Genomic DNA, 288,358 nt, shown 5'->3' on the forward strand with positions numbered 1-288,358 from the left:
TGCATCTTCCCTAACGGTAGCACAACCACATTGACTACACCAATTTAACATGACATTTTTGAAGTCTGATCACTCATTTAAATTAGAACACTTTTTTTTCTTTAGGTCATTGCTCAAGTTTGACACATTTTGGAGATAAGGTTGCAACAAAATGGAAAATCCCTTCTGTTTTCCTGATAAAAAATGTGGTAACTGTTTTTACTTAAAACTAACAAATGAAAGTCCATCTTCTTGATAAGTCAGACATGGGAGATTTTTCTCAGAAAAGTGATTAGAGTAAATTAGGGGTAATTGAAAACAAAGGATTAGAATTCAAATCCTTATGCAGCCTAATGAAAGTAATCATAACTGATTCTGTTAAAAATATTGTATAAAAATATTGCATCTCTTTTTAATCTCAACTTTCCAACCTCCTTTTTTTCCCAGTTAGTAACAGAAGGGCTTAACGTAGCCACATATTTCTCTGCTTCCCAAAGCCTGTGTCCTGGAGCACTGAGCAAAGGCAGAATAAAGAGAATTTCTGAAGGATTTTTTAGAATGAATCTTGGGTGCTTTCTTTCTAGGTGCATTTCTCTTTAGTAATGATAAAGAAGTCTAGCAATGGAACATTTACTCAGACCTTCAATGTTACCAGGGAATGTGTCATGATTTGTTTCCTGCTTGAAGACAGATGAAACTGCTAGCATATGAAATGTTAGTTGCTGGCCGTGCTGACAAAAAGGGATTTGTAGTTTTTAAGAACTGCCATTAATCCTGCCTTGTATCAAAGGGTGAAGAGTTCAGCAGCACCAACACAGTTTTAAGAAAAGAAAGAACTGACAGAGGGAAATTAGATGAAGGGATCATCCGTTTGTGTCTAACCATGTAGCTATTCGGTGCTGTGTTCAGGAGGGAGATTAGCCTGCTGAGATGGGGAATGGGACCCCTCAGGCAACCAAAGATGAAAAGCTCAGCTGCACAGGCTAAGGTGGAGGGTAACTCTTGCAATGCATGTGCCTTTGGGAGAGGTTTGAAAGGTGCAAGTAGTGCTGCTTGGCCTAACTTTTCATTCCTTTGTTTTCCAGGGTCCATGGCAAGACCATTATGCATCTGTCTACCTTAAACTGATTGTAAAGGGGAACACATCAGTCTCCTAGGAGGAAACAAGGAGGAAACATTTCAGGAGGAAAGAAGGCCTGAAGATAGCTAGATGGGTCTTGTATTTGGAAGAAATGTGAGGGCTACAGAGCATGTTCAGATATATACCAAACAAATCAAAAGAACAAGTCTTTGATATTGTGAAAAATCTGCAATTTATAATGATCTCTATTCTTTTGTCACTGGAAAACATCTCTTTCCTGTTAGTACAACTTTATAGGATGCAACTACCTTGTTCAGATCTAGGTCAAGTTTGTTACAGGAAGCTGATCTTCTGTACTTTCATGCATCTTGTTTAGGCCAACAGGCCTTTTATCCATCTTTGTTTAGGCAGACTCCCCATGAGATTATGACCAAAATTAGTTTCTTGCCTAGGTATAATTCCACTCTCTCATTTCACCATTTTGCCTTCTCGCTTAATTGATGCTGCCCAGGACTCAGGACTGGAATTTCTCCATCAGGATGAAATTTTCCTCTTTGACATTTCAAACATTTTTCTTGTGTGAATAATTTTATTTTGGTTATTTCTATTTCTGCTTTCACTTTCCTTCATGGTGTTGTGTCTGTTTTATATGTTAGACTATGAATCATTTGTGCCTGCTTTTATTAGCAGTTCTCAGAAATTGCACCTTCTTCCTTTATCCTGTTTAAAAAGAGCTTTTTCCCATTCATTTTATCTTTAACCCAAATGTTCTCCTGCTTTGTATGCCTATCTTTGTGAACTAGTTCGGCTCATTACAATTGTTGGACTTTTGCCTGGTGTTTGGACATTTTCTATTACAAGTGCCAGCTGCTGTTTTGCTGACATTGTTTGGAACTTTTTTTTTTTCTTTTTTAGCTTCTTTCACTATTACCAAAATTATTTAAAATGTGTGATGCTTAGTATCATATGTGTAATTAGTGTAATCTGTGTAAGAGGTTTTACCTTTGAGATTTTGATTCAGTGGTCTTTCAGGTGTCCATTTCTTTAATGAATCTCCAATTTCTTGATCTGTCATAGAGAGTCACGATTAAAAAAGTGGACCCTCCTGCTTCCTCTTCTTTTCTGAGTGCTTACTGAGAAAACGGGTAGCATTTCTTTGAATGTATACAATGCTCTTCCATGTCAAAGCAATATTCTTCATCTTTGCATACAAAATGCAGCCAGTACTGTCAAATCTAGTGCCATTCTTTTAACCATCTTCCATTTTGCTAGCCATGATGATTTTCATTTACCACAGAAAATGCTGGTTGAAGCTGAACCTTCTCCAATTTCTTTAGCAGCTCTCATAATTTTTAAAGTTGCCAGGTTATTTACATGGTGCAGCCACAGGGATTTTAGAACTTCATTTTTCTTGTGACTTTTTCTGTACTGAGGCTAGTAATTTTCATCAATCATCTTCAACTGACTTACTCTCTTTTCTAGATTTACTGGTACTTGTGATTTGTGCTTTAAGGACTCCCTAGTATTTCAGTCCCATTGGAGCAAGTTTTAGGTAACAAAAACATACACAGTGTACACAGCACTCATTCTGCTGTCATTCAGCCTGGTTTCAGTCTCCTTCTCTATCCATGAAGGAGTATGCAAAAGTCTAATTATGGTATAACACAGCAACCTGCCATTACTTTAAACTATCAGATAGAACACAAACTCCCATTGTACCATTTGTAGGGAGGTTGGACAAGATCTCTGAGGCATGAAAGGACTCAAAGTATAGCATTGAAGATGTCCAAATAAGATCAGCAGATTTTTTATATATGCTAGAGATAAAGGGATGAAGCTGGCTTCATTTTTTCCTGAAGAGTGATAGCTCAGTTTTTTCATTTGTCAGTGTGTGCGCACATGTATTTATGTGTATATGTATGTGTGTGTGTGCGCGCATATTCTGGAAGGAGAAAGAGAATGTATTATCACAACAAGGCTATGTAATCATAGATACAGTAGAGGAGAAGTTCCCAGCCTAATTTGTGTAGGCATTTTCATCAGCAGTGGCAATGGCAGTCCCACAACTAGTAAAAGCAGCAGCAGAAACATCTTTTTTCCTCCCATGTTATCATTTGCCTAGATTTCTACAAAGAAGTCTTATTTTGGCCTCTAGAATGTTAGTTTTGCTGGAATTGGAGGATTTTTAAGTGTATCTGATAGTTCCAGGTAGTTGCAATCTGGCAATGAATCCTGCACAGTTGTTCCCCCTAGGCTGCTGTATGGCTGGAAGTCCTGGTGGTTTCAAACACACATGTGACACAGTTGCTGTGTACTTGTCAAGTAAAGCTGAGACTGTGAAGATGCACTGGATACAATTACCATGTACCTGCTATTCATCTGGTTGTGCCTAACCAACATTTCCTGGAAATGCTGGGTTCTTTGTACATATATAACATCTATTCGTACCTAAATAAATGCAGTATAAACCAAGAGTTCAGGCTTACTGCTCACACGCATGTAGGCAATTTGGCAAATTCCAGAGCAGTAGTCAGAGTCCACTCAGTGTCACATATCATAGCTGGAATGCAGGCAACGGGTGAGATCTCTGCTCCAGAGACTAGTGCAAGACTGCTAGGCGCAAAGCCTCTCCCAGCTGGAACGGGGAGGGTGTTAGAAGGTGCATAAAGCCTGTCCTAGCTGCTGAAGGGAGGCACTCTGGAGACAAATTTCCGTAGCAGCTTCTCAGTAGAAGCCCTGCAATGCTCTCCTGATTTCTGGATAGGTTTCATTACAGACGCAGGCATAAGATCACCTCAGAAACTGTGGGAAGGAAGAATGGGGAACACCTGAGGGGTATGTGGTTTTTATAAAACTTGGAGAGAATGATAAGGGAGAGGAAGAAGGTATTAGATGAGTAAGGAGAAGGATTATGGGAAAGCGTAAGGGACAGTGTCATGTTTGAATGAGAAATGCGATCTTTCCTGAGAAGCATCTCATCTGGCTTGGCTTTTAACCTGTGCACAGGCAGATGGGAAATTCCTGTCTTACTCTTTCCAGTCCTGATAGGCTCCCTGATAATCTGACAAGGTGGCAAGGATGAGCATAGTGCTTGTGACACTAACATACAGCTTTCTCTGTAGCATGTGCCAGCTTGCAGCTAGCTAGATGAATGCAGGCTCAGTTTGACATGAATTTGCTGCCTGAGCACAGCATCTATACAAAGAAATCATACATTTGCCCAATATCCATGATAATAGTAATAGATGATAGTGCCCATGATCTGGCTTCTTTGGTTCATTTGGGTCTTTAGGAAAAGGGAACATTGGTACATGAAACCCATATGCTCCACAGGATATTATGCCAAATGACAATGGCACAGAGATGCCTGGAATGGCCAAAGGGAGTAGAGAAAATGTGCCCATCAGTGATGGACCTCCCTGGTAAGATCATTCTGATGATGGGTGTCAGACTACCAATTTCATGGTGGAAGTCTGTGTGACTTGGGACCAGAAGGCAACAGCAACCTCTGGGCACAGGGAGGAGGCCCAAAGGCAGTATGCTGTCCATCTGAGTTTGATCCCAGCAGCTCTCATTGGAGGACATCAAAGATAGCCTTTTGCTCTCACTGCTGCATCCAGTGCTGGTTGTCCCAGGTCTTGAGGAGAATCTAGACACACTAGCACGTTTTGATCTGCTCCACAACTGCCTCTCCACTAAGATGCCATAATCTGAGAAAATATGTAAGCAACAAGCCAGCCAAGATGCCTGCATCTGTTCATGGCAGCAGAGACAAAGTAAGTCTAGTAATTCCTGGGCCCCAGCACAAGGGCCTTGTGCTTGGTCATTTGCTCCTGGTCATAATTATAGCCTGATTTCATGTCATCAGCAGCTGCAATCACTATGCTTGTACAACAAGTTCAGTGTGGATGCTGAAAAGTCATGGCAAGCAAGGCCATTGATACAGTGCATGCCGGGAGAGCAGTCAGGAGGTGAGAACAACAGCAGACAAATTGTTGGCAAGTTCCAAGTGCTTATCAGGAAAGAACACAAAGGTGTTGACAAGCTGTATATGTATGTGTATATATATACACATGAATATAATTGCCAAGCCTGAATGCTCTCTTAAAGAGCAGAGGGACAAAACTGACAAGAGCCTGAGGTAAGCTATCGCTTGCAGTGTGGATGCTACTGTCAGAGACCATAGCATCTAGTGGAGAGGCAGTTGTGGAGCAGGTCAAAACCTGCTAGTGTTTCCAGATTTTCCTCAAGACCTGGGATAACCAGGCTCAGGAAGCCATTTCAACTCAGGCCTGGGCCTTTGGCCTCAGCCCCAGCTGTGTTGGTGGAAAGCTGGTCTCCAGTTCAGCCACAGCTGTGCCCTTGCCTGGCCATGGACCTTGTTGATCTGGATCCTGACCTGCAGACTGAGTCCCTGGTTTGACCTCAGCATTGCCTCATCACTATGGATCTACCTGGTGATCACCAGGCTGTGTCTGACCCTGGTTACCATCACTGGACCTGATCCTGACCCTGGACTGCAGACTGACTTCCTGGCTTGACCTCAGACATGCCTCATCACCAAGAACTTGCCTAATTATCTAAACTCTTGGTCTCTAGACTCTAGACTCTAGATCCTGGCTGCCATTCCCAGGCCTGCCTCACTTGTACATTGTAGGATGGAGCCCTGGTGGTGAGACCCCTGGCTGTTGGCCCTGTTAATGCACCTGACTCCCCATCCCTTAGAGAGCAGCTCTTGCTTGCTTCCTGGCAGCTAAATGTGTCTGTTCAGTTGGCTTGATGCCTTTAAATCCACCCTCAGGCTTAGCATAGCCTAGGAGATCCAATACATAAAAGTAGAAGACCTATTTGTGCAGGGTCTGCAGAGATCTTAATCCCTCCAAATCTGTGGTAAACAAAGGGAGCTGCTAATGTGAGAACTGATCCTGTCATTTTTACATCAAATGCTATGTTCCCCTTTAACAGCAGAATTCTTCAATGGCTGTCCACAGCCTAATCTGGTTGCATTAGTTCAAGGAGAACATTTTACCTAACAATCAGATTTTCAAAGGATTGACTTTTCAGCTTGTTGCAGTTCTAAGACAATCTATTTTTTTCAATGTATAGATATAGAATAAAACCACTTGAAAGTGATTTCAAGTGATTTCAAAGAGTGAAATATTGGATCTCATTAAAACATGGAGTTAGTGGAATGGTAACAGATGGGCCCTGCTGGGCAGGAGAAGATCATTGAACAAGACTGGGATATGTTAGTGACTTTGCAATTATAAGGCATGTGCCTTTGTAATTTCTAATCCCCAGTTCTGCAAAGTAATATGAGCAATTGGGCTCATATGTCTGCAGGGAGGCTCACTGAGACAGGCATGAAGATCTGTGTAGAGGATCAGGGACATGCAGATACTCAAAAAATGTAGCTGTAAGGATGTGTATCTCTCTCTTTTCTAGCCGAATTTTAACTTGTCCTCTCCAGAATGGAAGAAAGCTTCACAATAAAATAAGAAGCTGATTTTCACACTCCCTGTAGTTGTTACTAGATCTAGGTTGGAATTTTAAGAAAAATGTGAACCTTTTGAACATTGTGTGATTGATCTGCCACTGAACGTATTGTCCATTCAAGTATGTCTGTGGCAATGGGAGACAGATTTTAATTATGTTTTTAAGAGGACTCTGAGTTATTTTTTACAATGTTGAAAATCTTTACTTGTTTCTGTAACAAACATTCAGGAACAGGAAACTAAAATTTACATACTTAAATTTCTCATCGCCATTATCATAAAGATGTCTTAGAAATTCTATTTTTAGGATTGCAAAAACGGGACACAAATCCTGTTTTTCTTTTGAAGCAGATTGTGTTTGGATGTAAAATGTCAGAAGTGGGAGATTTGTGTCCCTCTGAATGATCAGAATGATCATTCATTACTTCAGTCATTAAGCCCCATCATCTGCAAACCCAGATGTCAGGGACCTGAGCGCATCTCCCTTCTACGAATTTAGTTGGCCAAGTTAGAGTTTAGCTGGCTAGGTTCAAGGTCAGTTCCTTTGCTGAGAACAGCTGTTGTAAAGATAGCTATAAGTGAGGGCCTGCTCCTCCTTTCCCCTGGGAATTGTTTTTAAGCTAAGGCTAAGCTACTTCTGAATTTGGTCTTCCACCTCTGTGAATCTGACCCTGAACTGGACTGCTAGCTTGGCTTCCTGGCTTTACCTCAGACCTACCTTGTCACTACAGACTTGACGGGTGATCACTGGACTGCATGTGACCCTGACAACTATCTCTGGCCTAAATCTTGACCCAGACTTCTGCTTGCATCACAGCTTCTTGTTGGTAAGATCATACCTGCCTTATTATCGTGCTCTGCTCATCTTCCTTCATGGAACGATCAGCCTTTGCTTCTCCCTGACACCAGACCACCATGCAATGGATACATTTAACTCATTACATAACCTTTTCCGTATGTTAAAACAAGCTCCAATAATTTAGGAATAGTTCTCCCAATGCATACTACAGGGAGCCACATGGTCTCAAGGTCCTGAAGCCATGCACCTTCCAAACCTTATTTCCAAGCATATTTGGAGACTTTGTTTTCAATTCCTCAGCTACAGAATCACAGTGCTACTGCTGACTCTAACACTAGACTTTGCGATTTCTATTACTGGATTTCAGTTTTCATAGTTACAAATTTACTGGCATAGTCTAATACTCCTTAGTGGTTCCAAAATTCCTTTTTGATGTGCAAGTCTCATGGTGCCTTAGGGAAGCACAGAAAAGAGCATGAAAGTACTTGATTCATTAATAAATAGCTGCTGGAGGCTCATATTATAAGTCAGCTGGGTATAGGAGAAACTGGTATCTTAGCAGTGAAATAGAAATGCTAGGAGAGGGGGGATATTAAGAAGGACAAGAGGATGCAAAGCTAGAAGTGACAGAACCGGGACAATCACAAACAAAAAATATCTTTCCAGAATCACACTGAATGGACCTGAATAGTGCAAGACTGCCTTTGTGAGAACCACAAAGAAGCAAGAATATGGCTAGATGGGAGAACCTGGCTGGGCTGATTGATGGGAAAGGCTATATCTTTGTATGTTACACAGAGGAAAACCCAACAAGATGCGATTCAGAGTTTGGATGTGGAGCTGTATGGAGAATTTGGAGCAGAAGACCAAGCATGGGTTATGGGTCTGAGCTAGGAGGAGACTATGCTCTCTATCTTGATCAAGAAGGGAGATAGGAGAATTAGATTAGGGCAGTATTAATCATTCTAGCCATGTTGAGAATGAGCAAGGGCTACTCTTCCTTATGAAGAAGTCAGGGTGAGGTTTGTTTGGAACAAAATGGAATCTGGACTGGAGAGGGTGATTTGTGAAATTTCCATGTGGAAATAATATTAAAATGTATGTTTGCATAAGAGACAACATAGGGAGGAGGCATAGAGAGAACTGAAGAATAGGTCAAATACAAAATCTCATGGCATAGCTAGATCGTGGGTTATGAGTCTCTTCCAAAGATGTAATGATTGGAGGGATAAGATGATAAACATGACAGAGCCACAGGAGGCACTAGAGACTAGATTTCGCAGAGTATGCTCACCAGTGCCCAGTCACTGTCTCATCACAGAGAATATGCACGTTGTTTTTGGTTGTGTTACAGAGACTTTCCATGGAGTTTAGAGATCAGAAAAAAGACTGGAAAGTGTTTAGGATAATACTGAAGAAGATGCTTCCAAATAATGATTGCAGACTGTATGCTCAGGATTGTTGCAGAGATTGTGATGCTAGAAGGGATCATTGTGATCATTTCAAGAAGAAAGAAAGAACATGTGGGTATGGTAGGAACCACCTGTACTTCCACAGGAAAGTTATACTTTATCTGGCTTTGAAGAATGTGAACATAGTAATAACTTTCCAGAAATAATGCTCTTTTATTTTTTTCCTGATTTTGCACTTCAGTTTCACAGTTACATTAGTAATTGATCAAGGACAATAGAGTGAGTACAGCAAATTCCTGGTCCTTGTGAAAACTTTTTGGTTTCAGCACAAGACATTTCTGAGAAATGTTCTGGGCATCTCTGAGAAAATGCTAACAGAGGCAGAATCTATATGGTGTAGCACATGCTGAAAAAATAACTAATTCAATCGAAGTTCTGTATTTGGTATTGTTCAGCTACAGGACAATGCTACTGCAGCATGGAAAATCACTGGCAGACTAACAAAGATATACATGTTACCCAGTATGACAGAATCAAAGGATGAAAAATGACTCTTAGATTTTGGTAAGACTAGGGAAATCAAAACGGGCACAAAATTTTAAAAGTACAAGGCTTTATGATGGTTGAGAAACAGATGTTTTAGAATTTGGAAAGGTCATCATAAGCTACAAAACCTAAAGAAATGTCACTTCCTTATGATGAACTAAACATGGAGAAAAAATTTATAAAGGAACTTTTTCTGCTCAGTGTTTTAAAGAACACAAAGCAAAAAGAAAACTAGCAGTTAGCAGAGAAGCATGAAGCAAAGGGCAAACAGACTGAAGAACAAAAGTCTTCATGGACTGATCTTTTTTTTCAGACTGTATGAAAGCAGTGTAGCAAGTGAAAATACAAACATATTTGAAGATACTTTACAGATGAAAACTGGGAGATAGCTGAAATGGCAAAAAAGACAGTTGAAGCCTGTTGATCCTGAAGTAACAGCATAAAATATTAGGTTTAATCGCTGTAGTGTCTTGAGTGCATTGTAGTATCATAGAATCACAGAATCAGTAAGGTTGGAAGGGACCTCTGGAGATCATCTAGTCCAACCTCCCTGCTCAGCAAGGTCACCTAGAGCATGTTAGACAGGGTTGCATCCAGGCAGGCCTTGAGTATCTCCAGAGAAGGAGACTCCACAACCTCTCTGGGCAACCTGTTTCAGTGCTATCATTGGTAATGCATCTCTCTTCTTCTATGCCCTCTCTTTGGTCTCTCTGGCCCACACTGCCTTTCTGGTTTCTATCACCTCACGGAAGTCTTAACACTTCCTTCCCTTTCTGACTAATGCAAGGCTAGTGACCAGTGTCCACCCGTCTACCCTATGACATTACTGTAGGTCCAGCTGGTAAAAAATAGAGAATAAGAAGCAAGAATATCACTAGATGGAAAAGTTAGCTGGATGGACACACAGGAAATGCCCTCATTCTGATATGTTAAACAGATCCAGCAAGGTGTAGTTCAGAGCTTGGATGTAAAGATGTAGGAAGTGTTCAGAGCATAGAACTAGTCTCAGTTAGAAAACTGTCTCCTTCCCCTTCATCAAGAAAGGCGGGACAGGTGTCAGGGCCTTGAGTGCACTGATCAGCCTTAATGGCTCTGACCTGCCTCACCTGAAGTCACATATGCCTGCCTGAGGCCTCAGGTGAGGCTGGTCAGGGCCATTAAAGCCTGTTAGTGCACTCAGGCCCCTGACAGTAGGAGGATGAGAACATTTCAGGTATTTAGCCTTCACCTCTTCAGGTTCGTATAACTGATGATAGTGATAAACAGCTTCCTTACAAAGGAAGAAATGAGGAAAGCATTAGGGTTATTGTGCCTAGTATCTAGGGGATAACTATCAGTATAGGAAGTTAGTTTCAGGTACTGTGATGAACACTAAGTGTTTAACAGTCTGGATTTTTTTTTTTGACCCATCCACATAGACTACCAGAGTTTTTGGTTAACTGAGCTGCTTTCCTTCCCTGGAGCCCTCCCAAATTAACTTCTGTTAGGAATTAATTTCCATAGGATATCCACACTTGGACTAGAAGCTAAGCATTAACCTTCTTCAATTCAGTATGTCCAGCTGGACTTGGGACATTTTCACAGTCCATCATAATTTCCCAAGGATTCAAAGCATTCGAAGTATAATAATGATAAAAGACCTAAATGCTTGGTATTACTGGTACCACAGCTTTCAAATCTGCTTTGCTCAGGTACCAGCAGCTGCTATGACTGTGATCAAGGGCATTACACACAGGTATTGGCAGTGTTAGTTGCAGTGGAAGCCACTCTTAGCTCTGTGTCTGGTCTATCCGTCTGCAGGATGAATGCCTGCAAGCCTTTCTCTCCTGCTTTCTTAAGGTATTGCTCTCACACCTGCAAAACAGACTCTTCACTCTTCTACAGCTCAGCTAGGGGGTTCCCTGTGAAGAGCTGCTACCCACGGTTTCAATTCACTTTTCATACCACCAGTGTTACTGCAGTTTGGGAGCGCTGCCTTATCCCTTAGAAGTCCTCTCTAGCTCAGTTAACTGCGTTTTGGCAGGCTGAACTGACCTGTCCTCACCCCTGCCTTTGTCTTTCCTTGGCTGTGATTCAGCCTAGTCTGCCAGCTTCACTAAACACACTCTGCTCCCTACAATATTTGAGTGCTGAAAGGCTCTGGTGATCTTGTTAAATCTTGAAAAATTAAAAACACCCTACCTTGAAAGGAGCTGGAGGTCTAATGTCTCCCTAAATTATGCACCTGTGCTTGTTCTTTTAATGCCTTTCGACCTGGTTCTTGCAGGTGCCTTGCAGATGCCTTGTCCAGGCCTTTGCTTTACTTTTCATTTTATATAAAACTGCTTACTGACTAAAAAACTTTTGACTTGTTGTGGATGCAGGCAGCCAACAATGCATAACTGAGCAGGGTAAAAGGGTCACAAATACCACCCATAAAAGACAATTCATAGATATTCTCTGATGGTCCCTGCATCCCCTTTCATGATCCTTCCGGCTTAAGACTCCCACCTGTTTGAAGTGGCTTGGCACTGAACGGGAGGTCTTGCTAGAGCCATTGAGGTGCCTAGGTTTGGCCGTGTCTCTTGCAGATCCTTAGGTCTCGGCTACCAGGACATCGCCTGTTCTTAGACTCTGCTATCCAGGCTGCTAAGACAAATTAAAGTAACTACCTCCGAGTATACGCACAGTGGTGACTACTGAGGGTACATACTGGTGTCTGGTGAGCATGTTTGCATTAGATCTCGGTGCAGCTCTCTGCGGATGTGTCTGTCATGACTGACAGCAGCCCACCATTATTACTCTTCCACGGCGGTTGATCCCATCTTCAAGGCTCTCAGGAATTACTTTCGCCTCCTTGTCGTGCTAATGAACTGGTTTAAGTCGCTTCCCACCAAACCCGGCCTACACTGGTTTCCCAAAACACTCCGGATACACGTGTATTTTTTCGGCGTGCACCCTAATCCGCGCCGCAAGCCCCGCCGACCCCAGACCGCCGCACGGCCCGCAGGGAGCAACGACGAGCCGCTCGGCAGGCGGCGCCGGGCCGCGAGCAGCCTCTGCGCCCGCCCGCCGGCGGGACGGCGCGGCTCTCCGCGAGCGGCGGGCCCCGGCGCGCCCGTGCGTCGCCCGGCCCGGCCCGGCCCGGCCCGGTGCTGCAGGCGGCGGAGGCGGCCGGCAGCGCGCGCCGCCCCTCCCACCGCGGGGGCGGGGATCTCTTGGCAGCGGCTTCCTAGAGACCTCGCTTTGGCCAGTGCGCCTGCGCCGCCCGCTGCCGCGCAGGCGCAGTGGGCCCGGGGAGAGGGTCCGGAGTGGAATTGCGGTAGCCGTCCCTGGCTCCGGGTGCTGTTGCCCGCGGGGCGGCGGGGATGAGCCCCTGCGCGGCCCGGCCCCGCGGACGCAGCTGGAGAGGCGCCGCGCGCCTGGCCGCGGCCCCAGGAGCCCGCTGCCGCTCGCCGCTGCCGTTGGGGTCCCAGAGGCGAGCCGTCGGGGAGCGTCGCTGACCGGAGCCGCCCGCGCGGGCCCTGCTCGCGGCAGAGCGCGGGAGGGGGCGCGCAGGTACCTGGGCAGCGCCGCCCGGCCCGAGCCCCCTCGGGGGGGGGGGCGGGGGCCGTTGGGGCGGCCCGGGCCGCCCCCCCGCGCGCGCGCGCGCGCCGCGGCGGTTGGGCGCGCGAGGGGGGACGCGGCCCGGCGCCCGCGGGGAGGATGGTGAAGCCTCCCCGCGCCCCCGCGCCGGGCCGGGAGCCGGCCGAGCCGAGCAGGGATCGTGCCGCCAGCGCCAGCCTCCGCACGGGCTGAAGGGTGCCGCCGCCGCCGCGCCGAGAGATGAGCCGAGCTCCGCCGGGTCGTCGTTAAAGGAAGGATGACCACTCCCGCCCTGCTACCGCTATCCGGGCGGAGACTGCCCCCCCTGAACCTGGGGACCGCCTCCTTCCCGCACCACAGGGCTACCTTGAGACTCTCCGAAAAATTTATCCTCCTCCTTATTCTTAGTGCCTTCATCACCCTGTGCTTCGGGGCGTTCTTCTTCCTGCCTGACTCCTCGAAGCACAAACGCTTTGACCTGGGTTTGGAGGATGTGCTAATTCCTCACGTGGATACCAGCAAAGGGGACAAAAACCTTGGAAGCTTCCTGATCCATGGGCAAGGACACGACGAGCACCGGCACAGGTAAGTGGTTTGGTTTCCAGTAAGGACATGATGCCTCATCTGTGCTGCTATGGCAAGTGAATACAGATGGGGAGTAGGAGTGGGTTCAAGAGAGACCCTTAAAAAGGGCTTCCGGGTGGCCTAAGCACTGTAGTTTTCAGGTGCTTTATCACCTCTTCCCCCCCCCCCCACCCCGTGCTCCCCTGCAAAAAGCCTTTAAAAGTACTTTCTCTGTGGTTTTTGTTTGTTTTTTAACTTCCTTCTGGCAAATGTAAAAGTTATGATTGCTTAGCATGTCTAAAAGAGGCTGCTGTCTAGAAGCGTTTCAGTGTTTGGACAGGCCCGTGAAAAGTGAGTCCCTCGCACCTTGCTGCTGCTACTCACTCCAACAGCATTATGGCTTCCCAATATATTCTAGTTTCTGAGTTCATTTCTGTCTATCTTTGCGTCCTTCAGCTGCTGTATATAGTTGTGTCTCCTTGCTTTCTTTTCAAATGGGAATTTAATTTTGGCCTTTTTAAGTAGCTAGGACTGTAAGGTTAAGGCTGAGCTCTCCTGCAGCAGGTAGATGATTGTTTTCCTGTGCTAGGCAATACCCTAGATCAGTCATGGAAAAAAAGAGTGATATTACAGGCTCTGTGGGAATACTATAAGCAGTTGAAAACTACTAAACCTTTTCCATAGGTTTTGCGTTCTAAATCAAAGCACCTTTTTGATGGTGAATAGTATACCTAGAACTCTGATACAGATTTCATGGAGTGTCCTAAAGGCCATTAGCTTGTGATGTGCAGGAGATAAAATTAGTGTAGATGGCATAATTGCTTTTTCTGTCTCTTAAAATCGCTTGTTTTAATGTTGTTCCAGAGAATCAGAGGTGATGGTGATTAAATTCCCTTAATTATGTTTGCCAGTATAAAGAAATTGGAAGTAAAACAGTAAAACGGAGTAAATATCATGCTGTTGCTGTTGATAGCCTGTTTAGGCCACCTAAAGCTTTGTGCAGCACAAGCCTTTAAATGTTCAAGGTTGAGTCAGGTGAAGTTAAACCTCAAACTGAGATTCAAAAACTTAAATGAGAATTTTGCAGTATATTTGCTTCTAATATATATTAATTGCTTAAATCACCCCCTAGTGCCTGGATCATAGATAAATGAAGCTGACTAATCTCTCTTCAATGTCAAAGATATATAAAAATGGGTTGATGGTGAATGATAAAATATAATGTGCTCTTCAGTACTCACATTAGTAATATAATGAAGTTTAGAGAAATTTTAGCTTGTCCTGATAGTGTTCCTGAAGGACCACTCTGAAATATATTTATCCTTTTGACATACTGTAAGAATTATTTAAATGTTATTTATGCTAGATTAAAAGAGGTAAGTAATTGACTTTTTTTATATTATTTTTTTTTTTTAGTCTCTGTTATGGATTATAAAGACTAACTAAACTCTGTGGTATTTTTCCTTAAGATATCTTTGCTGTTTGATGTTTTGGAGCACTTACCACGAGCTCTTTCTCCTGCCTCCTTAACTGAAAAGGATGGATGCTTAATACTTAACTCTTTCTGTCAATAATGTTAATTTGCTGGTGCAGTTAAATATTGCACAAAATATAAATTTAGACATTCTGACTAATATGCCTTTGAGGTTCTCCTACTTTTTTTTTTTTTTGTTTCTTTATAGTCTTGTTATTTCTGAACTTAACCAGTTACTGTGGTCTCATGCAGTCAAAATTGAATTCTAAAATAAAAGACAAATGAAACAAACTCAGAAACTTTGACAACTCCAGCTCTGAATGTATCTTGTGTTGCTGACTGGATGGGACTTAGGAAAAGGCATCTGTTAATCCTGAGAGTTCTGAGCTGATGTTCTTGATTCTTATAACCTACTTACCTGGGTCCTTGTCAAGTTTCCTTTCTAAGTGCAGTTCCTGAGGCTACAGCTTCAGGAATGGTATTAAGATGTGTGTACTACTTTTATTCTTCACTTGTCGGTGAACAGTAACTTATTAATTGTTGGAGCTAAATGTGTTTTGTTTATTTGGGCTCTGTCCTTAAAATAAGTGTTTATCAGTTAACTCTTCTATCATTCCTTTTAAAGCAGTAAGTGTGTATACCCATCCCGTGTGCATGCTCAAAACTGTCCTTGTCATGCTCAAATCTTATGACTGTCCTTTGGTTTGTAGTTGAACAAGAATAAGTATTATTCCTGATGCTTTAGTCTTGCAAACCAGTGGATTATCCTAAGCATGTCTTAGCTAAAAAAGCCTGCCTGCTTAACCTGCTTGGAAGACCTTTCTGTGAATGCTACAGGATTCATTATGAAGAACAGTTATATACTTATGGAGCAAATGTGTTGGGTTGTTACCGGATAGTCTTATCGTTAGGCTCTTTGCCAGTTTGGAGGTGATGTGGTCAATGTGCAGGAAGAAGAGTCACTCCCTTATCGGTGTCAATGCTCAGTTACTGTTACTTGATTGCAGAAGTGGTGACTGAGCTAAGCCTGGTTTGACAGTTTTGTGAGAAAAGTCTTCAGTTATCTCAGTCTGGGCTGAAAAGCTTGTTCAATTTACCGTCAAGGAGCAAAATCTAGTGCAGCTAGTCTGCTGGTTGTATTTTTTTGAATAGACTGATGAGGTATGAAAAAAAAGATCAAGAGAAAATAATCTGCTGATGATCCAGAGGAGAATGTGGTCTCAGATGTGAAGTAAGCTAATGAACTGACAAGCTGTTCTCCCAAGAACTGTGAGACTTTGGAAGATACTGGATGGAAGGTCATTCACATGAAGTATATACTTAATCATGGAATGACAGGCAGGTTGATTTAGTGAATAAGGAAGTGTTTTCTGTGAATGATAGTATGGACCTTTGTAAAATGATAAAAACTACTTATCTTTCTTATACTACTCTCTATATATCTAGGATATAATATTTTAATCTCATTTTCTCCTGTCCTTTAAACTTGAGCTTGATAGGCTTGGGGGGAGGATATGCATATTTGTCTTCCAGCAAAATGTAGCGAGAATGTGGGTAGAGGGCTATTGTACAGGCTTGCTTTGGTGTTGAGTGTACAAATAGTGATTCTAACTAGAAATTCTCTGTTCATGTGATTTCTCGCCACCTAATGTAAATGAGTGAGGATGCAGATACCATATAATCTCCTTGATTTATCAGATTTCTTTAAATCAGATTATCCTTAATAAGAATATTGAACAGATGTGTTTTTTTAATGATGTGTCAAGCAACTGCTTTTTATATTTGACAAAAATTGAAATCACTTCTGTGGTAAAAGTATATTAATCATAGAAGCAATAAATATGTAATTTTATGAGCTCAGACTTGCAAAGCCACTTCCTAATAGCACTTGGACTATTGTTGTATCCACAATTCAGTCCTTCAAAGTTTGCAGAGCTATATCTTCAGCTACTAAGTTCTTGTGTATTACCTCAAAAAATAAGGCCTGTGTGTACTTAGGAAAAAAAAAAAAAAAAGGAAAATTTACCATCAGATTGATAGCAGGTGCTCATAATACAACTGTCCACCTCAGTTGTCACCTGCTTACTGTGTAGGTAGGAATAGGTCAGTGCAGATTATGCCTTTGACTTTGTTCCTGTGAAGCTAATGAATATGGGCTTCTGTATTATGCAAAAATGACAAGCTTAGCAGTTTGTTTGGACCAGTTTTGTCAGCAGCTGCATGGCAGTAGTCTGAAACCACTCTTCTGTTGCTCAGTATGCAGTTACCTTTATGACAGTAGCAACTAAAGTTTCTTTATGGTTAAGAAGTATAAGTAATAAAAATATAATTCAGAAGAACTTTGTCATAGTTTCCTTTATGCTTTCTAATTCTTTTTTTTTTTTTTTTTTTTTTGAAAACAAAGAAAAAGTGAAAGGTTTAATATGTTTCCTTTGAATATCTCTATCTTTTGAGGTCTGTGTGTTTTAATCAGCCATTGCAGAGTTGGGCAGAGGAAGTAACTTTAACTTATATTATTCAGTAGAATCAGTGACTTCTGTCTGGTCTTGCCAAACTGTCAAGTGTAAAATTGCAATAAGCAATTCCTCCCCACCCCAATTCCCACAGTTCTTTCACCTGCCCCATTCTTGCAATTCTTCCCCCCAACCTTTACTTTAGCTATAGCTCATTAAGTGCAATGCTGAGTATTTGCTATTGTGATACAGTAAAAAATAACTCCCCAACCTTCCCCCTAAAAACAACGAACACAAACAAACAAACAACAACAAAAAAAAAAAAAGCAGAGAACTCACATTTTCCACTGAAAACCCAGTAGCCACTGTGGCATCTGGGACCAAACACAGTACTTGTTCAAATTTTTGCTGCATGAAGTTGAGTGTCTTCAGAGCAGATCTTTGTCTCTGTGAAATATGGGCAGTAAGTTTGAGCTGAGATACTTGGTTTAAAAGTTAAGGGACTTCTAGGGTCCATTGCATAGATCTTTACAGTGATCCTGTGGAGCTGAAGAGGGCAGAGCTAGTCCATTCCAGGTTAGGGTTCAAAACATCTAATATATCTACTGCAGAGAAGTCAACTGTCTGGTCTCAGTGTTCAGCTATCCATGCTATTGCAAGAGCAGTGTACTCCATCCAAACGTTAAGAGACGTTTTTCAGTTGGAGTTTTTAATAAACCCTTGTTTTTCTTTGTTCTGGGCTCCATTTGGAGAGAGGACTGAGAAATAATGCTGGTACTTGGAAATGTGTGGAAATTTGTCCTTTGATTTCTGGAGCACCGAAACCATACTCTTTAACACTTTATTTGAGTTTCTCCTGAAGTTATATTGGATTATGGGAGAGGTACCCAGTTGTATTATTTCACAAGGTTGTATTGAAATTAGTGCATTATGTAATAGGCTGAGAAATGCCTTTGTATGAGAAATGACGTTATCTTTGACTTCTGAAATGCAGATTCTAGACCATATGCCTAGATGTCCTCCCTCCTTTCCCCTCGTCTGCTTCAGTGTGCATCATATGTAGAGTGCTTCTTTCTTCAATTTTTCCTGCTGTATTCCATTTTGTATGGAATGCATTTTAATAAAGCATTTGATGTGGATTTCCTGTAGTATGAAGTGACGGGACTAGTTCTCCAGTCTTTAGTCTTTCTGGATTAAGAAAAACTTAAACCTGTTTTCAGCATGCACACAAAAGTAGATCTTGCAGAAAAAACAACAGGTCGGTCATGGGAAAACTGCAGGAAGTGGGCTTGCTGGATTTAAGCCAGGTAGAGGGTGGGTGGCAATAGTACTTAGAGTTTGTTTGGAGTTTTGTAGATTAAAATCTTAAAGGAACTTCAACATAAATGTGGGTTATTTGATGCTAGCAACTGTGTAAGTAATAGTAAGCAGCATGGATAACTGGATAACTGGACATGCTACAGTATATGAGTTCTTTGATCTCCCAATCTCACCTTTTTTTTTTTTTTTTTTTTTTTTTTTTGTAGTAAATACAAACATCCTGGCCCTTGTTAGCTAGTTTGGAGTTTCAGATCTTTGTGTTTCCTTATAGCAAATGTACACAAAACATGATATCACAAAATTTATGATTAGTTTTACATACATGTTTCCATAACAATTGAACTGAGATTAAACATGGGCAAAAAGGGCAGAAATCTTTTATGTTAGCAGTTTCTCCACTTGCATAAGAAAAACTGATAGCAATCTGCATGTGAGATTTTTGAGGGTTATGGCACTGTTTTCAGATTAGGTTTCGTTTAGGAAAGTGTTATGGCCTTGAGTCTTTTTTCTGTGAATTTTTATAAAAGCATATGTTTTTCTCCCAGGGATATTTTGAAATCCTTAATTTGCCTCTCATGACCTTCTTCTCCCTTAAGAAACCTGTGAAGTCCAAAACATGATCAGTGCCTTTATTGCTTTATTACTTTCATTGTTGCAACTCTGAATATTCAGAAATGTTTAGTTTGATAGGTAGACATTTATTGCAGTTATTCACAGAATCACAGAATGGTTGGCGTTGGAAGGGACTTCTGGAGGTCATCTAGTCCAACTCCTCTGCTCAAGGAGGGTCACCTAGAGCACATTGCACAGGACTGCATCCAGGTGAGTTTTGAATATCTCCAGAGAAGGAGACTGCACAACCTCTCTGGGCAACCTGGTCCAGTGCTCTGTAACTCTCACAGTGAAGTTCTTCCTCATGTTCAGATGAAATTCCTGTGTTTCAGTTGGTGCCTGTTGCCACTTGTCCTGTCACATGGCACCACTGAAAAGAGTTCACCCCATCCTCTTTATACCCTCCCTGCAGATATTTACAAACATCAATAAAATCCCCCCTCAGTCTTCTCTTCCCCAGGCTAAACAGGCCCAGCTCTCTCAGCCATAAGAGAGATGCTCCAGATCGCTAGTCATCTCTGTAGCCCTCTGCTGGACTCTCTCTGTACTCCATGTTTCTCTTGTACTGGGGAGCCCAGAACTGGACACAGTACTGGAGACGAGGCCTCCCCAGGGCTGAGTAGAGGGGCAGGATCACCTCCCTTGCCCTGTTGGCAACACTCTTCTGAATGCACCCCAGGAGACCATTGGCCTTCTTGGCCACAAGGGCACATTGCTGGCTCATGGTCAAATTCTCCACCATGGTCAAATTCTCCACCAGCACTCCCATGTCCTTCTCTGCAGAGCTGCTCTCCAGCAGGTCAGCCCCTAGCTTATACTGGTGCGTAGGGTTATTTTTCCCTAGGTGCAGGACCCTGCACTTGCCTTTGTTGAACTTTGAGGTTTTTTTCTGTCCAGTTCTTCAGCCTGTGTAGGTCTCCCTGAATAGCAGCACAGCCTTCTGGTATCAAAGTGTGTTTTGATACAGCTTGTGGGATTTATTCTTTTGCCTTCATTTCCTGTTGCAGACTCAAGTGAGTGCTGTAATTTGTCTTAATTCAATAACTAGACTGTCACTTTATTACTAAAATTCCTGGAGTTCTGTTGCAAGTTAATTGCTTGTGGTGAGGGGGAGGAGTGTTCATCAAGGTAAAGATAATGGGGCCAAAGGAAGGAGAGAGAAGTTAAGGAAAAACCCTCCAGAAAGCCATAGGGGAAAACAGATGGGCTCTAAATGTCCTCTCTGATTATAATTTTTCCAAGTATCTGAATCTTGAAACATACTTATTTACCTCTATTTGATCCATATGGTTTCTGTTGTTATCCTTTGAATTTAAAAATTCAACAAATGATTCAAGAAATAAGAGCGATCTTTTTCTATTTTTTTTCCATTTGTCTCAATTTTTTTCTAAGTTTTTTTTCTGTGATGATGAAAACGTAGTGTCTTTTTTTCCTTATATTTTACTATCTAGCTATATTTAGAGTGAATGAATGCATCCATAGCTGGAAAATAGGGTTGCAAAGTAAGGTTTTAGCATTCCTTAAAACTCCCCTCTCTCTTTGCTAATAGGAATAGGATGTATTACTGAGGTTATAGTGAACGTTGTGACAAAAAAGCTCAGGGACACTAATGTGTAAAAAATTGGACTTTATTAGCTCTGCTGCTCATAAGATTTATTTGCCCAGACTTGAATCACTTTTATGATTCCTTCTTGCTGCCTCTGATTTTTTTTTTTCAGTATGCTTAAGATGCAAACCCATGAACTGGATTATGTTGCATATGGTATTCAACATTAGTTTCATTAATATTTTGTGTGCTTTTTTACTTGTTAATCACATCTTAAAACTTCAGAGGATTTTGTAAAAGCTTCTCCAACTTCTTGCTTAGTGTCACTGTTGAGGCTTACAGCAGACAGATGGGCATTTAACGGTTTATAGTTTTCTTTTGTTTTTAAAAATAGATAATCTGATCTACATGGGATGAGCAAAATTATTTACAGAATTAAGGGAATGCATATGATGAAAGTACTTGCTGTGTAATGTGTTAAGAGCTCTTAAATGAGATTAAATGTGAAAACTGACATTCGTATTTGCTGCTGTTAATAAACATGAAGTAATGTGTGCTGTTCGCATCCTGGAAGATATTTGTAAAATAACATTCACCTCTGTTCAGGTTAAGCACTGCTTACTAGGATTGCAAGGCAATTGAAGTTTGTACACACGGGTAGCTGAAGTTTCTCCTCTTCAGTAATTTGTCATCACTTTTCTCCTGGAGCTGCTGACATATTTTAGCTGTTCAAATGTACAGTCAAGCCACTTTATAGGCAGATGGCTCTCAGTGGTAAATCAGACTAATCCATTTTACTTTTTTGAATCAATCTTAATGTACTCTTGAATGGTAAGGAAAAAATCTAATCTGTAGAAGTGGCATCTTTCTTAGAGACTTCAACTGGAAGTGGACAATCACATTTGCCATGTTCTTACTCTGTGAGTATTCTGCCACAGGTGTAAGCTTATGCTGAATCTACTGGTTTCAGTTGCACTTGTGGTTTAGTTTTGTTGGCTAGGAGAAATAACTAAATTTAAATAATGCATGTAGCATTTCCTCAGCAGGTTTTTCTGGCTATGTTGCTGCCTTTACAAATTTACTGTATTTTATTCTGTTTTGAGTGTTAGTTACTATTTTCTCTATGTATTGTGTACAAGTTATGGAATCTTTTTTGTGGTAGAGTATTTGCATTCTTACTGTAGTGTATTTGAAGGAGGGGGGAAATCCTAAACTGACTTTATTGACTGCACACTTTCTGCCTGTAAAGATCTGCAGAATTTCACAGAACATTTTTTTTTTAAGGCACACAAAAAGTCCTGAAAAATGGTAGATGAACATAAACTACCTAGACTATGAACTGTTACTGTGTTTCTAGTGACCTTTTAAATATCTTATTAATGGAGGTTTGTCTTGGAAATACTGCAACTATGAAGTTTAGAATAAAACAGTTTCAGATGATGCAAGCCTGTGCCTGTTTTCCCTGTGCTGTAATCACACATTCTTAGTTTCTTAAAAACATCTGTTCTGATGTTGGTTTCTATTTGAGTGGAAAATATTCTCCAAATTATTAAGTAACACATGCATTGAATTGTGAATTACAGTGTACAGTGTTTTAGAGAGGAGAGTATTCCAAAGTAGTAAGTCCATGATTGAGTCCTGATATTATAGAGGGAATGTTTTGTACAGTGAATTTGGATTTCTATTTTCTGTGAATAATTCTGCTTTTTAGAGACAGTGGAATCCATGGCAATTACAATCATGATGGATCTCTGAAATATCTGATTTCCAGTAAATAGACAAATCTAAACACATGAGAAGTTTGTGTCTTTTGTTGTCTTGGGACTTTGAGACTGTAGGGGGATTTCTGGGAACTTTCTGAGGAGCTCAAGGTAAAGACAGCCATAGGAGGCCTTAACTTCTTAGAAGCTCTGGCAGCTGCTAAAGAACTGTAGTATTGCTAGTGCCCACAAGGAACAACAGGGGCTAATAGTTCAAAGACTGGCCAAGCTTCTCTACAAAATTCCAAATGTGAGCCTCAGCAAGCAGCAAACCTCCAAGTCTTCTACTGGAGCAGGAGCTCTCCTCTTGGTGCCACAGGTCACCAGCTTCCAGCCTCACCATTGCAGGAGTTTCCAGTTCCTGACCTGAAAGGCACTGACACTGGCCACACCTCTGTCACAGTGGCCAGTTCAGGGCAGTTGCCCTGAAGGGGGGTGTTGGAGTTCCAGCTGAGCCCTAGTTAGGGAGAGTCAAGCATCCTTTTAGTCAGTGTTAGGGAGAGGCCTTTAGAAGAGCAAGACTGAGAGCACAGCTAACAGATGCAGTGGTTTTTGCAGCAGGGCACAAAGGAGGGCCTGACAACACTGATCAGACCATGTTTCCTTGGCCACAGTGGTGAGGTACCACAAGGCACAGTCCCCAACGGCAATTGGAGTAAATTGCCCACTATGACAGTGGTCACCTCCTCCAAGCTCAAGAATAGTCCACCCCAGCAAGCAGGAAATCAAGCAAAGGTGGCAGGAAATGAGCATGGATCAACAAAGAGCTCCTGACTAAACTTGAGGAAGGGGAGGGGAAAAAAGAAAATGTGGAAGCAGGGACAGGTGGTTCAGGAGGGAATACAGAGGCACACTCTGAACATGCAGGGATGAGATTAGGAGAGCTAAAGGCTACCACTTGAAACTGGCAAGGGGTATGAAAAGCAACAAGAAAGTCTTCTATAAGTACATAAGCAGACAAAGGAAGGCTGGGAAAGGTGTGGTTCTCCTGCTAAATGGGACGGGGATGCTGGTGAGAAAGGAGAGAGAAAATGCAGAGATACTGAGTGCCTTCTTAACCTCTGTCTTTACTGGTAAGACCAACCGTCAGGAATCCTGGGTCACTGAGACCAGAGGGGAAATCTGAAACAATGAAGACTGACTTACCTGAGGTGGAGGAGGAGGATCACTGAAACTGTACATATGCAAGTCTATGGGACTGGGCAGTGTCACTGCAAGGCCACTCCCAATTATCTTCAAAAGGTTATTTATCCTTTTAATGAATTGACTTGGATGATGTGGCAGATGGGCACCCTCACAAGTTCATTGATGACACAGAACTATGAGGAGGAAAAAGAAAATTGCTTCAGTCTTCACAAAATCACAGAACAGGTGGAGCTGGAAGGAACTTCCAGAGATCATCTAGTCCAATGCACCTGCTCAAGCATGGTCAGCTACAGCAGGTTCCCTAGGACCTGGATTCTGATCATCTCTAAGGATGGAGACACTACAGCCTCTCTGTGCAAGCTGTTGCAGTGTTCAGTGCTTTCTTGTGTTAAGATGGAATTTCCTGTTTCAGTTTTTGCCCATTGCTTCTCATTTTGTCATTTGGCACCACTGGAGGAGGAGTCAACAAACTTATTTTTTTTTTACTTCAGTTTTATCTCTGTATGTAATAAATCACTGTTTTAATCAGCTATTGTTAATCTGAGCAGTAATGTTGGAGCTGTGGTGAAAAAGTGGTATGATACGAATGTTTTGCGTATTGGTATGTGAAATGAAATAGTTATTCCCATCCCAAATGAAGGGAAGGAGGGAACTTGTCAGCTTTGCAGTAACTATCCTCTTGATGATGGTGAATCTCTCTCTTTTTTTTTTTTTTTTTTTTTTTTTTTTTTGACAATTTTACGTTGTGATTGTGAACTTTCTCATTTTGAAAGATGATATCTGTGGAAGGATACCATGCTTTATCTTGTTCTTTGATATCTATGAATTGCTCTGTGAAGTGGAAGTCAGTTATATTTGTCATTTTAAGAGGTATAGTTGTATAAGAAACTTTAAAACAAACTGCTAGTGAGGTGACTAGAACTTGTGCTGGATGTTTTTGCAAATAACTTCCTATATAAACTTACTGCAGCTTTCTCTGGTAGTGATGTTGCCAAACAGAATGATTGGGAATCATTCAGAGTTGTAACCAAGTGAGGCCTTGAAAAAACAGAACACACCTTTAGTCTTGGTTATTACTTGACATGAACAAATAAAGTGAAAGAACCTGGGATCTTTCTGACTGTCTTTAACTCAGTCATATGTTGGTATTGCAACATTTGATAGCTGCTTGTTGGCAAGAGTAAGCTATAGGAATAGTTCATTGGCTCGTGTAATAAAACGCCTAACGGTGATTTTGTTCCCATATGTGTTTTTGAACAGAGTTTTTGTTCTGTATGTGGTACACGTGAACTCTGGGTCCTTGGTTTGGTCTGCTTTTTTATATATCTGTAGTTTTTTGATGTTTAGTTTGGTTTCTATAAAACACTTGGAAATACTAACTCTATTCAGATGGATATGCTATTGTAGCTGTGCAGAGTGGTTTGCTTGACTTCTCCCTCCCTCCCCTATTTAGACATAATTTATTCAGAATAGCATCTGGCTGTCACACTACAGTGGGACTAGCTCATGCAGTCTACTGCTATTAAAAAGAAAAATGGGGCTTGACATATTGGTGTCAATTTTGGAAGATGTCTGAATCATTACATTCGATGAAATACATGACACTTCCAGTGATAAAGTAACCTGCAGGAGGAACTCTAAGGCACAGCAAAGAAATGCCACGTTTCTTCATTCTGGAAGGTTTAGGTATTGACACAAGTCATTTGATCAGTTGATCAAGTCATCAGCAATTTCTTTATCCATAAGGATATATATTTTCATACTCTAGAATTTGCTGGCGATGGTCCTGAGAAAATTTAAAATACTATTGAGTTTAAAAGACCCCCTTCTTCCTTCCCCCCCCAGCCAAGAAAATGCCTATGGAGCTTCTTTTTATATGATAACAATAAACCAAAGATAACAAGCAAACAAACCAACAGCTGCCCACAACTCTAATTGGGGTGTATAATTTTTGAAAAACTCATAATCACTTGCTATTCTTAGGTTCCTTAGCAAGTTTATTTTGTTCTTTCACAGGTTTAGAATATAGACTGTAAAAAAAGCAAACTATGTAATATTATTATTCCAGTGGTTAGGAGAATATATGGAAACATACTCTCCCTCCCCCAATATTCCTTAAATCTTGTGTTTAGCCAGAAGTCACTTTTCCATCTGCTTTGCTTGCACCTTCCACTGTAACCTGTGATGCAAAGCATCTTAAAGTACCTCAGGTACTTTAAAGTACCATCTTTCTTCCTTCCTCACCAGTTTTCAGACCAGTTCACTAACACTTAGGCCTTCTAGGATTAGAAAGCTGTAAGTTTACATTGAAATATTAAAAAAAAAATGTGACAGCCAGTTTTTAGTTTTATATTTTCAGTTTCCATTCTACCTCTCTTTATAAATCAGCCAGTTTTAGCAAACTGACAATATCACTTTCAGTTCAATACTCAACCTTTCAAATAAAACAGGTCTAAGAATGTGCTGAGTGTTATCCAATGGCTGAGTAGTGAGAGACATTTAAAGCTGTCTGTCCTTACCATTCTTCCAATTACAAAAATGTACAATTACAGCATCACCACTGCCTCTATTTTTAACTGGGAAAGTGGTGGTAAAGGGAGTAGGAGGAGTTAGATGGAAGTATGCCTCCTAAAAGTTTTTCTTACAGTCCTTTTATACCATACTGTGTTTCAGATAGGTTTGGACAAAAGATATCTGATCTCAGCCTTTTTTTCTCCTGGAAAGACTTGTTGTGTGTTGGTGGCCAGTATTGCCTCATCTTCTTTTAAAACGTGAAGAATAAACTTTAACCTCTGAGAAGCAAAAGTAAATAAAAACCTCCATAAACTTCAGAAGTGCCCAAGGATGAAAGCTAAATTGGATGTCATAGCCTATCTCCAATATCATATTATGTGTGATTTGGTTTTTTTCTTCCTTCCATTCTCTGTGGAATCCAAAATGATAATGACCAGAAGTGGGTAGGGAGGCTAGCGAGGGCATAGAGCCGGTTAGACCTAGCTATTTACTGAGGATTAATGTGCTTACCTTCCGAAAGCAGGAGCCTGATGAGTCCCTGTTTACCTGGCAGGTGCAAGGTAGGTAGGATGTCTAAGCCTCTTCTGCTCAACCTCCTTTGCTACTCAGAATGGATTGATTCTTGATCTTAGTAAGTCATTATATTCTGATTCCATTTTTCCTTAAGGTTTCATGCATTTCTGAATCAATATCTTTCTCTTGAATTAAGTTACTGTCTCAGTAATTTCACTCTGATTTTGGTAAAGGTGTGCTGAAGCTCACATTAGATCTTGAGTCATAGACAGTTGAACCTCTTGGGTGATCTTGGGACTGCATGGCTGTTTACTCTGGCCCAGTATATATTTGAAACTGTTGGGTCTAAACTTCTGAAAATAAATGTGATTTTATTGCACACAGCCAGTGAAGAAAAGAGCATCTCCCCACCTCACTCGCATCTGGAGTTTCCAAGAGTCAAATGACAATATTACCTTGTTTACATCACCTCTTCCTTAATTATGTACTATTATGTATAGTAATTTGTTTGGGAAATGACTAACAATGTCATGAAAAAGGTAAGGGAGTTGCTATAATCAGCTGAGGTAATGAAACTGATTTTGGTTTGATTTTTGAGAAATCAGATATTTGACTACAGCTGTCTGCAAATTGTGTGACTTGTTGCTGAGAGTTTAGAAAAATGGCTGTGGAGGAGAAGAGAAGTTAAGTCTGACTTTATACACTGGATCTGTATGTGTTTGTAGGAAGCAACATTAACAAAGGTAACTTCAAAAACAATACATAGTATGCACTATCTGGAAGATGAGAGAAGATTATAGTGATAAAAACAAGTGAACAGTAAATTGCTGAGCAATTTCTTATCCCTGACTCTTCCTTCATTTTAGGTGCATGTTTTGAACTACAGTACTTCTGTGTGTTTTCTGTCGTGTTAGCATGAAGAATAGCTTGTGTCCATTTCATCTGTTGTTGAATACTTCATAAAGTCTGTAGTCCATGAAACATTTTAATACTGTGTATTTCACAGTTGTGTATATCCTTAATTGTGCTGATAGCTGCTAATCAGCACCTCATTGCATTAATTTATAATAATTTTCAGATGTTTCTGAAAAACCCATATCTGTGGTATTACATGTGTATACTGCTGATGCATTGCTGCTTATATGTCGTATTTTGTTTCATTTGTTGTATCCTGACATATTTTATTACTATGAGTGAAGATCCATTTAGCAATTCCAGAAGAATGCTAAGTCATCTTTAGATAACACTGACTTAATTGTAATATATAGAGCTAGTTTACACATCGCAGTTTGCTCTTTTATGCTTTTTTTGCATTCTGCTGCTTTTATCATCTTGATGCTAACATATTCAACTTGTTTGTGGTTCTTTGTCATTCTTCAGACTCCACACTGGACTTGGCTAACCAAGATGACTTTTTCAACAATATTGTTTACCCAGTAGGGAAGATATTGTAATGGGAAGGTGTCTTTTTCAGAGTGAGACTTAATCACTTCTTGCAGTTTCCCCGTGTATGGTAAACTTGATTGCCTAATTTGTAGTGATGATAGGGACTGTGTTTGTGTTCCCTCATGGCAAAAAAGGTAACTGCTTCCCATATTCATAAACATGGTAAGCTGTGTGAGCCTAATGTTGTCGTATTTTGGGGGTGGGAGAGTTATTGGGCCATTATTTCTTTTCTGGCCCTTTTTTGAAGCAGTAAAACCCCAACATCTGATTATCTTTTCTTGATTCATAAAGTAGTTAATAAGTTTCCATATCAAAAAAAAATCCACCCCACTGATAAAAAGTACTTAGAAGGCTAGATCATTTGTCACACAGTTGTCTTGACTCTTCTGCTTTATGAACAAGATTAAAGAACTTTGAGAGTAATGAGATACGGTTTTGCTCTGTGGAACAGTGTGGATTAAACTGTATGTTATGATTTCCAGATGTTTTGTTACTCTATCTTTAATTATTGTTTTGGCTAATTTACCAAGCAAAGGTGTAAAACTTTACTGTTCTTTTAATTACCCCAAGAACTTTTGTAGAATATTTACATTTTAATTAATCCTGTATTATTATTGCAGTGTATCCATACTGTATCCTGTGTCCTTTTACATTTACCAACTTAGTATGCTTTATCCTTACTACTCTTTTACTTTCCTTTTGAATCACAGCATGTAATCAGTGTCAAACGTGTGTATATTTTTTTTCCTGACATAGAGACAGTCTTTACTGTCTTTAACAACAGAACATTGCCTGCAGCTTCTGTAGTCTCAGGATTTTCTTGTATTATGTCATGAATATATTCTGAGAGCTATTGAAATTCTGAGACTGAGGTCAAATTAAATTTGTTTCATTGTTGTGCTGTAATTTTTCCAGTTTCTGTGAAGGACTACTTTCTGAACTGCTGCTGCGTAGGAGGAAGGGATTGCTGATGACTGGTGTGATTCTGCCAGTCCTACAATGCAGGGAGCTGCTCTGTGGTTTTTAGGCTGATCAGATGTTGCTCCCATGCCAGAATGTTAATTGACCAGCACTGAAGCTTGTTGGCCAGGAGGGTTATGTATAACTGTTTCCTGGTGGCCAGAGGAACAAGTGAATAGAAATTGCTGAGACCTGTATTTTTAGTTCCTGTTTGAACACAACCACTCATCTGTAATAGTCTTGTGCCCCAGTAATGAAGAGCTATTGTCTCATGTATGGATAGCTTCTGGGAAATTTGTCCTCCTCCTCAGGCTCTTTGCCATGTAAAATTTTAAGTGCTTGGCTTATGATGCCAGGAGTGTTGACTGCTACTCTGATAGAGTATCTAAGCAGGTGATAGACAGTTATCAATTTACCATAAAGATAATGGCAAGACTCAGAGGAGGACTGTCAGTAGAGTACTTAAAGCACTGTTGCTCTGGGGATGTGCAGAGCAGCTCTGGGCAGGTAAAACAACATTATGGAAATGTGGTAACTTGTGTTTGCAGAACATCAGTGTGACAGTAATCACTTGCTTGGAACTGTGTAGAACCTGCCAGAGGAAGTCCTGTGCAAAAAAATCTAGAGCCATCTCCTTCCCTGGATTTTTGCCAGCTCTGTCTACATTATACAATATTTGCTACCCTCCCTTTGGAGTAGCTTTTTTATATATATTCTTGCTAGCTACCAACTTATTTCATATTAGAACAACTGAAAATTTTGAATGGATCGTCTACATATTGTGGCTATTGCTTTAAACTACTTTCTCTAGCTGTTTTTCTTTTTTCCTTTTGTGAGGGTCTTAAGTTTACTTTTGGAATTCAGACTGACAAGAGGACTCACGATATAAAATGAGGGAGCCAGCATTTATTGTGGTACCTCCTTTGAATACAGACATCAGGATGAAGACATTAATTTATTTCTCCAGTATAGGATGGGGAAATGGGAACAAGTAACTGGTTAGGAACAGGAACCTATGTGAGGGAAGTGAGTCAGAGCTAGCAAAGGGCCCTAATGGGGACTGGAAGCTGAAAAGGAGTGAGTAATCTTTTCTTTGGAAGCTGGAGATGGAAACTGCACACTGAGTAAAATAAAAGAAAGTGGAATGACTGTGAAGCAGGAAATAAGGGGAGGAAAGCAAAAGGCACTAAGCAGGAAAAGATGAACATTGTCTGAGGCATGAGAAGAGGCAGGTATTGGCTGAGTAGGATCTGCAAGACTGATAATCGGTGTAACACTGGGGAGAGGCAATATTTGAAGTACGCTCTTGCTCAGTAATGCATAAATAAAATTTAGGGTGGTAAAGAATGATCGTAGCTGATGGAGGAAGCAATATATTTGGGAGAAACTGCAGGAGTGGAAACTGCTTTGCTGAGCGAGGGGACGGATGTGATGGTGGAGGAGGGAATGACTGGGGGTAATGACCATGTGAATTTGTATGCAGAAGACATACTCCTTATAGCTTGGGCTCTAATTTAAAATTCCTGAGCATGCAGTTCTGTAACACTTGAAGCTCATGTCCTGTTTTCTTGTGCCCTGTTCAATTTTGCCCATACCCTTGCCACAACAGCAATGTTTAGGCAGTGAGCCAATTGGGAGGGCTGATTTGGCCAGAAATGATCGGTGATACTCAGCTGGCTCAGCTCAGCTTATCTCATCACTCAGCTCGTTGGTCGCCTGAGTACCAGTGTACAGAGTAGGGGAATTGGTTTTCATAGGGCAGCTAAAGCTCTGAAATTTGAAGAATGATTTGCACAGGGATGATGGCAACATAAGGAATATTGAGTTATAGTATCTTTTATGTTGTAAAATAATATTCCAGCTATTGTTGTTGATCATATTACTAATGCTTCGGTTATACACGAACAATATAAAACCTAACAAAACACCATCACCCATGGTCATACATGGGCCCATTCATATGCTGATTGACTTGTTGTTAAAGAGTCACCACCTTTCAAGCTATTAGTGACTTACAATAGGAACACCAGGAAAGTTGTATTTCTGTGCACTGTCTGACTAGTGACTGGTACTTATGTTGGTGGGGGGCAGCTTTCACTGATCCCAGCTTACTCTTATGAATCCAGATCAGTATTTGCATGTAGTTTCTCTGTCTTGGGCATACTGTGAAGGCAGTCTTCTTCTTTCCACTTGGAAATTGGGTCTGCAAATGTTTTTTTCTGAGGTTTACAAAAGAAATTTACAAAACTTAACCTGCTATAGCTTGTGTCATGGTCACCGGTGACCTCTAGCCTTAATGTTGTATGAGTTGTCCAATCAGATAGTTAATTTATCCCACCATGATTTTATTTAGTAGTCATCAGTTGCCAGCAGGCACAAGCCTTTTTATTGTGTCTTTTCATTGTTCACCTGAAAAGGCCAACAGTTAGTTTCCTTTTTTTGCATATTGAATCACCTTAAAGCTACAATTTACACAGTTTTCTCTTTCTGACTCTTAAGAAAAGGCTGTGTGGACTTGCCCACAGAGGTAAGATTGCTGCTGTTTCTTTCCCAGTGTCAGCTTTGGCTGTCATCCAGTCATACCATCAGCTAGTTCAGGAGGTTAAACACATGCAAAAAATCTCTGAACCAGCCAATATCCAGAAGAGCCCTACCAAGCCCCTGGATAGTATTGCACTGAGAGCTTCGATCAGTTCACCAGATGCTGGTGCAAAGTTGAGTGGTCCCTTCCACTTCGCAGTAGCTAGGTATTAGATCATCTTAAATACAGTATAGAACTGTAGCCTGAGTCTCTGTTTTCCTACTGCAAGCTGATACGTGTGAAACACTGCAAAGGTATTTTTCTCTTCCTCTGCTGTTGACCTATTTAGTAACTGAGTGCAGGAGGTTGTTTTCCTATGTTAGCTCAAATGATAAAATCTGTCATGGATGTAAAGCTTCAACCTTCCTGTTGTGGATCACAGGGTTAAGATAATTGTCATACTTTTTAGCATTTGCTGCTTCTTAGTTTGCTTAGGAAATACAGTTCTATAGACAGTAAGTCTTTGGCACTTTGTTTTTCCTTACTAGAGTAAGGAAACCTGTGTTTGTAAGGTTGCTTATTTTACACTTCCAACATGATTTTACACTATATCTTTATGCTATTACTGCTTAAGGTCAGTGTGTTTTATTTTTTCTGGTTGTCTTTGACTACATATTTGAAACTAAATACAACTTTCAAAACCAATGTGTTAACTCACTTAATTTAATTCATTTCTACATAATATTGTTAATGAAAGTGTTTACTTTCTTGGAAAGTTTTCCTGAGTCCCTTTTTTTTTTTTTTTTTTTTTTTCCTTCCCCAAAAAAGAGTAGACCTGGAGTAGTTTATACTTTTCCTATTATTGTTCTTCCTGGACTTCCAAGTTTAATGGAGTTTTTGACAAATTCTTTGAAATATATCCTGTATTGTTGATAAAGAAGTTCTGCTTATGACAAGCTTATAATGTCCATGTGGTTTGTTATGGAAATCTCATTTACCCTATCATATGCAGAGAGTGAGGATATCCTGGTGTATTATGTATTTAGTATGTTTATATCAAGCACTTCGCATTATAAAGAATTCACGCAACTTTCTCTAGGACATTCTCATCTATTGTTTTCAGCAGGCCTCTGATATCTGTTGGAGGAGTGTTTTCAAGCTAAATCCCATGAAGGTAAAGAGGTAAAACGATGGTCCTATTTTGCTTAAATGTTATAGATTATATAGGGCTGTGTCAATATCCTAACATTTCACGTGAGAAACTTGGTAGCGTATTAGTTGAATTCATATCAGACATTCAGTTACTGGGCTAAACTACCTGAACAAGAGCATACTATAATCTATAGATGCACTAAAAAATCCTTTTGTCCTTTCCTATCTTGATGTACAGAAGGAAAAGGAGTGCATCAGCTGGCTGAGGCTACTACATACAGATTTATTTAATATCTAGAGGCTGTTTGGGTCCTTTCCATCACTCCTGAAGATTTTCTACATGCCTCCAGGAACTTTTTTTTCCTTCTCTGCAAGTACCGTATGAGAAAGGGGAATTTGTAACTCTGAGGGCAAAGATCAGGGAAGAAGGGAGATCATGGACTCTGTGATACATATATGCATGCAGCTCTTTTGTTGTTGCCGTGTTATTGTTTCTGTCTCTATCTCTTCCCCAAATTCCTGTGCAGAGCTAGATTATGAACCTGGTATCCCATTTTGGTGCAACTGTTGGGCAATGTGTCTAGTACACAGTGTGAAGGAGTAGCAATGAGTACTATAGTAGTGAAGAAGTAGTGCAAGCCTTCATAGGGCATATACTGAAACAGTTGCTAATACTGTACAAAAAGTGACTTTTTTTTAAGAAAAACATAATTGGAATGATATTCAAAAATATCCGTTTGACTCCAAAACATGTTAAAATGTTAAATGTGTTTGGAAGTGCTAGTTACGCATTTGCATATAAAACTTTAATGTGGCTCTTTATGTGTTTGTACTACAAGGTGATCTTGAATTCATGATTAGCTAAGACTTGTTTCATTCATTGTACAAGATGTTTTCCCTATGGGAAACTTAGTTTTTGATAGTACTTGATTGGACATAAAATCATGTTTGAGAGCGTAATTCTATGTAGTAGGAGTGCTCTGGTTCCTTTTATTTGTATTTATATCTTACTTGTGCCAAAAACATCCGGGGGGGGATGTTTTGTCCTACATATAAATGTGCTTTCTTATTTCTAAAGATGCCTCCTTTAACAGGAGACAGAAATAATGCTCTACTTTTGCATGAGAACACAGCTGCTTCCCCAGTATTAGAGGACCAGCTATACTATTCCACCCTGATCAAACTATGTCTTTTAAATCAGGAAAGACTGTAGCATGTGAGAACGTTTGCCCGTACAGTCTTTGACTTGACAGTGATGATTAGAATCTAAACACCCTGACACATTGCTATATACTTATCTAAACTCGTACAACAGCAGCTTCCAGCTAGAGTGATTGAGAGCAGAAATTGTGTAATATGGTGTTGTAAATTAGGCTTTTGCAGTTTGGAAAAGCAAATTGAAAGTATCCTGCTAGTATTTTGGTGCTATCAGAATCTCGGTCAAAACAGAACATAGATTTCCGGGTGTTCATTCTTACTCTTGTTCAGTGCTCGTTTCCTAATCACAGAATCAGTAAGGTTAGAAGGGACCTCTGGAGATCATCTAGTCCAACCTCCCTGCTCAAGCAGGGTCACCTAGAGCATGGTAGACAGGGTTGCATCCAGGCGGGCCTTGAAGATCTCCAGAGAAGGAGACTCCACAACCTCTCTGGGCAACCTGTTCCAGTGCTCTGTCACTCTCACAGTGAAGAAATTCCCCCTCACATTCAGGTGGAACTTCCTGTGGTTCAGTTTGTGCCCATTTCCTCTTGTCCTGTCACATGGGACAACTGAAAAGAGTTCAGCCCCATCCTCTTGACACTCTCCCTTCAAATACTTACACACTTTGATAAGATCCCCCCTCAGTCTTCTCTTCCCCAGGCTAAAGAGGCCCAGGTCTCGCAGCTGTTCCTCATAGGGCAGATGCTCCAGCCCTCTGATCATCTTCGTAGCCCTATGCTGGACTCTCTCCAGTAGCTCCATGTGTCTCTTGTACTGGGGAGCCCAGAACTGGACAGAGTACTTGAGATGAGGCCTCACCAGGGCTGAGTAGAGTGGCAGGATCACCTCCCTTGCCCTGTTGGCAACACTCTTCGCAATGCACCCCAGGAGACCATTGGCCTTCTTGGCCACAAGGGCACATTGCTGGCTCATGGTCAACTTGTCATCCACCAGCACTCCCAGATCCTTCTCTGCAGAGCTGCTCTCCAGAAGGTCAGCCCCCAGCTTGTACTGGTGCGTAGGGTTATTTTTCCCTAGGTGCAGGACTCTGCACTTGCCCTTGTTGAACCTCATGAGGTTCCTCTCCGCCCAGCTCTCCTGCCTGTCCAGGTCTCTCTGAACAGCAGCACAGCCCTCAGGTGTATCAGCCACTCCTCCCAGCTTGGTATCATCAGCAAACTTGCTGAGGAGGCACTCCATCCCCTCATCCAGGTCATTGATGAAGAAGTTGAACAGGATGGGACCCAGTCCTGAGCCCTGGGGGACTCCACTAGCCACAGGCCTCCAACTGGACTCCATGCCACTGATGACGACCCTCTGAGCTCTGCCTTTCAGCCAGTTCTCAATCCACCTCCCTGTCCACTCATCTGACCCACATTTCCAGAGCTTACCTAGGAGGCTGTTATGGGAGACAGTGTCAGAAGCCTTGCTGAAGTCAAGGAAGACAACATCCACTGCTCTCCCCTCATCTACCCACACAGTCATTCCATCATAGAAGGCTAAATTTCTGTTTCTCATTCCCATAGCCTATATGTCATCTTCACTGTTGCTTCTTGTAAACTTCTTTCATCTTTTTCTTCTTTTTCCTTTTTTCTTTAACTTCTGTCTCATTGCGGTGCTCATTGCATTGGGAAGGGATAGTAACCTACTCCAGTCAATATGTTACTGAACTGGGAGACAGAGCTGTTTGGAATTCTTTTATTGTGGGCGAGGAGCAGCATTTCTCTGATTCAACTTTCTTGATTAAAATACAAAGAGCTCCCTAATGTCATAAACTTTCAATAAGACTGAGACTTCTGAGTGTCCACTTTTCAGATTATTGGTTTCTTAAAAAAAAAAAAAAAAAAAAAAAAAAAAAAAAAAATGTTTACTCCATATTAGCGTTGTAAGTGATTTGACAATTGCGTATTAGACCTCATTCTGAACAGGCTTAGTATTCTGCACAGAAGTAATTAGTTGCAACAATTAAATGGAGTTTCTTTAATCAGCAAAAGATTCTGAAATAATATCTATTTTTAATTATATGTTTGTGCCTTGAGGCAGGTCTAATGCTATTTTCTTTTATACCTTTCAAGCAAAATGATGTTAAAAAGTAGCATTTGTTAAAGCTATAGTGATTGAAAACTCTGAATTCTTGTTTCACTTTGGGGATTCGTTGCTTTTCCTAACAAAGTATTTTCATATCAGAGTGAAACTACAAGTGTACACTTGAAAATGAATGAGTATGCTTTTATATATTGAAAATCTGTATAAAGTACTATGTGTAATTTCTATTTTTTTATTTGCTCTTCATTAATGAGGTTTATATTAATTGCTGTTGAACTGAAAAAAAGGCATCATATTTTTTTTCCTGAAATAGTTGATCTGGTTCTTCTGAAAATCTGTGTCAGTGCTGATGCTATAACTACAAAATTAAAGAATTTCATTTAAGCTTGAAGTGCTTATATAGTCTCTAGTAACTCTTCTCAACACTCATAATGCCTTGCCACTAGTATGGATGTAGCTGTTGCAATGTTTGTAGAAAACCTCTGCCTTCCTTTATGAAGTAAAACTAAGCCAAGTCTGCAGGCTGTGATGATGCTTTCAGGTCCTGAGAAAGCCATTAACTTGAGGGTGATGTCCTCTTCCTTTTTGAATTGATGCTTGGAATTATACAAATAGCCGCTGTAGGAGATGAGGAACACATGCCTTGGGGAGGCTCACAGCACTGCACAGAATCTTCAGAAGTTTTTTTTCCAGATAATTGTTCTCTTTGTTTAAACATTCACAATTAGGAAGCAAAGAGTCCTAAGGAGGACACCTTGCCTACGTGCTCTTTTTTTTCCCTTAGAATAGTTTTATCTGTTCTACATTTAATTGTGGAGTCTGTACTGTTTTGTTCTTAATTGTAAGGTATGTTTTGTGTTTTTTTATTAATCATTGTGCAAAAAACCCACAAGAGGTATACCATTTATTAATGCGCTTATTAGTAAAATGTTTGATTGAGTATATTGCCTTACCATTATTATTTATGAAAATTCTGGTTATGTTCCAAAATCTTAGAAAAAGTATCTAGCAGTACTAAGTTCTTAGCTTTTAGCTTTGCAATGGGCTTCCTCTTCATGCATAAAAGATGTGCTTCACCTCTTCACCCCCTTATGCAAGTTCTCTATGTGCCCATTCAATCTGTGTTTTCAAAATTCTCCCTACACGTGTTCCTCAAGGGTTTTGTTTGTCCTCATTCCAAGGCTCTGAGCTGAGAAGTGTCCTGTTATAAATACGGAACAAGATTGCCCAGACTGTAGAGTGTCCCTGCCTAAATAGCAAAAAAAAAAAGAAGACAATTGGGTACAGATAGATATGGGAGCACTGATAAACAGTGCTGAAGGTGACTGACAGCTCAGGTTCTTGGTCTAGGATTTGGCTACGATGAGATCAATTATGAAGGGAAGTGCGGTTGGAGAAGGTCTAAATGCAGTTTAAGATGGGGGATTCAGGATTAAAATAGAGTCCCTGTGTCAGTAGGTTCTGTTCTGCCCCCTTCCTAGTGTTGCCCAAAGAGTGTTAATGGTAAAAGTGAGAAGGACTGGTGTTCTAGTAACTGTTTTTAAATTCTGAAGAGTCATTACCTCATGCATAATTATAGCATATTAGATTTCAATTAGTGATTCTGTTATCAAGCCTTATAATTTATGGTCTCTTCTGAATTATATTTAGACTGCTTGTAGAGACTTTGAGTATGCTCTATGTTCTTGCCTAAGTAGCTGCAGTAGTTAATTAATGTGGTTTGGAAAACTTGCACCTATTTCTAGTTTGCACTTGTCTAGTTTCAAATACTAATTATTGCATCTTTTTATGCTTCTTGTTGACAAAAATAGTCTAATCACAGATTATTTTTAAACAGGCAATATTATTTAAAGAGATAGTGTTGTAATCTCATGGTAGTTGAATCTCAATTTGCTCTTGGGACTGTAGACCAAGGTGCTGGGTAGTTAGAATGAAGCAACAGTTTTACTTCAGGTGATATTTTTGAAGACTTACTCAAAATGCTTTATAATGTGTCTTCTTGTATTGCCTGGAAAGGAGGGACACTTGGATAAGAAAACAGCATATTTGACATATTTTGATGTATGTGCTTATGTTGGGGTTGTTTCCAGTCTTTATGAAATAGGTTGGGTATATAAAATTTCTCTTTTCTGTGGTCCCTTTTCTTTCACTATGTCTATGAATATCCAAATTTAATAATATCTACATGGATTAAATCTACATTCATTAATATCTACATGCTATTCCTGACTCTTTCTTGTGACAGAGGTAGAACTTGCTGGTATTTGAATGTGGGTTTGGACAGAACTTTTGTTTTCTTTTTTTGTCTCTTTTTTTGCTCATAGTCTTTTCCTTCTCTTTAGTTCATTCTGTATTTACACTTATGTGGTAGTACCTGAGTGTGGGTGCTTAAGAACTTGTTTGAGAAACATATGGTATTGGTATCATTCCTTCAGAAGTATGGATTTTTTTTCCGCTAGGATCATATACTTGAATATATTTGGTAAAATATTTATTTCAAGTTGAATTTAAAAAAGCAATATTTGTTGCAGCTGGTGCTGTTCATCACTGGTAACTACACAGAGAATGTCTATCTGCAGAAGAAGCTGTTCTAATATCTCCTATAAACTCCCTCTAATACCTGTTGACTTCTCTGTTCATCTTACTGCTTTCTCTTGTCTGTCTCAAAATGTCGCTTCCTGGAAGATTTGGGGGTGATCAAACAGTTAGTGCTAGAAATTTTCATCCCTGTTTAGTCTCTGCATATTTTCTTCAGCTACTTGATTATTTTGCTGAGTGAGCAGAGGAAAGTGGGCTGTCATTCACACCTCTTTAATGACTGTAACTGGATTGTAGCGCTGTGGAATGAACAGTGTCATAGCCTGTGCACACTGATAGTGGCTCCTGCAGTGTAAATAGACTCCGAGTCCAAAACTTGTTTTCCAATTTGTGACTGTTTCATGCAGTTTGAATCTAGAAATAGATGAGGATGATAGAGGTAAATTAATGACACTTATTACTGCTGTTGAACATATCCCCACGTTCTACTTTGACCTAGGACGGAAGATTAAAAGGAAGGATGATGGTGCTTGACTTTGGTGCAAAATGGTGTGAAATCCTGATGGTGTGCAAAGTACGTCACCACAGTGCCTGCTGTTCCACTTAGTGAAGCAGCTGTTCTAGTGAGTCAGGCATAGTCCTTCAAACATGGTTAATCCTTCTCACAGAGGGGGATTTTATTTGGGACGGTGCTTTTTAACTGTTTTTTTTTTAACCATCTAGTCAGGAGGTAGAGGCTTCTCTTCTTTGAAATCAAGTTTTGAAAATGAGAAGCATAATTCCAAAATATGTTACCCCAAAATTGAAATGTTTTCTTAAATACCCAGTAATGCTTCCTATTTTGCATTCTTTATAAGCAATCTTTGATTTTTGTACAGAATATCTGTCTTGATGGGAACATGACTGTGGGAAATGTGGGTAATTCTGGCTACCTCCCTCATTCTCGTTCTCTCTACCTACCTCTTCCACAAGGCCATATGCAAGCTTTGGAAAAACTTTCCAGTCTACAGATCTATGGTTTCAAATTTTTCAGTTGATAAAAATTTTCGTCTGCCTTTGTTATTGAAACCAGCACATTACTGCTGCATTACAATGTAAGGAACTTTTACAGGAATACAACACATTTAATCTCTCATCAGCAGGTTGCGGTGGAGACAAAAATTTTCTTAAATAGTATAATTTGCATTTTTTTTTCTTTTTATAATAGTATTCTGCTAATTGGAAAGTGTTTCATTGCTTTACTCTTGAGGGAGGGAAGGACTGCTAGTGTTCTGCAGTATTAATAAGCTTATGTTTGATAGCATAAAGCGAGGAGCTCATTCCTTTTTCATTGTTTTGGAGGAATGTGAATCTGACAGATGTGTTGAGGAAAGTGGCTGAAGAAGGTCAGTTTGAAAGCCTTTTAGCCACTGCACCATAAAAAACTTCGCATTTTATTTCTGGTGCTGAAATATCAGCAGGTAGTAACACTACTATGGTTTTTAAATGCAAGCCTAATAGCATTTAGGAAAAACCTAAGTGCTGATATAAGTCTCTTTGTGTAACAGTGTGTTTTGCTGAGAGCATATTTATCTTGTATGTTTATGCCATGGTTTCCTGCTACAAGCTATGCACTTTGGCTTGTAAACTTGAAATTTTTCAAGTGATGTCAAATTTTGTCAATTTGAAAATAAAATGTGAGCTAAAAAAGTCCCTGTTTGAGCCTTTGTGTACCAGCCTAAAAATTGGAGCCAAGAGGTATATAAATATCAACTTAAATATAATAAAAATGTTAACTGTGTGTTTATGTGATAAGTCAGGGCCAATGCACTGTGGGTTTGAACAGTGAATTTCTGGAACTAAAAGCTTAATTTATTACAGTTTGACTTAGAGAATCAGCCTTCCTTAGGCAGAGAACTGTAACAGTCCTATATACCTTGCACAAAATGGGCAAGTTCATCAGGGAATTACTCTGATACTGTGGTAATAAATGATGCAAATATTTAGCCTAGCCATTTTGGTGATGGCTAATGGCTGCCAAAATGGTTTGTATGACAGTTGCTGAGATTGTACCTTAATGATTTAAAGACTTTATGTAATGCATCTCAAAACATAACAATCCTCATTTTACATCTCTTAAAATATTTTCTGGGCAGAAGTGCAGATTGCAGTTATTGCTTTAAATACATCATTCCAGAAGTAGAAATCTCAATGATATAATATGCAAGATTAAAGTGTTGGGGAAAGTCGATGCTTCCTGCTTTTTCTCTTTTGCGTTATCTGTTTGGCAGGTCAGGCTTTTGCTACTTTCTAATCTGCTTGAGTGTCCTTCTCCCATTCCTTTCATTATAAAGCGATTTGTACGTTTGTATTTTCCAAAGATGAAATTTTAGAAACTTTTTACTTTTAACTTGTTCCATGGCCTGTAATATCCTGTTTAACGTGTGTTCTTCTGTTATTTCTTTCAGAAATCTGAGCATTGGCATACTGTATCTAGGCCATGTTCTTAAAGTACTGTTTAGTGAGTGCAAAGCAGTTGGAAGAAAAGCTTTTTAAGGTTACAGTGTGTGAAGATGTCTGCCATACTTGGCTTTATCATCTTAGAATGGTAATTTAAATTTAGATCTGTCAAGATCCATCCAACAGGTTGTCAGAGCTGTTGAGAAAAAACATTACCTTAGAGACTAGTATCTTTTTATAGTTCCTAAAACTTTTAAGTTTTCATTTATGGGCTGCTTTTGTGCTTTAGTTCAAATCAGTTCTATAGATTGTCTGGCAAAATCTTTACATCTGGAGTCCCTTAATTCCTCATATGTTTGCTGAGATGTGGCCACTTATGTCTTTTTTACCTTCTTCCTGCTCGTGTCTCCTAGCCACTGAATTAAAATTTGAAACCTCTTGGTAGCCATAATAATATACTAATCCCACTGTAAAGAAGGCAGAATCTCTTTCTTTTAAAATACGTGAAACCCACAGCTTCATGCAAGTTATTCATATGGGCATTGTTCTTTGAGAGATTTTTTTGTAAAAGTGAGGCAGCTCTCTGTAGTAGATACTAACCAATCTTTAATTTTCATGTATCAGATGATCATTGCTCCTTTTACGTGGTACTATTTCAGTAGGCTGGAAAAATCATGTGGTATGGGCCTAGTGACTCAGTTTCTCCTAAAAGCGCTTAGGCCAGGTTTCTTATCTGTTACGGGACCTCTCTGTGCTTTCTTTCCTTTTGCTTATTCACTGTTTTTTCCGTAATGGTTTTTGGAGAAAAAGTATTATTGGGAAAGAGGAGTGGTGGGGGGGCAGATTGCTTTTTGGACTTGGGCTGGTTTTAATCCCTGAAGCACTTTTGGCTTGCATTAGTTCTTGTGCAACTCTAGATCCTTTTAAAGATGTTTGAAAAGGTTATGTTATGCTGAGAGTCTGAGGTATATCATTTTGTTGCCTCCAGATATTTTAGGACTGGAAGGAGCTGTTCTGATCTGTTATTAGAATAACCTCATGTCTACCCCAAGCCTTAAAACAGCACTGTTCATTGGTGCACAAATCTTAAAAGTCTTACTCATCATTAAAGTTTTAAAGATCAGGATGAAAGACTATGCTTAGAGCCAAGAAATTGTTATGTTGGTAATAACAAGCTTCAAAATTGTGCTTTATATGTAAAGCTCATTTTTTTTAAATTGCTTTATAATTAATTCTTCATTTAACTTGTGAGATTAATGAAACATAGTGATGGAAGCGGTAAGGTCTGAATTCATATCAAAATATACTGTGGCGGTGTTAGCAGCTCTTGCAGCTCACACCTTGCTGTTAATAAAATAGATGACTACAATTTTTTATAGTGAATATTTCCAAGTATTGATGAGTTGCATATGATGTAGTTATTGTAAGAAGCTGAGGAAAAGCCCTTTTGATTGTTTTCTAAAAAACTGAATAATTATTAGATACACCAGTGTACTATAGAGTGGTAGTTTTGTTACACAAGTGCATATTCTGTAGTTGAAATACAAGATCTAAGGCTTTTCCTCTCTAAAATTTTCAAATAGACAAGCAAAGATTCTGAGTCATAATTTAGAATAACCCTAAAATAAGTTTTATTACAGCACTGTTGCTGATGCATGCACAGTTCCTCTGTTGGAATTCGTAGCAAAAATAGTATAGTATATATGTGCACTAGCATGTTTCAGTAAACTTATTTGAATCTTTACAAGCACTTAGGATAAACCAACTCAGAGTATGGCTTCTGTTTTCAAGCTTGAGTTTGTTTGTAATCAATGCATTTTAAGAAATGAGACTGACTAGCGTTTGTTTCTTTAGAGAAGAAGAGGAACGTCTGAGAAATAAGATCCGAGCAGATCATGAAAAGGCCCTGGAAGAGGCTAAAGAAAAATTGAAGAAATCCCGTGATGAGATTCAAGCTGAAATTCAGACAGAAAAGAACAAAGTAGTCCAAGAGTTGAAAAAGAAAGACAGAAAACCACTGCCCCCAGTTCCTTTACCAAATCTTATAGGGATAAACAGTGGAGAACCAACAGACCCAGATGTCAGAGAGAAGAGGAATAAAATTAAAGAGGTAAATGTGATGTTGTAGTTCTGTCCATTTCTGTGACTGATAGCAATTATCTATATGCCCTCTAGTTGCTCTTCTGATTTATATTAAAAAAAGAGAGAGAAAAATAGGAGTGTAAATCTTTTTAGTAAACAGTAAGTTAAAAGTGTACATCTAGTATTAATAAACATTAGCATCTTATTGCATGCTTTTCCTGAAGTTGTGATGTTAATATTTCACTGAATAACAGTTATTTTTTTTTTTAAGATTTTCTTTACTGGTAATATGGAAGCCAAAGTGAGTTTGGCATTTGCACATGAAACAGCAACAGTACGTTTTTTAAACAGAGCCCAGTCTTTGTCAGATTCCATTCAAAGAATTGGGGGGGAGGGGGCTGGTGTATCTCAGAATATTTTAAAATTTTTAAAAAGTGGAGTGAAAAGAGAGAAGAAAATTGGTCTGCTACTGAAAATTGAAAATCACTTAAAGAAAAGCGTGTGATGATTTGGTAAACTTAAAATGGCTGCTCTAAGAATAGTTTTAAAACTAAGAATTCATTTATGTAGATTGTTCATGGCATGTTCTGTCGCATCCTAGGCTATGGGAATTGCTGGTTCTGACTCCATCCTTTCCACTTCTGATTGACTATGAGATTTATTATACTCTTCTGCCTGGTGATGGCTTTTTATTATTATTTTCACCTGACATTTTTCTGTGGTTTTTTTTTTTTTTTTAATCAGTCTTATGCCCAAGGTTAGCAAACAGACATGGTTCAGGCTGGAGGCAGATGAGCACAGGCTCTGTTGTTAAAGAGTAACCAGGACCACAGCAGTCAGTGGTTACATCAGCTGAATCTGCTTTTAAATTGCAGCTTGGGTTTTAGTGAGCTTAAACAAAACCCAGTTATAGTCACACACTTGTGCTAGCAATAGGGAAGTGCAACAGCTGCAGGATGTGGTATGCTGTGAATAAATCACCCAAGGTGGATTTTTACTTCGAGTATTAATGGTGATGAGAACAAATCCACTCATATCAAGTAATGAACAGCTGTTTATGCCTGTAGACATGGAGATGTATCATGGTTTAAACCTGACAAACAGCAAGTCCTTCCTCTGGAGGTATGTGTCTTCCATTAGTGACAAATATAGAAACATTTTTGACTGTGAACTTGTGTGTAGATTACTGGACTCCCTTGATCATGCTTTGTTAGGACTGTTTCCCAAAGGATAGCACTGAATTGTGGATTTCAAAGGACCCTACTGTTTTTCAAAACTCTGAGGAGTCTTTGAATGTTTCCAGCAAGAACATACAGAGCATTTTGCTTCTTGAAGTGTCTTTTATGGAATGAACATGAATGGTGAACACTATGGTCAGGGAGCTGTCAACACTTTTTCGTTTAACTAAAGATTACTATATTTAAGTACCTTTGAGTTTACCACTGATGGATTTAGTGAGTGGAGTAAGTGAATTGACAAAGTGACATGAAAGTACTGAGCAAAGGTAGCAGTGATGAATAACTGAAGAAAGCATTAGCTAAAGATTGCATAGCTCAACCATGAATTGAAACGAAAATTGAAAATTAGTACTTGCAATTGATAATAATGTGTATTTCTAAGATTATATTTTGTCAGAATGTAGAACTGATTTGAAAAGATATGAAAAGCTATAGGCTAACACAAATGCCTATTTTACTTGAATAAGTAGTGAAGCTTGGACTATTCATGTTGATCCACACCTGAAGGTACACTGGTTTGTCTTGCTGCAATTAAATAACCAGAGTTGTTTAAGTAATATCTCTGGGAATTCTATTCTTACCTGCTGTTGGTTGCTACAAATCTTGTACTATAAGAGGATTACTTTTTTTTTTTTTTTTCTTTTTTTGGTTAACACAGCCTAAATGTGAATTGCATCAACAAGCTATCTTTTACTGCATAACTTGTTGTGATTATTATGGCTACTTCCATGATTTCTGAAGTGTGTAGTTGATCATAGCTAGACCAAAGATTTTATGGGATTATTTATCACCTGAGTAAGAACTTCAGTGAGGATATCATACCTTTGTACTGTGCAGCCTTCAACAGTATCGCCGTTGTGTTTTAACAGTCCAGGATCATACTAGCATGACTGAAAGACTCTGCATTGTGTGAATTGCCTTCACTGGGTCTTATTAATACTGTGACTATCAGCTAATCTCTAGAATTGAATTCTTTGACACAGGGCAGCAGATGGTTACTTCTACGGCTAGATGCATGAAAGGGTAGAATATGGCAGTGGAAGGTGTGTTAGTGAGAACTGGCAAATCACAATGGTGAAGACCCCATTGTTGCAGTGTTACTCTCATGCAGCCTCTCAGTCTACTTCTGAATTTTGGCATCTGTTATATTGCAATGCATGTAGCATAGATGAGATAAAACATATTTTAGGTGTGTCAGATAAATAATACTTTGTCTGAAACCTGCTTTTAAAGTATCAACTGTATGTGCCAGATTACTGCAGAAATTCTGGAAATGCAATATGCATCTTGAAATACGCTAGTAAATAGAAAAACTGTAGTTCCTGTTCCTGTTCTTTGAGGATTTTGTGGATTGGATAAGAGGTCACTTTGAAAATGCTATGATTGCAAAGAACACAATGCACAAGGCATTCTAGTTGAAGTATTGCACTGTTCTTTTTTATTTATAACTCAGGAGTATTCTTCTAGACCTGGAAGGATTTGGTTGGAGTGAGCATATGATGCTTTGACAGTGCACTTCATTGTGATAACTAACAACTGGAAACTTGAATGCAGTTGCCTGCAACAATGCTCTGAGTAGTCAAAGCTCTGTTCTCTCTCTAGATACTTGCATATAGCACTTAATACCACTTGGACTGAGTTTCTACGTTTTCTTAACTTCCATTTGTATGTCGTTGCTAAGTGATAAGATTGAAAAGTGGCAAGACAATCTCTTTGATCTTCCCCACAGAGTGATTGTCTTGGGTTCTTTACAGCTACAGATGAGTCTCTAGACAGACAAGACAAATGGTTCACACCTTTCAGTGTTACTACTCTTATTTTTATCAGTGGTTTTGACATTATAAAATGCAGCAGTATAGGGGACTTTGCCAAAGCCCTCCATCTGTCCTGAACATCCTTTTCCCCTTCAGTAGCAAGGATAAGAACAGAAAGGGAAGTAAAATCTCTTGCTTGCTGCTAGAGGGAATGTGTCTTACAGAGAGGGTATTATAGCTGGTCTTGGTTCTTTGAGGGCAGTATCTTCTTTTCCTGTAGAACTTCAAACAGGGGATAGGCTATGACATGAGGTAGTCCCAGTCTGATGCAGCTTCTGATAATTAACAGTAACTTCAGATCTGTTTATATAGCAAGTAAAACAAACTTTGAGAAAAGAGAGCATGCAATCACTGTGGCAGCGTTACTGTTAAGGAGAAATCATCATTTAGATCTTTTCTCACCATTCTCCTTAACCAGTATAGTCTTTGTAGATGAGATACAGAGTTACCAAAAAAGAGTAAGTTCCAGTAGACAATATCTCTAATATAGGTCTGCACCCAGTATACAAAGCATTTCTGACATGCAGTGCATTATGGTTGTTTGGATCAAAACCAAAAATTGCATAGAAGTTCCTAGCTCTCTGGAGGCTGCATATCTGGGTTGAAAAGGCAATTGTCCCTGATTTACTTTGATGCCTTGGGATTCATGTTTGAGGAATTCCACTCTCATAGAACAGCTTTAGACTGCATAAATTTACAAAAGGAACAAACTTACACAGCCTATTTCACATTGTATCAAACAGTTAATAATATGTAGAATTGGGGCAATTTAGGGACAACATTAAGGGCAATTTGGAACGTGCACATGGCTTTCCTCAATCAAGAGAAGAATAGAAAATTTCCACGTGGGGACCCAGTTACTGCCATTTTTACAAAAGGTTCATTACTTTTTTCTTTCCAAAGAAAGCTTCAGTGAAGTCTATAATGAGTGACTTTATGGTATTACGTATTTTAAATATATATATATTTATTAAAAAGATGCATGTAAACTAATTTAAACTTGTGTAATGCTCTTAGTTTTCAAACGCTTTAGAAAGATATCTAGTAGGAACGTCTGCTTTCCGTAGAGAGGGAAGTTTCATGGAACAAACAAGGAGCAGAACATGCATCTCATTTTTGTCTTTGGTTATGGTCTTAGTGTTCACATATACTCAGTTGTGAGAACTAATTCACAGTTGTGTAATTTTTCTCTGTTCTTCTAAAAAGCTATTAATTCAGCTGTTCCAGTGAGGACTATGTTATATGTTATATGACTTGGCTGATTATTTTTGATACAGTGTAATAATTTTTAGAAGGAAAGTTTTTTCATCAGCTTACCTTGCAAACTTCGTAACACTTCTCTAGTAGATTAATTTACTGTTTTGTCTTCAAAAATTGCTATTGTTTTTTATTAACTACTACTTTAGGAAAAAACACATTCTTGCTGTTCCTCTTTAGCTTTATGTTAATATTTTACAACGTTTTTTCACGCTAAGAGGTGAGAAAATGCTTTAGTAAGAGATAGATAGGACTTGTATCAAATTTCAAAAAGATTTTAGGATAAATCTTTTAATAGAGACTGATGCAAAGCAATTAAGAACAAAACTGATTTTTGAAAGTCATTGATCGCTTCCTTTTTAAGCTAAATTAGCTATAAATTACATGAGTACTAAGAAGTTTAGGAGCTTAATACCGTCAAGAAGTGATGAAGAGAAATTGCATATTCATCATGGTCTTTCGCTAGTGCTCCAGAAACTGCTAGCTGAATGTTGAAAAGTAACAGATTGTTTTATAAGCAGCAGAAGTCATGGTTTCCTATGGATTTTTGACCTACGTTCCATCACACTCTTCTCTCCTCCTTTTATCTTCTGCTAATTTGACTGCATGAATTGCAATGTGTTGTGTACCTGGTTTAGAGCTACCTGCATGTTAAGTGCTGCCCCTATGAATAAATAAGGGGCTGGATTATATATATATATATATTTTTTTTTTACAAAATCCCCAATATAATCTTGTTCCTCTGACCCTATGAAATAAGCTTTGACAGCAGATTCAAACAATACTGCAGATGTATGTGATAAATTATGTGTACAGACAGCAAGATTGTATAAACACTTATTCTATTAGGAAGTCAGCCTGAAAATAGCAAGTGTCTCTTCACCTGAATTCTGTTTGGGTGTGAGAAAAGAGTGGGAAATAAAAACATTTAATCATGTAAAAGTCTTTGTATACTGCACGGAATCACAGAATGGTTGGGGTTGGGAGGGACCTCTGGAGATCATCTAGTCCAGCTCGCCTGCTCAAGCAGGGTCACCTAGAGTGTGGTAGACAGGGTTGCATCCAGGCAGGTTTTGAAGATCTCCAGAGAAGGAGACTCCACAATGTCTCTGGGCAATCTCCTCCAGTGATTTGTCACTGTCACAGTGAAGAAATTCCTCCTCACATTCAGGCAGAACTTCCTGTGCTTCAACTTCCAACTTCTGCCTGTTGCCTCTTGTCCTGTCACATGGGACAGCTGAGGAGACAAACTGTCCACCTTGACACTCTCCCTGCAGATATTTACACACACTGATAAGATCCCCCCTCAGTCTTCTCTCCTCCAGGCTAAACAGGCCCAGCTCTTGCAGCTGTTCTTGTAAGAGAGATGCACCAGTCCGCTAATCATCTTCATAGCCCTCCGCTGGACTCTCTGCAGTAGCTCCATGTCTCTCTCGTACTGGGAAGCCCAGAACTGGACAGAGTACTCGAGATGAGGCCTCACCAGGGCTGAGTAGAGGGGCAGGATCACCTCCCTTGACCTGCTGGCAACACTCTTCCTAAGGCACCCCAGGAGACCAATGGCCTTCTTGGCTACAAGGGCATATTGCTGGCTCATGGTCAGCCTACTGTCCACCAGGACTCCTAGGTCCCTCTCTGCAGAGATGCCCTCCAGAAGGTCAGCTCCTAGTGTGTCCTGGTGCAAGGGGTTGTTCCTCCCTAGGTGCAGGACTCTGCACTTGCGCTTGTTGAACCTCATGAGGTTCCTCTCTGCCCAGCTCTCCTGCCTGTCCAGGTCTCTCTGAATGGCAGCACAGCTCTCAGCTGAATCAGCCACTCCTCCCAGCAAAGCTTGCTGAGGAGGCACTCCATCCCCTCATCCAGGTCATTGATGAAGAAATTGAGCAGGATGGGACTCACTACTGAGCCCTAGGGGAACTCCACCAGCCACAGGCCTCCAACTGGACTCTGTGCCACTGATGACGACCCTCTGAGCTCTGCCTTTCAGCCAGTTCTCAATCCACCTCCCTGTCCACTCATCTGACCCACATTTCCAGAGCTTACCTAGGAGGCTGTTATGGGAGACAGTGTCAGAAGCTTTGCTGAAGTCAAGGAAGACAACATCCACTGCTCTTCCCTCATCTCCCCGGACATGCCATCATAGGAGGCTATCAGATTGGTTAAACAGGATTTCCCCTTGGTGAATCTGTGCTGACTATTCCTGAGCACCTTCCTTTCCTCCATATGTCTGGAGATGACATCCAAAATGAGCTGTTCCATCACCTTTCCAGGGCTGGTGGTGAGTCTGACTGGCCTGTAGTTTCCTGGGTTGTCTTTGTTGCCCTTTTTGAAGGCTGGAGTGACACTAGCTTTCTTCCAGTCCTCACACACCTTTCCTGATTGCCATGACCTTTCAAGAATGATTGGAGTGGCCTAGCAAGGACATTGGCCACCTCTTTCAGCACTCGTGGGTGCATCTCATCAAGGCCTATGGACTTGTGTATGTCCAGTTTGCTTAGGTGATCCCTAATCTAATCCTTTCTCTGGACTTCCTCCCTGATCCTCAGGGCCTCAGATTTCTGAGGGCTGGTCTTAGCAGTAAAGAGTGAAACAAAGAAGGCATGCAATATCTCTTCCTTTTCCATGTTTTTTGTCACCAGGGCCCCTTTCACCTTTCAGCAGTGGGCCCACGTTTTTCCTAGTCTTTTGTTGCTGATGTATTTGAAGAATCGATTCTTGTCCTTCACATCACTTGCTAGATTCAATTCCAAATGGTCCTTGGCCTTTCTGGTGCCATTACTGCAAATTCAGGTGATATCCCTATATTCCTCCCAAGTTTTCTGTTCCTTATTCCACCTTCTGTACAGTTCCCTCTTCCATTTGGGTTTTGTCAGGAGCTCCTTGTTCATCTGTGCAGGTCTCCAGCCCCTTTGCTTGACGTCTTGCTCACTGGGATGCACCATTCTTGAATTTGGAGGAAGTGATCCTTGAATATCAACCAGCTTTCCTGGACCTCCTCTTCCTTCAAGGACCCTCTCCCATGGGATTCTTCCAAGCAGGTCCCTGAAGAGGCCATAGTTTGGCCTCCTGAAATCCTGAGTTGTGATTCAGCTTTTTGCCATGCTCCTTCATTGCAGGACCTGCACTCCACCATCTTATGGTCACTGCAGCCAAGGTTGCCTCTGACCTTCATGTCTCCAACCAGCCCTTTCTTGTTTGTAACTGTGAGGTCCATAAGAATACCTCACCTTGTTGGCTCCTTTATCAGTTGCCTCAGGAAATTGTCATCAGTGCTCTCCAGGAACCTTCTGGATTGCTTTTGCCTTGCTGTGTTGTCTCTCCAGCAAATATCAAGGAGGTTAAGAACCAGGGCCTCTGAGTATGAGGCTATTTCCAGCTGTCTATAGAAGGCCTCATCTACTTCCTCTTCCTGTTCAGGTGGCCTGTAGCAAACATGCACGACAGCTTCACCCATGCTAGTCTGGCTGTTAATCCTTACCCATAAGCTCTCGACGTGCACATCATCCACCCCTAGCCGGAACTCCAGGCAATCCAACTGCCCTTTCACATAAGGGGCAACTCCCCCTCCTTCCCTTCCTCGCTTGTCCTTCCTAAAGAGTGTGTAACCATCTATTGCAGCATTCCAGTCATGTGAGCTGTCCTACCACATCTGTCTAATCTCAGTGAGATCACATCCCTGCAACGGCACACAGATCTCTAATTTCTCTTGTTTATTCCCCATGCTGCATGCATTTGTGTACAGGCTCTTCAGAGGGGTATGAAAGCATGTTGATTTTCCAGAAGGGGTGCAAGAGGTTTCTCTATAGTCTTGTCTTATAGACACTTCCTTAGCTGCATGCAATTACTTGAGGTAGCCCCACTTAAGCCCTGGTTTACTGACTGCATGGTCTCTATAACTCTCCCCTTTCCCCGTCTTTCCTAGTTTAAACACAACTCCTGTTTTTATACTTACTATACGTATGACTTCCATTGCTAATCTTATTCTTGTAATTGCAGTGTTTCTGATCTAACCAAATTGTCTGCCTTCTTCTGGGACTTCTCAGCATCTGAAAAACAAACTGAAACAGTTTTCATTCCGTTGACACAACATTTTTTTTTATGTGAGTGTGTTCATGTTCAAACTTATTCATATTTCTAGCTTTTTAGGACATCAGTTTTTAGTAATATATGTATCTATTGCTTTAAGATTTTGCACTCTAATTTTTACCTTACTGCTCCTGGCTTTGATCACAATAAAAATGAAACACGATAGTTACGAACCTATTTTTTTTCCTCAATATTTAAGATAACACTCTCACAGAATCACAGAATCAGTAAGGTTGGAAGGGACCTCTGGAGATCATCTAGTCCAACGCCCCTGCTCAAGCAGGGTCACCTAGAGCATGTTAGACAGGGTTGCGTCCAAGTGGGCTGTGAATATCTCCAGAGAAGGAGACTCCACAACCTCTCAGTGCTCTGTCACTCTCACAGTAAAGAAATTCCTCCTCACCTTCAGGTGGAAATTCCTGTGTTCGGTTTGTGCCCATTGCCTCTTGTCCTGTCACATGGGACAACTGAGGAGAGTTTAGCCCCATCCTCTTGACACTCTCCCTTCAGACATCCTCCCTTCAGATACTTATACACATTTATTAGATCCCCCCTTAGTCTTCTCTTCTCCAGGCTAAAGAGGCACAGCTCTCACAGCCGTTCCTCATAGGGTAGATGCTCTCTGCATATAGATGTTTTGTTTTATTAGGTGGTTTTGTTTTCCAACTCTTGAGATATTCTGGACTCTCAAATGTAGTTCAGCATATTGAAACCATAGCTATGTTGTCTTTAAGCTAGTTTCCCTGTACTTTTGTTATGATACCCATCTTATCTTTATTGGATGAGTGGAATCTGCATAAAGTAAGAATGGATTTTTTTGATCAAGACGTAGGACTTCCTGTTAATAAACTAATTTCTATGCATATAGCAGACTGAAATTTGTTATTAGCACTTTGTCTGGTGCATGGAGGTTAGGAATAGCTCTGCACAGATTTATTTCCCAACATACTAACAGGAATGAGCTTATTAAGGAAAAGTATATCTTTAGTTGATTTTCATTTTACATTAGGAAGTCTTTAATTTATGCCTGTGAGAAGCTTTGTAACTTCGTGTATTCATTTTGTTCTGACAGAAGGAGGAGAATACAACTTTTTCTTAGTGTGGTGGTTGCAGCATTTCAGTTGCGTATCTTGGATAGTTTGCTTTGATTTGTCATTGTTAAAATGCCTTACTGATGAGGAATACAAGTTTGCGTGTTTGAGGATATTCAAAAAATTAATGGGCTTATTCAAACGTCATTCTTAATCATTCTTGTGTAATTGGAAGCACATTAAAAATTCAATGAAGTCTTCATTACTGAAGTACCTATTTGAGAATAACTTGACTTTGAACAAAGAGCTAGCGTATTTATAGTGTATAAAACTCAAATGCAAATAAAATTAAGGAAATAATTCCTTTCTGCAATATAACTAGTCCAAAAAGAAAAAAAGCAAAACCCCAAGTAAATTACGTTTCTTTAGAATTGAGTAGATCAAGAGGCACACCATGAAGTTTCATGGGCCTTGTTGCTGTTTTTATTTTGTATTTTATATGCAATTTATTGGTGTACTACAAAGATTTTGGTAGCAAAAACCACAAGTGATAGCTGGATGGAGAGAGGTCTCGAACATTAAATTATACAAGATCTAAGTCACAGTGTATATTTTACTTTTCAGTCAAAGTCTCCGTAACTGCAAGAATGTCCTTTTAAATATAGTAAAAATTTTAATAATTGTTAGTTCTCTCTGTGTTATTTCTACCATAGTCCTTTCATGTTTTTGCCATAGCAACTTCACACAATATACCTGTTACATTCTTTAGCATAAAGTCTATTTGATGATGATAAAGTTTTGATCATCACGTCTTGCAATTATTGATTTTCATAATGTAATTGTTAGGCAAAGTGATTTATTAATCTCCTAAGATCTGTTCCATTTAGACATAGACTGGTATGGGTACATCTCTAGATACAATACTGTAATACCTGAGATTTGCAACAGTTAACTGTGACTCAGTTTGCACTGAGATTTGGGTTTCTTTTTTTGCATTACTGATATCTGTTCTTATTCTCTGCTCTGTTACCAGAGGACTAGAAGGTGGGTAATATGAAATCAATTTTTGAAAGGATTCAAGGGGTGATCAAAGAACTGCAGACTGCTGTGCTGGATGAATGAACTGGGGAAACTAACAGAAACAAGAATAGAGACTAGAATTGATGGGCTCACAGATATAAATGATTTCTTGCTATATATATTTTTTTTTCTTTTTAAACAATATCATAATGCACAAACCTATGGAAGTACTTTGAAAAATTCAACAGACATGGGTGAGATCTAGTGGTCGTATACAGGGATACGTATAGGTTACAAAAACGTTTGGTGAAGTTCATTGCTAATAGCTGTTGAGCTAGGTAACTGAGATGTGGTGTTATATCCCCATCTTTGCCTGGAAAAATTGGTTAGAAGGCAGGAAATGGAGAGTCCAGATAAATTGCACGGGAGAAATTGCATGGAGTTACATGGAGATACATGAAGAAACTATTTTAGGGAAAATGGATGAGTATGATATGATGAAGTTTGCTGCTGATATGGAGATTCAGAGTGGAAAATTGAGGCCTGGCTGAAGAATTGCAGTAAGATCTTACAGAGCTGAGTGAGTGACTTCCTATTTCCCTTTCTTGTTTCTCAAATAAATGTGAAGTGGTGCGTATTGGGGCTGGGAGAGGGAGAAGTCCTAGCTTCACACTTAAGATGGTAATGTGTGATGTGACTGTCACCACTTGAGAATGAGGTTTTGTGATTACAGTAGTTCATTGAAAAGGTCATCTTAGTGCTCAGTCAGTATCAGACAAAAAGCAAATTAAATATTCACTATTTTAAGAAGGGAGAACAACACAGGTGAAATATTCATGCTACTATATGAAGCTAAGGTGCTCCTGTATCTTACATATTGTGTGCAGTTCTATCTCTTAGTTTCAAAAAGGCTGTGACAAAAGTGGGAGAAATACAGAATAGGCTGGTGAAGATGGTCACACTGACACCTGAAAAGGCAAGACTGGGACAGCGAAGAAAGGAGCAGCTTTCTTCTGTTTGATGTGCAGTTGTGTGTGTTTACAAAGATAATCTGGGAAATTCCTGTTTTTTTTAACACAGGACAAGTCAAACCTGTGACTCCGTCAGTTTTGTTTAAAGTAGTAAAAACACACAAAGTTGAAAATACCAATTCACCACATTAGAGGGGGGAGGGAAAGGTTTTGGCTTTTGTATTCAAATTTGAGCAGTCAGTTCACTGCCATAAGGTCTCCAAGTTTAGACCATTTACTTCTACTTCTGTTCAGTTCTCACAAATGGGAAATATTTGCGCCTTCTTAGTTCCATCAGACATTTTAACCTTAGTCTTTTGTGCATACAAAAAAAGGACAAATTTTTCCGTTTGTATTAATATGATATACATTTTAGTCTTTAGCAATGGATTTGTTAATAAATTCCTCAAGAAAATGAAGAAAACCTAGCTTCCAGTGTGTATTTGCAGCATGTCCCCAACAAACTTTTCCACTGATACTGTTCAGGAGTAAGTGATGGAGGCAAAGATGTAGCAGTATCTGAAATAATTTCTCTTTAGGCAGAGATTTGTAACTCCCAGAAGAATAAAACAATCTGTAAGAGTTTTCTAAGTTTCTGCAAAAAGCTGAGTGGCTGTATAAAGAAAAGATAATTCCTTAACCTCCAAAAAGCAGTATCTGCAGACAATAGGAAGGCAGTTTCCAATTTTTAATCTGCCAGTTGAGCAGCAAGTCCTTGGTTAATTTAAAAAACAGAAGTTGAAGGTGGTTTATATGATCTCTGGAAATCATATCTTTAAACAGAATAGATTGCTTTGAAAACAAAAGCTACTTGCGATCTTGCTGTCTGTTATGCACATTTGCAGTGAATGGCAAGAGGATACTTCCCCATTTCTAGGGCACAGCCATTCTCATCAATTTGCCCAGAAACTTACTTTTGCTTGTTGCACAGAACCCTGATTTTTTGTTTGCTATCTGTCTGCCCTTTTTGGGGGGGGGGTAATGGAAAGGGGTCCTTAGAAACAATAATTCAAACCACCGTTGCTGTAGTGATGGAACTTAAAAAATTTTTCTTCTCAATCACTGTATGTTAGGATCGGCTTCTCCTTTTATTGCTATAGCCGTGATTTTCTTTGAAAGACCTCACTACCACTCTCACATCATAAAAAAATTGATTTCCCAGCAATCACAGAGGATCAGATCCCGTGAATAAGGCACACAGGTTCTAAAATCAGTAAAAGCATCTAGATACAGTGTTCCTACAAAAGCAATTTCATTTCAGAGACATGTCCTGCTTCTTGCCATTCTAGCTCTATCACAGCAAACTCCAGATCCATCTTTTCCTAGGATTGCCAAGATGTACATGCATCTTGCTGGCTTGTATTTTTGGGCCCATCTCATGATAAACATTTTCCAAACAGATACTCAGTGGACCTATTTCACGTAAGTTATTTTTCTGTCAAAAAGAAGAGCTATCACCTGGAATTAACAGAAGGAGTAAGAAGTCCATTGGTAAGAAGAATTGTGCTGTGCTGGACAAAGAGCAAATTCTTCATCTGATATGCTGTCAAACTGAAAGTGCCTACTTGGCAAACTGTTTTTGTAGGCACTTCAGGCACAGAAATCTCTGTGCTGCCTTTTTCACATTTACTGATTTGTGTTTGGATCAGATAATTATTTTCATATTATTAAGCTTAAGTTGGATCTATACTGGCTTCATTAAGTCTTTTTTTCCCCCCTCAATTATTCTCACCTTCTTTCTATTCTTGTTAGTGCTGAGGTTACAGTCAGTGCCTGAGACTTCGCTTGTGTCTTGAAGTTTGTAACTTTTCTTTCTACTTGCAACGGTAATTCAACACTTCTCATTTTCACTGCACAAATGCTGTCTGGCACAACTATAGAAATAATCTCACTTTTTAGATCAGGAGTTCGTGTTATTGATGCTTCCTGAGCCAAAGTAATATCCTCTGCTGGATTTTTACCTGGCAGGGTATCTTCTTTCAAATGTCTACATTGTACAACTGTTCACAATAGTATAGCTTTTATATCTATAGTATGTCCTGCTACCACTTCCAGCAGTAACATGGGTCTCCTGTTGTTGTGAGCTCTCTTGGCATATCATCCTTACAAAGCATAATATTGTGTACAAGAGCTGCTGTCTTTCTCATTTGCATGAAATGGGCAGTTGTCTGCTAACATGATATCCTGAACATGATATTTGCTTACTTTTGCAGTAGAGGAGAGTCATGAATTGTGTGCTAGAATTGATATTGAATATTCATCTAAAAAAGTCAGTTGACTTGTTACTATAATAACACAATTGTTTTGCACTCTATTTTTTTTTTTTTTTGAAGTAAGGGAGAGGGAGAATGTTCATGTTCATGAAGGTAGCTCAGTTTCCTCAAAGTATAATTTTCTAGCTCAGAACTTTAGGAAATGGAGTCAATTCTTATTTCTTGCATTTGACAGAGTTTCTGGTCTTAGCAGCATTTTCTGAACTTACTTCTGCATTAATTCATGATTCTGGTGAAATAAGTTTCTTTGTTTTGTGTCTTCTCCAGATTTTATCTTAGGATCTTACAAATAAAAAAACTTCCTGTGTACTGGTATATGCTATTTTCATTTTTTGGGGGGAGGGTATTTTTTCTGACCTAAGTATTATGTAGTCGAATCTGCACCTTCTTCACTCCCCACTCCACCATAGCATAACAAACTGCATATTGAAATAATCTATGACTAACATTCTGCCATGAGAAAATAGTTTGTTGCTTTTAATTTTTTTGGTCTGAGCTAATTTCTGATCTATAATGTGTTTGTGTACACTTTATCTGAGACTTTTAAGAAGCCAAAATGTCAATTGTTATTTGATTCTCCTCATAAAATATGATGCATTCAAAAAACTCAGAAGCTCTATTTCCAAATGCAGAAGCAGATTGGTTAGATTTGCTGCATTATGGTCATCTTGCTGTTTAGGTCTCCATCTGTTCATTATACTCAGATACAACTCACTGGTGAGTAATTTTTTAGGTTCATCCTCTATTGCCTTTTAAAAGTACAAATCTTGATTCTCCAGGGTGGCATTTGTAGAACTCAAAGGTGAACCTACATGCTAGGGTTTAGAGGGGAATGCCCCAAGAAGACATTGACTGTCCCATCCTTAGTGGATAAAGCCTTAAGTAGCCCAATCTGATCTCCTATCTGTCCCTGCTTTGAGCAGGAGGTTGGGCTAGAGACCTCGTGAAGCCCTTTCTGACAGAAGGATGCGGTGGTTCTTGATTCTATGATCTTAAGTTAATAAACAATTTTATGTAAAACTACAGCAAAGCTCAGTAGATTGAGTCTGGATAACATTAGTAAGAGCTCTTCGAGGAAGTTCTATGCTAATTGTGATCAAGATTTTACCGCTTTTGTCATGCTGTGGTTTTTTATCTGTCAAAAGAGGATCATTGTATTCCAGAGTGATCCTCTTGAGGTTCTCATGGCTGTTAATTGGTCAGTTGATGAATGCATGGCAAACACCAAGGAAGCTGTGAATGCTAATGAACCAGCTCTTCTTTCTTCATTTAGTATAATACTTGCATGCTTTTTTTCTTATGCTTTTAGATTCAAGACACTAAAGAAAATTTTGTGGTATTATTGCCTAATGGGTTGTCAGAATCTTTTGGCATAGCTACCAAAAGCAGCATGTGGGCTGACTTTGAGAGGCACACAGTTTGAGTGGGAACCAGGGCATCTCAGAGGGACACCTGTGGCTAGGTTGATGCAAGTTCAACACAAGAGCACCTCCCAGCTTCGGGGGCTATGCTTTGGCTGTGTCTCAGATCACTGGCTGGGTGTGAGTTCTAACTCCCTCCAAATTTTCCGTACCTCAGCTTATACTGGAAAGAATTACAACCATGTAGGATGGACAGGGACCTCTTGCTGGTTGTGTGGGGACAAGGACTTTGTGTGTTGCATGTCTCAGCAGGCAGCTTAGGTTTGAAAGATTTGGGATCACAGGCTCCTGGCTTCTACTAAATCCTGAACTCAGTAAGAGAAGAGAGCTGCTGTCTCACTTTTACGCAAAGTAGCGCTAAGAAGGTAACAGACGGCATTTGGCTTTTTAGCCAGCATCTGCTTGTTTCATCATTGTTTCTACGAGTACTATGACTCTCTGACTAAAATAAGAAAAATACAATCCTGCAAATCATAATGAATAGTTTACTTGCGCTAATATAATCAAGTTTCTTAAAGGGTTAATCTAGATTTGTGAAATTGCATTTGCATAGTTTCTGCTTGTGGGAAGCATTTCTCAAGTTTGTGGAGATCTTTCTCATAATTTGAGTTCCATACACTTTCTGGAGTTTTATTTTATTTATTTATTTTTGTATTGACAGTTTTTAATACCATTTCTTAAGACATAATAGGAAAATAAAATATGCATAATATTATGGATATAGCTACGTGACTACTGTTTTAGAATTCTTATTTTGAATACCTTTGTTCCTAACTGTTGCTTGTCCTGGAGCAGTGTTTTTTAGAATCAAATTTCTTCCTGTTACTAACTTTGATCTATTTAGGTTGCTAGTCTTACTTGATTTTTAAAGCGCAATTGTGTACTTACAGCATGGCACACCCTGCAATTTGATCACTGCTGAATTTCAACCATATGCAGATAATCAAGGAATTTTAAAAGCTTTAACAAATGCTTAAAAAAGGTTGATTTAAAGGCTGACTTGTGTAAGTAATCCTAGTGGGATAACAGGACCTTTTGTTTTTCAGAAGTACTTTGTTTACTATGGAATGGAAACATCTATTAGATAGAACTGGGAGTATTTTGTGGAACAAATAGTACATGAATCTTAGTCTGTGAGCAGGTTTTCTAGAGCTTTGTTATACCAAATAAGGAAGCTTTCAATATTTCTTCTGGTAGAAGTTGTTCCACAGTATATCTTTGTCAAGTAGATGTTCCTAATAAGCAATTTATTATGCCTTTCAGAACACTGCTTTGCTATATTTTAATGCACTAGTGTATATAAAACCCTTTTATATTTAAGAGTGGTTGATTTTTTTTTCTTTTGGTTTGCACTTCAGACTTTAGCCAGTATTTTTAACTGATACTTCTGGTTAAATGTCTGTGTACCTACTGAAGTTTAAAGAAGAAAAAAAACTTTGCCAGAATTTCAGAAATGCGGCACATCCTACAGCACAAGTCAAATACACTTTATGTTATTATCAACTCTATTCATAGTACATAATCTGTCTCCTGTAATGTATAGAAATAGTGGGATAGCAATTACCACTCTTCTGGGATGAACATGAGAGATGAAGTCTCTAGCAAGGAATAAAATGTTGTATTTGTACAATGCAGTTTTGTAAGCGAGATCATTAAATTTTACTTTTTCCATCTCTTAGATGATGAAGCATGCCTGGGACAATTATAGGCAGTATGGATGGGGACATAATGAGCTCAAACCAATTGCCAGGAAAGGACATTCCACCAACATATTTGGTAGGTTATATGTTCTATTTTTAAGTATTTCTGTCTGTATCTTTCTGAAAATCCACACAAGCTTCATAGTAAATTCTGTTCCAATGTAAATATTTTGAAATGTGAACCAAAGAAGTCTATCAGTTACTTCAGTGATAATTCAATGAATTACTTTAACTATCCTTTGTAGAAAGTATATTCTTGATGTTGTAAAACCTAAGCTGGGTCTGTGTGCACACTGTTACTTTGATATATACTTTGATAACAGAATATGGTGATAATATTTAGGGATGCAATAAATTAAAAAAAAAAAAAGACTTCTCTAAACCTTCATGTTTAATCCCTTGCCAATATGATACAAGGTAAAATGTGTGTGCAAGATGCCAAAAAGCTGCTAGTCACAAGATGAATTTTGGTGTAAGTTGCTTTAAAAAGATCTAGATAAGGCAAAGTGGTATTGTTACCTGACCTGTGAACTGAGAATCCTGAATACACAGACTTGAATGGAAGAAAAAAAATAGAGCTCAAAACAGAGGTTTCAGGGTAAGGGAAGATTTCGAAGAAATTCAAGGGAAGGGATGTGAATGTCTGAGCAATGGAATGTGAAATATGACTGTTACAAATGACATTTAAATAATACAGAACATGAGGAGAATAAAGATCAAGAAAGACAGAGTGTGTGTTATATATATAACACACAGCACATATAACAGCCTGTGTTATATGTATGTGATCAGACTAGATAATTGAATAGACCTTTCTTCCTTAAAATCTGGTTAATTTGGAGCTGGAGCTTTTTGGTATGCTTGGCAATGTAGATGCATTGGGATAGAATAAATAGAATTGTATTTGGCATGTGGCATTGTACTGTATATGCTACTTGAACCAGAAAAGAATTCATTTTTTTTGCCCCAGTTCTGTAAGACTGACAGTTTGAAAAAGTGATTGTAACTGTTGAAGACTCAGCCCTGAAGGTTTCTTATATTCCTTCTCATAACAAAACACTTACCTTTAATCACTAGCATCAAAATTAAGCCTGGACTGATCCTGAATGTGCAGCACCTGATAAGACTGGGCTATAAAGTTCATGTGTTTTTTTTGAAACATACATAGCAAAGCTGTATATTTTGTGTATGTTATGTGTGTGTTTTTTTGGTTTTGTTTTTAATTCTCTTCTTGTTTTCATACTGTAGTCATCATTCCTGTGGTATCTGAAGAAGGCACAAATTTGTCATAACCACTTTTGCATCAAGAATGAATGTGATTATACTGTGTATACATTAAGTATGTTAGTATTGGTTATAAAAATCTTCAAGCGAACAGTATTACTTGTATCTTTTCAGGTAGCTGGCTAATGATCTTGTGTGAGGTTGGCTCTCATTGTAATTGGTATTTTGCTTTATTTGTTTTACTTTTGATTTTGAATCTGTTTCACATGGATAACCAAAATAGAGATTAAGACTGTGTAAGCATCCTTTTTTCTGCTGTGAGGTTGAGCCTAGAATAAATTGTTTTGTTTCAAATCAAAATTTTAGCTTTTCTTTTCATGCTTAGGGAAAAAGTAGACTTCTGGAGGAAACTCATTGCAAAAGGAGAGTTGGAGCACTTGCTTCAGATGTATCATAATATTTGGAGCTTTTTGCTCTGTCGTTTCCTCTTCTCCCCTTAAATTTAATCTTGAAACCGTTCTCATGTCTTACCAAATTAACAAATGTTCACCCAAACTGTGTTTTTCAGCAAATAATTTATTGTATTATGAGCATCAACCTTAAAAAAATACCTGTTGGAACATGAGATAGAGAGGAGAACTTGAACTAGGTACACTTCTCCTTGTTCTGCTCCCAGTGAAGGAGTGAGATCTTGTAAAAGAAAAAGAAAATGAACTCCTATAGTGTATGGATACCTGTTTAAATTTGATACAGTGTAATTTCAGCTTCTGTACTACGCTATGTGCAAACAAACCATTCAGAATCTGGCATTATGATTGCTTTTGTTCATGCCTTTTATTTTATGATTGCTTTTGTTCTAGAACTTGGTTCATTACTCTTTAGTATGATGTGAAAGATGGTATTTATCCTACTTCTTTATGTTCCCTTATAAAGAGGATTAACGTGTTGGGTAGAGTCATCCAGGCAGGAAGAGGAGCAAGTTAGCATGCTCAGGAGAAAGAGGCATCCAGAGTGGAGGAGGAATTGGAAGAGTATGAAGGATGCTGCAGGCACTGAACCTTGTACAAGAAAATAGTGTGAGACGGCAGAGAAGAAGAGGGAGCAACAAACTTTTGCCATGAAATTTCTTAGGTTTCTGAAGGGTACTGTGTAGTTTGCAACCTGGAAAGCCTCCGAGTTGCTGGACTGAAATCAAACTTAGAGGAGATGACCTACCAACAAAAAATATGGAGAAGTGTTTGTTTATAAGCCCCCTTTGTTTCTAGTTTGTTCTATGTTTACTACTTACAGAGTACTTTAAGTAGCCTTTTTAGGAAAGTAAAATTTATTCTAAATCCAGAGTTTTAAAAGCTTTTGGGGATGCTTGTTACACAGAGAACTGATTCCCTCAAAAGCTCTGACCAGCTGTAGCCCCATTACACGTGGACATGTGTTAACAGTGCACAATTAACAGTAGTGTTTCTGGCAAGTTTAGGGGTTAATAAAAACTCCTGAGGGCTTTAATTTTTAGATGAACGTATTTTGGGGGAGTGCTGGGGAATAATACAACATATAGGTGACGTGAATGCCATCTTCCCAGGACTGGTCAGATGATGTCCCTGTTTTTTGATAATCAAGGAGATGCTTTTTGAATCAATTAGGTAGTGATAATGCTGGAGCGGGGACATGTAAAATGTCTGGTATAGTAATCTCTTAATCGTAGTTAGTGACTTTTGCATACTATAAAATACTAATTTTATGATTTTTAAAGCACTTAAAAATTGCTTTGAAATACTTATTACTTAATTTAGAAGGAGGAGAGAAAGTGAGGGGAAAAATGGTGTAGTTTCATGCCCCAAAGTAAAGATCTAGACTTTTTGTTCTGTTCCTTTTGAACACCAATACACTCATACTTGTACATTAAGTAGTGGAAGGATTGTTGTAGTGCTCACACCTTTGCCTAGACTTTGATTTGATTTGAGACTTTGATTTGTATGGAATTCAGAATACAAGAATGGAAGAAACTTTCCAGGTTGGCTCTGGTTTCTGCTTCAGATATTATTGCGTTATATATTCCCTTCTCTTGCTATTTCTGCTGTGGGGCTTTGAAATAGCCTTCCAAGGATAACATGTATAAAACTGTTGCAAGTTAGATTAATTCGTGGACTCTGTGTGTGTATTTATGTGTATATTTGTGTATGTGTGTATAAGAACACACACACACACACACACACACACACACACACATATATATAAATTGTTCTCATATAAATATGGTCCTGCATCCTAAATACTTGATTATTGATTGATTTATTATCCTAAATTAATTATTATTGATTATTATGATTATTGATTATTATTCTAAATTGATTATTAATCAGCAAGAGTCATATTACCTTTTTGGATTTGCTTGGTTGAAACAAGTCACGTTTTTATTTCTTTGATAAGATGGGCTTTCCATTCCTGTGATCATTCTAATTTCTCTGTCCTGTTTTCCGGCTTAGTTTATCCTCCTAGAAAATGGAGGAACAGAACTACTCCTAGATAATTCTTCATTACTGCCTTGCACATTGGCACTGCTTGCATTTCTATTAGAAACACCTCTTCTGAGGCATTCAATACTGCACTTTACTTTTTCTATAGCTGTATGTCATCTGTAACTTGTGACCTCCTTTTATCTTTTATCTTTATACTCGAATCCTTTTTTACTTCTGTTTTCTTTTCAGATGTTGAACTCAGGTTTTATGCTGAAAATCTTTAATGTTCACCTGTGTGATCTTGACATCTTTGCTAAGCAATTCTCTTGCTTAATTAGCCAAGAGTAATTTTAGATTAGCCTTGGTCTGTAACCCAGATTCACTATGAAATGAGGAGACTTTCCTTTATATGGCAGGAAAACATGTTTCTAATGTTTGTTTTCAGTGTTCCTGATGGAAGTGGTTTTTAGCAATTTTCAATTACAGCTTTCGTCTAGGTAGTCTCTGCTCTGCCTGCTTATTTCCAATATCTCTCCTAATGCATTTAAGTCTGGAGGACCTTCTGCTTCTTTCTCCTTGCTTGGAATGCTTATCCTTTGTAGTTTTAGCATTTCTGACTTAATGAAATTGCAGACTTCCTCCTCATTTAAGTGTCTGATCATCTTGTTCCAGCAGCTCTGTCAGCTGGCTCCCTTAGTGTTTGTCCTTTTAAAATCCAGACCTGGAAAAAACCTTGTTCCGTTTAATTTTTAGCCAAATCATGTTATGTTTGCTCTGTTCAAGGTTGTTTTGTAGGAACAACTTTACCATAATGTCCTCGCTATTTACCAAGTCTAAAATAGAACCAGCTATTGCTGATTTGGTGGTTGTTTTTTTGTTTGGGGGGAAGAAGAAGTGGTGGTTCTTATGCGAAGGGCTGTCTTGGCTGTATTGTTATTACTAGTACTTTACGAATTTATATTCACCTGCAATTACACTAGTCCCAGTTGTATTGCCTTTACAGAAGCATTACAGAGTTTGTTTTTTTCAAATCTGATGTTCTTCTTTATATATAAAAAAAAAGGCTGCTCAGCAGAATCTGTTCTTATCATACATCTCAGAGATGATTTGACTCAAACTTTTTCTGCTGTTACTGTGCAGTTTGTTGTACTTCCATTTCATGTGAGATTCAAAAGAGGAAGGTATTGCTGTTGACACTGCATCTTTTTGGATGCATGAATCTTTTGGAAACTAGGTTACAGATAATTCTCAAGAAAACATGATTAAATTTAGAAGGTGGGTATACTGTTAACCTTCCACATCAGACTCCCCTTATCCCTGCCAAGTAGCATATATCCATATTTATGCCAAGAGGAAGATCAGTGTTCTCAGCATGGCAAGGCCTGCAGGGTTCAGGCTGGGGTAAGAGAAGGGGAGGAAGGTGGCCTGCACTGATCTCCTAAGTCTTAAAACCAAGCCCTTTCAAACTGAGGGAAGGAGGTAAACTTTGAAGCAAGGTGCTCTGTGCCTCACTGACGCATGCTAGCAAGAACGCTGGTGGGCTGCCCGAGTCAGTCACTTGAATTGCATAACAAAACCTAGTGAGGTTGCTTTAATGGACCTGCATCTTTATGTGGAAACTCTTGCCTGTCTTTTACAGAAGCAGTCTGACTTGGTGATTCTAAATTGTAAAGCAGAGCCTGCTAAGGGCCTTACTTTTCAGACTACGTAGCTGCTCTTTGGATGTGATCTTGAATAGTATCTCTCCAACAGCTTGGCCAAGGCATTAGTAGTGTGGTGCTGTTTTGGAAGTGTATAACTGGGAATTGATGAATTTTTAAAGATATTCACTTATAGATGATATATGATATGAACCTTTATAGCTTCAGGCTTCTTTCCCCCCATCTCTTGCCTTTTTGTGGCAATGAAATGAAATTGTGTGTTCATGAAGCAGGATAATAACGTGCTGCGGTTGTTTTTGAAAGTTGCCTGTTTTTGAAAGTGCTGTTGATCTCAAGATTTATTGTTTATTCCTGTCCTTTAAGATATATACAAAGGGGAGGAGAAAGTATAGCAGAGAGAGAAGGTACAACTTCTCTTTCTAATTTTACCTTTGATGTGCAGCTCTGATTATAGTGACTGAGCTTAAGAAAAATAAAAGGTAGCCAGGCTGTTTAAGATGCTGGAACTATTTGATGATAGCTTCAAAGCATCATTGCAGAAGTGGAGTTTAGTGGTAATCTAGGTCAGGTCATCATTAGACTGCTGGTAAATGGAGTATGCAAGATAATGAGCAGATACGACAAACACCAAGGTAACATTAGAAGGTTTCGAGGGTTTAGGTAAAACCAGAGTAGTTGATGGTATTGCCAGCTTCCTGTGCTGTAATCTAATCCATTTGGGATCGCTACTGGGGATCATAATGACCAAGTCTGATACATGCTCTTTAGAAACTGATTTGTCCCTACAGCTATTTGATGATCTCCTGTGAACAGCATCTTATGTAAACACCATGAAAATTACTTAGTTGATACAAGCTTTGGAGATTATGACTCTCCACTATGTATATTTGTGACAGCTTTAAGTTCCGTATCTTATGAAGTCATCACTGTAGCACAAGTTTGAAGATCCTTTATTGTGAGTTAAATTGAGCGATCTAGTTTGTACTAACGGGTTTATATCAGTCTTCAACCTTTATTTATTTTTTCTTAAACTATTTATTGGAGAAGTTGCTTGACTTTAAGAAAATAAAAAGATAAAACAACAACCTTGGGCAACAGAACATGAGCCTTTGCCAAAAATAGAATACACTGGCTTGCATCTTACCTGATGCTTTCTGAAATTACAGTTCTGAAATGTAATTTCTCTCTTGCTTTTTTTTTCTTCCTTCCTCCTTTTTTTTGATAATCTTAAACCACCTAAAAATAAAATGAAGATGTGCCAGAGAAGGATTTTCAGATGAAGTCTTCTCTCCAATAATTTAGAGATTCTTAAAGATTTGCAGGTCCTTTTTCCTAGATGTTTGGAAAACAGTTCACCAATGTAAAAAAGGGTTTGTCAGGAGAAGTGAAACAAAGTAATGATAGAAATAGTTGACAGTTGCATAGCGCTCTATATTACTAGCAGTATGTTCCTAGACTTTGCATGGGGACACATGCTGCCTAGAGATGAGCGTGTTATGTGATGGTGGTCCGACATATGTATACATGCGTAAACAAACAGGTATGTCTAGATATGTTTCTGATGCTGAGAAAGGTCTCTCCTAAGGAGTAATGGCATGGGCTTTCAGTTATTGTAGACAAGTGTGTACAGACATGTCCATTCTTGTGGAGAGAGATTTAAGAAGTCAGCTATTACTTCATATTCTGCCATGCTAGACCTGTCTCATGCATTTGCAGTGTGTCCGTGCCTCTCCTTTTTTTTTTTCTCTCACATGGCATGCAAATGGACCATTTAATCTGGGATGCCTGCCAGCTGTGTTTTAGGATGGATGTTGTGCTCTAGGAGGAAGAGAAGGGTGCCCATAAAGTCACATTGTGGCTATGTTTGTATTACCTAGTGGAGTCTGAAGGCTGTAATGCAGTGCCGTATTTTTTCCCTAACATATGACCACATACAGCCTTTCTGTCTTTTGTGAGGGATTCTAGTCTGGCATGTTCCAGGGTCATGTAACATAATTTTCTGCTCCTTCACACATATGGAAAAAAGTCCTCTGAGGTGTTCTGGGTTAATAAAACATAGGTTTTCAGCTGTCTTAGCTAGTGAGTTAATATTTTTAACTTGTCAACCTACTACTTGTTTTCCACCAACTTCCCACTCTTCCTGAGTCTGTCCTATTGCCTGGCCTGCCACACAGCCTATCTCACCCAGCCCCACCACTAAATCTGTGTGACTGAACCAGCTGCCCACTACCAAAGAAAGCTTGCTGCTGCCTGCTGATCTGAGCCGACCGCCCGCTGCTGCTGCAGCAGCTGCGTGGAGAGCTCTGGTCACAGGTCTGGTGCTGAGCAATGGGGAACTGACAGTGCGTTTCTATCTTGTGCCGAAAGTGGGAGTAGCAGTGCTCCCAAGCCCCTAGGAGCGAATGCAACTGCAAGGGCATGTGGCTGCTGTGAGATGAGCTGAGTCAGGCAGAGGAGTTTATTTTTCTAATACCTTTGGCAAGTACAGTATAGCTTGGGGGTGTAATGCTATTTCTTTGTCAAGTTTTCGATCTGGAAAACAAGTGAAATATTTAAGTTACTCTGGAAAAATATTCATTAGTTTATTATGTTGCTTTTGTCATCTTTTGTTGTAACAGTAACTGGGCTGCTTGAACTGCTCTGATGCTGTTGCCTACCATCATCTGAGTAGCTGTGAACTTGAAAAGTAAAAGGGCATACCTGAATGTCAAGAGTTTCAAGTTTTGTGGAAGTTTTTGTTTGTTTTGTTTTGAATTGCCAAATAACCAGCATATTTGTAAATGTGATGGAGGTAAATACTGTTCCTTTACCAGGAGGAAATTAGATGATATATTTCAAGGTAAAGATTCAGAGATGATCTTTGGAGAATACGATTAAAAGCTTCTGGAGTCATCTTATTGTAAAATCCTCATGAAGAGAAAGCCAAAGGAAACAACTTCTGCTCAGCCTCTTTTCCTGTGTCTGTGTTTTCAGCCTTTGATTCCATGTAGAAGATAAATGAAAGGATAAAGGGAGTGAGAGGTATATGTATAAAACAAGTATGTTCTTGATTCCTCTCATCATTTTGATGAAGAAATACTTGGTGAACAGCAGTTTTATCTGAACTGCACATCCGCAAATAACCTACCCATCACTGCCTTTTTTTTCCATGGCAAAAGAAAGGAAGAAGAAAATCCATCCACGTTAGCTAGTAAAGAAAGGTAATTTCATGATGCAAATTGTAGCTCAGTCTCTGTGTTTCAGACTTGGTTTTGAAAGTAAATGAAACTGGCCTTAGGACAAGTGTATGCAGCTGTGTCCTTACAAAATCAGGAATATGTGACTACCTTGAGAAAATTTTGAACATTTTATGTATATTGAATGTGTAGGTGGTTTCTTTTTTTCTTTTTCCCAATAACCAATTTTGGAAAGACAGCTGTCATTAAGTACATAGTTCGCAAGAATTGCTGACTAATTTGATAGTGCAAAAAAAGTTGCATCAGGTCAAATGAAAGATCAATATAGGATCATTACTGTCTCCAAAAATTGCCCAAAACAGGTGCCTAGGGAAGAGAGAAAAGAACAGGACAAGCATGTAGTAACTGAGTGTTACTCTTCAGGTTCATAAAAGTTTGTGCAGTGTTGGTGCTTCTGGATTCAGAGGCAGTAAGGTTTATGTAATAACCCTCAGTGTATTTTTCCATGATTTTGTCCAATCTATTCTTGAGTCTTCAGAGCATCTGTAATATCCCGTTACAAGGAGTTCCATAGCTTGATGTCTGTATTGTGTGGAGAAGAATTTATTTTGTTTGTTTTGAACAGTCTTTCTACTCTCTTTAGTGGGTGTCTAATTCTTGGAGGAAAACCTGGGAAAATATTCCTTATTCATCTTTTTCTTGTGAAGTCAGTTGTGTCTATATTATTTGAAAAGTTTTGGTCTGTTAAGTAATTTCTCGTATCTGTGTTTTTTCTCACACATAGTTTTTACCTTTATCTTTTCTGCTCTTCTGTTTCTTTGAGAGGAAGATTGGAACTTTGTTCTTTTTTCTATTTTACTCACTGTTCTTTTCTGAATAATTGTATTTTGGGGATTTTTTGACTGCTTATGGTGTCTAGAAACTCATTATGTAATGGCTCTACAGTTGCTCACAATTAGCCTTCTTTTTCAAGATATGAATGCTGCAGCATATACAGCATTGTCAAATGATTTGTAAGTGTGTTGAATAGCATGCACCCAAGCGCTCCTCTCTGTAGAATCCCACTAGCGATTACCCTCAATGAAAATTGGCCATTTATACCTACCTCATTTTCTGTCTTTTAACGAATTATTCATCCATGTGAAGATGGTTTCTTGTCTTCTGGCAGCTTGATTTTCTCAAGAGCCTTTTTTGAGGGATGTTCTTATGTACCCTCAGGATATGTTCTCTGTCCATATGCTTGTTGACTCCTTAAAAAGACTACCACTGAAAGTACAACATGACTTCCCTCCAAAAGAAGTATTTTGACTTTTCCTCAGTTCATCAAATTAAAACAGTCCCCGATGTATTCTGCTAATTGGGCAAGCAGTATTTTGCAAACAGTAGTGCTTTGCCTCACTGCAATAGACTTGATGTTTGTTCAGAGTATGGTGGTTCTCTTAAAATTCATGAAAGAATGCAGGAAGGAAGCAATCTGGCTGTGCAATCTCTTAACTGCCTAGTGTTGATGCCATGCATGGAGACAACTATAGCTGTTTGAAGAACAATTTTTGAATGTTATTACTGTTGTCAAATTGTCGCAAGCATGCTCATGCAGATCAGAAAACTTTACAGTTGTCGTCTTCTGTTTTTTCTTTTTTATAATCCAATATTCTCACTGAATGCTTCTCTCCCAGTCCATATTAATTTGTTTACTACATATTTAGATCAGTGGTTCTTAGTGGCTTTTTTACATGTTTCTGAACTAATGACATTAAGTAAATCAGGTGTTATTTGGAAGATAGAAAATTCTGGCTTTAAATTATTGTAATGAAATGCACAAATGCAAAGAGGAATTAGAAGTGCACACTTTATTTCTATAATCTGCGTTATAGAACAGTAAGTACACATCTACTTCAAACAATGAGGAAGGATTTAAGTCATGTTAGGGTATAATGCTCAGAATCATATGGAGAATATTCCCCCCCCGCAATAGCATCCTTCTGTTTTGACTCTTATAACTGGATAATTTGCTCTAGGGAAAAGAATATATTTCAGTTGCCTGTCGGGAAGCTTTGGACTTCTGCTTTTTTTGATTTCGGAGTTATTTAGGCTGAAGGACTGCTATTTTTGCATTAGAACTTGTTTCCCATCATTTAGAATTAACAGTAGAAGATGCAAAAAGGAAATGAAATAAAGGCTCTGCAATCTATTTTGGCTTGTATTAAAATTTTAAGTAAATAGGCATGACAACTGAATAAGGATTAGTGTACTGAGCTTGAAAACCAAGACAGGTAAGGACAGTACCATGAGCATGCCAACAAAATTGGATGCAGGTATGAGTATATTTTGCTGTCATCTGAAGCCAACTGTGAGGGAGCTGTAACTGAGAAACTGTGCAGTCACGTGAGTTCAGCAGTATGCTTGTGCCTAATGTACTATCTAATACCTGCCTTGCCTTGGGTGCTGCTGGGTTTAACTGTGTGCATTTGGATTCTGTGTGGTTCCGGTCCATCATTCACAGATGCTCTTTTCTTTGAGTCTTCTTCTTCCTGGTTTCTCAAAATGGAGTTGCTCTAGGTCTATATTTTCGTTTAGTTGTCACTGACTGCTTCTTGCATGTAACTGGTTGCTTTGCCATCACCGTTCATTTCTCATTAATTTTTCTTGCCTCCACTAACCTAAGCATTAAACATAATATTTTGATCTGCTCTTTTAATTGGTCTAAGGTGTTGTAGATAATTGATTTCTTCACAAATGTTTAAATGCTTACCTGTATTTTATAGCAGGGCTGAAATTGTACATTGCATTTTTGTATGAAATCTATTGTTTCATCATTTCATCATTGGAATTAAATTCTGTTGTTCAATAGTTTAATTCATTTTCTTAAACATTATTTTGTTCCTTTCAGGTCATTAAGATATTTTATAGGTGATAGCCTTCAATATTGACAACTTTATTGCCAGAGCCTGATTACAGATAAAGAACATGGGGATGATAATTGTTTGCTTTCAATTTTCTTGTTTTATATTTTTTATGAGGTCTGTAGTTGTGTATCAAATTAAGAAATCCTCTTGCTGCACTAAGAAAACTTGAATTCTTTGTACCTTTTTAGGTAGAAATTTCCGTATTTTCCCTAGATCAGTAAGGTCTTGCTCAGTCTACATGTTTCAGCCATTCTTAAGGCAAGAATATCAATAATAAGAATATTCATTTTCTTAGACTTTAATAACTGTACATTTAATGTTAGGCTGAGTTTTCCAAGGAAGCATTTCCACTCAATTGCTAGGGATTAAAACAGTTGAGTATGTGAACAGTAGTAATTCTAATCTTTTCAGTTCGCAGTGTACCAATGTGTGCTTCTTTGAGGAGGTATTGACTTTTGTCCTTTGTTTCTGGAATCATCAAAACTGAACAGTGAGGATGTGCTCTAGGACTTGGGCGCATGCTCGTAATGAGGTTACTCTGGCAGTAGAGCTAGTCCTTTCCAAATGCCAGATGCTGCTGCCGGGCTGTCTGAGCAGAAATTTAACTGGAACCTTGAGTTGACCTCTCAAGACTTCTTAGATTCCCTTTGAGTCATTCCCACAATTAGACATATTGCTAATCAAAGTCTGCAATTTTATTCTATTGGAAGATTCTGGTTGCGGTAGGTGATGCCTGTCCAGGGCCCTGCAAAACCAAGAACTGAATGATACTTGTTCTATTTCTGCCATACAAAGGCTGTTGGATCTTAAAATTTTGACCATTAGTAGGATCATCCTGTTGGTCCTGCTGTTTTGAAAGTGAAAACATTTTCCTTTCATCTGGATCTCAGGTTTTTACACATGACTAACTAGGTTCTAGCTATCTAACAGTTTTGAAGAGAAATTGGCTTTCTATGCTGTAAAATAGATTATTTCCGTAGCAGGGGTGCATTGATATAGATATCTTTCCTGTTTGTATAATACAGAAGCGATTTTCTTCAGTAGTAGCCCAAATGATCTTAATATATCCAACTAATCTTTCTTCCTCAAGTAATCTTGCCAATTTCTTTAGCTCTCATGTAAGCATTAGTAGTGGTGTCAGTAGGTTGTCCTTATGAACAAGGTAAGAGTCTCTAATAGATTCCTGTGTGTTTTTACCACTGCTTTAGGAAATATTAAAATCCTAGCTTGATTGTAAAGGACTGATGAGCATCTCACTTCTGGGTCTTTCATCTGCTAATTTTCTATCTTTTCTATCTGTCTATCTTTTCTATCAGCTAATAAAACATTTCCTTTTGTAATTGTGTAAGATAGAATGGTTAGAAGGGTTATATGTATGTATTAGGCCTATTGTGTGTGACATTCCTTAGAGGTTTAGTGACATCATGTTAATTGTTTCACTTAGACTGATTTCTTTGACTTGTGTTGTTGCAGTCCTGGTTTGACCAACAGTGCATTTTGAAAATGAGGTAGCCACTTGAATTGCATTTTTTTTCCCTTCAAGTCTGGGCATCTATGTTCTATCTAACTGGAGATTTTTGTGTCAAAGTCATGTTGTGGATTCACATCCTGTGTTTCATTAGTCTTTGGTGCAAGCATTTGGGTCAGATACAGACTTTGTTAGGAAATTCCTGTATCAGTCTTCAAATAGATTCCAAGCAGTTCCTCTTGTGTTAGAATACAGGAAAACAGAGACTGAAAGGGAAAGACAAAATGATTGCTTTCTATAATTGTAGTTCTTTGAAATCTGTTGACTTTACAAATTCCACTTTTGCCTTCTCTTCTGAACCTGATCTCCTGCTCAGCCCTCAACTAGGGTAATAAAAACCCATGTGGAAGTGTTATTCAGAAGTGATGAGATTTGTTCATGGTACATATCCATTGAAGAAAGAAGTCTGTATGGGTGACATCTCAAATAATCGAAGTTTCTGTGAAGTACCTATTTAATGGTTACTTTTCAGCTCAGAGTGCAGGACTTAACTGACATGCAGTTTAATTTACCATCTTGTTCCTTATTTACTTAATGTGGCTATGCATCTCGAACCTTTGCAGTCTTTTCTGAGCCTAATTCATCTAGGTTACTTTGAATATTGTCTTTAGTACCTCACTGCTCAGTCTCTTCTGCTTCCACAGAATAAATACAGTAAGCAATCCTGTAGCTGGTATCATACTTTGTGAATCTCAATTCTTAACTTCATATTATAATAAAAATGAATTACTAATTTTTTTCATATTCCTTTCTGTCATGGAACACATGACAAAGATTTGTCTCCCCATACTTCAGTAATCTCTTGTAAGTTTTTAAAAAATCTGCCAGTTTTCAGTTCTTCATCTAGCACTTTGATATATTCAAAGAACTGTAGATAAACCATTTTTTGTTCAGTGACCCTACTGTTTACGTATTGTTGTAAGATTTGCTAGATAATCCAGACAGCGTAGAGAATGCATTTGCTATCAAATGAAGAAATTACTTGTCTAATTTCAGGAAACTGAAGTCTACCTAAATATAAATTTAACATTTAATATTTTGCAATCCTTTGGAATAATACTCTTACTTAATGAAAGAGCATATTGTTTTGTTAATAGTTTTGCTATTTCACACTTAAATTCCTTCCATTAACTCAGATGAATGTTTTGTTTTATTTACAAAAACAAGTACTGCATTCATTAGGCAAACTTCATTAAGTTTGGAACTCAGTCTCCTAGAATTGTGATTAGATGGAGGAGAAACTTCCAGATCTGATACTTGTAAAACGGAGCCCTTTTGGAATTGGTCATTGTCTTCTACAGCATGACCAACTGAGCCTTTTACTGGACAGGGGCAGCCCCTGGGAGAAGTGTCTTCACCCAGAAGGATTATTTTCTATTGTAATTTGCTTATTTGTTTTATAGCCTTTTTTTATTTCAATAAGACATCTATTTTCCTCTCTATCCTAAGTAATAATAGTTCAGAATGGTTGGGGTGGTAGTAAGCTGTGTTTACTCCTCCAAGCTATTATCTCATTATTTACAGTTACTTTATTACCTTTCAAAGGACACCATACGTGATTTAGGTCCATGAAAACTATCCTCTTGTTCTTTAAGGCAAAATATATGGATTTGGCATGGCTATGAGATGAAAATACACACTCTGTTCTGAATAGAAAATGATTTCTTTTTATAAAAAATCCACAAATCCTTGGGCCCTGATGGGATGCACCCACAACTACTGAGGGAGCTGATGGATGTTGTTGCCAGGCCGCTCTCCATCATCTTTGAAAGGTTGTGGAGAACAGGAGAGGTGCCTGAGAACTGGAAGAAAGCCAATGTCACCCCAATCTTCAAAAAGAGCAGGAAGGAGGATCCAGGCAAATGTAGGCTGGTCAGTCTCACCTCCATCCCTGGAAAGGTGATGGGACAGCTCCTCCTGGATGTCATCTCCAAGCATGTGGAGGAAAGGAAGGTGATCAGGAGTAACCACCATGGATTCACCAAGAGGAAATCATACTTAACCAATCTGATAGCCTCCTATGATGGCATAAATGATGGTAGATGAGAGGAGAGCAGTGTATGTTGTCTTCCTTGACTTCAGCAAAGCTTTTGACACTGTCTCCCATAACAGCCTCCTACATGAGCTCAGGAAGTGTGGGTCAGACGAGTGGACAGTGAGGTGGATTGAGAACTGGCTGAAAGGCAGAGCTCAGAGGGTTGTCATCGGTGTCGCGGAGTCCAGTTGGAGGCCTGTGGCTAGTGGAGTCCCCCAGGGCTCAGTGCTGGGTCCCATCCTGCTCAACTTATTCATCAGTGACCTGGATGAGGGAATGGAGTGCCTCCTCAGCAAGTTTGCGGATGATACCAAGCTGGGAGGAGTGGCTGATACAGCTGAGGGCTGTGCTGCCATTCAGAGAGACCTGGCCAGGCTGGAGAGCTGGGCAGAGAGGAACCTCATGAGGTTCAACAAGGGCAAGTGCAGAGTCCTGCACCTAGGAAGGAACAACCCCCTGTACCAGTACAAGCTGGGGGCTGACCTTCTGGAGAGCAGCTCTGCAGAGAAGGACCTGGGAGTGCTGGTGAATGACAAGTTGACCATGAGCCAGCAATGTGCCCTTGTGGCCAAGAAGGCCAATGGTCTCCTGGGGTGCACTGGGAAGAGTGTTGCCAGCAGGTCAAGGGAGGTGATCTTGCCCCTCTACTCAGCCCTGGTGAGGCCTCATCTCAAGTACTGTGTCCAGTTCTGGGCTCCCCAGTACAAGAGAGCCATGGAGGTACTGGAGAGAGTCCAGCATAGGGCTACAAAGGTGATCAGAGGGCTGGAACATCTCTCCTATGAGGAATGGCTGTGAGAGCTGGGCCTGTTTGGCTTGGAGGAGAGAAGACTGAGAGGGGATCGTGTCAATGTGTGTAAATATCTGAAAGGAGGGTGTCAAGGGGACGGGGACAAACTCTTTTCAGTTGTCCCATGTGACAGGACAGGAGGCAACAGGCACCAACTGAACCACAGGAAGTTCCACCTGAATGTGGGGGGAAATTTCTTCACTGTGAGAGTGACGGAGCACTGGAACAGGATGCCTAGAGAGGTTGTGGAGTCTCCTTCTCTGGAGATCTTCAAGGCCCACCTGGATGCAACCCTGTCTACCATGCTCTAGGTGACCCTGCTTGAGCAGGGAGGTTGGACTAGATGATCTCCAGAGACCCCTTCCAACCTTACCCATTCTGTGATTCTGTGATAACTTTAAACTGAATGATTTGAAAGAGCAGCAGGAGGGGGAAGTGTTAGCTGTCTGTCCATTGTAGCCAGTTGTTTTCCCGTTAGCACTGAGTGCAACTCTAATGCAGGCCAATGATCTTCAAATGTGTGAGGTTTGTTCTTGTTTCCTATTTCCGATGCTTCCTTGCTGGCTGTTCCATCCATTTTAAGATGGAAGAAGGCAGCTATAGCTGCATTGTTGCCTATTCTGGTTAGGTTGTGAACCTCCGAAGAAAAGTTCAGCAGAGGTTGTTTGTATTCAGGGACAAATTAAGAATATCTCCCCTCTCCACACAGAAAGCTAGTGTCTTTCAAGTAGCTGAGAGCGAGTAATGCCCTTTGAATCTCTCACCCCACCTAGTGTAGCCTACAAATGGTTGTGCCTCTCTGGAAATATGGGGCAGCGAGTGTGTTATGTCTCTGATCATATGGGTTGCCATATGTCCAACTCTATTCCTGTAGGCACAAGACTTCCGGGAATAGGGATTTCAAGTTAGGCTTTTTCCCCCTTTATTGGAAGACTTCATGTGCTGCCTAATGGATGCTAAAGAAAGAGGACTGGGTAAACAATGTGTTACGATATATTGATTGTAATCTTTTGACCTTTTGGAAATATGTTCAGCTCAACAGTTTTAAAAACCAGTGTTCAGAGAAGTCAGAATAAAGTTTCTTTGCAACCTTGATTCTGTCTCTAGTACCTGTATGCTGTGATCATTTAATTATTTGATCAATAAATGTTTAAGACCTAAGCCAATTCTTAAAAAAAAAAAAAAAAAAAAAAAAAAAAAAAAAAAAAAGAAAAGAAAAAAGAAAGAGGAATCTCTTCTTTTGTATTTCTATGCAGAGAATGCCATAAAAAAGAGGTTGTGTAAGTTTGTATTTTTCAAGATGATTCCTGCAGGGCTGGAAAGTAGATATACCCATGCCCAATATGCTGCTGGTACTCACTGGTGGGTGCTTGAATGTTTGCTTCTGAGATCTAGAAGAGTGTGGATGATAGTACAATGGTGCCTGAACTTTTTTTTTTCTTTTCCATGAGGGAGGAATGAATGGATTCTTGCGCGATGTACTCTTCTCACTCCATGCCTATTACAGAATATGAGAGTTTCCTGATGTGGTTATGGTAGTGCTCAAGCTTAAATGTTCTTATTTTTTGAAACTGTTACGAGACAACTGAACTTTTAGAATTCCCAAAGCTCCCTATTGATCCAAACACCTTGTGTTATAGTCTCCTTTTCATATTTTTTAAGTGGCAAATTAGAGGTTAACTGACATGTCATGAATATGAAAAGGTAGGAAGCAGGTGGCTTCTGTAGGTCTAATTCAAGTGCTGATCCACTTCTGTACAAACAATGGGATTTGGCACTTCTGTAAAGATTTTAGTATGACCTTTCAAACCTTACAGTACTTACGTACCACAACGAATCAACTTTCTAAGAGTTATAAATATACCTGATGACCAGTTTGCTAAAGGATATATATTCTAATTAATCTTAACAAATGTAGCATGTCCTGACATGAGCTTGAATATTCTTAATGAACCAAATAGACTTAAGGCTTTTCATATCTAGTTCAAATTCGTTAAAAACAAATGCACACCGAATTTTGAGGAAATTGATTACTTTGGTATAAAAACTGTTATGTTTAATTTTTATTATTCAGGGAGTTAATCCCTGAAAATGGATTAAGCTTTCATGTAAGTATCAGTAATTTAAGGGCTTAAGAGAATTACAGTTGGGATGGTAAGTTAATTCAGTTATTGTTATTCTTGAGAGAGGGGGAAAAAAAAACAAAAACTCTAAACATGTAGAACTCAGAAATGAATGAATAGAAACAACCTAAGCAGCAAGACTGTCTCCCTTGTACAAGCCAGTGACATACTCATCAATCAGCTGAATTGCTACTGTTTGAAGTGAATGGCATTTTAGGGTCAAGCGTCAGTGTTTTTTTTTTTTTTTTTCAGGAATTCATGAGTGCCTTTCAGAGCCTCTGCAATAGTTAAAGTGAACATCTTAGGGCTGTGACTTTATTAAAGAGGCCAGGCCAAGGCATGTCTGCTCATTTGCTCCTGTAGTAAATGTTGGGAAATATTAGACATTACTGCAATTACCGATCGCTTTATCTTGCATATGCTACACTTTTCTGTCCTCAAATCCCTAATAATCTCTTGAAGAGGCATGTCTTCCTATCCTTTTTTTCTGTCAAAGTGGAGTTGGTCATGTTCAGGTTAGGAGAGCAGGTAAGGAGCATTTTTCTCTCTCTGGTTTTCTCTCCCCAGAATACAAATGATAGCAGTGTCCAGAAGCTTTAAAAGAGAAGTGACATCCTCTTATGTAGCTGCTAATTCTTTGCTCATTTTGACTATTCCTTGTACTGTTTGTCTCTATAGTAACTTTGCTTTCTTACTGCTTAGCTTATTTTCTCTTGCTTTTGATGTTTAAGAAAAAAATAATGAAATAGTCACTTGTAACAGAAATCTCTTTTTTTCCCCTCACCTCCTTTAGGAAACTCACAAATGGGTGCTACCATAGTAGATGCATTAGATACTCTTTATATCATGGGGCTTCATGATGAATTCAGAGAAGGACAAGAGTGGATTGACAAAAATCTTGATTTCAGCGTGGTGAGTAGAACTTGTCCTAGTATTTCTTTAGTCCTTTTCACTGTGTTCCTCCTGAGGGAAGGTGAAAGAGGTCTTTCAGCTGGAGCTTAAAAAACTTACTCAAAGTATCAGAACTTCAGGTGCAAACTTTCAGTTTACAGACGTCCTCTGTGTTTAGAAAATTCTGTACTTTGAAGAAGAACTTTTGTACTCTTCTAATTATAGAGTTATGTCTCTATATTGTATTTTCAGACTACAAATTTTTATTGGATAATGGTAGAAAAGGAAAGTGGTCCATGAGAAACAACAGTGCCTCTACAGAAGAAATAGACGCAAAGTAAAGTCTGATTAAAAAAAAAAAAAAAAAGTCAGACTTTAGTAGCTGATAGTAGCAGCAAATAATGGAGTTATGAAAGACAATTTTTCCCAAACTATAGTATATAAATTACTTAACATTACGATCTAAGTGTTTTCTTCCCCCATATTATTACGATCTTTTAACAGTAAGCCAGAATGCCATTTGAGTGTCCTTCGTTTGCCTGTAGATTCAAAATCAATCAGAAGAATTTTTCAGTTGGTTATACAGTTGGTTTCTGATATTTGGAAATTCTTCCTGTATACAGAGTTCATTAATGTTAAATAGAAGAAATGACTCTATTTTGTTCTTATTAGGGCTCTTAGTACTATTTGGGGGAATATTTCATAAACTGACAGAACTTGTATTTCAGTTCTAGAACTTGCCCTATGGCTCCAAAAAGATTTTTATACTCAACAATGTACAAAGTGAAACTTTGGTATGTAGTCAGAGTTGAACAGATGTTTATTTTTGTTCTTATATTAAATTCTACATTTCAGAAAGGATTTGTTTTGTTTCATACATTGATTATCTGGCAAACACTACGGAAATTCTACTCTCTGCTCCCCCTGTCTCCCTTCACTCCCGATACTGCCAAATAATTATGTAGTCTAAAACTGAAGACTCTACATATGTCAGAGACAGAATAGACATAATGATATCATTATGACTATGGACTAAATTGCTTCCTAGTTTTATTCTGAACCAAGGCAATCTCAATATAAATTTGCAGATTTAATCCTGTATTTGTTGAAAAAAATTACATGATCCACTGGGCTTCAATTATAGCTTTCCATGTATCAAAAACGTTCCTGAAAGTTAACAAGTTTTCTTATTTATATGAACCTTATATTATTCAAAGTAGAAACAAACTCATCTTAAGAATTGTTCTTAAAGTTACTGTTCCTTTTGGATAATTTTGCTGAGAAACAGAAGTTACTGGTTTCACTATACATTTTTTGCTTGTGCTGATTATGTTTGTAGTAGGTATTCTAGGGAATTAGACATTGTATTGTTGATATTTTCTATATGTGAATAGCAATACATCTTTCACTTAAATCGTATTTTTTAGATACTTCAAACTTTAGACTTCTAAGCATAAACAGTATTTAACATTTAAAATGTTCATATAATCTCTCTGAGATAAGTAATATGTGCTTTTGGGATTGTGCAAAATGCTGGATACAGCCGTAAGTGCCACAGAAAATATAGTGTAGAAGGGAAGATACTGATAAATGTCATGTTATCTGCGTGCTAACTACTAGAACGGCTTGTACTGTGTAAATTCCAGTGACTTTTCTAGGTAAAAGGAAAGCATACCTTATCTCAAAAGCCTTTATTAAAATATACATTTCTCTATTTAATGGGTTGAATGAATAGAAGTTTATAGGAGAGACAGATGGGGTATATGCAGGCAAAGGAATGAATGGGGGCCAGTAGGATGCAGAAAGATGATAAAACTAGTTAGCTTCTCTTAATTTTCCAGACCAGGTTCAATGAACCAGATGTACTAGTGAATTTAGCCCAAATATATTAAAATAGATGGTGGTAGTAATATTTTTTATGCTTTTGAGTTTCTCAGTGGTCTGCAGTACATGTTGTCATAATATCAAATATAAGAAGGCTGTTCCCATTTGGACTACATTAAAATTGAGTTGAATTTGAGATTATACATGGGTAAGTCAGGGTAAGAAAGCACTTTACAGGAATTCTCTAATTATGCTTCTATTCTGTTTTAAATCTAGAAAATTCTCAGGTGTGGTTAAATGTAAGAAAAAGTAAGATGTGCTGAGTTATGGGAATGTACAGTCTTTGCCTTCTCTCCTACGCTCCGCCAAAGAACTTGCACTTTGTAGTGGTAACATAATTAGAAAAGGTGAAAAACTAATTTGATTTTTAAAAATGAGTTTAATTTCACACAAGAGGCACTACTCACTGTCATGAAGATGTACACAGGAATACTAGTATAGATCTAGATAGTGGCACGATGCCAACCCCTGCATGCTTATTGGCTTTGGATATGTACGTTCCTCTGCCTTGTGGTTTTTTTTTTTTTTGTTTGTTTGTTTGTTTTTTTGTTCTTTGCTTAGGGAGCTTGTTAAATATTTACTGTCTTTTTTTGTTTTTCCTCTTCCAGAATTCTGAAGTATCTGTTTTTGAGGTCAATATTCGCTTCATTGGTGGTCTACTGGCAGCATACTACCTTTCAGGTCAAGAGGTAAGGAAACTGGAAAGTGTCTGTGAGATTTCATGTATTCTAGCAAATAAAGGTTGCATATGAAAAATTTTTTAGAATCTTAATTTATCCACAGTTTGCAAACTAATTTTACACACTTGTTTCTGTGCAGCTCTAAGCTAATTGGAAATCCTTCCTTAGAACTTTGAAATGCCTCATTTGTCAAGGTTTTCAGAAGATGCCCACTTCAGTCTGAAATGTCAAATCCCTAGCTTTTAATGCCAATAATAACTCATTTTATCTACAAAAGTAGAAATAATATTTTTCTCAGTTGTCCTGCAAGGCTTCAGATTTGCTTCACAAAAGTCTTAGAAAATCTTCTTACCATTTCCTCAGTGACAAATTGAAAAATATCAGGTCAAATCCATCTGAGTGCTTATCCAAATACATGCTTATATTGATAGAATGCATATACCCAAACAGTTGCAATCTTGGACTATGGTTTAGTAGTATCATTACTGTGGCCTCATGTCCCATTTCCTCTTATACTTTAACAAGGATGGAACCTGGCCCAGCCTACACATTAAGTCATAGCTTTTCTCATGTCTTAACAACTAGGTGTTTTTTGGGGTTTGATTTTGTTAATTTACTTGGATCCCCCCCCCTTTTTTGTGGCTTTTCTGTAGTCCTTTACCTAAAACATTAGGCTTTCAGCCATATTTCATGGGTTTGATCCTTTTCCACTTGTCCAAACTTCTTGTCCCTCTTCATGTAGGGGAGAACCATGTGGCTGTCCACAAGTTCTCAGAGATTGTATCAGAAGCCTAAAAGGAATGAGGAGAGACTCCATATTTGTTATCTTTGGAATCTTCCTGGGACCCATGAATTTTTGGGAATAGAGCACACTGTGGCAGAGCATGTGACAGAACCATTGCTTATCTTGAAAGAAATTGTTAATTCACTTTTCATCGAGTATTGCTGCCTCACCTTCTTTACTGTTTGCACTCTCCAAGCTTCACCTTGTTGTATTAAGATTAGCTGCAAACAAGCCCTTTCTGCTGCACTAATTTATGTGGTGTATTGTAGGAGGCCTGAAAGAAAAGGAAAAGCACAGAATTTTGCTACTCCATCTCCTTTGTAGCAGCTTAAGTGCTGAGCTTGTGTTCATGGCAGTGAGTCTTTCTGTGCCTGCAGAGTCTCTCAGGCTTGATCTCACACCAGCGTTTCCTGGGAGCTCAATAAGGATTTTACCCTCAGAGTGGCTCTATTCCCCATTGTTAAGAGTCAGCTCTTTAATGCTGATCATGTTAAAAGCCTTCAAGCATTGAGTAGAACAGTCCCACATCATCTTTTCAGATGTGAACAGTGATCCTGTCTCTGGATAACTCAACTGGAGTGTGCTCCTTGGAATTAGCTACTGTCAATATGAAAAACCGCAGAGGAATAACAAAGATTACTTATTGATTACTGGATTTATTTGTATAGATCAGGCTCTCCAATGGACCTTTAACACTTCATGATTTGTGGTAGAAGATTATTTTTGTCCCGTGATCTTATTTCCTATCTTTATTTTCCAAAAGAAGAGCTCATTAACAAGTGTTCAGACCGCTTTTCTTTCATGTAGTATGGCAGACAGGATTGCTTTTGTTATCTGAGAGATTACTTCATTTGCTGAGTTAGATGTCTTCTGTGCAATTTGTCAGCATAGATAAGATAAGCAAGGAAGTCTGAGACTTCAAAGATTGAGCCCAGAAGAGAGAGATCTGCCTCCGATGAAAACTCTTGGGAGTGAGTCATTTCCTAGTTAAACTGTTCAGTTGGTTTCAGATCTGATGTTTCCAGATGTGGTATTTCCAATCTCGTCTTCTGTGTGCTGTCCCCCAGAAAGAAAGATACTCATCAGCTCTGGTTTGGGGCATGTGTCATTCTACTTCTGTTGCACTCAGACATTTGAGGAAGCACTTCTTAGCCACTTTTAAAACAAACAAGTCTGATCTCAAGCATTTGGATATTTTACCCACTCAGTTCACAGATGTGCACATGGGCCTGTGCATCTGAGGACATCTCTAACTATTAGTAGGTATCATTGCTTTGTTCATCAGTCATTTATGTGCTCATTTTCTCTTCCCATCTGTTCATGATGGGAAAACACCATCTCCCCTATACACCATCTCCCTTCCACCAAACATCTGTTTCTCTAAGATTTACTAGATCTTGGTTCAGGAGTCTGTCACATTCATCTCTGTATTTTTGTATTGCTTGTTTGATATATTAAAACATAGTTTTGTATGTAGAATAGGCCTCTCAACTTTTTGCCTTTAGTGTGCATAAAATCTGCTTAGGTCGGCCGTGGAGGGTTACTGCTGCTTGACTGTTATAAAACCTGTTCTTATTTCCTTTTGATTCCTATCTGTTAGTGCTGATAAAGATGCTGAACTGACAGCCTTAAAAGAAAGTGTCCAAGGCCTAATTTTGGCTGTGACAGTTAACCACATTTAAGTGGCCACATTTGGAGCACTTGTTAATCAGCATGGTTTATCTATGTGCTTTTGCCCTTTGTATAGAGAGGATAATTGTACTTGATAGGTTTTTGTCTGGTTGTGATTCATCATGCTAGATATTGATCATGGTTTAAAAGATACCTAGCTATTAGTTGAGATAGAATTGTCCTGCTTACTGCTGTTTTCAGAAATATGTTAATTTTTTAATTATTTATTTTCTCAGAATAGCATGACTGTCTCCATGGCATATTTTAATTGTCATATTACTGGTATTAGATGAAAATCAACCGTGATCAGGCTTTTAATGGTAGGAGAGCTGGTTAAGAGGATGGCAAAATTTAACAACATTCGCAATAGGATTGTATTGCTGTCCCTTCTTTCAATAAGAGTTCTCTTGTGCTCACTCACTGCAGTGGATGAGAAAATAATGAAATACACTTCCTTTACAACAAGAAATGCTGCTGTTTTAGCAACTGGCATCTTGGTTTAAAATTCTGTAGGCTTGTCCAGTCCATTGTAGTGTCAAACTTATTTTTTTATTTGGCACACAACTCTTCCAAAGACTTGAACAACCCGATGTGTTACATTTGGGAATTTCTGCTGGACTTCCTGGGGCAATGAGCATGTGTGAAACTACAGTTCGTGGAGTGTGTGTTTTCATGTCCTCTTGGCCAAATGGTTTGGTTTGTATTGCCTTACTATGCCATTTTGTTGATGTAGAGGAACGAAGTTGTTTCTCTGTCTAGCTGGCAATTCTCCTGCTTTTGTAAAATCACTGTCTTCCTTCAGAGGGCTTTATAAACTGAAGACAAACAGAACGTAACTGTGAAACTTGGCACAGTAGGAAATGTGCCTATGCATTTTGTTTCAATTTCCTCAAGTTGAGTGAAACCTGAAGGCTTCTGGTGACCAAGATAGTAGGTCTGCAGTCTGGGAGGCTCTTGTTTAAATCTTCGGTGCAACAAGAAGTTTTTCCTGTCTGAATGTGGACAGGTCATTTGGTCTTTGGCTAGATGTCTATTATCAGATCCAAGAGTATGCCTTTCTGGACCCATCTCCTAGATAGGAATGAGATCCAGATCTGTTATTGCTTTTGAGACTCTTTCAAGTTTTGAGTCTGTGGCTTCTCTCCAAAGTATATCATTAAAATATATAATGATTATATGCTAAAATAGTGAAATATGTACTTTTTAAATTATATTATCAAACCAAAGAGAGGAAATGATGTGTTAAAAAGCGTAAGAAAAAAGTGTGACAGGCTCCGTGGGATGCTTTAGGCAGCTCTCTGGTATTTTGCTCTGTGCCGGAGATTTCTTCTCATTAGCTACCAATATGAAGTGTTTACTCTACTGATCCTTATTCCTCATTCAGCTGTATGTTAACAGGCATACATAGTATCAAATTTCTGAACAGGAATTGCAAAATTTGTTGTGTCTACTCTGACTTAGGAGCCACTTATTAAGTGTTTTTGGAGAGAACAGAATTCAGGAGCATTGCTTAGTAGGAGTTACTGGGAGTCATATTGTAAGAACTAGGCACTCCTTTTCTCCACTCCAGATTATAATAGAATGGATAAAATTTTAACAGTTTGTGTTTTGATCAGAGAGGAAGCATGATCTTGCAGTTAAATTGTAACTTTTACGTCTTCTGTGCTCTCAGGCACCACTGTGCTTCCTCTTCACTAGCTGTCAAACAGTATTAACGTGGCCTAATTAACATATTGGGGTAAAATACACAGCGATCTCTTATGCGACCTGAGCCAGGCTTTTCTCAGTAATTCCTGTAACAATCTTTTAACTTTTGGAAGAATTAGACAGGGTCTTCATCATACTTGGAGGGGGCTTGTGATGTAGCTGATAATACGAAGGAAATAATTAGGAAAGAAATGTTCCATGTATATACTTTGGAGTATACATTGAACATGGCAGCCTAGGATCAAAATCAGCACTTCATGGTTTAAAAAACAAAACAAAATAATTTGTTTGGTCGCAGTATTACAGCTACAAGTATTTTTCCTTTCTCTTGCATTATCCTGGCAAATATTTCATTTTTGCATTTGGTTTATGCATCCATTTTTTAATAGTTTTGAATGATGCTCTTTAAAGACTTATTTAGCATTTTCTGTAGAACAGTATGTGCCTGTATGTAAGACTATTCCCTAGTCTTACTGTGTAAGAATGCTTTGTGTTCTTTATGATTAACTTCTTATCCTACAATAATAAAATATCTTTATATCATTCTATTGTGAGCAATAATGTAAGGATAGAAATGCTTAATGAAACAAATTATCATATATATACAGAGATCGGAACAAGATAAAGCACTACATTTCACACACAAAAAAGGATGCTTTTACAGGTCCTACTTTTATTGCTGAATTGGAATTGGCTGCTCATGCAGTTTTTTGAATTCTCCTGGCTTCCTTCATTATCTGGAAATCAGTCATGTTAAATAACTGTTTTCTCAAGGTGTGGTTCTAGAATTTTTGTCTGTCATGGTGTCTGGCTGGTTCTCTGCTTTGAGACTGCCTTATTCAAGATCACACTTTCGTAGTTGCTTATTTCTTCTCTTGATAATATGAAGCTTTTTTCTTCACTGTGTATGTTGGTGTCAGTAAATTCTTCTTTAAAAACAAATGAATTATCTGGTTGTTCTTTATTGCATATGCGATTGATCATTTGTTCTTCTCCTTCTTTGAGTCGTATTTGTGTCTTTGTACCTTTTTGGATGTCATGGTGGCTGATACTAATTTCCAAGGGAGGACAGGAGGGCTGCTTTGTAAAATCATTGCCTGTCCAAAAGACTGTCAACTCCTGGCGCAAAAAAGCAACAAGCAAGCAAGCAGTAAGAGTGAAGGTCACCAAGTAGAGAAGAGCTGGCTGACCTTTCTGCGTTAATGTCGAAGCTGTGAAGCTCACCAATAGACCATAGGTATACGCTATAGTAGAAGTTACAAAATAGATCCATGAAGTGTGTGCTCGAATATCAAATCTATAAGAGTAGGCTACCAGGAAACCAGGAATTAAAATGTCCCCAAGGCCTAGGACAGTAAAAGGGCCGTTGTCAAAAGCTGATGAAGGATACCACGCTGGAATCTTCAGCAGAAAAGGGATTTTCTCATGGTGGGCTGTATTGAATGGTCCAAGAGCTACCATTTCCATTATGCTGTCACCACACTTGGTTAGTAAAGGAGTGATAAACACAAAAAAGACATCATAGACCAAAAGAGCAAGTAGAAATAAGCTGCAGTTCTTCATCTTTGGTATGTGAACTGTTTTCAGTTCATAAAGACAGATAGAGATTCCTAGAGCATCTTGTAGGATCCAAGCCCATTGATCCTCATTTCTGAAAACCATCCAAAGGACAACAATGAAGATGCTGAACCCTGCTAAGAGCAATTTCTTCACTTCCAAGCCTTTGTGAAAATGCTGTAAATAAACTTTCTGCTCCCCAAATGGGAGTTTGTTCAAGGAAGGGGATAGACAGCTGTAGAGGCCGAGAGATGCATATAGGCAGAATAATCCTATCATTAAACACACTACGTGATCATAAAAGCAGTAAAGCATGAGTAACAAAACGGATGATGTTGCTATGCTTCCACAGATAAAGGGGATATTGGGATTGATTGTTACATATTCAAAATAATCTCTTTTTTTACAATTGGATTTGATGTATTGCTGTCTTTTCTTCTCTGTGGCTCCTGCCCAATAGCCTCCAGCGCTGACTGTACCCACTGCCAGAATGAACATGATACCCATATTACACCCCAAATCTCTGCCCAGCTTCTTGAAAAATAGGTATATAAAGTCCGTACTGCTGAGCAAATCTACAGGAATAGTGAGCTCTTCACAGTGATCCCAATCATGGGCATGCTTGCTGCCTCCTGGAAAAGTTACTAGGGCATCTCCCCCGAGGGTTAGTAGCCCTTGAGTCCCGTTTATTCCCTGGAGCCTGGAGCTCTCAAAGAAGTTGCAATCAGCCTTTCTCCCTGAGGCGGTTGAAGTGCTGAGGCCTGCACCTTCACTGTAATCTTCACCAAAGGAGGAAGGAAGACAACACAAGGCTGAGAAGGTGAAGCTCTGATCCAGCTGGAGCCAGTGAGGTTGGTTATCCTTGGGCTGGAGGAAGTGTGCCCAGTAAGAAGGAACTAGGAAGCAGTAGTCTCCTCCCTTCATGGGAATAACTTTGGTGAGTCTAGTTTGATGAGCCAACATTTGCAGAAAAAGCAGGAGGAGCAGGTGCGGTAGAAGCAGTGCCACTATCTTCCGGATTTTCTGCATACTGCACCACCTTTTCTTATCCATTCCTTTCTCCAAGAAAGCTTCTGTCATTTTAGGATGACTCAGCTTACTTCCTTGTTACATGGCAAATCCTAGCCGAGCAGAAACTAGTCCCATCCACTGCTTTTTTCCTCTCTCTTTTTTCCTTTTATGGAGTTACCTGTGTCCCCCCCATTGGGGTAATAGTCTCCTTGCTATTATGTGGCAAGTCTGCCCCTTTCCTGGGGACAGCCCCACCCTTGTCTGTGACACCACGCGGCTCACCATGGTGACAAGCCCTATCTCGCAGCTGCGCATTTTGCATTCTGTCTGTGGGTACCTTCTAGGGCGGAGGGTCACCCAGCAGCTTTTGCCCTCCCTTTTACGTAGTCATTCTTTCAGCCTTGTGGCTATGTGAACGGGGAGATGCTAGCTCTGATGATAACTTCTCAAGCCCTTTGATGTTAGACTTTGGGTAAAATATCTTACTTCAGTTTATACTACCTTTCTAAACTTTTAGCCCTACTTAAAAAAAAAAAAAAAATCTGTCATTACCTATAAGCTTTCCTGGCACGCTTTATATTCTATTCTCACTCTTTGGTTTATGTCAGAACTTGAGAGAGAGCCTGTGTATATTGCAGGATGTACAACACAAATTATTGTAAGCCAGAAGCAGCAGGAGAGATGTTATTAACACAGATCCAGGGTGACTGAGGAATATGGTATGATGTGGTGGCTTCTGCAGACCCTTTTCAAGTACCTGGATTTTATCCAGGTGAATGAATGGCCAGAATCTTCCTATCATGACTAGATGGATAACTAATTGAATAGACATATAATCAACTTCTATTATTAATTTTGCTTTTGGGGCTAGCATGAAAGTTATTTGCAGCTAGAATTTATCCTGAGTGTATCTGAGCACAATGTTTGTTTGAAGATAAGCTAGCTGAGGTTGTCTAGGTGTTTCCATTCATACAGTTGTAAATTGTCTTGACCTTTCTATAAAGGTCTCTCTCCCATCAGGTCTTTTGACTGTAAAGGTATTTTGCATGCTTTCTGGTTGGTCTTTGACTTCCGATTTCTTCCTGCAAAATCAGCAAGTTGTGTATACTCTGCACAGTAAATTGGAAGACCAAGTCAAATAGTTTATGCCTTTAATGTGAATATATCCTAGCAACAAGTTTAATTTAAAAGGTTTCATTTATCGTTTTAGAGCTGAGCACTTTTAGTTTGTTGATATTTGCAGTTTAAGAAATGTAGATCTATTTCTCTGTTCTGATAGAATGATTGTTGTCAAACTGACAAATATCAAGAATGCAGTTTCAGTGATATCTTGCATTTCTTGCTCTATTAAAAACAATTTTCAGTTTCTCAAAGTCAAATATGTAACCCTGAAACAGAGTTAATGTTACTCCATTTAAACCCTTTCAGCCATCTTCAGCATAATAAAACGCATCTATCCTTTCCAAAGCACAGAACTGACAATGATGAAATTATGGTAATTTCCACCATTTTCCTGTAGTCAATAGCTTGTTGCATCGTTCTTTGGCAAGGGAAATATTTGGCTCAAATGCTGTGAAAAATGAAAAATTAAGTGCTCTTTTAGCTTCTGATTATGATTGTGAGTAGAAACAATAGGGAAATATTCATTGTCTGTTGTTCATAGAAATTTTTCACTGAATCAATGCTACTGAACAAACCATGCTGAGGATTAGAGTGTAATCAATACAAGTCCTGATTTAAACAGTAGTGGCCACAAAAATGGCATTTATTTAAACAGAGGTGTCATACTGTAGCGTGTCTAGTTTTTTCTCACTATAGAGACATAGAGAGAAATCAAGTTCTGTGATCATACTGGCTGCCCTTACATCACATTTTTTGTGTTTTCCAGTATTAATTTGTACTTTAGTTTTCACAAGTTCTTTTAGCAGACTTAGGGAGTTTTCCTTGTCTTTCTGAGCTTTGCCTTTGGGAAACTGATCCTTTTCAGGCTGTTACTCTAAGCACTTGATAACATGTTTAACTGGAATTTTGGCTTAAATGTTATTAAACCTGACATAACTTTTTGTGATTAATATATGTTTAGCACAATCTTAATTCTCTATTTTTACATATATGCTAGGATATAGGCTTTATTTACATCTGTCTATACCATTTCTTGTTTAACGCTCGTTTCAATGGGCAGGCCTATTTTCTTCTGATCCTCAAGAATTCACTACTTATCTTGGTATGCTTGCCCTGTTTTGTTTTGTTTTGATTTTGTTTTAACTGTATCACGGGTGCATTTTATCAAGAGGGGCAGAATTCTCACTTTTGTATCTGTCCATACATGAGAACCTGTCAGGTAGGTGTGTATGAGAGGCATGTGGTTCTTTGGACCACATGATGCATGCACGCTGTTACGTGAAGTTGTGTGATGTTGAAAGGAGCTTACTATTAGAGGCTGCAGCTGTAGAACACGTCTTCTAAACTGATTCTTTTGAGCCTCCAAGAAGTATGTGTGCCAGCTATGGTATGGTGCCACAGCCGCTCACTCTTTCTGACTCCAGAGCTTAGATGGAAAAGCTCACGAGGTCATGGAGTGCTTAGAAAGTACTGCTCTGTCCTGCAAATATCTGAAATGCAAGCTGAGCTATAGGGGAGAGCACAAGGGAAGAGCTAGTCATTGCACATACCTTTTGTGCGGAAGACTTGGCAGGTCGCATTTGTCTAGCCTCTGTCTATATCTGCACTCAGGATAAATTTACTATTCTTAATCGTTTTTTGTACAATGATACTGTGTATAAGTGTCCTATGAATATTCATCCGTGAAGGTTTACACTGTTCCTCTAAGAGAAGGCAGTGTTACCATGCTAATTTCAGACAGCAATAACTGAGTAGTGGATAGGTTTATGGATAAAATGCAGAAGGTATTCAATGATTTGTGGTGCTTCAGTGGACAGAAGCATAACTTTACATGTGCTTGACTTTGCCTTTTCTCACAAATTAGTATTCTGAGTGCCTATGGCCTGCAGCTGCAGATTAATCTGTGACACTTACAAAAATTCAACACGTTTTCTGAAGCAAGATGAGACAAAAAAGAAATGGTGGTATCTGAAAACTCTGTTTTGACTTGCTTGTCTAGCATCTTATAGGAGGTCTTTAACAAACCCAAGTATTTAACCCATGGCTTCTGGTCCTTCTGCTAGGCCTTCCCATAGTAGTTCAGCTGCAGCTGTTTGCAACAGGATTCCGAGGCTTTTTCTAGTTCTTGGGTGTGTTCTGGTTTGTAAAGGAGATGACTGAGAATTGAGGTTTGTAAGTGATACTATTTTGCCTAGATTTCATTTCTTAGTGGTCCATAAAGAGGTTTGTGTGTAAGCAGGAGTAACCCTATTTTGTATTTAAAACAGCTAGGCATCTTATCTGGTATGAACTGCATTTTTCTGGAGGGATTCCCTAAGCTATATGTTGACTGTTTGGTTTTCTTATGAAGTAGACCTTTACAAATCCTTAAAACTCTGTGATTGATAATAGCAAATAAAATATTCCTGGTAGCAACAATGAATGGAATTATGGAACCTTAGAGATGGATGGAAAGTCAGTTGTTGCATAGAGTACTTTACTCTGCTTGAGAATTAGCATCACGTTAGGAAAACAAAGCAAATGTTATTCTGTTGGCATTTGTATGATAGTGGCAGGAGGACCTTTATATCATTATGACAAAGTGTTCTCGTCTTCTGATGATTTATTAATATCATAAAAGGAATAGCTTATTGTTTTATTTTTGTTGAACAAATCTATTTATTTATATTTGTAATGTAAGAAAGCTTGATGATCTATTGTGTTTACTCTGCCAGCGCTAAATATAAAGTAGTTCTTTTATATGATCATCTTTTCTCATTTTTATAACTACAATCAAAATGACATATATTTCTGGGCAAGATGATCATATAACTCATGTGGATAAATTCAGCCTGAATTCTGTCATTTAAAATAGAGAGCGAGGGCTGTGAAGTACCTGATGTTCTATTAACAGGTAATCAAAATAATCCTTTTCGAGGAAACTGATAGGCAGTGTCTCTTCTGTTCAGGAAATATCCTTAGTAAAATTATGCTGATCAGTGCCAGCTGATCTGTCCTACAGCCAACTTAAATCTGTAAAGCATAGGTCTTCTGTAAGCAAGACAAAGTATTTTGTGGACTGATTTCACAGTAGTACCTATGAAGGGTCTTCTCTAAATTAAATTTGCCAGAAAGTTTAACAACTCTGATGGGATAACTTCAACGTATCTAATAAAGATTTCAGTTTGTTGCCAGGAGATGAGCTGCTTATTCGTAAGTGGTCATGACAGCTGAGTGATCTCTAATCTGATGCAGCCATGAAAACAAGATCTTTTCTCTTGAATTTTAAAGCACTGTCACGTACATAGCTACTACAGTGCAGTCTGTAATCCTTGTGCACTTTCTGTTTACCAGACTTGTAGTAGACCTTTTCTCGACTGGAAAATGATACTTAGCCCAACTCATTGCTGCATCTGTGCTCTGCACAACACCCAAAGAAGGAAGGAAGGAAGGAGGGGAAAACTGACTTCATGGCATTTTTGTTTCCTCTGTTCTAAGTCTAATTGGAAATTAGTTTGCCCATTGGTGTAATATGATTTAAACTGGTAGAATTTAAAAATAAGCTGTTTAAGCAATAGAAAATACAGTAGCTGTGCAGTAATAGCTGCTGTTAAAGCTCTTTCTTTGATCATGTTCCTATAGAGGGTTATAGAAGCTAAAAAAAAATTATTTGTAGCTGCTTGCATCATCTATATCTCCTGATGACAGCATTTATTTTTGCCTCACTCTTCAAGAGTTCAGCAGTCATACTGATGCTGAGTGGCATTAATAACAGCAAGCACGTGTCTTACCTTTTATTTTACCAGATATTCATTTACTACGTTACTGCTGACACTGTAAAATGTTAATTCCTACCCACTGAGTTCTCCTATGCTTTTTTCTCCTATGTTAGCTTCCACAGTGGAGTTTTTCAAGTTTAGTCTCATTTTGACAAGAAGTATGGCGTTTTGTAAGCTTAAATTAATTCCTCCAATTAGATTTTAAGCTGCCCTTTTTTATCTTAAAACAAAACAAAAAAACAACTCTAGACATGATCACATCTTAAAACAGGGCCGCTTTGGCTGTTTTTGCCTTTTGAAACCTATTTTGACTCAGTGCTAACTAGTAGATTTCCTTCTCAAAAAGAGTCTTGAATATTAAAAACTGTTGTTCCTTAATGGTTATTTGCCTGATTCCAGTGGCTTAGATGAGAACAGTACATTTGGTACTGTGAGAGAATAACAAAATAAATGCCATGAATGTTACAAAGACTGCTAAGCAAAACTACTAAAAATAGCCAGCTTGCTTCTAAGGATATGTGTGCCTGTCCCATGGCAGAGATGGTGAACTCTCCTAGTCCATTAGGAACCTGAAAGATGCAAGACAACATCTGCAGTGGTACTGAATTACCATTTATGAATTGCAAAAATTGACTGACAAGAGTCTAACAAAATGGCCGAGATCTCTGGCCTACTAACATTGATTTTTTTTTCTTTAAAATATAAAACAACAGGTAAGTACCTGAACCAAAAGAACACAACTGTTATGTTCATATTCAAGAAGGGTAATATAAGGTGATCTACATTAGATGATCTATGAGCCAATTAGTCTGATATCAGTCCTATCAATGCCTACTCCTAATGTATGTGTTAATCTTACATAAGCTAAATATATCTATAAATCTGTGAAAAATGGGCAGTTTACTTCAGTTATTATTTTAAAAAATGCATTTGATGAAAGGGAGTGTATTTAATGTAGAGAAATTTTTATACTTGAAATTGTGTAAAAAAGTTAAATTTCTGAGAATATTAAAACTGAAATTTCCTTGAATATTTTATTTCTATAGTGTCTGTGATTTTTGTATTTTAATCTTTTCTGTAATACCAATGGGAGGAGGGAGTCTGTGTGTATAATGAGTATACATAGCATGAAGCAATACATAATTTCATCTATGCTTAACTTTTTTGTGAAGACAAATACAGTTTAAAGGAGTCTGAGTCATTCCTGGTAAAGTTTAAAGAGGAAACCAAGATTATTTAAAATGGAAATCTTGGTAGGATATTCGAGAGAAACAAAAGACAAATACAAAGGAATGATTGAGTTGAGGAAGGAAGGAGAAACTGATAAAACGTGAGCACAGAGCTGAAGGACAAAGACTAAGTTGCAGAGAAACGTAAGTGGAAAATAAAGGAGGTGCTTGACATGAGTAGAGACCGTATTAGGAGCAGATGTTACAAAAAAGCCGATGTCAGAGAGATTAATAATCAGAGAAGGCAGACTAGTTTTAGTGAGGGAAAAGGACTCTCAAAGGAATTGCACAAACTACTTTAATTGCTTACCTTCAGACCCATTTCTTAGGATTCTTAGCTTTTTAGATATTGCGCGCACTGATTTTCCGATGGCCATCTAGTTACATTTTATCGTCCTCCTTTCCTGCTCTCCAAACCAACTTATTTTCTCACTGCCTGCAACTAGTCAGTGAGCATCTAAGTCAGAGGTGAGACATTCTCCATGTTCTCATATGTGACTTTCTCAGTAAAGAGAACTATCAACTGAAAGGAGAATCTCTTTTAAAGTCCACTTACATCCTAGCGGCATGCTGAGTAATTCTGGTTGGTATGTTATGCAAATTCAATGTTATTGCTTCTAATTTTGAGACAATTTGTTTACAGAGGTAACTAATCTGGCATAACTAATTTGTGCATGTAAAAGTACTCTGGAAGAAGTCAGGGATACCCAAGACACAAAGGAAGGAAAGATACAGTACAAGTTGCCTGGCCTGAAAACAACTTTTAATAATAATAGAAAGGAGTACTAACTCAGAACTACTGTTGTTTGGCTCTGTTATCTCTAATTCGATCCTCCTCAACCAAAGGAAAGTCTTCCTTTCTCCAGACTTTCTCCCTTACATCCAGGCTACGGGATTTTTGAGGGCTACCCTTAGCAATGAAGACTGAAGCAAAGAAGGCATTCAGTAATTTTGCCTTCTGTAGCCAGTGTCCCCACCCCATTCAGTAGCAGGCCCACATTCTCCCCAGTATTCCTCTTGCTACCAATGTATTTGAAGAATCCCTTCTTGTTGTCCTTGACATCCCTTGCCAGATTTAATTCCAAATGGGCCTTAGTCTTCCTTGTTGCATCTCTACATACTCTGACAGCCTTCTTATAATCCTCCTGAGTAGTCTGCCCCCTCTTCCACATTCTATGTACTTTCTTGTTCTGTCTGAGTTTTATCAGGAGCTCCTTGCTCACCCATGCTAGTATCCTGCCACCTTTGCTGGATTCCTTTCTCCTTGGGATGCACTGTTCTTGAGCTTGGAGGAAGTGATGCTTGAATACTAGCCAGCTCTCCTGAACCCCCCTTCCTTCTAGGGCCTTAACCCATAAGATTCCTCCAAGTAGGTCTCTGAAGAGGCCAAAGTCTGCTCTCCTGAAGTCCAAAGTTGCGCTCCTGCTTATTGCCTTACCTTGTTCATGCAGGATCCTGAACACAACCATCTAGTGGTCACTGCAGCCAAGGCTGCTCCTAACCTTCACCCTAACCATTTTTTTTTTGTTGGTTAGGACAAGGTCCAGTAGGACACCCTTCCTCGTAGGCTCCTCCACCACCTGTGTCAAGAAGTTATCATCAGTGCTCTGCAGGAGCCTCCTGGACTGCTTGTGCCTTGCTGTGTAGTCCCTCCAGAAGATATCAGGGTGGTTGAAGTCTCCCATGAGAACCAGGGCCTGTGATCGTGAGGCTACTTCCAGCTGTCTGTAAAAGGCCTCATCGACTTCTTCTTCCTGGTCAGGTGGCCTGTAGTAGACACACAGTGTCCCCCATGCTAGCCTGCCCTTTGATCTTTACCCATAAGGTCTCAACTGCCTCCTCCCCCACCCCTAGGCAGAGCTCGTCCAGTTGCTGTCTCACATAAAGAGCAACTCCACCACCTCCCCTTCCTGGCCTGTCTTTCCTAAAAGGCACATAGCCATCCATGACACCGTTCCAGTCATGTGAGCTATCCCACCATGTCTCTGTGATTGCAATGAGATCATGGCCTTGTGACTGCAGACAGATCTCCAGTTCCTCCTATTTATTCCTCATGCTGCATGCATTGGTGTACAGACATTTCAAAATCATGCCTGCAGGTTTTCCAGGAAAGGTGTAATGGGGTCCCCTATGGCCATGTTTCATATGCACATCCCCAGCTGCATGCACCCGCTGGAGGCCCCCCAACCCGAGTTGTGTTTTATTGACTACCTTCTCTCTATGACCCTCCCCTTTCCCCTTCCTACTTAGTTTAAAGCCCTCTTTACCAGGCTGGCCAACCTGTTGACAAAGACACAGGTGTCCTGCTTAGTGAGGTGGATCCCATCTCTCCCCACCAGTTGCTGATCTTCAGACAGTGTCCCATGATTGTAGAAACCAAAACCCTGTTGCCAACACCAGCGGTGCAGCCAGTTGTTAATTTGGATAATTTGTCTACTCCTCCTCCCATCCCTCCCCCTCATCAGCAGGACTGAGGAGAAGACCACTTGGGCTCCCAGGCCCCTGGCCACCGTTCCCAAAGCTCTGAAGTCTTGCTTGATTGTTTCTGGTTTGCTCTCCATATCATTAGCACCCACATGAAAGAGCAACAGAGGGTAGGGTAGTAGTCTGATGAGCGGATAAGCCTTGGCAGCCTTTCAGTGACACCTCATAACCATGTCCCCGACTGGCAGCAGACCTCTCTAGAGGAGGGGTCAGGTTGGCAGATAGGCGCCTCTGTGTTCCGCGGCATGGAATCACCCACTACAACCACTTGTCGCCTCTTCCAAGTGGTCACGCAAGGCACAGGGTCTGACAGCCCAGATGCTTCCCTTGAGGTCAGGTCTGGGTCCTCCTCATCCTGGGGTATACTAAACCTGTTCTTCAACTGTAACTCCCAAGTCTACAGAAGGATTAGAGACTCTTCTTCTTCTTCTTCTATGAGAAGCAACTAGTTTCCAGCCTTCTTCTACAGTGCTGTGCTGTACTATTTCACTCTGCACAGAGCCTTCCAGCAACTCCCCTGCTGCAGGGAATTGGGACTCCTGGAGCAGTACAGTGTCCAAGAATACCCTGTCTATCTCCTGCTCACTTTCTTGGATTCTTCTTAGTCTGTTGACTTCATCCCACAACTCCTTGACTTGATGACACAATCGTCAACAGGAGAATACTTCTTGCAGGAGGGCTGACTATCAGTCCAGGCCTTCTGGAGAGGCTCCAAGCACTCCCTGCAGCCTGAGACCTGTAGGGCTGCATCTGCTGTAAGAGGGTCTGTCTGGGCTGAAGCTTCTGACACAGCTGATGCAGTAATTCCAACAGCTACAGGCAAATGTGCTTTATGGCGAGTTATAACCACGTTTGTGAAAGTGGGCACTACTAAGACTGGAAAAAAAAAGATGTCCTCTTGCACCTTACTGCTCTTCTCCTGTGTGAACTGCTGCTCAAACTGCTGCATCTGTTTGCTGCCTCTGTTAGCTGCACTGTCTTCTTCAACTTACTCATCAATGGCCAGGATGAAGGGACAGAGTGCCTCCTCACCAAATTTGCTAATGACACCAAGCTGGGAGCAGTGGCTGATACACCAGAGTGCTGTGCTGCCATTCAGAGAGAACTGGGCGCAGAGGAGCCTCATGAAGTTCAACAAGGGCAAGTGCAGGGTCCTGCACCTAGGGAGACAGGTCCCCAGCTAGATTTGTTAACATGGGGAGACATGCACCCCATGCACCAGGACACACTGGGGGCTGACCTGCTGCAAAGCATCTCTGCAGAGAAGGATCTGGGAGTGCTGGTGGACAGCAAGTTGACCATGAGCCAGTAATGTGCTCTCATGGCCAAGAAGGCTAATGATATCCTGAAGTGCATTAAGAAGAGTGTTGCCTGCAGGTGATCTTGCCCCTCTACTCAGCCTTGGTGAGGCCTCATCTCAAGCACTGTGTCCAGTTCTGGGCTCCCCAGTACAAGAGAGACATGGAGGTACTGGAGAGAGTCCAGCGTAGGGCTACAAAGATGATTAAGGGACTGGAGCATCTGCCTTATGAGGAAAGGCTGTGAGAGCTGGACCTGTTTAGCCTGGAGAAAACTGAGAGGGCATCTTATCAATGTCTATAAATACCTTAAGCGAGGGTGTCAAGAGGATGGGGACGGACTGTTTTCATTAGTGCTATGTGACACGACAAGAGGCAAGGGGCACAAACTGAACCACAGGAAGTTCCACCTGAATATAAGGAAGAACTTCTTTACTGTGAGAGTGGTGGAGCACTGGAACAGGTTGCCCAGAGAGGTTGTGGAGTCTCCTTCTCTGGAGATATTCAAAACCTGCCTGGATACAACCCTGTCGAACGTGCTCTAGGTGACCCTGCTTGAGCAAGAGAGGTTGGACTAAATGGTCTGCAGAGGTCCCTTCCAACCTCAACCACTCTGTGATTCTGTGACTAATTCTGTGATCTATTAAGGTACTTCTCTACCTTATTGCTATCTCAGAGTTGTGCAAATTGTTCTGGATAACAAAATAGCCTTGATACCATGTTTTTCTGTGCAGACTTTGGTGAGAACAGAGACAGCTGCATAGGTTTTTGTTAGATCACAGTGACTAGAAGGGTGTATTTAGAGAGAGAGGCAAAACCTAAAATCCAAATCAGACAAATGGATCACTCATTAAGATGAAAATGTGAATCAAGATCTGCAAACTAGCATGTACGGTAACCAGCTGGAAGAGCATGAATCTTCTTCAGCCATTAAACTGATGCTTTATATACTGAAGCTGTCACCTTAAAATATGAAGGGCATGTTTCTGAGACTATTAATCCAACTAAGGCCAAAATATTCAGCAGAAAGTCTTAAAGATAAAAGCCATATCAATATATCCAGTGGCTGAAGCAAAATGGAAGACAAACTTTTTAGAAAATTATATTTTGCTAATATAGTTGTTAGGTGTTTCATTCCATTGCTATGGATGGGAAATAGCACAGAATCGCCTCAATTCCTGCTTACGAGAGACACAAGGGTTTTTTTATACAAATTAAAAAACCTCTTTCATTTAGATGCATAGATCAGACTTCGAGTCATTTTGTTAGGAAGTAATATATTCTAGACCTCTGCTTCATTTGATAATTACTACCTAGTGAGCATTAAGGTCATGGTGCAATGCGGCTGGTTCTGTAGGTAAGATGACTTTTGATCCTGGAAACCGCATCAGGCAAAATAGATGCATTGCACAAATTCATGAAAGTCGAGCGCTCTCACTGTCAGTGATACCATTACTACCAAATTGTATACATGTTTCCTTTGAACACTAAGCATGACGTAAGACAACGAGGCAGGTCTATCTAACTACTGAATAAAAGTAAAGAATAGAGCATTTGATGACACTGCTAGATTCAGGTCCTTCTTTGTCTCATGTGACAGGACAAGAGGCAATGGGCAGAAATTGAAGCACAGGAAGTTCCGCCTGAACGTGAGGGGGAATTTCTTCACTGTGAGAGTGACGGAGCACTGGACCAGGTTGCCCAGAGAGGTTGTGGAGTCTCCTTCTCTGGAGATCTTCAAGGCCTGCCTGGATGCAACCCTGTCTAACATACTCTAGGTGACCCTGCTGAGCAGGGAGGTTGGACTAGATGATCTCCAGAGGTCCCTTCCAACCTTACTGATTCTGTGATTCTTGAGGAAAACGTTTGGTATTCTTGGCTCAATTTAGAATAGGTATGGCTTCCTGCAGAGTAGGAACTGCAGTACTAAAGTCTTTGCAGGCCTTTTATGGCTAACGAACCATTCAGTATTCAATTTGCTAGGCAAGATTTTCTGCATAGATAGAGACAGAGGCTAGTGATGTGACTTACTGCTGAAAATCAAGATAAGTAGTTTGGTAACAAAAAAAAAGATGATTATCTTGATGAGAATTGTTTTATTACTATTTTTATAAGCCACTATTCCATGTTGCTTAGGAAGAAAATGCGTGCATGCCAGGTGAACAGGCTTAAGTTCCAAAGAGATGCAACTTTCTTCAATATTTCAGATTCTTCAATCTTACAGTATTCCTAAGGAAGTTCCTCTGCAAGTACAGACATCCTTACACGCATCTGTCTAGCAAACAATGAAGAAATAGCTCCCTTTTTACACATTCAGTTCTAATAAATTCCACAGGTTTAACTAAAAAGCCTTTTGTGAGAAGAGAGAGATACAATGAGATTCAAGTAATCTTTTAGCCATCTCAGTCATCTTTGCATGAAGTGAAAGCAGGAAATCACTTAAACTATATTTACAGATGTTTGTCAGTAACAATTGAAGAGGTTTGTCACATCTAGAATTCGTCCTGCAGATGGAAAACTTGTGCTCATGCACAACTTAGCATGGCAACTACTAGCTCCATTACTTACAGTCATGAAAAGATGCACAATTATGTAAATACAATTACAGCTTTTCAGCACTGCAGGTATCTGAATCATAGTAAATGTTCAAGGAAGGAGTACTTGCAGACACAGTTAGGATATTACTGTAGTTAAGAGCCTTTTGCTGTCTTGATGAACTTGGAACAAGGACTTGATGAGCAACACTTTTAGCATTTCTAAAAGATTAAAAATCTTTAGACAAGACTTGCAATAGGATGCTTTTAGAATCTATGTTACTTTCTGTATGATAGAAAAATTAATATGCAAAAAAAATCTCAGCAGTGTAAGACCGAGGGGGGAGAATCAGCTTAAACTTGGACAAGGGGATGAACTAAAAATACCTCAAGTCTAAAATTCAATCACAGTTCCTCCTCCTTCAGGGACCAGGAAGTAATGGCAGGAAAGTCTCTTTTCTTTGAATTCTCTTGTTTCATTTCTTTGGTATAACCATTGCACAGAGTCCCCTCAGAAAATCTGTTTCTATGGCATATTACCATCACTTACCACTGAGCTTTATCAATGAGGCCACGGTTTTTGGAAGAAATCAGCTTCCACCAATCTAAGTGGAGTATCTGGACCAGATTTCAAACTAGGTCACATACAAGTAACTAGGACTATGCTGGGAGGGTTCAATTTTATTTTCCTCTCTTAGTTTTGAGTTCTTAAGACATTAGGAACAGTTTTACGATATGCAAATATTCTTTGACTCTGAGCAGTGAAATGAAGATCTAAGGGTGATGTCTTCTTTTCTTTTGTTTTTAAGCTTTGGTGGCCCACACTACTAATTTAAGCCTTGTCACAGAGTCACAGAATTGGTAAGGTTGAAAGGGACCTCTGGAGATCATCTAGTCCAACCCCCCCTGCTCAAGCAGGGTCACCTAGAGCATGTTGGACCGGATTGCATCCAGGCAGCACAGCCCTCAGGTGTATCAGTGACTCCTCCCAGCTTGGTATCACCAGCAAACTTGTTGAAGAGATGCTCTGTCCTTTTGGACCCCTGGGGGACACCACTAGCTACAGGCCTCAACTACACTCTGTGCCACTGATGACAACCCTCTGACTGCTACCTTTCAGCCAGTTCTCAATTCTCCTCACTGTCCACTCATCTAGCTGGCACTTCCTGAGCTTACCTAGGAGGATGCTGTGGGAGATAGTGTTGAAAGCTTTGCTGAAGTCAAGGTAGACAGCGTCCACTGCTTTCCTCTCGTCTACCCAGACAGTCGTGCCGTCATAGAAGGCTATCAGATTGTTGAAGCAGGATTTCCCCTTGGTGAATTCCTGCTGGCTACTCCTGATCACCTTCCTTTTCTCCACATGCTTGGAGATGACATCCAGGAGGAGCTGTTCCATCACCTTTCCAGGGATGGAGGTGAGGCTGACCAGCCTATAGTTGCCTGGGTCCTCCTTCTTGCCCTTTTTGAAGGCTGGGGTGACACTAGCTTTCTTCCAGCTCTCGGGCACCTCTCCAGTTCTCTGTGACCTTTCAAAGATATGTATCTTCAGCTATTTGAAGTATTTCCTGGGATTCTGTCTTTAGGGGGATATAGAGGGGTATAATTTTACTTTTATATGCTAAATCAGGAATACATACAGTCCTCAGCCTAACAGAGGTGACCGGAAGTCTTCTGATTGTGATGTGTTCTTGCAAGTACTGTTAACAGTGCTGCCTGAACTTGTAGTTATTGCTATTTCGCTGACTTCCTTGCTGGCCTTCTGGCTTGCTCATATTCTGAAATTACTGGCACAGTGATTGCATAGCTTTAACTGTCTTGCTTTAGATTCATACGTATTTAAATCAGCTCAAACTTTATACATAATTGTATCATTGAAAACCGCTTTCAATACTATAGTTTGTTCTACAAATCACTGTTGCATGTTCGAGTTGCTTAAAGGCTGGAGAGCAGTATATAAAGAATTAGCCATTAGGAATATTCTTCTAGTGAGGATGTTTTGGGGGCATTCTCCAATTGAGTATTTCTTACTTTTATATCTTACTTTTAATATCTTTTATTAATAGGAATAATGCAAACAAATAATCGTAAGTGTAGAGTTTTCAGATGCTGCAGGATCCAAAAGCTGAAGTTAACAAATTCAGGCTAGAAATTTCTTTCTGAACTATGCACAATTTAACCAGAAATCATAATTTCATTGTAGATTACATGATGAAGTTTTATCTCTGCACTACAGTGTGATTCATCTTAGATGACCATGATCGTTCTATCTGATGTCAAAGCTTATAAATCTGTTCCCTAATCTTGATCCATCTACTATTTCCCAATCTAAAATTTCAGCAGGAAGTTTTAAAATGTATTTATGTATGTGAAACAAGTAATTTTCATGCAAATGGGCCAAAATAGAGTTTTTAGTTCTTTTCAGGGTTTCCTCCCTGCCCTTCCCAATTAGCAAAGACTCCACCTGTATTATTGCTTTTATTTATACTCTACCTTGCATATTTTGTCTTGATTGATTATTCAAGGTCAGGGTGTTGTATGAATTTTACTAATAATTTTCTGTCTTTTTTCTTGTCAGTATCATTACTAAAAAATCATCTAAGGCATAAGGCTACTGTTACTTCACAACTTCATCAAATCATATTCTGATTACTCCAGTATCCTTTTTTTCAGTTTGAGCATATCCAATCTTAAAATTCATTTAGAGAGCTCTATAAAAGTCCTTTTGCTGACTTATTGCTTTCAGATCCGCCTCTTTACATTCTTTTTTGCATCTCTTCCTTCTCCAGTGCATCAAATACAGTTAGATGTCATGCTTGATTGCTCATTTTTTTCAGGTTCTCCAACAAGCATCTTTTTTCTTTTCCTGCTCTAGACTTTACAAAACAGAAATCTTTTTTTTTTTTTTTTTTTTTTTTACATGTGAGCATAGCATGTCCATGTTGCATCACTTTGTGTTTAGATCGTATGATATTTGAGGGGGCATGGTAGTTTTTTTAGTTATATGTCTGTGCAGTCCCTCAACCTGAGAAATGATGTTATCTCCAAATAAGAAGAGACTTTGCAGAAATTTAGTGAGTAATTTCAATGGCTTAGTTAAAATGTGTGCTAACAACTAGTTAGTAAAAACAGTTTTATGTTGTGGAGATCTACTAAATATGCGCTTTTGGAAAAGATGTTTCCCATAGGTTTAGAAGGAACTGTTTCCCAGTTGCTCATTTAACTAATAAATAATAGGCTCTGAATAAGAATATTACAGATTTATGTTCCAAAATTACACTACTAGTTTTGTTTGGAATAGAGGAGAAAGGTTATGGTGTTTCAGCTTGAACGTTTGTAGTTTTAAGCTAAAAGTGACCTCTTACTTCAGCATTTAAGTTGCGTAGTTACTGTTAGTGCCAGCACTACATACTTTTTAGTGATCTTCTGGATAATCTCTCAGATTGAAAACTCTTTGCAGCTGGGTTCAAATGTGTTGTTTTGACCTATTTCTGTGGTAGGAAGTTTCCAGGAAAGAAGTGTATCCTATATTTTTCTGTGTTGGAAGAAGAAGTCTTTAGTTTTCTGCTGGAATTAGTGTAACTGTGTCTGAATTGAAGACTGTGAAATTAAGAAATCAGCAACTTTGTCTACTAAAATTAGGAATCTGAAAACACTAGAGATCACTGATTTATACGCTATATGCCTTTATTCTCTATTTTCCAAAGCATGGGCTTCATCTGGAAGAGAAAAAGAACACAGAAGGAAGAGTCTGTCCTGTTATTTGCTTGTTTCCTGGAGCTGTAGATGAAATAATTAGTTTGGTAACATAGTGATTACTTTCTTTTATGTAATGTGGAATTTAATGCTTATCCTAGGAAAGGAAAATTTCTATCATACTACTTTATTCTTCTTTAGAACTTTCATTAAATTGAACATATTGTATTTAATGATTCTCATAAGCCTCAATAAATTGCATCTGTTTCTTTTGCTTTTCGGGATTTGCCTTTTTATGCTTGTTTAATTCTGAGGAGTGCTGGGAGGGCCTAGCATAGTAATAGCTTAGGAGAAAAGGAACTCTTACTGTGATTTGAGTCTCCTTCATGCTTTCTAGGTTGCAGTACAAATTTAGCAAAGGGCTTTGTCAGTCTAGAATATTTTGGGAATGATAATTTTTCCTTGAAAATCAGCAAAAGTCTTTTTTGATAAGTCTCAGTTGTTTGATTCCTGCTTTATCTGAGTATAGAATATTTTACAATCATCTTCCACTTTTAAGTATTTGTATGTGTTTAAGCCTGCTGACATTGCTATCAAGAAATACTTGCGGTTCTTACAGTTGACCCATCTTTACCAGAAGTGGTCTTGATTCCAGCTGGAGCGTTTGGGCTCTGGAGAGTCAGTATATCATAGAGAATAATGAATTTGTAGACCTGTTCTGATCTGGCCTTGTGGTGGCTAGAGCACTCTCAACCAGTAGAAGCAAAAGTGGTAGGGAAGGAAAGTTTGTACTATAAAGTAAATACAAAGTCCAACAGCAGAGTCTACTGCGATGTCTGCAGATGATATTCTAGTATGACAAGTTCCAGGACCCAGCATAAATGAATTCAGATAGCCTAAGCACTATATGAAGGTGTAGATTAATTTCTTACTGGCAGGTAGGTCTTAATAGCTCCACTCATAAGAAAGAAGTATTAGTTGTCTTTTTTTTTTCCTAAGACATGAAAAACAACATTAGAAATGAAACAGAACTGGTCCTGTCAAGAAATTGTTAAGAGTAATCAGACTTAAGAGGAGAGATTAAGCACCCATTATTTTTTCATTCATTATTATGAGTGACAGAAAAGCTACAGAAAACTTGTCGTACATATGTGTTTGCATAGACAATATTCATGAAGAGAGAGAACCTCTGTTTGTGTTGTATTTATGTATGTGTTTATATATAAATATACATATGTATATATATATAAAATGCAAGAGATTTTTGTAAAAGTTAAAGTACTTACGTATGTGTGTGTTGGGAAGTTTTGTGTTAGCTCCAAAATGTAAGGTATAGTTTAAAGATTACTTTAGAAAGCACTGGTAATTCCTAGTATTGATGGAGGGAGCTGGTGGGAAGATTGATATTCTTCTTTAATATCTTCTTTAAGTTTTCTCTTCATGTTCAAATCTCAGTGAAATTTATAAAGTGAACAAATAAAAAATAAATGAGAACTTAATATATATTTTACAATGTAAAAGTCTTTCTAATATAATTGGCTGGGCAGGAGAAAGGAGATTGCACAGTCTTTATAGTTCTTGGAGATAAATCAGAATTTAAAACTATCTGCAATTGATCCTACTGTCTTAGGTTTTCAAGATCAAAGCAGTGCAGCTGGCAGGAAAACTTCTTCCAGCTTTCAACACACCTACAGGTATACCATGGGCAATGGTGAATCTGAAAAGGTAATGGATTTTCTTCTGGTGAGCGGACGTGGGAGGAATGTGTGTATGTGTGTGTGTTTCTTTTTTCATTCCCCCCTCCCCAAACTTACAACTGGTATTGGCACATGACAATTTTTTGAAGTAGTGGAAGTGTAGAATTTGCAGATCAATTGATATTCCTAGCTCTTCAGAGTAATTTTAATAGAGTTCAGAGCCTTCTAGATCATTAACTGTAATAAGTTATGACCAGTTTTTTTCCTCATTCTGCAATAAGAATTCAGTGCATCAGGAGAATATATCCAGTGTATTATGCCATCTGTTGCCCTAGGATTAATCTCTGGTCCTTTAGTGGTTCTAAATCACACATTCATATTAAAACTGAAAATGCTTTCAGGCAGTGGTTAAACTTTCTGGGGTCATGCATTGTATGAGCTTTGTTACCTTCATGAGATTCATAATGTTTGAAAAGATGATGGGACTTGTAGGATATTGCTCCATTTTACTGTTCAGACTAGATAAAATTGCCTAGCGTGTTTACGTTTTCTTTGGTCAGTGCGAGATGGAGGGGCTCCTCCAGATAGCTGCTCAGATCACAAGGCCTGACCTGATGGTCTGAATTACCTTGTGGAAAAATCTACCTCTTCGTTGATAATGCCAGCAACTGGGTATGGCGAATACCTCCTTGATGTTGTTTTTTGATTGTAGCTTTTAGTCAAGTAATTCCTTAACTTTCTAAGAGATGCTTGTTATTTCTGCCAAGTGAAAGTGATGTGGTCATAGTGTTCTTTGGGCAGTTATCTAGCAAATTTTAAATTTTACATTTTTTAGTTAATTTATCTTGTATTGCTTGTGCAGCCCTGGGGTTTTGATCAAACTTTTGAGAGCATTTTTATTTTTTATTATGTTCTCAATAGCTGAGTTATGATGCAGCTTAGATTGAGAGTGCACTTAAGCAATTCGGAGTAATAGTGGAGTTTTGAGTATTCAGAAATCAAATTATAAATACAGGAAGTTCGGAGTTGAGATGAAATTTATAAAAGATATCACTAAAATAATGATTCTTCACCAACTTTGACACTGTTCAAAAATTACCGTTAAATATGTTAGTTAATATTATTGCATATTGTGGTGGTGTTCCTTTAGGTGTCATTAGCAACACGGTTAAGCACTTCAGTTTTCCTGACTGTTTTTCTAGCTTTTAATATTTTGAGTTTGTAATCTTTAATTTGGCTTTCCTAGATTACAGATGTACTTGCTTCAGAAAATGAGAGGAACATGCATTTTTTAATTTATCTAAAATGTTACTTAAATAATCAAAAATAGGAATGTTAAAAGTTGTTTTCTTTTTAGGAAAAAAGTTTGTTTTGCTTTGCTAGAATATGAAGAGGTTTAGAACTACTTTAAGAGCATTATTCCCATATGCCTTTTTGTGGCCAGGGAACACTTCACATTTTGCTTTCAGTTCTCAGATGGAGACCATGGACCTCTCATTTGCCATTCTCCTGACACAGGGCCTCGCTGTCCTTGCCCACATTCTTTCTGCTTGGTGTGTTGCAGTTTTACCTCTGAGGCCATTTATTGGACTTCTGTAAAATTAATATCAGGTTAATTTTTGTGCACACTTCCTGCACTGCACTCTAGTTTACTCAATCTGGTGTTCTTCCTGCAGTTTTATACAATTTGAAATTCTATGCACAAATGAGTTGTTGGTTTTGCTGTGTTTGAGCTGAGACTGCACTGTGATGCCAGTATGCTTGAATGGGCAGCTGCATCCACAGCAGGTGCATTTGATTCCCTGTTTCAAATACCATAGATTACAAGGCTTAAGAAGCTGCAAGCCAGACTGGAATGGATACTGTGCAGGACGTATGGATGTAGATCTCTTAGATCAGTGCAGTGCAGTGCCAAGAAGGCAGTAGCAAGGATGGGTTCCCAGTAGGCTAATGGACAAGGACTGGAATGCCAGAATTTCCTTATGTGCCTCTAATTGTCTATATTTACTGTGGTAATCTCTTGGTAATTTACAGAACCAGTTGACATCATGGGAGAAAATACAGTGGTTGGTGTGCAGGGAGGCAGTGACAGCAGCATGTGTATATTTGAACATATATTGTGAGGCTGACATGCAGGAAAGGCGAGACTTGAAAGAGAGGTGGAAAATGACAACTTTTGTTTTAGTAGCTTTTGTATTCATTATGAAATGCTTCATTTTCCCTTTTTATGATAGCTGTACTAAAAAAATACTGAGACAGGCTATGATTTTCTCTGTATTCTCTGTAAACAGTGGTTGTTGTGTTTTATAAAGGAGTTCTTTGTCTCAAAATACTGATCCATTACCACCATTTTTTCTCTTACATTTTTTTCGTTTTTCTAATATACAATTTAAGAAATGAATAAGGCATTCCTCATTGGATCTAGTCTTATTCATAACCTCCAACTGAAATCGGGTATGAGAACAAGCAGAAGTCGTCTCCAGGAAAATGTAGTTTAACATCATAAATTCAAAGACCTTATCCTTAAAGGTGATGAATACTGCCAAATTAGATTAAACTAGAGGTAATTTAGGAGTTGTATCATTTTGCAAGATGATATGTCTTAGAATGTGAATCATTTATAATACTTTCTGTTGATTCTTTATCATGAGCCTGAAGAACTCACAATATTATGCCTACAATAAAAAATCAGTTTTTCTATGTAGATGCAGATAAGGCCAACTCCCATTTTGCTTGAGCATCTAATGCTGCCTTTAGCATGTCCCACATGAATAAAGGGAACACAGCAGATGTCTGACAGAATGAAGAAGCTAATGCTACTACATGTGGAAGTGTAGCTATCTCATCTGATACTGCTTTTGATGCTTAATCTTAGGAATGTACTATCAATAAACAACAATTGAGACTGGACCCAGTGTTAAAAATACACTTCTATGATACCAAGATGTTATATCCTTTAATCATAGGACTTTCTGTTTATGAGGTTGTTTATCTTCCTCCCTCACCCTCCCCCACAAAAAACCCCAACCAATCAACCAACCAATCAAACCACAACTCTTGTAATTGTAGATGTGAATTAGTATCTTGCTATGTATTACCTCTTTAATTAGACTTGTGACTGTTTACTAGAGCTATACACAGTAAATTTGTTTTTTCTGTTCTTTCTTGCCGTTTTTATACGTTTGTTGAAATTCAGTGGTGTGGGTCGAAACTGGGGCTGGGCTTCTGCAGGCAGCAGCATCCTGGCGGAGTTTGGTACTCTGCATATGGAATTTGTCCACCTCAGCTACTTGACTGGGGACCCTGTATACTACAACAAGGTAGGTGTCTCAAATTCAATTTTTCTGTCATACAAAATTCTTTTATGTTGTTTTATCTTAAATTTCATTACATGAAAGTACTTTCTTTAGTGCATTTTCTAATGTATTAGATTCTGTTTACGTTTTGGAATCAGATAAATTATCTCCTATTTTCTATTTCTATTACCAGAATAGATGAATTTTTCAAATAGAAATTCATGACAACAAAACTTTATTTGTTCAATATATATTTAAAAATCAGAATTTGAAGACACATTTTTGTAAGCAGGCTTTGAAAAACAAAAAAGTACTAATCTACAGGAAGCCCTCAAAAAATCTTCTATGGTCAGATTAAGAAAATTTGCTATTAAATAAAATGACTAGATTTAATTATGGACAGAGATCAGATGAAAGTCTTTAATAGTGATCCTGACTCTTGATTTAATTTAGGTTATGCACATTCGGAAGTTACTTCAAAAAATGGATCGTCCTAATGGACTTTATCCAAATTATTTGAATCCAAGAACAGGCCGATGGGGTCAGCGTAAGTATTTATTATTTTCTTAATTTATAATTAAAGCTCTGCTTCTTACTATGTTGCTGAATTGGAAATCTGAAATTTTGTTCTGTAAAGAAGGAGCAGCATTGCTTGAAAATATGAAATGTAGGATTACTTAGGCTTGAAATATCCTGAAACCATATTTTGCCAATCACCTCTCTCAGAAGTCATGCAACATAGTTGTTATGGTACTTTCTGAAAGCAGCTTTCTACCAAATCTGATGCCTGTCTTTTACTTGTATCAATCAATAAAATCTTCACTAATAAAGGATAAGACTGAAAAATAGTTTTCTTATTTTGATCCTTATTTTGTTCCTACTTTTTCACCTGCGAGCTGTCTGGGAAGTGAATTACTGTTTGTAGGAATGATTTATACAGATAACTAGAAGCAATGCATGTTTTTGATGATTAAATTTGGGGGCTTTCACTTGAATCCCTCAGTCCGTTATTAGGGACTGAAGTTTACAAACATTATTCTTTTACTTAATGGCATGTGAAATGACATGATGAATCTTACTGTAGTTCCTGCTTGTGTCAATGTATACTCATAAAAAACAGCTTTGGAATGAAAATAAGAAATCGGTTTTCATGGCAGTGTAAGTGGAGAGATAAAACATGAAGACACACACAAACATGGTTCCTTTTCTTGTTGTGATTCCTACAAGAAAAGTTGAATGTTTTAGTACTTTCATAGTGGTTGTGATAAATTCTTTTTTCTGAAGACTCCTATTTCATTTTATTTTATAACTGCAGATGTATTTAAGGAAAACAAGCAAGATGGTCAATTTTTGTCCTGTTTGACACAGTTGGCAGGTTTTGGTGGTTTCAATGATTGGCTGTAAATATCCAGCACTAAATGTTCTGGATTTGCAAATTGAGAATTTGCCCTTGATTTTGATTTTGGTATATGAGAGAAATGAATACAGTTGTAATTGCAGTGACTGTGAAAAGGCAATAAAAATATTCATCTATTATTTGTTCAAAAGACAGTTTTGACATTTTTGTTCAGAAATATTTTTTCCTATTCCTTTTTTCTATTCCTAAGCACTTGCTTCTGCTATTTTTATAGAAAGTAGTGTGATTTGACATATCATCAAGATCCTTTAGGGGCTTTTTATCTTTGTTTTAATAATAGTGCTCAGAATTAGCAACTCTGGGGAAGCAAATAATCCCAGTCACTGAAAATGAAAGTACAGTGAACAGTGGAAGCTTTAACTTCCCTGACATTTGCTTGAGGTTAGGCGCTTTTTAGTGAATTTTGAAAGATATGTTTGGGAGTAGAATTTAAGACACAGGTTGAGACTTTACTTCCTTGGATGGAAAAGAGTACTCCTTTATAGAAAATTCATTTTTTCTCTGTTGCTCACTAGCCACAAATGTATTTCCTAGAATTTGTTTTGGATGTTGGCAGACACTTTTTTTTCAGGCAATAAACGTTCTTAATGCAAATAAAGTTGTTCTGATAGCGTTTCTAAGATCTCCAAGTGCTACAAACATTTATAGACCTATCTTGAAAAGTTTTGTGGGGACAAGAGAATGCAAATCCATAGTTCTGTTTTCCTGCTAAGAAACGAAATGGAACATCGAGATGTTGTCTTTGTTGGAGCCCTGGTAGATCACTCAGCAAATCCAGCTGCAGAAATTTAAGAAAGTAAGTTTTACTATGACTGCATGTGCATTGAGGCACTGGATTTATGAGCTGGAGCAACTGAGGCTTAGACAGCAATTCCTTTCTTCTGATCCTGTTAGAGAGATCATATCCTGCATCACAGAAGTCAATTAAGTAAGGGTGATACCTTCATTCAGTAGCTCTCAGTTCACTAGAGGACTCATGTCGGAGTCTGTAAATATTGTTACTGACTTTACTCATGTTGTTGATATAAAGGACAGGATAGCTTTTTATGTCCTCTTCAGAAGATAATTTCAAAGAGCATAGTGTTTGGCTTGTTACATGCTTTAGTACTAGAAAGACTGAGACAATAAAAGGAGTAGCAAATAACAAATTCTTTTCTTTCAACTTCTGGGAAAACTGCCCTTTTCATCTCTACTGTGACCTTTAGTTTGGTACATCTTATCTTCTACAAACTACTTTCTCCAGATTCGTTTTGAAAATTATTTCAGAACCCTATATTTGCCTAGATACGTGTAACTTTATGGCGCTGACCTTTTTGAGTTTTCTTTTATTTTTCATATTTGGCAGATAGATTTTTTTTTCCTCTTCATCAGACTTTTTTGGTTCAATTCCAGTTAGGATTTTCATTTGATCTGTACAATCTTCCAACTAATTCATGACGGTTGTGAAATAAGTAAAATAAATCTGTCATACAGATGTGTAGACTTTTGAAGATGTGTGGGACTCAGCTGAAATACAATATTCTAGTGAGGGATATTGTACTCAAAGTGATAACAACATCTGTGATGTGCATATAGTGAAATAGACTAAAGTTATTACTACCAGTTGATCATCCAAAGATCATTATACAAAATATATAGTGGAAGAGTACATTTAGGTAAAGTTTTCTTCCTTGTCATGTTTTATCTTTTACGAATAGCTTTTACGTTATTTGAAAGAAAGAAAACTAACACGTGATTTGAATAGAAAAAAGATATACTTCTATTATTTCTCTTTACTGAGCAGCTTCTTAGAACAAAATTAAACTTAAACACCTGGAGCCAGTTCCTGCTTCAAGGCAGATTTGTGGAAACAAAGAGAAGCCTCCAGTGCTTTTTGTGGTCTTGGTGTGGGTCTGTAGGAGCAGGAGCTGGATGCGTCTCTACTTGTAACAGGAGTTTAATGGAAAGAACTGATGACGTTTTGATACTTTTTCAAAAGGGGCCAGATATATTTGCATAAGGATCATAGGCACATCTTACGTGTAACGAAAAAAATCAAGGATTGCATCTGCTCTGAGCTGCAGTCCTAAGTATTAAATGTTTGCATAAGTGTGCCTTTGTGCCTTTGAAACATCGCATTTAGAAATCTTTCTTTCCTCCTTCCCCTGTGCTCTGGAGATCTATATAGTAATTTATGCTGCCATGTGCAAGCATGATTGTTCCAGCTCCTTCCCCTTTCTTCCAGGCAAGAGATGTCAAACAAACCTTAAATGTCAACATGCAGAAATAACTTCTTAGTATATGTGAGATCTAACAACATACAGTATTTTTTTCTAAATCTCCAGTTTTGCAGAATCTAAATGTTGTGTTGTCCATTAAAACCTTGAACGTGTTGGATTTAATTCACAAACATGAAATTTATATCTCAGCTTCTGGTATAGGGTGGGTGTAGGAAAAATTTTAGTGTAATAAAATTCAATCCAAGATCTTACAGTAAGGGAAGGTCTTATTTACAAATTCAAAGCAAGTTGATTTTACATACTGTCACCCATTTTCTCATAAATTTAATTCAATCACACTGTCATATGTGCAGGCAGCACTAAGACATAGGTGTCCAGTGGTTTGGACACAGAAGGTAAGGGACACTAGCTCTTCAGTCCTCATCATACCTCTGGGGTTCTTGAATGACAATGAGCTAGTTTTTGGACAGGACTCTTGTATCTTTTAGGGATTATCAATTTTATAGGCTTGTACTTTGCCTTAGAATCCTCTTGACTTTAACCTTCGGAAATCTTAGGTTGCTGAATGTTTCCTGCTTTTCCTCATTTGAATGCATCTTCAGTATGTATGTTTATGGTCAGTTTTCTTGTTGGGCCAGCAGGAAAAGCAATGGTGTATGTAATATGTTGTAACCTTGTTGTCATCCTTCTGATGTTAGGATGCAGAGTCTTTTGCTGATAATACATCTCTGTTGTGGTCTGATTAGAGTTTGGCCTTTTTTTGCCTTGACAGAAACAGCACGTTTCTTAATTTCACTGCTGGACAGCAGTGTCCTAGGCACAGAGTCCTGGGACGTAGTATCTCTAATGCAGACCGTCATTTCAACCCTTTGTTCTCTTGGTGCCTCTGGTGCTTACAGACACACACATTTCCATTTGTAGTTCACTCATACCAATCTTTATGTTTCCCTATAAACCCTACAAAGATGCAATCAGTAAAGTAACTTACCAGTCTATTACTGAAAATGATTTCACCAAGAACAGCTGCCAAGTTCTTGAAAAATTGTTGAGATGAGTACAATCATGTAGTGTCACATGAATATAATCTATAGATACGTTTTTTAATATTTACATTTTCCTGAATATAAATTTCTATATGTATTTAATGTATTTTACTTAGCACTTCTACTTGCCTCATGAAGCAGGAGCTTTGGTCCAGAAACTCAGCAGGTAGTGCTGCAACAGAAAATACCGCTCTATTGTATTATTCCTTTCCCTTTGATTGCCATAAAACGCAAAAAATTGCAACTTTAAAAACTGTCAGCTGAACTGTTTACTGGCCACTCATCATCTTCGTAATTTCCAGCAGAATTTCTTCACAAGGAAACTGCATGTAACTAGACTTTTAGTGGTTCATAACAGAGTTTGTTGTAAGCAGGAGGAGGAGAGCAATGTCATCTATAGGCTAAATATTTGTACAGGTATTATTACAGCATGAGTGTCATGACAGACATACAGTTGAGGCTTTAGTTGGAAGGCAGAGCTCTTATGCCCACAAGAATGTTGATAGATTCAATTTTTAGTTATGGACGAGGATGATGGACCAGTAGGAACAAGTCATTTAGGATATTTCTGTCTTGGGGTTTCAGTTTGTGTAACATAGAAAAGTGGCTGGCAAGAAGCGTATTGTAATCTCTCATGTCAGCCTGCAGTGAACTTTGTTAAATTTTTGTTTCACTTGTTTTTGTTGATGAGTGTTTTGCTTGGTGTAAGCATCAGACTTGGAATTCAGTTATTTTCAAAAACAGTGGCAGAGCTTCCTAGAGAAGATGGCTAAGCAGATGTAATGATTAGAGTTTTGATTAAAAGCAAGAAATTTCAGAATTGCTGAAATGGATTCCTATTGAACAAAAATGAATTTTATCAAAATGAAAATATATGTTCATTAATTCTAATTTGCATCTGTAAACAGGTTAGGTATGAACATGAATTAAAACATAATAACAAAGAACATAATAAGCAGCATATTACTAGCAAGTCAGGAAATGCCACTAGTGTTTGCATGTTTCTGTTAATGTTTTGATTTAGGATATTTTTTCTTTCAACTTTTCAATGCCAAGAATAACTTAATGCATTTCATCTGGTTCCAAAATTTCTTGCGAGTAATAACTTTATTGAAGGGGAACTCAAATCACTGTGGCTTTTAATCTCACTGCTGGGAACTGCTTTACTTACGGAGTTACCTGACTTGATTGCGTAAGAAAGTTGTCTCAGTTTGACTTTAATGGTTATTTAGACTTACTTACAGCTTCCCTTTGCCAGGAAATAACGCAAGATATCTCTGTCTATTCCTTGTGAAAGATACAGGCACATTAACATGTTACTGTGAAGTAATCTTGTATGTTAACTTACAGTGCATTAAATGCGTGTTGCTCTGAGGAACGTAATAGCATGTACTGAAATTACTGTCACTGCTGATGTGATGAACATTCAGAATAAAGTCTGTACTGCAGGGCTTTGCTCTTGTACTTTTACCTAAGACAAGCCCATTCAGTCCTATTTGCAAGTGGACTAAGTTGAAATCTGGATGAGAGACACTCTGTTAGCTTGTTTACAGGGGCTCACAAAGCAATTTAAGATGTATCAGTTAACAATATTATATCCATGCACATATATATATATTTAATGTACTGAATATAGATGCTTTTTTCCAGCTACAAAGAGATTGCTTTTGTCTAAGGGATAATAAAAGGCTGCGTGTGAGAATTTAACCTGCTTTAAGTTATGCAACTTAGCACCTTTTGGTAATTTTCTAGCTTTCTTGCTGTTCCCTGCACAAGTACTATAGAATAAACAGGCACAACTAAAGTAGCTGAACGGGAGAGATTTGCGTCTTGTGCTGTAGACTAATCTTTAAATACATGAACACAAATGTCTTTGTGGATGCACACTAAGTGATGGTCTTTCATTTTTAACAATAAAAGCATAGATCAAACAAGTGCTTTTAATTTAAAATAATAATTTAGAGAAAGCTTTCATTGATTTGATTTGATTTAATTTTTACTTATAATGGTGCAATTTTCACATGTAAGAAAAGCTGTAAAAATGATTTTAAGTCACTTTAATTAAATCAGTGCTATGCTGGGTGAATACTCCATAATTTTCTTTTGCCTGTCTATACAGCTGGCTTTAGACTAGTACGTTTGGATTGAGCTATGTAATTAACTGAACTGCTTCATTTACACTCTTGCAATGTAATAAGCCAACAAAATGAATAATATGCACTGTTTTCATTTGTGATGTGCCTTTGTATCAAACATACAGCACCATCTGTCTATATTTGTCAATATTTTAAAAAACTGAAAAAAAGAGTATGCTATAGCTATACTTAATACATTTTGATAAGATTATTAAAGCCTGTGCAGTGGTAGACATGGAGACCCGGGGATTCATCCTTCCAAGCCATTGAAGCCCAGCCTGGTGTATTCAGAGACCCAGAAGGTCTCCATGTCCCACTCCAACAGATGCAGCTGCTGCTGTTCCAGTGACAGCCAGTGCCAAGCCTGAGCACGTATCCCAGGGAGGTGCACACTTGCACACAAAGGACTCTAATGTGGCTGCCCATCCAGACTACTACAGACAGAGTGCTGGATTTAGTAGTACTCATAGGAATGCCAGCAAAACCTACATAAGTACAGATAGCCAAGTCCTGCTCCTCTCTCGCTAATCAGGACTGAAATTCCTTAGTGAAAACATGCATGTTCTTACTCTATAGATTCACAAGCACACCCACATTCGTGGATCCTGTGACTATCAGCGTGGCCTCTAAATCCATCTATTTATCCATGCCTGAACCCTGGGCCCACTTACCTTCTGTGAGAGGATCTTCTCACTGGGTAGTCCCACGTGATGTTTGCTGGTAAACAGATGCATGCACTCATGCAGTCATCTCACAAGCACCCACACAATCAAGGATCTCTCAGATACTAGTATGAGCTCTCAGTCTATCTAATATGCATGTCCAAGCCCTAATCTTTTTACCCATCACTGGCTCAGACCAGATGCTGGTCTCCTACTCAGGAATTGTATGTAACACGCGTGTGTGCACACAGAATTAAGTTCACTGGAAAAAAATAAACACACCTAGGTATTTGCATGTGATGGCATTTAGAACTCTCTCACATACCGTACACTCTGGTCCCTCCACTTGCTGACACACAGACTCATGGGCCCTGTGACCCTGGTCCTTTCTACAGTTGTTAGGCATCTAGACCTCTCTTGAATGCTGGTCTGTCCAGTTGTTGGCACCTAGGTCTATGGGCCCTTTTGACTTGCCGCCCCAGGTCTGTTTGCTGGCACTTAGACCTTGCAGTACACCTGCTGGTCCCTCCAGTTGCTGGCAGGCACTCAAACCTCCCTTGCACGCTGATCTCTGCAGTTGCTGGAATCTAGACTGGCAGGCTCTGTGACCCATGGCCTGTTCTCCAGTTGCTGACATTTAGACCTTGCAGCACTCGTACTTTAAAATAGTGAGATTATGTGGAGAGGAAAAGAAGTAAAGAAAGGATTTAATAAGAAGATAGGATAGACTGTTGATCAAGCCTAGGGCTTAGTCAGACAAGCATATGTTCAGGCAGCCCCATTTAACCACCTTCCTCTCCATTTTCCCATGCATATTTTTCCCCAATCCACCCTGATCCTTCCCTTTTCCCAGCTTTAGCATTCCCCGTATACATGAAGTAATAAGTTTTGCATAATCCCAGAAGCCCCTTGTGCTGGCTCCTATGTGAGTCTTGCTCAGTCCCACGAGCCCCCTCAAATAGCTCGTAAAATTTATGATAGTCATGTTTCCTACTTCATACCAGTGGCAAAGTTTGGGTTGACCTTCTTCAAGGCTATGTCTGAGTAGTTCCTTTGACGGCCCCTCAATCACTGGCTGAAGAGTTCTAGTCTTTGTTGCTATCTGTTATCTCCTGCTCATTGATGCTTGTGTGTCTCTGTGTTTCATTTATCAATTTTCTTTTTCTTTTCTTTTTTTTCATACTGAATAGTCCTTAACAAGCTAACTTAATGAAGCAGATGCTCTCACATTCTGCATACCTTTACATGTTTTGGTTGTAATGGTGAGAATAATCAGCATGTTAACTGAAGGGTACTGTACTGGCATTATGAACTCCATTTAAAATTAGGAGAAGTGTCTGTCTTCAGACTTTCAAAAGTGCTCCAGATTGATAAATAAATCACTGTTGATTTCAATTATCTGGACTTTCGCTACTAAAACTGAGCAAGAAGCCCTTTCTCTCAGTCTTTACATCCACCTCTGGAAGATTAAAACCCTTGCAGATGGCAGGCTGAAACGAATGTTACTGAAGAACGAAATGGTCTTTCAGAAGATTAAAAGAATGTTACAGATAAAATGGAAACTGAAAATACAATTACATCATACATTAAAAGGCTAATACTTTAGTTATGGGTAGAGAGAAAGATGCTAGTATCGGAAAATGTGTAATACAATACTTTGGAAAATGCTTTGCCAGCTGAGGTTGTTAGTGTTCTCCTTTACTGTGAAGGTATTTTGCATTGCTTTCATACCCTTCAATTGTTTGTTTATTTACTAGGCCCCCTCCAGCAGAGCTAATCTTTTAAATTATATCTGTTAATACGCCTATCTGCTCTAGACAATACTAAGAAACTAACAGCACCAAGAGTCCTGAAAAATCACATTCTGAAATACAAGATCATGTCCTGACAAAACACTTACGACCTAAATGGAAGTGAAGTGAGGTGCTCTAAGTGTGTTGGGTTTTTTGCTTGTTTCAAATCTGCTTTTGGTTGAGTGTGTTGAGAATGAATTAAAATAAAACAATTTCTAGACTTCCAACAGTAGACATGCATGCACTTGCTGCAGATGAGGAAGGTGGTGGGTCTCACTTGTATAATTTTTTTTGCTGCCTTGGTAGATTTCCTTAATTTTTCCCCCCAGCATACTCTTGTCTTGTTCCATATTTAGGAACATGTACGTGTTTTGAATATCAAATAACGTCTAATCTCAGATGGAGAGTTCCCCTTCTGCTTTTGCCTTACAACTATGTTCAAATGTAATTATCTGTGTTCCAAGAGAAGTTTGCATTCCAATTTGATTATTCATTAGAAGCCAAGAGTGAGTTAATCTGATAAAACTTTGTTGTAATGAAATATAGCAGAGTTGTACTTTGCAGGGGACATGTTTTTGTAAGTTTACAAGATTAAGACATTTTGCTGCTCTGCTGAGCAAGGTGATGAAAAAGCAAAACAAAATCTTTGTTTGGCATGTTTAAAGATTCTAATATTATTGAAAGGTTAAACATCTATGGAAATTATGCATTTGAAAGATTGTATAAAGAGATTCCTAAAGAAAGGACTGGCTTCTGAAAGTATTTACATATACTGCTATGGAAAAAAGATGACTTTTTTATTTTGCTGTGCCACTAAACTATATTTTTAGAGCCTGATACACTAATCTTGATAAAACATGATTTTAGTGGGGAACATATCAATGTCAAGAATTTGAAATCTGTCCCACAACAGCTTTAAAATTTGTTTTCCTCACTTAAATCCAGTAAATTAGTCTGTCTTGACAGAATCCAAAATATTCTAGAGTTTGAACTCTTGACCTTGATGGCAGCTAGTATAAAATGATTAGGGACTAAAAGTGTATCCTTCAACACATACTCTGTGAGATTTTAAAGCCTGAACTATTGTTGAGTCTCAGATTTCTTTAATAATTGATCTTTTGTAATAGAGCCCCCAGGTACTTTAACTATATTATTTGAACCATTTTTGATTCATTCATTTACCGAGCCTATCAAAGTCCTACTACAAACATGTTACAGGTTTATTACCGTCACTTGTTTTGATTTTATTCCTTCTGTATTACTTTGCTAGTTGCCCAGTTTCCAATTTATGTTTATAACTGTATAGAATTTATTCTTTAAATCACTAATAGATTTGAGATGCATTTCTTACCGTTTTCTTTTCACCTTATGAGACTCTACCTTCTGGGTCACATGTGGAGATGCACCTTCTGGTGATCCCGTGAGATGTTTCCCATTTGGTGGCTGAAGGGGGAGATTTTGTGGTTTTATCCTGTGGATGGAGGATGCATCTTTCTCATGGTTCTTCTCATCATGGCATTCCATTAGGAGCTGCACTGTCCTGTGGCAGTGAGATGAAATCCCCCTTCCCATCTTAGAGATCCAAATGAAGACATAGCTGGATCTTTAATTGCAGATATGCTTTGTAACTGTTTGGCCTATGTGGTCAATAAGTGAGAGACTATGGTAAATGCAGTGTAAATATGGAGTGCTCTCTAGCTCCGTCTCAGTCCATGCTCCACTGCTAAGCGAGTCTTGTACTTAACCCTTGAGAACTGGGAGGTCTGGAGAAACCCTAGTTAACCTTTCTTGAAAGTGATATACCTCTGTGGTATATGTGAGAAAATCCAAACTGAGCATTTTCATTTTTACACATAGATTCCCCTTGTACTTTAGATCATTACACCTTGTTTTGTTGTCTTACACACTAAAAAAAAAAAAAAAAAAAAAAAAAAAGTAGTTCATGTAATACTGATGTAAATACTCTCTTCTTGTCTTAAAATTGGTTGTGTTAGTGGTAAGGCATTGCTTGTATAAAACTGTATAGAATGCCTATATAAATAATAGCAGGAATATTTTGAAGTTTCAGAGAAGTATGAATATGAAAGAAGGTAGTTGCTCCAGCTATGAATTCCTGAATGTGAAAGGAGAGTTTGTTGTAAAGTACTAAATTAGGGTAATCCTTTGATATTACAAAATTGTAAATGATATCCAGTTTGAAGATGTATTTTGGTTCTCATAACTTGAATTACCTACTTATATTCAATAGCTTGCCTAGTTTTACTTGACAGTCTCTTTGAAATATTTCCTGCATATGCTCTAGTGTCTGATACTGGAATTTTGCAAGCCTGAGGAATTTTATCTTTAGCTTGATAATTTGTTTCACCTCACTGCATTTCCAGGAAATTATTTTTCCTAGTTTTGTTGTACAGGAAACCAGTAGTACTTATAGTTAAGATTACTTAACACATTCCATTATGTGATTGTGTTTTCAATTTGTTATAATTGCCAAACTTCAACTCTTCCAGCTGAAATACTGTATCTGGCTCAAACTGTGATTTTTTTTTTTTTTTTTTTTTTAAGCTGTGACAGAAATCCTTCCATTGTTCCTAAATGAGATTAGGGATAGTATCTGAATCTGCCCAGATTAAAGTTTGAACCACCATGCTTTGGATATGAAATACTTATTTCAGGATTACCTGAGAAGAATAACATCCATATTTGTTCAACTCTTTGAAAAATATTAGGTCTACTTTCTCCTCGGGAAACTGCTAGAGCTCAGCGGCTAAGTTCCCCTAAGATGTGTGCGCTGAGCATGCACAACCCCCAGGTTGGGAGAAGCTGACCTGGGCTTTTCTTGTCGCTTGAATCTGTCATGGCACCGGGTGTTTGAACTGGAAGGGATGTCCGTTCAGCTATGTCCTGACTTCTGAGTGCTTGGCTTTGCTACTTTAAATGTGCCTTTAATTTAGGTTTTTTTCTTTTCTTTTTTTTTTTTTTTTTTTTTTTTTTTTTTTTTAATGTGACAACCTGGATGTTTTCAGGAAAATTCTCTTGATGGTATCATGTTCCTTAGTAATAAATGATTCATTTTTGACTAAAAATTGTACCTGCAACTCCTTTTATCAGGGCTGTCTCTGCTTCAGTTAATTTAGAAGCATTTGCGCTTTTAAACTATCTACTATGGTTTATGACATCCTTAAGTTGAATTTCCACTGTGAATTGCAACAGCTGTGATTTTCAGGGCTTCAGCTTGCTGGATTAAAGGATTAGAAAGGGAGCTTGCACCTATTTAGAGCAGCTGAGAGCCACTAAGCGCAACTATGTGAAGTAAAGATTGAACGGCAATTTAATTAGAGAGATTCTGAAAGCAAACAGAAAAGCAATTCTTCACAAGTTTCCTGCACAGCAGAAAAGGGCTCCTGCTGATTGTGCATTGTGTAAGGCCAGCTGGTATCCGGAAAAACTAATGGTGAAGGGATGTGGATTTCTTAACAGAAGTTAATATTAGCTTAATCACTTCACTACACCCTCCCAGTCCCTTAGCTTCTCTTCTCTTGAGCTCCTTTGCTCTAGTATTTGAATGGCACTTTGTCAAAGGAAGAGTGTTTATGGTGCTTAAGGAAGATCAGCCTCCCTTTTTACTGCTTCCTTCTTTTGTTATAGCATAGTTCTGCACTACTCTTCTGTAGGTTGAAGTGAGTCAGTAGGTTTTCTTTTTATCTTGGTTTTAAGATTGAAGTTAGTCTTCCTTTGTTTTAGAGTCATACTTAACAGTTATGTTTCTAAGATATGTATTCTGCTATGTATTATTCCCAAATTTCTAACTTTTTGCGTGGTTGGTCCTTACTCAGCTCTAACCACATGTGCATATGTACTGTGATATAATCTTAAGTTATTTTACCTCACTACTTTTCAGCAAGATAGAATGTACGCACTGAATGTGCTTCTGCTCAGTATTTTAGATACCCATTTTAAGATATCTAAAGTTTGATTGTACATGAACTGATATTACAACTGTAATCAATAGCTGGAAAGTTATCTCTAACAAGGAAGCGTTTTTGCCTGAAATATAGTAAAATGGTTACTGGAATAAATACGTCATCTGCTATCGTATAATTGTTTGATGTTTTATATTTCTTTTTCAAATGAGCCATTACAGTCAAATCATTTCTAACATTTTTGATTGCTGAAGAATTTTTTTATTGAGAACTTCATATGGCTGTTTATACAATGCTTTCAGACAAGTTTTATTTTTTCTATCTAATTCTTTAGGTTTTAATTTATTTTGTCTTTTTGCTGGTATGCAGGTTAGTTTGTTTTTTCTTTTTTTTTTTCTGACCTAGATTTATCATTCAGAGACAAAGTAGAGGTCTTGAAAAAAAACTATAGGTCCTGAAAAAGTAACTCCTCCAAGATGGACACTAATTCTTTGAGGCAGAGCAAATAAATAAGCCTTGAATTGCATTTGGAAGGCAATGCAGTCTCTGACAAAGAAGGTTTAGGTTCCCTATGACTAAAAACTAAGTAGATGTGCAGTCATAGATTATAATGATCCTCTCTGGAACTGGTACAGGATCTCTGTGGCACTTAAGCTGAAGGAAAAGAGCATCTGTCTTGTGTTGTGCTGGTTTATTGATAATCTTTGGGAAATTCATACCTCAGAAAGTCCAGAGGAACCTCTCTACACTGGGAGAGATTAGCAACCTCAGTTATATCTGCATACTGTGTATATTTAAGGGAAAATTTATATTTGCTTGGTTGCAGTGTTCCTTTATATTCTTCTGTGCATTCAGAAACAGTACAAGATATCATAAACAAAGATGAAGAGAAAGAAAAAGATGTAGCATACCAGTTAGTCCGTCTAATTGCTAGGTTTTTGGGGACTAGCACTCTCAGTTTATTCTGTAATTGCAAACTCATTATGTAGATGATTTGCTCTCTTCCATTTCTTTTCTGCTATGTGGTGGTCTTTGGTAGTCGCAGTGCTTTCTTCTGTGGGATTAGTTTCTCAGGGAGGAATTCAGAGTATGCTACCCATATTCAGGAAGTTAGAGGTATGAATGATTGCGATATTAGGTATTCACTGCAATTTTTTAAAAGTATGTTTTTAAAATGATTATTAAATGCACTTTTTATGACTATCATTGCATGTAAACTGATTCAGTGTACTTTGCTTGAATGACAGTCTGAAGCTCTTCCAAAGTGCTAGCTTTTCTTATTCCTAATTGCATGTCTGGCACCACAGACGGATGTCCTATAAACAAGAAATCACAAGGAAAAAAAGTTCTCAACAGTATTATAAAGGTGAATGTATCTTTATGTATTACCATGTCTTCAGATCAAATTTTTAACTACTTTTAAAATTATAAGATTAAGATGATTCATGTTTACCAAGGCCAATGCCTTCTCGGAAGTATCTGAGAGAGGGTTTTTTGAAGGCACTTGTATGTATGTAAATGTGCCAAGGGATTGAATTCATCTACAGAAGTCTATCCATTGGATCAAAAGTGAAAAAAATTCCCATGCCACTATTACTAGTGATACTTCTAAAAAACAAAGATGATTTGTTTTGTGAGATTAGGGGAATCTGAAACTGAGCAATTAGATCCTGCAAGCTGGAAGTTACCAGGAAATTGTTAATAATGATCATAAATTCAAGAGTTTTTAAATTTTGTGGCAATCATTTAAACCTTTGTATTTAATTTTGGAGGTTCTGTTGAGTTGGAAGATAACAAAATGGATACAGTTCTTACTGGGTGATTATTTCTCTAGCAATTTATTTTTATTATTTTTTTGAACTGCCTAGTCCTTTAAATTGTTGGCATTATTCAAGCTGTCATTCAAATAAATGTTTTAAATGCTAAATACTTCATCATTTTAGTATGATGATTCTATTGTCAATTATTTTAGAGTAGTTATTTGTTCCCACTTTAATAAAGAGAAGCCAATGATCAACAGTCTTGAGAGCTGGAGATTATTGGTGACAACTTACTCAAAGTTAGGACTGTTGAGTTAGGTAAGTCTTCTTCATAGATATTAGCAACCACATTCTCTTTCCTTCTGCATAAGTTCCTTTGTTTCAGTCACAGTCCCGTCTTTCTTATGTGGTAGGAGTTGGTAACAGTTAATCATTAAGACGCTTTTTGTTAAAATACACTCTCTGCCAAGAGCTAAAGTCATGATGCTCTTTGAATTTCTGGCCACCTCTGATATGCATAATTGAACACGAGTCCATAGGAGCTTTCACTATTTTTGTTTGCTTTTTTTCTATCTGCTCTTAACTTATCCATCTCTCATTTTATTATGAGTTGGGAAATTTAATGAGAGAGGTTACCTTCTGCATTTATTTCATGCCTAATCTTGAAAAGGCTCTCATGTCTTTTGTACTCAGTGCCTTTTCTCTTTCTACCTCACACAGCCTTTTCTTGCCTCCACCATCCCACCATAGTTCTCTTTGCTGCTTCTCTAATGCGCCATCCTCATGACAAAGCCAAATAAGACCAAAAATAAGGTCTTTGACCTTATCTTTGCTGCAAATTTTATCTGGGCTTAGGTCAGGTTTTCTCTCTTAAACTCTTCCATATTTACATATTCATATGCCTCTGTCAAGAGTATAGTATAAAGAAGTTGTCACCACTTGTGCTTTTTTTATTACTCCGGATTTGCTGCTGTGAGGTTAAGTAGTGAAAGGGTACATCAAGAAAGATACAGTGATCCTCCATTTACTTTCTAGAAGGCCTATATGCTTTTTTACCAAGTAGCTTTTTGTGACTTCTTTATTCAGACTAGGAAGTTAAATTAAAATGAACACCCTGTTTTCTGTCTGCCACTTCTGCAATTGTTTCACCTTTGCCTGTCTTTACTGTTTGATAAAGAGATTAGACAGTGAGCAGAGAAATCCCTACATAGACTCATGCCCTCCACTCTAAAACTTTTCTTCCACTTCTGACAAACTTGGAGAGACCTTTCAGGCAAAGTGTGAGTGCAAAATGTAAAACTTATTGTTATATTCATTCCATTAGCCTGCTTTCCATCATACCCAGACCAATAGATATGTTTACACTCAACAATTAGTAAGCAAATAAACATGTTATCAGCAGTGTACTTAGTTACTTTGCTGTAGATCTTGGGATCACAGATGAATTGTTTGGCCTTGTCAGCTGCATTGACCTATAGTGGGAGCACACTGAGCTGTTTTTTTTCTCTCCCCACTTAGGACTATTATTACCTGTATTGTGGTTACTATGCCTTAATGTAGCTCTATGCTACAAATAATTTGTACATTTTTGTATATTTGTACACTATGCTTATGAAAGTGCCATTAATATTGAATAGCTATACCAAGACAGACTAAATTTAGTCCATCTAGCCCAGTATCTCTCCAAGAGGGAATACCATTAAAAGGGAAGAAAAGGGCAAGCATTACTATACATGAACAGCTTCTCTCTGTGCCCTTGAGCAGTCTGGCACTTCGAGACTTACTGAGCTAGAGGAGGGTTTTTGTATGTAACAGTCCTGGATGGATTTTTTTTTTTTTTCCCCCGTGAACTTCCCTAATCGCTTTTAGACCAAGTAAAAGTGGTTTTTTTTTGTTTTTTTTTTTCCCAGTCATGATGTCCAGTGGTAAAGGAATTCCATAGTTTTCCAATGCATGGAATGGAGAAACACTTTATTATTTTTTTTTCTTTTTGATTCTGCTAGCTCTTTTTTGTTCATTTTTTTTTTCTGTGAGAGATTGCAAAGTCTTTCTCACTTGCTTTTGCATGAACACTCATTATTTTATGCATCTTATCATATCTCGTATGAGATATCATAAGCTCTCTCAACTCTATTGCCACTTTTCCAGGCCACAGAATCCTGGTCAATTTAGCTGTTTTTCAAGCAACTTTGTTATGTAAATCTGATAATCTTCCAGCTAGTCTCTGTATCCTTTCAAGGCTTACTACAGTTTAAGGTGCTTTTTGTTTGTTTGTTTGTTTTTTGAGATGGTAGACTAGAATTGCAGCTACTATTAAAGATCCATTTATACATTGGTATTCTTTTTCTTCCGTGGTTTCTTTCTTTCTAAATGATTCCAAGTATTCTGTTTGCTTTTTTGACCATAGTGTAGCACTGAGGTGATGTTTTCTGAGTTATAACCTCTCAAAAATGAGATGTTGGGGTTAAAATATGTCGGTTTAAGGAAAAAACTCAGTATTGTATATGTAAAATTGGATTTTTTTTTTCCCCCATGTGCATCAACATTGGATTCTTTTATGATTTTATGGCCTAGTCGCTCATTATCAAATGATCCTTCTGAGATTTTCAGATGCGGCTTTCTGCCCTGAATAACTTTGTATCATCAACAGATTTTGTCATAAAGAAAGAGACGTTTATGGTAAGGAAATTTTATCATATCTTACAAGGGAAAGAACAAGATTTTATCATAAGGAAGGCACTTCTGGAGATTGTCTGATCAAAGCAGCGTCAATTAGAACAGGTTACACGGGACCTTATACAGTTGGATTTTAAGTATCTCCAAGGATGAAGACTTTACAACCTCTCTGTGCATGCTGTTCCAGTGTTCGACCAACTTCACAGTAAAAAAATTTCTTACATTTAAGTGGAATTTCTTGTACTTCAGTTTGTACTTGTTGCCAGTTGTCCTTTTATTGGGTGCAACAGAGAGGAGACTGGCTCTACGTTCTTTACTCCTACGTATTAGTTATTTATGCATATTGATAAGATCCCCCGATCTTTCTCTTCTTAAGACTAAACAGTCCAAACTCTCTCAGTCTCTCCTTTTAAGTCAGAAACTCCAAACTCTTTATCATCGTAGTGGCCTTTTGCTGGACTTGTCCAATATGTCCATAATTATCTCTTACTGGGGAGCCTAGAACCAGAGACAGGACTGCAAATGTAGTCTCACTAGTTGCTGAGTAGAGGGGAAGGATCCCCTCCCTCAACCTGTTGGTGATGTTTTTCTTAATGCAGCCCAGGATGTTCCTGGCGTTCTTTGCCTCAAGCATGTGGTGTTGGCTCATGTCCGACCTGTCATCCACCAGTACTCCCCCACCCTTCTTTGAAAAGCTGTTTTCCAGCCTGTGAGCCCTCAGTTAGTACTGGTGCATGGGGTTATTTCTTCCCAGTCACAGAGCTTGGCATTTCCCTTTGAAGGTCATGATGTTCCTGTCTGCCCATTTTTCCAGCTTGCCAAGGTGCCTCTGTATATAATAATACACACCTGTCTGGTGTATCAACCATCTTCCCAGTTTTGTAAAATCTTGTGTCAGCAAATGTGCAGAGGCTGCACATCTGCCCCGTCATTCAGTTCATCAACAAAGTTTTTAAAAAGTATTAGACACAATATTGACCCCTGGGGGGTACCACTAGTAGCTGCCCTCCAGCTGGACTTTTTGCTGCTGATCAAAACTCTTTGAGCCTGGCAGTTCAGCTGGTTTTCGGTCCACCTCACTGTCCGTTTATCTAGCACATACTTCATGGGTTTACAGGAGATGGTGTCAAAAACCTTGCTAAAGTGCAACTTCCACTGCTTTCACCTCATCCACTGAGTCATTTCATCATAGAAGGCTATGACCAACCAGCTAGACATGATTTTCCATTTCTTAATCCATGCTAACTACTCCCAATCACCTTCCTGTGCTTTGTGTGTCTCAAAGTAATATCCAGGATTAGTTGCTCCATCACCTTCCCGGGGATCAAGCGGAGGCTGACTGATCTGTTCTTCCCAGGATCCTCCTTCTTGTCCTTTTTGAAGACTGGAGTGACATTTACTCTCTTTGAGTCCTCAGCAGCACTCCCCTGATCTACATGACCTTTCAAAGATAATCAAGAGTGGCCTTGCAGTGATGTTGGCCAGCTCCCTCTGCACTCATGAGTGCATCCTGTCAGGTCCCATGCATCTGTGTATGTCCAGTTTGTTTGAATGTTCTGTAACTTGATCATTCTGTACTGAGGGTAAGTCTTCATCACTCTAGACTTTCCCATGGATCTTGGGGGCCTGGGATTACCGAAGGCAAGTCTCACCAGTAAATACTAAGGTGACAAAGGCATTGAGTGCCTCAGCGTTTTCCATGTCTCCTGTGGTTGGGTCTCCTGATTCACTGAGCAGTGGGTTCAAATTTTCTGTAGTCCTTCTTTTACTGTGAATACACCTGTAAAAGCCTTTGTGCCCCCCACATCCTGGTGGGCTTTGGCTTTCACTGTTTACCTTTTTTCCTGATTGATTATGAATACTTTGAACAATGTGCAGCACACATTTCTGTGGGACTTCACCATGGCCAAATTTCCCTGTGAAAACTGACTCGCTGTTTCTTTTAGCAAGTTTTTGAAATCCATGTGAAGATTTTGCCTCCTTTTCTGCCACAGTTTAGTTTCTTCATGACTCAGTGGAAAAAAACCATGTCAGTTACCTCTTGGAAGTTCAAGTAGACTGTATTGTCCAGATCTCTGCTCACCGCAACTTTGAGTTCCTTGGAGACATTCAGTAGATTTGAGATGTGTCTTCCCATTATAAAAGTCCTCCTGACTTCATCTGTATGTTGTATTTATCCATATATCCACTGAATACTGTCCATACTATATTTTTTACAGTTTTTTTCTGTACAGACATCAGGTTTATGGTCTGTATTTCCAGCTTTCTTGAAACACCTGAGGCTTTAAGCAAGAGATTACACATCATAGTTCAGCAATTCCTTTTTTTTTTTTTTTTTTTTTTTTTTTTTTGTTAGGGAAGGGGTGGGGGAAGGAGTGAAAAGGAGTGAATGCTCTCTGACCCTGAAATCATTTTGCTTTTCTTCTGTGGTTTCATTTCTCTGTATGCTCCTTTTGTACTTTATCTGCTGGCCTTTCCGGTTTTATGACATGAGACATCCTATTTTCAAAGGCAGTCCAGGTTTTTGTACTGTTCACAAATTGTTCCTCACAGCTTCTTGGGCTGCCTTATTGTGCTTTATCTCTAACCTCCTGGAGCTTATCATCCTATTTATCCTAATTTGGACACATCAAAGCTTTTTGATAGATGCTTTCCTCTTTCTAATAATGTCCCTTCCTTATCCATTTCTTGCTTCTTTTTACTCCTTTCCTAATCTTTATTTGATAGGTAGTACACTTACAATTTGTGTGTATACTGTATGGATATTTTGGACATCCATTAGGTCATCTTTAAATTGTCTCTCTGGTACCTACAAAAACATAATTCTCTTGGCTGATCCTTTTAGTGTCTTTTAAACTAGCTTTCCTCACTTCTATGTAGTTCCTACTTAAATAAATTTTAGTAGAATGATAGAAAATATTGGGGAAGGGGATTATTACTCCTTTAAGGACACTGACTCTAAGAACTCCACTATCACTAGTGCAGGAAGTCTTGTTAGTCATATTTTTGAACAAGGTTCTGCTCAGTGCTCAGATTCCAAGCAAGCTGATTCATATCTGAGCAAACCAGCATGCAGAATTAGTGTGTGAAGAACACCACCAAAATGTATGCTGAAGAGGAAAAATACCTTGCTAGTCTTTTTCACAGAGAAATACAATACAATTTATTTTATACAGCAACTTTGATATGCAGTTTTATCCGTACTGTGTGATACTTGGTGGGAATGGCCCGTGTTGTAACTTTTTGGTGCAGAGCATGATAAAGAGTAAATGCCTAGAACAATACCACTGTGTTAAGCAGGACACAAATAAGTAACTAACAAGGTCTTGGAAATCCATGAGAAAGAACAGTGCTGGGATACATATATAAGTTCCTGGCTTCCAGCCACGAAATAACCATGAGAAGCAGTCAACATGAAGGTCAGAGGTTGAAGAGTAATGAAATAGCGACCCCTAAAGTCAGTGTGGCCCCCGAAATAAGTCTGCACGCGTGCACAGTATCATAGCCCGGTTATGCAGCCGGGGCGGAGTTGGGCTAGACTCCCCGCACCTGTTGGCCCCCTGTGCCGGGACTCCCGCCTACCGCAAAAAAGCATAAATACCGGAGTTTTTCCGAAGGAGAGGGAGGCTGCTGCACAACAGAGGACCACGTTGCCTCCTCGGGGACGCCCGAAAGGATTGTGCCTGCCGACCCTCTCTCTCTCACCATGCAGACGATCGGGACAAGCATTGGAGTGGTCGTTCTTGAGGTTACCATCGGGCCGGTGTATTTGTAAGTATCTACTAATAAACTGCTTGCTGCTGAAGAGTGTGTGTGTGTGTGTGTGTGTCTGTGCTGGCTTGCCAAACTGGACGTTTGGCCCTCGGGAATCTAACTGGAACATAAATTGGTGATGAGGATGGGATTCCAGGGTTTTGCAGCATAGTGAGATTGGTGGGACTTGGTCAGTGGAGTGCACAGCTGTACTGAGGCTGCGCCGCCTGCATTGGTGGGACTCGGTCAGTGGGGTGCACAGCTGTACTGAGGCTGTGCCACCTGTAAATGGAAGGCGACCCACGTGTAGAGCAGGTCAGACGCACCCAAGCTTAGTACTTTCTAGGTTTGTAAGTGTTGTGGAATGTGTGTAAGCATTGTAAGCACTGTCGCTGTTATGTTAATATAGTGTGTCTGTATTGTGGCTGGAATGTGTTGCCTGTTGACTTGTATCTTGCCCGGGCCTTGACATTTTTGTGTGTATGTTGTGGACATAATATTGCTTTGGAGCAAGGCGTGCCTACTGCTTATCTTTGTTGCTGTAGTCATTGTAAAGTATATCATACCGAGCGTAGGATTAGACATGAGCCTGCTGGTTTGGGCTATAGGGAAAAAAGGGGGAAAAGAGGAAGCCCCACCCCTTGAGCGTCCTGGGTGGACGCAAGAGCCATGGAGTACGCTATGGGATAAGTGGGAAACATGTACGGGTGCTTCTCCGGAGTCATGGACCGGGACAAGCCCCATGGAAGTGTTAAAGTATTGGGAAAAATTTGTAGAAACCCCCTACACCAAGGACAAGGAGTGATTAAAGCATGCAGGGCAAATGGGGGGAGCCCTCCTGTTTGCCTATAAGGTGCTGGAGGGACAAGCTCATGAATTAGCTGAAAGGATAGGACAGCTAGAACAACAGGTGCAAGAGCAGAAAACTGCAAATCTCATGCAGCAACAAGCTTTGTTAACCATAGCACAACAAAGAGACGCAATGGAAGGGAAATGTGCTAGTTTGGCAGAACGATTTGCAGTGAAATTCGCTAATAGATGCTGCTGGCAGAGAAAACAGAAAGATGACCGTGGCCCTCGAGTCCAAGCTATTGTTACTAGCCCTGACTGGGATCCAGAGAAATGGAGTGGAAACATCTGGAGTACCTCAGACTTGGAGGATGAAGCAGAAACACAAGAACTAGGGACTGATGAGGGTTGTTAGAAATAGATGGGTCCCCCTGGGCGTTTGGTACTGCACACTGGTTATGATTTGCACGTGGAAACCATTGTCATTGTCAGGGTGAGCAACAGTGAAAGCGAGTACCAAACGAACACCTTAGGCGAAGAGAGTAGTCAGGGATAGAAGTATGTTGTCTTCCCCTCCCCCTCTTATTTTCCCAGGTATGCCTGGACTGTACCTGAGAGCACCTATGCTTAAGTGCTGCTACCCCGCAGAACCCATTTTCTGCCAGCTTTGTTGGTGCACCGTTGACAGCAGAAGAATTAACAGCCCTATGTAATGCCTCACTCAGCAGCAGCCAGTCTCGTTGTACACAGTAGAACAGCTCCTGGGATGGCTGGCTATCGCGAACAGGCATATTGCCTGCGTTGCCGCTGCAAGAATTGCAGTTGCTAGTGTCTTTGTCTGCTACTTACTGTACTTTGTTTAAGTACACTGGGAAAAATCAGTCTGCGGTCTGGTGGGTGAACAGTACCAAGGCGATTTACCAAAACACCACTGCTTTGTGTAATATCACTACTACCAAGTGGACAATGTCCTTTAATTCCCATTTACAATTTTCCAGAGGTTTCTTCCTCCTTTGTGGAGACAGAACCTGAGCTGCAATTCCAAAGGCCCTAAAGGGAGGTCCTTGTATGTTGGGTCGGTTAACCTTATTAAACCCTGATATTACAATGTTGCATCAGAAACCATTAAACGGCACACGCTGGGAGCACCGTGATGTACACCAGTTTACATCCAATTGTAATTTGGATGTCACATTTTGGTGAACAGCGAATTACATTGTCTTTTCTGGCACCAGGAGTCACAAGTGCTCAGGCGTTAGCTACATTAAATAAACTTGGCCGTTGGTTAAGTAAATTTAGTAACGTTACCAGTAGTGCTTTAGCAGGCTTGCTGACTGATGTTGATTCCATAGGACAAGCTACATTGCAGAATCGCGCTGCCATTGATTTTCTATTATTAACCCATGGCCGTAGCTGTCAAGATTTTAAAGGCATGTATTGTACGAATTTAAGTGATCATTCACAATCCATTCATGCAAAGATTCAAGAACTACAACACTTAACAAAGTAACTGCAAGTTAGTGATGAGTGGAATCTTTTTGGGATGTAGACATGGGGATGGCCTTAGTTACAGAAATTGTTGCTTTTTTTTTCCTGTTTACTATTTGTAATTTTCCTTTGTATTTCCTGTTGTATCCCTTGTATACTATCTTTATTACATTCCACTATGGACTCCTTTTTACAACAACACATTGTTCACGTGGTGGAATATAGACATGTTCCAACAATGGACCACATGGTGGCGTGTATCCGTACTGCGTGTTACTTGGTGGGAATGGCCCATGTTGTAACTTTTTGGTGCAGAGCATGATAAAGAGTAAATGCCTAGAACAATACCACTGTGTTAAGCAGGACACAAATAAGTAACTAACAAGGTCTTGGAAATCCATGAGAAAGAACAGTGCTGGGATACATATATAAGTTCCTGGCTTCCAGCCATGAAATAACCATGAGAAGCAGTCAACATGAAGGTCAGAGGTTGAAGAGTAATGAAATAGCGACCCCTAAAGTCAGTGTGGCCCCCGAAATAAGTCTGCACGCGTGCACAGTATCATAGCCCGGTTATGCAGCCGGGGCGGAGTTGGGCTAGACTCCCCGCACCTGTTGGCCCCCTGTGCCGGGACTCCCGCCTACCGCAAAAAAGCATAAATACCGGAGTTTTTCCGAAGGAGAGGGAGGCTGCTGCACAACAGAGGACCACGTTGCCTCCTCGGGGATGCCCAAAAGGATTGTGCCTGCCGACCCTCTCTCTCACCATGCAGACGATCGGGACAAGCATTGGAGTGGTCGTTCTTGAGATTACCATTGGGCCGGTGTATTTGTAAGTATCTACTAATAAACTGCTTGCTGCTGAAGAGTGTGTGTGTGTGTGTGTGTGTCTGTGCTGGCTTGCCAAACTGGACGTTTGGCCTCTGGGAATCTAACTTGAACAACAGTTTACGTTGATTTCAGACTATTTTGAAGTAGGTTGCCCTAAACTATTATTGAGGGCTTAAAAAGCCAAGTATCAAATCATATCCTTAAGATCAGAAGGTACTTTATAAGTGAAGTTTATCAGCTACAGAGTGTGGGAGGAAGTGATTTGACAGCTTTGCACTGCTTCCTTGTGTTTATATGTAGAGCAGGAGTTAGGTTGTGCTTAGGTCTTGTGTGAGCACAAACACAAATTTTATGCTGTAACCACAGCCTCAAATTAGGAGTTGTGTGAAGCTCTGCTGCAGCTGCAGGGGAAGAAAGAAGTTTTATATACTGTAAATTCACTATAGACTATGCTGTACACTTTCACAGAATGAAGCAACTACATATGCAAAATGAAATGTTTTTTTCTTTATCCATGGAAAACTTCTCCTTCTAAACTAGCACACAACAGAAATTGTTTTTCTGTTTGAAGCAATAGTTGCTTCCTTTCCCTGCCAGTCTACTACAAAGCAGTTGAAACTGTTGTTGCTGTTGAAAAAAAATGAATACTTTAAGATGTTAGTGCAAATGGATGTTTAATGTATGTATATACAAACTGATTGGGTGCAAAGAAAGTACAGGAGCACATGATGCAGGGTGAGGAAGGGGCATAGCTCACTGTCAGATTTGATGTCTGTGACTGCAGTATCAGCTGTGACGCAGTGTGTTGTTTTTAAAGCAGACTGGGCTTCTTTCTTTATTCCTGCTCATTGCCAAGAAATGACAATTGGACAATTAAGGAATAAAGTGGAGAGGTTTAACAAATTATGAACTGTTTAATTTGCCTCATTAAGCTGCAGTTAACTATTTAGGACCATCTGTTTAAAAATAATTTCCACACCTTAAGTTTGCTCTAGAGAGCAAGTAGACTTTCATTAGAACAGGTTTTGTTATTAATGTTATCTTTAGGGAGCTTTAAGTTGGCATGCAGAATAGTGCTCACTGAACCGAAGTTTTCCTGTAAACAAAAGGAGGGGACATGTTTTTAAAGTGCAGGCTGCTGTCATAACTGTGTTCTTGGGAACCTTGCCTACTCACTTAGAAACTGGCTTGTTGGGAAGAAAGTATTTGGAGCCGTTAGGTATATCTAAGTATGAGAAAGGAGTGTGAACTGTGAAAATACGTACACTTACAAAGAACAAACCACCAGGAACCACAGACTGTCTTTCCTATCTCAGCCTGAGATTCATTGCTGTTTTAGTGAGATATCACAGACTTGCTTGATTTCTACTCTGACCCACTATGTGTTACTGTAGTTTACTGTTGCATAGTTGTCATAGTCCTCTTCAGAGGAGGCAGCGTTTCAGCCGTGAACTAACTGATTGCTGATAGAAAAAATCATTTAGAATGAAAAATGCTTTAGAAGTCTTAGATGACGTTAGAATTTATAAGGAGGTCTCTCCTGCAGTCTATTGAAAAGAGGTTGATTGTGGGATTATTAGCTGTAACATAAATATAATTTGACTAAGGACATGGCTGCTTTCACCAATAAATGAAAAGTTCGTTCAAAAACCGCTATGAAATTAAATGACTTTTTTTATGATGGTGAGCTGTTTGATAAGAAGAAAAATGCCAATATTTAACAGGATGTTAATTTTTTGAAGTATCTGAGCAAACATACTGATATAAACTGTAAAAATCTTTGTCCTGTTAAGATTTTATTTGGTTCTTTTCAGTAAGGAGCAAACTTATGAACAGACTGACTCTATCGGTTGCACACAGTGTGCTTTCGAGTGTATAACAAACTGGAAAAAATACAGTATTTTTGTAAATGATTTTAGTTTCAGTAGTTGAAAGTGTTCGTTTTGACTGCAGGTAATGTACTTTTTAATTTAAAATATGACTTCTCAAGCTGACTGGAGTCCTTTTATGTTTGAAAAAATCATATGGGTCTAAATAAAAAAAAGGGGGGGAATTAAATACCTCAATTTGTCTTCTATTGGAAAGAATGAATGTTCTAAAACTGTATACCTGTCATTGAGTAGATTATGTGGCTTCTGCCATATTTGATATACCCTCATTCTTCTGTTCTTTTTGCTATATTTGTCTTTAACTGGAAAGATTTTTTCACTGTGAGTGAATTCACTGTGAAGTACTTTTTCACAGTAAAACCTTTTTACTGACATAGGGCTGGCTGGTTAGGTGGTACTTGCAAACCAAGTAGGTGAAAAATTAAATCCATTTTTAAATTGGTAGAACAATTATGAACTTCTTAAATGTAAAACTTCATTGCCTCAGAGCTATATACTGAAGAGTACCCAGTACCAAGACCAACATGTAAACTCAGCAGTTCAAGTTGAGATGCTCTTTTTAGTTCTTGGCTTACTGTACAAGGTTAAGGCAAAGGTTTGAAATATTTTATTTGAGAAAAATATAAGCAAAACATTTTGAGTTGAGCTGTGGCTCAGATAGTGGGAGAAGAGTGATTGTGAGAAAAAGTGATAAGCACTGTGGACCTTAATGGGACCAGTTTGGGAGGGAGCTATGTTCATAGGAGAGAATGGTGTGCACGGACCCAAAGCTACAGTTTTCACCAGACCTCTCAATTTTGTGTTTTTTAAGGCATCTTTGAAAAGCATTTGTTTGGTATTTCCACTCTAGTGAGAGCAAGTTATCAAAATCCTGCAAGTTGTCATAAAAATTGTTTAAATTTTCAGTTATATCTAGTTATAGTCCTTACACAGAATGCAAAAAATCCTGCGTTAGCAGCACCTCCTGGCCTTAGTAGAACACTTGATGAAGATACTGCCAGAGATACAGTTAATGCAGCTGCAGAAGCTGGAAAACTTGCTATATTTAAGCCTTGGTTTGGCTGCTGCTGTCGCCCGTTTATGGCCTAACTTCTTTCTGATATTTCGTGTAGACAAAATAGGAGAGTAGTGAGGGAAATAAAGATAGACACATCTGGATTAGAGCATGAATACTTGAAATACTTCTTCCTTCCTGTGTGAACGATCTCTCAGTCCATGATGTCTGTCTTCTCCCTTCGTGTGTGATCACCAGAAATATTTCATCTCTCCCTTTTCTGCTACTGAAGAGAAAGAGCAAAGAGTAGACGCATCAGGGCAAAATGATTCTGTTCCATCTGTGGAGGATAGCAACTGAAGAGTGGTGGAGCCCAGTGTTTAATGAATGAGGAACCATAAAAACTCCCAGTGGTTCAAGAGCTGGAAGAAAGCATGTGCAATAGGAATAAACGAAACACTACTGCCAAGAGCCGCAAGGCCCTCAGGAGCCCTCAAGCCCTGCCATGTTTGCTTCTCGCTTGCTGAGTGGGACGAGAATATGTACCTCTGAAAGGCTTGCACTGCTCTTTGTGCTTTGCTCTCTAAACACATGAAGGTGCAGAAAAGTCTATTGAGAGGATGGCTCTGAGTCCTGTGTGTCCCACTGCCGCTAGTTCCTTTTTTCCCTGTACTTCCATCTGAAACAGGAAGGAGGAGGAGAAGAGCTGCTGACAGGTGAGAAATGCAGCTCCTGAATGACTGTCTGAAGAAGCAGAAGTGAAACAATCTCTCTAATAATTGTCTTTGGAAAATTATCAGAAAAATAACCTTCTTATTTTAAGAAGGGAACCTTTTCCACTCATCCTGATGCTCTTTCAAGCCCTGAAGCCTGCTGGAGCTGCTGCAGGCATGCTACTTGGAGATGTTTGGTAACCCTGTCCTGCTTGGGAACTGAATGTGTCTGTGAAAGGATTCTGGTAGAGGAGTAGCGCTGACAGCAGTCTGTGTCTAAAGTGACAGAACTCAATTAGGGAGGAGGCAGCAGCTTAACAGAAAAAGATTTAATCTGTATCTGTTGGAAAACCCTTAAGTAGTGTTGACATGAGTTGTAACTTAAAAATCTTGAAAATTATTATTATTATTTTTTTTTTTTGGTTTGGTTTTCTGAAAACCATGGATTCTTAGTTCTTGTGTTTATGTGAGAATATAATTGTTCATTGAAAGAGTAATTTCTAGCTCTGCAGTTGTGCAAGACTCAAGACCTAAGCATCCTCTTACAGCTTAGAGATAGAAGGGATATAAAAGCTCTTTATGTGGAGTTAAATCACTGAATAACTGGATTTGACAGGACTGTCTAAGAGTTCCTGAGGTGTAAGAAAAGGATATGAGTTTTATTTTCCCCAATTATGCAACCTGGAAGCAAATAGGAAAGCCAAAGCCTTTCCTCCTGCTCTGTGTTTAGAAATCCTTTGATGAGTAGCAGAGGAGACAAGGGACAGCTGCTGTTGTTAGTTAGATGGTTAGTTAGATGGTTAGAGCTGGTAGATAGTACTACTGTAACTTTCTACTCAAGTATATAGAGACAGAGAGCTCTGCTCGAGGAGGACAGCCCTTGGAGGAAGAAAGAACAAAAGGAGAGCTATGCTCCCTTTTACACCTTCATCCCAGAAAGCCTAGGGATAAAACCACTTTTTTGAGAAACTCTGAAAAAAGGAAGTATTGTACCTCTTTTCCACCAGGAAAAAAAAAATAAAGAAGTTTCATGGCTACAAGCAACCATGCTCGGGTCAGTGAATTTCTAGAGATTGTCACAGAGTTGATCTTAAACATTTTCTTTGCCTAGATTCAGCAGATTCTGATTGTTCTGGTGCCAGCGTTTTGGAGACTGTAAAACTGGGAAAGAAAAGTTTATGTGCTTTCATGGCTGGAGTCACTTACTAAGTCTCAGAGACCAGTAAGTTTCAGAGACTATACTACTACTTCAAAGAAGGGTATACTGAAGGAGTGCTTACCTTTAGTTGGAAGAGGAGCTCTAGGGTTGCATCAGACCATCAGTTGTGGGCTTTGGATGTGGATATGTGATAGTCACCCAAACAGAAGACATAGATAGTTTTCATGTCTGTCAGCACAGAGTAACAGTGACACTGCTTGTGAAGAGCAGCTTTTGCAACAAAAAAATCATGCCAGAAAAGAAACTATAGATTGGGAGATATAGTTTCTTTGCAGCTGGAGTCTACTAGTGAAACAGCCTTACAGTACAGCACAACTTGACTCTTTGTGGCTGCTCAGGCAGAGTGGAACTGCAAAGGGCTTGTGTTGTACACTGGAAAGAAAATGTGCTTCCCTTTTGACTGCAAGAATTTAAAGTACAGCATTTACTTCGGGAAATGTTATTAGTCTATTAAGCAACTATCCTGTTGGAAATAAAAACCTCCTGGAAAGATTAGATTCCCTATAAACATGGCAGCCTTATGACCTGGCTGCGTCCTAGATGCTGAGTTCTGATGTTTTATTAAAAAAAAAAAAACAAAAAAGCAGGAAAACAATTAGGTTCTGTGACATGAAGTAAAAGTGTAGCTTAAATCAAATTTGTGATGTGAGGGACAGCCTTATTGTACAAGTAATATGGAATGACAAATAATGAAAATTTACAGCAGGAAAATTATCCTGCCTGCTGTGGGGACAGGTTCCAAGCATATGAAGCAAGTTTGGAGGGCACACAGTACAGCTTTGTCCTACTGAACAGGCTTAAAAGATTGGTTATTTTATAATGGTAAACCTTAAAAATGTCAGGTTTTATTTTGAATAAAATCAAGGTGATATTATGTAACAACTTCAATATTTTTTTTTTCCTTTTTCTCTCCTGCAGATCACACATCTGTGGGCGGGCTGGGAGACAGTTTTTATGAATATTTATTGAAAGCCTGGCTTATGTCAGACAAGACGGATATGGAAGCAAGAAAAATGTATGACGACGCAATTGAGGTGATCATAATGCATTGAGTTTTCCAGCGTAGTGGAACTTAAAAACTCTCTTTGGTAATTGGGGAGGAAAAAGAAAGAAAAAACAGGACTTGTTCTGATTATTTAAGTTTTAAGAAATCAAGTGATGAATATTAGTAGTTTCACTCTGAGTAGTTTAAAAAGAATTACTGTGATTCAGATTATTGTGCTAAAAATACCAACTTGTCCAAAATGGTATAATGTAGAAACCCAAAGATGTGCAGAACCACAAAGTCATTTTTAGCCAGTGTTCAGTCATTCTAGGAGTGGAAATTTTGAAGTATTGTATTCTTTAAATTATTTTCTAATACATTCAGGTGTTTTATATACCACATTTGGGCAGGTGCCTTTCTCTGATGGTTCTGAGCTTTATGCTTCCAAACTGTTGCTTTCTTAATTTCCCCCCCACAGAGGTATCCGCTGTCATCAGGCTTTCTTATACTCATATGTCTATGCTACTGTTAAGATTTTGAGGTACGAGGAGAGTAATCGAGCTAGTTTTAGTCTAGCTAGCTGTAGTGCAAACAGCAGTAGAGCATGGATTATGTAATCTTGTTCAAGCACATACTTGATGCCTACTTTGTTCCATGCTGTATGCATAGCATATTTCTCTCAACACAAGCTTGAAGCTTAATTTTTGTGCAGTTTGTAGCAGTCTCCTGAAGCAAAATACCTGTTCTTGGAGTTCTCAAAATATGTGTTTACTATACACATATATATATAAAAGGAAACTTCTAGACCATGGTGCTCTGAAACTGTAATAGGTCTTATTTCTGACCTGAATTTGATCAGCTTTGGCTTCCAGCTACTTGAATTTTTCCCTTTTCCACATTAAAGAACTGTTGCTTTTAAGAAGTAACTGGATCATATAGATAGTTACTAACAGAGGTCTGATGTGCTACTAACATTCTTATGCCAAAGAGAAATACATGTTTTTCTTTTGTGTCACAATATAAACCAGTTATTTCAGACTTTGAATTATTTTTTTAATCTCTTCTTAATTTTTTTCCAGTGTCTTCAATGTGGAGACAAGAATTGGATACTTTGTTTCTCTAATGGTTCTGTTAATGCTATAACGTGTCATCTCCTGATTACTTCTTAGTATTCTATTTAATCACTCAAAGGTTGTGTTTGCACTCTTAACCTTTGCATCACACTGTCATCTATTTTTCAGTTGGTTATACTCTGAAGTTGGTTTATAGTCTTTCTGATTTACCACTTTCCCACTGCTGTGACTTATATGCCTGATTCCTTGATGTATGACCTTCTCCTTATCTCTATTAAAAGACAGTTGCTCATGTAAAACCCATTTTATCGCTTGTAGTGAATGATTTTACGGGACTGACTTTTCCTTTATCAGTATCTATAGCTCCATCAATTTTTGTGCCATCTGCAAATTTTATGAGCATTTCTTTCTTGCAGATCATTGACAGAAATGCTGCATAGCACGGAATAAAAATATCTTTACAGAGTCTTCATGGAATGAGGATTTTTTCACTTTTTTACTTTATTTTCAATTCTTCCAGTGAGCCAGTTTTTAATCCACTTCATATGTGCTGGCTTGATTTTATTTAGGACTAGTATTTTGTTGGAGTACGATAATGAGGGAATCCTAATAGAAGTATAATGATACCAGAGTACTCTTGTCTTTTACAGAATACTTTTGCAAACACTTTTTTAATTTTGACTGTTCCATTACCCTTTTAAAATACCATTACAGCATCAGCTGTTTCACAGTCATTTTGAGCTTCCTGAGTTTTCCAGGGTTTGTTAGAAGTCAACATCAGTAGTTCAGAGAGCTGGATTCTTTTAATAGTCTTGGGTGCAGTTTATTGAGTCCTATGGGTTTAAGAATGTTTATGTAATTATTTTTGAAATATTTTATTCTAATTCTTAAATTGAGCATTTGAAAGAGAATATAAACTTTCCCTTTCATTCTCTTCCCTGCAAGCCTAGTCTTGCAAACTGTTTTGGGAGGGCAAATCTCTGCCTGTGAGTGGATCCACAGTAAAATTAAAATGGGACTAGATGAAAACAGTGTGTGAATATGAGGGAGAAAGAAGCTGAGCTGCTGCAATCTCAATGTGATAAGACCTGGGGTGCAAGCATCAAATGGTCTCTTCTTTGGTTTTTTCCCAGCTAAACCCTCTCATGGACAATTCAGCCTACATGAGCCATACTGATTTACACATTCTGGAACATCTTTCTGCACCAGGGATTGTGTTTATCCCAAATCCTACTTGATATTGGAAGATAATGTGCAAAAACAATAAGTAAGATTTGCTTATATAGAATTGCATTCTAAATTTTCAATTAAAATCCAAAAATATTTTTAAAAGCCCATTCCCTTACTGTTCTTTTATTATTGCTTATAATATTCAAGATTCAGGTCAATTGCTTGACCTGACCTGTCTGGTCATTTACACAAGCAGAAGGAAAAGGGTGTAAAATACACTTTCTTCCCACTCATAGCACAGAGCTGGAAAAGTTCTCAATCCAATCAAAAAAGAAGCTATCTGTTCAGACACACTTCATTCCTGTAGCTTTTACAGGGGGAAGAGTGGAAGTTACCACCATCACCACACTCTCATTCTCAAGTCTTGCAATAGGTTGTGATATCCCATCCCTTGGGGGAGGAGAGAAGACAACATCTATTTCTCAGATGTCCTAATTTCCAACCCATGTCATGTAAGTCTTAGCCAGGCCACTGTGTACTCTGTTAACAAGAATACAAACACATCCTGCATCTACAACCTCTAAATGCTCCTGTAACATTAGTGTAGTCATCTGCAGCTAAGAGACAAATATGAAACTTGTTGAGGATTTTTTTGTAGTGATTAATACTGAGGATGGGCTTCTTTCTTTGCTTCCAGTGTTGTCCTGCTGAGCTCTTGTAGTGCTATTTGACCAACCTGGTTTTGTTTCTTCCCATCACATCAGATGGAAGTAGGGAAGCTTGCTTTATTCTTGTGGTTAAGTGACTTTATTCCTCTCAAGTTGTGGTTAAGTGACTCCCATGGCTTATTCCTCTCAAGTTCTTGGCTGCTGCCTTGATTTCTGAGCTGTCTCATCTGTCAAGTTCACAAATTTATCTCCACTCTTTTTATTGCAGAGTATTAGATAGCTAAAGGAAGGTTTCAGCAGTGAGCAAGAGCTCAGAAAACTGGTTTTTGGAGTCATAGAATCATGGAAGGTATGAAAGTCAGATAAAGAAGAACATGGTGTTTGTGTATCTGACTTGTTTCTCACATTTCACAGACTATTGAAGCTGTTGTCTCATCAGTTAATTTTAGTGATGTAAAATAAGTGTTTTCTTCAAGAGCTTAAGTATATGTGCCCACTTCAGTGTACATATATTCATGGTCAAGCTGGATGCCATTGCTTTATAGTACCTATTAGACTGCTTGGTGGCACCATGCATCCAGCTCAGGATAAAAATGTCAGATCTGCTTCAACCTCCTTGAGTTTTTCTTATCTACTAGGAGCAGTAGTCCCAGCAATGCCCAGCCATTCTCTGTTAATTACTGTAAATATTAACTATCCTTTTTATATAGTTAACAAGCAATAGGTTATTGAATAGTACAGTATTTTGAGAGGGTTACTTTTGTTTTCTTTTTTAGGATGCTTTGCTACTTTGTAAGATAGTTCTTAATTATTAACTAGCTGACAGAACTTAATTTTCAGATTTCAAAAACTACCCTATTTATAAGGCAGTAATGTTCAAGTTCAGAAGATTCATTCTTTGTTCAGAAAAGGAGCACTGCAGCTAGATGTCATTCTCCAGTCAAACCCTGAATCTACAAAGTGAAGGAATAGCTCATGGAGAGGTACATAGATTTGGCTTTTGCTGGCTTTACTACTGCCAACCACAGCAATTTTGTTTCCCTGAAATTGTTCGTGCAACTAGTTGACACTCAAGAATTAGGAAATTGCAGAAGGATAGGCTATAATTCAAACACGAAGGGAATTCCACACATTTCAGGCAAAAATTGTCTTCCTCCACTAAATAAATGATCCAGACCTTTTTTAAGGATTCTTATTCCTCATAATAAAAAGATACTTTGCTCTTAAAAGGGTTCCTCAACTCGTATCTACCATATGATAAAAAACCTCATCATCCTTATGTCAGATCTGTCATAGTCTAGGATAATTGAATCAAGAAAGCTGATGCTTCAGATTTCAGTTCATCTTCAGTGGCATAATTTTCAGCAGTACCAATCTTTTCTATGCTAATACTTTCAGGATAAATGAGGCTTGTACTGTTTACTACATCAGACTTCCCAGCAGCAAAAGCCATAGTATCCTAACAGGCCTCAATACCAATTTGTGTGATTGTTACACAGCCACTTTGGCAGGTGTTAGAAACTTTGTAGTTTCCAATCTGTCAGTTATCTCTGTGCTCTTCTCAGTGGATCCTGCAATAAACACAAACTTCAGCACTTTCTGAAACAGTAATATTAGTGAGGAAGTGAACCCAACAGGAATGCAGACCAGCATTTCCCTGTCGTTACCCTCAGCATGCACAAAATTAGTAGAGGACAGCAAAGAAACTTTACTATCTAAATGATGATACAGTCTGGAGTGAAAGTAAGGTTCAGGGCCCTACTGATATCATTACAGGTTTCTGCCTGTAATCCACTGCATTGGCTTCTAGCCAGCATATTCACCTTGGCCTTACAGGGACTGCCAGCCCTTCCCTGCCTACACAGCTGAGGTGTGTTCTCCTCATTACAGGTGTGTTCCCCTCATTACAACCATTACAACCATTCAGAAAAGTTGCTGCAAGCACTGCAGTATCTAAAGTCAGGGACCTATTCAGAAAACAAATTCACACGGGACTATTTCAAGTTATGATTTGTGTCATCATCTTCCTGGATTCCTAGATGAGACTTCTGATCCTAAGAATTTTGCCTTTTCTAGCTATGCTTTCAAGAATTATGTTTGCTTAAAAAAAAAGTTAAGTCGGTATAGAGTGTTCAAGGAAACTAGGGAAGGATGTCAGATGTTATTTCAGTACCTGGATTAGAGGACTTTCCTGTTATCAAATGCAGCTGGGTTCAATTAAGCCACCTTATCAGCCTTACATTACCACAGCACCAGCTTAAAAAAAAAAGAAAACACATTAACCTGAAAAACTAACTACTGTCACAGAAAAGCTCTGAGCTTTTCATTTGTCCATTTCATTGTCATGAAGACAAAAGAGAGTTCCAGTTTTTTATTTAGAAGGAGAAACTGTTTCACTGCCAATTTTAAATGTGAATTATAAGTTGCAAACAGACTAATTTACGTATTACTTGAGTCTATATTGTAGCCAACTGTGTAGTTAGCAAAGATAAAACTGTATGCACAGATGTGACTGCCCCATCCTAGATAACTGCTGTGGTTATGCAAGATTCCCTGACTAGATGTTCTCAGTATACCTACGTTTAGTGCCAAATACGACGGCTGTGCATCTTCTGTTCTGGGGTGCAATTTGTTGTGGGCACATGAAGAATAATGGAGAGGAACAGTAATTCACTTCTGTAATAGATCTTGCAGATGGGAAAGAGAATAGTAAATGCCATTTATCCCACTTTAATACTCAGTTCTCATCAACATTAGAGTACTCTGACCAGTAATAAGTCCTGCACTTTAAGGAAGGTTTGAATTCCTCAAATAGTTATGTGGTGAAGTACAAAAAAGATTTCGAGAAAGAGGTTGGGAATAATGTCTCTGTGGTAAATATGATAATCATAATGGACGCAGACTGTAACAGGAAAGGTTCTAGTTACACAGCAGGAGAAACTATCTAATGCTAAAGATAGTACTACAATAAATCAGAAGAGGTTATGACCCTCTCTGTAAGAGGCTAAAGTAAATATGCTTTCTTCATATGGTTTGCCAGCTTTGGAAAGATAGGTCAGCTGTTCTCCTTCCCAGTACTAGAAGAGTACCAGTTATACATCACAAGCAACAGCAGGTATTTGTGCAAATGCACAAAGAAAAAGTAGCAGTTACTTTACCTGTAAAATAATTGTACTTCTTATGCACAGTTGCTCTGACCCTTAGCCCTCCTTTGGCAGTGTGTAATAATAAAGCCGCTGGGGGCAGAAGTTAGAAAAAGGCTGGAGCATTTCTGTCTCATTCTGCTAAAGGCTGACTGAGCATACAGGTGCTGCCTTAACATATATTGTTGACCAGAAGTATCCAACATGGGTATATTTTCTGAGCATGCAGAGATAATACAGTAGAATAAATAGATACTTCTCAGAATAAATAGATACTTCTCAGAGTTAACATGCAGACAAACAGCTGTGTAAGCCATACAATATGTGCTTTGTAGCTGAATTCTTAGCTAAAATTCCAGTGTTATCTATGTTGTGACTTTCGTATAAAAGATCTCATTAGTATAGTTTAGCGGTTAAGGTATTTTTTGGGGTGTGTTGAAATTATTTTCATGTAGCTATTTGTTCCAGTGCCACTCAGAAGTGAATTTGTTAGGAAAACCTTCTTTTTGTTTTGAAAACAGTATTTTATTCTTTGAAGAAGAGTTAACATGTAAGATTTGTTTCAAACACTATTTAAAAGTTTTCTCAATCTTCTTGTAGGCCATAGAAAAACATCTCATCAGAAAGTCCAATGGAGGACTGACTTTCATTGGGGAATGGAAGAATGGGCACCTTGAAAGAAAGATGGGCCATTTGACCTGTTTTGCAGGGGGAATGTTTGCCCTTGGAGCAGATGGTTCCCGAGATGATAAAGCTGGACATTATTTGCAACTTGGAGCTGAAATTGCACATACGTGTCATGAATCATATGACAGGACAAGTAAGATACTTTGCTAATCTGGTTATTTCAATAGTTGAAATACAGAAATCGGTGGAATTATTTAAAAGGTTTGTTATGGACCTATTTCTTGTCTCCCCTGTGCTGTTTTTATACGAGCATAATTTTCCTCACTTACAAGTATTCTCTTCTGGTTTACATTATGATGAGTAGATGAAGAACTAGACTTTAAAGCTGCAAGTTTCTCAAGTTCACAGTTTTTTGGACAAGGCTTATTTTGTGTCTTTAGTAGTGACCTTGATGCATAAAGTTGGAGCGTGCTGATTCCATTTGTTGTGGCCACAAAGTCAGAAGGCAGTATTAAATCAGATGACTCTCAGACTAGTAAGCAGGAAGACCTTGAGGATTAGACTACAAGAAATAATGATTTTACCAGAAAAAAAGGTGAGAGCCATTTCTCCAATCTGAAAGTTCATGAGTTAGAAAACAGAGGAGGAGAAAGATCTGAAAATACTCTTTTATCATGGAATAGTGAGGCAATTAGATATGGCTTTGAAAAACATCAGTGCAGTCCTAATCTGTATCAGCTGAGAATTTTCAATAGCGATAATAGAATATTAACACTACCCTAGAAGACATGTATAATTTCTCATCCAGGATGCTGTGTGCTAATCTGAATTACAAGCAGAATGAATACAGAGAAGGACCAAGGGAATGATTAAAGTAATAGAGCTTTTATTTTGTAGTGAGAAACAGAGAGAGGTTGGCCTACTCAGACTAGAAGAATAATACCCAAGAAGGGGATAAATTTGCTATTCATATCAGGGGGTAAACACTGAAGAAGAAATAGACTGTTTTAAGATAATAAACAGCAAAGTTGTACCAAGAGCAAGAATTTGTAAGCTAGCTGTGAATAAATGTACGTTGGAAATTGGAAATGACTTTGTGTAGCCATCAAAAAAGCGAGCTTCTGAAATAACTTTCTAGCAGAAATAGCGAGAGCTAAAACTTAAAGTAGTTTTAAGATAAGGATTCGTGTGTTTATGTAAGGATTGCATAATACCAGTGTAAAATTGCCTATAATTTTAAGGAATTAGGTTTGATGGTTTAGGAGGGATACTTTCAGCAGTACAGCAACAGCATAAAAAAGGGAGAAAAAATAGTATTAGGATGCTTTAGAAAAAAGATAGGGAATGATATTGCAACCGTTGTTGCATTGTGGAAAAACTACATTAAAACTTTTAGTTCAGACACTTAAGAAATACTAGATTTACTGTTGTTTATGCAGCTCTAATTTTAGTCATTTAGGTGTTTATTTATTCTGTACCCTGAATAATTCAAAAACCAGTGGAATAAAAGTTTTGGTTACATATTTAGTGACTGTATAATAACACACATATGCCAGAAACAGACTGAAAGTTATACAGACAGCTCTAAATTGGGCATGTCCTAGTTTTCTTTTGCTCAGTCATGCAATCTCAGTAACATGGATTTGGGATTTTTTTTTGTCTGAGATGATTTTTCAAAGAAAGTAAAGAAGGGTGCAAAATATCAACCTCCTTGTTATGCATTAGCAGCAGGATTTGATGCAGAGTTTTATGCTTAAGTGAGAGAGCTAGCTGATTGTAGAAAAAAGGCTGTCTTCCAGGAGAAGATAGTCATCTTGGTTCAGCTGCTAGATTTATGTTTCAGTCAGCAAAGGGGGAGAGCCTTGTCTTCTCACTCTCATATAGACTTGGGAGAACTTTTACCCCCTATGGTATCCCTAGAGGAGACAGCAAGATCCTTGCTCCCTCAGGATAGGGAGCTCTCTTCAGGTAGAACAATCAATGCTGTCTTTTCCCTGGTCTTTCAAGGGTTACTCGTAATAAATACTAGTACAGACTTAAAATATTTTAGTGTCAAACTATTACTTTATGAAGCAACCTAAATTTCCTTAAGGGCTGAACATGAGAAAAGAAGAAATTGTTATTTTAATAGGTCGAGTTTCAACAAAATCAATATGAAATTTCACAGAACAAAAACACTTCTGGAAAAGAAGGGCATTATAGTGCCAAATGTTGGCAACCTGTTGCAAATACTGGAGGTATGAAGGCTGGTTTCAAAAAAGAAAAAAAAAAAAAGAAAGAAAGAAAAAGAATTCTGTGTTACTGAGAGCATCAGGCAAACTAAATACTGGATTTGCTACTATTTCTTTTTCAGAATAACATTATCATATGTAACATGGAATAACATTTCCTGAAATTCTGGTTTTAAATCTTGCTTTCCGGTGGGCCAGGTTCTTGCAATCAGAAACTAACAGTTTTACGGCCAAGATTTCTGGATAATGTTATTTCAGAGGCATTTCACCGGAGTAACTTTGCTCTAGGCATATTTTACCAGTGTACCAGTAAAATGCTGTTGTCTTGCAGTGACAATCCACACATCTGTTCAGCATTAGAGGTGATTTTATGCCATGACGCTTGTGGCTTGAGGCTTTATATACATATATATATTTTTTTAAAGCATTAATGGCATCTGCTCAGGCTCTTCCCCCTCTCATATGTGATCTTATGTCTTAAGGCAAACTTAGTCACCCTGTATGCTGCAGAGCATTTGTAGTGGCTTTAGATTTCTTCAGCAAAACAAGACTTATTTTATCAAGCAAATACAGTCCTTTCATTTGTTCTTATCTGTTTGCCTCTTTTCCTTGTTTACTTACCTTTGAGACTGCTGTTACCACAATCAGTGATAGAAGTCATCTGTTGAAATACGATTGCCCGGACTGTCATCAGTTCTAAGACTATCTGTGTGGTCCTTTGGATGTCATTGCTTCTACTGATGGCCTCTGAGACTCTTGAAATGAGACAGACAGTTGTATGAATCCTTGTCCCCTCTCTGATCTATCCCTTGATGTCAAGCATTCTGTTGCCATATGGTTTGTTTCCTCAGCAGCAGATCTTGATCATGTTTAGGAGTAGTTGTCCCAGCAGGCAGTTAGACCCTCCTCCCCCAGCTGTGACAGGTAGAAAGAGTAGAGTGTACTGCAGGAATCCCCCACAAGTTTAACTGGGTTGTAGTGCTCCCAGCTATCTTCCAAAATGCTCCCCAACTCAGGTACTTCTTTTAGGGTCCCCAGACTCATGAAAGAAAGGTATAGATTTTGCCATAAATTATTTGGGGAGGATTGAGGACCATCACTGCAAGTAAAAAGACATCCCTTTCTTTTTTCTCCCTTTTTTCTCCTTTTTTTTCCTTTTTTTCTCCCCTTTTCTCCCTTTTCTCTCATTTTTCTCTTTTCTCCTCTTTTCTCCTCTTTTTTTTAACCTCTCTACTGGTGAAAAAATGTCATACACTGCCCTGTTTTTCCTTTCTTTCCATATTAGTAAAAGCAGCCTTTTTTCCGTTTAATGAGCAAAAGTTGCCACATAGCTACAGATTTGCCCAGTGATGTTGTAGACTGATCTTACTTGTTTTAGTTTTGGCATCATTGGAACAACTGCTTTCTCCTCATATTTAGCGTATTCCTCCATCCCCTAGAGTGTGTATCAATATGTACTTGTGGGCTTTTTGAATGCTTATAGTGCCTCCTTGGGGCTTACTGAAGATTTTAGGACATTTCTCAACCTAATTTAAGGTGCGGTGCAAGTTAAAGCATGCCATCACCTTTTGCAAGGTTTGTTGTGGCGGTAACCCCATGTGAACTCTCCCAACCTGTGAATAAGGCCAGCCTCGTATCTGTGAGGCTACCTTACATGCCACAGCCTTCTGCACCTGCATGTCTTGCAAATCAAGCAAAGATACCCTGTCTCAGTTTACAAGACTCAATTTTTGCTTCATTACCCAGCCCCATTATTGTCGGTAGTTGCTGCTGCCTTAGGACCAGTCAGCATTAAGATGTAAATTTTTTTCGCAGGAGCAGATGTGGAGAAATGATGATAACCTATTTTGGAGTTCCATTTCATACATAAGCTCATTTCAGCTTGGTGATGTTGGAGATCATTGCAACTCTTCAGAGAGAAGAAAGACTTTGGTGTCTTGAATTTAAGGATACTTCATTCAACATCTCAGTTAAAACATCTAACAGGCGATAGTTACACTTTGTGGTAGACATAGACCAATTCTAGTTCAAAATGCAGTTTCTTGACTTGTGTACAGATTTTTTGATAAGAAACCTGGCCATGATAATAACCCAACTGAGGTGATGATACCTGCTTTTTCATTACACAGATGGCTGATAAATTAATCATAAGTTAAGCAAGTTAATCATTCCCTTTGGGTTAGCTTGGGCCTCTTTAACTGTGAACAGTCAAATTAAGTCTACGTCCTACAGCTTGCTGGCAGCAAATTCTGAAATCACTTCCAGACTTACCCTTGAGAGATAGATCTGGTTTTACAGAGGCTTTGCTCACATTCTTTCACATTGTTTTCTCAAATGGGGCCCAAGTCTCATGGTCTAAATATACGTTGGTCTGCCTACGTGAAAGCCACCACCTACATGGCTTGTTAAAAGTTTTATCTTAATCCTTCTAGATCTTGCTACATCATTTTTGTCCCCTTTCTCTTCAAATAGCGTTCTCTCAATACTTAAGTTAGTCATTTTGTCTCTCATGATAATGCCTGCTCAACAGTGGTGGTTAGGTCTGAGAAGTGGCACAGTCATTGTGACCATTTTCTCTGTATTTCCATAGACATTATGTCTCAGTGATGATTAGCGTCACTGCCATATAATCAATAAGAGGCTTATGCAGGGGCACAATCAGTGTGAAACTGCTCTATTGATCATCTGATTCATATCAACATTCTCCAGGAATTTTTGAGAGACAACTTCATACTCCGGAGTTGTAGGTTGAAGAAGTGGCTGAGGATATTCTGAGAAGCTCAGGATCTCACATCTGTAGAAATGCCTACAGATTCTTTTCAAGGAGGAGATCAGCCTTGGGCTCCCTGTGGGATGCCTTCCTAATCCGCTGACTGGAAAAAGCTGGTGTTCTGGGGAAGGTGAAGGCAGAGGGTGCAGCATGATTCTGATCCAGCAGTCTGAGCAAGGGAACTCTGGTTGCAGGATCCATTGAGCTGATTGGCATGAGACCAGACCCCAAGGCTCTTCCCTTTCCAGGTAATTGTGAGTGCACGTGGCACCACTTGGAATCACTCAGAGTTCAAATGGGTGTGTTGACTGTCGAAGACAGAAAGCTTGCCTGTAACCAGGAAACTCTTGTGATGTATGATTTCCATACATTACTGCTTCCTTTCTGCATTGCTTTTTTCTGTACTGTAACCTACTGATTAGATCATTGCTACAGTTATCTTAAGGCTCAGATCCTATGACAGAAGATTTTGAGGTTTCTCTGTAGTTCAATGTACTATCAATTTGGAGAGAAGGTTGAGGGAACTGAAGATACGGGGTATGCTCTGATCTGCATGCCCGAGTACTGACACAGCACAAGAAGTCATAATGCTGTCAGTGGGCAATTGTAAGGCTAAAAGATTCTAGTTTTATATACTTACAGTGCAAGGTTTCGCAAAATTTAAACTTGTGTGTAGATTGCACATCTTGGACTATTTTAGTTCCTGGGATACTAGTTTTGAGTTTTATATGCTTAATGTATACCAGTGTGAAACATGGCAAAGGCATAAAATAAAAGGCAATGTGAAATCCATGACTAGTAATGAAAAAATGGTAATGAAAAAAAGACGCCCAATGAAATTGAAAGAATAGAAATACTACTAATAAATCAGTCTGAAGAACTGGCTATCATAGAAGTTAGATTAATAAGAAAAATTATCTGTGTAGATGGCAGAATGTGCTGATTTACAGCACATAGCATTTTTAGTGAAATATACCAATCCTTATGCATAAGAATTTTTCCAGCCATTAGGTAATAGTATGTAAAATAAGTATCATCCACAGGCAAATTATTTTGTGATAGAAGTTCCTGGCACATCTTTAAAGCTTCTGACAAGAACTATCATCAGAATCTGGATACAATTCAAATCTGGAACAAATACAAATTAGCTGTTTCTATACATGTGACAATTCCAATGCAGAATAAAGCAAATTAATAAAATTTCAACTGAGATATTGTCAAGGTATGAGTAGATGCTGTCTCTGTCCCAAGACTCAGCAGCTGAATGGGCACAGATGATAGGAATAATTACTTGTTTTCCTAGGAAGTATAAAATGACCTTTTACATTGATGGAGTGGTTTAGGGAGCCTCAAACAAAAATATCTTGGAGGGTGTCTTTCTCAAATTAGCTTGACCTATATACTAATGATGTGCTGTGATTAATTTTGCGTCCCTGATTTCAGATAAACATTCAGTGAAAGTGTCACACTGCAGGGCTGGCCTGTCCTCTGACTGAGCCATCATGTAATTTCTTGGTCTGCCAAACAACATTAGAAGTAGATGTAAGTAGTTAAAGATTTAATGCACCAGCAAGCTTCAAAACAAAAGGAGTAGTAGTTTCTGAATGTGGTGCATCACTAGAACTTTCTGAAATACAGCTATTTTTATAGATAAGGATGATCTAACTGACATGATTTACTTGATCTCTAAAAGGCTTTTTCAAAGGTCTTTGTCAAAGATTTTTAAGGGAAGCAAGCAACCATAGTGTATGAAGCAAGTATTTGCATGGACTTAAAAAAAATTGGTTGTAATACAAGAAATAGAGTAGGCATAAATAGTCAGCTCTTACAATGGAAGATGGTTAACTAGTGGTGATTTCGTATATCTGTTTAGTATATCCGAAAAAGACCAGGAAAAGGGCATGAACAGTGAGGTAAGTGTGCTACTGCTGATAGTAATAATAATAATAATAAAAGACTAGTCAAGTTAGCGAAGATGAAGGAGAACTGAAAAATTTTGGAAAGACCTTAGGAGGTAGAGTAATTGAGCAATAAATTAGAAAATTAAATCCAGTGTAGTTGAAGTGAGACACCTGGGAAAAAATTATTCCTAACTTCACATATAAGATGATGAGCTCTTAACTGAGCATTACAGCTGAGGAAAGAGCTCTTGAGATTGTGAGAATACCAGCTCAGTAGCAATCAGAAAAAAAAGGGAGAGAAAAGAAAATAGAAGACATGATTATGTCACTGTATTAATCCATGGCTTACCCACACCTTCAGTGGTATGTTGGTCTTGGGCCTCCTATTTCAAAAAGGATATAGCAGAATTGGAAGAGCTGCAGAGATACCTTAAAGATAAGGAGCAGCTTCTATTCAAGGAACATCTGAGTTGCCTAGTGTTCTTCTGTCTGGAAAAGGGTTGATTTAGGTAGGGTACAACAGAAGTTTGCAAAGTCATAAAGGGATTGGAGAGAGTCAGTGGGAACCACTTGTTCACTCTCTTCTTAAACGTAAGAACTAGAGACTACTAGTCTAATAGGAACCAAGCTGAAAACAGAAAATAAATTTGTTGTGCACAGAAGAGGTAGTGGAGAGGTGGAACTCTTTACCAGCAGATATTTTGGATGCTTAAGGTTTGCACAGATTTAAGGAAATGCCAAATAAGTACTTGGAAAAGAAATCTATTAAGAATTACTGACCATATAAAAATGTACGTCTAGTTTTGAAGAGCCCTTGAGTGAGTCTCCTCACTGGGAGACTAATGGAGAAGCTAGAAGGGTGTCATAGATGCTTATACTGTTCTTACTCTTCCCTAGACATCTAATTTTGACTGCTGTTAGGGAAATGATACTGAACCAGGCAGAACTTCCACGTGGCCCAATATGGGATTCTTATGTAGTGGAACTCTGAATCTGATCTCATTAATTTTGCTGTAAGATTTGTAAAAATTTTCAGTAAAACAGATTAAATGGCCTATTTTCAAATACACATTGTAGACATTTCCTGATGGAGTTTTCCTTACCAAGTGTGAGGCTGAAGCACAGCTTTTTGTGTTTCTCTGTTTATGTACAGAACCACTCTCCCTTGGAACAAAAAGAAAAAGGAACTTTTCTGAAGATTTTTTACTGGGGCGCACAGTACACGATGCTCAAATTTTTTAATTGTAATATTCTAAGGTTCTCCTTTCAGACTCATGAGACTATGGTTAATTTGAGCCTCTAGCCCATAGGAAATATATGATTAATCTGTTTGATACTTTTCAAAGCTTAAGCACAACTTAAGAGTTCAAGCCCTTAGAAATTCTCTGCGAAAGCAAAGGTTTGGGTGCTGCTTTAGATAAGAGTGCATGATTTATGTGAAATCTGAAGAATAATATGTAGCTCTGTGATTAAAAATGTAAGTAAACTATCTCCATTCACTGGTTCGTCACATTATAGACAATATTTTTACAGATACTTTTTTTTTATACAAATAGTATGCCAGAGGCTGGTATAGTGCCATTGTAGCTTCCCTTAGGGCAGAAATCATGACTCTCATAGTTCAGAGATTTTCAAGTCTGGCTAAGTTTTTGTTGCCTACTTTTATTTGACATTTTAATGTGACAATTTTACATTATAAAGCACATCAGTTGTGGTGAGCTAAGTTGATTTTCCTAAACCAAGAGAGTTTGGATGAAATGCAGGTTATTTAGGGTGGTGATACCTGTTCTTGTACTAAGATCTTTTCCCACTGTGCTGGGTGAGGTCAAAGGGTATTAAAACCTCTGCAAACCTTTTTGGATTTTTTTTCTTTTTGCTCATATAAGGAACTAACATCAGTCACTTTAATTTTGTCCTATAATTGAATGTATTAATATGTTTATATTCTTAGTATTTCATTAGTTTTCAAGAGGATTACTGTATTCCTGGCAAGATGGGTCATTTCTCACAGAAACTGGATTAATTATGAATAAGAAAATTTACAAGCCTCAACAACAGGGAATATTTGTGAGATAGCTTAAAGAAAAGCTAGTTTCTGCTTTCCTCACATGCTTAGGGTGCAACAGCCCTTTACCTCCCAGCTTCCCTACCTTCAAAGATTTGTAAGGATTATATTTTTCTCTTTTTTTTTCTATCTTTCTTTCCTCTGCAGCATTAAAGCTGGGTCCAGAAGCATTCAAATTTGACGGTGGCATAGAAGCGGTGGCAGTACGACAGAATGAAAAATATTACATTCTAAGACCAGAGGTGATTGAGACCTACTGGTATATGTGGAGATTCACACATGATCCCAAGTACAGGCAGTGGGGCTGGGAGGCAACACAGGTAACTATTAATTAGCCATCCGTAAACTAATTGTATTTTTCTTTCCTTCTGTAGCCACTTTCATCCAGTGATACTGAAATACTTCAAATAATAATTGATTTTCATTAGCTCTGTAAACTAGGGTGTGGTTGGGGCTGAGGGCACTTACTCCTGTTTTGTAACTGCTGAAACAGATGCACAGGTCAATGATGTGTTCTGCCTTATACAGCTGATGAGTTCAGGCCTGGAAATAACCACTAGTCATGGCTTCTACTGTAATCAGTAGTCCACAGCCCACAGAAAAGGTAATTTATCCTGGGAAATGAAGGGAAATTTTAATAACTTTGGTTAAGCATGTGTTTTAGCACTCAGTGTAGGTTAAAAGGCCTTGCCATTAGGTTGTCACCGTGTTTGCTGCTGAAACACAATTAGTGGGACAACTAGTCTTAATTTGCAAGACAAAATAGTATATGCTTACATATATGCATTGGTATGCTCACTTTTGCTTATCCTAGTTGTGTCACTGTAAGGAAAAATTTGCCAGGCAGTTTAGACTCAGTTTACTTAATTCTAATGAAAAAAATATAGCATCCCAGCAATTAGACCATGAAAGGCATAAAGGGAAGTAAATAAATAAGCATACGTAGGGCAGAATTAAAAAAAATGTTACTAGGACATTTGAGAGGTTATTGCTCTTCTGTATAGTTGCTCTGGTGGTTTTATATCTGGTCGTTATATATTTGAATCAAGTTCCTGAGTGTAAAAATGCTCTTGAGCTTTTCATGTTGGAAATGCTTGTACTGGTCTACGGAAGCTCAGATTCATTGTAGACCCTTTAACACAGATCTGTAATCTTGACTTTCCTTCATTCATCCTTTGTACATAGATGGATAGCTCCTTTGCCTGATATTTACAGATTATAGGCCATGTGAATAATTAGACTTCATTTTCATGTTGAAATATACTATTATAATCATAATTATATGTAATCTCAGAAAGATTTCCCATTTTCAATGCTTCCTAGGACTGAACTGTGAACCTTTTGAGGTCTCATGCGTCTCACTGCTTCCACCTGCTGGTCTGTAGTAAGGCCATGCAAAACTATTTTGTGGGCCAGGCAGGTTTCTGCTCCTCTTCAAGATCTGAGCAGGCAAGGGACCACTGCAACTCCTCCACTTCCCAGCTGTAGATCCAGCAGTTTTTCATAATGTAACTCAAGCACTTTTGGAGTTGAGAATAAGCAGTAAAGATAACAAGACACTAATGATCTTTTTTTTACCACAGACAGGCAAATGAGATGAGGGAAGAACAAGGGAAGAGGAGGACGAGAGCTTGGAGGAAATTTATTTTGTGGGCCAAAACCAGGGTGCTCAGTTTAGCTCCAGAGGCAAGAGACCCAGAAAAAGTTCTTGGAACCAGAAGAGATCTCTTGAGAAATTTATGTTGATCATAGTGAAGATAATTAAGGCAGGCTTCCTGTTCCAAGTCCAGAACATTTAGTTCATCTCATCTACCCTTTCCATAGGGCAGTTACTGTTGTGTAGAAAAATCCGAATGTTACAAGATGATGTCTTAGTCTTGGTTAAGATTTTGCCTTGTAGATCATACAAGTTTTTTTATATATTTTTAAATCAATTAATTGTTGTTTGGCAGAGGTTCTCCCTCTCCTACAAGTGTACTTTGGAATCCATTATTGCTATCTTGAAAATATCAAATATGAAAAGTAGTGGATTTAGTAACCACTGTTAACCACCATGCATACTGTTAATGCTTGCTAACCTAATACTAGCTCCTGTCAGAAACTCTTGCTCTCTTGCTAGATGATCTAGCTGATATTAGGGATCTATGTACTAGACTGAAGAATGCACAAATGTAAGTTTTTCAGACCAGGATTTGTTTCTTAGTTGTACTGCAGAGTATGTTTTTGAACAGTGTTTGGTTCAGTTTTTTCCACCTGTCTTTATATCCTGTTCCCCATTAATGCTTTCAAACCAAACACTTCCCCCCAGCCCCCAACTTTTCCTGTATGTGGGTAGGATTTTATTTTATTTTATCCTATCATCAACTTCTGTGGGAGTAGTGTAAATTAAACAGCCCATATTCTTAACCCTCTCTGTCTTTACAGAGTTCTTTTTCTATGTTTTTCCTCAATAAAGAGTTTCTTTATCCAACATACCCATTTCTTTTGGTAGTTTGTTCATTATTTAATTGATTTATGTTCAAGGATCACCTCTTCCAAGCTCAAGAATAGTCCATCCCAACAAACAGGAAATCAAGCAAAGGTGGCAGGAGGCCTGCATAGATGAACAAGGGGCTTGTGACTAAACTCAAACATAACACAGAGGAAATATTATGGTTAGAAGCAGGAACAGGTAGTCCAGGGGGAATAAAGAGGCACTCTGTGAGCGTGCAGGGATGAGATTAGGAGGGCTAAAGGCTATCACTTGAAACTGGCAAGGGATGTGAAAGGCAACAAGAAAGTCTTCTGTAAGTACATAAACAGCCAAAGGAAGGCTGGGAAAGTGTGGGCCCACTGCCAAATGATGCAGAGAGCTTGGTGACAAAGAGAGAAAATGCCTTCTTCACCTCAGTTTTTATTGGTAAGACCGACCCTCAGGAATCCTGGGCCCCAAAGGCAAGTGGGAAATGCTGGAGCAATAAAGATTTACCCATAGTGGAGGAGGATCACTTGAACTGTATGTACACAAGTGCTGAGGGAGCTGGCCAGGGTCCAGGGTCCCAATTATCTTCAAAAGGTGATGGTGATCAGGAGAGATTCCAGAGGACTGGAAGAGAGCAAATCTTACCCATGTCTTTAAGAAGGGCAAGAAGGGAGATCCAGGGAACTGCCGGCCAGTCGGCATCCCTTTGATCCCTGTAAGGTGATGGAGCAACTAATCCTAGATAGTATTTTGAGACACACGAAGTGTGTGAAGGTGCTTGAGAGAAATCAGCATGGATTTATGAAGGGGAAATTGTGCTTAACCAACCTGATAGCCTTCTATGATGAGATGACTGGCTTGGTGGGTGAGGGGAGAGCAGTGGATGTCATTTGCCTTGACTTTAGGAAGACATTTGACACTTGTCTCTTATGCTGTCCTCACAGACAAGCTGATGAAGTGTGGGCTAGATCAGTGGTTAGTGAGGTGGACTGAAAACTGACTGAACTGCTGGGCTCAAAGGGTTTTGATCAGTGGCACAAAATCCAGCTGGAGGCCAGTCACTAGTAGTGTTCCCCAGGAGTCAGTACTGAGACCAGTGTTACTTAACCTTTTCGTTAATGACCTGGATGATGTGGCAAACGGGTACCCTCAGCAAGTTCGTTGATGATACAAAGCTAGGAGAAGTGCTGATGCACCAAATGGTTGTGCTGCTATTCAGAAGACTCTCAGCAGGTTTGAGAAATGGGCAGTGGGGAATCTCTTGAAATTCAGCAAAGGAAAGTTGGAGACCTGGAGAGGAATAACCCTATGCATTGGTACAGGTTGGGGGCCAACTAGCTCAAGAGCACCTTTGCAGAGAAGGACCTGGGATTCTGGTGGACAAGCTAAACATGGGCCAGCAATGTGCTGCATGGCAAAGAAGGTCTCTGGTATCCTGATTTGCATTAGGATGAGCATTGCTAGCAGGTCAAGGGAGGGGATCCTTCCCCTCTACTCAGCACTGGTGATGACAGATCTGGAGTACTCTGTCCAGTTCTGGGCTCCCCAATACAAGACGTGAAACGAGTCTCCTTCTATGGAGATATTCAAGGCCCGCCTGGATGCAACCCTGTCTAACATGCTCTAGGTGACTAGGGGGTTGGACTAGATGATCTCCCAACCTTACTGATTCTATGATTCTACTGGAGCGAGTCCAGCAAAAGGCCACAAAAATGATTAAGGGACTGCAACAGCTCTCATAATGAAAAGAGGCTTGAGAGAGCTGGCACTGTTTAGCCTGGAGAAGAGAAGGCTTAGGGGACCTTATCAATGTTTATAAACCTTGCAAGGGTGTAAAGAAGATTGAGCCAGACTCTTATCAGTAGTACCCAGTGACAGGACAAGAAGCAGCAGGCACAAATTGAAACACAGCAAATTCCATCTGAACTTAAGTAGTTGAACACTGGAACAAAGTACCCAGAGAGGTTGTGGTGCCTCCATCCTTGGAGATACTCAAAACCTGACTGGACACAGTCCTGGGCACCCTGCTGTGTGACCCTGCTTGAGATCCCTCTAGAGGTCCCTTCCAACACCAAATATTCTGTGATTCTGTGATTACCTGCAGTGGTAAAAATGTGTACTTTATTTCCCATTTGAATTTGTCCAGTTTTACTGGACAGTTTTACTGTCAACTACTACTTTGCTATGACTTCCTATACCAAATTAAAATGGTTTTTATTACCCGTGTTTTCTTCCCAAAGAGATTTTGTAGATTGTAATAAACTTACAACTCAGTCTTTTTAAGATACTAAACAAATTGTACTTCCACTGTAAAGCATTTTCTCCAAATGTCTGCACCTACCTCAGTTCTTCATCAACCTTCAAAAGGATTTTTTCCTTTTTTAGTGAAAAGGATTATTTTTGAAAAATAATTTCTAGAATGATGCATTCCAATCTTGACTTTTCCCACAGCCTTGTGCAAAAGTAAAACTATATCCCTGCTACTGTTCACTATCCCTATGCGTGTGCCTGCATTCTAGCAGGAACTCATACTGTGTTGTTTGTTATAGCCACTGAATTTTTACCTGTCTCTACCTTCCAGGCTAATCTTGCTCTGTAGTTACAAATCCTTTATTCCCTGATTTAGGGTTTTGTACCTGGTTGTATGAAAGTTATTTTGTTGGGACCTCAGTTACCATTGTTACCATTAGATAACCACTAGATCACACTGACTAATATGATTAGCTATTCACCTGGTTTTGTGTCATTTTTGTGCACATCATTGCAATGGTTGATAAAACTTTGAATTGTACAGGGCTTAGGACCACTCCCTGTGGATCTCTGTGAGAAGCAGCTGTATTCAGTGATGATTTTACATTGCCAATTCCTTTTTAGAGCACTATCAGGCAGTTTTAAATTGAAATAACAATATTGATGTGGTATACTGCTGTTTTTTCTTATCAGAATGTCTTATGGTACCGTGTCAATTGCTTTAGAAACTTTTAAGTTTATTACACCTCTGCAGTTACCTTTATCTACCAATTTGTGTCTCTTCTCAAAGAATGAAAACAAACTTGCTAACAAGACCTTTTTTTCTATGAAACCGTACTGTTTGGTGTTAATTTCTTATTCTTCTATATTCTTCTTATATGTAAATGTTCCCATAGCTGTCTGGGACTGATATCAAGCATGCTAGCCTAAAATTATCCAATCAACCTGCCAGTGCTTCTTAATATTAACACTACCTTAATCCCCTTGCAGTCCTCTAGGACTTCCTGTATTCTGTGGTACAATAAAAATGAACATCATTTGGTCAAGGAAACAAGTATACAGCTCTTGGTTAAAGAGTAGCCAGATGGTGAATCAAATGCCTCTGCATCAAGTATTTTGAATGTTTGTATGCAGATGAAATGCTACATCTTTCAAACATCTTTTAAGTAGCTTGCCTACAGCGCCAGACTTTTCAGACAGTGTCTAAAATTCTGTACAACTCTGAAACAAAGGCATATTTATTTATCTGTACTTGCATGAATAGCTATACTGCAGTCTCTCAGTAGGATTTTTCCTCTACTGTTCATTACCACCTGGAGTGTCTAGATCGCTGATCAGTTAGGATAAATCCTCTGCCTATTTTCAACTCCAGTCTAGCTTGAGTCTGTCTCCCCAAGGAGAAATTTCTGAAGATATAAGACTGCTTGGTGATTACAAGGTGGGGGGAAAGATCTATGCCAGTCATGCTCTTTCTTTCTTAAGAGTTCTAGGGCTGCTAGCTTCACCTGTGTTGCACTTCTCAGTTATGTGAGCATGAAACCTCTAGCATAGAGCAGCATCTCAGTGCTATACCTCATCTGCAGTCTCCAGAATAAGTGAGTCATGTCTCTTACACTGACTGAGGAAGTCAATTCTTTAGGAAAAAGAGGAACAATGTCCTAACAGTGGTAGCATATTTTCCTTCTTTTCATCTGGCCACAATCACTAGCAGAGTTATTCTGCCTGTGCTGTGGCACACAGTGTGAGGGATGCTGAGTAGCTGACCAGTGAGACATCTGCAGGACCAGATCCTGTATGCTAGAAATACTGTTGGTCAGGATAGGTCAGATATACTTTTCCAGACTTTGGAGAAAATCAGATCAACTCACATCCCAACATGTGGACAGTCCTAGTGCACCCCTAGCCTGCTCCCATAATCAGATCTGAAATGATTTCATCCAGACCCTTCCTTCTAGACTTCAGTTTCAAAAAAAAAAAAAAAAAAAAAAAAAAAAGTGTTTCCATCCAAACTTCAAGAAAGCTCTACTTGAGATAAGCAAATAGAGAAGACTTTACAACAAAAGACAGTTCCTTTCTTGGCATCAGCTCAGGCTCCAGAGCCACAGGCATTTCAGTAACATGCTTTTGCCAGCTTCTCTTCTGACTTCTTTAAAGATCTCAATCTTCAGAAATTCAAATGAACTTTGTACACTAAGCGTTATTCTTTGGTCTGTGCACTACCTTACATCTCCACAGAGTACGAATATGTACATGGAGGAAGTTAGCTGTAGTACCTGGTGTGTTGTGACTTACTGTCCCAGCTACTTTGCTTATTTGCCTTTTCATTTTTTCTTCTAATTTCACCAATGGTATCTACCAGCATTTTTCATGCATGTATCCAGTAGGAAATTGTCTTTTGTTTCTCTGTATTTCTTATGTACAGAGGCTTCAGCAAGGACCTTGAAGAGTTAATTTTGACTGAATTTTTCTCTGCATAAAAACAGAGATCATTCAAAATACAGTTGAGTATAACTAGCAGAAATCAGAATTAACAGAATTCCAGGCCTAAAGCACCATGCAGCAAGAAACTTCATGCAGACTAATGGGCCAAATCATAGATTACTGAACTACAGGTAGCTTTGTTCAGTGGTTGATAATGACAGACATCCTGAGCCAAACAGTCCTTCATCACTGTGCCTTTTCTATCCCTGCGTGAATCTACTAAAAGAGTTGGTGTTTGCAGAGGTGGAACTGCCAAAGCAGCAGGGAAGCATAAATAACCTGTGAATCATTTCAGGGTCATTGTTTGTGGACTGGTTCTGATAACCAAGATCCTTGTGTGCCCTAAGATTGTGCATGTGGGTAGAATGATGAAAGCTTAGACAAGAAGGGCTCTGAGTTGCTAATGCATTCTTTCCAATCCCCTCTTCCATTGTGCTTTTTGCAGTAGTATGTGGGATCTGACTAGCTCCCAACCTATGGGCATAATGGATGATTTGGGAATTCAGGACCCAGTGGACCCTTTCTGCATGGAAAGGGTCAAAAGGGTGAAAGTCTGTTGGCCCCTTTTCTCCCTGGTTTATGGATTTAGGCTGCATGCTTTAAAAATAAAGAGCTCCTCTGCAGTCCAACACACAAGCTGATTTGAGTTTCAACCTTATAAAGGGGAAACAGAGAATAGCACATGAAGGGGATGGAAATACAGGGAGAAAGCAAGAACTAGAAGAGTTTATAAGATGAAATCAACAGTCCTCAAAGATGAGTACAGTATTTTATCCCTGCTTTAAGTGAATTCCTACAACAGACCACTAGTCACAGAGTTCCTGCAGCTCTTCAGACTTTCAGCTGTAAAATCCATGGATATGTTTGTAATTTCCAGTGCTCCTCGTAGTAGATTGCATTAGTTGATTGACGGGTGATCTACTCAGTGTTATATATGAACAGCCATTTGAGCTCAGACCACAGGTCTACGGAGTTCGTGTCATGTCATCAATATCAATCAACAGTGAATACCTAGGAAAGAAAGTATTCTTCCCCAGCATACTACCTGTAGCAGTTTACCAGATATGGTGTCTTTAACAGAGGTTTTACATCTGTATTTGTCCAGTCTCCCCTATCTCCCCCTCCTTTTTTTTGTCAGCGTAAACTTTTAACATCCACAGCTTCCTCTTCACAACAGAGTTATGCAGCATGGGAAGAGCTATCTCCTTTTGTTTCTTATGAGCCTGTGTTGATCAAGCCTAATTCTTCCATGTTTCCAAATTTTGTTCTACAAATAAAATATTTCCCTTTTGTTTTATCCTTCCTCTTTACAGGCCATTGACAAGTATTGCCGAGTCAGCGGTGGCTTTTCTGGGGTCAAGGATGTCTATTCCTCATCTCCTGTATATGATGACGTACAGCAGAGCTTTTTCCTTGCTGAAACTTTGAAGTAAGCTGTCTTCACTCTTGCATCATCCTGCAGAAGCTAACGTCTAAGGTCTAGAAGAATATGTGGGCTTAACAGATAATCTGTTGTCTATCACAGTGGTTTGTTTTTTTTTTTTCCAACCTCAGGCTCTTAGGTCAGGCCATTTACCAGAAGAAAATATAAATAGGGTCTCCTATACAAGCATCTTATGTTGAGGGGGCTTTAGTTTTGAAGACCTGTTTCATTTCTGGCTTTACAACAGAGATGTTATCTCCTTCCAACAAATTTCCTTTGGAATTAAAAGGGAGTAAATGGGGAAAAAGGCATGGAACAAAAGCCCTCTGGATGATTTCTATGTGTTCATCCCACAACATATTTTTCAGATTTTTCTATTTTTTTTAATGTAAGCCAGCATATCAGGCCTTTTATTTTAAAATCTTTATTATTATTATGCAATATATATTATTTTTTATTGTTTATTTATACAATTTTAATAATTTTATGATTTTATATGCTTCTGATTTAAAATTCTTTTTAATATTTCCGATTTAGTCAAACCTGTAGGATATATTTAGTCTGTCCTTTAGAGACCATTGCACTCTGTTGTATATTTTGTTCAAGGTGAAGCATTCCAAGTATTTGGTCTTCCACTACCTTTCTTTCTTTGTGAATTGTGCAATTCTAGAAGAGAAACATCTGAATTTGTTATATTCCTTACCTCTTTTTTTCCTTCTTTATTGGTTTTTGGAGAATATTTTACTTAGTTAAGGCCATGGACAGAAGCCACTGTTGCCAGTGTGAATGAGGCTAAAGGCTGATGTTAGGAGACTTGGTTATTTTTTCTACTTCCATATCTGTGCTGCTTTCTGTCAGCATGTGATGGAAGAGATGATACGTACGTTGTTGCACAAACCTGTCAGCTGTTAAGATTCATTAACATGCCCTTTCTATCTTTACAGCCTAGTGATATGAAGAGGAAACTGTTGTAACCATTTGGCAGTTTAACATCACATACAGGTTTTTCAGAAATAGGCAGCTCTTCTATACAGCAGAAGAGTTTACAATATCAGATTTTGATGTTTTAGCTGCAACTGATGTCCAAAGATTAATTTTGGCTATTGGGAGCTCAAAATGCAAAGGGGAGAAATATGGTCCTGACAGTAGCAGCGCTGGTGCCTGCTCCAGGCAGCTCAACATATTTTACTGGCAAGGAGGGACTCTGAGTTCATTATGTGTAAGGGAGGATTTGGATAATTCTGTCCTTCTATTGCCTCCTTTCTAGATTCCTCCCAAATATTCACACTATCTTGTTTTCTAGTGTTACTATTGAACAAAGTAAGTCAGCCTCTGCTGCCTTCTATGCCATCTTCATTAATTTTATTTCACTTATTCCTCTGAATTTGTTTTCTGGAGCTGAAAAGCTATACTTCCAAAGAGAGAGGCAGCAGTATCAAACAGATAGTCAGAGAAGCAATACCTCCCAGGGAGCTGATTTGGTATGATACATTTCCCTATAAAAGCCAAATCAGAGAATGAAGGCTGCTCCTGTGGGACTTGTATGGTGACAGGAATGACTGTTGCACTATTGCCAGAATCTGTCTAGATCTTAAATGATCTCAAGGTGATCTTAAAACTCACTGACTGATCACACAGTATGTGGATATACTGTAGTGCCAGTATTATAATAGAAGGTCATTCTGAGGAGTAGCTCAAAAATGGTTTACTAGCGTTTGGTCTGGATCATTTTCCAGTTGTGGAGCAAAATGAAGTTTTGTTGGAGAGCTGGAGAGAAGTTCTTTGAAGCTGATGGAATGAGCATAGCCAAGCCAGGAACTGATATCATCTTGAAATAAAATAGAGGACATGAGAGCAAGATAGATCAAAGGGCTGTGAAAATAAAGACAGGAAGGCTGGGTTTGTTGCTAAGAAAGCAATGAAGATATCCTTCAGAAGAGGGATGTAAAAGTGTGTGTTACAGAATGTCCCCTGTGATCTTTTCCTATATTGATAGTAAATTCTGCATCTTCACTCCCCTCAAAAAGTTTACGTCTCCCCAAAATATGTATTATTGCTACTCAGATCACTGATTAATCAAAGATAAGATACTCAGGGTAAATTGTGAGATTGTGTGCAGTATGAGGCAAGACATAAGCAGGAAGGAACAAGATGTAGAAATAGCTCACTTGGGTTAATCAAAGCAAAAGTTTGAATCAATGAGGAAGGTGAATTTGAGTAAGATGTAAGATAGTGGTGCTGCTATGGTGAGAAGAGAGTGGCAGGAGAAAGCAAAGAAGCAGTAATGAGGAAAAGAAATGTGTGATGCTATGAGGAAGAAGAAAAAATGTAAAGAAAGAGGTCAGAAGTATGAGACAAAACAAAGCTCAGTAACTAATTTTTATCTGCAAGCAGTTACTTGGTGAAGAAATTAAGAAAAAGTAGAGCTACACTGACTCAAGTCTGCAGTTCAGAGAAAGTTAAATAACAGCAGCATCAGCAGAGTAAAGATAGAGCAATGCATGTGCACGTTAGAGCCTACTAATTGGAATGACACTGCTTGTCACATGCTTTTATAGACAGCAGAAACCAAGTTGAAGCAGGAGCTCAGAGGTCCTGTAGACCCATAATTTTATGCCAGCACTCCCACAGTCAGGTATTCTGGAGCAAGAGAAATGCCTTTTGAATTTTACCAATTGTGTTTGAAGCCTTGACTAAGATTCCTCTTGCAAACATCTCCTTTCAAAGAACAGCATAAACACATTCAAAAGTGTGCATTAAGAAATAAGAATCAAGAAATGCTCATTTTACATGTGTGTCCAGAAACCTTAACTTTGTTATATGCTTCATTTCATCTATAATGAGTAACATTTATGAATCCTCTCTGCTAATCCTCTCTGCTCAATACATTGGCTCATTTCTTCCCATCAGAAATTGAACCAGCTCCCAGCATGGTGATAACAAGCCATATATCTTGTCAAGCTTAGTGGCTTCTCTTGTGCTTCCTCTGAATCTTTACTCTGGATTAAAGAGAATTGACTATTTTCAAATGGGTTTACTCCACTAAGAACAGGTTTTTGCCAACTCTCTGCCACTTCCCTGTCACTAAAATCCTTGTACTTGGTGTCTTGATGTTTCTGTTACACTATAATTCTAGAGTCTTGAAAAACAGAAAAAATTACTTGGAAAGATTAACATGCTGTCTCCATAACAACTTTTCATTGAAGGGCTTGATCAGGATAAAAATGATACTTCAGATCATTATAACAGGGAACACAGTGTGGGTTTTTTAGGGAAGTGCTATAAAAAAATTGGAAGTAAGTAGCTTATTTATAGCTTTAGCTGTTGATTGATGGGAGCTGAAGTTGGTATGTTGCCCCACCCTGTGTGTTGCTTTCCTTTAATACTCATCATTTTTCCTCTCTGTCTTGATATTCAGGTATTTGTATCTGCTTTTCTCCAATGATGACCTTCTACCTTTAGACAATTGGGTTTTTAACACAGAAGCTCATCCTCTGCCCGTTTTACATTTAGCCAACACCACACTGTCAGGAAATCCTGCTTATCGATAAAAACAGCTCTAAGAAGAGGAAGAGAGACTGTTTTCAGCTGTTTTGTTTACATGGACCACTTGAGACTTCAAGCCGGAGAGGAGACAGACGCTTGATAAGTCTGAACAACTGAGTGAAGTACTGGAGTGAGAAACAAAGCTCTTCAACATATAGCTAAGTAAAACTGAAAAAAAGTTCCATTTTATACATGACCAAAACACTCTAGTGTGGTATTTACAGGACAGAGACCTGCGCTTTGAACTCTAGCAAGAATTGGAGTCTGCTATTTAATATAAATACAGCAGCATAAGGAAGAAGAGCCTTTCCTGTCCAGAGACAGGAACTAGTTGCTGCTGCTGTTGGCTATTGCAAGAAACAACGCACCAGTCACCTCTTCAGATGGGGTGGGTTCCAAATGCTTTTTTTTTTCTTTCTTATTTTTGTTTGAGGATGACATGAACAAAGCAACAATAAAAAGCAGCATCACTGCACCAGCAGCATCAGGATTTGATTTTTTTTTCCTGTACCTGTCTGAACTTTCTAATCAGCATCAGTTTGCCCAGACTGGCAGCCATTCTCGAGGACTCTAAAACTGATGTCTCTTCATTGTCCCTTTTTAAAATAATGCCTAAAGATCTGTATGCATGCTCACACCCAGAAAACAATTAATAAGCATTTGATTTGTAGTTCACTGGCAGCATCGTGGGCTTAGATCATTTGGCAAGCTACAGTCACAGTGTGGAGCATATCACGGGGGTAGGAAAGAATCTACACCTCCTTTCCTCACAAATCCTTTCACTTGGGAAGTCCACATTCTCTTATTTGTCCTGTTTGTTGAACAAGAGATGATGACATGACAAAAACATTTTCTCATGGTGTATTTGACAGAATATAACATATCGTGGTTAGAAATGCTTCCTTTGAGCTAGTCAACAGGAGTTTGTTTTGTTGCTTTATGTTAGTCCATACAATCTGGATTTTTCCTAAGAGTTATCTTTCATTCTTTGGATACTATCCAGAGAATGTTCTTTGCAGATTTGAAATCTTGATTTATTTTACTTCTGTGTATGACAGAAACTCAAAACAGCATTTCATTTCGTTTACAAAACTCTTTTTCATCTGGGTGACCATCTGCTTCAGTGCAAAGTAAACATGATTTTCTATGGAAACAACATAACATCTCTTACATATGAGTGGCAAAAAGAAGCTATCAAGTCCCTTCTTCCATTAGTTGATGAGAAATGAGATGCTGTGTTATCTGCATGTGTTTTTGCTGGGTACTGTTAGGCTCGGGTAGTCCAAACAGTTTGAGATTAGGCCAGACAGTAAGTGTAGACTGGTTCAGTCTTCACATACAATTTTTATTTATTAAAAGAAGTTTATTTTTTCTAAGTATATTTTCATCTCTTCTTTATCATTGTTCCAGAATCCTTGCCACTCAAATGGCTCTTTTTATTCCCCTTTACAGTTCACAGATCCTTTCGCCATGGTGCCTCCCCCTTTTGCTGCAAGATAACTGAGGTGCTTCTCTCCCTCCTAATTCATGCACAAGTTGAGTCTTTTAAAAATCTTGATTGTATTTTCGTATTAAAAGTCAGTGGAAGAACTCTCTTGATTGAGCTACAGCAGTACAGCATCACATCCAAAGGCACTGAGTGCTACAACAGCTCTGTCCTCCCTTCTCTCCTGAAAATGTTTATAAATGAAGTTTTATATATAAATGTTTTTCTCACCTTCATATATAATTTGTGTGGGTGCAAATCGTATGCACAATTGAGAAAATCTGTCTCTGCATTAAAGTGGGATTTCATGGATAAAATTTTGCTTCAGTCCGCTTTGATATTACTTTATGCATAAAAATCATCACTTGGCATGTCAGTTTGGATATACATGCTCTAAAAAAATTTTATTAGATGCTTTTCTCCAGACTGTTACTTTAGATTAACAGTAGGAAGACAGAAAGTTTGGAAAACACTCCAGTGCCACCTTTTTATCACCTTAATATTAATAGCTTAGTTACGGTAATTTACAGCAGAAGTTTAAAATAATTTGAGAACTGATAAAATAATTCATATACTAGATAACCCTGATTCAAGTAATTGTTTACTTAGAATTAGCTTAATAAATGGATTCTTCTTACTTGTCCCACATTAATTTATTTTTCTAATTGGTATTCAATGACTTACTGAAGAGCTAATCATTTTCCATTTTAAGGTTCAGAAACATTGTGTTTTCAAATTGAGTTTTTCCCATCCTGTGAGAACTGTTATTAGTTTACAACTGCACTTGATTGCTTTTTTCCTCCTAAATCTCTCAGAGTACAAAAGAGAATGAGGAAAAACAGACTCTTCAGTTAAAAAAAAAAGAAAAAAAAACAGCCCATCCCTATGCTTATTGATAAATGCAAGTCAGAATGGCTGCCAGTCTGCTCAGAGAAAGGTAAAGAACAGAGTTCTGGAGTCCCAGAAACAGAAACAGCAAACTTGTGCTCATCGTTGCTCTCCCAGCCACCTGTTTTGAAGTATAGAACAACCATTCAAAATTTTCCATGAATCCCAGTGGATTAATTCACTGCCACAAGAATGCTTGAATTAAGGACCGAAGCCATTTCATGGTGATGGAATGGTATTTTTCTCAGTGCAGATGTATAGTACAGCTATTTCTTCTTTGTGTAGACAAGCAGCAGGTACCAAATAAAGGACACTTGTTTCTCATTACCAAGCTACCCAATGTTTGTCAGTCTCTACCCTATCACTGTTTAAAATGCAAACCATCTTTTTCCTCCAGCAGTTACTGATGTGCAAAGTCTGTATCAATAATAATGCATTATGTGGACTAATTGCTGTGTCATTCATGAATGCCAGCGTCCTGAGATATCCTAGAGTAAGCTGAGTTTGGAGGTAATGCCTTCTGAGCAAGGTGTATGTGGTAACGAAGCATGGATATTGATGCTTCTGACTGCAGTGAAATACACTCTTTCTCAGCCTTTCACAAAGAGGTAGGTTTGGATCTGCAGAAAGGAGTTACGTACAACCTGAAGCTCAGACTCTTTTCCCTCTGGGTATATAAGGTACAGTAGAATATTGTCATTTTCATTCTGTTGCTGCTGTCTTACATACTTTCGCGAAGACAGAGTGTGAATTTAAGCACAAGATGACTTTTTAGTCTTAGTTGTTTCCAAGTCTTGCACTGTATTCTGTAACAAAACAGTCCTCAAATTCTTTAGGTAGCTGTTGCATTTTAGCAATTTCTACAGTACTCTCTCCTCTTACAGGACAAAATAAAGAACAGAAAATCATGTACATTTTTAGCACAGTGGATTTGTGCAAGAGCCTGGATATTCCAGAGTTGTCTTTTTTCTTTTTGCATGCATTCAAAACAAGAATGTGTAGTTTTTTTCCTAATCCAAGCCTCAAGCTTGCCTGTTGGTCAGGATCTGCTAGCAGTAAAGTTTTTTCTAACACTTACAGTTTGACTTTTCAAAGAAGCCAGATTCCTGCAGCTTCCATTGACCAACTTGGAGCTGTGTGTATCCTGCAGTCAAGAAGTCAACTTCTTAGCTTTGTCCTCTGATTAAAAACAAAACCCTTTAATAATATTATGGGTGTTCATTTTGCTGCACAATATGGTCCTTAAAATTAAATTCTTAAAAAGAACATGCAAGATTGTAAGCATCCTGGAGTGAGTAATGGGAAAACCAAATAGTGTAGTTCCCTGAGTCATTCACATCTTTGAGGCTGCTTTGGCTCCCTACTCCAAATTTGTGGATGTCTCTTCTACCTCCCATTTATTGACATATTCTCACCTGATATTTTACAGGACTTGAATATTGAGTCTCCAGAGTTTTGAAAAGTGAAATCACTCTCTCCTCACAGCACCATTCTTTAAGATTAAATATCTATCCTGTCTTGATTTATAGCTAAGCAAAACTCTGTCTGGATGTCCTTTAGGATCCTCTCCTCTGACACTGAGGAAACGATACTGTAAATCTTCATAATGTGACTCCCCTCATTTGAACAGGAAGTGGTTAATAGCATTAACCACAAAGATTAACAATGTAATTTGGCATACACAGAAAACTGAGGCAATTTCCATCTCAGGGCTGTAGTAACAGATTCTTATCAAATCAAATCAGTTATCTACATTAGTAAGTCTAGTTCATGTTTTTTAAGGAACAATTTAGAAACAGGCTTGTTACTGGAGAAAAATGAAAGCAAGCTGTTGATTCACATGGTAGTTCAGAGATATGTTTACCCTGATATGACACTCCTCTTTCAGTCCTTTAATTTTGAGAAACACAATTCTAATTCAGTGGAGTTTTAGTTGCCATACTAAGAGGAAACCCAAACTCTTTTGCAAGTTAATATACATACAAGTGTAGCAGAGATGATGAGCATTAGCTGTTTCTGCTCTCAGCCCATTCTAACAAACCGCTCTGTAATTGCCCAGAAAAGTTGGGAACCACCCGACTGGAAGGAGGCAGCCTGACCTGTTATACTCAGATTTCTGCCGTTAATCCTAATTGCTTTGTGGAAGTTGGTTTTGCATTCTGCCTTTATTCTTCCTTTGTCTAAAATTGACAGATTGTTTTTTCCTCCGAAACAATAAAAGGGCAAGAGTCTATCTTCTGACATGGGAACCTTCTGGCTGCCTCAATTCTGGAATCCTGCATATGTACTTTTTACAGATTAAAAATAATATTGTATATATAAAAAAAATGAATAAAGAATGCCTTTAAGTGAGGAATGTATCTTTTGTGTCCTTTGCCTCCAATAGCAACCTCCAGTAGCATTAGACTATGAAGCTGATCCTTTTTCGCAAGTGGTGCTGCAACTTTTCATTCCCCTTCAGCTCTACTAGGGCCTTTGTCTGTCACTTTAAACATTTATCAGGACCCACTATTGCAAAATTGAAATCCCTGTACCCCATGGCAGCTATTAGCAGATCGCTGCAGTATTCATAATTTTATTAAGATGTGACTGAACGTACAACAGTGTGAGACTCCTGTGTGTCATTGTGAAAGCCACTAGATCTCACAAAATTCTAAGGTTTCTACCACTTCATAAAATTGGTGTGAAATGGGATGAAAAGTTCAAAGGTAATTAGTGATAAGGGCAAGGGAGACAGGCAGACAAGCAGTGCTACTAAATAAACTTCATTTTCCTAAGACACCAGGTTAAAAAAATCTAGTTTTTCATGACACTAAATAGCAGGTAAATTAGCAACTAAATCTGTCCAAGCATTCCTCTGCCTTCTGTAGAACGGAGTAAGTTCATAATTATTTAAATGTTGTTTGTGGGGAAAGTGATATGAAGAAATCTGCTTTGAGGGAGATAATTTTCCCCCTACACCTTCAAATGTACTGGAACTTCTGCTGTAGCTCTCTGATTTGTAGTACAGCAAATGAATAATGAGATTTGCTTTCTGGTTCACATTAATTGTACGTAATCTTTACCATCTGACATCAGCCCATATTGCTCACATGCAGTGCCTTGTTTCCATGGTGTGCCATGGCTCTGCAATGTATTTCCACAGCTCTATCCTGTGCATCTTAGTTCAGTGCTTTATACCCTGTGCCCTGCCTTCACAGCACACTTCTGTTCTCCATCTCCCTCCTTCAGTAGAACTTTCTAAGAGAAAATTTCTTCCAACTTACCATAACTCAGTGCAGTATGTAGCATCTGATAAACACCTGCTGTATACCCTCCACCTCGGGATCCCGCCATGCTTTCAGTTGTTGCTCCCTACCTTTCCTGCATGTTCGTTATGCACCCAGTTTCCTTACTCCTATGCTTCCAGTTGCTCTACTATTAAGTGCTACATCTTTGCCCGCAACTTTCTGGCCTGTACAGAAGACTTCATTCCTCTATCCTCATTGCTCTTCAAGCAGTACTGTGTGCTTTGTGGTTCAGTTCTGTTGTGGATGTCTCCTTAATAATGATTTGTGTCACCTCCTCTGAAACACACTTTCTTTATGATGCCTCTAACCTCAAAGCAAACTTTTTTTATTTCTTTTTTGGCACTCTGCCTGCATGTCCTTTCCCATCGACTCTGTGATTGTGTGCGCTCTTCCCTGGAGACCATGTGCCTTTACTCAAGACATAGTGGGTGTTTTTGTCTCCCATTCCCATGCATATTAATTAGCAGTATTTAAAAATCCTGAAAAAATCCTCCTTGAAAGCATATATGGTATTTTTAGCCTTCATATTGTAGCTCTGGGAGTGGTCTTCTCTTGGCACAAAGCCATAGGCACTCTGTGTGCCTTAGGAAGGAAAGTTTACTCAATTTGTGCCAGTCTACATGTGGGATGTGTGAAGATGGCACTATTTGCTTGAAGATTTCTGTATGTGTGTGTGTGGGGGGGGCGGTTTTAATGTGAAGAACAAGAATCTTTTTGAAAAAAATATTTCAGGTTGAGCGAACTCCCATGTGAACAGGTTTGAGGGGAGCATTACTCATATAGCCAAACTACTTGCAGGTAAAATTCATGGAGGGTTTGGGGAGGGGAAAAAAGCACCATGTGTCCATGTCTACCAACAGTTTCATCATTGTCTGTCTTTTAGAGTTTCCATTGTACAAGCAGTTATAGGGAAGAGGTATGACAATGTCTGTTTGTTACTCTATAAATCAGAAAGGATAAACTGCTGCATAACTGAGAAAGCATGAAGTCCAGGTACTGGAATCACCCTAATCACATAGTATTCCCATGTGACTTGCGTTACTGATACAGCTTCAAAAAGGAAGAATGTCCGTAAGTGATTTCTTCCACAAGCTGGTACCATATATGGCTATGCACCAATCTCCTCACCTATCCATGTTGAAGCTTCAGCAAGCAAATCAGTGGAAGAAGTCCCAAAGAATATCAGTGGATGCCTGAAGTTTGATATACCACATACTATAGTGGCCCATGTGCAGGTTCCAGGAGATGAGATATAGGAAGATTTCTCAAGTTTATCTGGTCATGTGGACAGATAGACCTATCCCAGTTGGTGTATGGATCATTGCGAATGTTTCTGTGAAAACCTCTACAAAGTGCTGCTGATTTAACTTTACCTACGTGTTGGGCCACAGAATTTATTTTGAAGAACAGCATCATTGAAGATACAGAATTATTTGGGATATGAAAGACAGAAGTTTCCAGATTAACCAGATTCATGTTCTTATGAAATAAGTGATTTCCAGATGAAGTATGTATGGTACATCTTGTCTAACTGAACTTCAATAAAGAACGCAGTCTTGATTAATTTGTCTTGAAAATATGAAGATGAACACAAGAACTGCACAGTGGTTAAGGAATTCTAGGAAGGAGAGACAGTAAAGTGTAACATGGAGAGGAAAACTCTTAGGTGTATTTCTGAGCATCAGTGCATCCTGGTACTAGGACTAATCTTGTGTAAATGCAAAATGGATTTGTTTGCAGCAGCAGAAGGCCATGAAGGACTGTCACAAAGACAAGAAAGGATTAGGTAATCTTGGGGCCTAGCACAGCAGAAGACAGCAGAAATTCAAAAGGCAAAAGACAAGCTTGTTCCTTGAGGGACTAGAAACAAAATTTTTTACTATAATCTGGGATGTTGTTAGTTTGAAATCATTAAAACTGAGGAAGATCTCTGCGTAGTCAGCCACAATGATTCAAATCACCAAAGCATGGCAAAAAAAGCAGATTACATTGTAACAGTGGCTGTGCTAGGACAACACTAAGGTCTGTCTAAGCTAGGATCTTGTCTCAACAGCGGCTAAGAGCAGATTTCCAGGGAAGTATTGAAGAACAAGGCAAGTTTGTCAAGGTACTGTCCCATCCTGAAATGATCTGCAGCTCAAGGATGTTCTGAGCCACAGGTGGTGTCTTTGGATTTAATACCCCTTGACAGATGTTTCCCCCTCCCTCCCCCCCCGTAAACTAGTCCAGTCACTTATTCAATCAATGAAAACTGCTAGTGTGCAGAAGAAGCTCTGCCAAAGGCTCACAGTGTATGCAAAGCTAGCATGAATCAAAAGGGCTTTTCTGATGAAACTGAGAAAGTATCAGTGCTGTACAAAACCAACCTGTAGCATCAAATACTCCTTTGATGACTTTGCACTGAGCAGACTTTGATGCGCTCAGTGATAAAAGGGAAAAATTTACTGTCATATCCAAGAGACTTTGTTACATTGATTTTTTTATTAACTTGAATAATATGCATTTACTGCTTTCCCAAATTTGTAGTCTGAGTAAATCTTGCTGTATCCTGCCCCTGATTGCCTCCAATTCCTTCTCATGCTAGTTCTGAAGAGAGCAAAAGCCTATCAGGAAAACATGTCAGCCCTTTACAGAGGTTATGGAGATGTTCCCACTGAACAGATGCGCCAGATGCTTGTTAGCTGCATCAGAAAGATGCTCTGTCCAAGTCTGTATTTTTCGTCTGCAGTAGAAATCTAGCTGCCAGTTTCTCTGCCTAGAACAGGCTCTAATGCGGCTGACTATTCTGCTGTTGGTACCACCTTGGTCAGCCCTCTTGCCTGATGCTGTATTCTGTAGTCCAAGCATATCCAGGCATGTCAGTCCCAAATTTTGAAGTCATGGTTCAGATTCAATAGTATGAAATAAACATCCAGAATTGTGTTGTTTAAATGTTAATAAATCCTAATAATCTGTCTTATAAATGTTGAACATCCTTTACCCACCTCTGTGTGTAGTGCCTGATGCCGCTGATGCTCCAGGATGTGCAATGTGTTAAGGCACCTGCTTTGGGATCCAGCAAGGCTCAACACATCAAGCCAAGCACTTGGCACACGACTGTTCTCTCTGAACAGCTCGGGAAATCAACACACAGGATGGTGGTGAGCTTGTTTTGTGGGACGGGGAGTTGTAACACTGTAAGGAGCCCTTCTTCTGGAGGGGCCACACAATATATGTTACGGGGTGATCTGGCAACCTCTGTGGAGATGGTAGCATTTCAGCTGGGAAATAGCAGCTGGAGAGTGATCAGAGCCACAGTTAGGTGGCAGAGGCATCCAGGGTGGTAGTGCCATAACCTCTGTCCAAGAGACAGAAAGGGCTGTTGCTGGTGGGAGGGAGGACTAGATTCTGTTACATTTACTGCAACTTGCACAAACTTTTTGTTGATGAAGATGGATCAAGCCTTTCCCCAAAAGCCAAACTGTGAAATTTTGGCTTGTAAGAGGGGTTGCAAATTACACAAGAATGCTAACGTGGGAGGGAGGTGAGATGAATACTTGCACGAATATCGGACCTGCAGTTTAATCCTTTGGCTTTGTTTGCCTGAATGTACAATTTCCAGTAGCAGGCAGCCTGCAACAGCAACCTCATGCTGTGTTAGATGTCATAAAAATGCATAGTTTGTAAATACCAAAACTTAGCAGTAAGAATATTAAATTCGACTTCACAGAGCAAGTGAGAGGAAACTACCACTAAATATACCATCCTATGGTAATAAGAGGTACAGAGCAACAGAGCCAGCAGGTTTCGATTATGTAAAGCAAATATTAATTCTACCAAACAGCTGATCATAAAGTCCTTCCTTTCCAGGCAAAGGATGCAACCTAGGAGTAGATATTAAGGTCAGATCTTCATTCTGCCTTGTGTGTCCTAGTCAAAGAACTGCTGGGAAAAGGACATGCAAGAAAAAGCAAAAGTTTATGCATGTACCCCACCCAGCGGTCAGTCTGGGACACTCCTTGCTGAAGAGACCAAACTCTGGACCTGGTCCTTACACTGGGACGTCACACACAGCTGCCCAGTGGCTGCTTTCTGCCTTTCTTACCATTACCCCAGGAAGCGCTGTGCTCGGGATTTCTGCCTCGGGCAGCCTGGCTCCTGGTGTGCAGTGTGCATTTCAGAGCATCATGCATCTGCCTGCTTCCTGCTGGTTCTCCAGCGCCTGGGCACAAGCACAGTGACTGTGACAGTACAACCAGGAAGAAGAGTTCCCAGCTGGGGTTTATGTCCTGCAGTGAGACCTGGCCAGTTTGCAGTATCCTCTGTATAACAGGGCTTGTTACAAGAGCTTACCTAGTGCCCACAGTGGCCTTTTTTTTTTTCTCCCATTCCCTCACTTATAGCAAGGCTGTGAACACAGAATACAAGGTAAATGAGGTCATTGTACAAGTAGCTACTTTCTCTCTAACTATGTAACTAGTTAATTTAAGATTGCAGTGGGCAAGTCCCTACAAGCGAGAAAACTTCTTTGCTGAAAAATGACTGTCCTTCACTCTTTACAAGTAAAACATGCAGTGCTCAAAAGAGAACAGTTTTTATGTGTTAATTATGCCTTGTGAATGACCAGGAAGACTAGATAGCTCTAGCAATACCTATGTGCAACATTTCATGCCAGATTTTAGCAATTGAGAGATGGACTAAAAGAAGCCTACCACAAGAGTGACTGCCTTGAACGTAGCAGTGGGTATGTACTGACTCCTATTTCATCAGCATTTACAAATAAAGTCTGTGGAAAGGCCAAATACATGTAAAACTCCATTTTGCTTTTGGTGGAGATTAATAAAAATACTTACATGCCCAAAGCAGTATATAGCTGCACAGTGGGATTATCAGAAACACGAGTATCTAACTCCTGCTGAAATTACATCTTCAACAGGTTACTGAAAAACTGGAGAGGAGAAAGCACAAAAAGAAGACACAAAACTGTCTGAAGGAGAAAATAGCGTGTAATGAAAAGCTAAAGATGCTCTATCGATCTAATTTTTTCAAAAAGGGATAAAGGCATGACCTGATTATAGACTCTATAAGTACCTTCACTGGGGGAAAATTTGGACTTCTCAAGGGCATTTTCGTCTGGTAGAGAAAGCATAGCAAGACTTAAAGGCCAGAAACTGAAGCCCATCAAATTAGATTTTTTAAAAAAGCATATATTTTTAGCAATAGGAAGGATTAATCACCACACAAAGTGATAGATTCTTCTTCCTTTGACACCTACAGAGGAGATCTGGATGCTTTTCTGGATTATGTATTTCAGACAAGCCAAGGTTATTAGGCGCACTGGACACAGGGGAGCGAAACTCCATGGACTACATAATGCAGACAGTAAGAATAGAGGATGTAATTGTCCCTTTTGGCCTTATGAACTATTGCAGTAATTTTGAAAAGACTTGGATGACTTTCTGAAGAGCATCACTTGGTAATTAACCCTGAGGTGAAACTGGTACAACGTAATTTTTAAAGAAAGATCTTCAAGCCGGGCTGATGTTTACTGAAGGAGAGAGTCCTTGAGAAGGCATATGGGTGACACACCGGGTCTGGAGTACAGCAGCTGGTTAACAACCTAGGCAAACTCACCTGCAGATTGACTCCTTGCAGCTCATTAGTTACGGTGTCTTTTACAGACAACTGAGAAGTACCTATGAAGACTCACAAAGATGAATGTCTTTTCTATATTAGATGTTAAAGACTTCCTGGCTAGAAAGACGTGATGAAAAAAATGCCTCTTTTCACCTTTTTGTAGCTGTGGTAAGCTGTAAGTGAAGCTGCAACATGATGTGCTTGATGGACTTAAATAACTGATGCAGTTACAGACCATTGAGAACTGCTTGCAAGGCTTCATGAAGACAACTTTCTTCATCAGTGTGCAGTATCCGATACCAGGAGCAATGACTTTTGATACAGTTTGTATCAAGCTGTGCTAACAGGAGGTGATGTGGACATAATGGTCCATGTGGAAGAAGGATTAACCCTTCTAGTTAGCACCAGCAGCCTAGCAGCAGGTGAACTAATTATAGATGAGCTGATCAGCAGATATTGTGGAAGATTTTCTGGCCTGTATGCCAATGGGCCGTCCTAGAATTCTGGTGAGAAACGGTTGTGTATTCAGCTATAAGAATGAGCCAGACAAAGAACATATATAAATCCATTGGGAAAGTAGATTATGCACAAACCACATGTGTGCGCTGGCTCTTGTGCGGTGCCACCCTTATATGCCCACGTACTTCCCAACACCATCTACAGCTGATTGATCTTTCAGATACACAGACTTTGGACTCAAACAGATATCTCTGCTCCTCTAAGCTGCCAAATGAGTATATTTTGTCATGTGTATGCCCTGAAATATTGAAGCCCACTTCTCAGAAGGGTGTACACTTCTGAACTCAAGGCTAGTGAGTGCAACAGTCCCTTTGCACCACTGAAAGCAGAGGATCAGGTACAATGAACTCTGGGCCTATAGTAAAGGAACTCCTGTTTGTTCAGCTCCAACCAGGTTTCCCAGTTTGCCTTGCACAGGTTATATGAACTCTTTCTCGTGGCTTCCTCACCTGAAAAACATGATAGTAGAATCATAGACTTGGTAAGGTTGGAAGGGACCTCTGGAGATCATCTAGTCCTACAACCCTCAGACAAGTAGCCCATAGGGGGATTGAACGCATGACCTTGGCATTATTAACACCATGCTCTAATCAGCTGAGCTAAACCTAAACACCCCCCCCCACACACACACTACTGCTCTGTTAAGATATGCTGGCTAGTGCCTCAATCTTCAGGTTTTGCTACTTTTCCTATCTCCCATGAGATTATGAAGATAAATCTTTGAATGTCGGTGAAGTCCAGATTCAAAGACAAAAAGCATTACAGAAAACTTCATAATTCTGCACTAGGAGCAGGAGGACAAGATGCAGTAAAATTGGCACGTGGCTGCACACTGAAGGGGTGAACAGATCTAAGACCTCTCATTCTCTGAACATCATCAGAATAAATGAAGAGTCCTATGGAAAAAAGTATCAGAGGAACCGGTATTTACAGATCGTATCATAAATATGTATCATAAGGATGCACGTATCCCTGAAAAGAAAACCTTAATTCTTATATTTTCTAAGTTGTCGGTGCCTGCACTCTTTAATAATATTTCAATGTTATAGTATCAGTTCAAATTTCTCTTATTTAACAGAGCCAGATACAGATTAACCCATTGTTGCCAGTTGTACTTGGAGAAAAGAGGCCTGTAGACATCCTTAAGAGACAGTTAAGAGACAGAGGCCATACAAAATATTTCACTTTGTTATTTTGCACCAACCCTATGACTTTGGATTGAGCCAAACCATTAAAAAAAGCACAGTTTTGGCTTAAAGATTGCAACTGAGAAAGTTATCATTCACTTTGTGATTCTTATCATTCAGTCTGTTCTAATTCATTTCATATCCTATTGATTCTGTAAAGTGCCAGCCTGTAAATCAAACTTCATCTGTAATAAATCAATACCTTTGTTGTACTTCAAAATCTGTAATGTCTGCAAAGTACCAATGTCATGTTTGTTTGACAAGCTGCATTCTTCATGAAAACATGTTCACTGGCCTTCATTATCCAATTGTCCTCCAGTGATTTTATTCTGTATTAATGATAGCACGATGGACCAATGCCTGGGAGGTACTTGCAATTTGTGTAGAAATAACAGGGCAACATGATACTTGCTTTTGTTTCTATTCTTCTGGAACTTCTTCTGTATTCCAAAATTTATTAAAATTCAGCATTAATAGCTCAGAGTCCCTGTTCTATTTTCGCAAGCAAATATCTGTTCCTCTGGAAACAAAATATTTAGTATCAATAAGTGCTGTTTAAACTCAGCCTTTGCTGGAATCAGCAGCATTTATTGTTGTGCAGCACGTAAGTATCACCAACATACACTTTGCTGTTCCCTCTTTTCTGCATCCTTCAAGAGTAAATAATACCTTTCCAGCAAATCAGCCTTAGTGTTTTTATTCCAGTGTGTGTGTACGTAAAATCCTTCTTATTGACGGTGATCTTGCTGACAGTGGAATTCCATTGACAGCCATTAGTTTGCTTTATCAACTGCCAACAAACTGATTAGATAAGCTGAGTAGCACTGACCAGCTAATTTAAAAAATACTAAGGTATTTTTTACTGATTAGGTATATTCTGCAGCCACTTTGCTAACCTGCCAGGCATTGGAGAATATAAACAAATTTCTGCGAAGCACACTGAAGGGTGGAGGCAAATCGAGCGCTCTGCAGTCAGTGCGCACCCCCACACCCGTACCCCTGGAAAGACACCCCCTGAAATGGCCTGTCGGTCACGCGCGAAAGCAGTGGCCCCGCACTTAGCACGGCGACCTGCTCAGGTACCCGCTCCCTAGGACTTCTCAGGCACTCCAGTGATGCCGAATTTTTGCTGCAGACATCCGCAGCCCCCACCCGGCGCTCCCCAGCCCTCCCCGCAGCGCTCCCAGCGCCGGAGGCGGCGCCCGCCCCGCCGCGGCCCCGGCCCCGGCCCGAGCCCGCCCCGCCGCGCCCCCCGGCGGCCGCGCCCGGAGCCCCTGCGGGGGGCGGGCGGGAGCGCGGCGCAGGCCGGGGGCGGCCCGCGGCGGCGGGGCCGGGCCCGGGGGCGCCGGCAGGGAGCCGCGGGGGGAGGGGGGGGGTCGCCACCTCCCGCCGCGCCTTCGCTGTCAGGCAGCGGCAGCGACCCTGCCCCGGGGCAGCAGGCGAGCGGGCTCCTCCCCCAACCTTCCCCTCTCCCTTGCCTCTGGAGGCGGGGGAAGGGCCTGCCCTGGCCCCGCCGGCGGCTCCTGTGGGGGGCAGCGGCCAGGAGGCCGCCCGTCTCCTGCCCCGGCGCCCCTTCTCCGCGCCCCTGTGCAGAGCGGGGCTCCTGCGCCCAGGGCTGCCTCCGTCCTCTCGCAGGGCGAAGGCCGGGCAGGGGGCTAAGCCGGGCGGGCGCGTGGCGGCTGCGGCTCTCCTCGGCTCAAATCCCGCCCCGTGGTGAGGTGAGGTGAGGTGAGGTGAGGGAGAGGGGGGTGTTCACTCAGAAAGGTGATTCTTGGGGAGGAAGAAATGTAGACGAGGGTGAGCTCCTGCAAGGAGGACCTCCTGAAGCGACCGGCCGGGTGGTGATTACTGGTGCTCTGCAGGTCTCGTTCAGTGGCATACACAGGGTCTGGCGGCCGGCAGTCTCTGGATGGACAGAGAGGAAGTGCTGTGAGTGCCAGCTCTCCAGGAGATGTCGGAGAGGGATCTGCTCACCGAGATCTCTGCAGGTGAGGGACACATCAAGTTAATTCAACACCACAGTGAAGTAAAAACCAGTGAGGTCACCTCTGCATTGAGTTTACAGCCAATGGTGCTTCCATCCAGAAGGCACACACAGTTTTCCAGTGCTCCCATCTGCTGGGTCTTTTCCTCACCTATCTTTATTCTTCAGGCATTGAGGAGGGGAATTACCTTATATCACAGGGTGTGGAAGGGATTTTTGCCCTCTTGATTTCAACCTTAAGCTAGGGTTTAACAGAGGCTCTCCTTGTGTAATTCTCTTTCTCTATTCTGCTTCTTTTTCAAGATGATGAGGTCATGAGTGAGAATGAGGACAGTCCCCTGGGAGATGATCCTGAAAATGTGAAACAATATGAGACATTACTGGAGATATTTGAAGAGAGTGTTTTCCAGAGATCCAGCAAGAAAGAGGCCTACCAGAGCCGGCATATGTTAGAAATGCACAAGACAGACCCCCTTGGGGAGACAAAGGATAACTGCTTTCATCTAAAAACAGATTTTGAAGATCTCCACAGCATCCTTCTCCATCAAGAAGATGCTATAGGAGACGATCTCTATGAGTACAGTGAGTGTGAGGTAGTCTTCAGTCAGACATCAAATATTCTGCAGCATGAAATATCACAGATGGGAGGGAAACCTCACAAATGTACCGAATGTAACAAAGGCTTCAGCTGGTACTCTGATTTAGTTAAGCACCAGAGAACCCACACAGGTGAGAAGCCCTTCATATGCAGTGAGTGTGGGGAAAACTTCAGTGTGAGCTCCCACCTTATCACCCACAGACGAATACACACAGGAGAGAGACCCTACTGTTGTCCTGAATGTGGGAAAAGCTTCAGCCGAAACTCACACCTTAGAAATCACCAGCGAACCCACACTGGTGAAAGGCCCTTCAAATGCACGACATGTGCAAAAAGCTTCAGTGATTTCTCAACGCTCACTCAGCATCAGAGAACCCACACGGGTGAGAAACCCTATATTTGTTCCAGATGTGGGAAAGGCTTCAGTCGGAGCTCTCACCTCAGCAGACACCAGAGAATTCACACAGGAGAAAAATCCTTTTTGTGTGTTTAGTGTGGGAAGAGCTTTCAATACAAGATTCACCTCACCCAACACTGTAAACTCCACCTGGGATAGAGAGCAGGACAGCTTGTCCCTTGGGCTTGTGAGCATTGCTGTCCTGCCTGTTAAAAAAATGGCGTGAATAAATTTTATGGGTCATTGAAAGAAGGAAGAAGCCACCAATGGGAGGAGAGAATCTCTGCCATAGTGCAAGTACGTTGTTCTAGAGTTGATAAGGTGAGAGGGGATAAGAAGTGGGAATAAGCTTGCCGTCAGCAGGACGGTATTGTTATGGGAATTTAAGGAAGGGCTCTGTAGAAGAAATTCGATGAAGGAGGAATTTAGTGATAAGAAAACCAATTGCTGGGAGTGTAGCCATTGGAGAGAGGAGACGATCTCACTGTCTTACTGAGAAGGCAAAAAGTAAGCTCCAGCAACTGGCGTCTGCACTGTGGGAAATGAGTCAACTCACGGAACTGTGGAAGAGAAAGGGTCCTTTATTCTCGCTGGCAGCATCTGTACATATTTTAGGAGCTTAGTTAAATCTGGTCAAAGATGTCCCAGTTTTCAGATACATTGGTAATGTTCTAGATTGAATGTGTTAAGGGTCTTTCTATTAAATAGAAACTCTTCTTTGGTCATTCTCCTCCCTCCTATCTTGTTCTGTCTGCCTGGATTGTCCTTTGTAGTGTACTGTAGTGATAGAGCAGCCCTGATTTCCCTCATCATTAGTTTCAATGAAGAGAAAAATGAAGACTCACTAGCCAAGAAAAATAATGGATGTTAGTGTTCCTGTTTCTTAAGCACCTCCCTTTGCTTTTCTAAGCTGGGTTGGATAACCACTTTCATTTTTTTTTTTTTTTTTTTTTTTTTTTTTTTTTTTTGGTATGCTTTCTGAGAGCCTTATTCAGCCCTGGAGGCAACCAAGATAACCGTGAATATGTAAATATATGGGGCTGATCTGAGGTTTTACTAGTAGCTCTCAGTGCTGCAAATTTTAAATATTTTGGAGTTTTTTGGACCTGCACAGAACCCTCTGTCTAAGAACAATGAAAATGGGAAGCTGGAGGGGAACAGAGCATGAATGGTGGTGACTGGAGGGAAACAGACTGCAAATGAAAGGACCTGAAGGGAAACAGAGCTTGATCTGATGAGTTTGAAGGAGAACAAAGTGTGAACAGAGGGATCTGAAGGGGAACAGCAAAGCAAACAGGACTGGAAGTGAAGACATGAATGTAAGGGGCTAGAATTGAACAGAGTGAATGATGGAGATTGGAGGTGAATCATTTGAATAGGTCTGGAGAGGAACAAGATATGAGTGGAGGGAACTATAAGCTGGGCAGTGTATGAGTATAGGAAACTGATGCTGAACACAATGTGGAGAGAGGAATGTTAAGAGGGACAGTGAGAATGAAAGGATCTGGTAGGGAAAAGAGGAGGAATATGTGGTCCTGGAGAAGAGTAAAGCACAAAGATGGTAACTAGAGGATAAGAGTATCTGAAAGAAGATGACTGAAGGGGAATAGAATCACAGAATTACAGAATGATTGAGGTTGGAAGGGACCTCTGGAGATCTAGTCCAACCTCCCTGCTCAAGCAGGGTCGCCTAGAGCATGTTAAGACAGGGCTGCATCCAGGTGGGCCTTGAATATCTCCAGAGAAGGAGACTCCACAACCTCTCTGGGCAACCTGGTCCAGTGCTCCGTCACTCTCACAGAGAAGAAATTCCCCCTCACGTTCAGGTGGAACTTCCTGTGATTCAGTTTGTGCCCGTTGCCTCTTGTCCTGTCACACAGGGCAACTGAAAAGAGTTTGTCCCCGTCCCCTTGACACCCTCCCTTCCACTACTTATAGACATTGATAAGATCCCCCTCAGTCTTCTCTTCCCCAGGCTAAACAGGCCCAGCTCTCGCAGCCGTTCCTCATAGGGCAGATGCTCCAGCCCTCTGATCATCTTTGTAGCCCTATACTGGACTCTCTCCAGTAGCCCCATGTCTCTCTTGTACTGGAGAGCCCAGAACTGGATGCAGTTCTCAAGATGTAAGGGTGGAAGTAACTGAAGGAAATGAGGAGTCTAGAGGGGAACAGAGGGCAAATAGAAGGAAATGGAAGGGAAGAAACTGTGAAGAGCGGTAATGGGAGGAGAGCAAAGCATAGAGCTGGTGAGAAAAGAGCCACAAATTTGGGAGATTGCAGGGGTAAAGAGCAAGAATGGTGGAGGTTGGAGGGGAAGCAGGCGTGAACAGAGGCTGGAGCTAAACAGATCTTGATCAGAGAGATCCAGACAGAAAGAGAACATAAAGGGAAGGTAAGCACAGAGCTGGACGATAGGAGGGGAACAGAGCTCCATCAGAGGCATCTGCCAGGGATTGGAATGATAAAGTTTGGAGGAATGGGCAACAGCAGCCTTTTGAAATTCAGCAAGGACAAACACAAAGCCATACACCTGGGAAGGAAGAACCCTGCAAAAACACAGGCTGGAGACTGACTGGCTGGGGCTCTGCTGAAAAGGGTCTGGGGTCTTGGTAGGCTGCAAGCTGAACAAAAGCCAGCAGTGCTCAGCTTTGCTGCCCTGGCAGCAAAGGAGGCCTGGGCTGTGTTAAGAGAAGCATGGCCAGACTGAGGGAAATGATTATTCCCCTCTACTCCGCACCAGTTTCAGGCCCTATAGTACAAAAGGACATTGAGAAAGTGGAGTGAGTTCAGTAGAGGGGTCATCAAGATGGTCACAGGGCTGGAGCACTTACACTGTGAAGAGAGGCTGAGGCCATGGGGCTTAGCCTTGCTTAGCTTTCTCTGGAGAAGAGCAGACTTTGTGGGGACTTAACAGTAGCCTTCCGGTATCTACAAGGATGTCATCAAGAAGAAGTAGCCAGGCTGTTCCCGGTGGTACATGGTGGGAGCATGAGAGACAATTGTCAGAAACTGAAACAAGAAAAGGTCCCAGCTTGTTATAAGGAAGGACTTCTTCACCACGAGCAAAACACTGAAACAGGTACCCAGAGAGGCTGAGAAGTCTTCATTCTCAGAGGTTTTCACGACCAGGCTGGATAGAGCCCTGAGCTGCCTGGTCTGATCCCAGAGCTGACCCTGCTTTGAGCAGCAGATTGGACTACAGATTTCCAAAGGTCCCTTCCAATCCATGAGCTCCTGTTGCTCTGTGATTGTAGGGGAACTGAGCATAAGTGGTGGGGCCTGGGGGGAAACAGTATGTGAATGAGGGAGATGGGTGGGAAACAGAGCCCAACCACAGGAAAACAGAGAGGAAGAGCATGAATGATGATGTTTGGAAGGGATTAAAGTTTGTAAGGAAGGATTCTGGAAGGGAATGGAGTACAAACAGAGCCTGGATCAAAGTGACCAGAGGGTAATGCAGTACGAACAGGGGGACATGAGGAACAGAGCATAAAAGGCGGGTTTTGGAAGGAAATGAACAGTGAATGGAAGAATTTGGCAGGGGAAGGAAGGGAATAGACCACAGATGCAATGGACTGGAAAGGAATAGAGTGCACACATAGGAGAATGGTGCTTGTAAAGAGAGATATGGAGAGGAAATAAGCAAGGATGGAGAGGTCGAATGTGGACCAAACTGCTCACAGAGGGTGATGGAGAGAAGCAGAGCATGAACAGAAGGGAATGGCAGGAAACAAAATCCCAGAGGTGGGATGCTAGCCAAGGGAGCATGCACAGAGAAAAGGGAGGGGAACAGGCTAAGCTATGAACGACACTGGCTCATGATGGGGCAACAGAAAGAACAGAGCACCCAGAAGAGAAAGGACAACAGGCTGTGTAAGGAGGGGAGCTCCAGGAAACTGAGTACCCGTAGAGAGGAGTGGAGTGCAAACATAGGAGATGGAGGGCAGAAGAGTGCAGATGGAGAGTGCAGGGCAATGGAGCATTTTTGGAGGCGTAAGGAGAGAAACAGGCCGTTTAAGGTGAGGAATGGTGGAAGAACAGAGTGTGCTTGTCAAGAATGGAGGAAAGTAGATCACATACGGAAGAGAATGGAGTGACAGGGCACACAGAGGAGCCAGAAAGGGAAGGAAATAGGCACGGATGATTGGGGAACAGAAGGAGATCAGTCACGCAAAGAGGGGAATTGGAGGGGAGCAGGACATGCACAGAGAAGAGAGGAGGGGAATAGTATGTATAGAGGGGAATAGAGAGGAACAGAAATTGCATGGAGAGGAATGGAGAAGAACAAGGTGCTCATGGATGGGACTAAATGGAAATAGGAGTGTGCATACAGGGGAAGGAAAAGACACAGAGTATCCATGGAAAAGAAGGAAGGGCAACAGAGGAAGCACTGAGCAGAGGGGAGGGGAGGGATGGGGAGGGAAGCAGCATGATCATGTAAGGGAACAGAAGAGAGCAGAGCTCACACAGAGGGCAATGCAGGGGAAGAAAGAGCACAGAGAAAATGAAGGGTTATGTCTCAGCTGCAGGGAGAGCTGAGGCTTGAAAGGACCAGTTGATCCTCTACTAGGGCCTAAAGAGCAAGCACCCCAAAGTGATTGAGTATCTTCCCTCACCTCTGAAACCTCTTCTGGAAGGCACCCTGACCAAGAGAGAGAGTGAGGGAGAGGAATTTCTTAAACTGCTGCCCTAAGATCGGTAGGAGCACATCAGGGCCTCTCTGGGGAATTAGTTTATTTATTAAAAGTATGTTTATTTTTAAGTTGATTTGGGGGTCTCCTGGTAGGGATAATACAACTAGTTAGCATTCCTTGCACTGATATGCTGCAGGTCTGCCTTGAGCAGAATAAAATGTGTTAAATAATGTCTTTTATTTCTTTTTAAACTCCAGTACACACATCAATTTGCTTGAGTCAGCTTCTATCCAGGAGTTTGCAGTTCCACTGCAGTTCCAAATTCCAATTTCAAAATGTAATTTTCAAGTTATTTATTCTTCAGTGTGGATACAAGCATACCCTCCCCTCCATCTAAAGAGGAGTTATCAGCATACAGTGTAGCAGAGGATGGATCTTCACCATGGGATAGATCTGTATGCCTACTAATAAAGGTTTCACAGAGGAGTTGGTGGAGATGATGGAGGCATTAAGAGTAATGCTTGCTCAGTGGAGAAGGGGGAGAAGTTGAAATGTTTATCTGTGAAGTGGTGGCATTCATTCAAGTAACATGCACAGTACTTGTTTACTGAGTATTTGCAAAATCTTTAGTAGGAGCCAAAAAGACTTACTTCCCTGTCCCCAGAATATGACTGCAAGTTCCTGTCGCTGTTATTCTGCTGCTTTGTGTCTTATACAGTTATCCTAAGATGTTGCTAGAGAAAGAGGTAATATTTGCACTGGCACTCTCTAGTGTCTACAGCACTGAATAATTAAATTCAACACAGGTTTGGAGGGGCCAGCATCTCTGGAAATCAGATTTAACTATGTTAGAACTGAGACGGATAAATGCTTCTATTAACACCATCCTGAAGAGACCAGAGAAGCTCCTATCTTTTGGGGCTGCTTTCAATAAATGAGCTGCAGATTTAAGCAGCAAATGCTGGATCACATCTAAAAGGGTATCTGTTCAGACAAGTACTACATTTTTGGCCCTGAAATAAAGCTACACTTTCTGCAGGGACTCATATGGCATTAGAAAAGCATGAGAGCAGCCCATGTGCATCTATCAGCTAATTCTAACCTTTGTCCTCAGCTGAGAGCTGAAAATAGCATGAAATTATTTTTCAATACTGTTTGTTTTTCCCCAGTATCCGTGAATGTATTGACTCTGCAGTTGAAACTTTTCAGTGACCATGGCTGTCCTGGAATATTTTTCTCTTTTTCCTCTTGTTAAACATGTTGTTCTGTTGTGTAGGCATCAAATTTATTGCAAAATTGGTAACTAGGAAAATGAGAATGGATGAGGAACAGTCTTAAACTGGCCAAAGGCTTCCATCTCTCCCCCTCCACAAAGCTGTCCTTACTAACTGCTCTGTTACACTTATGTTGTGTTTTATGCCTCACAATGTTTACAGTGCCCAGATTTGCTCTCAAGACTGACAGGTCAATGATAGGCAAAATTGAACATTATTCTTGAAAATGTGAGTGAGAATTGTAACATCATTTTCAGTCATGTGGCTTCTACCTGCTGGGTGTTCAGTAAGGTGGATAAGAGCTCAGTGACTGAGGTGTAGCTTATTCTTACATATTTATACAGTATAGTCATAGTTCTAGGAAGAATTGTGCCTAGTTGTGCCCTGATTGCTTTTCCTGCAATCTTAAAGGTGGAGTGGAGTAAAAAGAAGGGTTGATGTGTTCAAACCGTAGACTCTTACTAAAATAGTGTATTTATGATGTAACCCTGATCAGCCTGCTCTCAAAAAAAAAAAAAAAAAAAAAAGAAGAAGAAAAGAAAAGAAAAGAAAAAAAAACATTTCACCTTTATTTATTCTGCTTTTTTGGGGGTGGCAGAATGTTACACAAATTCTACATTTAAATGCTGTGTAGTCATCCGCCGCTGCTGTTTACCCAGCTCTCCTCCAGCTTGTGGGCCTGCTTGTTTAGTCAGGTCTCAGCTCCTCTCAAGACCTAGGCAGCTTTGTTTTTCAAGTACTCCCTTCTCTGTGGGACTATGGAGGCAATCCACTGACTGGTGCACTGCTTCGCCTCTTCCCATGTGTAACGAGGCGTGTAGCCAAAATCCTTCTGTGCCTTGCTGTAAGAGAAGGTGAACGGGGTGTTCAGCAGAGTGACCAGGTGACGGTTAGTAGAGGGGATGTATCTGACAAAGGGCCTGAGCAAGAAGCTCAGTATCTCCAGCAGCAGCGAGAAGTAATACAACATTGTCAGTGGCATGGGGAGCCGGGGCTCGATTCCAAATCCCAGGTCCTTAGTCAGCTCGTAATTTAGATCAGCATAGCTCATATGAGGAGTGTCATCGGAGATGTAGTAGAACTGCCCCCTGATGCGCTTGGCTTTCTGCGGGACCTGCAGGGCTTTGGCTATCTGTACATGCGCCCAGGCAATGTTCCCCACATACACGGGGTTCACCAAAGCCTCCTTCCTGGAGAAGCGCAGGTAGACATTTTTGTTCAGTAAACTTTTATCCAGATGACCCTGAAGAAATGGGCATCCTTCTCCAAAAATGTACATGGATCTCAAGGCACATGTCAGCAGCATGCCACCATCCTTTAACAGCTGGCCATTGGCCTTCAGCACAGAATCCTCTGCCAGTCTCTTACTTTGAGCATAAGGAGATTTTGATATACTCTCATAAACTGTGTCTTCATCACCATTAAAAATTGGGTCACCTCTGCAGTTTGGGCCTGTCACTTCTATAGTACTGGTGTATATGAAGTGCTGGATGTTGCAACGGGTACATGCCTCCAGCAGTAGCTGAGTACCTTCAAAAACAAAACGTGAGTCAGGTAGCATTAGCTGGGTTGAGTAACAGAGGCTCTAGGCAGGGCTGGTTAGATAGGTAGTAGTATCTTTGGGATGAGCTGTGCTAAATCTGCCCTCTCTGCAGCTGTAAGAACACTGTCCTGAGTGACGCATTCAATGAAACTGAACATTCTCTGAATCTATTTCTATTTAAGGAGTGTCAGTATGGCTGCCAGAGTTATGCAAGGATGAACATTTAGTCTTAACTGCATGCGTTATTTCTTATGCCGGACAAACTTTGCTCTTGCTTACACTAGCATAGACACAAAGTATCTTCACTTACCCCGGGTTCACTCATTCGTGCCATTAGTTCAACAGACTTGGTTTAAGGCACAGAACTTTAGAAGCTGCCTTTTTCATTAGGTACCATCCATCCTGTAAATCAAAGCCCTGCTTTTCCATAATTAAGCATGCTCTTGAGTGCTTTGCTAAGCAGGAATTGAATTAATGTGCGACCTGAAGGTTTGCTCCAAAATCAGCTTTACCCAGTCCAAGCTTTACCCATTGATCATTCAATTGGCTTTGGAGGAAGGCTTGAAGACAATGATTTTTTGTCAGAGCAATGCATTATACCTTGTAGTCAAAAGTCATAGAATAATATGCAGTGAGAATTTGATGCTTTGTATGTAGCTCTCATTTTTTAGTATATTCTGGCTTTTACTTTTGATGTCAGTGCAACATTAATGCTCTTAGTGTGACTTTTTGTGTAGACTATATATCACTTTAAAAATACAAGATTTTCTACTCTTAAAATCCTATCATAATGCTTTCAATAACAAGTGTAGAGGTAAGCCAGCAAGTTCATGTTCTTTCAAGTAGCCAAGGATGTTAAGCTGAGAAAGTACATCCAAGGGAAAATAAATATTTTAATAATCCGTGGGGTTTTTTTACTTGCAAATAGACTCTTTTTCTTCTGAGATTCGAGGCAGAATTACCTTACTTGATGTTCATGATGTAATAGGAAAGATGATGTGTAAAAGAGCCAATAATTTTGAAACAAAGGATACAGCTCAGGTCTTTGAAAAAGCAGTATTATGAAATGGCCAATATGATATTATTTTTTTTAATTCCCTTCCTCAAGTTACATCTAAAAAGATACCATGCTACTGAGGAGATTCTTTGTGGAATGTGAGGCAGAGAAAAGATTGCATCATGGCAAGTTTAAGTTGCAGTTCACTGAGGTTCTCACTTTCCCAGCTGAATCTTGAGTTCAGAGACACCGCATAGCTTGCTGTGCTGCATCATTTTCATGATTTCCCTTTGAAAGACCTGAAATACAGAGGTCCCCAAGTGGAGAATGGGGTCACCAAAGGAAGTGCAGACTCTCAGAGGTATTAGCCCAACTGCTATCATAGTTACGTGGGCTTTGCTGCAAGGCCAGCTCCCACAGGGGAGGCAAGGTTCTGCTCGTGTTCAAACTGTTCCTGTATGGGGAAGCTGAAAGGAGCTGGGTATGTTTCCCTTTTATGTCTCACATTTTTATAGGTCTGAGTTTGAAGCCAGGTGGATTTTGATCAAAAAAATCAGCGGATTTGTTATTGCTCTGGATTGTGAGCATCCACATCTGGTTCCTTGTCACTTTTATATTACAAGAGTTTTGTTTTCAAGGAGAAACTCAACTTCCATCCTGCATATCTGTGAAGGATGTAGCAGTGTCTTGGCTGCTCAGAAAGCCAAGAGAGCATCAGAGTAGAAACAGAGGGAAGAGGACTTCAATATTTACAAACTGACCTCAGGGTTACTTTACTCTAGCAGCAGGACTGGTCTGTGCTTTCATCCTACCAGATGTTATCAGCTGTTCCTCACTGTCCCTGAAGAGTGACTTTACCCACAGACAGATTCTGTTGGGAGATTGTGAATGATTTATGAAGGCCTGGGTGCTGTTTCTGAACCTGCCTAAAGGACAGACTGGTGAGGCTCAAACTCTGTAACTCTAGCTCTTTTCTGTAGGGGTTAAAGCAAAATTTCTTGCTGTGAAAAATAAACTGTAGCAGAAAAGAGAGAGCTTTACAAATTCCCTTTCTGAATTACCACTGCTGTATCTTTATTTTTTCCTACTACCCAATGCACAGGTTTATGCGAACTTGCCTTTTTGCCCTCTTCTTCTGTCAGCGACCTGAGAAGCTGCCTTATGGACTCTGATTTGTGGTTACTTTCAATTTGTGGCTTTAACTGAACAGAAATGAATGGGTCTGGAAATTGGGGAATAGCCAATATTTGTGCAAGTGGTGGAACATAGAAGTATATTCCTTATTTATCTGTGATGAAGCCCTTTGTCTGTGGCAGAGAGGAACAAAGGATCAAGAAAACTATTCATATAAATAAGAGTGTCTTCCCATAATCCTCACCAAAGAGCTGAAGCCAGGGAGGTCAGCATTAGTGGAGGTTAGGCAGTATCTGGAGATGAGTGAAAGGCATAGAGGGGATTAGGATAAGGAGAGGAATGAGGTTGTCCTTTTGGGAAATAAATTGAAATTTCCTAACTGCTGATGCCATATACACCATTTCAAAGCCCAGTCATTCTACCTTCATCTGATCTTTTCATGAGGAACATGGACTCCTTAGTAAAAAGGGAGATCACATCACCAAGTGAGAAGTGAGAGTTGACAGCTGTGAATGATCCTGCAGTACCTTGCAGTGCAGGACTCGTGCACGCTCGGTATGAAGAGGGCCAGATCTGCATCGGGCCGCATATGTGCCTGTTTTACAGTCACATGTATGGCTGTGCAAGATGCAGAACACCCCAGTGAATATGGCTCAAAAAATCAGGTCGTGGTCCCTTCTTTGAGCAGCTGATTATCAGCACTTAATCGACACAGGTCTGGGAAAAGTGCTTCACTCACTCACCTATTACATTGACTTCCCAGAGCAGCTGCTTCTCTATGAGACCCAAGGTGTCAATGATGGAGGCTGTGTGGATGACAAGGGAGACGCCCTGGCAGGCAGAGTACAGGAACGTCACATCTCGGATATCCCCTTCCAGGATTTTCACCTCTGTCTTGCCCTGGAACTCTGCAAGAGCAGCAGAAAACAAATAAAAGGTCCTTACTGGCATCCCAGTCAGGTACCAAAAGGAGTGGTGAAGGTCTCTGTGGATGCTGAAGCTGCACTTGGGAAGTGCTGACTGCCCAGGCACAGGAGGGATATTTTAAGGCTGACAAAACAGAAGACATTTTTCGATGAGTATACTATTAAGTGCTAATTACAATGCTATAGAAGTCTATGTTACATTGCCACCCATATCTTTGGAGCCAATATTCAACATAGTCCTTTCTTTTTTTTGAGGAGAAACCTTTCACACTGCAAGTAAGGGTCTGAAGCTTCCTTCAAGTAAGATATGCAACTATTTTAAAGTTCATGGGATGGCTGAGGTGAGGGAGAGGTAACTTTAGCTATCAGTGTTCTGGTGACTGGCTGTTTACAAAAGTGTTAACCCAGATGCCAAATAGCCAGGAACTGCATGCTCTCGTCTTCAAGGTGGTGGATGGTTTCTCTCCACCCACAGCCTGTGCACCCACACCTATGTTCACACTTTGCCCCATGACCTTGTCCATAGTGCAGCTTTTCCTTTGCTGCTCTTCTAACACATTCCTTACGATTCTCACACATTTCTTTTATGCACCTCAGCTATGAATTACTGCACCTCTTGTTATTCCAGCTCTAGCTCCGCTTCAGTTTCTGTAATATGGCCCCATTTTCAGGATGTACATCCTTCTGGTTCAACCTAAGCTCTCAAGGCCACTCTCTTGAGTTACCTCAGTCGTGACTTGCTTTAACTCCTGCTTTTCCAGGCCAATCCTCTCCTCAGCAGCTAATGTGTGTGACAGCTAGTATAATTCTAGTTTTAGGAGCCACACTTCCCCAAAGTTTTGCTAGGTGGAGGCTTCCTTATACAGCCTAGAAATACACTGCAAAATTTAACCAGCCCAGCCATGTTAACTGACTGTATGCAAAAACGTATAGTCCGAGGTGATGCCGATCTCCTAGGAAACCTGCCGGTGTGGCCGCAGCTGCGCCATGGGAGAGGGCTAGCTCAGCACGACTTAGAGCATTCAAGGAAGTGGTGTTACTACAGGAAAAAAAAAGAGAAATCCTCTTGTAAGCCTCTGCTGTGCCTACACTAGAGGGCTCCCCAGGCATGGCTGTTGTGAGGGGACTCTGAGGCTCAGGCAAATGCTGTGCCTTCTCACAGCCCCTCATAGCTAACTTCAAAGCAGGCAGAATTTCATCCCGTATCTTTAACAGAGAAGCACTAAGGGAAACAGCTGCTGAGATATGGAACTGAATGTGAATATATTTTAATATTTTTTTCCTTTCATTATCTCTCAAACATGCTGGGATTTAATCTTGTATTAATTTAACATTTGTTCTGATGCAACAGGTTTGAGGGCCTCTTTTTCTTCTCAGTTTGCTGGTCAGAGATGTGAAATGAGAGCTTAAATACTCAATATTTCCAAAGCTGTTACTAGTCTAGAGTTACTGCCCTCCCACCCCAGTCACTGATATGTGCTATCTTGCTCTCCTTTATTTTACAGAGTGCAATTATTTTCCTAAGGCTCCTTTTCCAGGGGGTTCACACTGACCTCTACTTGTATGGACGCAAAAGCGCTAGACGACGTGGATGGGCTTTCTGTTAGGTACTTGGCAATTGGATTTTCTCTAATAGGCATTAGTCTTTGCGCAGCACTTTTAGCTTCCTGGTGTTCTCCATGAGTTAGGATTTGTGGGGTTACAGTAGTCTAAAGGATTGAGGGATGTGGTTTTCAGGATGTAAATTCTTATATTCAAACATGTGTCTGCATTAGAGCTGTCACTATGCCTGGACAGAAGTCAGGCAATTGGAGGCTTTTTACACATGCAAATCAGAGCTTGTAGAAAAATAAAGAGAAACCCGTCCCTTTTAAAGCTGATCACCGGAATAGTAGGTTGTCTAGCTGCATTGTGCCTTATTTGGGCTTACAGATTTTTGAGGCTGTGTGTGATATGAAGCAGAAGAAGCTGCTCCTGAAGTGCAGCAGTAGGAAAGAGCTAAACTGAGCTTTTGTCAGGCAGCAGTCTGTGATCCTGTATGGTCAGCAGAAGTTGCCCTGGTGAGTACATTATGTGCCTTTTCGCTGTACTGACATCAGCTAGTTCCCAGGTTTGGTAGGTTGGTTGTGTTTTGCACTGGGGAAACAAGAGAACTGCAGATAAGCTTGGAAACAGAGAGAAGAAAGAACGAATGAGTGACAGATGGCATTTACAGTCTGAGATGGACAGCAAAGACAGAGACTTGACTAGCATGTGTACAAACTCTTGCCAAGGCACTAAAAAAGCATGCAGGTCAGATGGACAGGGAGGAAGAGAATAAATTCAACATAGCTATCAGTTTTTGCATACTATGATTACGAGAAAGCAGCTAGCCACTGAGAAACATTTTTTTATATCACCCATGGATTTTGCACCCTCTGAGTGGTAAAGCAGCCTGCTTGCTGTGAAGTAGTTTTTGTTTGGAAATGTAATGATTAGTCAATAAAATTCAATGTCCTTTTGTGAGCAGTGTCTGGCTTAGCATCCTTGTACTATTTGCCCCAAACTGTCTTTCTCTTCTCTATCTGTTGTTTAAAGTTAAAGTAAACAGTAATGTCTGCATGACTAGAGTAGCTTGAATTAGTTGGTACTCTTACTGTGGAGTTTCTAGCTACTGTGGTGGGGATGGTGGGGAAAGGCATTTCTCTCATGAGAGCTCTCAATTTTCCTGGGTAAATAGAGGGCTCATTAAAATGATCGACTTTGTGCATTCATAGGAGAAAGTTTAAAAATGTATCTTATTTTCACTTATTCTCACTTTCACTTCTCAAAGGATAATGTAATTTATTAGCTTCCTTAGCTCAGAGAAACCAAGATGTTTATGCTCGTCCCATTTCAGCTACTAGGTTGTTCTACAGCTACCTTGCCTGTCTGTTTTGAATGCAGGGATAAAGGCAAATGAATCTGACTGCAAGTTTGAGCTAAAAGGCCAGAATGAAGTTTACCACAGTAGGAATTTTCCCCAAAAATAGTTTTGGGAAAAGCAATCCTCCTCCTCCTCTACTTTTCTTCTGCTTTGGAGCAGTCCTGAGTTACCAGTGCCTGTTTTAAATGCTGAAGCATCACATGGTCTATAAATTTCAACCCTTGAGAAATGACATGAGACGAGGGTTAGGGCAGGGAAAGATGTGCAGAGGAAAGAGACAGAAGGGAGTCAATGCTTTGAAATGATGAGAAACTCACTGGAGAGCAAGCTAGGAGGTTCTCCTAGCTTTTGAGGAAGGTGCCAATGCAATTGTGGGCAAAAAGAATTCCATAAATGGAAACATAGGAATGGTATGAGGATAAATTGGAAGTGGAGTCAGGAGGGATGGCAACCAAGGCACCTAACTCCATGCCATGTTCCATATAACTTTCATTCTCAATGACAGCTCAACTGGGAAGACTCTGGACTTGAGCTCAAGGCACTTTACATTGATTGGAGCATTCTGGGCTCACTGGGAATGTCAAGACAGAAAATGCTGCTATTTTAGGCAGACTAAGCATGATGGTTAGGGTCTCATCAGAATAAAGATGAGTGTCCCAGATAGAATTGGGCACCTAACAGAGCTTGCACATACTCCTGTGTTTTGTTAGTCACAACACCTGACTCTGCAAAGACATTGCAAATAAAAGGTGCTCAAGAGTTTAATGAGAAAGAAAATGACTGGACTCTGTTCCAGGCTATTCAAGAAGTCTAATCAACATGTGCCAGCAAGTAAAGGAATTTTAGTTCCTCTGAAGAGTTATTCCCTACAGTAAAAATAATGTATGTGGTGAGATTCCAGCCCCATGGGGTTTGTAGCAGCCCTGCATTTGGAGCAGGAATCACAGTGTCGGAGAATTTCTTGGAAGGGAATGAGAGCAAAATATTTCTGATAGTCCCAAGCACAGGCACTAGCAGGACAGTTGAAGAGAAATGGCTATAGAGGCTGATGCAGACAGGACTGCCAGCTGTGGTGCAGGGGCTCAAGGCCATCGAAACCTATCTGAAACACCAGCCTGTGGTTCCTACTGCCTGCTCTTGCGAATGGAGCTCTGATAACTCATTTGCCCCTTCCTCCTATGCTGGCCAGCTAGTCAGCAAGAATGGGGCAAGAATAGGGCAGGGAGAATGTGTCTGGGCAGTGTTTAGAGGAGGAGGAAAGGGAAAGCGTAAGGAAAGAGTGCACAGAGCTTTCTTTTTAACAAAAAGGAGCAGCAAAACCTTTGCTACAATTCAGTCAGGATTGTGCCCACCCAATCAGTTGGTTTCATTCCCCAGAAAGCTCCATTTTTCCTACAAAGTTCATAGCCAGCACAAAGAAGCAGAGATGTTTCTACCACTGAACGGCTGCATCAGTGCTAAGTCCACACATTACCAGCGCTGCTACTGTTGCTGGTTTTGGCACTGGAAATCAGGACCGGAAGGGCTGCTGCAATGCCCGTGGAGATCTAGCAAATCCTCACTGAAACAGTGCATAAGGTTTAATGAGGAGGAAGTCAGCAAACTTATATAAAGCCATTCTAAAGGCTTGTGTAATTTGTACCAGGGTTATGGTGCACTATTACTATTATTTGATGTCACTTAATCATTTTACAGAAAGATTGTAGCTCTTTAGCAAACTGTATAGGGTTGTTCCATAAGAATTCCTATACAGGTAATGCCTGTATGGAGGAAGAATAGTTTTGCAGTTAAGGCATATGATGTAGGAAAGCATTGTCAAGTAAATGTCTATGATGTACACACTTAAGTACTTGATTGAATGTAGGTTCTTATGTTCCTATTTATAGACATGCTCAGGACCCCAGGAAAGTGGGACATTTAAAATAGTGCTCTGAGGTTCTGTTTTGCCACAGACTGAGTCTTACACTGAGCAGATCATTCCATTTTGCTGTCCCCATTCTCTTCAAGAAGCCAGAATACAGACTTGGCCTTTGCAAATGGGGGTTGTCTCTTCTGTGCACAGCAAAACTGAGAGTTCTGCTCTCCAGGAAACTATGATAATAATAATAACAACCAGTTTTTAAGCTGTGCCCTTACAACTCTCAGCCAGAGAAGGTCACTCCAAGCCTGCAGAAAGTCTGATTAATCCAGGCTTGGAGAGAACCATCATCATTTGCCCTCACAACTCTGTCACTGCAGGTAGATTTGCACATCAGAGCCCAGAGCAACAAGCTCTGGGCTACACTGCCCACAAGCACAGTCATGCCTTCCTTTTCCTTCCCTCAGCAGAAGCGTGAGATTTTTTTTTCATTGATTTTCATCTGTGGGCTTTGATCTATTTGGAGGTCAGGCTGAAGACAACCTGTTCACTGTAGTGGCAGTAACTAGGTTGCTCTTCTGATCCAGAGAAGCCTCAGGATTTGGCAAGGGGATCTGTTACTTTTAGATTTTACCTCTGATTTCTGTGCTGAAGGGACAGAGGGGGATAGAGCATGACTTTCTTGAGGTAAAACCTGTAACTGCAAGGCTGGGATGGAGGGTATGAGGTAAAAACTTCCAAGCTGTCCACCTTGATAAGATAAGGTAAGATAACATCGCATATACCCACAACATATAGTCCAGGACCAGGTGGTACTTACTTCCAAAGCTTCTGAGTGCTTCATTGCTAAAAGCTTTGTCCAGCAGTCGGATCTCAGCTAGTGCCTCCTCTTCTTCCAGCAGTAAGCGGACAATCCTCTGGCCAAGAAACCCTCCTGCTCCTGTCACCAGACAGCTCACCCCAGCCAGTGACATTGCTCTGGATTGCTCCTCAGTTGCAAACTGGCTCTCTCGTGCGCTTGGAATGGCTCTTTCGCCTCCTGCCTGAGAAAATGAACAGATGATAGCATCAACCTCCAAGGTCTCTCTGAATCAAGGGATGTTACCAGAAAGAGACATTAACATAACAACAATCTCTAAACGCTATGCTAAATGCAAAGCCAACAATTTTTAAAGCATTTCTTACTTTTGCTAGCTGTTTCTATGCAGAAATAGCCTAGACATTTTTCCCTGCAAAGAAAAAATATTTACAAAATATTTTAAACTGAAGAAATTAACAAAGCTGAAAAGGCACAAAATCAACTTCAATGCTATACACAAACCCCACAAATGTCTGTCTCAGTCCTTGGCTTCCACCTTTCTAGCATTCAAAAAACCGTAGAGAAGATTTGCCTGTATTTATACACTGCACAGCACCACCTCAATTCCCTTGCTTCCCCTCCCTCTCTCATGTCTCCTTTGCTACAAATGAGCGCATTGCTTCCACCCCTCCCCTCTCATGCAAGAGCATTCGTGCTGTAGCTGAGGTCCAAATGCCTGGTTAAATGTGGTCCTGTTGTCTATATTACAGGAGAGTAAATCCTCATGCTGCTCATTCCCTGTAGGTGTACTTGCTTGTATTACACAATGTTAATATGAAGGAAGAGAAAATTAAATGTAAATAGCAGGAGTAGCCATTCACACTGCTCGTGTCACACTGTGATGTGGATTTTACTGCTCTAGTTTCTTGTCTACTGGGCTCACCCACCATAGCATGGGTTTCTCACACTCTCTATGCAAGACAAAAAAATGTGCTTTGGGGATTTTGTTGAAATGATCTAATCTGCAGACCGTGTCTGTGAGAGTATCTAGCTAAAATAAGGCTATGAGCTGTGCTTTCACAGTAGACTATCATTACTTTTTACATCTCCAAAATACAAAGGATATGCTGAGGTATCTTTCACCATGGCGTTCACTCCAGTTTTAGTGAAACTCTTTTCCAGTGTGCTACCAGGGTAGGGCTTAGGCTTTGGTCTGAAGTTCAGATGACCCATTCTACCCTCCTAGTGCTTTGGACACCTTGACCTGAGCTCTGTTTCTTTCTCTGTCAGACAGGGTTAATCAGGTTTCATTACTGAAACAGGATGTTAAATACATAGCTGCCTTAAACAAGGAACGCTGCCACAGGCGAAAAAAGAAGCCCCAAAATGCAACTAAAACTGCTCTGAAAGCCCTGAAAAAAGCATTACTGATTTCAGATATAGCTGGAATGAATCTCTGAAAATGATTTATTTGCATTTGTGCAACTAACTCCTAAACTCCCTGTTTCATACTCACTAAAAAGAGCCCTGGAGAAAAGTTATAGAAGCTGCACCTCCACATCATTACTTTTCAGAACAAAACTGGACCTTTAAGTAACAGCAAAAAAGCAAAGCTGTTTTGGGTTGAAGGAGCAGAAGAGAGCACCCAGCTGACACAGATGATAAGTTTTGGCAATGGTTTCAATGACAGCGTCCTTGAAAACCCTTCCCTTATACCAACAAAGCTTTATAAAAGTTGTTATCGGTGCTTCTTTCCTTGGCTACTCTCAGATAGGACCTTGACATTGTATGTTCTTATCAGAAGCTGGTGCAAATGAATTTTATGCTGTGCCTGTGTTTTGCAAGAAAAAATAGCTCATTAAACCCTACTGCTACAGCTAGTGTTCTCTGTGCATATACCTTGGAAATGGTACTTCCATTTTACTTTCAGAAAGTAAATAAAATGCCTTGAAGAGGCATTAGAAAAGCAGGCAATACAGCAGAGCCTTTTAAGATACAAAATATTTTCCTGCACCAAGTTTGCCCATTAGAACTCCCAAGTTTAGTAAGGAACAGTGCTTTATATGAGAATATGAATAGTGCATAACTCTAGATGACTGTAGGGAGATCTGTAGCTCCTGTACTTTAGTGCTCTTAGATACGACTGGGCCAAATGCTTGAGGCAGTTTGAAGGAATCTTCTATACTGCTAAACAATATGCCTCATTTGAACTGGCATTTGCGAATGTTGGAGATCCGCACAGCACCAGTGCACTAAATTCCAGAGCAGACCCACGTATTTTCCAGGCTGTGGAGCTTCATGTGCTTTCCACTAGAGATTTTTTTTTCATTATTTCTGTTTGAAATTGTTGTGTGGTGTTGTTATGTGGTGTGACAGCTCATCTGTGCTGTAAGCAAAATAATCAAGATCTGCTATTTCCCCAAGCAGCCCAAGGCAGATGCTTGAACAGTCTATATGCCACAGAGAGTGTTTAGAGAACATTTTCAATGAGCACTGAGGCCAGCGCACACCTCACCCCTAGCCCCCATGAACAACTTCATCAAGTTCAATGTTATAGCATGGGTCTGGGATTTGCAGTCTAAAACACAGCTCAGCATCATCTCAAAAGTTAATGAACATGACATTGACTGTGTCAAGGCAGATCATTTTTTAATTATGTTGTCTTTTCCTCCTTGACTTTATCATAAACCAAGACCTTCACAATCTGTTATTTTGCCCAAGTACACAGAGCTATATGCTAGAATGGGTTGCATGTCTAAGAATATCATTTTAGAACATCAGATCTTCCAAATTTTTGCTTGTGTTGGAGAATTATTCTACATGGACTAAGTGGACAGTTTAGTCCATGTGGAATTCACCATATCCCATCACATGTGTGTCACTGATTTGGCAGCCCAGGGACAGCATTGGTCTTACATCTGTAGTGGTGGCTTATTGTGACAGAATGGGTGGCTGGTATTAGGAGAACAAATTTTCTTTAATGTCACCACAAGGAAAAAAGAGATGGAGGAGGGAGAGTGTACTGGAAGCAAGAAGACAGCAAGAGAGAAACAGTGAAGAGGAATTTCCCAGCAGCAATGAGAACAAACTGAATAGTTACACTAGAATGATGAATACAATAAACTTGCAGAGCAGAGAAGCTTTGGAGAGGGAAGAGGAGTGTGTTTGTACATAAGGTGATGCTGTTTAATTGTGCAAAAGAAGCTATGCAGGAGCAAGAAGAGACAGAGTACTTTGTCTAGAAAAGAAACATGGTTTAGGAAAGGCATTCTTGGATTCTGTCTTGTTGTCCAGGCTGAGGAAAACTGACACAGGGAAAAACAAAAACAAAAACAAAATCTCTTATTGTTGGACTTTTTACTATCTAAGTATAGATTAATTGTGACTTGAAAGCGTTGAAAAATTCTTGTGGTTCTCACGTAAGAAATGAATGTGTTTCTTACTATCATATGCTCACAGGCTCAAAATGCCTTCATGCCAACAGCTCTTGGTGAGAAGGTGAGCTTTGAGATGTGATTTACCTAAGGAAAGCTTTTTCCCATACAAGATGGAAGTTGACATCCACTGGTGACTCTCTCTAGCAACTACACATTAACATGAGACAACAAGACCTAAATAAGTAACTTTTGGACAACTAAAGTCAGCAAAACTGAAACAAATGCTGAATAAAAACAAATTCTCATAGTTGGGAGCTGTTTTAAGACACTTTAGCCAAGATATGAAGATAACCACCTTAAGAGTGGTTATCTCAGAATTTCTGTATGTTTGACTCTGACACAGAACATATCTGCTATTTCAGTTGTATTAAAATTCTGGTAGCATGAGGGAAAAAGTGAATAAAAACCTTTCTTATGTGACCTTCAAGGTCAGAAAGACTTGCCTGTAGTATTCTTCGCTGTATTATTTAGCATGTAAGTTGGGCAATTAACTGGAAGCAAACATTTTGTCTCATTTTCCACTTAGTTTTAAGTAGAACTATGTTTCCTCAACTGAAATTGATAAATGAATTATTATATATTTAAAGGCAGTAGGAATTTACATCATATGCCAAGGAAACAGTATAAATTTGGATCTTTTTTTTTTTAACGTAAACTGCCCTGGAAATAGCCTGATTCCACGTCACTGCCACATCATCCTCTGGGAAATGAACTCCTAAATTTCTGTCCTAGCATAAGGCCACAGTATGAAATGCTTCCTATTGCCCAAATTTTACAGAATCAGCAAATTGCCAGCTTCCCAGCTTTTTCCCCACTTTTGCCTTCCAATATCTGTCCCAGCCCTCACCAGTCTTCCTGTAGCTGCTTGGGAGGAAGGGTAACGGGAGAAATATATATTAGAAAAGGAGGGAAAATGAAGTGCTTGCAGAGTGGTAGGTAGCAGTTTCCTCTTTCCAAGTGCATGTCTTTTTAGATAGACAGACTGGCTTCAGGCCTGGAGGACAAAAGAGGAGGCAGTAACCTGCGTGGATGTGTTGAAGAGGACACCTAGCACAATCCATACATGCATCAAGTTACCACATTTAATTCTTTCACCTTTGGTACCTCTGGTAAACAGATGCCTGGAAGGGGCAGTTTCAAACTCCTGCAGGTTTTCCACAGTACACACAGAGCTGATGATGGGAGGTTCAGGGCCTTGTCCTGTCAAATTTTGAATAGCTCTAGGGATGGATATTTCACCACCCTCTGGGCTCCTGTTGCAGCTGCTGACCATCCTCATGGTGAGCTTTTCCCCTAATTTGTAACTGTAATTTTCTTCATTGCAGCTTGTGCCCACTTGCCTTTCATCCTTCTACTGCTCTGAAGTCCGAGAAGTCTGGCTGCATCCTTTCTATTACCTCTAATTAGGCAGTTAAAGATAGCAGTAAGATCCCTCCTCATAGCTTACTCAAGACTGAACCAACCTGTTCTCTTAGTTTTCTTGCAAATCCTTGAAGTCCATCAAAATGTGTGATGTGATGCTATTTCTGAAGCTTATCTCCAGGGCTGTGAGTCTGCCAGCAAGGTTTATTATTACTGGAACGCAGAGGAAGGCCTCCATGTGAAGGCCTCTGCAAGATCACTGCAGACACATTTATCTCTGGGAGAAATTCAGGTCTAAACAGGGTGAACTGAGAGGGTTAGTACCACAGCAATATGAGAGTTTGCAGTTAATACACAGCGCTCTCTTTTGCTACTGATCACTGGGGCATAATACTTGCACAAACCTACCAGAAGAAGCTTCCCTTCCCCTCACTCTTGCATTTGTACATTAGGAAAATAACAGCAGTGTTACGGTAATGATTGATGGTCCTGCTCAGTCCTCAATTCCCTTGTGCAGAGAGAATGGGAGGGGAGCGTACGCACACAGGCCTGATGTCTGCCTGGTCTCTAAAACAAGACAGCCGTACAAAGATGAAGAAGCAGTATGTTAAAAGGTATGACACTTGATCACTGCTCCATGTTTTTGTTCCTTGGTTGCACAATTAAGAAAAATCTGGAGAAAGTTAAGCAGAAAACAAGTAAAAATGCCGGGGCCCTTGAGTTCCAGACTAGCATCCTGACCTGAACTCTGTTCACACTTCATAAATCTTCTTTAGATTTTAGCAACATTTATTTGAATAAGTTCATTTGTAAGTTGTGCTTTATTTTGCTTTTATGCTGCATCAAGCAAAATAATTACATATTTAGACTATTTTGTAGGTATAAAGTGTGCTGTAAATTAAAGATGGGAGCAAGGAGGAAATCGAATTCAGTTTAATTATACTGATGAGTGAAACATTTAAAAGATTGGAAATGCCAGAGTTGAAGAGCTGTACAGTCTTAGTTTTACTTCTCATGCACCATGAGAGTCTTTAAATCCAGAATCCCCTTCTATTTTGCCATTAGCCCCCAGTCAGTGCACAGCAAGAAGAACGTCAGGGAACAGATCAGAATAATCCAAGCATACAGGCATTACTCCAATCTCTTAATATTTCATAATATTTCAATCTGAAAGGGCAGAAGGGACTAGGAGTGGGGGGTGTTTTAGGTCATTGTATAGTTTGGAAAATTAGATGGAGAAATAGTATGACTGCCAATAGCTAACAGCAAGAGACAGAATTGGAGGACAAAATATTTCAGCTCCACCAATGCTGCTCATTCAGGACTGCCTGCAGTCCCAGCCTCCTTCTGCTGACCTTCATCTCATTTGCAAGTGGCCCATATCTCTTCAAGTCCAGCTGCAGGTGTACTGCATTAGACATCCAGATCCTGAGAGCTGTGAGTCAGTGGCCTCTGCAGTTTTTGGTTTAAGAAGTTTATGCTGTCTTATATAGCAAATCTATAGAAAGACTTGCTCAGAGGATGCAATTTTTTTGGCTTCCCTTTAGAAGGGCTCAGATGCCCTTCGACTGCATCTGTCTTCCTACTCTCCATCCCCCAACTTCAGTGCCATGGGGAAAACAGAGAAGATGAGTTACAAGCTGTTCTCAAATCATAAAATAATCCATTGTGCTTATTTTCATGATATGAAATTGTCTTTCCTTCAGAACAGGTTTAGTTCTCATGGTATTCAACAACAGTGTCAATGAAGCTATTGTAAGTGAGCCCAGCAGTGCAGAGCATTTCCATCATGATTGTTTCAGGTCCAGTAGATGTCTTTGGGTTTCTTACTATGGTTTTCCTCCCTGAAGTTTTTTTTTTTTTTTTTTTTTTTTTTTTTTTTTTTTTTCCCCACAATTCTAACAATTACATTCATTCCAGTATCTTGTTTTGTTTGCTTTAAGTGAAAGCTGAGACTCTGGAGCCTGAAATGAGAGGTTTTTCCTGCCTCAGCACAGCAGTCATGAGCAGGTACTGCCATGAGGAGGTGCATGAGGAGGCCAGCTATGCTGTGTGTGGAGTTTTGAAAGAGCCAGACAGCATGTTGAATGAATCTAAGTGAAAGACAGGTGAGAAATTAATGATTTTTCAGTACCTGGATTTCCCCAAACAGACAGAATTTCTTTCGGTGAGAAGGGGAGTCAGAGGGAACAAACATGATGTGTGAAACAGGAAGAGAAGCCTGAAACAAGCATCAGTAATTCTTATGTTGGACCACATAAAAAAAGGAACCGAGAAAAGAGGAATTGGACAGCAGAGAACTAGGAGCAGGCCTTCAGGGGATCTTATCAATGTGTACAAGTACCTGAAGGGAGGGTGTCAAGGGGATGGGGACAAACTCTCTTCAGTTGTCCCATGTGACAGGACAAGAAGCAACGGACACAAACTGAACCACAGGAAGTTCCACCTGAACGTGAGGGGGAATTTCTTCACTGTGAGAGTGACGGAGCACCGGAACAGGTTGCCCAGAGAGGTTGTGGAGTCTCCTTCTCTGGAGATACTCAAGGCCCGCCTGGGTGTGATCCTGTCTACCATGCTCTAGGTGACCCTGCTTGACCAGGGGGGGTTGGACTAGATGATCTCCAGAGGTCCCTTCCAACCTTACTGATTCTATGATTCTACCAGAGAGACAGAGGACCCCATTTTCACAGAAACAGAGCTTAAGTGCAGTTGCCCAAGTCTCTCACTATCTACTTTCCTATTTCACAGTATCAGCTCCAGAAGACAGCAGCAACATTCACCAAAAACTCTCTGCTACAGACACCTGCTCAATCTCACTACTAGCTAGTGGTATTAGAGGCAGCAGGCTGTCCCCTGGAAAAGCATTAATGTCCTGAGCCATGGACAGCCTTCATTGCCTCAAGTTAATCACTGACAATGACTCACTTTTTGTGACTGGTTTTCCTCTTCCGTCCCTAAAGCCTGGTGCCTAAGTCTTCTAGAGGAGCCAGAACTAGATCTAAAACAATGCAAACGCTTAATGGGAAACCACCTGGAGGTATCAGAGAGAGCATGATGGAAATCCTGCTCCTCTCCAGAGCTCAGCCAGCTGATTCAGGTCTACCAGTAGGCACATTCAGCCACTTCCATTTGCATAAGCTTGGAAGCTTCACTTCTAGCAAGTCTAAGGCTGAACAAGCTTCATTCTGTTCTTTTAAGATATTGATGCAACAGGAGTTGGTGCTGGGCTGCTCCTTGTACACTGGGAATAGGTGGATAGCATGCTCAGCAGGAAGGGAGGGCACACATACCCTTTGCTCCTGAGGAAAAGTTACATTTGCCGTGTGCTAGGAGCATGTCTTGATCAGAGAAGCTTATTGCCAGTTTCACAGGAGAAGAGTTGGCATTTTCTTGAAACCCTGCCACTTAAAATTACAGATCTACTGAACTGGAGTTTGAAAACTGCATAGCCTTGTGCTCAAAGGGCTCCTTGTGCACCTTCCTCCAAGTAATTACTAGGTGAAGTAATGTCCTTCTTGTAGAGCCAGGTGATTAGCAGAGATGAGAACCATGAAAAGAGCTGTGAGTATACAAGAAGGGGAGCCCTGTGTGCGTGGGACCACTGGGAGGTGCACTAAGCAGGGCAGGTGCCCAGCAAGTTGACATTTCTTTGGTGCAAAGGGACATCTGGCATCACATTGCTGCCCAGTATCCTTCAGCCATTTTGCTGCCCTAAAGTGCAATATAAGCAGTGGCTACACCAGTGGCTGCAACTGGTCTTAAAAAATAATAATAAGAAAATAAGAGGTCAGGGGTCTTAACAGGTATTTTTAAGATCACCTTGCATTTTTAAAGATGAGACACAGAAGTGGTTTTCATGTCTATACAATTCCATTTAAAAGATCTGATTAGGCCAGAGTAATTAAAATAGTTAAACCCTGTATGGAGATTCTTTACTATAACACCATTTACCTTGGCCAGTTCCCCACTGATGTATGCTCCACATTCATAACAAAGACCAAATATCCACACAGGGATTTTAGCCATTTAGATGAGTTTTATTTACACATTTATTGAGCAGCACTGCATAAGGCCTACAAATTAATGAAGTATTGTTAAACACCTCCTTGCTAGAACAGCTTAGAGTAAATGCATCTCTCTTGGAAGTATCATCATAGCCAGAAGCATTTGGATAAGCAAAAATGGTGGAAAACCATTTCACAGTACTCCAGGGGCTAAGACTAATCACAAACAGCACAAAAAGAATGAGCTGAAAAATTAGATTGTAGCTTTTGTTCTGTAAGTTCTTTTTAAAGTTCTATGGCTATGTCCAAAAAGGAAGTAGGTAATACCACCTCCACTACCATGCAGTGCAAACACATCAATGAGCCTACAAACACAGCCTAGGAGGACATAGCCCAGGTAACACTGAAGCAGCATCAGCCCAAAGCACAGCCTGCCAGAAACTGTTGTGCTTAGCAAGAGGAGCCCTGTGCTTCTAGTGCCCAGGCAATTCCTGGGCATCCCTGTGCTGTACTGCAGCCAATGACACAGACAAACCCTAAGCAACATCACCCACCAACACAAGGACCAGCTTCTGCTCTGGCTGCAGGGTGCTACACCTGTTTTACATATATCTAGAAAGGTTCATGCCATTGGAAGGAATGTGTTAGTTATGAATATAAAAAAATAATAGCCTAGATGAGGACTGAAGAAAAACAATAGGGAAAGGGGTTGGCCAGGAACAGAGAGGAGAGACAATGACAGGAGAAGGAGTGAGGAATACAGAGGAAAAGAGAGACTAGATGGCATAGTCCAAGGTTGTCCTGTAAGGAGTGCTACAGAAAAGAAATCAGAATCATAGAATCAGTAAGGTTGGAAGGGATCTATGGAGATGATCTAGTCCAACCACCTCTGCTCAAGCAGGGTCACCTAGAGCATGGTAGACAGGGTTGCATCCAGGCAGGCTTTGAATATCTCCAGAGAAGGAGACTCCACAACCTCTCTGGGCAATCTGTTCCAGTGCTCCATCACTCTCACAGTGAAGAAATTCCCCCTCACATTCAGGTGGAACTTCCTGTGGCTCAGTTTGTGCCCATTGCTTCTTGTCCTGTCACATGGGACAACTGAAGAGAGTTTGTCCCCGTCCCCTTGACACCCTCCCTTCAGGTACTTATATACACTGATAAGATCCCCCTCAGTCTTCTCTTCCCCAGGCTGAAGAGGCCCAGCTCTCACAGCCATTCCTCATAGGAGAGATGTTCCAGCCCTCTGATCACCTTTGTAGCCCTATGCTGGACTCTCTCCAGTACCTCCATGTCTCTCTTGTACCGGAGAGCCCAGAACTGGACAAAGTACTTGAGATGAGGCCTCACCAGGGCTGAGTAGAAGGGCAGGATCACCTCCCTCGACCTGCTGGCAACACTCTCCCGAATGCACCCCAGGAGACCATTGGTCTTCTTGGTCACAAGGACACATTGCTGGCTCATGGTCAACTTGTCATTCACCAGCACTCCCAGGTCCTTCTTTGCAGAGCTGCTCTCCAGAAGGTCAGCCCCCAGCTTGTACTGGTGCCTAGGGTTATTTTTCCCTAGGTGCAGGACTCTGCACTTGCCCTTGTTGAACCTCATGAGATTCCTCTCTGCCCAGCTCTCCAGCTTGTCCAAGTCTCTCTGAACGGCAGCACAACCCTCAGGTGTATCAGCCACTCCTCCCAGCTTGGTATCATCAGCAAACTTGCTGAGGAGGCACTCTGTCCCCTCATCCAGCTCATTGATGAAAAGTTGAACAGGATGGGACTCACTACTGAGCCCTGGGGGACTCCACTAGCCACAGACCTCCAACTGGACTCCGCGCCACTGATGACAACCCTCTGAGCTCTGCCTTTCAGCCAGTTCTCAATCCACCTCACTGTCCACTCATCTAACCCACACTTCCAGAGCTTGTCTAGGAGGATGTTATGGGAGACAGTGTCAAAAGCCTTGCTGAAGTCAAGGCACACAACATCCACTGCTCTCCCCTCATCCGTGCTGGCTACTCCTGATCACCCTCTTTTCCTCCATATGTCTGGAGATGACATCTGAATGAGCTGTTCCGTCACCTTTCCAGGGATGGAGGCGAGGAAACATCCAAGTGAAAGAGGACTAGAGGAAAGAAAGCAAAAAAAAACCCTCCTAGTTATTAATCATGTATCCATCACTCCCAGCTGAGGCCAGGTGGGTGGCAGAGCCCAGCCTGTGCTCCCTTAGAAGCAGGCAAGACCAATGTCTCAGGTTGAAACTTGGAAAGGGAAGTGATGAACTTGCATTTCTTTTACCTCGGAGAGCAAGGGTTTACACTGGCAACAGCCCAGTGCTGCCTCTGCCCCATCCTCCAAGAACAAACATCATCACATGCCAGTCTGATGTTACAGGTTGCTTTGACCAGTGCTGTTAGCCTGCACTGGCTGCTCTCATCCGTGGGCAACGAGAACAGGGCAAGTGAGTTGTTATTTGTACACTGCCACAAGCTTACACTATGCTCTAAAAATGGATATGGCCTGGCTGTTACGCTACTGAGGATGCAGTCCAAATTAATTGCATAGTAAAGGACATCCATGAACACTGTGGGGAGTACAGGATATTACTTGGGTTACTACTGGTATCATTTCTCTCTTTAGAAGCAATGGGCAAGATGACAGTACCACAAGGGGGAGCTGGGGTACCTGTTAGCTGGCTGATCTAATTTTTTGTATCTGCTATAAATATGTCTGGGAGCTCTCAGGCTGTTGGAGATAGGAGTGACAGTACTTCCTGCCTGCAGCAGGAAAGGCCTGTGGCTGGACTTGCAGTCCGACTAGGTAGAAGATCAGGCAGAAGAAGCAAGGGACGTAGTTTTCTAGCATGTCTTGCTGCTACACATAATTGTTTGGGAGTAAGTACCAATACAAGTAATGCCAGGGAACAGACAGTTTTAAGTAAATGTATTTATGCAAGTAATAGTTATCTGCAGTGTTAAAGAACTTATTGGTTTCAGTGAAAGCAAAGAATGATCTTTGCTAAAACAGAGCCTTCCCTAATCTCCTCAGGAGCTTTTTGAAGGCTTTATCAGCTATATGTTACAGGTTCGTGTTCAACATTTGCACCTCCTTTTTCTCTCTTCAGTCTGTTTTGGGACCTCAACTGCTAGTGTGAGTTGCTTCTGTTCAGAGAGCATTGCAGGAGACAGTTCACAACTTTGAGAATTGAACTAGGTGTTGGCCAATATCTGAGACACTGGAACAGCCTGAAATAAAATAGAGAATTGAAACGTTAGTGACAGAAAGGTCTGCCAATGAAACTTGGAAGGCCTCCTCAACGAGTCACAGCCTACAAGTCTCATCCTGTAAGAGAAATGTAGGGACAGGTTGGCATTTCAACAGCTCACTCACAGGAACCCTGCTACTCAGTGGCATCTTCAGCGTGGGCAGTAGGCTTCCTGTACAAGGAGAGTTAGATATCAGGAAAAAAGGTCCTTATAACAAGCTGTGAAGGGACCTATCTGATTCAGCCAGAAGTGAAAGGCAGGCAGGAAAGAAACAAGACTGAAAGACCTCTGTGTTTAAACTGACCAGAGATGGAAACCTGCAGTGCCTTTTCCTTTGATCAAATCCAAGGGGAATTTCACAGCCCCACTGAAAAGGCTCTAGGTGGCCACTCTGGCTGACTTCAGTGCCTTCTTGCAAGCTTTCCTCTTAGGAAAAAAAAAAAGAAAACTTGTAAGAATCTTTACTAGTTGAAAAAGTAACCCAGAGAAAGAGTAATATTAATTTCCCCAGCGGATTCCAGTCCCACTCTCCTAGGCAGGGTTCCCACAGTCATGGGAGCATAAAAGTCTTTCAAGCATGTTTTGAACTGAGATAGGGCTATTTGTTGATGCCTAAATACTTCTACACTGGACCTGAAGAGTAAAACACTGTACTTCTTTTGTGTGCAATTGGAGGCCAGACTGCACAGATTTGCTGTTCAATGAGGAGGTCAAACATGGCAGTTACAAGTGGGAGCAGAGGTGACAGACCCAGAATTATGGACAACAGTGAAAGCCTGGAGAGACATGGAGGCTTTTTAGCATGTAGGATGCAGAGATCTGAACCTGTACCAACAGGTTGGCATCTCTAATACATAGAAAAAAAATCCCGAATCCAGTTTTGCTGAACTTTTCATGCTGCATAAAATTGGTTGCATTTTACCCCAGTAGAGATTAAGTCAAACACTGAAAACATGCAATTCCTAGCAGAATAGAAGTTGCAACTTTTGCTTTGCTCTGCTTAGCCATTTCGCTTTTTTTTTTTTTTAATTTAAATCAGGTCAGAAAGCTCCTTGCTTTCTTCCTCCTTGCAAGCTTAATTGCTGTGGCACATGAAATACAAAATGGTTTCAGAAGAAAAGAATCACTTTAAATACTCCAGCTAGAATCAATGCAGTTCACATGATTTCTTTCTGATTCCCTTTCTCTTATCTGCCAGTCAGGCTTCTGATTTTAGATCATTAAGTCTGCTTGGATGTGAAGCTGCTATTGCATGCAGCTCTATATCACCAGTTAGAAACAATCTGCAAAATGCTTACCAGTTAAGGCCATTGACAAACGAAACTCATCACGCAAAATCCTCAAAACATCTTGAAGACCTTCTTCACCCTGTTCCAACAGAGAAAGCAGTCAGGGTGAGAGGAGCACTGGCCTACAGCAATGCAGCAGGATGCTTTCACTGTGAGAGCTGGGACAGTCCCTTAAATCAGTGCCAATTCTAGTCACTTATGCAGCTGAATGCTTAAAATGATATGATGGATGTGCTCAGTTCATCACAGATTAATTTAGATGCTTTCCCTTTTGTGATATATCAGAATAGGGAAAGAAAACAAAGCTATTTTTCACTTCTGACATTTTCTAGCTGCTTTTATTTTTGGTTTTCAGATAACCTTCACCAATGGACTTGTTTTAAAATGTCAAGCTTGGCAATGCTGACAGTATTTTATGAAGTACTGAGAGTTTTATAAATGATAAAGCTTTAAAAACTTTAGTTTACTCAGATATAGGAATGAAATAGTACAGTGTGCATTTTTCTCAGAGCAAACGGCATCAATAAGCTCAAAAACTGCATAAAATATATATGTTGTTTTTATCTTACTGTAAAATAGTGGAGGATTTTTTTTTTTTTGCTATTTTCTTTTCCCTTTTCCTTTTCTTTTTCTTTTTCTTTTTCTTTTTCTTTTTCTTTTTCTTTTTCTTTTTCTTTTTCTTTTTCTTTTTCTTTTTCTTTTTCTTTTTCTTTTTCTTTTTCTTTTTCTTTTTCTTTCTAACAATGTAGAATGCTGTGGGTGCTGACAATGTCACTGCTTGTCCTTGCCCTTTCTCTGCTGTATGCTGAAGTAATGCCACAGACATACGTATTTAGGAATATCCTATGGGATACAATACCAAGACAGTGTTGAACTCAAAAAATACCATGTGCTGTCTGTTCCCATCAGGAAAAAACTGCAGACAACTCACAGCAATGCCATTTTCACATTAGGCCCTTTTCCCCTGTTTACTGGCGCTGCCAGGTCTCCTAGGTTTTTCACAAGATTCAGGCAATTTCTTCCTTAAAGCTTAGTTTCTGGAACCTACAGGAATCACATTACTGGATGGGAATCTCACTTTAAAGACAGAAAATACTTCCAGACCATAAAACTAAATATTTTTTTTCTGTATGGATCTTGAACACACCAATCCAGAGGCTAAAAGCAAAAGTTTAGCTAAGTAAAAAATTCATATAATTACATTTTACTTTTCAATATATTATGCTAATCTTCTGCATTGGAAGCTTAATTTATTATTTGAGATCATACAAATGTGCTAATAATTAAGAAGCAGCAAAGCTCAAAAGCTAGAAGCTGGAAAGGATGGTAGCAGCACACTTATGTACCTACAGGATTTGCTATGCTCAGTCCTGCTGAAAACACTTGTAAACATCAGCGAGATGGAGATCTGTACATATTTCTAAAGAACTCATAACACCACTATTAAACTGCTGTACTCAAACCATATATTGTTTCCTAGTAAGCTGAAAGCAGATAAAATTTTCAAAAACATCTCTGTGACAAATAAGACCACTTCCTCATTTCAAAAACACCAGTGGCTCTGACTCCTACAGTATTTTAGGACCAAATGGCTACATTAAGAAATCAGGTCCAAGAAACAATGCTTTCAACATCAAAAACATATTTTAGAACATAAAATTCCCTGGTATTTTTCAATCACATAAAATGTCTGGTTTTGATTCAATTCGGGACGTTGCAGTAAAAATTCAGCAAAATAAAAAATGCTTAAGATTCCTCACTGGTGAAAACTGTCTCTGTGAGATTTTTAAGTAACTCAGCTTATTGGAGAGTGTGAGAAGTACACTTACAAACATCAAACTTCCTTACTCACCTTGTAAGCAAGCCCCCACAAAGCTGGTCTTCCAATAAAGACACATTTTGCTCCCAGTGCCAGTGCCTTTAATACATCGCTGCCTTTTCGTATTCCACCATCTAAATAAACCTCAACTCTGCCTTGTACGGCCTCCACAACTTCAACCAGAGCATCAATCTGCAAAGAAAAAGGCACTTTCACAATGAGGTCAGCTTTTGATCGTGACACAAAAGGGAGAGAAGCAAAACAGGCATCCAATATGGAATAATTTACTAGCATATGTTCTCAAAATGATATGTAACAATGCATCTCAAATAAGTCAGCACCAAAAGTTGTAGAATAAAGTGCAGTTCCATGCTAAAGTTGCAAGAGAGTTTCTATTTTCCACAGTGTTTTGCTTATGTTAACATTCCTTGCTAGCACTTCTGATAAGTCAGAAAATAACATTTTCATTTGCTTTCCATTTTTTGGAAAGATTTTTAAAATAAATTTCAGTGGAAATAATTGTTGATAGTATCTTGCTTTCATTTGAGATAATAGTGCATGACACAAATGTTTGTAAAAAAAGCTAATGTCAAATTTCTCCCTGTTTCTTTCCAAGTTGCCTTACTTACATTTCAAGCTAATGCTAGTGACCATCTGTTGAAAGCCTCCTCAAGCCCCATAAAGCGGCTATGAAGGATTTCATTTGCTATGTACTACAGTCCACATGTCATTTCCTCCCAGCTAAGCCTCTTGATTCCCTAAGATCTTTTCTGTAGAGCAGAGCGCAGTGCAGAGCCGTACCATGCAGAGATACTGGCTCTGGTCCCGAGGGCAATATAAGCAGTGATAGGACATTGCGCCAGACCTCATTAACTCTCCTACTCAGCAAGCTCTTTCCTGTCATCTCTTACACTCTTGCCTTCCTTTCATCTTTTTTAGGTAGAACAGTTATAACTAAGATTGCTGAGTAGTTTTTTCCAGTTGCTCATAACTTTTTTTTCACAATTTCAGGCTAAAGATTTGCAGGCTGAAATTGTCTAGGAGTAGCTCACCAAGCACAGTGACAATAACTTCTACTGCCAGGCCTGGTACCAGGGCAGTGGTAAGGCTATGTATCTGCCTGATTTTCTGTCTATGAAAATAAACTTCTAAGGTAGAATGGCAGTTTAATATGGATGTCATTTCTATTATTATGTCTTTACCATTAAAAAAAATGAATTACTGTCACCCTTGATGCAGAATTGCAGAGAATTCCCTGGTGCCTATTTTTGTTTTACAGAGAGGAAAATAAAGAGAAGAAAGAGATTCAGTAAGAATGGGATGCTATGCAATACAAACGTGTAAAAGAAACGATCGGAAAAAATGACCATTTACTGCCAGTAAGGAACAGGGAGAAAAATGAAGCCCAATCAGAGCAGTGAAATACATATATGTCATAACAACCTACAATTCCTTTGTATGGATTAAAAAAATAGAGATTTTTTTTTCTCCAAATAAGTTATCCTTTTTTCTGGCTCATAGAAGTCAATAAATTCCCATTTAGTCTTGACTTTGTAAATCTGCATGCAGATCTCTCATTAAATCTAGCTGGATTGTTTGTGCGTGTTTTGGCAGAAGTTAACAACGAGAATACATTATACACTCATTTGTACATATTCAACTCCAGAGCTTCAGTTTAGTCTTGCTAGAGTGCACACAGAGTATATGTGCACTGTATCAGCTGATGAAGACATAGGCAAACCAACTTTTACTGGCCTAGACCAAATACTGACAGTGGTTTATCTGCAGTAACTTGGGTTCAGTGCTGGTTACAGAACCCTCCCAAAAAGCTGAGAAAATACTTGTGTGGGTAGCACATGCCAAGACATGCCTCTAACCAATTTAAAGCTAAAGGACATCTGCACGTGCTCACAGCCATGCCACAAAGACACAAATCTACCGTAAGCATTTATAGAACAAGCAGCATACAGACATCCAGCTTAGCACAAGCATGCATACAACAAACGCTCATGGGACATCAGCTGTACCACTTACGGTGGCAGGTCCTCCATCCAGTTGCCTTCCACCGTGATTGGACACAATAATACCCTGAACTCCGTGTCTTACTGCCAGCTCTGCATCTTCTTTGGTCAAGATGCCTTTGATGATGATAGGCAGGTGAGTAAGGCTCTGCAGCCAGTAGATATCATTCCAGGTGAGTGAAGGATCCAAGCTGTTGGGTGGGAGTCCATACTCAGAACGGTCATCTCCCTACAGCCATGGGGCAGAAGGAAGTCTCATTTTAAGTTGCAGTAATAGAGAAGCCCCTTAAAGTCTTTCCCTGCCCTAGAAAGACTAATTAAAGTTCCTAACAATCTTGTCCATCATCTCTGTAAAGTGTATGTCATTGGGGGAGAATATTTATAACAGATGGAAAGAAGTATCTCTAAGGACGCTAATCTGAGATTTTAAAGCCAGAATCCTGATCAGCAGGAGGTCAAACCAGAACACTAAAGAACCAGAATGGGAGAAAACATGTCCTTGATACAGCAGATATCAAGGCAGCAGTTACTTGGTGGTTTTATCTGATATGGTATATGCCAGCACAGTGAATGAGAGAACTAGAACATTTTACAGACCTCAAAGGCTCCCTCCAAGTTCTTCAGGCTCATGTGTGGAGGAAGCCGGAAGCCATTACGAACATCATCCCGTCTTTTGCCAGTGTAGGGCAGGTCAGCTGTGAGAACTAGGCCTTGGAAACCCAAGGCCTCTGCCTGTTGGACCAGCTGCTTAGAAACTGCCCTGTTGCGATGGATATAGAGCTGGAACCATAGGAAGCCTCCAGGGGCAGCCGCAGAGATCTCTTCCAGGCTGCTGGTGGAGTATGTGCTGGCAATGTAGCAAACATTCATGGCTTTGGCTGCTTTAGGAGGCATCAAAAGAATCAGAATCAATGTTATTTGAATAGTCCTATCAGGTATTCAGTACAAGATTTTTCATATACTGTTTACAGAGAACACTTGAACTGCTGTTTTATGTATTTTCTACCAAACATGGTGCTCTATCAACTGGCATATATGTCTCGGGGATTAAAAATGGCAAGAAAGATTTACCATTGCGCTGTTGTAGGATGATGGTTAAGAACACAGGAAAGGAAGAAGTAATTCGCCAAGTGTTGTTTCAATTTGAAACTGTTTTTTAAGAACAGCAACTTCATTTTTATGACTACTGCCTCACAGGAACGCGCTAGCAAATGCAAACTGAAACCCACACACGAGCAAAGGTATTTCTAGGGGGCAGCTGTCCAAACTCATGCCGAGATTTAGGAGAGCAGTTCTGCTGTTCTCCAAGAGAGACACAGTTCTCGCAAGAAATTTACAGGCTGAGACCTGTCCATCACTATTATGTCCTATGTAGAGCCTATGTAGAGGACCTGTGCAGGTTTTGGTGGAAGTCAGAAATGTCTCCACAATCTCTGTCTCAAATTTGCAGCAGCCCCCAACAATGGTGATTCAATAACAGTGGTAGCTGGAGAAATACAGCACTGTTTATATGGCTGCCCATGCACTCTGTGTCACCAGAGCAAAGTGGGTCACCTACAAAAAGGGACATCAGAAAGTGAGAAAGGAGTTTGTCCCTTCCAACCTGAACACTTTGCTCCATCATGCTTCAAATCATCCTAAGAGCTCCTTAAATTTTCCACTGAATTTTCCACAAACCCATTTTTGCTACACAAAATAAAATGAAGGAGTACCTCTGGCCGTGCTTTTCTCTCCATCAGGCCATGCAAGCTGGTGGAAGCCTGTAGGGGCAATTCCTATAGGAAAGCTGATTTCAGTTCCCAGGAGCTTAGTCCTAATGTCCATCACAGATACATCCCGCAGCACACGTGGACGGAAACGAATTCTGTAAGACAATAGCAATAAAACACTCTTCAATGTTGTAGCTTCCCAGTGGCTTTTCTGTTTTTGGTGTTGTATGGAAACCAAGTCTTCATTTGCCTATCATAATACAGGAATCTGAGCTGATAAAGAAAGCATAGTCATGTGAAAATGATTCTTCTTCCTATTTGTTTTCACAGGCCATTTCTTCCAGCAGTTTAACCAACTACACCTACAGCTAATCCCATACACCTACTCATGGGCCACAATACATCATTCCTGTACTTCTCACTTCAGCTCACCCCTCTTTACATCTCTTGTTCTCCCTGTGTCCCCTCCCCACAAATTTCTTCTACTTGCAGCCCAGTCCCAGGTCTCTGTCTTCCACTACATCATTCCTATCTCTATCCTCACTGCACAGTGTCTGCCCTCACTCTCTGCAGCATGGTCCCCAAATCCCATATTATTCACTCTTAGGGTTCCTGCAGTCCACCACCTGCTCCCTATTGCATCTCACATAATCATGGAATGGGTAAGGTTGGAAGGGACCTCTGGAGATCATCTAGTCCAACCTCCCCTGGTCAAGCAGGGTCACCTAGAGCATGTTAGACAGGATCACACCCAGGCAGGCCTTGAATATCTCCAGAGAAGGAGACTCCACAACCTCTCTGGGCAACCTCTTCCAGTGCTCCATCACTCTCACAGTGAAGAAATTCTCCCTCACGTTCAGGTGGAACTTCCTGTGGCTCAGTTTTTGCCCATTGCTTCTTGTCCTGTTGGATGGCACTATTTGACACCCTCCATTCAGATACTTGTACACATTGATAAAATCCCCTCTCAGTCTTCTCTTCTCCAGGCTAAACAAGCCCAGCTCTCGCAGTCTTTCCTCATGGGGCAGATGCTCCAGTCCTCTGATTATCTTTGTAGCCCTCTATTATAGCCCTTTATTCTTTTTTCCATCAAATCATACCATACCATACCATGCCATACTATACCATACCGTACCACATCAGACCATTTGCCTATACCCTCACTGTCCCTTACGCCTCATACAATCTGTTTCTCACTCTGGCTAGAAGCAGAGGGTGCAGTGTATGTCATCCAGATAAGTGCATTCTGCTTGGTCTTCTTTGCTTATGAGTGCTAAGCACAAATGACAAATACACTTGCATACAAACATAATTTAACAGATTCCAGCACAATACCCTTCACTTGCCCTTCACATTACCTTTTATATGCCAGGATGTTGTCATCTCGAGTGGTGCCATCATCTGCTCCAGCTGCAAAAAAATCCCAAGTAGTTTTAGGTAAATACTTCTTAGCGTAAGCTTCAAAATCTGACAGACACACCACAGCCATTTCAGAGAGATGCTCTGGGAACCCTAGAAGAAAAAAATAACATGGAGCAGAAATTAAATCCTGAACTGTCATTCTCTCTTCTATGCACTCTAATTAAAGCAAGTCTCTGAGACTATTTATTGAGCTCTTATGATTAGGAGTAATCCTGAGACAATATCACCTCATTTGACACTGCCTCCTGAACACATGTAAGTCATACATCTCATTTTCTAAATGTCCTGCACTTGCGTTCTGAAATAGTGACAAGACTGCCTTTCGTTCAGTGTCACTGTTCCAGGGGCACTGCCAGGAGCTTGCTCTGATAACTTCAGAAATGAAAATCCAAGAAGATATAAATTCCTGCTTAGCTGTCACAGAATCATAGCAAGATTAGTAAAAGAAGGGAACTTCGGAGGTTATCTAATCCAGCTTCCCACTTAAAAGCATTTGGAAAAATGTTTCAAAGTCAGCATGGCACAGCTGCTTGCTCACCTTGGTCTGTGGAGTACTGTGTCACACACGCAAATCAAAGTCACACAGGTGATACTTATTTAGGCATTTCCTGAACTTTCAAGTCTTGATCTTGCAAGTGTGATAACTCCAAGAAGTTCCAACAGAAGTAAGGGAATTGTGGGGAGAATCTGGTTTTCTATCTCTCAGAATCTGTCCTGAATCAGAATTTCTTTCTATCTTTTAGTTACTGCTTTACCAGGCTATGATCACCCAGTGTCCACAATTATTTCATCTGATCTCAAGGAAAACTTGCCATTTATCCTCTGCTCTAGTATGAGGAAAACTTGCTATTGCAGATGTAAGATTAAGAGAAATCTTGTATATCTGTGTCTCCATTCTGCCTTAACAAACAGAAGCTTGAGGAGGACACTTGGGGTCTTCTGCTATTTTAAGGCACAGCAGTCATACAATTCCATCATAAATTCCATCTTTTAAAAAGTTGTATTATTTGTTCCACTAATTTTCCTGAAAGATTGTGCCATAACGTCATTCTGTGGATTATCTCTCTTCTAGGACTCCTCTCTAACTGTAGTAGTAGCTCTAACTATTAGTTACTGAGCCCATTGGCTAAACCCAAGCTCATAAAATTTGGAAGCAAGTAAATACAGAGTCTACATCTAACCTGCTCCAGCATGAAGGCATTTTAAAGCTATGTGCAGTCTTGGAGTATAAGTCATAGTCAAGGCTAGAGTTGTGGAAAAAAAAACCTACAAAGTATTCTGTAGGAATATTCCTTTTTCTTGTGCAACAAATAAATATCCCTTTGGTATTTACTTTCTACATTGCAACGTTCATGCGTGCTAAGAAAAGAACATAAAAATTTGGAGAAAGTATGGGAAAACATGGACAAAAAGCACATTTTACAACATGAAACATAATTTGAAGAACTACTCTCACTCTGGGAACAGAAGTGATGTTGTGTGACTCAAATGTTCAGTCAAACCAATATAAATCTGATTGTCAAATGTCTTCACTTTCATGCTTGTAAACCAGCCAGGACTAAAAACTATGCAAGCTGGTATTTTAGCAAATCATGCCTGTGTGCTAGGAAACATGGTGTACAAAACATAGGAAAAATCAATTTGCTAAACTGTTTGTTAATGATTACTTCTGCAGTTTTTATTAAAACAAGTATTTTGCGGTGATTAAAACATAGAGTTTTAAAACAGCTATAGTTTTCACATAATCTTTCTAAAAATGTCCAGGAAGAAGTAAATACTCTGGCTCTCAAGACTAGCCTTTCCCAGCAGATTAGCAGGGGTTTCAAGCTCCACCAAAACCTGTCCAATGTTTCTGATATCGTATGCTTCTAACACAGATAAACACATAGATTATGTACCAAATCCAGTTTGTCAAACTGCAAACATGGATATGTCTCACTGATGGAGAGAGCCGTGTATATACACTTGGAAATCAGAAACCATAATTGTGTGCTAACAAAGAGCCTAGACAATGGAATCCGTCGGAAGACGACGAGGAAGTGTGACTGGTATCTAAATTAGTGCTTTATCTCCTCTAACAAGCATTAGGTGTCGGGGTGGTAAAAGTATCCCAAGCCCTGTCTCTATGTTTTCATTACATCAACTACTGTTGATAGCACAAGTCTTCATATATCATGATATACCGTATACAACATATCACGAGTTCTCCTTTCTCTGATGTAAGAAAGGTCAAAGTCAGCAAGCACAAAAAAAGATAAACCAAATCCTTTCATGGAAGAACAAACGGGAATCTTAAATGACACAGGCCCAGTCCTCATTGCCCCTTAATGCAAACTTACTTTGGGTCTCAGGGTACGCAGCAGCAGACGAGATCCTCTGTTTCAAGTTAGCTTACAAACAGGATGCAGAGGAGATCTTTTCGCTGAGTAGCTGCTGTTTTTTCTGGAGTCAATAAGCAACCACAAGTGATTAAAGCTCAATCCTGCAGTAAACTTTGTACTGCTTGTGTAATGCTGACTTTGTTTTGCTATCAGATCATTAAAAGGTCCTTCCAAAAATGTCTACCACCTTGTCAACAAAGCCACTGCTTGGAAAAGATCTGCGCTGTTTGGCAGTGGCTGATGGCTGTGCATTCACTCAGGGAAGCAACAGCATCTCAGGGGTTTTGACTGAAACCAGGAGCTGTACAGCTCTGTTCAAACTAGCAGTCTTCCTTGCCCCTTGATGCAAGCAGGAGGAGGAGTGAAGGTGAAATGCCATTTCCTGTGGAGCATGTGAGGACCTCAAGAAACTCAAGGCTCCTGCTAATGGTGTACTGAAATTATACAGGATTTCAGTAGAAACAGTGTACATGTGAGATACAAGATGCTTGCGCTGTAGCAAGGAAGCTTTCTTTAACGAACTAGAAAGAATTTACAGGAAGCAGTTTACCATTCCCATGCAAGAGGAGGACCACGGCTCTTCTAGTCCTAATGTCACTTTGTTACTTGATGCTTTCATTTTTGTGAGTCTGATGTAAACCCATCAGCTCCTCTAAGTAAACTGTGTGCTACCACACCTTCCTGCAGGTCTGCAAGGAAAACTAGTGGGTCAGAAGAAAAAGTGTTTTGGATTTGCCACCTTTTTTCAGTCTCTGGCAAACCAGAGCTGCTCCTCAAGCCTGTTGGTAATTTGCTAAGGAATATGCTACAAAGCCCTCCAAAATGATCATACATAGGCAGTGTGAGTTGTTACAGCCCTCAGCTACAGAGCCTTGAATTTTTCCCACCATGTGTGGAAGAAAGATTTTTTTTTTTTTATTTCCTATAGTATATGAAAAAGTAAATTATTCTTTGTGCTCCACCATTTTTAAATGGCTATGAGTGCTCCCATGACCCATGCACTCTCCCTCTGCACTTGCAGAGTTCCTCCTTTGGGTGCCAGTCCCCTCATCTCCCAGGAGCACTGTCTGTCCTTTTCTTTTCCCTCTGCTTGGGAACTGGTAAGACTTCGCTGTGCTCCCTTCCTTCCCCTCATTAAGCATTACAAACCAGGACAGAGGTGCCAACAGATTTATGATATTGACTTAAATTTGCAAGATAGGCAAAGGAACACTGGACAGTTTTATTTGTCCTCTGGTCTTTTAGACTTCAGGATTCATGTTTTCAGTTTCTACCTACAAGCATGAGAGCTTGGAACTTAGATTTTTTTACTAACTGAAAATTCATATTTTTTTTCCATAAACCTCTGATACCAGGTGCAGAAGCTGAAGTGAAAACTTGTGAGAATATTCCCAGACTTTTATCGGTATTGTCCTCCCAGCCTAAAGAGTGCAGCTGGGGGAGGCAGTGAGCCAAAGGACTGGGGAAGAACTGGAAGGTGGACAGCATTACAGCCTGGGGTCCTGGTATCCCCGAGGCTGGTCTGATGCAGGAATGCAGACCTTACAGTCCTGACAGCAGAAATCCTAGGTCACTGATACCATTTTTTTCAGTTGTAGCAAAGATTATTCTTTCTATTTGATGTTTTCATAAGACCCAGCCCAGACACTACCAGGAATGGCCATCTATGCCATCATCTCTTGAAGTTTTTTTAAATTCTGCCTTCAAAGCTTATTATCTGCCGACAGCACTGAAAAGTTGGCTTCTGGCATTCAGTTATTGATGTATTTATTACAAATGAGACACAGTATGTGCACTTAGCTATAGTGCCCATGAGCTCTTTAAGTTCTCTTTCCTGCCCAGGAAAACCAGTTCAGTATAACAGTCTTCATAACACTTTTGAAGAGAAGAGAAAAGTATCGTCTCCCTCTACACTACACAGGATAGAGTGTGGCCTTGGGATGAGAAAGGAAATCCTGCATTCATTCTCCCCCGCTAGATGTCAGCTTTGTGTCACATATAGCAATTTATGCTGATAATAAAAAAATCAATCCTTGAAGGGCTGCCAGGCACTATAGCTTTAAAACTGGTATGATCCTATCCCAACAGTGCCTGCTAATATGTTTGGAAATCTTCGCTCTCTGTGTTTTATTCTTAAAATTTTCTGGTGCACAGCAAAGCAATAAATATAGCTACATCTAGCCGAGCCTGATCTTTGTTTCAGCCTATAAGTTATCTGCAGAGTTCTCCATTATGTTTCTCACTCTTGCTGATCTCAGTACTCCCCTACTTTAGCCATGTACTTAGCAGCCAGCTCAGCAAACCATAAAGTTTATGTTTTCTTGGTTATTATCATTTCGCATTAATTTAAAAAAGGCTGTGACAACTGTATTTTGGATAGGAAGAGAGGAAAAATTTCTGCTTTGGTAATGTGACTTGTAGGAGACTAGTTTACATCTGGAGATTTTTCTCTTCTTGCAGCAGTAGATAAATTCTAAGCAGCAATGGCTTCTTGTCCCATAAGTAGCATTTTCTCTGACATTAGTAATAGTTCTGAATTGGCTGTGAAGCTCTAAAGTTCTAAGGCAATGAAAATTACATAGAGAGCATCTTTTATTATAGCCCCTGCTATATACTCAAATGGACAAGTTTTAAAGTTCTGGAGCCTGTTCACTGGAGCTCAGTAAAAAATTTATTTCTGCAGACTTCACTGCAAATCTTGCTGCTTTCTTCTGAGAAGTGAGGAAAATAAAATAGGAAATACTCACACATCTGGCTCAGCCTTCCAGGTAGAGTGCCAGGCAGTCAACAGCCAAAGCTTGTTTTCTGCACGAATCTGCACAGCTGGGGTTTCGTAGTTGCTTTTCATACTAACATACTCGAAGGCTCATGAGTCCAAGCACAAAGATCCTGTATGAATCTCTGCTTAAGTTCCTGTTACAACCACAACAATCATTACTCCAGTTGGTTATATTTGTTTGCTTTTCATAGCTGGCAAACCACCATGGCTCAAGTTGACCTCTCAGTGATGCGTCCGCCAGTGGCAGGTTCATGGGGACTTTTGAAAACTCTGGTGAAGAACCTGGTGAAGGATAAAGGCATAACTCTGAGTGATGTAAACCAGATGGCATAACTATGCAGTCATGACTGATTTTTCCTTATCAGATGTGTTTCTTGGGCATATGCCCCATGCTTGGAAGGAAAACTCTTTTTCTTTGTATGTTATTCATGCAATAAAGTTCTCCCAAAATTAAATACTTAAATAGTCATCCCTCTATTATAGGTGAAGATGGCAACAAGTCTTATATTTAAGGTTGCCTAACACTTTTGATTAAAAGATATAGTTTTCAGTTGCTTTTAATTTAGCCATATTTTAATCATTCAAAGCTGAAATTTCCCATCCTTGGTCTCTGTGCTTGGCTGAATTTTGGGGGGAATGTTTCACTAAAAGCAGGTCAGCAATTTCCAAGAATGAGGTTAGGGAAAAATATGGTGGTTGGCCCACTGCTGAAAATGTCTTACAGTGGTTTCGCTGCAAGAGCTTAGGCAGTTCAGTGTTTGATGTAGGGGCTTGAAATTAGTGGGGGCTGATCCCTGGGGGCATTAGCCCCTACTTGCTGGCCATATGAAAAGCCAGCCAGACCTGACCTAGTTATAAATCACTGCAGCTCTCTGCTTGCACATGCTCAGCAGAGATTGTCTGAAATCCAGATGTTATCTTTACTGAAGACTTGTCTAGTACAGAGCATGCCTCTGCCCACAGCCACAGGAACTCAGAAAGCCCTAAATATGAGCAGAGGGTAGGGAGCTGCCTCTTTCTTGTCACCTATGCTTGGATTCAGCCAGCTACTTAGACAAGGCTGGAGGAGAGAAGAAAGAGAAACAAAATGGCTCAAAATAGGAGTTGTGGGGCAGCACCTACAGACTGACAGGGTGGGAAGGGGCAGAGGCAACAGGGTAAGAGGTAGAACAGATCGAAGTAGAATAGGACAGGGACATGGTGGTATAACTGAACTTAAGGGCAGAAGGGGACAAATTTGGATAATAGGCAGAAGAGGACGGCTTCTGCCACAGAAGAGAAACAGAAAGAGAACAAGGAAACTACTAAATGTTTGGCTGTTCTTTCTCTTATCACCTCCCTCTTTGAAACCCAGAAGAGAGCTTGATCTATTCTCAGCATTAGTCTGTAGAACAGTAAATAGCTACAAAGACCTCTGAGATAATGTATTTCATCTACCCCAGTGTTAGATCCTCAAAAAGAAAGAGTATTACTGCTAGTGGATGACCCTGCTGGCTCATACTGCAGACTCTGTATTGTCCAGAGGTTCGACCATATAAAGTCTCACTTCATATGACAATACATTTCCCGTGTACTGTCACATGTTATAGAACATTATTTCAGAGTTCTTCTTTCTGGTTTACGTAACACCACCATATGTCACCCAAATACGAGTTTTACCACAAGATAACTGAATTTCATTTTGACAGCTGCATCAGCATTAGAGAATGGGTCTAAAGTAAGTCAAGTTTAACTAGCATGCACTAAGATAGAGCACATCTTCTCTGTGTACCAGGGAGGACCACACAAAGGTCTGTTAACAGGTGACAACTAGGCACAGAAACTATGAAGTGGTAGGAAGAAAAAATAGATTGGGTCTGGAAAGAAACACCTAGGCTAGTAATCCTCAGCCAATCAATTGCTAGTAACAGTGTATCAACCCAGTCTCCTTGCTTCTAACTTGAGACAAATTTCTGGGCCACTAGATGCGAGTATCTTTATGCCACAACACTTTGCATGGTGTGGACTTGCCATTTCCCCACCTACATTTCACCACTGAGCTGCCAAAGGATGAACCTGAACAGATTGCTGATACCTTTGGGAGTGCCCGAGTGAAGTCACCATGAAACTGGTTGTGCAGAAATGGTGAGCATTCAGAGCTGTGTTTGAGATTACTAGCACACTGGTCCTAACCTCTCTGTGCTCTGTTTCCTTGACTGTAAAGTAGAGATGATTTTGTTTCTATGTACAGCACCAGTTCAGGATGGTTCTTTCTTATTTGTGCTCTGCAGGTGCTTAAGGAACCTAGATCACCTGAAATAAGGCAATCTAAATCCATAGACCCGTTGAGAAAACACTGCATTTTGGGATCCTATCCCAGTTGCCTCTTACTGTCACTGTGGCCCTGTACCTGGAAGGTCAAAAACCACAATCATCCTTTTGCTGTACAAGGCCTGGGGATCCCTTCTTTCTTCTGATAAGGGGAAGAGAAACAAGCATAGCAGGCTTTTCAAACCATGGAATGAATTTCCTATTTCATCTCAGCCCAAGCCATGGCAGGATCTTGCAGCTGAAAAGTGCTTTGATGTGGGGAAGTCTACCACCTCCTGCACCACACCCATCTCAGCCTCCTGGGAGATGGCAGCACAGGGGTGGAGCACACTGTGTCCCGAGTACCCTGAACTCCAGGTCTCCCAAGCTGGGGTAGCAACCTCAGGCATAGCCAGTGGCTGTTCTAATTTACACTGGGTCTGGAAATAGCACTGAAATAGCCTGTGCTTCAGAGTGCTGCAGGCTTTACATAGCCCCGAAGGTCATCCACTCTATTCTCCTATGCCAAGCAGCTCTCAGTACAGGTGGAATCTGGACCTATGTCATTTTACCTTTGTGTTCCAAGCACACGAGTGCAATCATTGCTTTAAAAAGCTCAAACCCAAGGAATATTCAGCAATCAGAATCTTCCAACATCTCTTGACTCGCTCAGTAACCCAAATTGTTGTGGTGCCCCTTTCTTCCATCTCATCCTTACCCTTTTTCTTCATTTTTCCCTCAGAAAAACTGGGAGAAACCACGAGCATGCTCCTGGATCCTACTGTGGAAATCTGGTCCCTTGCATCTCTCCAAGCAACAGAGGCCTGGAAGGCTTTGTGGCAGCTAAAGAGTGGCAATGCAATCCTTTCACCAAGTCCCCATTTCAGTAAAGATACTGCTGCTACAGACTGTGACAAACCTCTTAACCAGTGATGCTGAGATCAAGCTAATAGGGCATCTGGTTAGGAGGAAAGATCACATCAGACAGTGTTTGACTAAGCGCTGTGTGAGGAGTCAGAGGCTGCAGGTAGTAGGGAGGCAGAGCCTAAACAGCATCACTGACTGAAAACACAGCCATGAAAAAAGACTTGGAAAGGCAGTTCCATAGTCACTTAATTGTTGCTGGGAATTGCTGAAGGAGGCTGACAGGTTTCTGTGAAGTACTGCTCATCTCAGACATATCTAAAGCTACATTCATGTGTTCGCGGTACACAGTTCAGTCCTTACCAACTGCTGCCAAGGCTGCTTCCAAAGACAACTGAGCTCATACAGAGTGGGGTAACAGAGGAGCACTGGTGTGACTCAGCTTTGAGCTTTCCTCTTCATTTTTCTGGACAGCTGACTCTCTTGAAGACAGGGAGTAAAGGCAGCTAGCTAGCTAGCAGTGTTAGATTAGCTAACACTAATCATGTTACACCCTTATGTATGGCTGGCTACAGATCACTTCATCAGTAATCTTACCTGATCCAACAGACCAGCTAGCCTGCATAAATATATAATTTTTCTCTTCCTTCTTTATCTTTTTCTTAAGGTACCATGGTATTGGCAGCAAAAGAAGAAACTAGCTTGAATATACACAGCACAATAGAGACTGAAACATGAGGTACACAGGAATTGCTCCCACCGGCGAAGGAAGAGTGCTCCGAGCTTCATGTCCCATGTCCACTTCATAAGCTGGGCAAACTTCTGGCAAGTTCCTCATGCAGCAGGAGTGAGGCTGCCATCTGATCACCTCGTGGGAATCGCTGAGGACTAAATCTTTTCCTGCCATTGCATAACCATCATAGACAAATAGAAAAATAGGCCTGAGAGGAGCCCAGAGAGGCCATCTAGTCTGTTCCTCCTCCTGAAATCAGAACTAGCTGTGCCTGCACCAGTCTCCACTCATGCAGATTCCACCTCCTCCAAGGAAAATCTGTTTCAGTGCTTTTCTACCCTTAACACAAGGAAAATTTAATGATGTTTTACCTGGACCTCCTGTGCCATAAACTAAACTATTACCCACCCATAGTGGTCATAGAGAATGATTTACTCATTTTCACTATATACGGCTATCTTTAAAATATTTAAAGATCATTGCTGGGCTTCTCCCTCAGTTTTCTCTTTTCTAGACCAAGCTACCTAAATTCCTTCAGCCTCTCCTCATGAGTCATGTTTTCTGGACTTCTGGCCATTCTCACTTCTGTCCTCTGGGCTCTCCAGTTATTCCACATCTTTCCTTAATTAAAGCACCAGAAACTGGACACAGTCCTCCAGCCAAGTCCTCTCCTGTCCTTACCTGGAGCAGAGCAGAAAGAATACATCACATAGCTTTGCTAATACTCCTGATTATTCAACTGTGATGACAGTATATTTTTTTGTTCATTATTCAGCAGTTATGTTCTTTAATCATTACTCCGCATACGGGCATTCCTTGCTGAGGGAAAGAAAGGTCTTTCAGACAAAGCATCAGTTTCATCTCTTTTCAGAGTAGGATAGGCATCAGGCTAAGGGCAACAAAAGTCTCAAACGCCAGAGATCAATTTCCTAACAAAGGATTTTTTTTTCTCATAAAAGAGAAGTATTGAAAGAAAGTAGATGTATAAAAAGGCTCCACTCCACATACATACTTGAGATGTCCTGATACATCCAGACATGTCCCTGGAGAAGGAGGGACAGGAAAAAAAAACATGATATAACGGAGGCTTTTGAACAACATTATCAAGAACAATCTGCAACCTGGAAGCTCTACCTCAGCCTTGAGATTCTGTAGTGAATCTCTGAGAGCTGGGAGCACATGACTTGAGGCAGCAAAGCCCTGTTTTCACATTGATCTGTGGCAACCTTCCATTGTCTGTGGAGATGTTTTTTTCTGTTTTGCAGCAGCATTGCATGTGGTTTTCAGCTTGTCACAAACTACAGATTCTTCTCTGCAGTACTGCCTTTAGTTTATATGCAGCTGATGATTCCTACCTAAAGGCAGAATATGTTTTTGTCCTAGCAGAACTGCATCCAGCCTTTTCCAGAGTATTTCTCCAATTTGTCAAGGTCATCTTGACAAACTCGTAAGTAATTTCAACCCATCCCAGTTCCATGTCATTTGGAAATATAACAAATAATTTCTTTCTTCTGTCACTCATTTGATTAATAAAAAAATTAGCAATAGAGACCTCACTCAACATATAACTCCAGGCCAATCATAAACTATTGAGAACTACACTTTGGGTACAATTTTCCAAGCAGTGTTGCATTCATCTGCTAGAAATTGTACCCAAAGTTTCCTTAGCTTGCTTCTGAGAAACTCGTAAGGGACAGTGTTCAAAGCCTTACTAAAGTTAGGATACATCTTTCTGCTGCTTCTTCTTCATCCACAATTCCTATTGTAGAAGCATATTAGATTGGTTTGATATGATTTGTTCTTTATGAAACCATACTGGTTGCCACTCACCTTGTAGTTAACTTCTGGAGGCTCACAGATTGCTTCCCCTACCCCTCCATTATTTAAAAAGATAGTAAGAGGCAACACATTTGTCTCTTTACTCCATGATTTCTGAAAGATAACAGCTAATAATTCTGGCATTGCTTCAGACAGTTCTTCCAGTATCTGAGGAGGAATTTCATCAAGTCCAGCTGATCTGAATAACTCTCTACCATGATACTGATTGGTCTTACAGTAAATTAAAAACATTCTCAGACATTCTTAGCAAAATGAAGGCCCTAGACAGTCATTCTGAAATGAAAATATTCCTTTACCAGATGGAAAAGCTAAGCAGTTGGAGAAAGCCAACAGGTGTGGAATAGCAGTTTCAGCATGCATACCCTTATGACAAAGAAGATGGGAAAGTTCTGTATCCTCAAGGAAAGCACAGTCTGGAAGACGCAAGTAGTCAAGCAGGGAATGAAAAACAAACATTTTGCTTTTTATGCAAAGTGCTAATAAAAGAATGAAGTAGTGGTACACTGCCTTCTACGTAACGTATGAAATCTAAGAAACAAGATGAGGAACCAGAATATCTAGTCCAAAACAGAGACACTGACACACCAGTCATGTTAGAAACCTGGGGAAAGGAAAATAGTCACTGGCACACTACTATCAGGATACAAAGCATAGGGTAAAGTGACCTGTGCCAGTGACAGAGTTGCAGTCTGCTGTAATGAAAGCTTAGCTTCTAATCAAATGTACAAACTAACCAACTCAGTAAGTAACACAGAGTCTATACAGGCTGAAATTCCAGGCCAGTATAGGCCTTACTTTTCTAAGGTCATCTGCTATGGTTGCTGTTGCCGAAGAGTTACTAGGCTAGATGGACCCTTGATCTAAACCAGTACAGCAGTTTTCATGTGCCTCTTTCGTACATTAAATTTTGAATGACCAGCCTGGACTGAGTCATAGCTGCTTTCAGGCCAGGAAAAACAAATAGTACAAGAGTCATTTCCTACCTTATCTATGCATTATCAAAGGCCTCATTGCATTCATCCTTTACAATGTGCCTTCATAGTCCTGGTGTATAATGGAAGGTGCTGAGGTGTCTTTTCTCTAAAAAGACTTCAAAACTCTCTTCTATCCAACATTTTGAGAAAACAGGAAAGATAAAGATTCTTAGAAGCATGAGCTGCAAAAATTGTTATTCATTCACATCTAGTTCCTTCAATAATGACAAATACAACATTATTGTAACAGTTTATTCTCTACAACTATCCAGGCACAGCCATACTTTGTTAAGCCTGGACCATGGTCAGCTTTGCTGTTCAGCTAGCATTTCTAGTTCAATTTCATCAGATTATACAAAGATATCACCATTGCAGATCCAGTTCTAGGCTCCTTTCCACTTTATCATCCATCTCCTCTTGATCCTTCGCTAAATCTCCTTTTCTAATTCATATTTCTGCATAGTTTATGTGGGTGATGTGATAAATAAATTATCCTAAAAACTGTCCAATATATTGGGTGTGAAATATGCGTAGCTTTACACCAGCCGACCATGTTAAATTGTCAGCCCTGAAAGAAAATGGAAGAAATTCCTCGTTTTTAGCTTGATTTCTTGAACTGAATTGTTCCATTGAAACAGGCCTTGGTCCATTTGGCTGACTTTTCTGCTACATTATTAAAGAACCTTTTAGAATGTAGCTTCTAGTACAAGGAGAAATTTGAATGACTGTAGCATTTTCAGTGTGGTTTTGATTTTTTTCTATGCACCATTTCTTTCTCATCATTTTGTTTTAGGGTAAACAAAGGCTTGGGTAGAGGGGGAAAGTAATCAGTCCTCCTTAATTTAAGGGGTATCATTCCCCCTGGTGAATTTGTAGAGAGAAGGAACAGAATAGATTTCTTTTAATTTTCTCACTGGGAATATTAAATGCAATGCATTTGTCTGTGAATTAAATCTCTATCTTTTTTCAGCTCTTTCAGTGTTTCTTCTATCTTTTATTTTTGTGTAGCAGGGGAAGATGCTGTACATGTTAGGTATAGTGGAGGGAAAAAGCTTTGTCTTCTGGTTTCTTTTTCTAACATTACATTTCTCTCAGAAAGACACACATATACAGAAAATGATAAATAGAGCTGCTGTAGGAATCAATTTCTAATTAGCATCTTCCTCAGCCTATTGAAAAAAATAGTTCTTCTCTAGACAGTCAAACTTAACATGAAGTTGTTTGACAAGACTTTATATATTTCTGATACAGAGTTCTTCCTCTATTTACTGTATAACACAGATATCAGTCATTCCATTTCTGCTGGATCCTGTCAGCTAGAAGGATCTACAACAGTAACTTTAAAACCAGACCCTCTGAGTGCATTTCTACTCAGCTCGGGAGCCTTGGCCAGGTTTCTATGAAGGAGCGATTGGGGCAGGTATGGGTAGCAGTGAAAGGGATCCTCACGCTTGACTGAAGGACACCACAACTCTGCTGTGCCTGGATTCCCTTTAGAATCTGCAGTCCTCTTTCTCTGAGAAGTAATGGCAGTACTGCCCAGAAATCAAGCAGCTGTTTTGATGAAAAGCAAAGATGCTCTTTTGATGAAGAGCAAAAACCTTAAAGAGTAAGTAGGTTTTAACCTAACAGATCAGCCTATCTGCCTATCTGTATCTGCCTACATATTAGAACTTGGTGACAGTCTTGTGCATTCATCTTCTCTCCCTTCGTCTGCTCAGGGGGCTTTTTAACTGTTCAATGTCTTTTCCAGCTGTGTCACTTTTGAAGACTGAGGGTCTGCTGTTGCCCTGTTAGTTCGGAGATTGGTTGGAAATGTTGCTTACTTGTTGGCTACCGCATTGCTCTCCTGCTTACTTTTCCTCCAGCAAGGCCAATCCTTTCCCCAGTGAAAGTATTATAGCCTCAAGCATCATAAATCATATCACTAATAATGTCACTGTAAAATTATTATATCTCATTATTCTTGATTACCTTGCAGTGTTTCCGTATCTTTCTCCAAGCTCTATGGTGGAGAGAAGAGGATCTGCAGCCTTTTTCTCAATAGAATTAGAGATGTGCTCCAAGGAAAACCCTACAAGACATTTTAGTTCCAACCAAGAATGAGTGGTGCCCTTACATCCCAAGTTTGGGCTGCATTTAGCATGTGCCAGACTAGAAATTTAACATGTTTACCCTAAGTTTAACAACTCCCTGACTATTACTGAACACAGGAAAAAGACTGAATACATTCATTGCATTTACATGTCAATTGATCATTTAAAAAATTTCTTGTCCTTTTTGTGGTAGAGCTCAATAAAAACTACCTTCATAAGGAATTTTGATGCATCTCCTTGATATTTCTATAAGCAGCGCTTTCACGATCTGCTGTTCTACTTTTCCCTTATATCTATATCTGCATGCTAACTAGCTAATCAAAGAGACTATGAAGATAATAAGTTATGTATGCATTTATTTATTTATTTTTCTGTTTGTAATTATGATTGAGCTACAGTTCCTATTCACAAGCTTTCTTAAATGGCTGAGGACAGCAAGGACTTTGCAGCTAAGAGAAGTCTGCGAGGCATACGTTGTGAGCTCTAGCCTCTCCTCTGGCAACAGCATTCTAAGTGACCTTTAGCAATTCACTTCTCAGATTGTTCTTTCACTTGGGGCTTCTATTTTTATCATGGGACAATGTCCAGCAGGATGTGCTATTTATTTCATCAGAAGAAAGATATAGGGTACTTGATAGAACGAGATTACCATATACTGGCCAGCAGTTGCCTGTTATGTTATGTTAAATTTCCATTTTCTCGCCTTATCTCTAGAAATTGTTATATATAATGAAGGCATCATTTTCTGCAGTACTATTTTGAGAATTCAGAGAAGTCAGTATTGGTACACCTGATAAATGTCTGAACTCATGGCTAGAATATATACAATGAAAAGGTACCCATCCTCCTCAGCAAGACCATGATTTGGAAAAGAACGATAATCCATCGGGACATTAGACCCTAACCTATAAAAGGTCTTCATATAGATGGACAATGTTAACGAAGTGAGAGGAGAAGAGAAGGAAAGGAAGGAATTAGCAACTTGCCAAAATAAGCAGGGCTGTATATGTGCCATCAGGGAATTTTCAGAGGTAATGGATACAAGATCCCAGCATAAACAAAGCCACAGTAGAGACAGGAATTCAACTGAAGGGCACATCTTGCCAAAAACAGGCTCCCTGGGGCTCAACTGCTTTGAGAGATGGGGAAAATTACCCCTTTTAACATTCAAAATCACAGACAGGGAAGGAAAGAAACTTTAAGAGGTTGCTGGCTAGACCGTCCTAGATCCAGCACACGCTAAATTCCAGCCAGGATATGAAACGGAAACTAATACACTACTGGTGGATGATCTTCTACTGCCAAAGCACAGAAAGCAGAAATATGTGCTCACCTTTCTGGACACCTATGCCCTTCTCAAGCACAGATATGGTCCCAGCTGAGCAGGTGATCTGGGGTAAAGCGTGCTTTTGCTTCCTAGCAAGGTGGACGCAGCAAGCAGTGGTGGGAAGCTGCACCTCCACAATTAGCCTCTTTCCCTGCAGAGTACATCAGCTATGATGTCTGTTCTCTATCTTCCCTTCTCAAACTGTACACATGCAAAGTCTCAATCATTATGGCTGAGACCTCTGCAGCTTGAGCCCACCATCCGCAAAATAACCCTGAGAACTACAGGATATAGTCATGTCAACCCGATGCCATCCTTGGCTGATAGTTAAGCTCCTCTCATATAATGATTTTTTCCAGCCTGCTAGTGAAGCTAAGCAGCATAGGAAACAGAGATTTCCTGGGGTCCAGGCAAGACCATGATGTAAATTCTTAAAGGAACTCCCAGCCATCCTTAACAACTGTTTCTGCCACTCCAGAAGGTAAGGAGCTTGTCCTCAACCTTGCCTCCTTTCAATAAAGTGATTATAGTATGTACATAAAAACACCAGTCCCCGCAAAGCTAAACACTCTTCTACTCACACAATTCCTCCTCAACAGCCATGATGTTTCTAGTACTCCCATCCAATACTTGGAAACCACTGTGATGTTGTCTATGTAGGAGTAAAATAATCCTTACAGTTTTAGCCTTAATGAGGAAAAAGAAAAAAAAAAAAAAAAAAAAAAAGACAGAGTGAAGGGTAAGGTCAGTCAGAAGTGTCCTGTTTTGGAGGAATTGGCAATGGAAGTTTGCATGTATCTTGTGCAGCTTAACATGTGGTTGAATGGAAAACTTGGGTGACAGCTTTGGATCTAGGTCTGAAAAATCCAAATATTTGCATGCGTTTGGTTCAAATGTTCCTGTTAGACTCCAAGACAAAGTGACTTAGACCAGAATAAGGAACATACACACACACACAGACACAAAAGGAGCCTGTGTCTGTGTTCTGATATGTTCACGCTTAAAGTATCTGTCTTACCTTTTTAAGAAAAACATATAAACACTTGGAGTCCTTTTCTCCACCTAGCTTTTCCTCAAGGAGGCAGGGCCTGAGTTTATCATTTCCTGCTACAAATAGGCCTATGATGCAAAAATAGAGACTCAGAAATTCTGTTCATAAAGTAAAATAAAAACTCTTTAATAGAGTTTCTGATTACACAGAATTCATATGCTGTGAGATATAAGGCCAGGATCTTCTGTTTCGTGAGCAGTAAAGCTTCACATAGAGGAGGAGCATAGTAAACATATCACTTAAATGTAGTGAACACAGAATCTGCTACAGAAGTAGGAGACATGCTGGCAACACTGGTCAGCAAGTTCTCCTCAAACCTCTTTCATGAAAACACATTTGAATAATAACATCAAGGTTATTGCAGAGCAGTTAATACTGGCTTAGCATAGCAAAAACCTACACCAGAGCCTGGGTTTTCCCTTAGGCTTAGACCCTTTCCATTTGCACAGCACGATAGTATGAAGAGAACTGATGCTGGAAGAATATGGGCTGAGTGTGTCAGTCCAGCAAAAAGACATGAATAAGGATCATACAGATGGTGTGTGCTTAGAGTAGAGGACAGGATGAAGACACTCTCCCTATAACTGGCCCAAAATTTAATCATCTGTGCACCTGGCTTCAGACAAAGTCAGAGCAGAGATGTGGTTTTAGTTAGTAAGTTGCATCACAAAGGCAGAATGTCTATTAGTTAATGGCTAGTATCAGTTTTCGTGCTTTTTAAGACCATAAATATTTTAAATATCAAGGCATTTTTCTTTCATGAGTGTATCTATTTCTTTTAAGTGCATTCCACTGTTGTCTGTCCCCTTCTCCTCTGCTCTGCTCTGCAACAGATTAGACATGATGTTGTCTGATGGCCACCTCCAAGCCCCATCCATGCAAGGTGTTCCAGACTACCATGGGTCATTTCAGATTATTTCAAAACTATTTCAAAATTCCTATTATCTTTGAGAGAGGAGTTCACTTTGTAAGACTAGTCACTCATGCTCACAAAGGTATTGAAAAATGTGACTCAACAGGGATCAAGTGCTGCTCTAAGAGATATAGTTAATTCAAGAAAAGTAGCATGAAGCTGTGACCTAATACCCCACCTGCCTATAGGTGCCTGGGACTGAGGCACCTATAGAGAAGCACAAAATCAGGCTTCTCTAACACAGTCAAAGCAGCTTCTGAGGGCCTCCTAAATGCAGAGTGGAGTCTGACAACACTGTTTGTGTCTGTTTGATATGGAGAGTTACTGTTTGATTCGCCAGATGTGCTCCCCCCATTCCACTCACCCATCAAATCATTTCCTCTCCAACAGTGATTATGGTATTTGGAGTGTGTTTCCACATATGAGAGTTTTCCTAGTTTGTTCTATGCGGGATTTTTTAGTAAGGCATTCTGTGTCTTTGCCCTTGTAATGGAGAATACACTGCGTTTCTCTGCCTTGCTTAACTTTGTTCTTTTTCATTTCCCTAGTTAGCTGGCATGACAAGGATAAATGGACTTGCCTCCTGATCTATGTAATTTATTCCATTTCAGTGAAAGTGCTCGTTCTTTGAATAATCACATTCATTAGGCATCAGTTACTGATGTCTTTTTCTGCTGCTGTATATCTGCTGCTCCTCTAAGCGAGGAGGCTGACAGCACAGGTGAATAATACAGTGATGCAGAGAGGTAGTGGCCGTGAATTTACTCATTGAGAGAACTGTTCATACAGCAGATGGACTCCAGGGATATGTCAGAATCCCCTGAAATCCACTGAGAAGCACTCATGTAATTAAATTGGAATGGATAATTCAGGCTTCTCCAGTTTAAGTTTGGGTTGAAAAATGCCAGCTCTTATTAAAACTAGCAGACTTCATAGTTCCTGAAGTAGTAATGGCATCTGATCTGAGTAGCTAAATCCTGGGTGGATGATGTTAGTATCAATTAGCTGGTGAGCAGACTGAATAATTCTAGGAATAGCAGAGAGGTAGATGGAGTATTTTTATTCAACTTCTGGCATACCAAGATAAATGACTCAGTTTTAATCTCTGGCATCATCTGCTGGCAACAGAATATGACAGAAATTCAGAGTTTTCACCATATGAAGCTCATCTGTCTTTAGTGGGTATTTCTGAGCATATACTTTATATTTTTTACCATTTTCTGGAATTAAAGCCTCCCTGCAGAACTGGTCACATATTCCCATCCATCTTCATATGTGATGTGGGTTATCTGGGTCTTGGAGGGTTGAGTCAGACTACTACTTTAGGCACATCAGCATTGAAAGATTTCTGCATTATGATCAGTAGCAGTGAGAAAATCTCTGCTTTCTTCAAGGTTAATGATTCAGGTAAGTCTGTAATCATCTGGCTGCTGCTCAGACTTACATGTTCTAATCTAGGTCAACTCTGTAACTTTCATAGTCATAAATTCAAAGGTGCTTAGATTAACTGACTCCTTTAGATACATTAATTGTTGCTTTCACATTGTCCTTTAAGAATGATCTGTTAGAGCTCAAGCAGCTGGGGTTCAGATTGAAAAGAAGATGCCTGCAGCAGCTGAATACACCATTTAAAATTGTAAGCTTCACAGAAGGTGCTAAAGGGAGTTGACATGCGAGCTATGCAGGGGACATAGGGATTCAACCACACACTGTACAGTTTCAGACAACTGAATTGGAAAGAAAGAATTAAGTGAAATTTGTGCTAATATCTAGGAATGGTCCAAAACACTTTGAAGTCAATGGAAAGATTTTCATTGACTTCCAAGGACTCTGGACCAGGACCTGGATAGTCTTAAATAAAATGACAGGGAACTTTCATCTTCTGGAATTCCTTTCAAAGCACATTGCATTAAACGACTTTAACTAGCTGTCAGAATCAGTGCATCTTTAGATAATGACGTGGAAAATATTTGGATTTTCGTTGCAACTTCAGCTGTCCTCTGCTAAGTAATTCAAATCTAGACACCTACACTGAGATGTTTATGTCTATATTTAACATCTATATAAGTGAGATAAGTGAGATCTGACACGCAGAGAGGACAAACTCCTAGCACTTACTGTTGAAGTTCATGACAACTGTGGGTGATTATCGGATCTAAAAATCTGGTCTCCTGCTGAGATACCTAAATACAGATTAATCTAAGAGATACATCCTGGAAAAGATCCTGTAACTCATGTTTGTTCATTAACACACCTATATTCTCATGCAAATGTCTGCAATCATACAAAGAACAGCTATTTTGCAAACATCTTTAGGGACTATATACTAAAGGACATAGCTACAGTCAAACCAGCCAGCTGTTTAGAAGTTGGATAAATGACATTTTCCCAGCAGTCGAACATTTCTCATACAGTGCTAACTTAATCTTTTATATATATATATATATACATATACATGTGCATGTGTATATGTATATGTGTGTATATATATATATACACACACACATATATATATATACACACACACATATAAGTCTCAACCAGCGCCCTCATATTTTTTGATCCTTTGCACTGAATTTTTCCAATTTGTGGATAACTGTCTGGTAATAAGGCAATTAGAACCAAACTCAACAGGCAGATGCTCAGCTAGCATCAATTGGCACAGCTCCACTGACTTCAAAGTCCCTTAATCTCTCAGGTGTGGTCACACTAGGCATGTGGAGAGAGGTTTAGTATCATGTTCTCCGCCTTTGTGCATGCAGCCCAAACTGCATTGCGGACACATTGCAAACGCATGTCTAATTTACTGCCTACTCTCAAACTTAACTCTCTTCCAGCATTACCTATTTCCATGGTTCCCTCCATGAATAATGTGTTTTAGATAATTTCCCCAATATGTATCAGTTTATACTTTTTTCCAAGTAGGATTTCGTTTTGTCACCCAGTGACCTAATTTCTGATTCTTTGACTTCTCCAGTTTTGCTGTATTCACGTTATTCTGAGGTAATACTCTATCATTCTAACATCGCTGCAGATACAATGAAGCTTTGGCTTACCATTTTTTCTATTACTGAAAATATTAGAAAACATGAAAATTAATACTCTGTGTGCAACATGTTCTCCAAAGTGCTGGAGAAGTATTGATTATTAATCGCTTTTCAGGCAATTCTCAGTTTGCCTGTTACTGACAAAATATTTTAAGATATGTTCTTCAAATCAAGGACCCAAGTTGAGAGCTATAACTGAGCTATGGTTGGCATAGCCCCCAAAACAAGGTAGGGAAAGACATCTTAGCGCTATGGCACCTTAGCAGCAAACCGTTCTTAGTGCTTCCAGACCTGAGTGCCAGACCAGTGTCTCCTAAAGGTTAAAACTACTTGAAGGCTGCTCTGACTTATCTCAATGACCTCAAGCAAGTGGAAGCCAGACATTGTGGGGACATAAAGACACCCACAGCGACATGCCTGCCCGGACACCTGGAGATGAGATAGAGTAGGAGGCACTGCAATCAGCTTGCTGCAGTGCAGAACAGGAAGGGAGGTGTTTAAGGGGCCACATAAGACACATTTGAGGTTGGTTTGGTGCCGAAGTTCTTGTGTCAGACGTATTCCACCTGTTGCTCTCCCTCTTTCCATCAGTCTCATGTGCTACTAAAATCTATTTTTAAAATTTTGTCTGACAAAGTTTACCTGCATTCTCATCATGCTTGCATAGCATAGATCTTACTGTCTGCTTACCTCTTGGTGGGTAACACACAGAATCAGGATTTTGACACACAGAATATTGGATTTAGGCAGTAAAATGATGTGCATACAGTGTGATCATGGAGGGGGGGCGTAGCAGCAGCAGAAGGCAATAGCTGAAGCACAAAGTTTACCAGGAATGCTGTGATTGTAAGGTGGCACCCCCCAAACTGCAGTGCATTGCCACAGTTCTTCTCCTAGTCTGAACTCATATGCCAGTCCAACGTTTCAGGACTGAGGTTGTGGTGCTGCAGCAAAAATGAGTGATGTACAGGCCTCATGCGGGGTGGGGATGGGGACAACTCAGCACTGAAAACAGGAAACATAAGCTTTGATAGATCTTTCTAATAGCTTTTAAGCATCTGTAACTCCTACTTTATTATTCTTGTAAATGTTTTAAAGAGGAACAGAAATCAAACATATGAGACACTTTCTTTGCTTTTAATATCATTACAATTGCTTTCCTCAGATTTCCCAGTGTCTTCTCTGCTGTTATTAAGCATGCACATAGCAATGGAAATACGCTTGCAACTGGAATGGGCACTTGCCTGCTAAAAAGCGTAGCGTATGTCTACCCTAATATCTTAAAAAGGAAAAAGAACACATGGGAAGCAGCTCGGGAAGGTAAAGCAGATAAGGCTGAAACGGGGCAGAATCCTGTGGTGCTTTTAAACTGCAGCGGACCCAGAGAGCAAGTGGTGGCCGTAGCTTGCTTGGAAGTTTAACACTCGTTGCCCTTGCTTTTACACTTATCAGAGATCTAGGCCGTGTATGGAGTATCCTGGGAGAGCTCTAAATTGCAGAGGGTCTTGCAACTCAGACCCCTTTGTCTCTGTCAGGCTTTGTGGACAGCAAGCACTGAGACTGATCTTAGACTGCATATAGATTGCCTCCACCCTTGCAACAGCAATGTCTGAATCCTTGTAAGAGGGACTTCAGGACCGCTGTCCCAGGTACGCTTCATTTGCCTAGCACCATCATTACAAGGGAATATGAAGTGGCAGGAAGCTGTGGAGGATGCCAGAAGCTCAGCAGGTAGTCATGGTATGCAAGACTTTCAAACACGAGCACTGCCTGAGGTCCCTCCCTTTCCCATGCCAGAAATAATGCTAGAAATAGTCAAATGTATGCCCCAGCAGGTAAGTAATTTTCGTGGCTACTTTCACATCCAGGAAGCCCTAAGGGGTGTTCTTCACTACAGGGTAGATATAGCAATTGTGCTTAGCAATTTGACCTGGAGTGTGCAAGCAAGCCCTGGGCGTAGGGGATCTTCCAGTATCTTTAGGACTGCTAGCTACAAAGGATACAGGGAGTAAGTGTAGAGGTATTTACATTTCTTGTATGCAGGCTTTTCGCCTGAGTTGGAAAGTCAGCAACATTTTTGGCTGAATCTGGAAAATTCTGCTATGTGAATTGACAATGAGGCATTATTATTGATGTGCGGGTGATAGGATCTATCTTTGAAATAAAAAAAAAATAAAATTCACAGGTGTATGCTTCCACTCTTGTATCTCAGTTGCAACACCAGTTGCATCGTTCTACTACTGTTCATTGCCATTCTACACAATGACAGAAAATTCAGAGAAAATATATGTAAAACATCCAAATAACAACCCCAGCTCCATGTAGCTTACTTCTCTGCTTTCCCAGATCTCTGAGTGCTATATTTCCTTGAACTGCAATACCAAAGGCAAAAGGCAATTGTTCTATTTGATTCTCATTGGCAGAATCCCCATCAGCAGATTGGAATTCCTGCATAAATGGCAAAACAAATTCTTGGCAAAGCACAGAGAGATTGATTTAGCAATTGGGAGCTACGAAAGAGGGAAAAAACCTTTCTCTTCAGGGAAGAAAACTGGGAAACAAATCTAAGTACATTAGAAAACTGTTCTCCACAGGTACCAAAACTAAAATCAGTCAGATGCCCAATCTCCAGTTAAGGACTGAGAGGCAGGTATACTCACAGTAATTAGACTTAAACAAACCAAACAAATTGGAAAGGTCAGGAGTGCATTACCCGAGTGTAAAGAACAGGTCTCTGGCATTAGCATTTAGCTGGCCAGCATGTGAGAATGATGGATTGAGAGTCTGGGGGAAGGGAGATAAGGAAGTGTCCTCGCTGTTGAAGCCCCCATTGAGTTTGATTGGAATATGTGAGCAGGAGACTTGCAAGGAATATGGAGTTGATAATCAAAAACATGACAGGGGAACAGATGTTGCCTGCTTTAGAGACTCTGCTTGCACATTCAACACAATGGAAAGGGCTCAGATAATAAAATAGAGAGGATCCCATCAAGAAATACAGCGTGTTGACACTTTTATGACCTGAGATGCTTACAAAATACAGAAATGGCGTTTTGTTTGCTTTCCATGCGCAGCTTGATATCACATGCTCAGCTCTCTCTGCTGCCACTTGGAGTCAGGAAGGACGATATATTTTCCTTTCCAGATAAACCTAGTGATTCTAGTCAGGTGCAGAAAGCAAATAAATTACATAAGAAGACTTTTTGTATCTATTAATCAAGAGGCTTGTCATTTTCCAGGCCTTGATCCACATGAAAGAAAGTGAAGAGGGGGAGGGTGGGGGGAGATCTAGGATGTAGAAGGGAGCAGAAGGTTGGTTCTTAATGGAGCTGCTTGGGAAGTTTCTGATCGCATGCAGGTCCACAGCTCAGACAAACCCACTGAAAAACAAATCCCTACCCTCTCCCTTTGGAGCTTTTCTGTGCAAGCCAAGGGGAGACACTCCAAATGGAGGAACGCATGAACTAGAAACATTCCATTATGTTTTTTGGGCAGTAATTCTCACATTTCCCTTTTCTCATGAATGTTGAGGGGGGAAAAACTGCTGCTGAAAAAAGGAGGTTTATTCAACACCTTGCCTTCAAGTATATCCAAACAAGCTAAGTCACAGACTATGGGGTTCTTTTTCAGGAACATGTCTAGGTATTTGTGGAGTATAGCAAGGGAGTTAGGAAGCCACACAGCTGGCTACATGAATAGATAAAGGATCAAAAAATTTTCAGTGCAGAATGGCAATAATTCTAGTATCTGGTAGACTCAGTAGTTTGATGAGAAACTGGCTCTATTCCGCTCTCTGCAAGAGACTTAACACGTAGTGTTGAAGCAAGACTCAGAATAATCCTATTAAGGCCATCATATTTATTTTCTTCCTTGGATTGCTGTGAATGTAAATTAATGAATGTTTATGGCATTTTTGAGATCTTACCAAAAAAAAGGCATAGAAGGGCATATAATTACTATATAGAAGGACTGAATTATTGCCACAAAGCAATTATGAATCAAAATAATATCCCATATGGAAAACTGTCAGGAAAGTTTTTGAACCAGGAAACATGGTACATGGCCAAAGAATAAATCTAATTCTCTCTGAATCAACTGCCTGAGAAAATCTGCCTCCTTATTGGTAGCTAGGCATGTAGAGATAATATAGGCAAAGAAACTTTCTCTCCAAGGATAGTTACAAAGGCCAACTTTAATTTAGGTAAACTAGTCTCACTAAATTCCTTCTATATTCTGTGACAAGTGAATGTTTTTTCCAAGAGCACTTGGAGCACTAGTGTGTAGGCTCTTCTGAATTGCTCCCTGAAGTGCCTGGACAAGTGTGACTCTCATCCTCCTCATTTCCACACATAAAGAGGCAATGAAACAGTTAATACTAACAGCTGAAGTATTATTGTGACTGGAGTGATGGTTCTAGTTCTGGTGTCCACGCTCATGAGAGGATGTTAGCAATCGGAAAGGGTTCAGAAAATAGTTTTATGACTCATATGAGGTCAGGAAAAACTGCAAAAAGTGAGGAAGGAAGAAAGATTAATTAAGATATTAATTATCCAAGAGATACTTGAGAAGAGATTTGATCCTTATCTACAAATACCTGTTTGGGGAAGAGATATCTGATAGAAAAGAGGTCTTTAATTTAGCATGAAAAGAAGTGTAAAAGTGACCAATTTTTATTAGAAAGCATTTCTAATCAAGCACTGAAGTTACTGAGAGACATGAAGGATTCGCCATTATAAAGAGGCTTTAAATCAAGACTGAATAGATTTGCAAAAAAAAAAAAATGCTATAATTCAAATGCAGGCTACTAAAGTCACTGAAAAAATTCTAAAACCTTTTGTTTTATAACTTTGATCTTAAATTCTTTAGAGGCCTACATTCTTTTGCAGTTCTTCCAATAACCTCTGCAGCTTCTTGGCAGTCTCTATGCAAGGTAATATTATCAACATGAGATGATTCTGTAATTTTTACTCATACATCAGCATCTGTTATCAGACAGCCAACTGGGACAATAAAAATGTTGTCTAACAAACATTTCTCTGGCATACCCCTATTGAAAGTAAGTCCATAAGATAACCATTAAGTCTTTCATAATTAATGACAATGCGGTAAAGTTTCTTAACAGGATACCTTAACTCTTCAGACAGGAGATTCATCTCTTCGATTTATACTATGATTTGCTATGTTTATACATTCTGCAGATCCTAATAACTATAACAGAATACCATTGCAAAACTTTCTTCTCATCTGGGTTTTTGCAGTGATTTTTTGTTTGTTTACTTTTAATTAAGAAGAGGTGCACTCACTTTCATTGGATTCCCTATTCTGAACGAGTCTAGTTACTTAGTTAATAAACTTCTCCTTTATCATTCCCTTGTGCTACAGACAGGTTTTTCTAAAGTACTCACTTATTAATACAATGTCAAAGTATTTTAAGCATTAAAGCATGTCCTCCCAATTCCCTCTCAGTTGCAGGTCATATTATTTTATCAAGAGGGAAACCAAAGGGCAGTTAATCAGTGCACTGATCTGGTTTTTAATACCCTTAGCAAACAGCTGGGGGGGCAGCACATTGCAGTGGTGCAGGGGCAGCCAGCAGCCAGGCACTCCTAAGAGTCACTTCACTGCTCGAGCCAGCACTGCGTGAATTAGGCAGAGGGATGGTGTTCTGCTTTGTAGGGTATGGCCACACATACTGTGTGTCACCCATACTTAGCCAAAGTGAACGGCCTTTCTCCCAACGCCTTTAACACGGTCTCATGCACACACTATTCCCACTCGTCAGTAAATTGCTGATAGGTCTTCAAGTGCTCTTTCCAAAATGACGACTGGAATGTAATATATCCACTCTGTGGGACTCAATAAGACCTTCAATCTGCAGATCTGTATCTTTTCCAGTAACCCCTGTTTCTCACTTAACTCTGCTTCCATTTTATGTGTAGATTCCTATTTTTCTAAATATTTATAAAATAACTAGAGGTCACTGGTCACTGCATGATTTGCAGATGTAGCTTAAGAATTCACTTTGTAAAAGAGTGTGAAGAATTTAGAAGTGAGATATGTGATGAGGTTGCACAATGAGTTTTTCAGTACAAATACATGTGAGGTAAAGCTCACTTCTTACAGAAATTTTACAGATTTCTAAATTAACTTTATCAGCCCGTAGTTGTGTTACTGCACCTGAGAACTGGATATTTAATAATGAAAAATCCCACAGGCCATGACCTCAATACTTTCTTCAATGCCAAACCAGAGCTCAGATAAGCAAAGTCTTCTCATTTCACAGACCAAAAAGCAGTTTAGACAAGTTTGCCCTGATTTCAGAGAGGCAAACTCCTGTCTACGGCAATACCAGTTTGAGCAGAGGGCATTTTGAACAGAGGACAGTTCTGGTTGCAAGAGGCTGCCTACGTTGTTTTATATAATTTAAAATCCCTTAATTAGAAGAAGCTCAGGAGAAAGAGAGCTCCACAAATTATCATTAACAACACTGGCCTTGAACTCAGCTTGGGAGAGACAGGGCAGCCCATACACTTCCTCATCTTCAGTGTGTTCTCGGCAGTGTAAGGAGAGCTGGAAAAAGAATTAAATGACAACATCAGCATAGCATAAACGTGCAAGCACCATCCCATTGCTGAATACAAAATCATAGATTAGTTGAGGTTGGAAGATCATCTAGTCCAATCTCCCTGCTCAAGCAGGGCCAGCTAAAACATGTTGCCCGGGACCATGTCCAGTCAGGTTTTGAGTATCTCTGAGGTTGGAGAGTCAACAACCTCTCTGGGCAACCTGTTTCAGTGTTTAAGTGTCCTCACAGTGAAAAAGTGTTTCCTTATATTCAGAGGGATTTTCTTGTGATTTAACTTGTGTCAGTTGCCTCTCATCCTGTTACTGGGTACAAGAGAGAAGAGAGAAGTCTGGCTCTGTCTTCTTTACACTCTCTCATCAGATATTTATGAACGTTGATAAGATACCCCCTCAGCCTTTTCTTCTCTAGGCTACCAAATATTCACAACAATTTTTCCTTCAAAACCTTAGGCTTTGTTCTCACTGACATAATACCCGTATCTGTGCGCTCTGGGACCAGTCAGAAATACCAGTTCTGTTGAGGTCAGGTGTGGACACACAGTTTTATTTCCATTAAATCTGCCAGAGAATATGATGAGGGGTTTATGCAGCTTTTGGCTTATGGGCCAACTGTTTGATCTCAACAGGAAGACAAAAGGCACCTGGCCTGGAATTAAGTCTCCTGGAACAGTATTAATCCATCAACGTTCTTGTAAGAGACCCGAAAACGCAGAATGAGTTCAATCAGTGTTTTGCACTGTGTGACCAGGGCACTTGGTTCTGCTATCAGGAACCCCAGAGCCAAACTTACCATAAGATCCAGCCTCAGTCTGAGTGATCAGTTTGATGCTGAGAAACTGCATCATCAGGTCCTAAACGGACCAACTGCAGCCTGACTCATTGCCAATATGATTCTATGTTATAAAAATACCAGAACTTACAAGGACTTAGAGCAAACACAAAGACTTGGGCCTCTCTTATCTCCTACAGACATGCTGCATGACTTGCCTTGCAAAGTAACTTAATCTCTCAGTGCTTTGCATAGGACACAGTGTTCCTTGCACAGTTATCTGTTTGCTCTCGTCTACCAACCTTTTTGCATGGTACACTGTACCTGCTCAAGGCAGTCTTGACGGAAATACTTTCTGCACTACAGCCTGCCAGAGGAGTAGCTTAATGTGAATAGATCAGTATAGTTTAAACAGTGAGCACTAGCTTTCAAGGCTAATCCCACATCCTGGGGATTCCTTTTGGTTTAGATGATATTGTATCATCACTGTTGATCATCAGCGATTTGCAACAGAAGATGGCACTGAGAGTGGTTATGCATGATCATCTTCTGTTCCTGTCTCATCTTCTTGTTGGCCATAATGGAACCATTATACGTCTGTAGCGCATGAGTGATGGGCTGGGAGATGCCGGCTCAGCTGTGTGTACTTAAAATGGGTGGAAATTCTGCTGGAAAATTAGGCACAGATGGGAACTCTGTGAGAACCTATGGATAATCATCAGGCATCTGGGCTTTGGGTGCTGCACCCTGCTGAGCCCACACAGTTATTCAAACTCAGAAACTGATGCAACCACCTGACAGAAGGAAGTTACATCACAGATTATTAACTACAATCCCCTGCACAGCCTCATCTCATCTTTTTCACTTGAGGTTTAGTTGCTAGCACGTTCTCTGAAAGATAATCAAATTATCCAAAACATATATCCCTACACCAGTCCTGACACTCACCTCTGCTATATAGTTAAAAGCTTAATTTAAAAATTTTAAGTACTGGAAATTCCACAATGTTCCTGGATAAGTTACTTCAATAGTTAACTAACTCCAGGCGTGAACATGCTTCATATCCAGTCTTGACTAGATTTCAAACACTATTTTATGTGCCTTTATCACTGAAATTAAAGAATTGTAACCTCTCATATAACAACTAGTTTGTGCCCTATTGATTTTTAAAACCTAAATGGCATTTGTTGTGGATCAACTCTTACACTAATTTCTTGAAATATTTAGCACCTCCCCTACAGTTAAGAAAGTAGGGGAGGTGCCTTAGTAAAAAAGAACAAGGTTGACAGAAATTTCCATGGAAGATTCATTTTTTCTAGAGAAAAGGTTCATAAATTTAAAATATGATTAGGTTGGTGCAGCACTGGCTGGCAGATGTATCATGAACTGTCTAGAAGTCTTTGTGCAGCTCCCAAGAGAACTGCCAGTCAAAATTGCTGTTGATTCTGAAATTGTCTTTGCTAACATATGCAGACCTAGCACTGAGGAATCTTAAACTTGTTTTTCCTTTGTTAATGTGTGACATATGTTTTGCCTTAATTGCAGATAAGTGTAATCTGCCTGTTGCAGCAGAAAACGGATTCATCAATTCCCATTAGATGTAAACCAGTAAACTCCAGAAGAGCACCAGATTCCAAGACAAAGGATGCGCAAAAGACCATGAGATATACAAAGCCTTATGTCTCCAACAGATAGAATTTACACATTTCCTCTCTCCTCATCCAAATGCATATTCCCAGAACATCTTTCTCCTTTCAAGGAAACTAGTCAAATCTGTAACCAGGCTTTCTGCTGGACAACTACCTGGACGGGGGCAAATACCTAGGTGGGGTCAATGCTATCTGAGACCTCTTTCTGATTACAGTGCATGGTCTAACTATGTTTCCAGAAATGCTTAGTTCCTGTTTGTTTCTAGGTTATAAAAACATGTTCTGTTTGATGTTTAGAATACCTTTTAGAAAGACATTCTAACCTTTTAGAGTGACAGTCCATCTCGACAAAAAGATTTCAACTGATGAACAGCCCACCGAAGAAACAGAGAAAGTTACAGCTGGGAAGGACCTCAAGTGTTCATGTAACATTTCATATGAAATTTGGTAACATGGTCTTCCTTACAGTGAGAGAACATCATCCTATTTAGTTCCTATAAGTGAAGGTTAAGTATGATGTGATCCTTACAGGTACTTTCACGGGGAAGAAAGCAATTTCTAGCAGAAGATAGCTCTTCAGTCTAGCAGATAAAAGTAAAATGAAATCCAATGCATGGAAACTGAAAGAACATTTCAGAGTATAAATAAGATAAACGTTTTTGCCCATGAAAATAGCCACTTAAAACACTTGCCTAAAGAATTCTTCATCAATTGAAACTTTCAAAACAAAAAAATGACTGCATTTCTAAAAGATAATTTAGAGAGAAGGCAGAAGTTCTTGTTCTATTGATGGAACCACTGAGTATAATTGTTTAATCTGTCTTATGAAAAATCCTAGACTACAGTATTGTAATGGCCTCTCTGGGCTTTAAGATCTCTGGAAACATCATCATTGCCTGTGTTTACAGCGGCTTAGTCTTTGTTTTACCTCTTCTGTTTTTAATAGGCTGATTTTCAGCTTTTAGCCACATGTGGCTTCTTTATGTCCATTAGTGTCTCTATGTTGAGCAGTCTCCTTCCTTCTGTGTGCAGGCATCATCAATGGAAAATTTTGCTCTTTTGAAAAAAATACTGAACCGTACAGAGAACAAAATATGGTTCCATTTAGCCCTGTGCGATGATGACATTTTCCTCTCACATAGCTTTCTCAGTAAGCGATGTTCCAACATCCTCCCTTGACAGAAGAGAGAAAACAAACTTTCAAGAGAACCTGCCTCTTAGCAGCTGGCAGATTCTCCCCCCCCCCCCCCCCCCCAAAAAAAAAGGTGGGGGGTTTAAAGCTCACTGTGGCTTCCTTGAGTTACACAAGAATTAGAGGACGTGGGGGCTGCTGAGCTACCAAGGGTGTATACATTGTGATGAAAAAAGGCCTTTCTCATAGCATCTGAGATGTGACAAATGGGCAGAGGGAGGAGGAGCCTCATGCTTGTAAGGTCATTGCTTGAGAGAGACAACTAGCAATTCCACCAAGATCAAAATGTGGGCACTGTAAATGAAAATCAGGAAGGACTTCTGTTTTTTTTTTTTTTTTCTGTTTTTTTGTTTTGTTTTGTTTTGTTTTTTGTTGTTGTTTTGTTTTGTTTTGTTTTGTTTTTTGATTTAATCTGAGCTAGTAGCTTTGTTTGCAAGCTCAAGAGAGGCGTAAGCCCCAGTTGTTCAGGGTGTTATTCCCTGTGTTGTGCTCTGCCTTACAGTTATTTTCACTGTTCAAAACCATGCGAAACATAGAATGTGCTCACTCAGATTTGACAGCATTTGGCACATTTGGCTTCACAACCCAGCTGCAAGGTAGCAATAGATGGTGCTCCACAATCTTCCTATTATCAGCATAGGTGCTTTCATAAAAATAAAAACATACTCCTTTCCTCCTCATCTCCTCCATAGTAATCTCTCCACCTAAAGATTCAAATGGTAAACATGCAAGCAAAACAGCTTTTCTGAATGGATGAGAAATGTGACACCTCAGTTTCGTTCCATTTCTGTAGATGTCTGCAGCTTATCTAAAAAGTGTGCAATTACTCAACCAACACCTCTGGGAAGCTGGAGCTCAAGCTGCCTGTGTTGCCTATAATGTAGGAAGTTAATAAAAATATAAATAATGTTGCTAAAATAAAATGTATCTGAATTTGAGAAATAGGAGGTAAGATTACAGATAAAAATATGCTGGAAAGGACAGAAATGTAGAACTAGCAGGGAATGCAGAGTTCTCAAGAGTATGTCTTTGAATATTGTGTATCTATACAGGAGATCACAGCACCTGCTAAATTTAATACATATTAAATGTTGTCGTATCTTACATATCTGGACAAATGTAGCATACCTTCGTATTTTGCTGGCAGCTTACAACTCACAGATTTCAGTTTATGTTACAAAAAGTCTGTAGTCAATTCCCAGTGAAAAGTTGATCTAAAAGGCACCACTGAGGGTTATAAGGAGATTTAACTGTTTTAATATTTTCAATACATGGAATGGGAATCTTAGTTCTTTATGTGAAACATAAGAGTCAAGGTTTTGTTGTAGATACGAGCTAGAAGATACTGAGGGACCACTCATCAGTGAGGTCACCAGAAAAAAAAAAGTAAAATAGAGCTATGAAAAATAATGGTGTAAGGAATTAATATATTTGTCCCAAAAATGTCATCTGAGGTTAATCAAAACTATTCACAAATTCATGCTGAATTCAGCAAATCTACAGAGATTTGGGGGAGAGAGAAGAGAAAAAAAATGGTTTTACATTTTCCTCAATGCATGTTTTGATTTTCCCCAAAATATTTTATTTTGAAACTTGCTTACAGGTAATATTTTTAATATTTTCTTTTAAAAAAGCAATTCTTTGCTTTGGTGTTAAAAAAACAAAGTCATTTTGAAACTTTATTTTATTTTGCTGTGGAAAAATATCAATTTATATTGGCCAAAAAATATTTTTGAAGTATTTCAATTTAGAATGCAAGCTGAAAATCAGCTAGTGATAAAGTGCTAATATGATGTTTCAACATTCAACAACCAGCTTTCAGTAACCACAAAAAGGTCAATGTTGAACATACATACCTAGATTTGGTTTAATTTGGTCAGATTCATTTTCTATGTGATACCATTGCTCTACTCTGCCAAGCTCACATGCACAGCACACTTATTCTCACTTCAGCTATCATCAGAATCCCTTATTTCCTCCAGCCATCATGCCTTCCCACAACACACCTCCTTATTTTCTCCAACTCTTGTGCTTTGTAGCAACATACGTACACACTTTTAAAATTTTTGTTTGTACTTTATGCAATCCTTCTCATGAACAGCTTTCTTGATGCTGCTGAGCTGTTCTGGGATCTCCACAGCACATTGTGTCTCTGGAGTTCAGCTGTAGAGTGACAACAGGGAACAGAAACACTTCGTCTTGTCTCCCACATTTCCTGTTTTTCCTCTAGAAGATCCATTCACTGAAGACTGAAGAAACAGAAAAAAGTGGCCAAGTAACTTCTGAAGGGTAGGATGGGGTCTTCTCCCACTGAGAGACTCCTACATTAAATGACAACTGTGACCCAAAGGTTAGTTCAAAGAGAAAATTAGTGGAGCAGTGACAAGGCAGGAGCCTTGACAGTGGGGCAGAGTTATTTATATATGAAGCCAATAGCATATTGGTTTGATGCAGCTGGCCTCCAAATGGATAAGGCCTCCAGCAAAGACAGAGGCAGGACACGGGGAAGGCCAAGATCCAGCAGGAGCATCAGGCACTCCAGGATTCTCTTTCCTCTGACCTGAACTTGGCATGCAGAGCTCTGGAGGGGCACAGGCTGCTCTAGCGTGTTTGTTCACTTACTGGCCTTAACATGGTGCAATAAGAGAGTTGAACAGAAAGCAGCTTCTCAGCCAGCTCACAGTCCAGCTAAGCTCTTCCCACTGGCCTGTAACCCTCTGTTTATGCAACTGAGAGGTAAGGGGTAATCACACAGGAGGCTGTCCTTTAATACACACAGCGGCTCCAATTGGCTGTCCTTCTCCATTAAGCAAGAAACAGGGAAAGCAAACCAATCAAAGAGGATTGCCCTTTTTATTAATTTTCTCTCTAGGCCCCTAGAAGGACCTGAACCCTAGAGTCTATTGAGAAAAACCATGGTCTTGGCAGATCTGGAATTTTCCAGCCCATGTTTTTTTTTGAGTCATGACAAGCCAAAAAAAGTATATATATATATAAAAATCTGTTTAAAAGAATGCTTCAGTTTCTATATGAATCCAAAAATGCCTCATCTAATTTGTCTCAGATTTTCCAGAAAACTTCTGCTCTGACATGAGATCATATGTATGAAATGTAAGACAGACTGGTTAGTAGTTTTGGCAAAGCTGGAAGAGAAGACAAATTGGATTGTATTTTTAAAAAGTGAATTAGGGCCTCATCCCTGAATTGATTATCACCTATTTAAGCAAGTCTTGACACTCATGATGCTTCTGTCATTAAAAATGATAAAAATAACAGTAAATGTGTTATTGGGAACAACTTCATCCTGGCAAAGAGATAATAAAGCATGGAGAAGCAGGAGACAAAAGGAAAACAAGACTGTGCAAGGAGACCACAGAGAATGAAGAATAAGGAGTTACAAACACTTGTGAAGAATCTGTGTGCAAGGAAGAGTTGATAGGGACCTCAAGGGACGACAGGGGATAGTAGAATATTACAGAGTATAGGAGACCATAAAATACAGAAGATGGTGCTTAAAGAGATCTTGACAGAGACTGGGGAGGTGAAGACCTTCTGACAAAAGAGAAAAAAAAAGGAATTGTAATGTTCTGAGATAGAATAGAATAACTAGATTCCTCTCGAATCAGAGAGAAGAGAAAACCAATTCGTATCACTGCTGATAAGACTGACTTTTAAGTGGATTAGTTAATCATTTGAGTGGGCTTGGCACACCGACCTTCCCAATATTTGTGCTGCAGGACAACTTCAGTACACCACTAACCCTCTTCCTGTTCATTCCCTCAGTGCTGTCTGCAAGCCTCCCACTGGAGAATCATGAGGAAAACTACCATGGCTTTCCCAAAATGTGCTCCTGAAGACACTGCTAATTAGTAAAAGGCAAACAAAAATTTAATTAGTTAACTCTGTTCTTAAAATACCTTTGAAGCTGCTCACACTGCTTCTAACATGCATAATGGTAACTAGGTTATAGAAAATTGAGTAAAAACATACAGTTATCTTTTCAGCACTCTAAAGATCTAAAGAAATGAAAAACTTCAAAATATAATGCATCATGATAGCTAAAGCACACAGTAATGATCTGCAGCAAAATAATTCTGAACTAGGAACCCCGTAACTCCAGCCTTAAACTCCTTTGAATGCCTTGGGATGATGGCTTTTATTACTTTTTGTCATTATTTCATTTTTCCTTTGCAAGGAAGAAAATCTCTGTTACTCTTGGAAAGACAAGGGAGGGAACCTGAGGTGTCATGCAGCTCACTGCCAGAAACACATATGAACGCAGCCTACTTGGCAAGAAGAAAACGATTGGCCCTGTCTGTCAGCCGCATGTGTTTCCTGGTCTTTATTCTCTGTAGTGTTACCACATGTCACAAAGTAAGTTACAAAGCATTAACTATAATTGCAGGCTTCCCACCCATATAAAAACACAGAAAACAGCTCTACAATTAAGTATTTGCAGCAAATTATGGACCCTGAAGATGGCTCATCGCTCCTGAGTTAAAGAACATAATTCATTAAGACTTCTAGGTTTTTGTTAGTTGGCTTTTGCACTTTTTTTTTTTTTTTTTTTTTTTTTTGGCAGAAGGGAGGAGATTTGGTTTATTTTTTCCCTAATTGTTTTGTCTTTTGAGGGGAGAGCCAGGAATATGGGCATTTAGATGATGTCATGTGCTAGACAGCACTCCAGAGCCATATGGAGAACACAAAATGGAAGTTTTTTACCCAGATGCTGGTAAACCTGTGGAGACATCCTGTGTGACTGAAACCAGACAGAAATATCCCAGAGATGCAACAGGCATAATCCCCATCCTTCAAAAGGTTCAGATGGACCACTGGCACAAACTGGGTGATTGATCCATGAGCAGACTTTTTATCCTTGTGAACCAAATACAGAAGTGGAATTAAGGGTTTAACATTACAGCCATTCAGGGATTTTTCTTAGGTATCATGTGCTGATTCCAGCAAACACCAATCTTTCCATAGAAAATTTTGATTCTACCAGAAGAATCAATTTTCTATAGAGAAAAGCATGAAAAACTAGTTCACTTTAGATTAATCTGGGGGGGGGAGTAAATAAATAAATTTCAATTTGACATAACATCTCAAATTTCAAAGCAGTTGAGACACAAACACTTATACAAATTGTTTTTACTCATGCCTAACAGGAACTCTATTTTAGCTCACTTTTCTTCTAAGGGCTGGCATCCAGTGAAAGATTATATTCTCTAAAAGAGTCACCAAAGCAGGCAATCAGATCGTGTAATCCTTTTCACATACTTCTCAGCCCCATCCTAAAGTGTGTTCAGCTTCCAGTTTCCATTATTCCCTATTGATGCTTTTCCTCACTCTTCTAATTCCCAGCTTGCTCAGAGCCATTTGTTCTCATGCCAGGGATGTCACTCAGCTTATATTGCTCTCCCTTACCCCAGCCACTTGGCCCCAAAATAGATATAGAGAACATTAGTATCTTACTCCCAGTCTTCTCTTGCATGAGTTAAACTAGACAAATTGTCGTAGTCTCTATAAATAAGACAGGCATCCTATCCCCAATCACTCCAGCAGGTGTTCTCTGCACTTTTACTTCCAGTTTATCTTTCCTGAGCGCAAACTGCGTTCTCACTAAACTCTTATCCAATTATAGTAAATTCAACCTCTGTTAGAAATACTTTGATACAACGTAGGATCACATTTCTTTTCCCTGTGGTCTTATCACACTGGCAACTCACAAACATCTTGCAACCTACTAAAAAAACCTCCAGTTCTCTTCTCCTTGTTCTGAAGCAAACAACATCGTCCTCCTCTTTCTGTACGTTAACATTGAAGGCCATCTGCTTTTTCCTGTGTGAATCCTGACTCTTTCTGCATCAGTGATGTCCCCAACTCTGCTTCATCATCAAAAGATGTCAGCACTTTCTTACTTTTTGTACATTACTGGAACCATTGTAAGATCTATTTCAATACACCACTCATAGTGCTCTTTTTTCTGGGGAAGTTTGTCCTGGCAATCACAACACTGGGTATGTTATGGAAAGATGGTGCCCAGCCAGAGACCCTTGCTCTCAAGAAAGAACAAGAACTAGGACTACAGGTACAATAATGCAATATAGAAACCTATTTTAATAATGAAACATGGTTCAAAATAATCTGAGGAAAACATACATAATTCAGAGATGTTGAAATGGTTTGTTTTAGGTGAAAATGTCAAAAAAATAGAACTTTTGCTCTGCAGAAAAGTAGATTCCCCAAACTTTTCATACGCTAAGTTTTAGGTTATGTTAAAAAAATCCTAGATATTTGTTTCCACTCATTATTAAAATTCAAAGTGAAAGTCACTTTGGGATTAGCCACATGAGACTCAGAGAGAATCAACAGTGAGACTGTGTTCATATGCTTTTACTTTGACACAGGTGGCAGTTTGCATAGTTATCATTTAATAAGCAAAAACAAAGGGGAACATGTACTCTAGGCAAGATTGCAAGGTTGCAATCATTCTGTTCGTGCTTGGACTTGTGTCCCTACTCTGTCAAAGTAGTCTAACTGTAAAACTTGCTGGAGCAAACCGAGAGAGGACAAACATCTGCACCTGTGGTTTAGACGAGGTTCAGGCTGACTGATCAAAATAGTCTTCTACACTCTTTGTGTGCAATTTCAGATGTAGCAGAATACATGATATCAGACTCCTGATTTGAAACCAAAGTTAATGTGCAAGGGTTTGAGTACCAAATCTGTGAGAGCCAGATTTGATGATCTGGTTCTGGTCCATAGATAAATGTGAAGTTATCCAAAACCTTTCCCTCCTTTCCATCCATTTTTCTTGCTGAAGCATGTAAAACTCATGGAATTAAGCTATCTTCACATTTGTCTACATGGTAAATAGTGTGGCATTCCCCACTATTGTTAATCTGGTTACTTCGATCTGTAGGAATCAGCCATTGTTTCATCTTAAATTTATAATAATAAAATGAAAGCAAGGATATGAAACCACAGACTCATCGGAGAAAAATTCCATAAATATATTTTGTCACTTTAAAGAATTTCAGTGTTTTTAATCAAACATTTCCAAACCGACTTTGCACAAGAATCATATTGTTCAAAGTGCATCAGATAGACTTCTGCAAAACAAAGCAAAATGTCTTTCAAAGAGTAGACTGGCTTCCTTTATTTTAATTTCCTATGTTTTGCTTTTTTTTTTTTTTTTTTTTTTTTTGAGGAGACTGTCAAAGTGAAAATGCTGTATAAATTATAGACATGATCTATGACACAGAACAATATTTATAACATGCCTTTAAAGGTATGTAATATTAAGAACATAAATGCAATTAAACTAAAGAGGAGAGGAAGTTCTGTATTCTGCAGAGCGTGCTGTCTCATCCCTTAAACGATGCAGCATGATGGAAACCAATAAATGTCTCTGCAGAGGTGACTAGTTTCTCATATGATGTATTGACATGGGAGGGGTTGATCTCAAAGATGAAACTTTTTCAAAATCTATTTTTCAAATCCATTTGGGGAAAACAATGACATTTTCATTTGCTTTGTAAGAAAAGTATGTGTTATCCTCCCCATATGTTCTCAGAAGAGTGCTGGCGAAAGAGGGCATTTGGAAGTTATTTTCTAGTTTGTGCTAAATTATTTCACTTGTTTCAAAAACTAAAAGTCATTTTTATATGGATATGGGTATAGAGGTAGACAACTTTTCAGAAATAAGAACCCAAGATTACAGTGACATTAGGGATTTATTCAGGAGATCAGCTGCAACATAAGTCTGTTTTCCACAGCCAGTGTAGGGATGGGTAATTTCACATTCACAAGAGATACCAGTTTTATTTATGTGCTTTTTGTATGGCAACTTAAAAGCTTCTCTCTCAGTAGTTCCCATCTGCCATGTTTTGCTCTGTGTAGTTGTGTGTTTGTGACTGGTATGTGTCCAAAATCTGCCAAATATTCAAGACGTGACCATAGGATATCAGGTATCAGATGCATTTGCTCTTTTTAAAATGTTTTCAGTATAGAGTCCAGTATGGTGCCCCAAAAATTCCTGTTGATAACGCTACCCGCAGGATATTGTTGTCTTCTAAGCTCCAAACTTGTCTTAAAGTTCCAAACGCAGGGAAGATGGGCGGAGGAGCTGACATAACACAGCCACATAACCATAACTGCATTGCAGTGTCAGAAACACACACAGCATCAGAAATGGCCTACTCTGAAGAGCAAGTGGGACTTGATCTTGGAGTCCCATCGTGCACCAAGAACCTGTGCAACAAGCAGCATTCTTGACAGATGAGGTATGCAGTGAGTTTGGGAAAGGAGAACCACGTCAGAGTCCACAGTCTCTCCACGATAAAGCCAACACTACCAGAATAATACACCATCACTCAAGGTAAGACTAGCTATATTGGTTCTACCAGATTTTATACACTACAAACTATTTTTCAGAGATTCCAAAAATACTTATGGACCAAACTCATTTACACTGAAAGTATTTATTTGACATACACATGCTTTCTGGGGACACATTGGGTTTTTACTGGAAAAAAAAAAACCGAATTCCCTGTGAAAATGTCCAAATCGAATAAAATTCACATTTTCCAACCAACTTTAGCAAATAAACAGAAAGACAGAGGAAAGCTTAGAATCAGACATCCAGCCACAGCAATTTGAAAGCATATTATGCTATTATCTTGCACAAATCCACTTTGCAGAGAAACAGCTTTATAGATCATTCTCTTCTGTATTAGATAGCAAGGACCCTGAAGGAACCTAGACTGATCTGGAAGACCAAACAGAACGATCATGAAGATCCTGTATATTCCGGTCTGTTTAACAAAAGGGAGAGTACTGCTTATCACAAATTCAGTGATGAGAGATCAGCTTCTCCCACATGATAAAATCTGATCCTTCTTTCCATCAAGAAAGAATCAGATCTTATTTCCTCAAATCTGACCATATGCCACTCTAGTGAACTTCTTCACCAGGCTCAGGCAGCCACCAATTGCTACATTTGTATTTTTCCCTTACAGAATTACCAAAATCAGACAGACTGAAGCTGAAACAATAACTTTAAAAATGTAAGAATTTCTAAAGAGAATTTTGACAGGAGAGTTAAATTAAGGATTTTAGCGTCAAACAAGCCTCACATGATTTCCTCTCAGAAGTGGATAAAAGTAATTCAAAATAGAGAACTAACTGCAGCAGGTTAATTTTATGAAAATCTTCTTGTGGCTATTCACAATTGGAATTTGAATTTCAAATTGGAGTTTGATTTTGAATAGGATCTCATGAATTCTGTCCTTACTTCCCTCTCCAGTAAGGACTACGCCACATTTAGAATTGGAATCAGGATATTTTTTAAGGGTATGATTACTTATCTAAGCAAGAAATCTTGGGGGGGGGGGGTGTTATTCTGACCATGTAGGCTTCAGGGACACAACAGTTTGCAAAGTGAAGACTGAGCCATGTAGCTACCTGATTGTACCCTCTTTTCAGACAGGTGGGTGTCAGGATAACATTTGATGCTCTTCCAGAATTCTGAGTATAAGCCAGCACCAACAAACTGTAGGCAGAAAAAGAAAAGCTGCATTTTACAGATCCGAGCTTATCCAGTCATGCTGTGGAGGTTTCAAGTAACTATGCAGCAGCAGATGCATCAGATGACTTGGTCTGTTGTCTTAGCCCTGCCTCATTAAGTCTGTATTAGGAAAGAGAAGGGTGTACACAATATTTTTAACCTTTCCATTTAAAAGCCTAGAACATAGAATGAAAAAAAAAATGGACAAGTGTCAAGAGCTAAAAAATCCTGGCCCCAAAGGGCTTAAGCCCAGAAATGACACTCTAAAATTTTAGGCTTAGGTTTTTAGAGGAGTATGTGATCAACTTAGAGAAAAGGAGATTATTTTTGAGGTAAAGTAAGAATTCTCTCTTTTGATTTTTTTTTTTTTTTTTGGTTGAAGCTCAGTTTGGCTGGAAGCATTTTCTATCTGACTGCAAATAGAGCTAGCTATGTCACAACTCTGAGAACAGTCTCATGGACTCATTTTGTGATGACTCTAGTAAAATGTAAGTTCTTCTTTGACTTCACAGATACAAATGAAGCCAATATCTTGCACTAGATTTTTTTTTCTTCCTTTTGTTCTTCAGGACAAATGAAGAGTTCCAAAGAATTAGCTGAACTAGAAGCGTACATGCTAGAAAACTAGATGTAACACATGTGTGAAATAGTTACAGAATTGTAGATCATTATATTCTGTAATACCGTTCAGAAATTTTCAAAACAAGAGTCACGCAGAAATAATTTTAATAGAACATTTCATTTTCTCTGTTGCTCTCCTCTTGTTTAAAGAAATAGGGATATTTGCATAAAAGACTCATTTACCTGTCCTGCCTGTTTAGTTCTCACAAGAAATCACAGATTTCTCCCAAGCAGTGAATTGTGATGTGATAGTCTTAGACTGGATTCATGACACACTGTCAAAGATCAAAACTAAGAGGCTATTTTCTTACAAGTACTCTAAGAGGTGTAAAAATAGGAGCCAGAGGGAGATGATAGACGTTAGTCCAGGTTATGGGCTAAGTTCAGCAATCCTGCTAAACGTGCATCTGTTAGAGTTGCAGTAAGCACAGACCAAACAGACCAGAGGCTAGTTGTGCCAAATAAGGAGGAAATAACAGACCACCCCACAAAGCTTATGCTACAAATGCCACCGACGTCACTGAAATGTCTGTCATTGTTCAGGTTAAAAGGACTGCCTCTACCCACAGAAGAATTTTTCTTCTAAGAATCTTATAACCTGCCTAAGTTAGTAAGTTACTTAAGCATAAACCTTACGGCAGTTACCAGACTAACCCCTTTCACCTTACTGGGCTACTCATATACTCTAAGCCACACACTTACTCATGGTCCAAAATGGAGTCTAGAACATCACATTTTCACACTCACATCTGATCTCTTCTCCAGAACAGCGTAAGTGCCGTCTGCACAATGAAATCATTGCTCTGTAACTAGGCTGTGTTTGACTAACACATATGCAATCTTAAATAAAACATCATAAAAGATATTTCATAAAAGAACCTGGCTGCGGGAGCAGTTCTACACTTGGGTAAATCAGGTGCCACTGTCTATTTCACAGAACAAACATTCAAGTAAATCAAAGTTAAGATTGTAAATGTGTTTAAAAATGGAACTGAGCTCCAAAACTCATATGAAACTCTTCTCTAGTCTTGCAGCAGAGGGACAGGAAAACAACAATAAGATCTTATTCCTTTTCTATGGCAGGTCTTCCTAGCACTGTACCTAATATTTTCCGTTAGGTCATTTTCAAGTGCTGAGTTTATTTAGAGATGGTTCGCAGATGACCTCCTTCTCCTAGCAATGCATGCTGGAGTTTGCTGTTTATTGTCTACAGGGCAGGCACAGTACCAGCAGCGGTAGCATGGGTTTCCCAACATATTCACCGTGTATACCAATGAAAAAAGGATTTTGCTCACACAGTATGAAATTACATTTGAGAGCTCATTGCTACAGAAAACTGACAAGGTTCAAAACCCAACAATAATTTTTTAAAAAAGACTGGATATTTGCATGGCTCTCAAGAACATCTGCAGTTGTCACAGGGAATAGCAACAAACATTTTGTACTTGGGGACTTAAGCTGCTTTCTAACTCTTGGAGTTCTGAATGGCACTAAACAGCAAGGTCAAATTAACCACTTCCCTTCTGTCACCCATCATATTGCAGGCTTCTTAAGTTGTCTTCTGAAGGGCTTTGTTCCAGATCATGTGTGAGTCTGGACACTGGACTGGATGGACAACAGTCTAACAAGTCCATCAATTCCCACTTTTCTATACCACAGATGGATGAAGAAAGGAGTTCAACTGATCAGTGTTTTTCCTTCTTTGCCCCTCTCCTCTGAGATTTGGTAACATTTGACACTTACCTTAATACCCTTCATCCACAAAGCTCAAAGTACTCTACACCGTATATGTCACAACATTACCACCAGCTTAGAAATGAACATCAAGAGCTGAAGTGACTTTTGTTCAAAGTCACATAGCAGGTGAGCATAGGAATTAAGAACAAAACCCCAACCTGCTTCTAGACTCTCTTTCACCATAACTTCCTAACCACACTGGTATTTTCTAGTAAGTTGTACATACCAGGACTCTGCCCAATGTAGGTTGGCATCCAGACTGCTGCTTTCTTCTAATCAGACTCTGTCTTCTTGCATTGGGACTGTGGCAGGCTCTGCTTTGAAATGGCATGCTTGAAAATGGTTGACACCTGTAGTCCTCTGGCTCTCAGGAAAATTTGTTAACCTTGAAGAAAAGTCTTGGAGAGGAGGGACTTTCAAGTTTTACAAGATGGTGAAGTTCTCTTCAGTTTCTTTAGAAAGCATTAGCAAAGGTCAGATTAACAAGTCAACACTGAAACTAGATATGAGCAGGACTCCCAAAATTGATGCAGAAAAGAGAAGAGGTGGGTGGGGACTGGGTGTGGGGGAGAAGGGCCCACAACACAACATTGGCTCTGATCCTTTCCCCCTTGTTGGACCTGGGGCACACTTGATAAGGTGAAGGGAAATTGTAAAATTAGACCTGGCAACCTACACAGAGAGGCCCAGTGCAAGGCCCTTGGCCTGAGGCAAGCTGAGAAAGTTGAGGAATTGTGGGGGAAAGGGGACTTGGCAGGCTAACTTCCTGTGGCTGTATCCAAGGCTAATTAGTTTTCAGTGTTCAGTGTGTGTTTGAATGGAAACGAGCCAGCACTGAGAGGCACGGGGTGAGGAAATCAAAAACACATGGGCCGAGAAAGAAAGAAAAAAAATGTCCTTTTTAGCTACATTTTCTTTTTCAGGAGGGGATCTCATCATTTTGTTTCATGAGCACTAAATCACCCCGGCTCCCCTGTCTATCACGTCTCACATCTGCTTCAGAACTCATTAAACATCAAAAGGCCTGCCCTATCAGTTCTGCTTAGTTAGAAGCCTGAGTTACTAGAATTCTAACCAGGGAAGATTTTGTATGTTTTTAATAATAGCTTAAGGAACTTCTTAGCACCCCATAAATTACTTAATGCAACAAACTCTTCCTGTGGACCAGCAAATGTTTTACAGAGAAGCTGAATGCTGCCTTAACATGGTTGTGGTCAGTCCGGAGTTACATAGCAACCTGCCTAAATGAACTTTTAATGCACACTTCAGTTTTGGAATTGTTTTCTCATGTATCCTCTCTGGTTGCCAGCCCACTCTTATTTTTATTGCCGCTCTAATTTTATATAACTACATTATAACTCATATTTCCGTAGCATTTCGATCCACAAGAATGCCAAAGCAATTTTAAAACAGCAATCATAGTGCTATAGCACCAATGAAATGTACCTACTTCTGTCATACCTTTCCCCCTAATTTAAGTACACGTGTACAGTGCCCTCCAATACTGCATATGCCAGACAAACAGTTCATGAAAATAATTTATGTACAGGAAACACAATGAACAGAGTAAAGGCTCCAGTGGGTGTTTGTTATTAAATGTACCATTAGAGCTCTTTAAAATTAACTTAGCGTAGACCAAGCGTGATTTTTGAGCGCTCGTTATTCAATCAAAAGTGAGTCAGTTTTCATCAGAACATTTACAGACTTTTGTCCTTAGTGAGGAAGATTTCTCTGCCTAATTTGAAGTTTCTGCCTGCAGCTGTTTTATCACTAGAACACTTCCGGTTCTTTTTAGTTCTTTTTATAGAATCAGACAGCATAAGCTTTTTTTTTTTTTTTTTTTTTTTTTTTTTTTTTTTGCATTTTTCCACATGCTCTAGAATGGCTAAATCACTTTTGCTCACTCTTTTTAAAAAATCTGAACAGCGGTCAGACTTCAAAATTGGAGTCCCATAGGTGAAAATGTCAGATGACAATCAGCAAACCAAAGAGAGGTTTGGAATTGAAATTCTGCAATGCTAGCTTCAGTTATCACTCCCGTTAGAATAATATTTACAAAAGTTGACAGCTAGTTATAACTATTCTTCCTCCTATCTGCAGATCAAGGCATACCTACTCTTCAGACAAACTTAGGATCAGAAGCATCCTTGACTTCTCCAGGTTGTATTGCATCTTGGTAGAGTCTTAAAACTCAGAATCTCTTCCCTCTCAGTTCTGGGGGTCAGGGAGTAATATCTACAGTTTACAAAAATAGGAGACAAAGAACTAGAAAAAGAACTACAAAAGAATGGTAGTCAAAAACAGTAAAAACACCTTTTTTATAAATGTTTCTTTTGAATTTCATCTACCAGGAACAACATTCTTGGCTAAAAGATATAAAAGAGTATCTCTTCCAAAATACTATAAAACAACAAAAAAATTCTCAAAGTTCAGAATGTTAGCATAAATAAAGGGAAAGAAAAAATAAACAGTATGACCCTCAAGCTCTGTTGAACTAAACTCTTCATGGAGCTTGAGCAGAGATATGTGTTAGCACAGCCATTATCAGGCCCTGTGCCTCCATAAATAAAAATAAGTCAAGGACAAGTCACTAACGCTTTCCTAACATTGTTCTTGCTTGTCCACAGGAATTGGCTATTGCTTATCAAGAGAGATTTCTCTTCCCAAATGGCGTGTCCAGTTCCTTGCAATTAAGTGGAGGATAGTCCTGCAGAGTATTGGGGTCTCCTAAACCTGCAGCAGGTACAGGACTGCCTGTAAGGACACACACCTTACGTTCACTTCTCTTTTAGCCAACGGATTTGCAGTGTCTGTCTGACTAGATCAGATTTAAGGAGTTAGGCTAAATTTTTAGGTTATTCATGGCCTATGAATAACCTGAGTCAAAGAACACGGCCCCAACTCAGTGGAGACCCTGTTCAGTGTATTTGTACCTCTGGGAACTGTCCATAACCCTTCATCTTATCAAGCAATGTAATTAAGACATTAGCTTATATGAGCTAATGAAATGCAATTAATGAAATGCAATTAGCCACAGCATTATCATCCTTTATACTGTATGCTTAGGGAATGAAGCACCAAGCTAGTCAGTAACAACCCTCCTTGTACAATGCAATGTTAATGCTCGCTGCCAAACATGATTTGGGGATGAAATTTAGGTCCTGAGAGCTCATATATGTTTGGGCACAGAGGCGTTCAATGACATCTGACCCCAAAATTATTTACTGCACAAAAACTTAAATGATAGAAAGGAGTCCAGTTTATTACTAGGTCTAAACAGAGACTGTGCACATCAGGAAACAATGACAACTTGAAGGTAATGGTGTTTAGACTGAATAACAACCCAGACAGCTCACTGTCTTTGGGAACCCTTGACAGACTATAAACATTCCAAAATCACTGACAGTCTATGAATAACACTAAAATCAAAGGTACCTGGAAGGTATCATTAGCAAGGTAAGTCTATCAAAGAGATGGGCCATGTAATCTGATCTGAAGACAACCAGGCTCTGGTTGCCCTTAGCTGATATTGTCTGATAAGGTGTTAAAAAGCTGAAGTCTTCCTCCTGTAAATGTGTTTTTCCCTCTGCATTCAAGATCTGTATCCTGTACCTGTTCAAATTAAGCACCCCTATGGAGGAAAAGAAACGTTCTGAGTGAAAGAAGTTCTAAGGAGTGTGTGCTTTCTCACTCTTTGATTTCTCTCTTCATGTGGAACTCACATGGCTTTGGGATGATATTTACTCTTAACTTAGAGTCAAAGAACATATTTGTGTTCTGGTTTTCATTAAATACAATGAGTTTAACAAAAGAGGCCATTTTTCATCAAAAATCGTTTTCAAGTGAAAAATATCTACCAGCTCTACTCCTGACTCTAAACAGTTCCTAGACTAAGAGCACATTACTGTGACTTTCATACAGTGTGACTCAAGAATTGAAAAAAATGTTTCCAAGAAGTTACCATAAATGTTTGAAAATGCTGAAGTATATCACAGTGAACAGTCCAGCTGGTAGCCTGCATGCCATTTCAGACTGCCACAGCTGTCTCAGATGCATTTACCAACATCCATCTTCTTCCCTTTTCTGATGATCAGTTCTACATTTGCTTTTACGCAGCCTCCTACTCCTTCCCTTATTTTCTATCACTTTAAAATAATTGTCAATAGCATGATATAAGCTGAAGTCTCTTTATCCTTCTGCTTTCCCAGTCCTCCTGCATTTAAAAATGTCCTAGAACAAGGGCAAGCGGCCAGGCTTGAAGGAGGAAATTAATCAGAGTAACCTGAGAGACAATAAAGTCATAAATTGAAGGTACTTAATGCATTGAGACTAAAGCACCACATAGGGCATGAGTGCTTGCTCTATGTTAACGCTTTAAGGGGTGAAGTATGTCTTAGTTGGGTTCTAAAAACTTTCATAAGACATTCTTCATATGTGCTCAAATTCTTTGCGGCTTCATCAAAGCAAAATCTAGCCTCTGTTCAAACAGGCAATTTTCTTTTCCTTTTCTTTTCTTTCTTTTTTTTTTTTTTTTTTTTTTTCCTTTCTTTCTTTTCACTAGAGGCTTCCTGTGTATCATTTTTCTAAAATGACGTGCATACATCCCTCATCAGACTGATGCATACAGCAAATCTGGAAGCAGCTTATATAAAAAAATAAAACTGAGTTTGTTGGCAGAGATCATGTCAATTGATCAGAGCCCTACAGAATGGACTAGTTTTGCCTATGGAAGCCAAGACCAAAAATTCCCCTTTAGCTTGAGACTGAAGTGTTATAATCATAGACTTCAGAAATCATTAACTGAATGCAGGTAAATCATTGGACTTGTGAGATATATTTAAATGTAATAAATTCTAATAGTTTTAATTTCTTTCTATATTTTCAGCCTTAAGCGTTGAAGATACAACCATGTTACTTTTATGATTGAAGAAAGAGATACATAAAACAAAAAAATAAAAATATTGTTCTGCTTAAAAATAAACCAAAATATTATCTATCTTAAGATCCACTGGTAAATAGTGTGAACTAGCAGCATCCAGTGAGGCGAAAAAGCATGGTGGTAGTTCAGTCTGGTCTTAGGAAAACACCAGTGTTCTCCTTTACCAAGTTCTGAAGTAGCATATACAGGAACAAAAATAAAATTACATCTATACTCAGAATTGATAATGCATTCCATGTTGGCAGAACACTGTAAGCTAGCTATCACATGCCGATAATGCAGCCAAAGGTGGCATCACTGCCCAGATAGAAGATAGCTGAAGTTGTTAGGGATATGCTAACAATACAAGCATCCGGTTATAACTGCGCATCATGATTCCTCTAGAGAGCCAAGCAGAAAATAAAACTGCTACCTTCTCCTATGGAGTATATCCAAGGAATGCAGAGGCAATACTATTTGACATCTCCAGAATGAGTCCTCCTAGTGAGCAAGATACTGGATATAGAAAGCAGGTGTGATTTTTTAATCTCTGCAACATTTTTCCATCTAAATATCTATGGATTGGTAGTACATACATCAACATGGTATGTCTTGGAGTTATTAACCCAAAAACATAAAGCCACAGGCCCACAGCTAAGGGATTTTTTTATTATTTTACTACTTCTCATATACCATTCTCTTCTTTGCCTTCATCGTTTTTTTTGTTTTAAGCTTCAGGGAGGACAGGAGATTTTAAGTTTTATTCATAGAATGCCATGGCCCCATCTCCATTGGAAAGCAAGCAACTCCTGGGAAAATTTCATCTCCTGCTGTCATGCCACAGTGAATTCTGACTGTCCCACAATGCTTCATGTAAAATAATATAGAAACTATGTAAGATCTCACTTGATCCATCTTCCCTGAAAGGTTATCATTTCACCTTTGTCTCTGAATTTATTTCTTCATCTACATATTATTCCCTTGCAAACTATTTGGCAGCACATACTGTCACTCAGTTGGAAAGAAAGCCAGTTTCACCAAAGAGCTGAAAAATATGGAAGGTTCTTGTCTGCAAGTATGTTGCGGTTTGCTCTTCTCTGGACCACATCTATTAAAACAAATATCCTACAAATTAGCAGCACGTGTTTTGGGCCAGACCAAGGTCTTCTGCACCATGATGTTTTCTGTAGTAGTACCTCTGAGTCTCAGATATATTCATTTCAGCTTTGCTGATTAAAGTGCTTGACTCTTGAATTCTGTTCTTTGGTTTGCTAGTGGTTCTTTTTCTGTAAGTATTAATTAAGTCCATGCCTTTTTCTCCCACAGCATAACACAGTGTTTCCATTTTCCAATCTAGAAAACAGCAGTGATAATGCAACAAATAAAGTGAAAAAAAAAAAAAAAAAAGAAGTTACACATTATTTTAAATCATCTATATTCCTGGACAGCCATCTGTCCAAGGGCTGGACTTTCTGAGATCTTGTTCAACAACTAATAATCCCCTAATGGTTTGGCCTTTTTCCTTTCTTGCCTTTTGAAAGACAGATTTTAAAGAATCTAGACTGAAATCAATCATCATTGATTTCAGATACCTTTTTATATCTAAATGGACTTTAGTTCTCTTCAATACTTTGTCCTCCTCCTGATGTGTTTATTAAAATTCTTCCTGTTCCCCTGGATTTTTTGGCAGCATTAACACATTCTTCTTCCTTTGCTGTTCTTCTCCTTTCCTTTGAGTGTCAGCTAACTCTTGCTTTGTTGCTGTGTATCCCAACATTTTCACTTGTTTCAAATCTCCAGTCTCAGACCACCTCCTATTATATATGCTTCCTGGTTGTTACTCTCTGAAAATGGTTTCTTCATTAAGGAATATTAGTGCTTTGTGCTGTAATTACAGTGGATGAGCAAGAGATGGCTCAGAGGAAAGGCAAACTCTCTGAGGATGTCTTCATGGTGATTTCTTAGGAGGGCTATGGGAAAGACGCTGCTCTCCCAGGAAGGAAAATGATTCCTATCCCAGAGCACACGAATCCTCAGGGATATACTGAAGATGAGGCCATCTGTGGAAAAGCTCTGGATCTCCATGCTCCCACACATTTAACACCAGTGGGGGGGTGAAAAGTAAAGACAGTGATGGGAAGCACTAGCTTTTTGTCAGCTTCACTACATGCATACTGAAAAGGATGATATGAATCCACATGGCTGCCCTTCCTTCTCCAATGAGAATCCCATTTTTTTCCACACTGGGGAGTTCGAGGGCTTGTCCTCATCATCTCTCATTCACTAGAAGCAAAATTGCAATGCTCCATTTCTTTTTTACTGTGGTTTTATTAATACAAATTCCCATGGAAGTCAAATGGAGCCAACTGGAGTAAAAAGTAAGTAAACAATGAACACGGGATTGAGGGTTTGGTCTGAGATTTTCTAACCTTTTTTTTTTTTTTTTTTTTTTCTTCACTTTGTATCCACACACCAGTGAATTCAGTAATTCACTCCATGTCCTTTGTCCACAGAACCTCCTGGGTCCTGGTGCCAAACTACTCACTGCCCCTCACATTGTCCCCAGCTGTTCCACATGGTAAAGCAGATATAAGACAGTGTCTTCACTGACCAGAATACTTGTGTCCTGAACAATAGTTCTTTCTCCCGTGCAGTTTAGGAAACTATTTGGTGCTTATTTGATTAAACTGAATTTCTGACAATTACCAGCGTACATAAAGCTTACACTCCTCCCTAAACTTGGCATTTTGTGGCATTACCTGGTTTGGGAACATTTTGTTCTTACTCTCTTCTGTCTTGGTGGTTAGCAGCAAAGGTAAATTTACGTTTGTTTGTTCCTTTTCTTATATCCTCATTAAAAAAAAAAAAAGAATTGGTACACTTATCATTGTTGAGTTGCCTCTTTTCCCTCTCCTGTATCTCATACTTCTCTTGCTGATCTTCTAGTTGTAAGTATCGCTTCAAAAAATTTCAAGGTATTGTTATTGCATTGTAATATCCATGCATTATCACAGCCTGATCTTCAGAACTCCTAGTTTGTTTCACAAGCTCCTCGTATGTTAGTACATTCATATGCTCCTATTTCTTATTGTTTAAAATAACGAAATTTTTCAGTCCTTATTGATCTTCTGATGTTAGGAGAACACTCCAGATTATTTGTGTTAAGCAAAAACTTGTGCTTCTTATCAGGTTTAGACATACATCAGAGGAGCATGCTCATCCATCATGAGTCCTTACACCTGTACATGTCACCAACTCATGATCACTCACAGCACTTTGGTAACATGTGTACATAATGCCAAAGTGAGATCATGTCTCACATGTTGTTTTCACATATGTGAAGTGTCTACATACAAAAAAAAAAAAAAAAAAAAAAAAGAAAGAAAAAAAGAAAAGAAAAGAAATGAAACAATTAGTTGCAACTGCGATTTTGGAAAATTGAACAGAGGACTTAAGCCTAGCCTGACAGTCAGCCCCAAATCTTCTCTTCGAATCATCGCTGACAGGAATATTTTGCTGAAATCCCTTAAGTCAAAGCTCAGCTATACAAATAAATACTGTAGCAGATCCTGACAGGAAGACATTCAGCCCAATCTTTTCCAGATGGCAGTGATGGATGGCTATGTGCTTATATTTATTTGGTTTCCCAGGCAATGGTGTCCTGCTTCACTGGTCATCACTTGAAGCACTTTGGCTTACAAACTGACACAACATCTTGCACAGTGCCAGACAGGTATTCTGGTGGGCTTACTCATTGCTTGGATATTGCGACTGCAAAAAAAGCTAAATTTTACCAATTTGCTATGATTTTCCAAAATTTCCAAAAATCAGACGTCTCTTAAATCTGTGACAAACTCTCGGCATGGAGCTCAAGGATTTCAGCTCCCAGGTAAAACATAGACTGATCATATGCAACTTTCTGATTGCTGAGATGTGCCAGTTCAGAAAACATACAATGACCTAAAGAAAAGAGAGGAAAGACATCCAAATCTCAAATCACATTGACTAGAAGTGTGGCTCTCACTCTTGTTCTGTTCTGTAAAGCACATAGTACTTTACATAGAGCTATAAAACAAACATCCACAGATCAGGGCCTTACACTATAATGTAATGTTGGGGGAAGAATAGAGGTGAGATACAAAACCTTCTGAATCCAGACCATTCTTCTTGCCTGGCCACGCTTGAATCATAGAATCAGAAAGGTTGGAAGAGATCTCTGGAGATCATCGAGTCCAACCTCCCTGCTCAGCAGGGTCACCTAGAGCATGTTAGACAGGGTTGCATCCAGGCGGGCCTTGAGTATCTCCAGAGAAGGAGACTCCACAACCTCTCTGGGCATACATCAGAGGAGTGCTCTGTCACTCTCACAGTGAAGAAATTCTCCCTCATATTAAGGCAGAACTTCCTGTGGCTCAGTTTGTGCCCATTGCCTCTTGTCCTGTCACATGGGACAACCGAAAAGAGTTTGTCCCCGTCTCCTTGACACCCTCCCTTCAGGTACTTATACACATTGATAAGATCCCTCCTCAGTCTTCTCTTCCCCAGGCTGAAGAGGCCCAGCTCTCGTAGCCTTTCCTCATACGGCAGGGGCTCCAGCCCTCTGATCATCTTTGTAGCCCTGCGCTGGACTCTCTCCAGTACCTCCATGTCTCTCTTGTACTGGGGAGCCCAGAACTGGACACAGTACTCGAGATGTGGCCTCATCAGGGCTAAGTAGAGGGGCAGGATCACCTCCCTCGACCTGCTGGCAGCACTCTTCCGAAAGCACCCCAGGAGACCATTGGCTTTCTTGGCCACAAGGGCACATTGCTGGCTCATGGTCAATCTGTCATCCACTCGCACTCCCAGGTCCTTCTCTGCAGAGCTGCTCTCCAGAAGGTCAGCCCCCAGCTTGTACTGGTGTCTAGGGTTATTTTTCCCTAGGTGCAGGACTCTGCACTTGCCCTTGTTGAACCTCATAAGGTTTCTCTCTGCCCAACTCTCCCACCTGTCCGGGCCTCTCTGAATGGCAGCACAGCTCTCAGGTGTATCAGCCACTCCTCCCAGCTTGGTATCATCAGCAAACTTGCTGAGGAGGCATTCCGTCCCCTCATCCAGGTCATTGATGAAAAAGTTGAACAGGATGGGACCCAGTCCTGAGCCCTGGGGGACTCCACTAGCCACAGACCTCCAACTAGACTCCACGCCACTGATGATGACCCTCTAAGCTCTGCCTTTCAGCCAGTTCTCAATCCACCTCACTGTCCACTCACCTAACCCACACTTCCAGAGCTTGTCTAGGAGGATGTTATGGGATACAGTGTCAGAAGCCTTACTGAAGTCAAGGTAAACAATGACCACTGCTCTTCCCTCATCTACCCAGCCAGTCATTCCATCATAGAAGGCTATCAGATTGGTTAAGCAGGATTTCCCCTTGGTGAATCCATGCTGGCTACTCCTGATCACCTTCTTTTCCTCCATATGTCTGGAGATGACATCCAGAATGAGCTGTTCTATCACCTTTCCAGGGATGGAGGTGAGACTGACTGGCCTGTGGTTGCCTGGGTCCTCCTTCTTGCCCTTCTTGAAGACTGGAGTAACATTGGCTTTCTTCCAGTCCTCAGAATAATGAACCAAATAGATATTTGGTGGCCTAGGTAAAATAAGCCATTGCTTCCGGTGGATGTTCATTTGTAGGCATCCATAGGAATAAAATGAGAGGAGAACCTTTTGCTGGAGGAATATGAGTTATCCAGCTCTAGCACATTGTAAGCAATTTGGTAAAGAGATTCTACTTTCATGAGTTCATGTAATGCCCAGCATAAGAAGACTATATTTCTGGCTGGCATCTTTGATGCTACTGCTGAAATAATAATGGATAAATGCAAACTCTTAGTACTAGAATTTCCTGGTAAGACCAGGTGATGCCCAGGACTGAATGCATAATGGGAACAGATACAAAGAAATGCATTCCTCTCGTGTGGTTGAGTCCCAAATTGTTTTATACAGACCTTGTTAAGAGAGCAAATGCCCCTTTCTTGTTACAGTAAATAGAGTGCAATAATGATATAGCTTCCTTCTAAATAAAAATACACACATTAACACCAGTAAGTAGACATATCTGGGAGGGTTTTTTTTTAAAAAAGTTTTATTTGGAACCAAAGTCAGCATGAAGCAAATAAAATTGGTTGAGGCTGCAGGGATGAGGTCACACTTCTTCGTATATGAACAGATGGGCAGCAGAATTCTGCATGTGCAGGTTTGGACAGCTGGGATTCAGGGAAGCGATAGAAAGGGATTGATAAGACTAAGAGAAAATGAAGGCAGACTGAGGATTTCAGCAGAGGTGGAGTTGCAGCACTAGTGTGCCAAGGCACAAGGCTTGCAAAATTCAGCGAACACCTGCTAGATTAGAGCCTAAGGCTATCTGCCAGGCTGAACCATACTATTCAATAAACAAAAAAATGAAGTTAAGAAAACATTAATACAATTGCAGTGACAGGCACGCTGCAGTCAGAAATACACTAGTACAGCTGTTTGTATGCTACTTACATTAATTAGGATATCCTATGGCTTCACATTGTGGTTCTGCCTTTAATTACATGATCACATGCTACTTCTTTAAAACTTCCACCTGCAAGTTTAAAAAATAGAACCACTCAAAATATGGTGCGCTAGTGACACACGTGTAGCTCACTGGTAGGATGAGATTTTTTCACCCAATACAGCCTTCTCTAATTTGTATTATCAGATATGTGACAGCAGTATTAGATTGTTAATTTCTTTAATCCTAAATACAGACATGGAGCTCTCTCACAGTATTATTCACAGATAAGTGCTGACAGCAGCAAATAATGGAATTCCTAACTATCGGTTCTCATCCCAGAGTATGAAAAGCAATGAAGACTCTTTTTGTTCCTTCCAAATTTAGCCCTTTCTACCCATCCAGCTACATGTCTCTGTCCTGTGTCTTTCTCACTGTCAGTCACATAGTCCTGCTCTCCTCATCTAGCTGTTCACAGCTGACCACCTCAGAAAAATTACCTTGGATCCACACCACAATAGAGCAAACTCTATCTTTCAGATAGACTGTTCTGATTTCCCACTGCTGCCCTCCTACTCTCACATTCCAGTCCCAGTCTCCTTGCCCAGATATACCCAGTTGCTGCTAGACCTCCAGGCAGTCAGGAATACCTGAACTATCGACAAAGAGGCTATAGCTAGGGAAAGTGAGGATTTTTAAATGGTCATGGCAGTAATTTATTTTATATGTACTCTTGGCTGTAAAGTCATTGCTTTTGGATACAATACACTGCTAAGTCCCAGGTCATTATTTTACTAGCCACTCAGAACCAACACAACAGCTGCAGTTAGCCTGAAGAAACTGAGGAGTGAGGTGAAGACACAAGCAGCAGCAGGAGCAGGAAGATCCCACTTATTTGCCAAATGTGACATTCTTATACCACGAGAACAAAACTGAAATAAGAATAGGTAAGTTTGTTTATGAGGAGAGTTTGAAGGACGATCACAATAACTTTAATTCACTTTTCTTATGGATTCTGATGAGAAAATGATCTCGATTTTCACGATCTTTTTCACACAACAATTGGCAAACTACCATTGTGCTGAAAGACCACCCCAAAGCAGAATAAGCAATCCCACATGCCAGAGAGGCAGATAGACAGGTAGACACATATATTTTATGGGTAAAAGAGTAAACTGGGAACCTGTTTCCTGACTTACAGTATAACACTAGGCACAAATATAGAAATCTATACAAATCCTGAAAACTCCTTGCTGAGCTGGAGAACATTTCAAAAGTGAACAGCCAGACGCAATGTAAATTGATTCAGTCACTTCAAGTGAAGAGGAATTGTAACTGCTGGCAAGTTTTTCCAGCAACTCAGTGCCCCCACTATAAATATGTGAACTTGATTTTCAGTGTGAATTTATCTAGCTCACAGTTTGTCAACTTGCAGCCTCCAGGCTATTTCCATTTTTGTCTGATCCATCTGATTAAAATCTTCTGACTGTATAGTTACCTACAGATCATGACTGAGCTTCTGCTAACCTCCTTTTGAGCTACTCTCTTATTACAAAGGCTCCCTCTGCAGTAATTGTTTTCCAAACCTTTGTCATTTTTTCATCACCTTTATGAAGTGTAGACAGCAGAACCGGGCACACATCTAGTGCAGAAATATATCTCCAGTGCTGTTTACAGAAGAAATACAATCTCTTTATTCAGTATTGCCTGTTTATACATGCAGTGATCACCTAAACATAACTCATTGAGCTTGCTCAGCCATAGCACTGCACCAAAAGGTCACGTTCAGTCATCCACCAAAAGTTGAACTTTTCTTTCACCATTTCCCAACAAATAGACTCCATCCCACCACAGCTATCTACCTCCTTTGTTCTACTAGAATATCTCATTCCATTAACTCTGAGCTGGCAAAAACGAGGACTTTATTCCAACAGCGCAGGAATATGCTGTGTGAGCCCTATGCAGAACTCCACAGTAAGATCAATTGGGCAAGTCACCTCCAGAGTATGGCACTAACTACAGAATTTAACAGGCTCAGACAGCTCCTTTTCAGATCATATATCTGAGTTACATTTCTTGCTATCTAACAAACAGTCTTGGTGTGACAGCTCAGAAAGAATTCTGTAGGCTGCACCATTTATATCCTGTCATAGTGGGAAACGGGACTTAAAAGGAAAAAAATCTAACAGGTAAGGAGAAGTTCAGGAGAAATCCTGATACGAGTTTGTTTCATTTTTTTTCTGAATACAAAATCCTATTTGAGTTCTCAACTACATGCAGAGAAAAGTAAGTTGATCATGTTCCAGTCTGACATGCTATTCATTGACTATAGGTGACGGTTGTCATGGAAATTATGTTTATTCACCTGTCTTTTGGTAACTACACACAGAACATTTTTCACTGCCTAAGGATTTCCACTCCTCCTGAACATTCCTGTTGGGAACTGTGGAATTTCACTCAAAGAACTCACCACAAAGGCTATGATCTGTCAAAACAGGAGTAAAAGCATAAAGAAACTGCACTTCAAATACCTTGTTTAACCTTAGTGTAAGGTGATACAATTCTTTCAAAGACAATGTGTTGCTGGCTGATGTTAAGGTCAGCACTGGCTGATGTTAAGGTCAGCATTGGCTTTGACTGTCAATTCCCAGCATATCTGAACAGGTCTGTAAGTACTGACTGAAAGCATATTGGGATTCCAAGATTAATGTTCTATTATTTCTGCCAATAGGCTGTAGAAAAACAATTTTGTCTCATATAACTAGAGATGTTTTAATGGGGAAATATACAGAAAATAGCCAAATGCCTAGAGATTGAAATCAGCAATTCCAGGAATGGAGAATCAAGATCTCTTCATTTCAGAATTTATTGGACCAAAGAGGAAGGGCTCAAATTTGCACTAGCTTTGTGCAAAGGGACATAAACTAGGGAAACTCTGTGTTGCTGACACTCTCAGCAGGGGTTGAAGACTATTTCTGGCAGAAGTCCACTCTGATTTACAATGCTCAGCATCCTATCAAGACAGCAACATATGTTATTCCTATTATTTTACACTCTTTCCTTCCACTCTGTTGTGGACTATCTACAACACTGCATAGCGTAATACTAGGAGAGAAGACAGCCAGTAAGAATTGTCATTATATTAATCTAATGGTGCAAAGACAAGATGTACAGAAATTTCTCAAGGATTTCAATGATGTGCTGCATACACTTTTTCCTGGCCAGAACTGTGGATATGAGTTTTATCCATGAAAAACTCAGTTACTAAAGCTTCTCTTAAAATGACATGCTGCTGGTTATATAAAAACTGTATCTCATATACCTACAGTATAAGAACTCTTATCATACATGTTGCAACGCCACATTCTTACGGAATTTTCAGCTTAGTAGCCAGCAGGGCCCTAAGTGCACTAATTAGCCTTCATGGCCCTAACCAGCCTCACCCACATGCCCTGCCCATGGACCCAGGAACCCCCCTTAAGAACAGACCTGGGCCTTCGGCCTCTACCTGAGCTATGTTGTAGGAGTGCTAGTTTCCAGCTCAGCCACAGCCATGCCCACGCCTAGCCTTGGACCTATTGATCTAGACCCTCACCCAGGGACTGACTTCCTGGCTTGCCCTTGGACCTGTCTTGTCATGATGCACCTGCCTCATGATCACTGGACTGTGTCCTGACCCTGGTTACTCTTACCAGACCTGATCCTGACCTTGTCTTGTGGATTGACTTCCTGGCTTGACCTTGCACCTGCCTTATCACCATGAGCTTGCCTAATGATCTAGATTCTTACTTGAACCTAGCTACCATCTCTGAATCTACCCTGCTCAACTTACTTGGGTACTGCTGGCCTGGGCCTCAACTGGTGAGGCCCTTGCCTTGCTGATCACATTATTGGGCTTGGCTCCTGGCTTCCAGGCCCTTAGGGAGCAGTTGACCCTCACTGCTCCTTGATAATGCTCATCTGCTAAAGAGAAAACTCCTTAAAGATGTGCTTTTCAAATTTGAGATAGATGAAACCAACTGCCTTTTACCAATCCTGTATATATTGTTAAAATATCTGTTCATCTTAATGGCACAGTTACCACATCCCTACCTTGTCCTTCAACTCTCTATCAGGAAGTCACACTCTGTGCAATGGGAAATGCTAGCGTGGCTCTCTGTTTCTGTGGTGATAAATACCATAGCACTTAAATATTATTACTGGACTCTAGCGTCCACCATTAACACAAATAGAGCATCCAAACCTTAAGGCTTTTTTTTTTTTTTTTTTTTACAGATGATCTACAAAATCAGTCAGATGTCTCTTAAATTCATGTGGCACTTCTTAAGGTTTTCCTCACATCTGTAATAACAAAAAATCTACTTGACTCCCCTAAACAAAAGACAATCTGTGGGATGAAGGAAGAAAAAATTTCAGAAAACATGCCCTAACATAGCTCTCTCCTTGTTCTATATTGAATGCTTATAGAGTCTCCTCCCTGACAGAGGAGGGCAGGCATGAGCGTGGCTTATAACCAGCTGCTATAGGAGGCATGCTTCCCGTCCTTCACATGGCGTCTGAAGCATTTACAATCAGAAGCTTTGCTGTGGTGGAAGACTGGACAATCTAGGCCTAATGTGTAATTTAAATGTCAGGAAACATCTTCTACTTCTTTATTTTTTATTTTATTTTATTTTATTTTATTTTGTCTCATATGCAAAGGTAAACAACTCCTTTCTAATTCATACCAAAAATTCTTTCATTCAAAGTTGCCATGCATTTGGGTAAATACAGTACTTAAAATTTACATGAAAAGTAAGATTAGAGAACACTTATCAAATCTGTTCCATTTTCTTGTCTTACCTCTGCTCTGGACAACTACTTCCCATGCTGCCCAGTCGTTCCTGCCTGCAATGGCCTTGTTCGGGAACCTGCAGCTTAGAATTAGCAGGAAGACCGATGGATGCTCTCCATGTACAGGAACAGCCCAGAGTAGACTCCAAATGCAACTGCAATATTTTGAGTCCCTAAGGAAATAAATCCTGTAACTCAGGAAAGTGTTTCAAAGGCAGAAGGATCTGGTCTACAGGGAAAGGGTGTGTTATAACTCATCATGCCCTATATGATACCAGATACATGCAAAAATCTATCCCTTCATTGTGTGTAGACATTGTGTTGATTGAAGTCATATTTTTTTTGAATGCTAAGAGCAGCAGAAGTGTGATAGCCCCTGCCATCCTTTGACTGCAGAGAAGAATGCACTAAAAAGCCTCTGAATGTAAGTGAATATTAACAACCTGAGCAGCTATTTGATGCAGAAGAACTCTTTGGGATAGTACCTCATGACAGACTGGCTTCTAAACTTTATTGTATCTTAGAATGGTGACTGTAGTAAAGATCACTTTCGCCTCTAAAACAGTGGTGCCTGGCAGGTAGGGGTGCACAAGGAAACAGTAAGACAACCAAAAGCCACTGTCCTACTTTCAAATTTTCTGAAGTAGGATAACAAAGAAGAGTTTTCCTGAAGGAACTGAAAGACAAGAAGGAGATAGTTTTGTCTATGTTTTCTCAGATACAGGAAGACTAAATAAAGAAAGAAGAAAGAAGTCGTGCTGGGGGCCTCCCACCTTCGCTTAGGGACTGCATTTAGGCTCAAGCCTTCACCTTTGGTCCCTGCCTGTGCCACTCTTAGGCATGCCTGTGCACGCATGCCTTGTATTATGTTAATCCTGACCCTGACTCTTTGTCAGTACGGACTTGTCTGGCAGTCCCTGGATTCTTAGCTGACCCTAGTTACTGTCACTGGACCTCCACCGCTCACCTTATCTGGGTACTATGGGACCGTGCTGCTTTGTCAGTGAGGTCACGGCTCCTGCCATCTCGCTGTCACCCTCAGCTCCCAATTCATCTTTTCTTGCAGAGCAGCCCACTCTCGCTGAGATAGTATAGAAAAAGTCTCATAGTACTTTAAAACCTCTGCTCAGTCAGATACAAATATTTCCTGCAGATCAGCATTATGATCAGTTAACTGTGCCTAAATAAAATGTCTTTGAGTTTACAGAAAATTATGTGCAAAGCAGTGCAGAAACAATGCTCAAGGCAGAAAGGTCGTGTAATAAACACTTGCTGACTGAAGCACTGAACTTTATGCCAATTGCTTAGGCTTACTCCAACAGAAAGTATCTGACTATGGCCCTCAATTTGCCTCTGAGGAATTCCCTAAAGCAAAATAATTCTGCTACTTGCACAAAAACTGAGTAATCAGCATCAAATGGATTAGCAGGTCACTGGAGCAGGCACAAGAAAATGTGCATATGAGTGCATATGTGCATTCTGGAACTTCCTTAAATATAAAATTAACCCTAGGCAAAATCACACTACTCTGTTGTGAAAATGTTACCATCCAAGGCAACTGATAGCCCTACCACACCGTGAACAGCATTGCTGTCATTTAGCTGCAAACAACAACAAATGCAAATAATATGCTACAGAGCTATAAATCGCAGTTCACAAGGAAAGCAATACTAAGAGGTTGTCACAGTTCAGCCACATCTGTGCTACTACTGGCTAAAGCACAGTGCCTGTGGAATTCAAGGAACTAGAATTCCAAGAAATACAAAATTATATTGAAAGACAACTGTGTCCACTAACAATTCGGCCACATGATAACAGTATAATAATAAACAACTCCTAATTAAGTATTGTAATAAAAAATGGAAATTCTTATACTTCTCTAAAAAAGTAAACTATAGCACAAATGAGGCCATGTTTTCATCTGTTTATACCAGTGGAAATGTAAAGTATTTCCACCGACTTCTATAGAATTTCTGAGGAGTGACACCAACGCAGATGACATCAGAAGCTGGTTAAGCGTCTTACCATTACTTTGCTTGCTAAGTCTCCACAAAATAGACAAAATTTTCAAATTGTGGCAGAAAACATTTCTAGATACTTTTGCTGCTCAGAGTGGGTAAACTAAAACTTTTCCTTAGGAAACAAGGCTTGCAACCGAATGTTGGATGCTCAGTGGGAAAGTGGAAGATCGTGATCTTATTTTGTTAGTGATTTCCTTTCTCTTCTCCTCCTTCCCCCAATGTCTTTTGAACACATTAGCCAGTTTCAACTAAATCTGACACAAGTGATACTGTCTCAGAGATATTCATTTCATATAGTTAGCATGACAATCACCAGCTGTTGAGGAGATGCCTCATTAATATTTCATTAGCGGACACCAAAATCAAGTTACCCAAGATGCCAATCATGTTTTCTCAGTTCCAGAACTCATGGAGCTACCTGTCTTCTGTTGTGTTGTCCTACTAATCAGACTATATGCTTCTGTGATCAGTGACCCATGACAGGCTTTAGAGGGGATTAGCCAGTTGAGACAATAGCTCTACAAGCTGGAGCGGAGAAGTAACAGCATCTACCAAAACTTAAAACTAGACAGTAACTTCTTAGATCCCATGAAATGAAACAAAAGGCTCCTCAGGGACCCCACAGAGAAGACTTCTCTTTTTTAAAAAACAGAGACAGTTTCCTGGCATACCTGATGGCTCAGTGGATTATAAGGATAGTTTTGTGTTAGTGAGAGGAAAGAGAGAAATGGTGGGAGTATCCCTAACAGATTATTGGAGAATGATTTGAGCAGCCTGGAAATCATGTTCTGACAATCACTTATACTTTGTGTGCTTGACAATAGCAGCTAAATTTTACTCTTACACTCTCATCAAATTCCTGAGCATTCCCCTTTATCCTGAAAAAGCAATAGACAAGTTTCACACTTCTCATTTTGAAATTTTGAAACATTCTGAAAACATCTCACTTGTTTGTTCAAAGCTTGATTTTACATCTCTTCTTCTTCCCTACAGCTAGAATCTGGGAATAACATGACAAATGCTTTCTTGAATGAAAGGTGAGCAGTTTATCGAGATGAGAGAGGTATATATTAAGTGTTGGATTTCACGGTAGGACATCTTTACTGAGTTCGTCACATGCCAATCAAATAGGCTTTCCACTCCACAGTATGTAGTAAAACTTCATATAAGTGATTGGTCCTGTCAAAGCACTTTTCCAGATTGTGCATTCCAGGTTATGATTTTACTACCCTTCACATCACCTTAACACAAAATGGACTGGAAAAATGAGAAAAGCTTTGCAATTTTTTAGCTCCTGGTGAAGATATTCACAAGCTAGTATAGAATTTCTATGTGGACAAATTTTCACATAGAAAATGTGGAATTTTTGAATTCTGAAATACAAAATTTGTTCTCCTAAGTATTTATATTTGTGAGTGATTCCCTGATGCAGGGGATAGAGGCACCCATCTGCCAACCCAACCTTCCGTCAAGAAAAGTTTGCTCCTTGCTAGGGGCTTGAATCTGGGAGGTTGTGGAAAGACTGCCAAAGCTTGTCCACTCCTCAGACTATTACCCTCTGCTGCTCTTCAGTGTGGGCACCAATGATACTGTCAAGCGCAACTTGGAATGTGTCAAATGTGACTACAGAGCTCTGGGGGTGGTTGTCAGGGGTGTGGGGGCCCAGGCAGTTTTCTCCTCAATCCTGCCAGTCAGGGGGACAGATGTGAGGAGGAGTAGATGGATATTGCAAGTCAACAATTGGCTGTGCAGCTGGTGTCAGCAACAAGGTTTGGTTTCTATGACAATGGGACCCTATTTGAAGATCAGCATCTGCTTGGGAGAGATGGAAATCGCCTCACTAAGTGAGGCACATGCATCTTTTCCAAAAGGCTGACCAGGCTGGTAAGGGGGGCTTTAAACTAAAAAAGACTGGGGAAGGGGAGAGTTATAGTTACCACACAGGGCTTAAGTAAGGGGTACCTCAAGCATTCATGTGCAGGCAAGGAAGTACCTACAAGACAAGACTATGGGAAAACCTTTTGCACCCCTTCTGGGATATCAGCATGCTCAGATACCTCCCTGGAGTGCCTGATGTGCCTGTTCACAAAAGCATGCAGCATGGGGAATAAACAGGAGGAATTAGAGATGTGTGCATTTGCAGGGATATGATTTCATTGTGATCAGGGAGACATGGTGTGATAGCTTGCATAACTGGAATGCTGCAATGGATAAACACAGGATCTTCAGGAAAGACAGGCAAGGAAGGTGAAGAGGAGGAGTTCCCCTTTATGAGAGAGAGCAGTTGGAGTATATGGAGCTCTGCCTAGTGGTGGACAATAGGCTGACTGAGAGCTTATGAGTAAGGATTAAAGGGCAAACTAACATGGATGACAATGTCGTGGGTGTTTGTTACAGGCCATTTGATCAGGAAGAAGATGAGGTCTTCTACAAACAGCTGGGAGTAGTCTCATGTTTGTAGGCCTTGATCCTGGTTCAACAACCCTGGTATCTTCTAGAGGGGAAAAACAGCAAGGAGTTTCCGGCAGAGCATTGATGACAACTTCCTGATACAACTGATAGAGGAACCAATGAGGTGAGGTGCTCTGATGGACTTTGCACTTACAAACAAGGAAAGGCTGGTTGGAGATTTGAAGGTTAGGAGCAACTTTGGCTGCAGTGACCATGAGATGGTGGAATTCAGGATCCTGTGAGGAGGAAGCAGGGCAAAAAGCAGGATCGCAACTCTGGAGTTCAGGAGAGCAGATTTTAATCTCTTCAGAGACCTACTTGGAAGAATTCCATGGGATAGGGTCCTAGAAGGAAGAGGGATCCAAAGAAAACTGGTTGATATTCAAGGATCACTTCCTCCAGATTTAATGGATTGATCCCAATGAGTAAAAGGTCAAGCAAAGGGGCTGGAGACCTGCATGGATAAACAAGGAGCTCCTGGCAAAACTCAAACAGAAGAAGGAAGTGCATAGAGGATGGAAGCAGCGATAGACCACGTGGGAGTATTATAGGAACGTCAACCAAGTATGCAGTGATGTGAGTAGGAAGGCCAAGGCTTATGTGGAATTGAATCTGGCAAGGAATGTCAAGGACAACAAGAAGGGCTTTTAAAATACATCAGTAACAAGCTAGGGGAAATGTAAGTCAGCTGCTGAATGGTCCTAAGACCAGCCCTCAGAAATTTGAGGCCCTGAGGTCCAAGGAGAAAGTCCAGAGAAAGGAAGACTTTCCCTTGGTGGAAGAGGATTGGATTAGGGATCACCTAAGCAAACTGGACACACACAAGTCCATGGACCCTGAAAAGATGCACCCATGAGTGCTAGGGAGTTGGACAATGTCATCGCAAGGCTGATCTTGATCATCTTTGAAAGATCATCACAATCAGGAGAGGTGCCTGAGGACTAGAAGACAGCAAATGTCACTCTAGTTTTCAAAAAGAGCAACAAGGAGGACCCAGGAAGACACAGACCAGTCAGCTTCACCTCCATCCCTGGAAAGGTGATGGAACAGCTCATCCTGGGTGTCATCTCTAAGCATGTGGAGGAAAAGAAGGTGATCAGAAGTAGTTAGAATTGATTCACCAAGGGAAAATCACACTTAACCGATCTGACAGCCTTCTATGATAGAATGACTGACTGGGTAGACGAGGGGAGAGCAAAGGATGTGGTCTACTTTGAGTTCAGCAAGGCTTTCAACACTATCTCCTGTAACATCCTCACAGGTAAGCTCAGGAAGTTTGGGTTAGATGAGTGGACAGTGAGGTGGAGTACGGTGACAGAGCACTGGAACAGATTGCCCAGGGAGGTTGGGGAGTTTATGTGCTTTAGGTTACCCTGCTTGAGCAGGGGTGTTGGTCTAGGTGATCTCCAGAGGTCCCTTCCAACCTCAACCATTCTGTGATTCTGTGTGTTTCTGTGTGGATTGAGAACTGGCTGAATGGCAGAGCTCAGAGGGTTGTCATCAGTGGCAGAGTCTAGTTGGAAGCTTGTAGCTACTGGTGTCCCCCGGGGTCAATACTGGGTCCAGTCTTGTTCAATTTATTCATCAGTGACCTGGATGAAGGGACACAGTGCCTCCTCATCAAATTTGCTGCCGATATCAAGCTGGGAGGAGTGGCTGATACACCAGAGGGCTCTGCGGCCATTCAGAGAGAGCTCAACAGGCTGGAGAGCTGGGCAAAGAACCTCATGAAGTTTAATAAAGGGAAGTGCAGAGTCCTGCACCTGGCAGAAATAATCCCATGCACCAGTACAAACCAGGGACTGACCTGCTGGAAAGCAGCCCTGCACAGAGGGACTTGGGAGTCCTGGTGGACAAGTTGGCCATGAGTCAGCAATGTGACTTTGTGGCCAAAAAGGCCAATGGTATCCTGGGGTGCATTAGGAACAGCACTGCTAACAGGTTGAGAGAGGGGATTCTCCCCCTCTATTCAGCCCTGGTGAGGCTGCATCTGGAGTACTGTGTTCAGTTCTGGGCTCCTCAGTACAAGAGAGACATGGAGCTACTGGAAAGAGTCCTGTGAAGGGCTGCTAAGGTGATTAAGGGACTGGAGCATCTCTCATTTGAGGAAAGGCTGAGAGAGATGGGACTGATCAGCCTGGAGAAGAGAAGACCAAGGTGGGGATCTTATCAACATATGTAAGTATTTGAAGGGACAATGTAAAGAGGATGGGGCCAGACTCTTTTCAGTAACACCTAATGATAGGACGAGAGGCAACGGTCACCAGCTGAAACACAGGAAGTTCCTTAAGAACGTAAGGAAAAATTTCTTTACTGTGAGAGTGACAAAGCACTGGAACAGGCTGCTAACAGAGATTGTAAAGGCTCTATCCTTGGAGATATTCAAAAGACATCTGGACAGGTGCATGGACAACCTGCTATAGATGACCCTCTGTGAGCAGAGGAATTAGACTAGATGATCTCCAGAGGTCCTTTCCAACCTAAGCATTCTGTGATCCTGTGATTCTGTGATTACCTTATCTGTGGGAGATCCTGGTTCCAATGAGATGTTATCTTTTAGTAGCCTGGCCAGCACCAAACAGGGTCTTGAATATTGATACCAAAATCTTCAATTAAATTATATGCAAGAGAGCTGACACACAGATTGAGCAACAGAATAATTCTTTCGATGTCTAATGCTGCTAAGTGAGTAAATGGTGAAGTTCTAGTTAGCCAGAACTTGCTCAGATCAATCCTCAGCCCTATTTCTGCCCATAAATCAGTACAGTAAACCTCTTTGAAGATGGTGATTGCCATAGCAAAATCAAAATCTGGTAGAACAGGGCCAAACTTTCTACCTACTTACAGCTAGGAAATGGAGTTATTAGTATCTATGTTTTGGGGACTATTCGGGAAGCAAAAAGAATCCAGAAGAAGTCAGCATTCAGCTGACAAGCATTCAACTTGATAATTTGAAGACAGATACCTTTAGATTAAGGACAATGCTCCATTCCAGAGAAGATGAGTTTATCAAGGCAGAAATTTCCCTGCAGATCTCTATCCTGCCAAGCTCTAGCTGGCTGTTCTTTGTCCAGATACTGATGTTTCCAAGGTGCTGAAAATATGCACTATTTGCACGAGATAAAAAAGTCTTATATCTCCATCCATGCTGTTTCAATCCTTGTCTGTTGTATCGAACACTGCACTGGCAGAGAGTCCAATGACCAGAGAAGTGCAGGAACAGCCACAGCATTATTCAGGTTAAGGGCACAAAGCAGAACCTTGCTTTTGTCTATGATACAGCACCTGCTTTTTGGGTACTCTATGACATATGTATGGTCATCTTCACCAGTATCCCATGTAAAATATTTTTGTATAAAAGAATGGGCTACATCTTAGGCCACTTCTGGACTTCTTGCTTGGCTCCAAGACTGTGGCTTGTTTGTGTGGACTTTGTTTTAAATTAGGAGTGTTCTGGGGTCTGGGACTGTTTCTATTTTATGTCTTGTTCAACACAGAGCACACTGAGAGTGCTTAACACGTAATAAAATAAATAATAACACTAAATGAAGAGGAAGTATTGAACTATGGAAAGAATAGAAGGTGTTCTGACAATGTTTTATAGCTTTCAAGCAGCTGTTGGATGGCTCATGATCCAATTCTGCTCTTTCAGACCCAGCATCTCTCACCTCAACACTTGGAAGGAAGCACATCTGAGTTGAAGAAAATGTTTGTTTGCTGCTAGTGCTTGTGGTCCCCAACAGCAGCATCCATTTTCAGTAGACAAGAAGCCTTTGTGTTGCAGTACATTCTGCTGCAATAAGCACAGGCGTGAGACCGCACCTCACCTTTTGTCTCAATTTCACACATTGGCTTCACAGCATTAATAAATTAGTTTCGTTTGCCACACATTTGGCAGGAGAATTTTCTAATAACATTTTTATCCCCTTTGAGAACATGAATCACTCACATGCTGAGTATAAAATTACTTCCCTCTCTCGCCTTATAAAAGGCACCGCACGTTAACAGGGGTCAGACATTCAGCCTTGCCAGTGGCAAAGTCAAAAACAAGGGCATGGCTTGGGGACACTGTTGTAAAGCTCAATGCTTTTCTTTCTTATGGATGGTAGATAACCTATTTAGCAGTCAGAATACATGGTTTTCTCCAGCTGTCAATCCTATCTGGTTGAGGTACAGATTAAGAAAACGTGTTAGATTTACTGTGTCACTCACACAACCATTTCAAATAATAAATAAATAAAATGTGCGCAGCAGATGTCCGCTTGTGCTGCATTCCCAAGGGCGAGCAGAAGCTCCCTTGTCTCAGAGATCGTCCGGGCTGCACGGCCTTACTCAGGACAACACGCAGCACTCCCGCAGCGGCAGCCCCGCAGCCGCCCCGCCACCCTGCCCCGACGGGACTGCCCGGCCCCACGGCGCGGCGGCCCCACGGCGCGGGCACTGCGCCGGGGCGGGCCGGCGGTGGCTGCGGCTTCCCGCCGCCAGGGGGCGCCCAGGGGCCCCGCCCGCCGCCGCCGCAGCGCGCGGCCTCGCCGGGGCCCCCGCGGAGCCGCAAGGGAGTCTTCGGAGCAGCGCCGGCCGCAAAAGCATCGCGGCGGCTTCCCCCGTACTCAGAAAAGGCCCTTTCCCTGGTGCTTGCAGGTCCACGTAAACTTTGATTTCGCTCGAAATACTCCAGATGGCTGGGATTTCAGTAACAAACTGGAAAGCCATCTGGCTTGTTTTCTGGTAAAAAGAAAAAAAAAAGAAAAAGAAAGAAAGAAAAAACACTTTTTGATTTCCAAAATGGTATTTTAAAGGAAGGGAGACCTTTGTACAAAAACTAAACTTCAGACAGCAAGCAAGTCAAATTACCAGAAATGATTAGTTATATGACTTGAAGAATATTACATTCTGACTGCCATTTTCTTTCCTTTTTTTTTTTTTCCAAATCCACACCTCAGTTAAAACACACCTCCTAAAAATACAGCAGATACGTCCTCAGATTACCTTTCTTCACAAATTCCTGGCAGAGATTGCCTGCTATGGGTGAAGAAGGAGGAAAGACAGGTAAGAGCGAGAGCAAGAATTAGTGTAGACAGGAAGCTATGAACTAATCCAGGCTCCCAAATGGGGATCACAGGCAGAGGCTGCGACAGGACAAGCATATGCATAGCCGGCTTTGCTGCTGAATCAGAGGCATGTATTTCTGTTTCACAGAAACCTGAGGCATGTGCAGGGGAAGATACAGGAACCTTGTGCAAGCCACAGTGGTTTTCTTTTTGAGATCTTGCAGGTTATGTGCTGCACTGCCTCATGCTGTCAAGATTTAAACATGCAGTCGCATATCTGCAAGAACACAAGGAGCTTTGCTGGCAAAAGTATAGCAGTGTAAGGAATTTAGGCATTTCCAGGGTTTGGCAGCCAGCTTCGCTGGCATTTTGGCATATCCTTAAGCAATCTAATTATTGGTTCTTGGTGGGTTTTCTTCTATTTAATGAGGCCCCTGTTTTTAAATTCAGAATTGTTTACAGGAATATTCACATGCAAGTGTTACACA

General features: G+C 40.0%; 4 protein-coding genes across 5 annotated transcripts; 1 reads left to right on the forward strand and 3 right to left on the reverse strand.

The window, feature by feature from the left end:
- The first annotated feature begins 12,833 nt into the window (after nt 1–12,833).
- MAN1A2 (mannosidase alpha class 1A member 2) lies at nt 12,834–172,028 on the forward strand. 2 transcript variants are annotated; one of them, XM_062594492.1, is made up of 14 exons: nt 12,834–12,849; nt 13,074–13,461; nt 42,935–43,190; nt 59,992–60,088; nt 78,705–78,823; nt 81,295–81,375; nt 105,845–105,939; nt 109,108–109,231; nt 109,661–109,754; nt 139,427–139,542; nt 146,148–146,367; nt 155,289–155,461; nt 163,647–163,762; nt 167,175–172,028. In XM_062594492.1, exons 2-14 carry the CDS (start codon nt 13,154–13,156, stop codon nt 167,305–167,307), a joined length of 1,932 nt encoding a protein of 643 aa, XP_062450476.1. In that variant the 5' UTR covers nt 12,834–12,849; nt 13,074–13,153; the 3' UTR covers nt 167,308–172,028. The 2 variants fall into 2 exon arrangements, with proteins under 2 accessions (XP_062450476.1, XP_062450485.1); XM_062594501.1 differs by lacking the exons at nt 12,834–12,849; nt 163,647–163,762; nt 167,175–172,028 and adding an exon at nt 156,725–157,615 and having other exon boundaries at nt 13,003–13,461.
- LOC134142074 (signal peptide peptidase-like 2B) lies at nt 86,327–88,165 on the reverse strand. Its single transcript, XM_062578827.1, has one exon. The coding sequence runs from the start codon at nt 88,163–88,165 to the stop codon at nt 86,327–86,329; it is 1,839 nt and encodes a 612-aa protein (XP_062434811.1).
- A 17,862-nt stretch (nt 172,029–189,890) lies between the features above and the next one.
- LOC134138177 (3 beta-hydroxysteroid dehydrogenase/Delta 5-->4-isomerase-like) lies at nt 189,891–199,929 on the reverse strand. Its single transcript, XM_062571462.1, has 4 exons — nt 199,860–199,929; nt 199,359–199,581; nt 193,593–193,757; nt 189,891–190,705 (listed from the first exon to the last, which is right to left on the reverse strand). Exons 1-4 carry the CDS (start codon nt 199,902–199,904, stop codon nt 189,891–189,893), a joined length of 1,248 nt encoding a protein of 415 aa, XP_062427446.1. The 5' UTR covers nt 199,905–199,929.
- An 11,393-nt stretch (nt 199,930–211,322) lies between these two features.
- Nucleotides 211,323–219,726, reverse strand: HAO2 (hydroxyacid oxidase 2). Its single transcript, XM_062571476.1, has 7 exons — nt 219,596–219,726; nt 218,241–218,392; nt 217,126–217,409; nt 216,542–216,757; nt 214,541–214,699; nt 212,698–212,767; nt 211,323–211,378 (listed from the first exon to the last, which is right to left on the reverse strand). Exons 1-7 carry the CDS (start codon nt 219,724–219,726, stop codon nt 211,323–211,325), a joined length of 1,068 nt encoding a protein of 355 aa, XP_062427460.1.
- Nucleotides 219,727–288,358: the final 68,632 nt, after the last annotated feature.

This window comes from Rhea pennata, chromosome 1 (genome assembly GCF_028389875.1).
Source record: "Rhea pennata isolate bPtePen1 chromosome 1, bPtePen1.pri, whole genome shotgun sequence".
In the NCBI taxonomy this organism is placed as follows: domain Eukaryota; kingdom Metazoa; phylum Chordata; class Aves; order Rheiformes; family Rheidae; genus Rhea; species Rhea pennata.

Excerpts from the sequence above, each read along its gene's own strand:
- LOC134142074 (XM_062578827.1), bottom strand. The coding sequence starts at position 88,165 with ATGACAGAAGCTTTCTTGGAGAAAGGAATGGATAAGAAAAGGTGGTGC.
- HAO2 (XM_062571476.1), bottom strand. The coding sequence starts at position 219,726 with ATGGCTGTGGTGTGTCTGTCAGATTTTGAAGCTTACGCTAAGAAGTAT. Across the intron at positions 217,410-218,240 it reads AGAGAAAAGCACGGCCAGAG|CAGCCAAAGCCATGAATGTT; the intron begins GTACTCCTTCAT and ends TGCCTCCTAAAG. Across the intron at positions 211,379-212,697 it reads TTTGTCAATGGCCTTAACTG|GCTGTTCCAGTGTCTCAGAT; the intron begins GTAAGCATTTTG and ends ATTTTATTTCAG.
- LOC134138177 (XM_062571462.1), bottom strand. The coding sequence starts at position 199,904 with ATGCTAGAAAGGTGGAAGCCAAGGACTGAGACAGACATTTGTGGG. Across the intron at positions 199,582-199,859 it reads CTGAGACAGACATTTGTGGG|GCAGGAGGCGAAAGAGCCAT; the intron begins GTTTGTGTATAG and ends TCATTTTCTCAG. Across the intron at positions 190,706-193,592 it reads CTGGGAAGTCAATGTAATAG|GTACTCAGCTACTGCTGGAG; the intron begins GTGAGTGAGTGA and ends TTGTTTTTGAAG.
- MAN1A2 (XM_062594492.1), top strand. The coding sequence starts at position 13,154 with ATGACCACTCCCGCCCTGCTACCGCTATCCGGGCGGAGACTGCCCCCC. Across the intron at positions 13,462-42,934 it reads CACGACGAGCACCGGCACAG|AGAAGAAGAGGAACGTCTGA; the intron begins GTAAGTGGTTTG and ends TTGTTTCTTTAG. Across the intron at positions 139,543-146,147 it reads TGTATGACGACGCAATTGAG|GCCATAGAAAAACATCTCAT; the intron begins GTGATCATAATG and ends ATCTTCTTGTAG.